Genomic DNA, 288,358 nt, shown 5'->3' with positions numbered 1-288,358 from the left:
GCAGAGCTATCTGTGAAAGCAGCCATTTCACAAACCTAATCCACTGCAATCACAGCACAGCTTTTTGTCGTTATGACAACCAACTAGCTGTTCGCCAGAACGAATGACAACCACCAAACTGTGGCGAAGAACAGTGTTGACCACTCAATAGTACAATACGAAGCTGAGCACAACATATTCAGGTTCAATGGCTGCATCACAACTCACGCCATCTGTATACTTCTGTTCACTACCTGCTTTTTTGAGCTACACAGATGGGAGTTATCCCTGCAACATATCCTTCACTACCATGTTTCTCCTGGTCTCAATCTCTGTTAATCCACTGTCCCCACATCCTCTACCCAACAGTTGCGTCTTCCTCTGTCCTGTCATCTTCTCCCTATCCACACCATCCACATCACCTTCATTGTGTACCACACCGGCTTGTGTACCCCTGTATCACATGCCTAGCCCATGTATCTGCCTCCTCCTAGCCAGCAAATGTGCTGGCTCCCTCTAAGCCACTAACTACCCATTCCAAATCCTCTTCCTGCCTCACTCTCCCTCTACCCACCACATCCAACACAACCCCTACCCCACCCTAGTCCACCTGCCAAAACACAGTCCTGGTCCTGGCACAGTGTCAGTGTGTGTGTGTGTGTGTGTGTGTGTGTGTGTGTGTGTGTGTGTGTGTAGCTCGGCAAAGGATTCATTCCAAAAGCTAGCATATTTCCTTTCTCTTTTCTGCCTGCTTGACAATGAGTCAACTCCTCTGTTATTCAGTGAGTGGTCTTCTTTACTCCTAAATGATTTGTATTTACATTTTTCCTGATATTAAAACTATAACATTCTCTCTTTCTTGGGAAAGAAGATAAATGTGGCTAGAGGGATACAGTAGAGTCTTAGGATATTTTTGGAATATGGTGTGTGCAGGATAGTTGTCCAGTTAAGTTCAGGATACACACAGAAACTGTACGGTGAGCAATAGTGCTTGTGTTGTCTCTGATGCGGAATTTTTAGCAGCAGTCATCTATTGCTCCATTGTGGTTCAGAATTGATGAATGTAAATGATTTCAAATTTAGGAGTTTTCAGTTCATTATTTGCCTCACCCTCTCACTCTACCTCCCCTTATGGCCTGTGTCCTATTACCCTGTAATATTTTATTCTGTTTAATCAGTATGCATAGACTAAAATAATAAAACCGTCATTATTTCATGGAAACCATTAATTTGCCAATTTATTGTGCAAAATAAATTCTGAACAAGCATCTAAATCCTGAAAAACATTAATAAAATGCATATAGGAAGATTTTATCATTGATGCTGACAGCAAATAATGTGTGACTAAATAAAGGTAAGTATTCACATTTAAAATTACTTTTACATTAAATTTCGTCCAACATACTATTATTTCAGTTTTAACAGCCTTCTTGTATCCTTTTTGGATAAGTGAAAAACACTCAAAACCTCAATTGGTCTTCAAAAGACCAGATCATGTTACACTTCAATAGAAAAGTAAATTATTTTGACTAAGAATGGTATGTAATTGAAAACATTTTGATTTTGTACAAGAGGTCATTTACTGTGAAATTAACAAGCCCAAGTGCTTTCATGCCTTGACCTTTTGGAGTTGCAGTCACACCCACCCCGAAAGGCAAAATTACTGTTTAACAATCTTATACACTACACTAATCAGCCAGAACATCGTGACCATCTATCTAATATCCGGTGCGTCCACCTTTGACATTGATAACAGCAGCAACGCATCACGGCATGGGAGCAGTGAGGCCTTGGTAGGTTAGTACCATACCTACACACAGAAGTCACCTAATTACGGGGAGGGGGCCATTCAGCTTTGATGGTATGTTCAGTCACATTCCAGAAGTGTTCAATCAGGTTCCGATCTGGCGAGTTGGGGGGCCAGCTCGTTAATTGGAACTCGACACTGTGTTCCTCGATCCACTCCATCTTGTGCACGGCCTTGTGACATTAACATTATCTTGTAGGAAAATGTCACTGCTGTCCAGAAACATGATCATCATGAAGGGGTGTATGTGGTTTGCAACCAGTGCACGATACTCCTCAGCCATCCTGGTGCCTTCCGTGAGCTCCACTGGACCCACGGATGCCCACGTAAATAATCCCCAGAACGTAATGGAGACACTGCCACCTTGTCTCCATCCTGCAGTACAGGTGTCAAGGAGCTTCTTCCCCTAGAAGGCAATCGATTCACACCCTCCCAATGGCACGATGAAGAAGGTATCGGGATTAATCGGGCCGTGCAATGCACTGCCACTGCACTAATGTCTAGTGCCGAAGGTCACTCGACCATTTCAGTCGTTGTTGCCAATGCGTGGTGTTAACATTGGCACACACGTGGGTTGTCAGCTGCAGAGGCCCGTCATTAGGAGTGTTCGGTGCACTGTGCGTTCAGACACACTTGTACGCTGCCCGCCATTAAAGTCTGATGTTAGTTCCACTGCAGTTCACCGCCTGTCCTGTTTTGCCAGTCTGCCCAGCCTATGACATCTGAAATCTGTAAAAAGAGGTGGTCACCCGACCCCATGATGTCTGGACTCGGTTTCGTGATGTGTTGAAGACACTCATCCCGCACTCCTCAAACACCCAACAAGTTGCGCAGTTTCTGAAATGCGTGTGCTGAGCCTCCGGGCCATTACAATCTGCACTCTGTCAAACTCAGATTGATTGTGCACTTTCCCCAATCTACACATGGACAGCAGACTCATTGATACTACTTGCACCATGTGCCTGTGTCTGACCATTTCTTGGATGGGTTTATATCAGTAAGAGGTCAGTAGTCATATTGTTCTGGCTGATCAGCATAGTTACTTTTGTTAAAAATGTGGTGCTGTGATTTTAAAAATAATTGGAAGAAGTTACAGAATCTCAAATATAGTTGCAAAATCTTCCAAATTATCATCTGCCAGTTGCAGTCTCCACCAGAAACCTCTATCTTGTGAAGTTATCGAAGAGAAATTGCAACTAATGCTACATATCAATGCAAGGGATGTTCAGAAAATTTATCTGTGTTAATTTTGTACTTTATGCTGCAATCTGGAGTGAATGAACCTGTATCACCATTATGCAAAAAGTTTCAAGAGTGGTTCATTTTATTGCCTTATGCTAGCGCTTTAGATAGCAGGAAATATTGAAAAAACTGCACTACTTTTTTCTCTTTGTATGGACATGCTCCAGTTTATGAAGGGCAACATTAGTATCTTCTATTGTTCTGCTAAATTTTTGCTTGCTGTTATATATATTGTGCTTAAAAGAAAGTGCCCCATATTCTTACAGAAAACCAGGAAAAAGTCCTAACAACAGTATTTTCAGAAACAAAATACTTTTTGAGGTATGGACCATTCTGTCCTGTGATAACCGTCTGTCTTTCAACACAATTGGAGGGGCTCAATGAAGCTACAACTCATTCAGCTCTTCTCCTTAAAGAATGACAGACTCGTGCAAACATACCTTGATAGCTTTGGATTTGTTCACATGCATAATACAGATGCTCCTGTAACATGAGCACATTGTCAATGGGCAAGGAACACACCAGTGCCTTTAAATGGCCCTATAATCAGAGAAACCCTAATCCCCCTCCCATAGAAACATTTTCAGGTGCATGTTGTCAGCAGATAAAACAGTTCTGGCATTGTACAGCTCGGAGCATGGAATCTTATTAGCTATGCATGTTAGAAAACTTGAAAAGGAAAACAAATAGTTTGAATTTGGCTATAATGTGAATTAGTGAAATGCGGTGGCAGGAAAAACAGTTATCAATATAAAATCGAATTGTGGTAGTGCAAAAATATATCTAATAATAAAACAAAATAGGAATGTGGCTAAACTGCTATGAAAAGAATCATCATAACAAGATAGGTACAAAGCCTCGTCCTATTGCTGTAGTGCAGTTATATGTGCCTAGATCACAAACATATTGGAAAAAATGTATCACAAAATAAAATAAATTAGCTAGTAAATTAAAAGACTAACAAACAGAGCTTTTGACCAAGCAGGCCTTCATCAGAATTAAACAACACACGCACACTCACGCAAAGGCAATCTGTCCTTGGCAGCCAGTTACTGTGGTCATGTGTGTGTGAGTTGCGTGCATGTGTGTGTGACTCGGCATCTCTGCTATATGGTGAGTAGCTACTATCCTTTTCATAATATTTCATTATTCCATCTTGGATTTTCCGTTGTTTGCTCCAGTAAATTAAGGGAGATGAAAATTTATTTGTGATGTGAGACTGGAATTTGATAGTAACAAAAGGAAAAACAGTGGAACACAGATTGTGGAAAGGAATCAAAAGCATAGCCACCTGGTAGAATTTTGCACCTAGAAAAATTTAACCATCACAACATTTGGTTTGCAGTTGTTGTGGCTCACAGTCTGAAGACTGGTTTAATCCAGCTCTCCATGGTAGTCTGCCCTGCACAATTCTCTTCATCTTTACATAACTACTGCAGCTTGTGTCCATTTGAACCTGTTTACAGTAGTCAAGCCTTTGCCTCACTCTACAATTTTTAACACCCCACATTTATTTGCATTACCAAATTAACTATTCCTTGATGCCTCAGTATGTGTCCTTTCAGCCTCTATCTTCGTTTAGTCAAGTTGTACCTTAAAGATCATTTCTCTTCATTTTGGCTCTGTACCTCTTCATTAATTTTCCCATCAACCCATGTTACTGAGCGAGGTGGTGCAGTGGGTAGCACACTGGACTCACATTCAGGAGGACAATGATTAAAACTCACGCCCGGCCATCCTAATTTAGGTTTTCCGTGATTTCCCTAAATCACTTCAGGCAAATGACGGGATGATTCCTTTGAAAGGGCACAGCCAACTTCCTTCCCCATCCTTCCCTAATCCGATGGGGCCTGTAACCTCGCTGCTTGGTCCCCTCCTCTAAATCAACCAGCCAACCTACCCATGCTATCTTCAGCACTCCTCTCCAAATTTTGGATTCCAGTGGCTATCTGATTTGGTGAAGGCTGCCGGTCTTGCTTACGAGATGAAGGCAGAGCTCACCATCTGCAGCATCATTGACAGAACCGACTGCGGACCTTTGGTGCAGAGCCGGGTGGAGGGTCTGAATCAGAGGCTCAGACGGTTTTGCGACTGTGTTGGCTGCAGATTTCTTGACTTGCACCATCGGGTGGTGGGGTTTCGGGTTCCGCTGAATAGGTCAGGAGTTCATTACACTCAGTTGGCGGCTACACGGGTAGCGGAGGCTGTGTGGCGTGGACTGGGCGGTTTTTTAGGTTAGAAGGCCTTGGGAAAGTATGTGGTGGGGTGCAATCTCAAAGGGTGCATGGCAAATACAGGACGTGCTTGGATCAAGGAACAGTCGGAATTGTAGTTGTAAATTGTTGTAGTTGTGCTGGGAAAGTCCCTGAGCTTCAAGCGCTAATAGAAATCACAGAAGCTGAAATTGTTATAGGTACAGAAAGCTGGCAAAGTCTGAAATAAGTTCTGCAGAAATTTTTATGAAGTCTCAGATGGTGTTCAGGAAAGATATATTAGGCAGAATTGGTGGTGGAGTGTTTGTGTCTGTCAGTAGTGGTTTATCTTGTAGTGAAGTCGAAGTAGATACTCTGTGCGAATTGGTATGGGTGAAGGTTATACTTAACAGCCGAACTAAGTTAATAATTGGCTCCTTCTACCAACACCCAGACTCCGATGATATAGTTGCTGAACAGTTCAGAGAAAATTTGAGTCCCGTAACAAATAAATACCCCACTCATATGGTTATAGTTGGTGGGGACTTCAACCTTCCCTCGATATGTTGGCAAAAATACTTGTTCAAAACCAGTGGTAGGCAGAAAACATCTTTCGAGATTGTCCTAAATGCTTTCTCCGAAAATTATTTCGAGCAGTTAGTCCACGAACCCACGCGAATTGTAAATGGTTGCGAAAACACACTTGACCTCTTAGCCACAAGCAATCCAGAGCTAATAGAGAGCATCATGACTGATACAGGGATTAGTGATCACAAGGTCATTGTAGCTAGGCTCAATACCATTTCTTCCAGATCCACCAGAAAGAAACTCAAAATAATTTTATTTAAAAAAGCGGATAAAGTGTCACTAGAAGCCTTCCTAAGAGACAATCTCCATTCCTTCCGAACTGACTATGCAAATGTAGGCGAGATGTGGCTTACATTCAAAGATATAGTAGCAACATCAATTGAGAGATTCATACCTCATAAATTGGTAAGAGATGGAACTGATCCTCCATGGTACACAAAACAGGTCTGAACGCTGTTGCAGAGGCAACGGAAAAAGCATGCGAAGTTCAGAAGAACGCGAAATCCCGAAGGTTGGCTAAAATTTACAGATGCGCGAAATTTGTCATGGACTTCAGTGCGAGATGCCTTTAATAGGTTCCACAATGAAACATTGTCTCGAAATTTGGTAGAAAATCCAAAGAAATTCTGGCCATATGTAAAGTACACAAGCGGCAAGACGCAGTCAATACCTTCGCTGTGCAGTGCTGATGGTACTGTTACCGACGACTGTGCTGCTAAAGCAGAGTTATTGAATGCAGTTTTCCGAAATTTGTTCACCAGGGAAGACGAATGGAATATTCCAGAATTTGAAACACGAACAGCTGCTAGCATGAGTTTCTTAGAAGTAGATACCTCAGGGGTTGCGAAGCAACTCAAATCGCTTGACACGGGCAAGTCTTCAGGTCCAGATTGTATACCGATTAGGTTCCTTTCAGATTATGCTGATACAATAGCTCCCTACTTAGCAATCATATACAACCGCTCGCTCACCAATAGATCTGTACCTACAGATTGGAAAATTGTGCAGGTCGCACCAGTGTTTAAGAAGGGTAGTAGGAGTAATCCATCAAACTACAGACCTATATCATTGACATCGGTTTGCAGTAGGGTTTTGGAGCATATACTGTATTCAAATATTATGAATCACCTCGAAGGAAACGATCTATTGATACATAATCAGCATGGTTTCAGAAAACATCGTTCTTGTGCAATGCAGCTAGCTCTTTATTTGCACGAAGTAATGGCCGCTATCGACAGAGGATCTCAAGTTGATTCCGTATTTCTAGATTTCTGGAAAGCTTTTGACACCGTTCCTCACAAGCGACTTCTAATTAAACTGAGGGCCTATGGGGTGTTGTCTCAGTTGTGCGACTGGATTCGTGATTTCCTGTCAGGAAGGTCGCAGTTCGTAGTAATAGACGGCAAATCATCGAGTAAAACTGAAGTGATATCAGGTGTTTCCCAGTGAAGCGTCCTGGGACCTCTGCTGTTCCTGATCTATATAAATGACCTGGGTGACAATCTGAGCAGTTCTCTTAGGTTGTTCGCAGATGAAGCTGTAATTTACCATCTAGTAAGGTCATCCGAAGACCAGTATCAGTTGCAAAGCGATTTAGAAAAGATTGCTGTATGGTGTGGCAGGTGGCAGTCGATGTTAAATAACGAAAAGTGTGAGGTGATCCACATGATTTCCAAAAGAAATCCATTGGAATTCGATTACTCGATAAATAGTACAATTCTCATGGCTGTCAATTCAACTAAGTACATGGGTGTTAAAATTACGAACAACTTCAGTTGGAAAGACCACATAGATAATATTGTGGGGAAGGCGAGCCAAAGGTTGCGTTTCATTGGCAGGACACTTAGAAGATGCAACAAGTCCACTAAAGAGACAGCTTACACTACACTTGTTCATCCTCTGTTAGAATATTGCTGTGCGGTGTGGGATCCTTACCAGGTGGGATTGACGGAGGACATCAAAAGGGTGCAAAAAAGGGCAGCTCGTTTTGTATTATCACATAATAGGGGAGAGAGTGTGGCAGATATGATACGCGAGTTGGGATGGAAGTCATTAAAGCAAAGACATTTTCGTCGTGGTGAGATTTATTTAAAAAAATTTCAGTCACCAACTATCTCTTCCGAATGCGAAAATATTTTGTTAATCCCAACCTACATAGGTAGGAATGATCATCAAAATAAAATAAGAGAAATCAGAGCTCGAACAGAAAGGTTTAGGTGTTCGTTTTTCCCGCGCGCTGTTCGGGAGTAGAATGGTAGAGAGATAGTATGATTGTGGTTCGATGAACCCTCTGCCAAGCACTTAAATGTGAATTGCAGAGTAATCATGTAGATGTAGATGTAGATCCTCTCTTTCTCTGAATCAGTGTTCATGGCACTATGTTGATCATCTATTTCAACAGCTCCCTCAGTGTCCTACAGGAGCAGTGGTGGCTTGTAGGTATACATTCTGGGTATTCACAAATTTTTAAATTCAATTAAATATGAGAGTGCAAAATTAATAGCATCTGCTGTATAACAGTGACACTTATCAACATATTTATACAACTTCAGCCACTGTCAATAATAATAATAACAGTAATAATAATGATGATAATAATAATAATAATAATAATAATAAACCCCGTGGAGGCCCGGGAAAAGAATAGGCCTCCGGTATGTTCTGCCAGTCGTAAAAGGCGACGAAAAGAACAAACCACTAATAGGGCTAACCCCCCTTTTAGTGTGATTAGTTGGTTCAGGACAGAACTAAAGAAGCCTCGGACAAGCGCCATCATGGTCGGGGATGACGCTCGAACCCTGTGCCCGCCCACAATGGTAACGACACTGCTAGCCAACTGGAAAATGATTTAAATCCAAATAGAGGTGTTTTGCAGGATATGCTTCCTGCAACCACCCTAGAAGGAAAACAAAGGCAGAGGATGAGATGGTCAGATGAAGTTAATCGACACCTCATGTTCTGTTATTACCAAGCAACAAACCTAGGAAACAACACAACTGGTTACAGATCACAAGTATACACAACATTTATTATCTGATACCCAGAAGTAAAATTTTTAACAGAACAACGACTAGCTGATCAGATCCGTGTAATAATCAAAAATAACAGAATACCCCAGTCAGAATTAGAAAACATCAAACAACAAGTACAACAAATACTGGAACAAAATAATGTGCAATCAGAAGAAGAAGAAAATACAGTAATGGACTCAAACATCCCAGAGCAAACAAAGGAAGAACAACACGCATCAATTAAACAATCAGAGGAAAACAAAATCTTAAGACAGCCACCAGAACAAGCACAAATAGAACTCGAAGTAACTCATATGTTAGATATAGAAGAAAAATTTCAGCTGACATATATAGAATACAAAGACACAAATACAGACATTAGACCATTCTTGCATAGACCGCCAAGTAACCCACAAGTCGAAACAACAATAAAAACTATCAACACAATCATACACAACAAAATAAATGAAAACACAACTACGGAAGAGTTACAACTACTGGTTTATATAGGAGCACTCACTACACTAAATATACACACTAGGCAGACATCGGAACCAGCCAACACACAGAAGAAACCCACAAAACCAGCATGGCAACACAGGCTACAGATCAGAATAGAAAAACTGAGAAAAGACATCGGACAGCTAACACAATTGACAAGAAATGAAATGTCAGAAAAAAAAACGAAAAAGGTTAGGTAAAATCTCACAACAGGAAGCGATAGAGCAATTAGATGAAAAGAAGCAGAAATTACAAGCATTGGCCAAACGACTTAGAAGATACAAAAAAAGTGAAAATAGAAGGAAACAAAACCAAACATTCAACACAAACCAAAAGAAATTTTAACAGACAATAGATAACACACACATTAAAATAGACAATCCACCTAAATACATGCTCCAGCTGTCTTGCTGACTACATAATAACTCAACATTTTCAAAACTTTGTAATGAACCCTCTTGTTATGTCCATTCATTTTTGGGTGGAAACATTTACTGCAAAGATTTTGCTTTAAAAGGTCTGAAATAAAATTTGTACCCTTAACCATAATTATGGACTGCTGGAAAAAAATTGCAACACCAAAGAGGAATTGTGTGAGATAAATGAAAGTTGGTAGGCGTGTTTACACATCTGAAAGACGATTTCTATTCATATTTCATGCCAGTTGCATAAGAGTGGTGCTAGCACACTAATGTGAGGATGCAAATCAGGTTTGCTTTAAATACATGCTGTAATAGTTGTGAATGTTAGTTACCTTTAAGACTAGATGGGTGGGTTGATGTTAGTCAAGAAGGCCTTTAAGGCAACAAAGATGCCATTATCAACACCTCACTGAGTTTGAATGAGGACATGTAATAGGGCTATGAGAAGCTGAATCTTCCTTCTGCTATATTGTAGAAAGACTTGGCTGGAATATAGTCCCTGTACATTATTGCTGGAAGCAGTGGTGAGAAGAATGTACAGTCGTGAGAAGACCAGGCTCCAGATGACCATGTGACCCAGTGGAGAGGAAAGACCATCATGTTTGGCGCATGGCTTTGTTGCATTGTACTGCACCTGCAGTGGCAACTTCAGCAGCAGTTGGCATCACAGTGACAAAACAAACTGGTACAATCCAGTTACTTAAAGGATGGTTCCGATATAGACGTCCCGTAGAGAGCATTCCATTGACCCGAAACAACCACCATTTGTAACTTCATTGGAGGACAGGGTGCACCTCTGTTGTGTTTTCTGATGAAAGCTCACTCCATCTTGGTTGCAATGATGGCCACATGTTGGTTAGAAGGAGGGCAGTTGAGGCCCTGCACCCAACTTGTCTGCGTGCTAGACACATACTGGATCTGCACCTGAAGTTATGGTCATATGATGTCAGGGGAACTCTTGTGGTTATCCCATGCAGCCTGACTGCAAATTTTTAAGTCAGTCTGGTGATTCGACGCTGTTGTGCTGCATTTCATGCACAGCATTTCAGAGGGTATTTTCCAACAGGATAATGCTCACCCACATACTGCTCTTACAACACAGGATATTCTACAGAGTATTGACATGTTGTCTTGGCCTTCTTGATCACCAAATGTCTCTCCAATGAAACACTTATGGGGCATCATTGGACAACAGCTCCAGCATCATCCACAAAAAGCATTAACCATCCGTTTATTTACTGACCAAAAGCAACAGGCATGGAACACCATTCCATAAACTGACATCTGACACCTATACAGCAGAATGCATGCATGTTTACATGCTTGCATTCAACATTCTGGTGGTTGAATCAGATATTAATGTACCACCATTTCACACTTGCAGTGGCTTATCTTGCACTTACTTTTACATGTGAACTTGCAATGTTAACCACTTAAATATGTTACCTAGACAAATGTATTCCAGACATTTTATTGCTCTACATTGTTTATTTTTGGTGTAACAATTTTTTTTCATCAGTGTAGTATCAGGGATGCCGAATGTTAGTATCCAATATTATTAACCATTCTGCTTGCAACTGGGCTCACTCGCTGGCCCAGTATCGCTCTCATTGCTAAGAACTGGGAAAAAGTGGTGTATTATTGTCAGAATATTCTTATTTCCAGCTGCTATCCTATTAAATGGTCCAAGAATATCCAGGCTGAGCATTTCAAAGCATTTTGTCATTTCTTTTGATCTCTGTAATGTCATACACCAGTGTCTGAGATCTGCTCTTTGTACACATGGCACACAGCCTTTCACATAATTTTCAACGTCGTGCTATCTGGTTCTCCACTAAACAAATTTTGGCTATGCATCTTCATCCCCAATGACCCACTAACAGGTGGTTAAGTGCCTGTCACAATACTTCGTATCCCAACAATGTGGGAACCACCACGTGTGGTCCACAGTTCGTACTTCTACACAGCAGGCCACCATGTGTCATAGACTATAGGCTGTGGAGCTCCAATTTTCTTGCTTTTCTGTGTTAATGTAAATTTGCCCAGATTCATGCACCACTTCACATTTAAACTTGCTTAGCTTCAATGCTCACTGTGTTAATCTACTGGAAGGGTCTTGCAATCCCAATATTCACTTATGGTTAGCATGATCAGTAGCTGCCTTAAATGTTTGCCCATACAAATAACAGCAAAAGTAGGTAATATCATAAATAACAGCTACCATTTCTTTTTCTGTTGTTCAGTAGCTGAATTCTGTCTTATTTCATTGTCTTGATGCATAAGCCACTCGATGTTCCCTATTATCCACAGCATGGCTCAAAACACAACCAATTGTCATATTGCTCACATCACTTGACAGGAGGAACTCTTGTTTGAAGTTAGGAAATACTAACACGGGACTTGGTACCAAAGCATGTTTTAATTTCTTGAATGTGGCTTGACACACTGCTGACCATTTGAGTTTCACTCCTTTTCTTAATAGACGATTCAAGAGCTCAGCAATTTGCAAAAAATCCCTCCCAAACATTCTGTAATAACTATAGAGGTCTAAAAATGACTTATACTGCTTTGTAGTCTGCAGCAGTACAAAATCAAGAACCATTGAGATCAGCCATGGATCAGTTTTTACTCTTTCCTGGCTAATTACATGCCCTAGATAGTTTATGTCTGTTTGAGTGAAATGGCATGTACCAACACTGAGTGTTATGCATGCTGCTTGTACTCATTGAAAAACTTTCTCCATCCTCTCACATGTTTGTCCATATCCTTTGAAGGTAAACCATCATTCTTTTGGTTTCAGTCCCCAAAGTATTCCATCCAAAGTCTCTGAAATGTAGCTGGTGTATTTTTCAGTCCAAATGGCATCATACAGTACTGGTAACGTTGCCATGGTGTGGTAAACGTGGTCTTAGGCCAGTCTTTGGGAACTACTTCGTGATCAAGAAGTATTTATATTGACCCGGGATGTCGAGTGTTTTTTAATTTTCAGGACGGAATACACTCAGCGATAGTCCTAGTGTTCAGGTAGTGATAACTGCAACAGAACCTGTATTTCTTGGTACCTCCTGATGATCTTGTGGGCATGATGACAATGCTTGCATTCCAGGGGTAACACTATGACTAATGATTCCATCATCCAGCTGCTGGTCAATGATTTCCACCATCGAAGGTTGTAAATGCTTTGGGATCCTGTATGGCTTCCTATACACTGGAGCATTGCCTTCTGTTGGGACCCTACAGTGTTATAGGTGTTGCCGGTAACAAACCCACTGAACTGAACTAACCTGAGAATATAAGCAATAAATCTTCTTCTCTCCCCTACGTTTTCCTTGCTGGTGTTAGACTTTATCATTTATTGTGGAATTGCTAACAGTATGCTTGTGGCTATGATCATTACCCAAGACACTCAAACTGGCAGTCATTAGGCACTTTGGTAGACTAACCTTGTCCATGCCAAAGTTATCCAAACTCATGGGAACCATAAATTCTCCATCTGTAATGTGTACTGTGCTCCTGTGTACCACGCACTGCAGCTTACATAATTCTTCGTTAAATGTCAATGGTTCTACCAAGTACAACAGTTCGACTGCTACGTCCATACCCACACTAACCCAAATCAGTTTTCCTGTACCTGCCAGTACATTATAGCACATATTAACTTAAAGTGTATGTGTACACAGTTTAGCTGGTAACACCAACAAGATAGGTGCACCTTGTGACATTGTTTCAGTAGCAGCTCTTTCCTCTAGAGGAAAAAAAGTTCCACCCAGTTTGATCATACATTGTGAAAGTTCAATTATTGCATGATCTTCATCTAAAGAATCAAGACCAAGAATTGCACCGTACCCCTCACCAGCATGCGGCAACACTTCCATATTCTCCTTAAACCTTTTCAGCCCAATGCTGAAAGTGAGCAGTGTTGTCCCCAATGATTCCGCCTCACTGTTATCCATTCCATGTAGCCTATACCATGGAGACTGAAGTCACTCCCTGCCCACGAGATCCAGACCAGCAACTGATACATGCATCTGTGTCTAACAATTTGTGTTTTTTTTATATATTGCACCAGTTGAGCAACAGTTGCAGTCTACTGGTTTATTGGGAATGACCTTGAATGATCAAGGCCCCTCCATTAGTGTTTAATGAATGTCTCTGTTGATTGCACTTATCCTGCTTTCTATTTTTGCTGTCATGCACCTTACGCCCAATCTCATTACATTCAAAGCACTGTAGTTGATGACATTGCTTCTTCACATGGCCCCCTCAGCCATATCTGTAGTGTTTGATGTCAGAAGAGAAGAAACCAATGTCACTCCATTCCTGAATCACAATATCTATGTCTTCCAGCTGCAAGGCAATCCTCATAGCTGAGGAGAAGTTACTCAGATTTTTCCAACCTCACCTGTTATGACATATTCACTGAAAAATGTCCAAGACCCTATTCTCTGCTTCCCTCGAGGGGATATTATTCATCTCTGCACTGTACATAAATTTCCAAGTCTGTGAGTTCACCTTATGAATTCTGTCAGATAATGCCTCTACCTACTCATTGTACTTCTGTGTTAATCCCATGAGCTTTTCCCTGAAAAATCTGGCACTATTTTGCTTATGATGACATTGGGCAATCCCTTAGATCAGCTGGTCAAATGTATGTGTTTTATGAAGGGTTTTGTGGTATTTGACAAAGGTTATAACATCAACCATTAACTGTGACTTAGCCATAGACAGACATGTCACCTCAGACCAATTCTCTAACTGAATGACTTCCCTCATATCCCCGGATGTTTTCCCAGAAAAAGGCATAATGAGACTACCTGCTGCAGGATCAGTGGATGAGACAGGTCTTGGTATCCCCTCCCTGGGACTGCATCAGCTCAGTTGCAGCACATATTACTTCTTGTTCCTTTTGTGTCCCTTCATTAATCTGGCTTTGTTCTGTTTTTCCTGGAGTATTGCAGCTATGTGACCTTTCAAAAATTCAGTAGCCTCACTTAAAGTTGCTGCACACATTTCTAGTTGCTGTATAACCTCCATTTTGAGTTATACTACAGAACAAGTAGTGTACCAACACAATATCGGTAAGCACAAACAACTATATTAATCATTCCTAAGTACCATTGCAGTGCTGTGCTTCATTACCAAACTTTCTACAAGTTTCACGCATTACTGACACAGCCTTAGTATACTGTAATTGCCGGCTGAAGTGGCCGTGCGGTTAAAGGCACTGCAGTCTGGAACCGCAAGACCGCTACGGTCGCAGGTTCGAATCCTGCCTCGGGCATGGATGTTTGTGATGTCCTTAGGTTAGTTAGGTTTAACTAGTTCTAAGTTCTAGGGGACTAATGACCTCAGCAGTTGAGTCCCATAGTGCTCAGAGCCATTTGAACCATTTTATACTGTAATTCATACCCTGATAAATTACAGTACTCGTGTTGTGTACAATTTTGTACACAGTCATAAGGAGGGGTGAGCTAGAGAGTGGTGTGGTAACTGTCATCATAGGAAGGCTGGAAAGGAGCAGAAATGATTGGCAAATTAGTTAATATGGGGCAATCATTTAACTTGTATTTTTCCTTGTATATGGAGATTCATTTCAAATAATGCAGCAACAGATTCCAGCTCATACTAAAGCAGCTAGGATGAGGCTCGCTGTATTACGCATGAATGATGGTGTTGTAGTGACGAGGCTCCAAGAGCAAGTGGGCTGTGTGGCTACCACAGGCCATCCTATATTGCACCAACAGAGGGCACTCGTGGTATGGAGGTGTGATTCAGCAGGTGTGCACCATTTGGTTTGCCAGATCCCACATGACAGCTATTAATGTCAGGCAGAAACTTGCAATTCCCTTGTCAACTGCCATGCCTGTGTGGCGGTATCAATATGGATACGTTATCTGCCAGCTAATCAGGCATAAACACTTTTCCGTACTGTCACCCAGGAACTGTGATATGTCTGCAGGTTCTTGTGGTCTAAGCAATATCACTTTCAAGTTCCTATACAGATCTATCTGACTCAGTATGGCCTCAAAATAAAAAAAAAAATTAAAAAAAATAAAACATCCCTACAAAAATGGTTACTCACTGCACTGCATAATGACAGATGTCAGTGACTGCTGATATGCAGGTGTGGCCCCTAAATGCCAGTGACAGCTGATGTCAGCATTTCTGATGCCAAATTTGTTGCAGCCACTAGGTGCGGCCTCCTACATGGCAGTGGGATAGTCAAACTGAGGGGTGGAGGTAAGGTCCTGTAGTGCGGCAAGGCACCAAAAGTTCTACAACCACTCTGTCTTCTTCCCAGTGCACCATAACTGTGCCAGCATTGCACTGAGTGCAGGGTAGTGCATCAGCACCCAAAGAGGAATCTGCTGTTGCAACCCCTGGCGTAGTCTGAGGTCAGTCCCATCAACCCGTCACAGGAGGGTGAGTGGATAGTGCATCTCTTTAAGCTTACATGACTGGAGACATCTGTCAGAGCCTCAGCACTCTCATTGAGGCAGCTGCACTTAGGTTTGCTCCCAGAAATCTGCGTGCCCCTGTTGCTGGTTGTCATGATGATGCATAGGCAGAAGACCCAACAGCGACATGGAGGACAGCCCGAGGGGCTGTTCCAGCGTATGCTGATAGTACTTGTACTGCCCAGAAGTGGTGGCACTTGTGTCCTGTTTTCAAACTGAACAGCTTGCAGCCTGCTCCTCTTCTTTGGGTAGTCACGGGCGTCACCAGCAGAAAAACAGCTCATGGAGTTAAAGTTCCGTCTGGCTGTGGACACATAGCAGTAGACTCCAAGCTGTTGGCTGGTAATACTTCATTGTATTCACCAGGTCATCCTGCAAGTAATAGAGCTGGCCTTCCATCATCATCAGTGATGGAGATGGAATGACCAGACTTGGAGAATGAGTGGAAGGAAGGTGAAGGTGCTATAGCAATCAATGACATGATGCCCCACCGAACTGGTGACAAAATGTGCTCTTGTTTCCCTAATGTGTTAGCATTCTTGGCTGGTCTAATGTTTAGTTTCAGAGCTTTAGAGCGTTCTTTTAAGCAAATTTTGCAGCCTGAAAGGCATTCTTGCGTCATCCTTAGATGTAGTTACTACACATAGCCCTAGTGACAGGAAAGTGTCCTTTTGAAAGGTGCTGCACCACAATACTACTGTCACATGAGATGTGACACACTAGGATTCAGGATATCTGTGACATGCCATTGTGCTATCAAAGTTCTCGCAACTGCTACCAGTTATGACTTGAAGTCATACCCAACGGTTCCCCGCACTGTGACACCAGGAGTAACAATGCTGTCTCTCTCCAAAACATTGGGAAGTGGGACATCTCCACAGGTCGCTACCATTTTGCCAACAGTACAGTGCAGAACTACAGTTTGTCACTGAACTCAGTGTGACACCATTTCATCAGCTATTTGTGTTGTAGTGTAATGGCAGCCTACGTGCGGAACATTAATTCCAAAGTCTGGCTGGTGCTAGTCTGTGACCAGTAGTGCAGGATGACACAGAATGTTGCAGGGAGTCCATTACTTGTTGACAGATGGCATGTGTAGACGTGAAGTGATTACAATGTGTTTGATGCACAATTTGATGATACTCCATCGTGCTGGTCAGGCATGTTTGACCAGTATCTTGACGATGACTATGCCTGCTCTCACACTTTCGTGCAGTCCAGCATTGGGCCACTACGACATCCAAATGCCCCACACATCTGGATATTGAACAATTTGACCAGCTCACCAAAAGGGGACTCCTTCAGGTACTGATAACAGTCTCACGCCAGTATGTGGCACCTCCATTGCCCATCACAGTGATCACTCATCTGACACTGTTCATGCTTCTCATATTCCCTACCAGACCTGGTAACAACACTATACTTAAACAACACTACTACACTCTGTTGGCCATTCTGCTTCTCACAGAGAAGTGTAACTCTTCATCATTTAGAGACCCACTGACATAACTGCCAAAGACGTGTACATAGAAGGGAAAGGAAAAGAAGAGGAATGAAGAAGGTAAAGAGGAGAGAGAATGGATGAGGAATGAAGAAAAAGGATTGATGTTGTTTAGGAAATGGGAAGAGTTACAGAAAGTTGTTCAGAAATTATTGGATGGGATGAGAAGGGAAGACTGATAGTTGATACTAGCACTGGACAAAATTTAAAAACCAGAGAACTTAAATGTGGAAAATAGGGTAAAAGGCGAGAGAGAGAATTCTGGGGGGGGGGGGGGGGGGGAGGCAATATTTACTGTGAAGAAATACTGAGACCACTGAAATTACTGTAACTTTAGACTAGCTGGGTGCTGTGAACCAAGCACATGTTGTAAAGTCAGTTCCCACCTGTGATGTTCTGAGAAACTGAAGTCAAGAGGGAGAATCCAGATGGCATGTGTGGTGAAACAGGCAGAGAGGTGACAGCTCATGTTGTAGATCATCCTCTTCAACAGGATATTGTATGTTGCCAGTGCACACACTGTCTATGCCCATTCATTCTTACTGATAGCATTGTGGTAGTCATACCAATGTAGAAGGCTGAACATTGTTTACTTAACTGCTGGTACACGGTGTGTGTTGCTTCACACATGATTCTCCCTTTGATAGTATATAAATTGTATTATGCCAGATATAGGTGTGGAGTCAGTTGCTGTAGGAGGGTGGGTCAGGTACGTCTTATTGCAGTGGAGACAGTCACAGTGGTAGGAGCCATACGGTATGGAAATGGGCGCAGAAGGAGCATCGGGTCTGACCAGGATATTGCAGAGATTGAGGGAAAGGGGGGAGGGCTAACAAAAAGCTATTGTAGGTAGTATTGGCAAAACATCAGACAGAATTGACCTCATTTCAGGGCATGATTTGAAGAAGTGATTAATACATCCAAGACCAGGATAGTAATACACTCCTGGAAATGGAAAAAAGAACACATTGACACCGGTGTGTCAGACCCACCATACTTGCTCCGGACACTGCGAGAGGGCTGTACAAGCAATGATCACACGCACGGCACAGCGGACACACCAGGAACTGCGGTGTTGGCCGTCGAATGGCGCTAGCTGCGCAGCATTTGTGCACTGCCGCCGTCAGTGTCAGCCAGTTTGCCGTGGCATACGGAGCTCTATCGCAGTCTTTAACACTGGTAGCATGCTGCGACAGCGTGGACGTGAACCGTATGTGCAGTTGACGGACTTTGAGCGAGGGCGTATAGTGGGCATGCGGGAGGCCGGGTGGACGTACCGCCGAATTGCTCAACACGTGGGGCGTGAGGTCTCCACAGTACATCGATGTTGTCGCCAGTGGTCGGCGGAAGGTGCACGTGCCCGTCGACCTGGGACCGGACCGCAGCGACGCACGGATGCACGCCAAGACCGTAGGATCCTACACAGTGCCGTAGGGGACCGCACCGCCACTTCCCAGCAAATTAGGGACACTGTTGCTCCTGGAGTATCGGCGAGGACCATTCGCAACCGTCTCCATGAAGCTGGGCTACGGTCCAGCACACCGTTAGGCCGTCTTCCGCTCACGCCCCAACATCGTGCAGCCCGCCTCCAGTGGTGTCGCGACAGGCGTGAATGGAGGGACGAATGGAGACGTGTCGTCTTCAGCGATGAGAGTCGCTTCTGCCTTGGTGCCAATGATGGTCGTATGCGTGTTTGGCGCCGTGCAGGTGAGCGCCACAATCAGGACTGCATACGACCGAGGCACACAGGGCCAACACCCGGCATCATGGTGTGGGGAGCGATCTCCTACACTGGCCGTACACCACTGGTGATCATCGAGGGGACACTGAATAGTGCACGGTACATCCAAACCGTCATCGAACCCATCGTTCTACTATTCCTAGACCGGCAAGGGAACTTGCTGTTCCAACAGGACAATGCACGTCCGCATGTATCCCGTGCCACCCAACGTGCTCTAGAAGGTGTAAGTCAACTACCCTGGCCAGCAAGATCTCCGGATCTGTCCCCCATTGAGCATGTTTGGGACTGGATGAAGCGTCGTCTCACGCGGTCTGCACGTCCAGCACGAACGCTGGTCCAACTGAGGCGCCAGGTGGAAATGGCATGGCAAGCCGTTCCATAGGACTACATCCAGCATCTCTACGATCGTCTCCATGGGAGAATAGCAGCCTGCATTGCTGCGAAAGGTGGATATACACTGTACTAGTGCCGACATTGTGCATGCTCTGTTGCCTGTGTCTATGTGCCTGTGGTTCTGTCAGTGTGATCATGTGATGTATCTGACCCCAGGAATGTGTCAATAAAGTTTCCCCTTCCTGGGACAATGAATTCACGGTGTTCTTATTTCAATTTCCAGGAGTGTAGTAGCAAGAGGTGTAATCCTAAGTTGTTTTTTGGAGGGATCAGCAGTGTGATGGCCTGAGGAAGTCTGCTTGTGAACTAGGCACATGGGTTAGCTGTGGTAATGTCTTGCTGTAGCCAGTATTTAAATGAATATGATTGTATCAAATGCCAAAGCTGTGATGGGGGCAACATTTGAAACAAACAAACAAACAAACAAACACAAAATTAATGAATGTCTTCATTTTTGAGGACATATTGTTGTATATTCTTAATAAGTTGGCTTGATTTAGATAATTCTGAAATCTACATGCTAGTACCACCACTAGGTAGATTAAAAGAAAATATAATTGGTGTTTTCCACTATGCACAAAATTTAAGAAGAAATCATTTTCTCATGTGCCTACTTGATATAAATGTGGATGCTGGTGAGGAATCACTTTTGGTAGTTCAGTGACACCAAGGACAGCATTGTATGCACTGTGGTTTAACATTGCTATGCCCACCCTTGACACTGAAATTTACTCAAATGACCTTAGATACAGGTTCAGTTTCTGTCTTGGTGAATTTGAGATTTTTACCTTTTGGAACAAATGCACCTCCTCCATTTCCCTTTACCTTATCCTTTTGACAGACACATAGAATTACTCAAAAAAATCTCCTTTCATCAGTTTCAGATTCTAACCAGTTTCCTGTGCATAGTGTTACGAGAGCTCCAGTGCTTTATAGGATTGATTCAAGATCAGGGACTTCATTGCAAATTCTTTGGTGACTGATCACTAGTAATATAATAATTTCATCTGTGAAGGTACTTCCTTTGGTCTTAAACTAATAGTTTGGGGCCTTGTACAGCTTTTATTATCTGGAGTACATAGAGTGTAGGAGTCCTGTAATCTTATGTTACGTGTACCCACACACAGTCAGCTACATGGCTAGCATCTTCTAATGTATTATGCACACCTGATGCATTGAGTAGGCCCCACAGTTCTCAATCCTAGGGCATTAGGCTAAGACGTCACTGTCTAGTTTGTCACAGAACCTTTTAAGTACTTGGTCCAAACCTTCCAGTCAACAAAGAACCATGAGGCCATGCTCAGTTCTGGGGGCAACACTGCAGACTGCAAGCTTTGTTGAAGTTATGTGAGAAAGGCTTGTCATCTTCACCTTCTTATACAGTTGCTGGATTGGTCTAGGAATAATCTTGAAGCTCAGACAACACACAATGTTTGTTGTGTCTATTTAATACAGCATAGACACAATGAGGTAGCTAGGTGCACGCTAAACTAACGCAGACGGGCTTGAAGTTCTGGAACATGAGACTTATTAATGAATAAGAGGAAAAGTACGTAGATGCGTTTAATACTTATCTTTATTCTCTTGTTGGAATACATCTCTTGAATATTAGTACGCTATAAGCACTGATACAAATGGCGCCTTGCTAGGTAGTAGCTATGGACTAATCTGAAGGCTATTCAATCTGTCTCTCGGCAAATGAGAGGAAGACTTGGTAGGTCTAGTCGCAAGCAATGTCGTCCGTACAACTGGGGCGAGGTCTAGTCCATGTCTTGTGACCTGCCATGTGGTGGCGCTAGGATTGCGATTACACAGTGGCGACACGCGGGTCCGATATGTACTACAGGACCGCGGCCGATTTAAGTTACCACCTAGCAAGTGTGGTGTCTAGCGGTGACACCACAATGTTACTTCCAATGTGCATCAAAATCTGCTGTTGATTGCATTCCATTCTGCTAATGGCTGCCAGAATAGTCTCTTCAGCTAGTTATAAGAAGCCCCCATAAGCTTTCACACTGACACGGGACAAGCAGGCTTCCCAAAAGTTGAAGTGTGTTGCATTGGTTCAGTTTCAGTGGGAAACAGCACCTCCAACCATTTAGTAATAAGTGTAGTTGTAGTTCACTAAGCTCATCCTGGCCATGCCTTTCCTTTATGGGGTCCCAAGATAAACCACTGAGTTGCTAATGTACACCTCTTTGTGTTGTTGAAAGTGCCAATGATAATTTTAAACCTTTTAGCTTGTCACCATCAATGTAATGAATATCTGAAACTGCTCACACCTGATGAGCAAAAACAGAAATAAATGAAATAATATGCAACTGTGGCAGTTTATCTTTACATTAATTCTAATAATTGCTGTCTCCCATGCAGGGAATACCCTCACCTGCTAAACTCATGGCCAAGTTGACAACTAGTAATAGCTTATGTGTTACCAGTTAACACATAAGCTATTGCTAGTTGTCAAGTTGAGTAATACAAGAGGCGGAGTCGTATTGTAGGTATCTTTGGTATGTGATTGTTAGTAATTCAGCCAACACACCAATTCCAGCAGCTTCCTTAAAAACAGCAGCCAGGGGGATTTCCTGCTGGTTACAAACAGCAACTAAACCATCCTATACCTGTAAACACTATTCACAGTGAGGCTTCTCCTAAACAGTAAATGGATAAATTTAAATTAATCTCACTGATCCTTCTTTAAATTTTGTGTCTGTACCAGGATTGCAATTTCCCTTAAAGAACTGAAGCTATAATACATAAGAAAGTGGTCTGTAATACCTAAGAAAGTGGTTTGTACTATAACAAGAGAAAAATCCTAGGATAACTTTTACTGATTCCCTGAAGGCAACTATGTATCTATGTTTTGTCAAGGCTATGCTCACTAAGAGATTCACACAACAAACTTGAAAATAGCAGTAATTTGTGACAGACAAAGACAATATAGATTGCTGTTGAAGGGGGAAAATAATGGAACATGATATAAGCGTTATAACATTCCCAAAACCCAACATCGTGCCACAACAGCTGACTTCATAAGAGCTGTGTTTACATCATAATTTAAACTTTCCAGCAGTGACTTAGAGCAAACAGGTTTACGAGTGGCAACAAATGGAAATATTGCACCAATCTTGTAAATTATTACACTGTAATTAAGGGGAAATGATTTTACAAACAAGATGCTGTATTTATTGCTGCCAAAATTTGTAGAAGACACAGCTTAAGCTCACAACCATTGATTTATTATCAGATATATAATGCAATACACTGGTAAACTCCTGAAAAATTCTAAAAAATATACCTTAAGTCACATACACTTACACAAACATGGCCTGAATTAGGACACAAGTGCCAAAATTTTCAGGAAGCACAAATGTGATCTGCAACTAAAAAAATAATACATATCTTGCATAACACTCCCAGGCATTCAAAAATACACAATATCTCATGAGAAACAACATGTTTGTATGTAAAATATTACTGTCTAGAATTTAAAAATGTATCCATCTGAAATAGGCAGTCTCAGACAAAAGAAAAAACCTTAAGTTGGGTTACATATGTAAATAAATATGTAAAATCACGTAACATAAGCATATTTAGTAGTTTTAATGTGTTTCAGAGACAGAATGCGTGAAAAATTTACTTCCTAACTTATTTGAAGCAGCTGAGAACAGGAAAGATAAAAACAAACTCCTCAATTTAATTGACATTCATTGTTTTTATGTCTCATTGGATTTATGCTTTCATAATCATTTTGATTTATTTATTTATTCATCTGTAGAACAATATACATTGCATGGATGTTATCAAATGTTTGTACAATATTTCTTATAAAATAAACATGTCTCTTTACAGTATATACAGCTCCTATGCTTAGTTCTACTTTTCTAATCATGTCAAGTTAGATTTGTTATGCAGTACAATGCTCTTGAACATTAGTTTATAATTATTTTAAATATTCATCTGCAGTGTAATAGCTATTATCTAGTAAATTTTTTTTAGCCTTTGACTAAAGGTGTGGGGATCGTTTACATCTATTATTTCTAGTGGTAATCTGTACAATTTAATACCATGATATGATACACTATTTTGAGTTTTTGACTTGTTTCTTCTGTTTGGATGTAAACAGTGTCTGGATTTGGTCCCATGGTCATGAATTGTGCTGTTTATTGTGTACAGATTAATGTTTTTTCTTATATGCATTATGTTTTGATAAATATATTCACACGGAACTGTCAGAATTTCTAACGTTTTGAACAACTTTTTACAGTGTGCCCTGTTACTGCCATTTGTTGCTATTCGAACAGCTCTTTTCTGTATCTTGAAAATAGTTTGTATGTTTCCAGCACTTACCCCCCAAAACATTATCCCATAACTGAAGACTGAATTCATATACCCAAAGTAGGCTACTTTGAGGGCTGTAATGTGCTGAAGATAGCGTCTTTGCTAAAATTCTCACATGCCCTGTCCATTTTAGCTGACAATCTACATTCATCCCCAATAACTTGCTGTAAGTAAGGTAAGGGGTTGGGTTGGGTTGTTTGGGAAGAACTTGCTGCCTCTTACACAATCTGCTTTCAGTGTAATGTCAGTGGGTTTTTTATTTAGTCGGAAGTTTATACAATTTGTCTTTTTGACATTTAGAGTTACTTTACTCTTTAATGGCCAGTTGTGGATATCTCTGAGAGCTTCATTGGATTTTCCTATTAACAGTGTCGAGCTTTTGTCTGTAATCACTACAGTGCTGTCATCAGTAAACCATATTTTTCCCCATGCCTGACACTCTGTGGGAAATCATTTATATACGTGGGAAGAGGATTGGGCCCAGTACACTTCCCTGGTGGACATCTATATTAATATATATTGGATCAGATAAGTGTTTTACTACCAATCTTTTGCAAATATGTGAGATTTCAACTCTTTGCACCCTGTTTTCCAGGTATGATTTAAACCATTGCTTTGCTGTACCCTTTATTCCTAATAGTTCTGTTTTGTGTAAAAAAACTTCTGTAGTCAGCTGTGTCAAAAGCCTTTGATAAATCCAACAAAATGCCTCTTGCATTCTCGCCCTTGTCTAATTCTTCTAGTACGACTTTGGTAAACTGTGCTATAGCTATCTCTGTACTTTTTGTGGACCTGAAATCAAACTGTTCATTGCACAAAAGGTTAAATTTTTCTAGGTAGTTCATTAGTCTATTTTTCATTATGGTTTCTATTATTTTGGAAATACAAGATAACAAGGAAATTGGTCTGTGGTTTTCTACATTTTTTGCATCACCATTTTCTAGTACTGGTATTACTTTTGCTTGTTTCAGGTATTCACGAAAGCAGCCAGATCTGAAAGATTCATTAATTATTATTGTTAATGGAGATTTTATGTTGTGTATACATTTCTTTAGCATACTGACTGGTATCGACTCTAACCCTGTGGATTTTTTATTCTTTAGATGGTGTATCATCTGTGCCACCTCTTGTTCTGTTGTTGGAAAGAGCACCATTGAGTGTGGTGGCTGGTCCTGTTGGTGTAGAACATATGTGTCTGGAAATTTCTCTTCTAATTTCTTAGAAATCCCATCAAAGTACTCATTCACAAAGTTTGCTAGATCCTTTGGGTTGTTAGTTTCAACATCTTTGCTTTTAATCTGTGTTTCCAGATTTTTTGTGCATCATTTGCTGTCTCCTGTTTAGTTATGTTCCAGATTGCTTTACTTTTCTTATCTGCCTTCAGCAATCTTTTGCCATTTGTAAGTTTTTTTGCAGCTAGCAATACTTTTCTATAAGTTCTCCTGTAATTTTTGCAGAAATCTAAAAAAGCTGGGTCAGACTGGCTATTTTTGATGAATGCGAGATACCTTAGGGTTTAAGAGGATTTTTTGATACCGGTCACCCATTTATTTTTGTTTGTTGCTCCAATTGAATGCAGTGTTTTGGGGAATGCTTCCTCAAATCTTAGTTTAAATATAGTCATGAAATTATTAAAACATTTGTTTACATTTGTTTCTGCATACACTTCCTCCCACCCTTTATGTTGTAACTGAGATGAGAAATGACATAGGTTTGATTCTGAGAAGACCCTCTTGCATGCATTCAATTTAGCACACTTTTCTATATAAATATTTGCTTTTAATATCTGACAGAGATGATCTGATAGGCCTAGATTTTGAACAAGTAAGTGGCAGTGCTTTCTTTCTACGTCTGTTGCTACGTGGTCTATTATTGAGGAAGATTGTTTGGTCACTCTAGTTGGACAGTTAACAAATGATGTTATGCCATAGCTGCAGAGAATGTTAAAGTAGGTACTACTAAGATCATCTGATTTCATTGTGTTGATGTTTAAATCCCCACATATGAGAATGTTCATTTTTAAGTTGCCTTTTCTGAGCTCTGATTGAGTTTTAAGAAAAAAATGTCCATATTACTGCTGGGGGATCTGTTGTTGTTGTTGTGGTCTTCAGTCCTGAGACTGGTTTGATGCAGCTCTCCATGGTACTCTATCCTGTGCAAGCTTCTTCATCTCCCAGTACCTACTGCAACCTACATCCTTCTGAATCTGCTTAGTGTATTGATCTCTTGGTCTCCCTCTACGATTTTTACCCTCCACGCTGCCCTCCAATGCTAAATTTGTGATCCCTTGATGCCTCAAAACATGTCCTACCAACCGATCCCTTCTTCTAGTCAAGTTGTGCCACAAACTTCTCTTCTCCCCAATCCTATTCAATACCTCCTCATTAGTTACGTGATCTACCAACCTTATCTTCAGCAATCTTCTGTAGCACCACATTTCGAAAGCTTCTATTCTCTTCTTGTCCAAACTGGTTATCGTCCATGTTTCACTTCCATACATGGCTACACTCCATACAAATACTTTCAGAAACGACTTCCTGACACTTAAATCTATACTCGATGTTAACAAATTTCTCTTCTTCAGAAACGATTTCCTTGCCATTGCCAGTCTACATTTTATATCCTCTCTACTTCGACCATCATCAGTTATTTTACTCCCTAAATAGCAAAACTCCTTTACTACTTTAAGTGTCTCATTTCCTAATCTAATCCCCTCAGCATCACCCGATTTAATTTGACTACATTCCATTATCCTCGTTTTGCTTTTGTTGATGTTCATCTTATATCCTCCTTTCAAGACACTGTCCATTCCGTTCAACTGCTCTTCCAAGTCCTTTGCTGTCTCTGACAGAATTACAATGTCATCAGCGAACCTCAAAGTTTTTACTTCTCCATGAATTTTAATACCTACTCCGAATTTTTCTTTTGTTTCCTTTACTGCTTGCTCAATATACAGATTGAATAACATCGGGGAGAGGCTACAACCCTGTCTCACTCCTTTCCCAACCACTGCTTCCCTTTCATGCCCCTCGACTCTTATAACTGCCATCTGGTTTCTGTACAAATTGTAAATAGCCTTTCGCTCCTTGTATTTTACCCCTGCCACCTTCAGAATTTGAAAGAGAGTATTCCAGTTAACGTTGTCAAAAGCTTTCTCTAAGTCTGCAAATGCTAGAAACGTAGGTTTGCCTTTTCTTAATCTTTCTTCTAAGATAAGTCGTAAGGTTAGTATTGCCTCAAGTGTTCCAACATTTCTATGGAATCCAAACTGATCTTCCCCGAGGTCGGCTTCTACCAGTTTTTCCATTCGTCTGTAAAGAATTCGCATTATTATTTTGCAGCTGTGACTTATTAAACTGATAGTTCGGTAATTTTCACATCTGTCAATACCTGCTTTCTTTGGGATTGGAATTATTATATTCTTCTTGAATTCTGTGGGTATTTCGCCTGTCTCATACATCTTGCTCACCAGATGGTAGAGTTTTGTCATGACTGGCTCTCCCAAGGCTATCAGTAGTTCTAATGGAATGTTGTCTACTCCCGGGGCCTTGTTTCGACTCAGGTCTTTCAGTGCTCTGGGGGATCTATATCTACAAAATACAATTAATTTTTTTGGCAAGCTGTTTTCTGTTATTTCAACTGCTGACAGTTCAAAATGTTTATCTTCACTTAATGCTATAAGATATTTTCTAATTTTAAATATTATGCCTTTTTTCACATAAATACATGAACCCCCACCTTTCATGGAAATTCTGTTATAGGAACAGGCCAGGTCATAAGATGTTAATGAAAAATATATAATTTCATTTTCCTTTCACCAATATTCAGTAATACACAAAGGTACTGTCTAGTTTTTGCAATTCTAATTCTGGTTGTTGAACTTTATTCTTTATGGACTGTATATTTTTCTGAAATACAGTTAAAAATTTGGTTCTACTTATTGTGGTGGTTTCCTCATCTTTGTGCCTGATGTTAAAAAATCTTTCAGGTGGGATGGAGGCACTATTTTTCACCTGATTGTTTCACTACACATTTCACCTGCAGCTGCTTCCTCTTCTTCTGTTGGTGGTGTTTCTGTCTTCTACTGCTGCTGCTGTTGTTTGTGAGTACAGGTGGGCATGTAGTTGTCTCCTGTTCTTCTGTTGTTGGTGTTTGTATTTCTACTACTGTTGTTTTTGTTTCTGTGGGTGCAGGTGGGCATGTCTTCTGGATTATCTGGTACATAAGGATTTTGCAGTCCTACAATTGTCTTAGCTATGGAAGGTTCTTAGCATGCTTTTTCTTCTGATGGCAGTGCAGTAGTGTTACAGCTCTCATCTATATGATTAACACTTTCTAGAAACAATTTAATTCCCTGGCTGAGTAATGTTTTGCCCTTTTAATTCAGATGCATGCCATGTGCTGTGAAATGCTTTCTTTCCAGATCATTTATGCTGAGGAAAGAAGGATTTGGATTGGACTGGCAGATCTGCCTATAAACCATGTTGGCCTTTTGGATCTCTTTGTTTACAATAGAGGATGCCTCTGTGGTAGGCCTACCACAATCACCTTCTGATCGTCTATTTTAGTTTAGTTTAGTTTCTCTTAGAACAGTGGTTGCAGTTTTGAGTTCATTCTTGTACACATCACTGGCACCACCTAGTATCACAAGACACTGATTTCTTAACACACGATTTTTCTTTTTGTAGTCCTTCAAAATTTCCTGTAAACCAGCACCAGGTTTCACAATGCTGGTGATATTTACATCTTGCTGGTAGCTAAGCATTCCTGCAATCCCTCTACCTATAGCAAAAAAAACTGGGTTAATGTTATTTTTTGTCTTTTTAGTGTCATTGTTAAATGGTTTGTTTACATTTCTTATAACACATTCGGATTCTACTAATGTACTGTGACCTAGCTGTTGCTTTGAGCACTTTGTTATTAGCAATCTATATTGGTGTACCTTATCAAATAAATAAATAAATAAATAAATGGTTTGCAAGCCTCAACAGTTTTAGGTTCGTTGACTAAATCTAAATTAATTCTGGTCTCTGTCTCTTGAAGGAAGCTTGAGTGCTTCTGGAGCAGGTTTATATTTCATATGTTTTGGTTCACTGTATGTCTGGTTATGTCTTCGATCTTGAGGTAGTGATTTGCGTAAGTAGTTTACCATGTTTTCAAGCAACAGGACGTGTTCTTTTGATGCTTTCAAGTCTTTTTGCAGTTCTTCTATCACTTGCTTAGAACCACTGTGTAGTTAGTGAAGAATGAGACAATATGCCATCACACTGTTTCAAGGAGAAACATATTGCTTTTCAGTCATGCCATATTGCCAGTATTTGAGTACTGGAAAACAATACCACCATAGTGGAACTACAAAAGCTATGTTCTCTGTGGCAGTCAGAAAATAGTTCCGTGACCCCCATGGTCAACTGCAAATAGTACCCTGGGAAATGTTTTATTGCACCAGGAACAATTGTGAACTAGTAGTGGTTTCACCAGGAGCTGCAAGGTATATCTAACATTAGTATTTGTGGTTGTCAGGCCCTCAAAGAAGTATGGCAATAGATGTTGGCTTCATTGCCTCAGAGATTGAAGGACATGTGGCATTGAGCAGGGTGTCTGAAAGAAAATTTGTCAGAAATTTTTATGCTGCAAGTAATGGAGTGGACAGAGTGATGCAATGCAGTGTATACTGGGCAGCATGGACTGTAAGTACTGAGTAGGGGAAACTATAGACAGATGACAAGTCTTGTCTTTATTATGTAAAAAAGTGATAGTTGAATGTGGTATGGCAAGTTCTGGAAGAATGTCAATAATTTGGAGTGAAGGTAACAGTTCACCAAACAGTACAAGTGTTGAATTGTCCACAGAAAAGGATGAAATCTTCTCTAGCATTCAGATGAATCCTTGTTTGAGCTCTCTCTCTCTCTCTCTCTCTCTCTCTCTCTCTCTCTCTCTCTCTCTCTCTCTCACACACACACACACACACACACACACACACACACCAGTAGAGTTGGCAGAAGGTGACATAGGAATGCAAGTCGGCATCAGACCTGGCAAGTTCATGCAGCGCACAGTGATGATGCTGGGGAGTACCACACCCATATTCAAACACCTACTCTCTTTTTCTCCCAATCCACAGAGTGGAAATACGTCTTTGCTACCAATTCCTTCAACCAAAGCCAACCTAATCCCAATACTAAATCTTCTCTCTCCCAGTTCATACCATCATCCTACCATGACCCTCTCCCTCTCCCACCATAACACCCCTGTTATCTTCCAGAAATTCCTTACCTCCAGCTTAGCCTTATCATCTTCCCCTAGTTGCCTTTCCAAGAATGCAAATATCTCACCAGAGGAAAGAACAGCCATCCAACTTCAAACAGACCCTTTTTAAACATCCTCCATGTAGGCAAAAGCTCCACCAGTATTATGATGAATCAAATCAGTAGGCATCTGACAACTTTTGGACTCCTCCATCTAGAAGCCCTGCTATAGTCACCCCATCTCTGCTCAGATTCTTAGCATAAGTCTGTAAGTCTTTCAGATTGAAGATATAAACCACTTCCTTCATTGAATCTCAACCATGCCCAGGTCATTATGACCTTCATCCCTACTTGTCACTATTGATGCCACCTCCCTGTTCACCACCAGCTCCCATACCTATGACCTTACTGCTATCAAACACTAACACTGCCAGCACCCCTCTCACTCGATACTCACTACCTTATTCCCCATATAACTTATCAACTATATCCTAACTCACAACTGCCTCTCTTTTGAGTGGTGCAATATCAAAAGTCAGTGCTGGAATCAGTCAACTCATACAAATGCCTGGGTGTAATGATGACAGTTATGAAACGAAATGATCACCTAGGCTCAGTCAAAGGTAAGGCATGTGGTATTGCTTCATTGGTGGAATACTGGGAAAATTCAGTTACTCTACAAAAGAGATCACTTACAAAAGACTTGTGCAACCCATCGTAGAATATTGCTGCAAGCTGGGAAGCAAGCAGTGTGTCATAGCAGTTAGCGTCATTGGCTGGTGTGCAGTTGGTTGCCAGTGAAACCTGACTACCCTCAATTATTTATTATTTAGTATTTATCGTTTTTAGAAGATTCTTGAAATTTCTTATGTTTGTATATTCTGGAATATTCAGTGTATGTATAAACAGCAGCACTCTCTACCCACAAGTTGAGTTCTGTTCTGGCTGTATGTTGGTGTCCATAATAAACATACTTTCAGTTCTAAGTGTTGTATATCACTGACGACCCTGCTTTTGCATTTGGACCCAAGTGTGGTTACGATGTGTGACTGTTTGCTGGAGACAATATGTATTTCAAAACATCTGCATCACAGCGGCTCCAATTAGGTGGTGTAAAAGCCATCACTTATACTTACAGGAGCTGCAATATAAGCATATGTCATTCCAAAGGTACACATATTCAGAGTAACAATGGATTCTAAAACAGCAACAAATCAGCTGAACATTAGGATATGCTGGGCAGGATCTGGAGAAATGGCTGAAAGGATTCAACCAAATCACCAAATACAATAGGTGGCATTACAGAATGTGTTTGGCAAATGTGAACTTTTTCTTTCCTGACACAGCCCAGGATTGGCAACAGTTCTATTCACACCACCCAGCTGCGGATGACTGTAATCAACCTGTGTGGTGAAGCTCTTTGCCGTGCCATGGACATAGTCACTTCCCAATACACTGTAGCTGTTCCCCATTACCATACAGGGTTATACCAGACACTTGCTTAGCCACTGAATTCAGGAAAACTAATAAAGGCAAAAATCTGTGGAGGTGACACCACCACAGATGAAAATCTTTCATGGATGACAGTCACCAAGATGTCAGGAAATCTCACTGACAAGATCATTTATGACCAACCTGTTTGGGCACTAGCTGACTCAGAAGCTTCCTTTTCTGTAATGTTGAATGCTTATTGTCATCAGCTAAACAAGACTATGTTTCTGATTAAAGTGATTGTGCTGAAAGAGCCAAATAGGAAATACATTCAGCCAACAGGAATATATGTTGCAAGAATTCTGGAATGACAGAATGCAGACCTTTGAATTTGTGATTTTAGCAGAATGTAATCATAATGTTACTCTCGTATGTGACTTCTTGCAGGCATTGCAAGCAGTCATATTGTGTGGAAGATCAGGGCTTGAAACTGATGAAGCTATTCCAACAACCACACTTATAAAGGTTGGTCTAGGAAGTTATTTGTCACTGAAGACATTGTCATCACATCTTAACTAACAAGACGAGTTCCAGTCATTGCTTGAGATACTCTGTTAAACTGTGAAACTTCTCAGGCTCACAAAAGAAATCTACATGCCATGATAATCATAAGCATTGTAGGTGGTCAAGGAGAACAGTCACAAGCAGCCACAGAACTTAATTGTCCCTAAAGATATTTGCATAAGGGTAGCTTAACCAGGATGGGCAGCTTACTGGTATTGACCAAGTACCAAGCTCCACTACCACTACAGACAATGCAAGGGAGGAATCTGATATCATACTGCCATAGACTCTGGTCTGACAGAGGAATAACATCAGCGAGTGTTGGCTATTGTGTGCCAATTTTTGGATGCTTTCAAAGTCTGGAATAGAGAAATGACAGGCCATGTGCCCCATAGTAAATCATCATCTCAATACTGCGCGTCACTAGCTGAATGACAGATCACTGCGGATGAAGTAGAGATGATGTAGGAAAGTGGTATCATTGAAACTTGGAGAGTTCTTGTTGCTCTCCTGTGGTCCTTTAGAAGAATTAGGATGGTATGTAGGGTTTCTGTGTCAATTACCAGTGACTGAAAAAATCATGGAAAAAGATGTGTACCTGCTGCCATGCATTGACGACACCCTAGATTGTTTGAAAGAAGCAGAGTATTTCTAAAACATGGACATGTAGACTGGCAATTGGCAAACTAAAGTTGATGAGGCTAACAACTCTGTAGGCCTGTAGGATCTGTCACATTGACTGCCGACATGGTCACTGAGGCTTCAGGAGAATGGCATCACGTGTTGAACAAAAGCACCTGCAAACATAAGGAAAGCTGACAACCTTTCAAGGAATTCCTTGGGAGAACACAGCAGCATGGATGAAATCTCAGTCTTTGCTGCACTAAATGACATTGCCGCTGAGCAGAGGAAACATCAAGCACTGTTGAGAACCACAGAAACCTTGACGAAGAAGTGACCAACCATAGGAGGATTCCAATTAATAAACAGAACACCGTACTCGAGGAACTATGATCTAATGGTGCAGAAATGATTGCCCATCATACCAACTCATCTATGGCCAGCTGTGTGAGCCACTGTAAGGTATACCATTGATGGAAGCACATAGCACAGTTACCTCCTGGGCATCTGGTACCAATTTCACCTGCAGCGGTGCCATTCCACCGAACTGGAATCAACCTCTTTCGAAAGTTCCTAAAGTCAACAAATGGGAATTGATGGATAACAATCTGGACTGACTGTCTTACCTGCTATGATATCACCAAAGTTGTGCCAACTTCCAAACCCTTGGAAATTGCAAAGTTCCTAGTGGAACACATCAGTTTGAAGCATGAAGCACCCTCTGTGATGATCTCTGATTGTGGAAAAGTTTTCCAATTGAGACTAGTATCAGAGGTAATTTCATCCCCAGTATGAAAACTGGATGGTCTGATGGAATGCTTTAATAAGACATTGACAGGCAGGTTCTTGATGTATTTTGATGTCAAACCAACATGGTAGAATACCATACTGCTCATCATGACATTCGCATACAACACAGTGAAGTAAAACACTACTGGCTTCACACCGTTCTTTCTGCTTCATTGTCAAGATGCTGAATCAACATTGTTTACACTGTTCCTCTCCCAACCAGATCATACTTAGGAGGGCCACATGAAACACCTCAACACGGAACTGAAGAAGCAAGATAGGTGGCTCACATGTGGATTCTGGACGCCCAGGAGAAAGATCAAGAATACTATAACGCCAAGTACTGACCGGTCCTGTGAGACTGGGGATGGGTTTTGGCACTTATGCGGTAAGTAGGATGATCAGACAAGTTACTGAGGTGCTACTTTGGGCAGTATCATATACTTCACCAGCTGTCGAACGTCACATATGAAGTCAAGGATTATGACCCTTCATCAGGAAGGACAAAAGCATAGAGACATTGTCTAGGCCCTCTGTAGAAAGCTCTACTGCAGTCCTGAGCTGCATATTGACAATGGTGGCTTATCGTTCAAGGATACTTTTGACCTACTATATCAAAAATTTTCAATATGAGTTACCTCCAGTGTTCACCGTAGAGTAGAGGGCACGACAACACAACCAGAACACAAGGATCAACCAGTGTTACTGAACAGACAACCATCGACAAGATCTAGTTCCAGAGTGCTGCAGTCAACTCCGATGAGAGCTTTGAAACAGGTATTCATGTGGTGGTAGACTCTTTTAGCAAGTTCCCATTTGCGGTGCCTATTGCTTCTACCACATCACATAGCACCATTAAAGCATTGTCCTCCATATTGTGCATAGAAGGTTTGCCAGAAGTACTTGTGTTGGACAAAGGACCACAGTTTGCTTCATGTGATTTTGAACAGTTTTGTGAATGAAATGACATTCATCATCTAACAAGTGCTCTGTTTCACCCCTAGTCCACTGGAGAAGTAGAACACTTCATAAGCACTTTTAAACAACAGATGGCCTAGCTTTGCACCACCCACACACGGGAACAGGCACTGTAATGCTTTCTCACCTCCTATCGCTCCCACCCACAAGATGGACCATCATCCGTGGATCATCTGCATGGCCAGAGCCATCAGACAGACACTTCTACACCTGTTACACCCACTGTGTCTTCCGGCGCCACCGATGGTCCACAAGTATCGGTTTACACTGAGCGATCTTGTTCTTTTCAGGGTTTATGGCAACTGTGGGCACTGGGAAAGAGGTGTGATCCAGGAACACATTGGCTATTTTAAGCACTTTATTGCAGGTCCCGATGGTTTGCAGTGCCACCACCAAACCAAATTCGTGCGTGTCATATGCCGTGTGATTCTCCTGCTCTTCTTCCCTCAGATTCAAGGCCTCATGCGGCCTTCGCAGCCGCTTGCTGGTGCCACCAGGGCATCCCAGGAGGAGCAGGTGGATGATGCGTACTCACCCCCACCATCCCCACTCACCAACCTGATGGATGATGACCCATCATCACTGCTGCCATCGCCATCATTGCCCCAGGGCAACCCCTCAGGCCTGGATGTGTGCCCTGGCATCAGTTTTCCGGAGATCGTTCCTGTTGCTTTGCAAGCCAGATGGCAGGGTACGGTCGGGAGTATGCTGTCTTCCACAATCATGGCTCCCGGATTGTCTCTACACATTCAGTGCAGTGTCCTGCCAACCCCCCCCCCCCCTCCCGTTGTCGTTCGCATCCTCCCTACACAATATCAATGCACCGTTTCTGGGGGGAGGAATGTGCTGTCACCAGCACACCGGTTTTCAAAGATGGAGCTGAAGCGGGAACGTATAGTATCTCCGCTTACAGTCGCTCATGTGCAGTGAACCGGCATTTATCGCCGCGCCCACGCACTATGCTCATGGGAGAGGCTTTGTGGCAACGAACGACTAGAGCGGTTTCGAGACAGGACACATTCATTTTTCCTACCTTCACAATAAATGTCACATAACAGTCTTCGCCGATGTTCGTCTACACGGGTGCGTTGCACCGGCGGCGCGGCTCGGTCACCGATCCCGGAGGGTGTACACTCCAGTGACGAGCCGTGGCGCGACCGCGTGGACCGAGCGAGACAAAAGGCCGCGTCACCGAATGTTCTGCTCCTGGCGCGACCGGAGGCGCCGTAACGTCCGCGAAGAAACGAAGGGCAATTGAACGGCGACTGCGTTTGCGACCGCGCGTACGCGTTTACGGCGGAGTCACGTTGACTCGACGCACGTGGTCCGCGGCGGAAGAACTGGGGAGACGTGTGTCGCGTCCCGTCGACTAGCTCGCACTGGGGGCAGCTTTGTTCCCGTGCGGTCCGGTGTGCGACGCACCGTTGCCGAAATTCCGCGTAACGGTACAGCTGCCCCTACTTGTGTCGGCAGTGCCGTTGTTCAGCCCTTCGTGCGTTGGAAGGTGCTGCCGCCACACAGATCCCCCCTTGGAGAGCGGAGCTCCGTAGCTGCGAAAACGCGGCGATCGTTCGGTGGCGCGCGTGTGTTTAAAGTTCGCGCGCTGCGTGATGGCAGTGCGGCAGCTTTGGTGGGGGTCGGTCGGCGTCGGAAGGGCGGCGGCCCGTGACGTCAGCGCGCCGGACCGGCGAGCGTGCGGTGGGCGTGTCCTCGCGCTGGCGGCTAGTGACAGCGGCAGCAGGCACTGGCTGCGACTGTCCGTAGCGATGCGCGTGAAGGCGCGCGTTGCAGGTCATTGGTGGTGACGTCTCGAAGGCGCTTGCGCGAGTGCGTTGCCGTCGGAATAGAACGCGGGTCCGGGAGCTACTACGGACAAGCCGGGCGGTGTGGAGCGCGATGTCCGGAGCTCGACGGAGAAGCGAATGCGGTAAGCTGGCGCGGATGCCGATCCGGCCTCAACGCCCGACGCGGCGGAGGCAAACGACGCGAACGCGGGTCCAGGAGCTGTGACGAACGCAGGAGACGGTGTCCGGGGCTCGACTGGAGTTACCGGCCGAAGGCACTTGCAGCTGGAGGTCGGGTCTCTACAGCGGACGGCGGCTCGTGGGCGCCGAATTCTGACGGCGTTCGGCGGCTCGGGCGCGTGATTGCCTGTTTGGGTGTCGTGGCGCGCTGGCGACGCAGCACGGCCGTTTGAATCGGACGCGGCGGCCGGCGCGCGTGACGTAGTCCGCTGGCGGCTGTGGTGGGGGCGACCGGTGCGCCTGTGGTGGGCGCGGTCCGGGCGGCCGTACCAGCTGCCTGGGCGTGGTGGTGGGAGGCGCACGTGGCGGCGCGATGACAGCAGGCTGCAGCTGTGCGTCACCGGCGGCTCCGGGTGCGGGTTCCGTCTGACCGCTGGCAGAGGGAGTGTCGTCCGTGATCAAATCTTCTGCCGGGTCGAAGAAATGCGTGGCTGATGGAGCGGGCAAGACGTAGGCAGGTTTGACGCGGTCGATTGACACTGTCGACGGCTTTCCGTTGCACTCGATGACCAGCGTTTTGTCTCCTCGGGCGATCACGCGGTGCGGTCCACTGTAGGGCGGTCGAAGAGGTGGCCGTACTGCGTCGGTACGCAACATGACGTGCGTGCAGCGCTGCAGGTCGGCGTGGACGAATATCTTCCCGGTGCCGTGCCGCGTCGGTGCGTGCGCTCGGAGGCCGGCCATGTGACTGCGCAGGCGTTCCGCCAGAGTGGGTGCCACGGCGTCGCGTGGGAGTCTTATATCTTCGACAAAATCGCCCGGGATTGTCAGGGATTGCCCGTAAACGAGGTCGGCAGGTGACGCGCCGATCTCCTCCTTCGGCGTGACTCGCAGGCCGAGCAGCACCAGTGGAAGCGCCTCTGGCCATGAGGTGTCGTGGCAGGTTAGAGCGGCTTTGAGAGTCCTGTGTAACCGTTCGACCATGCCATTCGACGCCGGATGGTAGCTGGTTGTCCTGTGTAACCGGGTGCCACACAGTCTGGCGACGTGCGTGAACAACGCGCAGTCAAACTGTCGGCCGCGATCAGTTGTCACGTGACTGGGACATCCGAAGCGTGCCACCCAGGTGTCGACGAATGCTGTGGCGACGGTCTCGGCTGTGACGTCCGCGACGGGCGTTGCTTCCGGCCAGCGAGTGAAGCGGTCCACCATCGTTAGGAGGTACCGCTTGCCTTGTGAGGGAGGAAGCGGGCCGACGAGGTCCACGTGAACGTGCGCAAAACGGCGTGTCGCGTCCGGGAAGGTGCCCACGGGTGCGTGGGTGTGCCTCCCGACTTTGGCGCGTTGACATGCGGTGCAAGTGCGCGCCCATTCACGACAGTCCTTCCGAAGCCCGGGCCAGACGAAACGCGCAGCCACGAGCGTCGCAGTGGTGTTGGTGCCGGGGTGTGACAGTCCGTGGACACGGTCGAAAGCACTGCGCCGGAATTTCTCCGGGAGGAACGGTCGGTGCGTGCCGGTTGAGGTGTCACACCAAATCTTCCGTGCGGAGCCGGGGACAGGCACCAGCTCCAGTTGCAGGCCGCTGGAAGTGTCGTGACGGAAGCGGTGCAGTTCTTCGTCACTCTCCTGTACTTGGGCCACGTCCTCAAAGTTCACAGGGGGTGAAATAACGGCACACGCTCGGGACAAACAATCGGCGACGATATTGTCTATCCCCGAAATGTGTCGAATGTCAGTCGTGAATTGCGACACGTACTCTAGCTGCTGGAGTTGGCGCGGTGAACACTTAGTGTGGTTGTTCGCGAACGCGTGTGTAATGGGTTTGTGATCGGTGAAAATGATGAACCGTCGGGCTTCGATAGACGGTCGGAAGTATTTCACCGCCGCGTACACCGCAAGCAACTCTCGGTCATAAGCGCTCCAAGCACGTTGCGAATCGGAAAGCTTTTTGGAGAAAAAACCGAGAGGCTGCCAACTCCCGCCGACGCGCTGTTGTAACGCCGCGCCGATGGCGGCCTGGCTGGCGTCCACGACAACAGCTAAGTCCGCGTCATGTACAGGGTGCGCGAGCAGCGTCGCTTCCGCGAGATTCCTTTTTGAGTCCGTGAAGCTCTGCTCCATTGCGTCTGTCCAATTCACGAGGGTCTTTCCTTTTGAGGTAGGACCTTGTAACGCCTTAGTCAGCGGCTCTTGCACGGCTGCGGCGTTGGGCAGGTGTCGTCGATAAAAGTTCAACATGCCAAGGTAACGTCGTAATTCTTTGTGCGTCTGCGGACGCGGCATGTTCTGTATTGCCTTCACTTTCTCCGGTAGCGGTGTCGATCCGGTGGGCGTAATTAAATGGCCGAGGAACTCAATTTCCGTCACGCCGAACTCGCATTTAGCGGGGTTAATGACGATGTCGGCTTCGCTCAGGCGCTGAAAGACGGTCGTTAAGTGGCGGCGGTGGAGTTCGGGCGACTTGGAATACACCAAGATGTCGTCGAGGTATGCGAAGCAAAATGGCAAGCCTCGCAAGACGCCGTCCAGGAACCGTTGCCAAGTCTGGGCAGCATTCCGAAGACCGAAAGTCATAAACAGGCTTTCGAAAAGCCCAAAGGGCGTTACGATGGCTGTTTTTTCGATGTCTTCGGGCGCCACCGGAATTTGGGTGTACGCCTTTGCGCAGTCAATCTTGCTGAATACTGCGCAGCCCGCCAAGGCGTAGCTGAAGTCTTGAAGGTGTGGGACTGGGTATCGGTCCGGCACCGTTCGCGAATTAAGGGCGCGATAGTCCCCACACGGGCGCCACGAATTGTCTTTCTTGGGCACTAAATGCAACGCCGATGACCATGGGCTGCTCGATGGTCGCACGATGCCTTGCCGCAGCATGGCCTCGAACTCTGCCTTTGCTGCTGCGAGTCTGTCCGGCGCGAGTCGACGTGGGCGACACGATGTGGGGGGTCCGGGTGTGGTTATTATGTGGTGCACCGTCGAATGTTTGATGTCTCTCGGTGCACCGGCTGGGCGGGTGAGGTCGGGGAATTGTTCCAGAATGTCAGCGTACGGTCCGGGGCACTTCACGGGTTTAACGCTGTAGTATGCAGCCTGCCGGCGCTGTCCCGCTATCTTTAAATTAGTTGTGGCGTCGATGAGCTGGCCGTTTGCGATGTCGGCTAGCAGCCCGTAGTGGCCGAGGAAGTCTGCGCCCAGGATCGGCTCATTGACGTCGGCCACGGTAAAAGTCCACGAGAACGTGCGCCGTAGGCCTAGATCTATATTGCGGCTGTGTGTGCCGTAAGTTTTAATAGCGGAATTGTTCGCCGCTGTAAGGCAGAGTGCCTCGGCCCGCCTGCGGTCTCGTAACATAGAACGGGGGAATATCGAGAGGTCCGAGCCCGTGTCGACGAGGTACCTCACGCCTGCCCCCCGTTCCGCAATAAACAGACGCTTCGATATCATACTGCAGCCGGGTGCGCCTAGGTCCGGTCGCAGCTGGCGTTTGGGTGCGAGCAAGGAGCGCGGCACCTGGTTGCTTCGTTGCCGAAGCGGGCGTGGTACCAGCAGTAGCCGCTTTGTGCGTGCTGTGACGTCTGCGGGGTACCGTTGGAGCGGCTGTTGCTGCGTTGCCGGCTGCGCGAGCTGCGCCGCCTGTCGCCCGGTCTGCTGCCGTTGCGGCGCGTGCTGCCCTCTTGCTGCGAGCGCGCCAACCGGTCGACTTGCGTCGAGAGAGCTGCCACCTGTGCGGTCAAGTTTTGCACTAGCTGGTGCAGGTCGGCATCCGATGCGGGTGCGGGAGGCGCTGGCCGCCACGGAGGTGGGGGGACGGAGTCGTAAGCTGCCGCAGCCGCGGTGCTAGGCGCCGTTGTCAGCGCGTCGTGCACCCTGTCGGCCAAGTTAGCGACGGCGTCCAGCTGCATCTCCGTCTGTGCGGCTATCACTGCCTGCACCTGAGCTGGGAGGCTGCGCACCCAGATAGTGCGCAACAGCGAATCTGGCACCATATCGGACTGCGCGAGGCTCCGCAAGTGGCGCAGGAACTGCGAGGGCCTCCGATCGCCGCATTCCTCTTGCCGCAGCAGTTGGTGCACTCGCTGTTCCTCTGACGACGAAATCCGCCGGATCAGCTCTTCCTTGAGCCGTTTGTAGCTCGACTGCGTCGGCGGGGCGGTGATTATATCCCGCACTTCGGCCGCATAGTTCTGGTCCAACTGGCTCACTACGTGCCCAAATTTCGCCAAGTCGCAGGTCACGTGGTTGCTCATAAATACCGCCTCAACCTGGCTGAACCACATTACAGGGTCGCGCGGCCAAAAGGGAGGCAGCCTGATCAATGCCCGTCCAGCGCTTGTCGGCGTTCCGGCGGTCGTAGGAGGCGTCGGCGTGGCGGGGATTTGCGCGCCAACATTGTCCTGAGCTGTCTGTGGCTGCGCGGCGTCCGCGCGTGTAGTCCGTGCCTGTAGCTCACTCTCTAGCCTCGTGTTGCGTGCGAGCAGTTCTTCGACGGTCTTTTGTAACTCCTCTAGTGTCGCCATCTTAGTTCAGAGTCGAATCCTCGTACAAGAGGAAAGTACACAGCGAAAATAACACGAGGGAAACACACGAAAAAAAAATAACACTAAGCAGTCTGCGATCAAAACAAACGCGCACAAAAAACAATACAAAAAAAAGTTAGTTAAAAAAAAATTACTACGGAGCACTGTTCGGCGCGGGCGTATACGCGCAAGCCTACTCGCGGTTCCACGTCTCTAGTACCGACGAACGTTCGTCACCACGTGTTTTTTAGCCTCAGATCACGTCGGGGTCACCAGTGAAGCGGGAACGTATAGTATCTCCGCTTACAGTCGCTCATGTGCAGTGAACCGGCATTTATCGCCGCGCCCACGCACTATGCTCATGGGAGAGGCTTTGTGGCAACGAACGACTAGAGCGGTTTCGAGACAGGACACATTCATTTTTCCTACCTTCACAATAAATGTCACATAACAGTCTTCGCCGATGTTCGTCTACACGGGTGCGTTGCACCGGCGGCGCGGCTCGGTCACCGATCCCGGAGGGTGTACACTCCAGTGACGAGCCGTGGCGCGACCGCGTGGACCGAGCGAGACAAAAGGCCGCGTCACCGAATGTTCTGCTCCTGGCGCGACCGGAGGCGCCGTAACGTCCGCGAAGAAACGAAGGGCAATTGAACGGCGACTGCGTTTGCGACCGCGCGTACGCGTTTACGGCGGAGTCACGTTGACTCGACGCACGTGGTCCGCGGCGGAAGAACTGGGGAGACGTGTGTCGCGTCCCGTCGACTAGCTCGCACTGGGGGCAGCTTTGTTCCCGTGCGGTCCGGTGTGCGACGCACCGTTGCCGAAATTCCGCGTAACGGTACAGCTGCCCCTACTTGTGTCGGCAGTGCCGTTGTTCAGCCCTTCGTGCGTTGGAAGGTGCTGCCGCCACAGAGCGAAGATCGATTAGTAGGTACTGGATCAAGTGCGCCAACCACGAGAGAGCCAGAGACGTTCTGACAAGCAACATGCTGCCAATGCCCTCTCGACAGCAAATATTTAGGCTGCCAACACTGACTTGAGGGCCTCACTGATTCACTCATTCTAGTTTGGTGTCTGGCAGTGCAATCACAGACCGGCCTCAATTCACATCACAGGATACGACAGTACGTAGCAACCAGATTAGTGGCTATAGTGAGACTAAAGTTTGTATTAGCAACATTGTCTGCATGAGGACTGTTACTGATGATCTTGTGCCACAACACATAGACTCTATTCCAGTTAAGTAATGTTCATGTAAATAAAGAACCATATTAATCCATGTGTGCATTTGTGTTGTAGAAAGAGGATGCCGGCCACCCATAACAACATCCTCTCCCTTGTGATACAAGATTCTACAGTGACGATGAGGATAACACTATGGCGACGAGCATATTATAGTACCACACATCTTGCTGGTACTGGTTTTTAACCTTGGCTGAAAAAACGCGCAGTGTCACCAACAGCTCCACTTTTGATCTTGTATCTAAATGATCTGCCATCATATGTCCAAGAAGCTGAAATAGTTCTCTTTACTGTTGATGAGAGGATTATGATTAAGCCTTATGGAGAAACTTCAATACTAAAAAGTGTACATAATGTTTTCTTGAAAATTAATAATTGGATCTCTGCAAGTGGGTTAAGACATGGCAAAACTGATATTGAGTAGATAGTAATATGGTGCAATATGTGACAAGACCCACTGTTTAGGTAAAGGACAGTGATGGCTCTTGATAATAAATTTGGGTGTCATAACCCACCTGGAAACAGCATTCTCATTTGCTATTGGATGAGCACATCGTGACCATATAAGGTAGCATGGACTTCCTGGGCTGCTATTGGCTAAAACAATCAAGACAGCAGCTCTCTTTTAGCAGCAGTCAGAGTCTGGTGGCATCCACAGCCGAAGGGAAACTAATATGGCCTGATGGGGGTGAAAAACCAATTGCTGCAGTTGAAAAAGCAAAATATAAGCACCACACAAAAAAGGGGGGACTACAGAATATGCTCTCAGAATGCAGGCCACAACATAAAAGGTAACAAAAGAAAAGTTATATAAAAGTACTGCATCAGAATATTCAATACGTTGGTAAAAAGAAACTAGAAGCAGACATAGTCCTTAATGAAATACAACCAGACATATTATGTATCAGTCAACATAGCTTGAAAAACTCAGAGAAGAAAAAAGGAAAAAGATAGTAATTGCTGCTGACTTCAACATTAATATCATAGTTGAAAGCAATGACGTACCCAAATTCACTGACTTAATAAAAAACTATGGCTTCAAAATAAACTTCATGCAAACCACTAGAGTAGATGCCTGTATTGATAATATTCTAAAAAATTGTGTATTTGAAAATGTTTATAAATTTTACATAGATTTAGGTATCTCTGACCACTCTCCATTATTAATTGAACTACCAAAAATTAACAAACAAATTTCATGTAACAAAAGCCATACGGAAAGGAACTTCAATGGAGAGAGAAAAAACAGTTACATTTAGAAATAAATTAAGAGCTGTTGAATGACCCTACAACAACTGTATTTTGAGTAATAATAACTTTAATGATTTTTTTTAAGTAGCTTTGTTGAAATATTTAATGAAACTTTTCCACTCAGAAGCAAATGCAACAAAATGACTAATAGACTTAAATGGATAACTCAGGGTATAAAAACTTCTATTGCCAGGAAGAGGAAACTCCACAATAGACTGAAATATAATAAAAACAAACATTTTACTGAGTATGTTCATCATTATAAAATTATATTTTAAAAAGTTGTGAAGGCAGCCAAACAAATAGCAAACAATAAGTTCATTGCGCAACATAAAAGTAAAACAAATGCAGTGTGGTCTGTTGTCAAATCATAGTTAGGTGTCAGAAATAGTAGTAATGAAATATCTAGGATTAAAGTAGATGATAGCTTTGCTGTAAGCCCAGTTCAAATATCAAGAATGTTTAAATGAATTCTTCATAAATGTGGCAAACTCAGATGTTGATGTATCAGAATAAAGAAAATCCTGTTGGAATCCACCAAGAAGCTGAGTACTTAACAGATTTTTAAAAAGTCACAATAAAGTATTTGGAATTATCATTCAAAAATAAAAACTCTGCTGGGTCGGGTGGAATACTCACTAAAGTGATTAAAACAGTGTGTGGCACAACAGCACCTCCCCTAACTAAAATATTCAACCAGTCTTTTGAACAGGGATGCTTCCCAGATGTTTTGAAGAATGCCGAAGTCAGACCTCTGTTCAAGAAAGGGTTGAGGGAAGACATGGGTAACTATTGACCTATTTCTTTTCTTCCAGTCCTGCCAAAAGCATTAGAGAAAGTAGCTGCAAACCAGATCAAAAACTTTATTGTAAAAAATGATGTTATGATAAGCAACCAATTTGGATTTCAGTCAGGAAAAAACACTCTGGATGCAGTGAATAACTTTACTGACAAAATAGGCAAATCAGAGGAGTAAAGTTGCAGGTATCTTCTGTAATCTCACAAAAGCATTTGACTCCGTGAATCATGACTTGCTTATCTACAAATCATACAAGTATGGGATTAAGGACGATGCTATAAATTGGCTAATATCATATTTGTATTTCTTTACTTATACAACAGAAAACGAAGGGTAACTACCACCTCAGATGCAGTGAATTATTATGCTAAATGGATTACAGTATCACAAGGTGTACCTCAAGGCTCCATTTTGGGGCCAATCCTGTTCCTATTCTATGTAAATGACTCACCCATAAATATAAATTCCCCATCAGTTCTGTTTACAGATGATACATCTGTTTTAGTTGAAGATGATGATGCAGAAAAAATTCCAAGCTCCATCGTAAGCACGCTGGATACCTTAGAAAACTGGTTCGGTTCCTGATAAATGGGTTGAAAGCGGACATTGCAAAAACCCATATGGTACATTTCAAAACCAAACATTCAAAATGTGTGGAACTTAAAATACAACATAACAATCAACTTCTGAATGGAATTGACACGGTCAAATTCCTGGGACTAAATGTGGACAAGAACTTTAGCTGGAATACTCATATTGACTTCCTATCAAATAAACTAAGCAGTTTTACAGTTGCAATGCAAATACTAGGAAATTCCACTGACTTGAGTACACAAACAATTGCTTATCATGCTTATTTTAAATATGTCATTAGATATGGGAAATCTTCCGTGGAAGTTCAAGCAGTGTATCTGCAATACTGGTACTGCAAAACAAAATTGTCTGGCACATGTGTACTGCACAGCAAACAGAGTCTTGTCACCCATTATTTCGGAAACTACAAACCCTAACTGTTCCTTCCAAATACATTTATGAAATTATAATTGTCTTACACCACAGACAAAAGTTATTTGAGGAGAATCATTTGAAACACACATGTAACACAAGAAATAAAAATAATTTTATGCTACCCACACACCAGTTGAAATTTTATACATGGACTCCACAGTATATGGGAATGCAATATATACCAAGTTAATAGGCAAAAACATATTTACTGTGAAGCCAGAAATTTTAAAAATGAGACTGCAGCAGATTCTGTGGGATGAATGCTATTTTTCAATAGAAGAATTCATAGAGGATGAAGTGATAATTTGAGCAAGGGGTAATTAAGTGTCAGATTTTATTGTATGTATATGTAACAAAATAGTATTGTTATTATGATGCTGATTGTTAACATCAGCTGTTTTTATTTAAGATGAAATTTTTCCACAATTTTGACGTGTCTCCTGTACCTAAATCAGATGTGTTGTATTGTATATTTATTGGTCCTGTGAATCATACATTGTACAGGGGCACATAATGATATAGGACAAGTCAAATAATTGCAATAAAGTTTAAGAGAAAACTGTTGTATGGTTTCCAGTATATAGCAATATAAGTCTAACATATAGGAATAACATTTCACAAATACACAAATAAATTTTACACATACACATTTCTTACTTTCGGACTTGATTATCAGATACACGTATATATGTAATAGACCACATATAATACATAGATAAATCTACATGTATAGATATCTTATTTTGGCCTTAATTGTATAAACAATTTAAATTTTTCACATATTTACATTGTAGATAAAAATTCATCAACACTATAGTAGCAATTCTGTAGCAAGTAGTCACTCTGCAGTTTTGAATGTACGCATGCCAGTTATTGCCTTAATTTTTTTAGGTAGTTTGTTATACAGTTTTTTTCCTGCTTGCAAGGGTCCTTTTTGTTTTAGTGTTGTATGTGAAAACTACATATGTAAATCTTGATTATTCCTTGTGTTGTATAAACAGATATTTTGTTTTTTTGGAGCAATCTTGCTATTTTCATCTACAATTTTCCTTATAAACATTATTGTTTCTAGGATATATGGCATGGTAATGGAAGAATATGAAGCTTTCCATTAATATGCCTATATACCCTTGAAACAATAATGTTTATAAGGAAAATTGTAGATGACAATAGCAAGAGTGCTCCAAAAAACCAAAACATCCATGATTTAGATTATACACATTATGAGACAAGTAAAGCACAATTCACATGGTCTAACTGAAACACAGATAGCTAACTTGACTATAGAGGACTATATCTTATCCAGTTACTTCTGTAGGTCTAATTAAAGGTGGTGGAGTTGCCATATGTATTAAAACAGGAAAGCCCCTAAAGACTGAAGACAGTAAAGATGTGAGATTATGTATAGCTAGAGTAAAGCACTTTGAAATTACTGGTGTAGTGACTGGTGACTTAAGTTTTTTCATGTGTACAGATCACCAAGTGGCAAGATTAGCATCTTTCTGAAATAAATGGCTAACTTACTAAGAATGAATATACAGAAAAACTTCATAATACGTGGAGATCTCAATATTGACATGGGAAAAGAATCAAAGCCAAGACAAGATTTTGAAGAATTGTTAATATAATACAATATGAAGGCAACAATATCTGCACCAACAAGGGTAACTTCTCAAAGTCAGACAGTTATTGACAACATCATTACTAATATTAGTAAGTCGTAACTATGAGCTGCATGTAGTCCAAACAGAAATATCTGATCATTATCAACAGCTGATCTGCTTCTGCAGAAACAAGGACATAATATATGAACCAAAACAAACAACATATCTGCAAACACCACAGCTCAATGGCTGCTGGAAAATGGACTTGTTATAAATCTAAAAATACTATGTATGAAGTTTTCAGAAATAAAGGGAAGGCTGTGCATATGGGTTTAGAGGCAGATGAAACAAGACTAGAAGAAGTAAAATCCACTAGATTCTATGTTAGTACTGTGGGTAAAAGCTGAAATGGAAACAACATGTTAATTCTGTCTGTAAGAATAAGAAACTCAGCTCTGTCATATTTATAATGAGGCAGCTAGCACAATGTGGAAACAGCTTCTGTGCACAGTATACCATGGACCTTCGAACCACACCTGCAGTATGGAGTGGTAATGTGAGGAAACTCAAAGTTCAAGGAATAAGAAGGGTTTTCACATTTAAAAAAAGCAGTCAGAATCATATTAAGAAGAGAGACTTCTGAAACATGCAGAAACTATTTCAAAAGAGTAGGCATCTTAATTTTTTCCTCCTTGTACATATATAAAATTATATTATGTCACAAAAGATGGTGCAGAGTGGACTATAAATGCTAGTGTACACACCCACAACACACGGAGGAAGAATGACATATGAAGCATGCACCACCAACTGACAGTGCTTGAAAAAAACTCCAGTACTCAGGTATCAAATAACTAATAAGTCTGTCTAAAAACAAAGAACCTAAAAGACTATTTGGCGCAAAAGGAATTTTACAGTGTTGATGAGTACTGCTCATATTAAATTTGTAAATATTGTTAATTATAATCAATGGTGTTAGAATAGTTAAGAACTATGTGTTAATGAAGGTTTTTGTGTTTTTGACATGTCCTTTATTGCATGTATATTCACTGTACACCACATAATCCTGCAGGATCACATTAAATTAAATTCAAAGCTTATAGCCTGGCAGAAATCTGTTCACTGCTCAGAAAACGTATTATTAACAGTCATTGCTGAGAAAGTGATTCTTTACATTAAAAAGAGTTGTGTAGCATTTGGAGCTAAATGTTGTCACGAACGTTGAGTCACTAAATAATCATATTGTGAAACTGTGTTACTCTTTGAGATTATATATTAAAAATAACCTTAAATATTGGTATTGAGTGCCTGATTATAAACTGTATTTGACCTCATTATTATTTACAAGTGTCGAGTACTAATTTACATGGGTGACATGTTGCATAATACCTCATGTGTAGAAGTGTGTTGAGTCAAGAAGTACAGCACGCAATAAAAAGGCAACCCCTGGAGCAAAATCTGCATGTTCTTTACTGAAAGGTAGTTCCATATATTCATGCAGCCATGACAGTTGCAACACCAAATCACAAACAAAGCTATGACCAGGGGCTTATCTGCTGCGGTAAGAGGGACATCTTTAGAAGACAGGAGATGAGGTCTACAGAAAAACTTTGAGCTGTACTTTGTGCAGTATATCCCAACCACAGCCCCACGTGTATGGTAAGGCTGTTTCAACCAGATGCCAGGAATGGTTCGTGCAGAGTGGAAGTGTTGCAACCTGACCACATAATTAGAAATAATACATGATGATAACTTAATAAATGACACAAAATATCCTAAATGTTAAGTGTTTCTATTGATAAAAACCTAAACTGGAAGTCACATGTTATACGTCATCTTAAATGTCTAAGCTTTTCAGCTTTTGCCTGTGGATAATACCAGATTTTGGAGATGAAAATTTTAAAAAAATATCTTTCTTATCTAGTTTTAATTCATCAATTCTTATGGCTTCACATACTGTGACATCTCGTCACTGAGGATAAAATGGTTTGTCACACAGAAGTTTGTAATAAGGACAGAGTGTGGTGCCCACTCTAAAACTTCTTGTAGACAGTGCTTTAAACTTGCATTTCCTTATTTGAGGGTTAGAAAAATCATACTGGGTACGCCTTATATGGGACACTAAAATCATATACTTAATGTTTTTTGTTTATTTATCTGTGTATCTCATTTATCAAACCTACATCAATGTTAGGCCCAACATCACTTATTTGTCATTAGACAATGTCTTTAAGTAGGTTTGAATTTCCTTTATATAAACTATAATCAAATGTCAAAGTTAATTAAATAATATATATTATTCAACAACATTGTGAAGTTTAAAGAAATAGTGATAATGATGAATCATGTATTTTTTAAACGAGCCACCAATAATTACTCTGGCTCCAAGTCAATTGCAATTACCCATAGACAATAGATGTCAAATGTCAAAATTCAACACTAGGTGTTTGTTGTATGACTGTGATCAACACTGAAGTAATATTATCTAATAGACATTTATTTATGTACAAAGATGGGAAAAGAAATATCCATGGGTAGCACACAGCTCATTCAAGGCAATAAGTGTAAGCTGTTACTTACATTTATAGTTGTAAGGATTTTATTTTATTTTTTGAGATAGTCAAGGCTGACAAGTAATTGTTTACTAAAGCGAAAGAAGTAAGTAAACATTATTTTGTGGGATATTACCATCTTGATGAAATGGTATTGAAATTCAGAGTTACACTAAACTGGTCAGTGTAACTTTTCTGGTTAATATATTGTGCCCATCTTTCCAAAGTAACAGCTAATCAGCCCACCCAGTTAGCCGTGCGGCCTAACACACTGCTTTCCAGGTGGGAAGGTGTGCAGTTTCCTGGCACAAATCTGCCCAGCATATTAGTGTTGAGGTACGGTGCGCCGGCCAGTTTGTTGATGGTTTTTAAGGGAGTTTTCCATCTGCCTCAGTGAATGCGGGCTCGTTCCCTTATTCCGCCTCAGTCACACCATGTCGGCGATTGCTGCGCAAACACTTTCTCCATGTACGTGTACACCATAATTACTCTACCACGCAAACATTGTGGTTACACTCGTCTGGTGTGAGATGTTCCTGAGGGGGAGTCTACTAGGGGCCAAACCGAACAATAACTCTGGGTTCGGTGTGTTGCGGCAGTGGGGTGAGTGGACTGCTGTAACCTGTTGGTGGGGCCACAGTCTAGTATAATAGACTGTGGTGGGGCTATGGCGGGGACTAAGCTTCTCCATCATTTCTAGGTCCCCAGTTCCATACAATATAATACACAGGCTGTATACACGGACAAGGAAAAAAAATTCCCGGGTTTCTTGGTTAAAAATACACTTCCTCCTGGGTGAAAACACATTTTTTCCCGTGTTAAGTGACAGTAAATTTTCCCTCAGAACTGCAAAACTTATCAGTCCTTTGAATGATTATGGTTTTATACATGGGCGTAGAATTTCCTGGTACTTTAGAAAACGAAACTCAGGAGAAAAAACACATTTTGGAAATGTCTTTGATGCACAGAAATATCTTTGATGTACAGCAACATGTACGCTGCGTATTTTCGTATTGCGAAAGAATACATCAGAATTCCACCAAACACCGCATGTTACTTTCCGTATAATTGAAATCGAGATTGCGATGCGCTTTTGTAAACCAGTAATACCTCATGTCACATGATCTCGCCAGCCGATGACAGCGGATATTCAGAGCATAGGACACGTGATGTAGTCAGCCAACAACTGTTAAGTAGCACGAACACACAAAACAGGGAAAGTTAATAGTTTAAATTAATATATATAGTGTTGCTACAAGAAAAGTGTTCACATATAATATTGGTCTCTAAGGTTAATTAGCTGTAAGAGAATCTAAGCTTTCGCATATAATGTTGATCTTTTTTGCGCGTGTTACACTTTAAGATGTATCACACAAATGTGCCAGTAAAATTTTTAATAATGATATAAATGTCTGATCTTCAGGGTTCCAAATTCTTCTAAATGGTTCGTCATCAAAGAGTTGATTTTTAAATGAGAGTCAGATGCTCTGTTATTTAAGAAATACATGGTACATTCTCGCACATAGTTCAACTTACGTAAAAGAATATTTACTTTGAAAGTAACGATTTTCAAATCACCAATCGCAATAGTTTCCCGCGACCTGTTAGAAATAGGTTCGTTTCAGCAGTTGCCAAATATCGCAGATAACAGGCGACACGGCGCTTGCGCAGCTACCTGACGTATGAAGCGCATATGTACGTACGTGTAAAACATTGAAAGATCATACATTATGTCACAAAAGAAACAAGACATCAGAGGATACTCCTAGAGCATCGGAATTTCGTGAACCATACTAAAATGTGCAAATTTAAACTGCATACTTAAAGTGCACATTCGTGTGTCCAGATTCACAATGAAGTAGACCTCGACCTGATATTAAGCTTTTCAGTGTGGTTTTCGGGATGTTAATTTTCTTGGAGCACCAGTAATGTATTATCACGTTTGCTTCTTTATTATGGCATAATGCCATACGTACTAGAAGATGAAAACGAGCACTTGAAATACAGCGAACAGTTGAAACTAGCCAGTACTGTGGAATTAAAAATTTCGTTTCAAATACATTGACTGCCTCTGCGGAAAAGGTTAATAAAAGTTAAATTTCTTCAGCAAACAAAAATAACTTCATTGTTCTGCAAGGCGATTAATGCTTGACTGTCAGAAAGGTGGAAATAAAATAAAATCTGAAACTAATAACATATTTTCGCCTTCCGTAATTATGTGAATGTATTTTAATTCACTTGATAGCTCCTGGCCACAGATATCCGTTTTGTTTTCATTTGACGTGAGAGTAAACGAAGGGGAAACAGCAAAATCACAAAATGTAAACACGGGTCACGTGGAGACTACCCACTATAACTCAGACTGCTCTGCGCATCAGCCCCGGATCTACAATATTTGCTCACCGCATCAATCCCTACATTTAATTAAAAAAAATCGAATTTTCATAAATATGTTCATCTTGCAGCGTACATCTTTCAGAAAAGTCTGAAACATAAAACATATGTGTTCAAGGAAATGTAAGACATGTTATTTGGTCTTTAAGTGTGCCAAAGTGCAGCGCCACACCTCTTCATACAGCATTCTTCTATCGCACGTCACTGTATTTCGCTCTGTGGAATTAAAATGTGTATATTTTGTAATGGATGCCGCCAAACTATATTCAGAACAGTGGAAATTGAAATGTCCCATGGCGCCTCTCCTGCTCCCAGTCGCCGGTTTGACAGCCTGCCCCTCTTTTAAAAAATTTCGCAATTAATAGCGGGTGGGATTATTTGTATACGGGAGAACAAGAACTCTTAAGAAAATTTGCACTCTTTATTGCCTATTAGCTAATAACTTGCTGTTTTGTGCGTCAAAATTAAATATATGATACATACAACCAATAGCCGGCCTTGGTGGCCGTGCGGTTCTAGGCGCTTCAGTCTGGAACCGCGTGACTGCTACGGTCGCAGGTTCGAATCCTGCCTCGGGCATGGGTGTGTGTGATGTCCTTAGGTTAGTTAGGTTTAAGTAGTTCTAAGTTCTAGGGGATTGATGACCTCAGATGTTAAGTCCCATAGTGCTCAGAGCCACATACAACCATTAAAGACAAGAGACAAGCAAGAAAGTACACATTTCTTCCATCCTTAGATCCTAGCATATTTTCCTCTCTAATCTTGCTACAGCTTTACATGGCGTGCTTTCCTTTCTGCAAAATAATCTATTACCTCGTCAAGCGTTTTGTTACATGAAAAATCGAAATGTCATTATCTAATACTGAAAAATCTGTTAATACAAATAACACCCAAGACTGGTGTGGTTTCTCGATCTGATTACGTCTATTTTGTCACTGTCTGCTAGATAAAACAAAATAGGCCTTCCTAATATTGCAGCAGTTTTGTAACACACACCAAATAAACGAAACTGTTTTGGTACAAACGGTCATTTTTATAACATAACAGAATATAATTTACTAAGAACCAATATCAAATGCCTATTAGGCCTACCATAAGCAAAAAGCTTTATGTTAGGAAATAGTTTCACATTTCATTCATACACACCAATTTCTCGAGCAAGAGATCGAAAAGTAGTATTAAGAAATGTTTATATAAATTAGGAATCGTCTTATTCTTCCATAATTTATGTGGTGTCCCCTTTTCTTATCCTTCCTCGTTCTAACAAACAATCATCACTAATCCCGTAGCTATTCCTGCCATTGTAAAAATTTGTTCGCCAATTAACTTCACTAACCCTGCCGGAATGACAGGTTTACCTATCCCGCAATTATTCTCCGGTTAGGCGTTATTACGTGTTCGTACAACACGTTTTCCGCGTTACTTCCAGAATAGAACTTAAGCGGCTGCTAACCGGGGACTGTATGACCTAGTGTAGCGGTCTGGCCAAAAATTTTCTGTCAAAATTTCATTTTCTTGGGTACATTGAGAGGATAGTACGTAGTCTTTCTCACCTCTTATTCCTGTTAGTCGTTTATTTCCATCCTCGTAGTATGAATATATGTATTTCTCTAGTAATTATAACAACGCTGATCATTCGCAAACCCAATCAACCACGTAGACAGCGATTGGCATTCATCCGTTCGGCATTACTCCGCTCAGCTCATATAGCCCCGCGCCCTTCTGCCTGCGGAAAGTTTATTTCTAGACGCGATGTGTATTCTCCTGACAGAGATCACGTACACTGTGCACGCATTCAAAAATCAACTTGACTCATTCAGAAATCAGCTTAAAATGTGTTCAAAAACCAACAGGGATGCGTTTCAAAATCATATGAATAATCGATGGACCAACGTGCGCTGGATGCTAGGCGCTTTGTGAAACAAGTTTTTTTTTTTCCCTCAAGAATATGTATTTGGCACCCCTTTTCCCGATAGCATCTAGCTGCTTGCTGCGACTGCTTGCACAGCCAACAGCCACATTCCTGTAGCCAGAAGCGGGAGAATCTACTACTCAAACGCGACTCAATTGCGTATGCGCATGAGCCTGCTCGTAACTGCTAAAACAAATCTGATGTAAACAGATGTGATTTTACGCTCATCGGAGGAAATTTGTTGTTATGAAGCATTGCATAGTCTTCCTAAAAAACCTTTGACACATTTTGCTATTGGCAGACGCTTGCATGAGCACTGTGTGTCGTTGCTGTATATGGCGCATTTCCTTTGCAATTTATTGTTTTATTGTTAAAGTATTATTTTGCAGTAGCAGGATTTAGTAATATCCTTAGTTAGAGTATCGGTTCTTACCAGTCAAAATTTAAAAAAATTATCAGAAAACTAAAAGAACGAAAAAATCTCGGAATTCTAAATAATTCCCGGTATTCTCCCGAATGGAAATATTCCCGGGTTTTTCCCGGATCTCCCGGGTCGTATACACCCTGAATACAATACAACAGCTAATCAGGGTAGAAATTTGGAATTATCTTCGATGTCCCTTATTGGGATTGTAATGTAACATACCAGGAAACAATATAATGGAGTTATCGATGTCAAGACTGATGCACATTCTAGTACACCAGTCACATGTAAAACAAATATTCCGTAAATTACTTTTCCGTACTTGATTTTACTTGAGTATGAGTTCTTATTTGTCTTTATGCTAAAGTGGGCTTGATTCCGGTTTTCAAATTATCTTTTATTTTACATATTTTGAGACAATTTGAGAAAATTTGTTTGACATCAATTCCTGGAATAATATTACAAAATCGTTAATTTTTGAGACAACTGCCACATAGTGTCAGTCACTAGACTAAGGTTCAGTGTAAATGTTAGCACCAACATTTATTTTGTCATTAAAAAGTAAATTAATGCCTGCTGAAACTAATAATTGTTTACGAATCACTTTTGTTAAAATTTCATACACAAAGACACATTTGTTTGCGTAAAACATATTGCCATTTTGGAAGAACATATTTCTGTACCTGGATTTATGTAAAAGCATAATTTTAATAATGAGTTTTATCATGCACATGTTATAACAATGCCATGTAATATCTGAATTGTTAAACCTTATTTATAGTCAGGTGGCAGCCGCCCAGTTTACTCTTGTTGAGCCCAGTACAGTCTGTTTTATAGAGTCTGAGTCAGTTTGCAATACATCTGTATGCAAAATTCTGTCAAGGTCAATTTACTTTAATGAGATTTTATAACATGGTGAAGTTGAAACCACAGCCTAGTGTACATAATTTCTTTAATTACTGCTCTATGTTTATGCTCCTTCATTTGTGATGAACCTACTCAGCGTAAAATGCAGAGAGGCAATATCATCAATAACCACCCCCTACACTGACAGAAAAAGTCTAAGTTGCATGCTGCTGTGAACAGTACTAACATTTTGTGTAATGCTTTGAAAACCATTTAGAGTCCAAACATAGAATTGGTAATTTTTTGTCATTATATTTATATATTTTGTAGAAAAACGTTAAAATATGATGTTAGCAGTTGGGATCACCGAGAATGTAGGAGCCAGTACTCAAATTACATTGTTTTACGTTTCTAATTTGCAATCTTGGGGCATCTTCAAAGGAAGAATTAAAAGAAAAAGTAGGGGATGGCTCAGGTTATGAACAGGGCTTTCAGAGCTCATCAACAGGGGAATCATAATGTATGAACAGTTTTTGAAAGTTGTTGTGGTCTTCAGTCCTGAGACTGGTTTCATGCAGCTCTCCATGCTACTCTATCCTGTGCAAGCTTCTTCATCTCCCGGTACCTACTGCAGCCTACATCCTTCTGAATCTGCTTAGTGTATTCATCTCTTGGTCTCCCTCTACGATTTTTACCCTCCATGCTGCCCTCCAATATAAATTGGTGATCCCTCGATGTCTCAGAACATGTCCTACCAACCGATCCCTTCTTCTAGTCAAGTTGTGCCACAAACTCCTCATCTCCCCAATTCTATTCAATACCTCCTCATTAGTTGTGTGATCTACCCATCTAATCTTCAGCATTCTTCTGTAGCACCACATTTCGAAAGCTTCTATTCTCTTCTTGCCTAAACTATTTATTGTCCACGTTTCACTTCCATACATGGCTACACTCCATACAAATACTTTCAGAAACGACTTCCTGACATTTAAATCTATACTCGATGTTAACAAATTTTTCTTCTTCAGAAACGCTTTCCTTGCCATTGCCAGTCTACATTTTATATCCTCTCTACTTCAACCAACGTCAGTTATTTTGCTTCCCAAATAGCAAAACTCCTTTACTACTTTAAGTGTCTCATTTCCTAATCTAATTCCCTCAGCATCACCCGACTTAATTCGACTACATTCCATTATCCTCGTTTTGCTTTTGTTGATGTTCATCTTTTACCCTCCTTTCAAGACACTGTCCATTCCGTTCAGCTGCTCTTCCATGTCCTTTGCTGTCTCTGACAGAATTACAATGTCATCGGCGAACCTCAAAGTTTTTATACCTACTCCGAACTTTTCTTTTGTTTCCTTTATTGCTTGCTCAATATACAGATTGAATAACATCGGGGATAGGCTACAACCCTGTCTCACTCCCTTCCCAACCACTGCTTCCCTTTCATACCCCTCGACTCTTATAACTTCCATCTGCTTTCTGTACAAATTGTAAATAGACTTTCGCTCCCTGTATTTTACCCCTGCCACCTTCAGAATTTGAAAGAGAGTATTCCAGTCAACATTGTCAAAAGCTTTCTCTAAGTCTACAAATGCTAGAAACTTAGGTTTGCCTTCCCTTAATCTTTCTTCTAAGATAAGTCGTAGGGTCAGTATTGCCTCATGTGTTCCACCATTTCTACGGAATCCAAACTGATCTTCCCCGAGGTCGGCTTCTATCAGTTTTTCCATTCGTCTGTAAAGAATTCACGTTAGTATTTTGCAGCTGTGACTTATTAAACTGATAGTTCGGTAATTTTCACATCTGTCAACACCTGCTTTCTTTGAGATTGGAATTATTATATTCTTATTGAAGTCTGAGGGTATTTTGCCTGTCTCATACATCTTGCTCACCAGATGGTAGAGTTTTGTCAGGACTGGCTCTCCCAAGGCTGTCAGTAGTTCTAATGGAATGTTGTCTACTCCTGGGGCCTTGTTTCGACTTAGGTCTTTCAGTGCTCTGTCAAACTCTTTACGCAGTATCATATCCCCCATTTCATCTTCATCTACATCCTCTTCCATTTCCATAATATTGTCCTCAAGTACGTTGCCCTTGTACAGACCCTCTATATACTCCTTCCATCTTTCTGCTTTCCCTTCTTTGCTTAGAACTGGGTTTCCATCAAAGCTCTTGATATTCATGCAAGTGGTTGAAAGTATTAGACATTAAAATAAATGAACATAAACACTCACAAGCTGAACACATGAGTGAACTGAGCAATAGACTATGTATTAAAGAATGAACTAAGGGGGAGATACTGAGTCGCAGATAGGCACAACAAAAAGACTCACTTTTAAAGCTTTCGGCCATTGGCCTTTGTCAACAATAGCACACAAGCACACTCATGTAAACGCAACTCACACACATGACTGCAGTCACAAGCAACTGTAACCACACTGCGAGCAGCAGCATCAGTGCATGATGGGATTGGTGTCTGGGTGGTGTAAGGAGGAGGCTGGGGCAGGAAGGGGGATGGATAGTATGAAGGGGGTGGCAGACAGTGAAGTGCTGCAGGTTAGACAGGGGAGAGGTGGGAGTTGTAGGGGGAAAAGAGAGAAATAATAAGACTGGGTGTGGTGGTGGAATGATGGCTGTGTAGTGCTGGCAAGGGAACAGGGAAGGGCCTGGATGGGTGAGGACAGTGCCTAACGAAGGTTGAGGCCAGGAGGGTTACAGGAATGTAGGATGTATTGCAGGGAAAGTTCCCACTTGCACAATTCAGAAAAGCTGGTGTTGGTGGGAAGGATCCATATGGCACAGGCTGTGAAGCAGTCATTGAAATGAAGGTTATCTTGTTTGGACACCAACAGGGTGGTCCACTTGTTTCTTGACCACAGGTTTTGGGTGGCCATTCATGTGGACAGACAGCTTGTTGGTTGTCATAGCTATAGAATGTAGCACAGTGGTTGCAGCTCAGCTTGTGAACCATATGACTGGTTTCACAGGTAGCCTTGCCTTTGATAGGATAGGTGATGCCAGTGGCCGGACTTCAGTAGGTGGTGGTGGGAGGATGTGTGGGACAGTTCTTGCATATAGGTCATTACAGGGATATGAGCTATGAGACAAGGGGTTGGGAGCAGGGGAGGATTAGGATATTGGGTAGGTTCAATGGATGGTGGAATACCACTGTGAGAGGGAGGGGGACAGTAGATAGGATATTCCTCAGTAAAGAGCATGGCAAGAGGTAGTCAAAACCCCGACAGAGCTGCTCCAGACCTGGGTGGTACTGAATCACTATCCTCCCCACCCTTCCCACAGTGGTATTATACTGCCACTGAGCTTCTACAGTATCCTTGTTCATCCCAACTCTTCCCCTCTCCCAACTCTTTGCCTCTTGGCTCTTATCCCAACAATAGACCTAGACGCAAAACCTGTTCCATACATCCTCCCACTACCAGTTACTCCAGTCCTGACACAGGAATCCCCTATCCCATCAAGAGCAGGACTACCTGGGAAAGTAGCAATGTGATCTACAAACTAAATTGCAACTACAGTGCTGCTTTCTACGTGGGTACGACAACCAACAAGCAGTCTGCCCACGTGAATGGCCACCAACAAACTGTGGCCAAGAGACAAAAGGACCACCCAGTTGATGAAAATGCTACCCAACACGAGCTGCACGTCAATGACTGCTTCACAACCTGTGCCGCATGGATCCTTACTACCAACACCAGCTTTTCCGAACTATTCAGGTGGTAGCTCTCCCACCCCTACCATGTTATCCCTCCCCCTCCCAACACCATGCCTCCTCATAACCCTCACCACATGCCCCAGATTGCTTCACATATTAGACACAGGAGCAGCCAGCAGTTGGCTTCTTAGGGACTTTTTTGTCCGAAAGCTGAAAGTTTAACAGTCTTTTCATTTAACCTGTCTGCGACTCAATGCCTCCTCTATATATAACCTGTAATATTGTCGTTATTCTATGCTGGACTTCCCATTGTTCGATGTATGATGTAAGGTTGAATTACTGCATAAAACCAGTTATAGGGTAGGTAAATGGCTTTCATCTATGTCTATATTCTGCAAACCACCTTATGGTGTTTGGCGGAGGAAACTTTCTCTGTTCTAGTTGTGAATGGTCCACAGGAAAGGGCAATTGTTAGTAAGCATCTGTGCCAGTTCAGATTTCCTTAATTTTACCTTCACTACTGCTTTTGTGAGATATAAATTGGAGGAAGCAATATATTGTTTGACTCTTTTAGGAACATATGCTCTCAGAATTTTAAAAGTGAAGCACACCGTGGTACACAATGCCTCTCTTGTAGCGACTGCCACTAGAATTGCACAAGCATCTCCATGATGCTTCCACACTTACTCAATAAATCTGCCATGAAACACGCTCCTCCCCTTTACATCTTCTCCATTTTGTGTATCAGTCCTATGGAATACGGATCCAAGTCTGATCAATATTCGAGAAATGGTCAAATGAGTGTTCTGTAAGCTACTTTCTTCATGAGTGAACTACTCTTCCTGAGGATTCTCCCACTGAATCTCAGTCTGACATCTGCCTTACAATTAGTTTTATGCGGTCAAAAAAAAAAAAAAAAAAAAAAAAAAAAAAAAAAAAAAAAAAAAAAAAAAAAAAAAAACTACGGAAATGCAGTTAATCCATGGAGAAAGTAGAAAGTAACTTGCAAAACACTCATGTGAGTAATTTCTCAATATTGCTAGTCAATTGTCGAACTGTTATCACATAGAATTAATAGGGAAGACAAAGAATATTCAGAGATGGGACACAAGTTACATCACGGGTTTATTTATTCACTGCAAAACCTTTGGTATCAAAACCTGCACCCACACACAGAGAGTCAGGCATCAGAAATAAAATTCCTTAGATCCACCATCCAGATCATTTTGATGGATAAGTTGAGATGGTGAGGAAGAAAGCTGGACTCAAAGACATCCCTTTTAGATCGAATCAGCACATCCAGAAGACAGAGGTCAGGGAATGTACTGAAGCTAGAGCCTATAAGAACAGCCCAAATTAAGTCTGAGAAGACAGGTAGAAGGAAAATGTCCAGTACAAAGACCCAGAATCCTTTGGTGGATATGATCAAATATGATCTCACTGCCAGAGAAAGGACAATAAGTGATGATGTTCTCCATGACAGGTAATAGATGGACAGAAGGAAGTGGAAGAAGTTCCTTGACAGTACTCTGAAAACTGGAACTGTACAATGATTATGATAATTCCTTTCACACACATCATATGAAATACCCATGATAGTAACATCTGACAACTTTGAGCTCATGCAGAAGCTTACAAACTAGTAGTTTTTCCAACATACTCATTGTGAATTATGAAGTGTAACTGTAGATGTGGACTAGGGTTGCAGTGAATATTTTTTTAAGAGGAAATACAGCACCAGTGGGAGAAGCTGGTGCAGCTCTAGTACATTAATTACAACTATGACCTAAAAATGCAGAATTAGTAAAAAGAAAAAAAGTATGCCTGCATTACTTAAACATTTCTTGAAATGCACCCAATGTGACTGAAAGGATGCCGAGAAATGAGAAGCACAATACATCTCGTATGCTCTGGTACCCAAGAGAAAGAACCCGACTTTCATTGGTTGTGAACGTTCAAGAAAATGTCATGTATATTTTGAATCATTCTCTCTGTTGGGCATGGTTACTTAATTGAATGGAGGAGCTTCAGAGAAAATTCTAATCAGATGCTTCTGTTTCATTCATGTTCCCTACAGATAGCATCAATTTTTGAACCATGTACAATATACCTATTAATAAAAAATAGTTTGAAAGTCATATGTCAAAAATTAACAGAGCATCTGTGATTATCTGCTTCCCTGGAAGTAAAAAAAATACAAAACACTGAAATCACAGTCTCCGTGAAAATATACTATTTCCTATCTTTTTAATTTTTAAAATTAATTCAAGCATTTTAATTAGCTATAGTACTAACCTCCTTCAGACTGAGCTCAATATCTTAGCCTTTACAACTCCTAAAAATTCTACAACATATTTTTAAGGCTGGATTCTGAATGCACAGTTAGTGTTTTCTTTTTAATTTGTAAGGATAAAATAGTTTTATCAAATAGTGCTAGCAGAATCCATTAATACTACCACATGCTGATCTTCAAACACCATGGTGTAGTGCTTCCACTGGCTGATGCCATGTGGGTCACAGGTTCAATTCTTGCCTCATGCAGTTATTTATGGTTTCTGGAAGGTTCTAGGATTTCTTTCTTTATCAGATACTGTAATTTGTCAGCACATTCTATGTATCTATAAACAAAAGCACTGAGACAGGCAGTTTGGCCCCATTTGAACTTTTGCGTTTTCACTAAATGTGCTCTCAGTGGTGAAGTGTTAATTCTTGTTGATGACCCTCAACTGATATTCAATTGCAGATTCTATGTGATATATTTTGTTTAGCTTGGACATCAACATTGCTTTGGATCCAAAAAGATTATGCAAAATCCATTACTTGAGTTCAAACAGAACATTTCTCCAAATGTCTGCATTGTCAGGGTACTAAAAGATGCAAAAGCATCAGTAAGTCAGATACACATAAGGCATACAGTAGTAGTTTCGGGAAATGCTGACTAGGACCTGACAAAATGTCTAAGGATATTGAACTATGTTACTAAATACATGTGGGATAATAAGAAGTGTCTGACCAACATCTAATTTTACTTGAATGGTGCAATTCATTAGTGGTTTGAAATAAACATCAAAAACTGTTGGGCCTTGACTACTTTCAGGTAGAAACTAAGAAAAACATTTGGTGGAAACCAGAAGCAGGTCCACATAGCTGAAGACCAGCCGAAGAACAGATCTCAATTTCATGGTGAGACAAAAAGCTTTATACAAAGAGTGTTTTGATGCTGTGTCACACAGTGAACCCAAACATGATGGAAGCTGACAAAGTTTCACACGGAATGATGGGTGTGGCAGAGGGCATCTGTCAAATCCTTTTTTTGAATTATGTCATCACAACAGGAGACTTCATTCTTTGGTACCAGCAGACTGGTGTAGGGCACCACAAAAGAGCATGCTAAAAGAACTCTGACATACTTCTGAATGTGGTACATATATCAGTCATGGAACATCATCAGAACATCACTTTTCTAATATTGCAAACAGAAAGAGAACATATACACGGTGTGATTGGAAAGTTTTAAGAATGGATTAGCTACTGCTTACCAGTTTGGTGGGCAGGTACACGGAGAGTGGGGAGTGAGTAATTTCCTTGTCCTTGAATGCCCTCTGACAGGAAACTGCATTTCCTTTATTCTGTTCGCTGTGGCAGCTGGTTGAGTGTGGGTCTGTTAGGCCTTGTTGCCGGGTTCTGTCTGCGTGAAAATGGACGTAAAAGTGGAGCAACGAGTTTGTGTGAAATTTTGTTTTAAAACCGGGAAATCAGCTTCTGAGACATACGAACTATTATAAAACAGCTTTCAGAGATAATTGTATGACATAGTCAAATGTTTTTGTCTGGTTCAACAGATTTAAAAATGTCCATGAATCATCTGAAGATGAACCACTTTCCGGCCATCCTTTCACCTCAAAAACGAATGAAAATGTTGCGAAAGTTCGCGACTTAGTGCACTATGATTGTAGACTTACAATTAGGGAGATGGCTGATGAACTTAATTTAAGTTTCTATGCAGTTCAGTCAATTTTAACTGAAGATCTGGACAAGTGTCGAGTGTCCGCAAAATTCATTCCAAAAGTGTTGTCAAGTGACCAGAGACAATACCAACTTGAAGTGTGCCAAGAACTGATTAATCGGACTAAAAATGACCCGGATTTGTTAAATAGGGTAATTACAGGTGACAAATTGTGGGTATATGGATATGATCCTGAAACCAAAGTGCAGTCTTCGCAGTGGAAGACTCCAGGTTCACCACAACCGAAAAAAGCACGGCAAAGTTGGTCGTAGGTGAAGACAATATTGGTGATATTTTTCGATTCTACTGGTATTGTGCATCAAGAGTTTACCCCTGGAGGACAAACAATTAACCAGGAATACTACAAATGTGTCCTTGAGCGTTTGCATGAAAAAGGTGTGGGCGAAAAGGCCTGCATTGTGAAAAGACAGGAGTTGGGTGCTAGACCATGACAATGCTCCATATCATTGTGGCTTCTCCATCGTTGAAATTTTTAGCAAATACAAAATTCCTGTGCTTCCACAACTGCCATATTCCCCTGATTTGGCCCCACTGGACTTCTACCTGTTTCCTAAACTGAAGTTTTCACTGAAAGGGAAATACGGAGAGTGTCCTTAACACACTTCAGGAAAAAAATTTCCAGGAATGTTTCCAAAAGTGGAAACACCATTGGAGTCGGAGTGTTCAGTCAGAAGGGGACTGTTTTGAAGGCGATGCATCACAGTAGCATATAAGTACCACCATTGTACAATGACAAGCCCATTCTTAAAACTTTACAATCACGCCTCGTATGAGGATTTATATGTCTGTTAATGTTGAACTCAGATGGGAGGAAGCAGCAGCACTGAATGTTTAACTCAGCCATGAGGCAGTATAGATGCTAATATAAGAAGAGGTTTGTCAATCATTGGCAACAATTTCTACAAGGCAAACCAACACTGAGAAATCAAGTCTGAAACTTTAGATATATGCTGTAACTGTCAGACAACATCTAAAGTTCTCAATTGCAGATACAACTGGCTCCCTCACCAATTTGATTGCCACGGAGAAAAATTGACATTTGGAGAACAGAGGAAAACATGTTTATAAGTTTCCATTGTGGACACATTGGACATGTTGTACACTACTTTGAAGACAGAAGAATGTTTACAGAATATTTGAAAAATATTACACCACAAGATATCAAACAGTAGTACAGTTCTATGCATGCCACAGCAACAGGTGACTCCTGACTCCCTGTGGGATGAAGCCCATAAATGTACCCACATTGAGGTTGGTCTCCAATGTTCCATTCAGAGGTTCCAGCTGCCAAAATCAGGAAAACCAATCTAGGTGACTACCTATGAAGGTGTGGCAGCCACTGGTGAAAATCCAAGTTGTTGAGATGTCAGGAAATCATATCAATATCATCATTGACGCTGAATCCGTTCAGGCAGTGTCAATTCTGGGGTGTCATTTTCAGAGATATCAGAAGTTATTGTCACCAATTCATGGAGATTATACTTGATATTCAATGGGGAAGCACTGTACACAAATGATCTGCTTAATTGTGAAGTGAACACATGATAATTTACTATGTTTTGTTATAAATTAGACAGGATGGAGCAAATTACGATGTATATGTTGTGTTACTCAACTCGCCTAGAAATAATATTCAATGAATATATGCAGGGTGGCTCATGGATCGTGACCGGGCCAAATATCTCACGAAAGAAGCATCAAATGTAAAAACTACAAAGAACAAAACTTGTCTATCATGAAGAGGGAAACCAGATGGCGCTATGGTTGGCCCGCTAGATGGCGCTGCCGTAGGACAAACGGATATCAACTGTGTTTTTTTAAATAGGAATCCCCATTTTTTATTACATACTTGTGTAGTACGTAAAGAAATATGACTGTTTTAGTTGGACCACTTTTTCGCTTTGTGACAGATGGCGCTGTAATAGTCACAAACATATGGCTCGCAATTTTAGATGAACAGCTGGTAACAGGTAGGTTTTTTAAATTAAAATACAGAACATAGGTACGTTTCAACATTTTATTTTGGTTGTTACAATGTGATATATGTACCTTTATGAACTTATCATTTCTGAGAACGCATGCTGTTACAGTGTGATTACCTGTAAATACCACATTAATGCAATAAATGCTCAAAATGATGTCAGTCAACCTCAATGTATTTTACAATACGTGTAACGACATTCCTCTCAACAGCGAGTAGTTCGCCTTCCATAATGTTCGCACATACATTGACAATGCGCTGACGCATGTTGTCAGGTGTTGTCGGTGGATCACGATAGCAAATATCCTTCAACTTTCCCCACAGAAAGATATCTGGGGTCATCAGATCCGGTGAATGAGCGGGCCATGGTATGGTTCAACGACCAATCCACCTGTCATGAATTATGCTATTCAATACCGTTTCAACCGCACACGAGCTATGTGCCGGACATCCATCATGTTGGAAGTACATCACCATTCTGTCATGCAGTGAAACATCTTGTAGTAACATCGGTAGAACATTACGTAGGGAATCAGCATACATTGCACCATTTAGATTGCCATCAATAAATTGGGGGCCAATTATCCTTCCTCCCATAATGCCGCACCATACATTAAGCTGCCAAGGTCGCTGATATTCCACTTGTTGCAGCCATTGTGGATTTTCCATTGCCCAATAGTGCATATTATGCCGGTTTACGTTACCGCTGTTGGTGAATGAAGCTTTGTTGCTAAATAGAATGCGTGCAAAAAATCTGTCAACGTCTCGTAATTTCTCTTGTGCCCAGTGGCAGAACTGTACACGACATTCAAAGTCGGCGCCATGCAATTCCTGGTGTATAGAAATATGGTACGGGTGCAATCGATGTTGATGTAGCATTCTCAACACCGACATTTTTGAGATACCCGATTCTTGTGCAATTTGTCTGCTACTGATGTGCGGATTAGCCACGACAGCAGCTAAAACACCTACTTGGGCATCATCATTTGTTGCAGGTTGTGGTTGACATTTCACATGCGGCTGAACACTTCCTGTTTCCTTAAATAACTTAACTATCTGGTGAACGGTCCGGACACTTGGATGATACCGAGCACCATACATAGCACACGCCCGTTGGGCATTTGATCACAATAGCCATACATCAACACGATATCGAACTTTTCCGCAATTGATAAACAGTCCATTTTAACATGGGTAATGTATCACGAAGCAAATACCATCTGCACTGGTGGAATGTTACGTGATACCACGTACTTATACGACTACAGATTACTTGGTTTTTGCTGATAGAAAGTGAAAAAGTTACTTTTAGTGCACAGACTCTAATACATTCTGGTGACAAGTTTTAAATATCACAGTGCTTCTAACTTGCTATTCTACCAGAAATTAATAAAAAATTATCCAAAATTCCAACAAATTTTTCCAGAAAGAGATTTTCACTCTGCAGCGGAGTGTGCGCTGATATGAAACTTCCTGGCAGATTAAAACTGTGTGCCCGACCGAGACTCGAACTCGGGACCTTTGCCTTTCGCGGGCAAGTGCTCTACCATCTGAGCTACCGAAGCACGACTCACGCCCGGTACTCACAGCTTTACTTCTGCCAGTACCTCGTCTCCTACCTTCCAAACTTTACAGAAGCTGAAATGGGGTGAAGTTGACCGATTTTGGAATTTAAACTTAAATATTTCTGAAACCAACAAAATTAATATATTTGTTTTCTTTCAAACAATTGGTATTGAGCTGCAGTAATAAAATTTTTGGTCTTATTACCTTTCCCTCTAACAGATCATGAAATTAAATAATAATAATAATAATAATAATAATAACAATAACAATAAAGCCTTGGGATGAAGTTGACTGATTATCTGTTATGTGATAACTGTGGATTGTTTATGGCTCTAGCATTGCTTTAATTGTTCTGAAACTTTATCAAGAACTGAAAAATAAATCTGCCATAGTAATTAAATTTTAATACTAATTTCAGAGTAACACACAAAAAAGTTTAAGGAAAAAAGATCACAAATTTGCTTTATGAAATTCTGAAGAGATGCACTCTCTTCCACTTCAGCACTAAAAACTGGCTAACACCTTGGGTTCTACCGTGATGACAACGAATCCTATTTATCAGAGTTCCTTTGGGAATTTTATACACTTTTGTAGCCTTGGTAATGATTATTTTTCAATTTAAAATATCTGTGAGAGAGAGTTCTAAGACATCCAGACTTATTTTCTCCAAATCACCTGATTTATGTGGCATATTCACAGTGAAGTTCTTACAATTGTAACTACATGATGAAATAAACAAAACTGCAACCTATGCGGTAAATTCATAAATTAACATACAGATACTTTCAGCAATTACTCACTCCATCACGAGACTGTTAAAAAGACAATTGTTGCTGCATCTACTATGACACATTGTTCCTGCATTCATTATGTTATGCTCTAGACACATTCATGCGTTTGTTCCTAAAAGAATCACTGAAGAAAAGACAATCAATTTCACCCCAATTCTACCACAAATTTGCAAAGATTCATTTATGTGTCTAATACGAGGGTCACTCCACAAGAAATGCACACTATTTTTTTTTAAATAAAGTTTTCATTCTGCATGTGTGAAAGTTTTACAGTGTGTAGATACATATTTCCTGCTTGTTTTCAAACTTAGTTCAACCTTCAAACTTAGTTCAACCTGTTACCGTGAGTGGCTCCGTCACAGCATGTCTTCAAGATGGCTGCTACACTTGATGTTCGTCAGAAGCAATGTGCTGTCATAGAATTCCTGTGCTGTGAAAACGAGACAGAGGGAATCATCCAAAAGAGGTTGAAAAAGATGTATGGAGATGTTGCTGTAGATCGCAGTACAGTTAGTCGGTGGGCAAGCAGGCTACGTGATGAAAGCGAGCACTGCAATATTGAGGATTGTCCTCGCAGCGGCAGGCCTCGTACTGCACACACTCCAGACAATGTGCAGAGAGTTAACGAATTGGTGACTGCTGACAGACGCATCACAGTGAACGAATTGTCATGCTACGTTGGGATAAGGGAAGGAAGTGTTTGCAGAATACTGAAGGTGTTGGCGTTAAAAAAGGTTTGTGTCAGGTGGGTTCCCAGGATGTTGACAGTGGCTCACAAAGAAACAAGAAAAATTGTATGCAGGAACTTTTGGAACAGTACGAGAATAGTGGAGATGAATTACTTGGAAGAATTGTGACAGGTGATGAAACATGGCTCCATCATTTTTCACCAGAGACAAAGAAGCAATCAATCGAATATGTGATGACACTGAAGAAACTTCAAGCTCAACTGAGTCGCGTTCGACCACATCGGCAAAAGCAGGATATTTTGCTGTTGCACAACAATGCACGGCCACATGTCAGTCAAAAAACCATGGAAGTGATCACAACACTTGGATGGACAACGCTGAAACACCTGCCCTACAGTCCTGACTTGGCTCCATGTGACTATCATCTATTTGGGAAACTGACAGACTCTTCGTGGAACAAGGTTTGAAGATGATGACTCCCTTGTGTACGCTGCCAAACAGTGGCTTCAACAGGTTGGTCCAGAATTTTACTGTGCAGGTATATAGGTGCTGGTTCCAAGATGGTGTAAGGCAGTTGAGAGGGATTGAAATTATGTGGAGAAATGAAAATATTGTTCCTAAAGGATGTATCTACACACTGTAAAACTTTCTAACATGTAGAATAAAAAATGGAATTAAAAAAAAAATAGTGTGCATTTCTTTTGGAGTGACCCTCGTAGTAGGTAAATGCAGTAGAATAAGTTTTGTTACCATTCTAGTTATTGTGAAGGGTCAATGCATGATATACATAACACCTAGAGACACGAGTTGTTTTATGCCAGCCACATGAATAAAAGTTTAAGCTCATTAAAAAAAGTTTAAAAAACCAGTACTTCCGAAAACGATTAGGATTCAGAAAAAGATATGAAGTATTGTACATTTAGCTATTTCCATGGATTAAGAACTCTCAGACACTAAATATAATAACTAAACTAGACAGTTTTCATCACAATTGCCAAGCACTTAACATAATATGTTTTTTGAACTTTTCTGTCAGTAATTCAATTGTTGATGGGTGCATCCAACAATAGTGAAAACACTGCACTTATTAAAGGATAAGAAATAAATTGAGCTATCTTCAAATGAATCCCTGTTTGTGACCAGTTCTGGCTATTTAAAAAGTCTAAAATCTTAATTATGTCTTGACAAGTACTCAATAGGTGAAACAGTTTTGGCTACTGACATCACATCACATCACATCACAACATCACATAGGGGCTGTCTAATCACGTAGAGGGCATAATGGAATTGCACATCCATTACTGAGAGCCTCAAATACATTCAGATTGGTGCAGAAAAACTGTGCACAAATTAGAAAATGAAATGGTAACAATAACACAGCACAGTGGATTAATTTTGCATTCTCAAGTACAGCACAAAATTTAATTTATTCACAAATAACAAACCTTACCAGTTCTTTCTTTCTTTAAAGCTCATCAACCCAGAAGGAAGACTACAGTGCTGAGATATTTTTATTAGTAAATGCTATTATGAAATTCCTTACAAGTCAGCATCTCAACACATGAATGCTGATGCATTGTCACGATTCCTGATGGGCAGCAGATCCACAATCTGATATACTTTTGAATGGACACAAAAGTAACACTATTCGAGACTTCCCCGCAACATCCAAGCAGATAGCACCAGTTGCTGCTAATCCTTTTATAAGACAGGTCATAAAATACTTAAAATGCATATCACTGGACCACATACTGTACTATTCCAATTCAGTAACTAAAAACTAGTTCTCGCTGTGAATTTTCCTACGAGCAAAGAACTTGTTACTAACGTGTAGCAATTCCACCACAATTGGGGAAATAGGTATTAACATTTTATGCATCACATGCCAAGCAAATGGCCCAAAGTCAGTTGCAAAATTGAGAATGTAGTGAAAACAGTAGAAGAAGATTGGATAGCTTTGAGGGATGAAATAGTGAAGGCAGCAGAGGATCAAGTAGGTAAAAAGACAAGGGCTAGTAGAAATCCTTGGGTAATAGAAGAAAAATTGAATTTAATTGATGAAAGGAGAAAATATAAAAATGTAGTAAATGAAGCAGGCAAAAAGGAATACAAATGTCTCAAAAATGAGAGTGACAGGAAGTGCACAGTGGCTAAGCAGGGATGGCTAGAGGACAAATGTAAGGATGTAGAGGCTTATCTCACTAGGGGTAAGATACATACTGCCTACAGGAAAATTAAAGAGACCTTTGGAGAGAAGAGAACCACCTGTATGAATATCCAGAGCTCAGATGGAAACCCAGTTCTAAGCAAAGAAGGGAAAGCAGAAAGGTGGAAGGAGTATATAGAGGATCTATACAAGGGCAATGTACTTGAGGGCAATATTATGGAAGAGGATGTAGATGAAGATGAAATGGGAGATAGGATACTGCATGAAGAGTTTGACAGAGCACTGAAAGACCTAAGTCGAAACGAGGCCCCGGGAGTAGACAACATTCCATTAGAACTACTGATAGCCTTGGGAGAGCCAGTCCTGACAAAACTCTACCATCTGGTGAGAAAAATGCACGAGACAAGCGAAATATCCTCAAACTTCGAGAAGAATATAATAATTCCAATACCAAAGAAAGCAGGTGTTGACAGATGTGAAAATTACCGAACTATCTGTTTAATAAGTCACGGCTGCAAAATACTAATGCGCATTCTTTACAGACAAATGGAACAACTGGTAGAAACCGACCTCGGGGAAGATCAGTTTGGATTCCGTAGAAATATTGGAACACGTGAGGCAATACTGAGCTTACGGCTTATATTACAAGGGAACCTCCCCATCGCACGCCCCTCAGATTTCCTTATAAGTTGGAACAGTGGATAGGCCTTGAAAAACTGAACACAGATCAATCAAGAAAAACAGGAAGAAGTTGTGTGGAACTATGAAAAAATAAGCAAAATATACAAACTGAGTAGTCTATATGCAAGATACGCAACATCAAGGAGAACGTGAGGGCAGGAGCGCGGTGGGCACGTGGTTAGCGTGAGCAGCTATGGAACGAGAGGTCCTTGGTTCACGTCCTCCCTCCAGCGAAAATTTTAATTTCTTTATTTTCGCAGTTATGATCTGTCCGTTCGTTCATTGATGTCTCTGTTCACTGTAATAAGTTTAGTATCTGTGTTTTGCGACCGCACCGCAAAACTGTGCGATTAGTAGACAAAAGGACGTGCCTCTCCAATGGGAACTGAAAACATTAGATCGCAAGGTCATAGGTCAACCGATTCCTCCCCAGGAAAACAGGTCTGCTATATTCTATAGGACACTGGTGACGGCATGTGCGTCACATGACAGGAATATGTTGTCGACCCACCTAACTTGTGCACTTGGCGAATGGGTAAAAAGATTCTTCTACCTTGCCCGATTTAGGTTTTCTTGTGGATGTGATAATCACTCCCAAAAAAGTGATGAAAACATAAGAGTTCGTCACATAAACTGCAACAAATGAATGCAACAGTTTCACAGTCGCACAATTTTCCATGTGCTCTGTCAAAACATATGTTTTTAACGCTTTCAAATTTTTCCGTGTGTAGACTGTCAAATCCTGCATATGTCCGAGCAAATCTGAACATGTCCTGGAATTTTGGAGAGCGAAGTTGATTGTGTGTGCGTGTGTGGCTGAACTTTGATAATTGTCTGAAAATAAAAAATTAAAATTTTCACTCGAGGGAAGACTTGAACCAAGCACCTCTCGTACCACAGTAGCTCACGCTAACCACAGGACCACGGCGCTACTGAACTAATACTCTCCTTAATGTTGCATATCTTGAACATGGACTACTCAGTTTGTATATTTTGCTTATTTTTTTCATAGTTCCATACAACTTCTTCCTGTTTTCTCGATTGATCTGTGTTCAGTTTTTCAAGGCCTATCCACTGTACCAACTTATAACTAAATCTGAGGGGGGTGCGATGGGGAGGTTCCCTTGTTAGAAGCTAGACTCAGAGAAAGCTTTTGACAATGTTGACTGGAATACCCTCTTTCAAATTCCAAAGGTGGCAGGGGTAAAATACAGGGAGCGAAAGGCTATTTACAATTTGTTCAGAAACCAGATTGCAGTGATAAGAGTCGAGGGCCATGAAAGGGAAGCAGTGGTTGGGAAGGGAGTGAGACAGGGTTGTAGCCTCTCCCCGATGTTATTCAACCTGTATAGTGAGCAAGCAGTAAAGGAAACAAAAGAAAAGTTCGGAGTAGGTATTAAAATCCATGGAGAAGAAATAAAAACTTTAAGGTTCGCTGATGACATTGTAATTCTGTTAGAGACAGCAAAGGAGTTGGAAGAGCAGTTGAATGGAATGGACAGTGTCTTGAAAGGGGGATATAAGATGAACATCAACAAAAGCAAAATGAGGATAATGGAATGTAGTCGAGTTAACACGGGTGATGCTGAGGGAATTAGATTAGGAAATGAGACACTTAAAGTAGTAAAGGAGTTTTGCTATTTGGGGAGCAAAATAACTGATGATGATCGAAGTAGAGAGGATATAAAATGTAGACTGGCAATGCAAAGAAAGTGTTTCTGAAGAAGAGAAATTTGTTAACATCGAGTATAGATTTAAGTGTCAGTAAGTCGTTTCTGAAAGTATTTGTATGGAGTGTACCCATGTATGGAAGTGAAACATGGAAGATAAGTAGTTTGGACAAGAAGAGAAATGAAGCTTTCGAAATGTGGTGCCACAGGAAAATGGTGAAGATTAGATGGGTAGATCACATAACTAATGAGGAGGTATTGAATAGAATTGGGGAGAAGAGGAGTTTGTGGCACAACTTAACTAGAAGAAGGGATCGGTTGGTAGGACATGTTCTGAGGCATCAAGGGATCACCAATTTAGTATTGGAGGGCAGCGTGGAGGGTAAAAATTGTAGAGGGAGACCAAGAGATGAATACACTAAGCAGATTCAGAAGGATGTAGGATGCAGTACGTACTGGGAGATGAAGCAGCTTGCACAGCATAGAGTAGCATGGAGAGCTGCATCAAACCAGTCTCAGGACTGAAGGCAACAACAGCAACAACAACAACAACAACAACACTGTGAAAGCATGTCCAGATTCTCCAAAGTATTGCCCGTCTTTTGCCTCATGACATTCACCCCACCAAAACTTGGGAGAATTTACGGGTAGAGTTAGTCATTTCCTTTTTGAATACCATCTGGCTTATTGTACCAGATTCTCTCTCAAACTTCCTTCTACTTTGTAAATGGTGTCAGTCACTACAGAAATAATTCATGCACTCACAAAAGTGCACTCCCACGAACGTGTCAGACAACAGCTCACAGTCATAGCTCTATCCTATCCACATAGAGGGGCCAAGAGAGTGGTTTATACCTTTTAAACTCCAAAGTTATCTACGGTTCAACATTCATTCACAGAATCCAGCTATACTTCATGCTTATAAGGTGTCACAAACTGGAGATCTCATGTGTAGAGCTATGCTAAATAAATAAACCAACTGAAGACAAGGTACTAGTGGCAGCTGGTAAGTCTAACTGCATTACCTTTGGGACAGCAGGTCTATGTACAGTATACCTTTGGTGCACTGGTCCACACATCTTCTATAGAAACTTTGGCGAGTGCCAAACACTGCAATACTTGCAACAGACAATGATTACTTGAGGTGTCACCTCAGCTGGATGTGACTACAAGTTCTGGTCCAACAGTTGTTTCACCTGGTCTGTCCCCTGTAGGTAATGGGAAGTTGGCTTCCACTGCAGTTTATATAACACCACAGCATGCTGTTGATGCCACCCCCATCTCAATATGATTTTAGAGTTGCATCCCACCCAGGGACACTGTCCCATCACCACCGTCGCTCGCCACCACAAATGCTGCTAATCTATCTTATCCAGTAACATTAAAGGGCAATGTCAAGAATCACAGACCGTACCAGTTCCAGAGGGATCAACACATGTCCAACCAGGAATCCTCAACTAATTCTCCACCCCTGTGTATGCAGGCACAAGCTTGGGTGTTTGTTACCAAATATGCAGCCCTTAAGAGGGAGGAGGGATGATGCACCCCACACAGACTTGGAGAGAGACACTTTGATCAGACCTCCATGGAAGCTGCTGCACAGCATGGCACTGCTACAAATATCGAAAGAATCCACAAATCACTACCACAGAACTGAAATTATATGCTATGAGCTGAATTGACAAAGTACAGCTACCCACACTGCATGCTCAATTGCACTTGTGCACTATTTACTTTCATGAATATTCCTGTCCTCCATACTACACTGCGATAATCCCACTTTGTTTTCCTGGTTATAACTCACGGACTGCTCTATAGACATTTCTACCAGTATTTGTGGTATGTTAGTGCTTGTTCACTCAGTGTATTCTTATGCCTTGATTAGGAACATTCCATACTCCCTGTTCTACTTAATAAATGGTTAAAGATACTGCCTTCAATAAATGGGTTGGCATTCATAATACTTTACTAACAGAGTTACAAAGATATTAAGTTGTACCATAGCTTTCTGCAAACACAGTAAAAAAGAGTTTGATTACTTACCAGAATTAATACAATGGCACAACTATGCAGTGGCCAATAAACATAATAGATAGGTTTTGTGTAACATGTAATTTTTTTTCCACAAGTAACAAAATTCCTCCTTGTTCTGTTTGTCTGTAGTAAAACAGAGGGTCTAATTTCATTTCTGTTTGGTCCTCAATGTCTCACTATACATCACTTAATCGTAATATACCCCATTTGATCTTAACTCTGCCTCCACTAACCTAAGGTTCTGCAATTTACTCCCACTGTCCACATTATTGTTAATTTACACAGAGACTGTGTAGCAAGTTAGAGGTGCAGAAGTAGGTGGGCATGCCCCCACAATCGGTAGTTAATTCTCTGTAAGTGTAGTTTTGCATAATGATGAATTATGATAAAAAGCATGTGTAACTATGTTCACTGCTAAGCAGTTCCAATGGTCTCTTTTTCATTTTCTTTGGACATTTGAGCTTCATTTTCAGAGCATCAGGACAGTATATACTTCATTTTACAAGTAAATTTTGTATAACAAAATGTCAGGAATGATTGGCTACAGCAGGAAATAAATAACATGGTCCACTCCCTCAAAGACTAAAGATGGTATGAACAGTGAGGACGTAGCCAGTCACTGTTTGTTCACTGATACTGTCTACTCTCTCCAATGGATCGTTTCATTAGTGTCATGGTGTATTCATGGGACTGTTTTGTGGCTCACCCCAGTTGGTTATACACAAAAGCAATGCTGTCCATCAAGCAATGACTTGTTAATGAAAAATGGCATACTAACACAGGTCAAAAATTTCAAAAAGACTGTCTACTTGAGAGCCATAAGCAGCTCTGCAAAGATGAATGTTCTTGTTATGCATGTCTGGTACTCCAGTGGATATTAAAAAAACTTTTCTTGTTCACCAAATCTTGTTTGGTTTTCATTTGTCTACACTGAGTTTTGTCCAGTGTGTTTTGCCTAACAAACTGTTCAAATTAAGTGATACAATGAAAATTTCTCTGTTCTTGTTGTAGCCTTCAGTCCAAGGACTGATTTGATGCAGCTCTCCATGCGAGTAGACTCTGTGTAAGCCTCTTCATCTCTGCATAGCTGCTGCATCCTACACTCATTTGAACCTGCTTGCTGCATTCGTCCCTTGGTCTCCCTCTACAGTATCTTTCTCCTACATTACCAAACTGATGACTATTGGTGCCTCAGGGCATGTCCTGTTTATCTTCTACAAATACTTTACAGAAAAATCAGATACAATTAGATTCAAGTTCTACCACTGATTTGTTAAGACTGCAATACATATGTATTTCATTTTATTATCTTTTCTACGGTAACTGGAATACAGCTGCACTTGTAATGGAATTCAGCTGATTATTTGAAACCTTTAACCACAGGATAAGGGATGGAACAAAGCAATGTTCTTTTTTCCAAATATAAATGAATTTATTCTTCCAGTTATTCCACTGTTCAGTCTTATGCCATAAACTGTGCTCTCATCTTAGTATGTGGCCAAAAAAAATTCCACATATTTACACACTCATTGCTTTTAGTACCTATGTGTTCCTTCACACTCATATATACAGAAGAAAATGAAAATTCTCTCAAGGCTGATGTCATAGATCATAACACTCATTTACATTTGAATTGAATTAAACTTACTGAAATGAATGAACAGAAGCCATGATGGAAACATCATTTACAAATTTGTGTCAGATGTGGAGGTATGCTCCAACTTCCATGAGTAGTTAGTCTAGTGAATGAACTGATTGCTCATAAAACAACAAAATTAAAGTTCAACTCACGGTATGTCAGAAATTTTCAACAGTCACAATATATAATAATTACATTTTATTTCTTACTCTCTCCAATTAATAGTGTTGTTATGTTTCAGTGATAATGGTATACTCTTTTGGTACTGGTACATACAACTCACAAGTAAATCAAATCACTAAGATGTCATTGTGCCTTTAAGTTACTGTTTGGGAATTAAATTTCACAATAAAAAATTATTTGCTTGGAAAACATGACAATACCAATAACATCTGAATATCCACATAATGTTCTGATCTTCAGTTTGCACAAAACAGTCTCTTCAATGCTGTTTCGGTTATAAAAGAAGAAACAGATGGCTTGTTGGACAACTGAAGAATTATTTAAGTCCTAGAGGAACCATTTTCTTGCAAGAATTCCAGAATCCTCACTTATCCTTAATACAAAGTAAAAATGTCACACACTGGCAGCAGAAATGTTTCAACATACAGTGTAAAAAACTTCATAGGCAATATTTCTTCCCTTCTGTTCAGTATTTTGCTCTAGCTATTCTTGCATGGTAAAGAAGTTAAATTGGTGCCAAATATAAAATTAATTTTTATATTCAGTTCCTCTCCTCATTTGATGTCACTCGAGCATCCTGAGTGTTGGCTTCAGAATGTTGAATGTTGGAGACATTTCTCTGAAGATAATCATATGCTTCATTCAATCCCAAATACATTAAAGCAATTACTGAAGCTGTAACTGCCAGTGTAGTCAGTGCACTGAATATGAATGCACAGAATAGTGCTGATCCTATTGCAAGAATTGTTCCTGTAAAACAGAAGTTATTATTTATGAAATGGAGGAACAAATATAAATGGAAAAAGTGCTGGAAAAAAATAAGATAATAAAACAATATTATATTTGTACTCTACTTTCCCTATGAATGATCACAATACAGCAAGACAAATTTTTCTGTTCACCTGTTAGGAAAGGAGCCAGAAAATTTCTCCTTCCCTCTTTCCTGATGAAGCAACCGTTGGTTGCGAAAGCTAGAATTTTGTGTGTATGATTGTGTTTGTTTGTGTGTTTATCGACCTGCCAGCACTTTCGTATGGTAAGTCACATCATCTTTGTATAAGATGAAAGTGCTGGCAGGTCGACAGAAACACAAACGAACACAAACATACACACAAAATTCAAGCTTTCGCAACAAACTGTTGCCTCGTCAGGAAAGAGGGAAGGAGAGGGAAAGACGAAAGGATGTGGGTTTTAAGGGAGAAGGTAAGGAGTCATTCCAATCCCGGGAGCGGAAAGACTTACCTTAGGGGGAAAAAAGGACGGGTATACACTCGCGCACACACACACATATCCATCCACACATATACAGACACAAGCAGACATCTCACAAGCAGAAATACGTCTGCTTGTGAGATGTCTGCTTGTGTCTGTATATGTGTGGATGGATATGTGTGTGTGTGCGCGAGTGTATACCCGTCCTTTTTTCCCCCTAAGGTAAGTCTTTCCGCTCCCGGGATTGGAATGACTCCTTACCTTCTCCCTTAAAACCCACATCCTTTCGTCTTTCCCTCTCCTTCCCTCTTTCCTGATGAGGCAACAGTTTGTTGCGAAAGCTTGAATTTTGTGTGTATGTTTGTGTTCGTTTGTGTGTCTGTCGACCTGCCAGCACTTTCATTTGGTAAGTCACATCATCTTTGTTTTTAGATATATTTTTCCTACGTGGAATGTTTCCCTCTATTATAACCATATATATATATATATATATATATATATATATATATATATATATGGTTATATCAAAAAACAAAGATGATGTGACCTACCAAACGAAAGCGCTGGCACGCCGACAGACACACAAACAAACACAAACACACACACAAAACTCAAGCTTTCGCAACAAACCACCGCCGCCCCACTTTCCTGGTGGGGCGGCGGTTTGTTGCGAAAGCTTGAGTTTTGTGTGTGTGTCTGGCGACGTGCCAGCGCTTTCGTTTGGTAGGTCACATCATCTTTGTTTTTTGATATATTTTTCCCACGTGGAATGTTTCCCTATATATATATATATATATATGCTTGTGCCTGTGTATGTGCGGATGGATGTGTGTGTGTGTGTGTGTGTGTGTGTGTGTGTGTGTGTATACCTGTCCTTTTTTCCCCCTAAGGTAAGTCTTTCCGCTCCCGGGATTGGAATGACTCCTTACCCTCTTCCTTAAAACCCACATCCTTTCGTCTTTCCCTCTCCTTCCCTCTTTCCTGATGAATCAACCGTTTGTTGCGAAAGCTTGAATTTTGTGTGTATGTTTGTGTTTGTTTGTGTGTCTATCGACCTGCCAGCACTTTCGTTCGGTAAGTCACATCATCTTTTCCTTTCACGGGCAAGTGCTCTACCATCTGAGCTACTGAATCACGACTCACGCCCGGTCCTCACAGATTTACTTCTTCCAGTATCTTGTCTCCTACCTTCCAAACTTTACAGAAGCTGTCCTGCGAACCTTTCAGAACTAGCACTCCTGAAAGAAAGGATACTGCAGAGACATGGCTTAGCCACAGCCTGGGGGATGTTTCCAGAATGAGATTTTTACTCCGCAAAGGTCCCGAGTTCAAGTCTCGGTCGGGCACACAGTTTTAATCTGCCAGGAAGTTTCATATCAGCGCACACTCCACTGCAGAGTGAAAATCTCATTCTGGAAACATCTCCCAGGCTGTGGCTAAGCCATGTCTCCGCAGTATCCTTTCTTTCAGGAGTGCTAGTTCTGCAAGGTTCGCAGGAGAGCTTCTGTAAAGTTTGGAAGGTAGGAGACGAGATACTGGCAGAAGTAAAGTTGTGAGAACTGGGCGTGAGTCGTGCTTCGATAGCTCAGATGGTAGAGCACTTGCCCGCGAAAGGCAGGTCCCGAGTTCGAGTCTCGGTCAGGCACACAGTTTTAATCTGCCAGCACGTTTCAGTACTTTGATCAATTGCACATTTGTTGTGGTGGGATTTATTCTTCCTGCTGCCACAAATTCACACACACAAAAGAAATGCTCTAAAAGGCGAAAAAAAAATTAATAGCACACAGCAACAACTGCTACTTAAGAAAATGCATATTGTGTTCAGAGAATGATGGAACAGGTCACCTGCTGCATCTCTTCCTTTAAACACAAAGTGCACATACCATGTTGCACCAACATTAATTCCCAAGATCTTACAAGAGTATCTCCATATCAAGAAGGTCTTTAGGTGATGGGCGCTGTATATTCTAATCCGGGGGGGCGGGGAGGGGGGGGGGGGACACACGCGTGCGCGCGCGCGCCCACACACACACACACACACACACACACAGCGTTTAAAAATGAGTCAACAGATTTAATTATGTGGGTCTAAACACATATTCATTCAGTTGGTGGTGAAATGTGGATTTCACTGAGAGATATGGTGCAAAAACGCATGTAAATCTCCCCTGTAGTTGGTGGCACAACAAAACGGAGATAAAGAGTGTAAGCAAAAGAATGGAATGCACTTTTTTTAACTACAAGTGAACACACACCAACATGTTGGGGAAAAAATATCTGAGGAACCTGACAAAGGAAATACAACAGCAAAATAGTAACATAATTTCAGAACCAAAACAACAGTCCTAACTCCATTATCAACCCCAAGAGGATTAACAACAATAATTCTAAATGGGGTAGAAATGGTAGAACTATCATCAGTGCTAGCAAAAACTGTAAAAAAAGGTGAAGAGTCAACAGAAACAACAGTGGATAGCAAAGATCAACAAGAAAACTATACATCATCCAAATGCAAGAAAAATGAGAAGTATCCACAGTAAGTAGTGCTCTGTGTTTCTCAATTCTCTACCAAAACATACCATGCATAAGAAATAAAGTGCAACAGTTAGAAGTGGAAATGCTGACTACTGATTGCTTACTTGTTTATCCAACGGAACATTGGTGTAGACGATCTGAAGTAACACATCTAGCTCTAGACACTAATTATCTAGTATGACATCTGTGAGATGTGATGAATCATGCATTTCTATAAAGGGATCAAGTATGAAGTTAGAAAAGACATCATTTCATTAAGTGAAGAAAAAAATTTGGCAATATCAGTAGTGGTGGCTGGTGATCATAAACTATTGTAAATATTACATTTAAATTGTCTCTTCAAATTTGAACCAGAAATTGTATTAGATGTATGCTGTTTCTCTTCAAATGCATGTAGGTATACAAATAAAACGGGCAAGTATACAAATAAAATGGACAAAAACATGTTTTGTGGTGCTCTCTCTGTAATAACTAGAAACTAGTGTCTAGTGCTGAATGGTCACCTGCACAACGATCAACTAGGGGAAGAAAAATAGCTTGTGTTTTCAACTGTGCATGCTCTGGTGTGATGTCATCCCTTCTGGCACTATGGGTGCTGCACTGATCGCAGCACCAGGTCAGTATTTTTCTTTGAAAGGAAGGTGTAAGATGGGGCTCACCAATTTGGCTCTAACTTTGTGAGTAAAAGCAGGCAGGTGCCCCATTCACCTTCCTAGAATATTTCACCTGATTAGGCCATAGGAAAAGTTAAAATGCTCTTAAGAGATTTCAGTGTACAGTAAGAGGGATTTTTGAACTGTACTTGACAATGGTGCTGTGGCTCAGTAGTCAAGTCCACTTACTGGCAATTCATCGGCTTGGGTTTGATTCCCACTGCTACCACACTTTAAATTTTTTTCTAATTTTATTCCTCACACTGTTAAATTATTGATTATAAAATACAAATATATTGAAACAGTTCAATTTATATATGTACAGTTAATAAATTCAATTCAGTTATGATTGCTACGCTTCTAAGCTGGTGTTAAAAGCAAGTATATGAGGAAATTTAGTGTGAAAGTGTACAAAGAGAGTTGGATCTGCATGTGTGACATTCAATATGCACATTTTTCTTTCCATGTTTGTTATTCTGGAACAGGAATGTGTGAAGTACATGGGGAGTTAAAGATCTAGGGCATATTAATGAATAAAAAAAGAGTGGCAATTATAAACATATACACTGGTGACTGGGTGTGGTAAGGAGGAGGTTGGGGTGGGTAGGGGGCGGACAGTGAAGTGCTGCTGGGGAGCATGCAGGGACAAGGTGGAGAGAGGGTACAGCAGAGCAGCAATGTGTAGTTGGGAGGTTAGTTGGTGGGCAGTGGAGATGTGGGATGGGGGTGGGGTTAGTGGAAAAGGAGAGAAATAAAAAGACTTGATGCGGTGGTGGAATGATGGCTGTGTAGTGCTGGAATGGGAACAGGGAAGGAGCTGGATGGGTGAGGACAATGACTAATGAAGATTGAGGCCAGAAGGGTTACGGGAATGTAGGATATACTGCACAGAAAGTTCCCACCTGGGTAATTCAGAAAAACTGGTGTTGGTGGGAAGGATCCATATGGCACAGGCTGTGAAGCAGTCATTGAAATGAAGGATGTCGCGTTTGACAGAGTGCTCAGCAACAGGGTGGTCCACTTGTTTGTTGGCCACAGTTTGTCAGTGGCCATTCATGGGACAGACAGCTTGTTGGTTGTCATGCCCACACAGAGTGCAGCACCATGGTTGCAGCTTAGTTTGTTGATCATATGACTGGTTTCACAGGTAACCCTGCCTTTGATGGGATTGGTGATGTTTCTGACTGGACTGGAGTAGGTGGCGGTGGGAGGATGTATGGGACAGGTCTTGCATCTAGGTCTGTTACAGGGATATGAGCCATGAGGTAAGGGGATGGGAGCAGGGTTTATGTAGGGATGGACAAGTATATTGTGTAGGTTCGGTGGACAGCGGAATACCACTGTGGGAGAGGTGGGAAGGATAGTGGGCAGGACATTTCTCATTTCAGGGCATGATGAGAGGTAGTCAACACCATGGCAGATAATGTAACTCAGTTGCTCCAGTCCTGGGTGGTACTGAGTTATGAGGGGAACTCTGGCTGGATGGTGGTGGGAGACTAAAGCATGGGAGATTTGTTTTTGTATAAGGTTGGGAGGATAATTACAGTCTGTGAAGGCTTCAGTGAGACCCTTGGTATATATTGAGAGGGACCGCTCGTCACTGCAGATGCGACGACCACGGGTAGCTAGGCTGTGTGGAAAACACTTCTTGGTATGCAAGAGGTGGCAGCTGTCAAAATGGAGGTATTGCTGGTGGTCAGTAAGTTTGATATGGATGGAGGTACTGATGGAGCCATCTTTGAGGTGGAGGCCAACATCTAGGAAGGTGGCTTGCTGTGTTGAGTAGGACCAAGTGAAGCAAATGGGGGAGAAGTTGTTGAGGTTCTGGAGGAATGTGGATAGGGCATCTTCACCCTCGATCCAGATCGCAAAGATTTCAACAATGAATCTCAATCAGGTGAGGGGTTTAGGATTCTGGGTGTTTAGCAAGGATTCCTCTACATGGGCCATGAATAGGTTGGCATAGGATGGTGCCACGCAGGTGCCCATAACTGTACCTGGATTTGTTTGTAGGTAATGCCTTCAACGGAGAAGTAATTGTGGATGAGGATATAGTTGGTCATAGCGACTAGGAAGGAGGTGGTTGGTTTGGAATCCATCGGGCATGGGAAAGGTATTGTTCAATAGCAGTAAGGCAATGGGCGTTAGGGATGTTAGTGACATACAGGAGGGGAGGTTCTGGGTAATAGGTTGAAGGTGTTTGTCTACGAGAGCAGAGACTCTCTCAGTGGGGGGAGGGGGGGAGGGGGGGGGGAACTGACCTCAATGGAGTGTCCTGGGAGGTTGGCTTTATGGACTTACGAAGCATGTAGAAGGTAGGAGTGTGGGGAGTGGTAGGGGTGAGCAGAGACATGGACCCGGGGAGAGGTACTGAGATGGACCTACGGATTTGAGAAGCGACTGGAGATCCTGCTGGAATTCTGGAATGGGGTCACTGTGACAAGGTTTGTAGGTGGCTGTATCTGACAGCCAGAGGAGTCTTTCTGCCAAGTAATCCTAGTAGTTCAAAACAACATTGGTGGAGTCTTTGTCTGCAGGTAGGATTATAAGGTCGGGATCAGTTTTTAGATGCTGGAATGCAGTTCTTTCTGCGGATGTAAGGTTAGTTTTCATGTTGTGGGATTTGGGGAACGATGATGAGGCAAGGTTTGAGGTTAATAAATTCTGGAAGATTAACAGGGGGTAATTTGGGAGCAGTGGGGGGGGGGGATCACAGTTGGATGGAGGAGTGAACTGAGTTAGTCAGGTTCAACATTGGTCTTTGGTTGAGTCTGATTGGTAGAGTTGGTAGCGAAAAAGTGTTTCCACTGTAGGGACCAGGAGAAGGAGAGAAGTTCATTAACAAGTCCTGCATGATTGAATTTGGGAGTGGGGCAAAAGGTGAGGTCTTTGGAAAGATCTGATATTTCTGTGGGGCTAAGCCTTCTGGAGGAAAGGTTCATGACTGTATTTTGGGTCTGTTTAGGTTCTGGATTCTGTGTGGTGGTGGGAGGGAGTTTTGGAGGGTGGGGTAAATTTAGTAGGTCTGCGAGACAACGCTTGTCAGCTATGAGGGGACGTAGGAGATGTTTGGAGGTTGTTGTAGAGGTGGTGGACAGTGGTACTCAAAAGGCATGAGTTGAAGTGAGCAGGGAGGAGAGCTTTTCAAGGTGGCGTTGCGTATGTTGCTCTACTTCCTGGAGGGCACAAGTTTCAGTGTGTGCTATGGGTTCCAGGAATTTGGGATTGCATAGCAGGAAAATTTTGTGGATGGAGAGAAAGTACTACAAGGAGGTTTGGGTTTGGTTGACATGGCTTTGCAGAACTATGTTGGTGAGGGCTAAGAACAGGCAGAACCTGAACATGTGTAGGTCATTGTGGAATGAGGGTTGGCTGCCAGAGATGGGTAATTTGATGGTACAGGCATTGGGGGGGGGGGATTCCACAAGCCAAGCAACAACGCAAGAACAGTATGTGGGACTGGTTGGTTGGTTGGTTAGGGATAAAGAACAAGTGGCACAAGATGATTACTCTTGCTGCATGATAATGGCCAGACACACATGGCTCGACAGACAACAGAGTTCCTGCAAATGTTCAGCTGAGAGGTGTTTGATCATCCACCGTACAACCTAGGCCTCAATCCCAATCATTTCCATCTGTTCTGGAACCTCAAGAAATTCCTGTCTGATCAGAGTCAGCATTAAAATACTGACAGAGGGGCAGAGATGAATGTCACATAGACAAAAAAAGAATATAAAATTTTTGAATGTGATGCTACACAAGAGTAGGGAGGTAGACTGAGCGACTAATGAAAAAGTAGAAAATGCGTTGCAACAATATTCCACCAGCAGTGATGGCGATATTCCACCAGCAGTGATGGCTGCTGCTGTGTAAGAGCACAAGAGCATGTGAACACCTTAACTTTTGACACCTTGTGGATTTATTGTTTATTTTTCTTTGAATGTTGTTAAATGTAATGTAGATGCGGTAATCTGAAATACACAGCACTAAATCTGCCGTGCTATGCTACATATTGCTCCTCTACCTAGACACTGTGAAACTAGGCATCAGAGTCTTCACTTGTGCACATTTTAAGGAGATTCTGTGCATGCGCAACTGGGGTGACGTAATTGCCTTATAGTCGAAGCACATACAGATGTGATAAATAATGTGCACAGTTCACAGTGTGCACTGCTAGCCCTTACCACTCAACTACAAGTTTATGTCAATGCCACCAGGTGGTAGCACACTGCAGCAGACATTTGCTTCGCATAAATCCCACTGGATGGCAGCACACTCCACAGGTATGCGAATTCACTCACTATATAGTACTCTTAGATAAGATGTCAGTGTCATAGTTATACTGACAGGAAAACATTTTTTAGGATTCTCAATGAGATATGGTATATTAAGTTTTGGATTTTGTCATAGAGTAATCCTTTTGAGACGCTGAGAACCATAAAGCACACCATTGATGATTGTGATACTATAGTACTTACTCATGCTTTGACATCCCACTGATCTTTCGGTGGGTCAGCTTTACCTGTACTGTAAGCCCACATTGTATGTATATCTGGACATTCGCAAATAGCTCTCACACTGGTTTCTCTGATATTTATTTAAATATGGGGGTTCGAAGATGGTGTGCTTTAGGCCCTTAGGGCTCTCAGCACCTCATTTGTTCGCTCAAGTGACCTTATTGGTGGATAGCACTACTTGAATTTAATATTTACGCAAATGGCAGTTTGTGTTTGGAGCTGGTTGTTGTCTGCTGTGCAGGAATAGGCTTTCCTGTGGAGTGTGAACATGAACTCTGTTGAACCTATATAAAGAACTGACAGGAAAGAAAATTACCGAGTGCAAAGAAACTAGGGCATTTCACACCAGATCCATTGCCTGAGAAAGAGATGAAATCAAATAAGCATGACTACAATCGAACATTTAATAAAGAGGTTGTTGTGTGGATGCAAAATAAGAAGGCCTAATTTTCAGTCCAGAAGTTAATTTGTTAACTAAGAAATGAATTAGGAATCTTGTACAGTTGTCCAAAAAAATGAAAATGGACAAAAACTCCCACTTACACAAAAATGCAAAACAGCGAGTAGCGGAAGCTTAAACATTATTTTGTTCTTGCCATAAACTGTACTTAGTTATGTAGAAAACAATAAAATTTTACAAAAACAAGTCTTACTTTTTTCAGACATGTTATTATTATTATTTCTTACTTTTCTCAGACGTTATGTCTGGTTAAAAATGGAAAGTGAAGCGGACCTTGATCAAGCGTCACTTCCTTTTAACTGTACGGTATATGTTATATTGCATTTAGGAACTTTCGGGTAATTGAACATGTATCAATAATTACAGATTTCTGTAGTTGTATATATAAGTTTGGATGTAGCTGTATTGCATTGATGTACTAGTGGATATTGTGTGCTATGACTCCTGTAGTTGATAGTATAATTGGTATAAAGTCAACTTTATCCTGATGCTACATGTCCTTGACTTCCTCAGCCAGTTGGGTGTATTTTTCAATTTTTTCTCCTGTTTTCTTTTATATATTTGTTGTATTGGGTATGGATATTTCGATTAGTTGTGTTAATTTCTTCTTTTTATTGGTGAGTATGATGTCAGGTTTGTTATGTGGTGTTGTTTTATCTGTTATAATGGTTCTGTTCCAGTATAATTTGTATTCATCATTCTCCAGTACATTTTGTGGTGCATACTTGTATGTGGGAACGTGTTGTTTTGTAAGTTTATGTTGTGAGGCAAGCTGTTGATGTATTATTTTTGCTACATTGTTATGTCTTCTGGGGTATTCTGTATTTGCTAGTATTGTACATCCGACTGTGATGTGAACTACTGTTTCTATTTGTTGTTTGCAAAGTCTGCATTTATCTGTTGTGGTATTGGGATCTTTAATAATATGCTTGCTGTAATATCTGGTGTTTACTGTTTGATGCTGTATTGCAATCATGAATCCTTCGGTCTCACTGTATATATAGCCTTTTCTTAGCCATGTGTTGGATGCGTCTTGATCGATGTGTGGCTGTGTTAGATGATACGGGTGCTTGCCATGTAGTGTTTTCTTTTTCCAATTTACTTTCTTCATATCTGTTGATGTTATCTGATCTAAAGGGTTGTAGAAGTGGTTATGAAATTGCAGTGGTGTAGCCGATGTATTTATATGAGTGACTGCTTTGTGATTTTTCTAGTTTCTGCTCGTTCTAGAAAGAATTTTCTTAAATTGTCTACCTGTCCATAATGTAGGTTTTTTATATTGATAAATCCCCTTCCTCCTTCCTTTCTGATTAATGTGAATCTTTCTGTTGCTGAATGTATGTGAGGTATTCTATATTTGTGGCATTGTGATCGTGTAAGTGTATTGACTGCTTCTAGGTCTGTGTTACTCCATTTCACTACTCCAAATGAGTAGGTCAATATTGGTATAGCATAAGTATTTATAGCTTTTGTCTTGTTTCTTGCTGTCAGTTCTGTTTTCAGTATTTTTGTTAGTCTTTGTCTATATTTTTCTTTTAGTTCTTCTTTAATATTTGTATTATCTATTCCTATTTTTTGTCTGTACCCTAGATATTTATAGGCATCTGTTTTTTCCATCGCTTCTATGCAGTCGCTGTGGTTATCCAATATGTAATCTTATTGTTTAGTGTATTTTCCCTTGACTATGCCATTTTTCTTACATTTGTCTGTTCCAAAAGCCATATTTATATCATTGCTGAATACTTCAGTTATCTTTAGTAATTGGTTGAGTTGTTGATTTGTTGCTGCCAGTAGTTTTAGATCATCCATGTATAGCAAATGTGTGATTTTGTGTGGGTATGTTCCAGTAATATTGTATCCATAATTTGTATTATTTAGCATGTTGGATAGTGGGTTCAGAGCAAGGCAGAACCAGAAAGGACTTAATGAGTCTCCTTGGTATATTCCACGCTTAATTTGTATTGGCTGTGATGTGATATTATTTGAATTTGTTTGGATATTAATTGTGGTTTTCCAATTTTTTATTACTATGTTTAGGAACTGTATCAATTTAGGACCTACTTTGCATATTTCCAATATTTGTAGTAACCATGAGTGGGGTACACTTATCAAAAGCTTTTTGGTAATCAATGTATGCATAGTGTAGCGACCTTTGTTTAGTTTTAGCTTGATATGTCACCTCTGCATCTATTATCAGTTGCTCTTTACATCCTCGTGCTCCTTTGCAACAGCCTTTTTGTTCTTCATTTATAATTTTGTTCTCTGTTGTATGTGTCATTAATTTCTGCGTAATGACTGAAGTTAATATTTTGTATATTGTTGGTAGGCATGTTATGGGGCGATATTTAGCTGGGTTTGCTGTGTGTGCTTGATCTTTAGGTTTCAGATAAGTTATTCCTTGTGTAAGTGTATCAGGGAATGTGTATGGGTCTGCAATGTAACTGTTAAATAATTTAGTTAGATGTGAATGTGTTGATGTGAACTTCTTTAGCCAGAAATTTGCTATTTTATCTTTTCCAGGGGCTTTCCAATTGTGAGTAGAATTAATTGCTTGGGTGGACTTCATGTTGCAAAATTATCACTTCAGGCATTTGTGGTATCATCTTGTATGTATCTGTTTCTGCTTGTATCCACCGTGCATGCCTGTTATGTTGTACCGCGTTTGACCATATGTTGCTCCAGAAGTGTTCCATGTCTGTTATGTTTGGTGGATTGTCTATTTTAATGTGTGTGTTATATTGTCTGGTAAAATTTCTTTTGGTTTATGTTGAATGTTTGGTTTTGTTTCCTTCTATTTTCACTTTTTTTGTATCTTCTAAGTCATTGGCCAATGCTTGTAATTTCTGCTTCTTTTCATCTAATTGCTCTATCGCTTCCTGTTGTGAGATTTTACCCAACCTTTTTCGTTATTTCTGACATTTCATTTCTTATAAATTGTGTTAGCTGTCCGATGTCTTTTCTCAGTTTTTCTATTCTGATCTGTGTTGCCATGCTGGTTTTGTGGGTTTCTTCTGTGTGTTGGTTGGTTCTGATCTCTGCCTAGTGTGTATATTTAGTGTAGTGAGTGCTCCTATATAAACCAGTAGCTGTAACTCTTCCATAGTTGTGTTTTCATTTATTTTATTGTGTATGATTGTGTTGATAGTTTTTATTGTTGTTTCGACTTGTGGGTTACTTGGTGGTCTATGCAAGAATGGTCTAATGTCTGTATATGTCAGCTGAAATTTTTCTTCTATATCTAACATGTGTGTCACTTCGTGTTCTATTTGTGCTTGTTCTGGTGGCTGTCTTAAGATTTCGTTTTCCTCTGATTGTTTAATTGATGCGTGTTGTTCTTTGTTTGCTCTGGGATGTTTGAGTCCATTACTGTATTTTCTTCTTCTTCTGATTGCACATTATTTTGTTCCAGTATTTGTTGTACTTGTTGTTTGATGTTTTCTAATTCTGACTGGGTATCCTGTTATTTTTTATTATTACACGGATCTGATCAGCTAGTCGTTGTTCTGTTAAAAATTTTAATTCTGGGTATCTGGTAATAAATGTTGTGTATACTTGTGATCTGTATCCAGTTGTGTTGGTTCCTAGGTTTGTTGCTTGGTAATAACAGAACATGAGGTGTCGATTACCTTCACCTGACCATCTCATCCTCTGTCTTTGTTTTCCTTCTAGGGTGGTTGCAGGAAGCATATCCTGCAAAACACCTCTATTTGGATTTAAATCATTTTCCAGTTGGCTAGCAGTGTCGTTACCATTGTGGGCGGGCATAGGGTTCAAGCGTCGTCCCCGACCATGACGGCACTTGTCCGAGGCTTCTTTAGTTCTGTCCTGAACCAACTAATCAAACTAAAAAGGGGGTTAGCCCTATTAGTGGTTTGTTCTTTTCGTTGCCTTTTATGACTGGCAGAACATACCGGAGACCTATTCCTTTCCTGGGCCTTATTATTATTATTTCTTTACTTTCTCAGACTTTTTAGAAGTCTGGTTAAGAATGGAGTGACGCGGACCTTTATCAAGCGTCACTTCCTTTTTGCTGTACGGTACATGTTATATTGCATTTAGGAACTTTCGGGTAATTGAACATGTATCAATAATTACGGATTTCTGTAATTGTATATATATGTTTGGATGTAGCTGTATTGCATTGATGTATTGGTGGATATTGTGTGGTATGACTCCTGTAGTTGATAGTATAATTGGTATGATGTCAACTTTATCCTGATGCCACATGTCTTTGACTTCCTCAGCCAGTTGGATGTATTTTTCAATTTTTTCTCCAGTTTTCTTTTGTATATTTGTTGTATTGGGTATGGATATTTCGATTAATTGTGTTAATTTCTTCTTTTTATTGGTGAGTATGATGTCAGGTTTGTTATGTGGCGTTGTTTTATCTGTTATAATGGTTCTGTTCCAGTATAATTTGTATTCATCATTCTCCAGTACATTTTGTGGTGCATACTTGTATGTAGGAACGTGTTGTTTTATAAGTTTATGTTGTAAGGCAAGCTGTTGATGTATTATTTTTGCGACATTGTCATGTCTTCTGGGGTATTCTGTATTTGCTAGTATTGTACATCCGCTTGTGATGTGATCTACTGTTTCTATTTGTTGTTTACAAAGTCTGCATTTATCTGTTGTGGTATTGGGATCTTTAATAATATGCTTGCTGTAATACCTGGTGTTTATTGTTTGATCCTGTATTGCAATCATGAATCCTTCTGTCTCACTGTATATATTGCCTTTTCTTAGCCATGTGTTGGATGCGTCTTGATCGATGTGTGGCTGTGTTAGATGATACGGGTGCTTGCCATGTAGTGTTTTCTTTTTCCAATTTACTTTCTTCGTATTTGTTGATGTTATGTGATCTAAAGGGTTGTAGAAGTGGTTATGAAGTTGCAGTGGTGTAGCCGATGTATTTATATGAGTGATTGCCTTGTGTATTTTGCTAGTTTCTGCTCGTTCTAGAAAGAATTTTCTTAAATTGTCTACCTGTCCATAGTGTAGGTTTTTTATGTCGATAAATCCCCTTCCTCCTTCCTTTCTGCTTAATGTGAATCTTTCTGTTGCTGAATGTATGTGATGTATTCTATATTTGTGGCATTGTGATCGTGTAAGTGTATTGAGTGCTTCTAGGTCTGTGTTACTCCATTTCACTACTCCAAATGAGTAGGTCAATATTGGTATGGCATAAGTATTTATAGCTTTTGTCTTGTTTCTTGCTGTCAATTCTGTTTTCAGTATTTTTGTTAGTCTTTGTCTATATTTTTCTTTTAGTTCTTCTTTAATATTTGTATTATCTATTCCTATTTTTTGTCTGTATCCTAGATATTTATAGACATCTGTTTTTTCCATCGCTTCTATGCAGTCGCTGTGGTTAACCAATATGTAATCTTCTTGTTTAGTGTGTTTTCCCTTGACTATGCTATTTTTCTTACATTTGTCTGTTCCAAACGCCATACTTATATCATTGCTGAATACTTCTGTTATCTTTAGTAATTGGTTGAGTTGTTGATTTGTTGCTGCCAGTAGTTTTAGATCATCCATGTATAGCAAATGTGTGATTTTGTGTGGGTATGTTCCAGTAATATTGTATCCATAATTTGTATTATTTAGCATGTTGGATAGTGGGTTCATAGCAAGGCAGAACCAGAAAGGACTTAATGAGTCTCCTTGGTATATTCCACGCTTAATCTGTATTGGCTGTGATGTGATATTATCTGAATTTGTTTGGATATTAAGTGTGGTTTTCCAGTTTTTCATTACTATGTTTAGGAACTGTATCAATTTAGGATCTACTTTGTATATTTCCAATATTTGTAGTAACCATGAGTGGGGTACACTATCAAAAGCTTTTTGGTAATCAATGTATGCGTAGTGTAGAGACCTTTGTTTAGTTTTAGCTTGATATGTCACCTCTGCATCTATTATCAGTTGCTCTTTACATCCTCGTGCTCCTTTGCAGCAGCCTTTTTGTTCTTCATTTATAATTTTGTTCTGTGTTGTATGTGTCATTAATTTCTGTGTAATGACTGAAGTTAATATTTTGTAGATTGTTGGTAGGCATGTTATGGGGCGATATTTAGCTGGGTTTGCTGTGTCTGCTTGATCTTTAGGTTTCAGATAAGTTATTCCATGTGTAAGTGTATCAGGGAATATGTATGGGTCTGCAATGTAACTGTTAAATAATTTAGTTAGATGTGAATGTGTTGAGGTGAACTTCTTTAGCCAGAAATTTGCTATTTTATCATTTCCAGGGGCTTTCCAATTGTGCGTAGAATTAATTGCTCGGGTGACTTCATGTTGCAAAATTATCACTTCAGGCATTTGTGGTATCATCTTGTATGTATCTGTTTCTGCTTGTATCCACCGTGCATGCCTATTATGTTGTACCGGGTTTGACCATATACTGCTCCAGAAGTGTTCCATGTCTCTTATGTTTGGTGGATTGTCTATTTTTATGTGTGTGTTATCTATTGTTTGGTAAAATTTCTTTTGGTTTGTGTTGAATGTTTGGTTTTGTTTCCTTCTATTTTCACTTTTTTTGTATCTTCTAAGTCGTTTCGCCAAAGCTTGTAATTTTTGCTTCTTTTCATCTAATTGCTCTATTGCTTCTTGTTGTGAGATTTTACCTAACCTTTTTCGTTTTTTGTCTGATATTTCATTTCTTATAAATTGTGTTAACTGTCCGATGTCTTTTCTCAGTTTTTCTATTCTGATCTGTAGCCTGTGTTGCCATGCTGGTTTTGTGGGTTTCTTCTGTGTGTTGGTTGGTTCTGATCTCTGCCTAGTGTGTATATTTAGTGTAGTGAGTGCTCCTACATAAACCAGTAGTTGTAACTCTTCCATAGTTGTGTATTCATTTATTTTGTTGTGTATGATTGTGTTGATAGTTTTTATTGTTGTTTCGACTTGTGGGCTATTTGGTGGTCTATGCAAGAATGGTCTAATGTCTGTATTTGTGTCTTTGTATTCTATATATGTCAACTGAAATTTTTCTTCTATATCTAACATGTGTGTCACTTCGTGTTCTATTTGTGCTTGTGCTGGTGGCTGTCTTAAAATTTCATTTTCCTCTGATTGTTTAATTGATGCGTGTTGTTCTTTGTTTGTTTGCTCTGGGATGTTTGAGTCCATTACTGTATTTTCTTCTTCTTCTACTTGCACATTATTTTGTTCCAGTATTTGTTGTACTTGTTGTTTGATGTTTTCTAATTCTGACTGGGGTATCCTGTTATTTTTTATTATTACACGAATCTGATCAGCTAGACGTTGTTCTGTTAAAAATTTTAATTCTGGGTATCTGGTAATAAATGTTGTGTATACTTGTGATCTGTATCCAGTTGTGTTGGTTCCTAGGTTTGTTGCTTGGTAATAACAGAATATGAGGTGTCGATTAACTTCATCTGACCATCTCATCCTCTGTCTTTGTTTTCCTTCTAGGGTGGTTGCAGGAAGCATATCCTGCAAAACACCTCTATTTGGATTTAAATCATTTTCCAGTTGGATAGCAGTGTCATTACCATTGTGGGCGGGCATAGGGTTCAAGCGCCGTCCCCGACCATGACGGCGCTTGTCCGAGGCTTCTTTAGTTCTGTCCTGAACCAAGTAATCACACTAAAAGGGGGGTTAGCCCTATTAGTGGTTTGTTCTTTTCGTCGCCTTTTACGACTGGCAGAACATACCGGAGGCCTATTCTTTTCCCGGGCCTTATTATTATTATTATTATTATTATTATTATTATCATCTCTGCCCCCCCCCCCCTCCAATGAACCATGGACCTTGCCGTTGGTGGGGACGCTTGCGTGCCTCAACGATACTGATAGCCATACCGTAGGTGCAACCACAACGGAGGGGTATCTGTTGAGAGGCAAGACAAATGTGTGGTTCCTGAAGAGGGGCAGCAGCCTTTTCAGTAGTTGTAGGGGCAACAGTCTGGATGATTGACTTATCTGACCTTGTAATGCTAACCAAAATGGCCTTGTTGTGCTGGTACTGCGAACGGCTGAAAGCAAGGGGAAACTAACTACAGCCGTAATTTTTCCCGAGGGCATGCAGCTTTACTGCATGATTAAATGATGATGGCGTCCTCTTGGGTAAAATATTCCGGAGGTAAAATAGTCCCCCGTTCGGATAGCCGGGTTTAATAACGAATAAAAAAAATACAAGTATGGGTAAGATACTACAAACAACATAGTGAACGCATTATTGTGGCCAAGACAGACACGAAGCCCACGCCTATTACAGTAGCACAAGTTTATATGCCAACTAGCTCTGCAGATGACGAAGAAATTGATGAAATGTATGATGAGATAAAAGAAATTATTCAGGTAGTGAAGGGAGATGAAAATTTAACAGTCATGGGTGACTGGAGTTCGACAGTAGGAAAAGGGAGAGAAGGAAACATAGTAGGTGAATATGGATTGGGCGTTAGAAATGAAAGAGGAAGCCGCTTGTTAGAATTTTGCACGGAGCATAACTTAATCATAGCTAACACTTGGTGCAAGAATCATGAAACAAGGTTGTATACATAGAAGAAGCCTGGAGATACTAGAAGTTATCAAATAGATTATATAATGGTAAGACAGAAATTTGGGAATCAGGTTTTAAATTGTAAGACATTTCCAGGGGCAGATGTGGACTCTGACCACAATCTATTGGTTATGAACTGTAGATTAAAACTGAAGAAACTGGTAAAAGGTGAGAATTTAAGGAGATGGGACCTGGATAAACTGAAATAACCAGAGGTTGTACAGAGTTTCAGGGAGGGCATAAGGGAACAATTGACAGGAATGTGGAAAAAAATACAGTAAATGAAGAATGGGTAGCTTTGAGTAATGAAATAGTGAAGGCAGCAGAGGATCAAGTAGGTAAAAAGACAAGGGCTAGTAGAAATCCTGGGGTAACAGAAGAGATATTGAATTTAATTGATGAAAGGAGAAAATATAAAAATGCAGTAAATGATGCAGGCAAAAAGGAATACAAAAGTCTCAAAAATGAGAGTGACAGAAAGTGCAAAATGGCTAAGCAGGGATGCTAGAGGACAAATGTAACGATGTAGAGGCTTATCTCACGAGGGGCAAGATAGATACTGCCTACACGAAAATTGGAGAGACCTTTGGAGAAAAGAGAACCACTTGTATGAATATCAAGAGCTCAGCTGGAAACCCAGTTCTAAGCAAAGAAGGGAAAGCAGAAAGGTGGAAGGAGTATATAGAGGGTCTATACAAGGGTGATGTACTTGACGACAATATTGTGGAAATGGAAGAGGATGTAGATGAAGATGAAATGGGAGATATGATGCTGCGTGAAGAATTTGATAGAGCACTGAAAGACCTACGTTGAAACAATGCCCCAGGAGTAGACAACATTCCATTAGAACTACTGACAGCCTTGGGAGAGCCAGTCCTGACGAAACTCTAGCATCTGGCGAGCAAGATGTATGAGACAGACAAAATACCCTCAGACTTCAAAAACAATATAATAATTCCAATCCCAAAGAAAGCCCGCATCTCGTGGTCGTGCGGTAGCGTTCTCGCTTCCCACGCCCGGGTTCCCGGGTTCGATTCCCGGCGGGGTCAGGGATTTTCTCTGCCTCGTGATGGCTGGGTGTTGTGTGCTGTCCTTAGGTTGGTTAGGTTTAAGTAGTTCTAAGTTCTAGGGGACTGATGACCATAGATGTTAAGTCCCATAGTGCTCAGAGCCATTTGAACCATTTTTTGAGCCCAAAGAAAGCAGGTGTTGACATGTGTGAAAATTACTGAACTATCAGTTTAATAAGTCACAGCTGCAAAATACTAATGCGAATTCTTTACAGACAAATGGAAAAACTGGTAGAAGCTGACCTCGGGTAAGATCAATATGGATTCCGTAGAAATATTGGAACACGTGAGGCAATACTGACCCTACGACTTATCTTAAAAGAAAGATTAAGGAAAGGCAAACCTATGTTTCTAGCATTTGTAGACTTGGAGAAAGCTTTTGACAATGTTGACTGGAATACTCTCTCACAAATTCTAAAGGTGGCAGGAGTAAAATACAGGGAGCGAAAGGCTATTTACAATTTGTACATAAACCAGGTGGCACTTATGAGAGCCGAGGGATATGAAAGGGAAGCAGTGGTTGGGAAGGGAGTGAGACATGGTTGTAGCCTCTCCCCGATGTTATTCAATCTGTAAATTGAGCAAGCAGTAAAGGAAACAAAAGAAAAGTTCGGAGTAGGTATTAAAATCCATGGAGAAGAAATAAAAACTTTGAGGTTCGCCGATGACATTATAATTCTGTCAGAGACAACAAAGGACATGGAAGAGCAGTTAAACGTAATGGATAGTGTCTTGAAAGGGGGATATAAGATGAACATCAACAAAAGCCAAACGAGGATAATGGAATGTAGTCGAGTTAACTCGGGTGATGCTGAGGGAATTAGATTAGGAAATGAGACACTTAAAGTAGTAAATGAGTTTTGCTATTTGGGGAGCAAAATAACTGATGATGGTCGAAGTAGAAAGGATATAAAATGTAGACTGGCAATGGCAAGAAAAGTGTCTCTGAAGAATAAAAATTTGTTAACATCGAGTATAGATTTAAATGTCAGGAAATCGTTTCTGAAAGTATTTGAATAGATTGTAGCCATGTATGGAAGTGAAACATGGACGATAAATAGTTTGGACAAGAAGAGAATAGAAGCTTTCGAAATGTGGTGCTACAGAAAAATGCTGAAGATTAGATGGGTAGATCACATAACTAATGAGGAGGCATTGAATAGGAGTGGGGAGAAGAGGAGTTTGTGGCACAACTTGACTAGAAGAAGCGATCGGTTGGTAGGACATGTGGTGAGGCATCAAGAGATCACCAATTTAGTATTGGAGGGCAGTGTGGAGGGTAAAAATCGTAGAGGGAGACCAGGAGATGAATACACTAAGCAGATTCAGAAGGATGTAGGTTGCAGTAGGTACTAGGAGATGATGAAGCTTGCACAGGATAAAGTAGCATGGAGAGCTGCATGAAACCAGTCTCAGGACTGATGATTACAGCAACAACAACAACGACAACAACGACAACAACAACAGCAACAACATTATTATTATCATCATTATTGATAGCGGCCGTATAAATATGTTGATAAATGTAACTGTTATAAAGGAGATGCTATTAATTGCGCACTTTTGTATCTATCTGAATGGAAACGTTTATGAACACCCAGAATATCCACCTATGAGGCGCTATTGTCCACCACTGCTTTTTTTAGATATGCCTTTTTATGTACTGCTACCAGTTTCAAGGAGAGTTCATTTAGAGAGGTACCTAAATGTAATCAAGCTATTTACACACATAAGTGTGTAATATTTAGTTGTAATATAATTTTTTACTTATGCTATACCTCCACCACCACCTCCACCACCACCAGCACCACCACCACCAGTAAGGATTCGGACTGTCTTCAGTGTTCTATGTACTTAAAGAGGTAGTAGGAATGCTACAAACTGGTGCAGGTTCTAAAGTTACTTTTTGTGAAAATAGAATGTACTGTCAAAGAACGTACTGCATATGTTGAAACTGCTGGCACAAATCGGCACAGAACAATTTACTTCAGAGCAGTAACTTAATATCTTCAGTTAAAACTTCCGGGCTGATAGGCTGTGGTCAATGTATATAACTCTCCCGACATTTCGTCTGCACTACGGGAGACATCCTCCGAGGTAAAGCAGCGAACTGCAAGCAGAACTCAATGAAGCGCTTACTGTTAAGCCAGCGAGGAGGGTGCCACTGTGCATCACGTGGCGTCATCTATGAGACTGTTTGTGGTAATACCAACATTTTCGATTGAAAGTAATTGATTGTCACACTTCTGATAAAATGCTGATATCAAAATTTAATGCAGTATACATGCACGCATAATAATGCGAGGTTTAAGATATAATGCTCACCTCCCTTAATTTTATTTCACGATTACCTACCTGGTAAACATGTTCTGCTACAGCCGATTTATCCCTGTGACCCAGGCAGCAATCCCTCTTATGTTCAACAAGATGGGTTTAACACTCCTCTTTGTGGCACCGATATAAACCCGTCCACATCTACAAGGAATTTAATAAACCCCCAGTGTAGCCATCTTTTGCCGATCTTAAATATTCTTTTATTTTCCTGGAAGGAAATGTGATCTGAGTCATTATTAATGGACAGAAGAAAACCCTTACCTTAGGGTGGCTGCTGTTCATTGTTGCTCATGATTCTCTGCCTAGAGTGAATTGCTAGAATTGCCATTCTTTATGAAAATCGACTGTAGATGTTCAATCTCATCTTTTAAATAAACAGATTCACAAATTTGTCATCTTTTAAATAAACAGGTTCAAAAATTTTGTACGCCCTGTCTACCAAGGTTTTTATTACACCGCTCTGTTATGTATGGTGGTGGTTTGAATCTTTATGCAGATAACAACCATTATGTGTGGCCTTTCTATATACCTTATGGCCCAACATTCCATCCCATCATTTAATCACAGACACATCCAGAAAATTTAGTTGCCCATTACTCTCTGTCTCCATAATAAATTATATTTTCGGATTAGTGCTGTTTAGATGTATCAGGAAGGTATCCAACTCCCTTGCTCCATGTGTCCATACTACGAAAGTGTCATCGACATAGCAATACCATCTGGCTGGTCTCTTACTGGCAGTCTGCAATGCCCATTTTTCAAAAGTCTCAATGAATAAGTTAGCCACAGCAGGACTAAGGGAACTGCCCATAGCCACCCCGTCAATCTGTTAGTAAAAGTCACTATTGTATTGAAAGTAAGTTACAGAGAGGCAGAGTCAGAATAATGCCACAATATCGTAGGAAAAATATCCGCTACGCATAAGATATCTTCGTTTACCAGAATCATGGTAAATAGCGACACAATATCAAAACTAATGAGGATATCATCTGGGCCCACACTCATTTCCTTTAACTTGTCAACGAAATGAGCTGAATTTTTAATATGACTCAGTCTTACCAACATAAGGCTGCACCAATGAGGCAAGATGTCTACCTAACTTCAGGTTTATGCACTTTCGGTTAGCCATAGAGTCTAGAAGGGTACTCTACTGTTTTAGAAAGCAGCTTCTTATCATCGGAGGAGAATGAAGACTCTTTTACTAGTTGATTGGTTATTTCTAAAATCTTCATAGTCAGATCCATCTGAAGTTTTTTGTAATTGGAGGAAACCAAAATATCATTGACCTTTTCATGATAGTCATAACTCCTCAATACGACAGTGGCACTACCATTATCTGCAGTAAGAACAATAATGTTTTTATCTGCGTTAACATGCCTCAGCACCTTCCTTTGTGCCTGTGACAAATTACTGTTTGGTGGTTTACATGTACGTAAAATCCTAGCACTTTCCATCCTAATTATATCAGGGGACTGCTGTGGAAGCTGACAGATATTTGCCTCAATATTTGCTACAATATCCTCAGTGGGTTCGTTTTGTTGCGTCACAGCAAAATTGCCTCCTTTGGCTAATACAGAAATTTCAACTTCTGACAAATCTTTATCCAGAAATGTTCTTCTTTAAGTTATCGAACAACTTCTTCCGTATGTTTACTGCTATTTCTGCACTAACTTCCATAGTTTTGAACATTAGACCACCAATCTTAATCCAATTACCACACTGCATAGCATTAATAATAACCAAGTGGAGATGAAAAAGTGCATAAACCTGAAGTTCCTTTGAGGCCAACTGTCAGCACTATAGGTGGTCCCATCCATAAGTTAGGTAGACATCTTGCCTCATTACTGCAACTTCATGTCATATTAAAAATTCAGCTCATTTCACTGGCAAGTTAAAGGAAATGAGCATGGGCCCGGATGATATCCTCGTTAGTTTTGATACTGGGTCGCTATTCACCATGATTCCGGTAAATGAAGCTACCTCATGCATAGCGGATATTTTTCCAACTGATACTGCGGCATTATTCTGACACTGCCTCACCACAACCTACTTTCAATACAATAGTGACTTTTATGAACAGACTGCCAGTAAGAGACCAGCCAAATGGTATTGCTACGTTGATAACACTTTCGTAGTATGGACACATGGAGCAAGGGAGTTGGATACCTTCCTGATACATCTAAACAGCACTAATCCGAAAATCCAATTTACTATGGACAAAACTGAATTTTCAGGATGTGTCTGTGATTAAACGACGGGATGGAACGTTGGGCCATAAGGTGAATAGAAAGGCTACACATACTGATCGTTATCTGCATAAAGATTCAAGCCACCAGCCCAGACAAAAAAGAGGTGTAATAAAAACCTTGGTAGACAGGTTGTACAAAATTTGTGAACCTGTTTATTTAAAAGATGAGAAATTGGTGAACCCGTGTATGTAAAAAACGAGACTGAACATCTACAGTCGATTTTCATGAAGAATGGCTATTCTAGCAAGGAGATAGATGTGGAAATTATTTTCAGACAGATCAGCAAAAGATGCACATCATCATTTGGCTACACCGGGGTATATAAAATTCCTTTCAGTTGTGGACAGGTTTATATTGGATCCACAAAGAGAAGTATTAAACCCGTCTTGTTGAACATAGGAGGAATTGCCGCCTGGGTCATATGGATAAGTCAGCTGTAGCAGAACATATTTACCAGGAAGGTAATCATGAAATAAAATTCAGCGAGACGAGCGTTATGTCTAAAACCTCACATTATTATGTGCGTATGTATAGATATGCTGTCGAGATTGATAAACACCATAATAATTTTAACAGAAAAGAGGAAGGTGTTAAAATGGATAAAATTTGAATATCAGTGTTGCATCGGAAGTGTGACGATCGATTAATTTCAACTGAGAATGTTTGTATCCCATAGCTGACGCTGCTTGATGGACTGTGGTGCCCTCTGCACTGCCTATATAATCAGCACTTCAAGTTCTCCTTGCAGTTCACCACTTTAACTCTGACGACATCTCCCGCAGTCAGAGACAAAATGTCAGGGGAGAGTTTTATACATCGACCACGGCCTATCAGCCCAGAAGTTTTAAGTGAAGACAATACTGGTCATAAAAGCCTACATTGTGTGAGTAACTTAAATATATTTACAATTAATAAATGTTTGGAGTACTGACTATCGAAACTATCCATAAATATCTGCAAACGAAAGAAAGGAGTACTATGAACCAGAGAAATGTGTAGAAACAGTAACAGAACCTATTCAGAATATTGGTAAACAACTGGTTTAAAGACAACTGAACAAAAATCGGATAGACAAACAAATGAAATAGATAAGAATTGAGTTTAAATACTAAATCACTGGTCCTACATAAATGTTTACACCACAGAGCATGAATTCATTAATGTAAAAGTTTGGTCTGATTAACAGAAAAATCAAAGCCCCATGAACACATGCAACAGAGTATGTACATCATCTAATCACAGCTATTCAGACACATATAATGTGGGCATAAGTCAGTTGTTAAAAATATGTTTGGTACAATAATACAAACAAATGAAAATAACAAATTTGTTATCAACACAGAGATATATACAGAGTTCAATGAACCTACAAAATATGTGGTTTCCATGCTGTTCTAAGCAAATATTGTTCCAACACTGATTTACCTTTTTTTTTTTTTTTTTTTTTTTTTTTTTTGGCAGATCTTCTGAGACTGTAGGTTTTCAAATTCTGATAGGATCTGTTCCTTCAAATGCCTAACATAATGAGTCTTGCTTGATTGAATAATCCTCATATTTTAGTATACTCCAGACTGAAAAATCCATGTGTGTGATACATGGGTATCATGGAGGTCATTCAATAGCCCTTGTCTGCCAATCCATTCACCAACATTTTCATTTAGAAAGTCTCTCACAATATCGATAATGTGGGAATGCTCCATCTTGTTGCCATATGAACTTTTCCTTAACTGGCAGCAAATGTTCAAAAAGTGAACTATCTCCCAGTTCTAGCAACACTTTTTAAAGAATATTCAGGTAATTTACAGAACTGACACACTGATGAAAATCCATGCCTATACGTTCAAATCATTAAAGTTTAACTGACTCCATAGCCACACGGTAATTCATAGAATCCCAGTAATCACTAGTTATGTCTGTTCACTCTGCCATTCACATTAACAATCACTTTGTCACTCCAAAGAATGCTTTAGTAAAACTTGGGATCAGCTCTTGGTCTCAATTTCACATTTTTCTGAATCTTTATTAGGCTTTTTCTTGCTATTCCATAATCCTTTGATGCTTTTCTGATATTTGGTCAGTGATTGTACAAAACACTGTGCAACAACATTTAGATTCTCTTCTACAGTAACAGACTTTTGCCTACTTGAACAAGGAAGCTCTGCTACCAACATATTCCTTCAGATCTCAAATTTGATATGAAGTACTTTGGTGAGATGGAGGTTGGATGTTCAGAAAATGTTCCACAAACAAATCATAAACATTGTAATTTTGGTCATGTTTTCATCATGTTTGCAAAACAAATACAGGCTGTTCTGTAATTAACTTTCTATTCATTGTTACTCACATAGCAACAAACAATGTAACCTCAAATTGCTGGTGTCTACTGACTTATGGGTACTACCATACCACTAAAATTTACAACTGATTGCCACAACAGACAACCATTTTTGCCAGGCAAAACAAAGTCTAAAGATTCCTAGTAACAACCCTGCAAGAGTGGGCATTAATACGGGATGTGTCCACTCTTCACCTTTGTGGTAGCTTGAACACTGCTGGGGACACTTTCAATGAGATGTCTGAAGGAATGGCAGCCCATGCCTTGAGAGCCGAATGTTGGGCACTTGGATCTGGAGCGACAACGTCCTAACTCCTCCTGAAGATGTTCCATTGAGTTCAGGTTGGGACTCTGGCAGGCTGTTCCATTTCAGAAATGTTATCGTCCATAAATCACAGCCTCACAGATGCTATTTTATGACAGGCTGCATTGTCCTGCTGATACAATCATCACATCTACAAACTGTTGCTCTAATGTAACCAGTACACAGTGCTGTCAAATGTGTTCATATCCTTCTATATTTAGCATTTTTTTAAGTGCAACACAACCTCAACCGTACTTCACTGTTGGCACACCACATGATACCAAGTAGTATTCTCAAGTTATTCACCAAGCCCACACTCTCCCATTGGACTGCCACAGGGTATAGCACGATTCATCACCCCAAATCACTCATTTCCAGTTATCCACTGTTCAGTGGCATTGCTAGTTACATCACCTTAAGTGTCACTTAGCAATGACTAGAGAAGTATGTGGCTTGTGAGGAGCTGCTCAACCAGTGTATCCCATTCTTCTTAAATCCCTATGCTATCTGGACAGCTGGTAGCACTTTGAAACTCACGAGTGACTCCTCTTGCTGATTTAATGTGCTTTTTTATATCCACTCCACACAATGCTTAACAGTGCCTGTCTGTCAGTATGTGAGGTTTGATTTAGTCATGGTTGTTCCTTTCCATTTCCATTTTACAGTCACATCACCAACAACTGACTTGGGCAGCTTCAGAAGAGTTGAAATGTACTCTGGATATTTTACTCAGGTGACACCCAATAACTAAAACATGTTCAAAGTCACTGACCTGTCCTGACCAACAAATTCTGCCGTTAGTGCTTCCCTAATGACACAATACACCGTGTCTCCTTTTATATAGATGCATCTGCTTCCAGTGACACCTATTAGTCAATTCCACATAACATAGGAGTGTCCAGATACTTTTGATCAGGTAGTGTAACTATGACACACACACACACACACACACACACACACACACACACACACACACACACACATTTTTATTCTTACCTTCAATAAAAATAAATCCCGTGAATGTTATAAGGAACGAGATAATTACAAACAACAAGAATATCAAAACTGGTAGTCCACATGATGCTATTACAGCAATAATGAAAAGTGCTATAAGTGGATTTTGTGCTGCACATGCCACCAGATCATCTAATGCCTCAGCAATATGGTAGTGAGTAGCAATTCTTTCTATTTTTTGTGCCATGCGCAGACCTGAAAGAGAGAATAATTTTATTATTGGAAGATAACTCAAAATTGTCATTAAATTCATGGACACACAATGACAAATGAGGCTTCCAGTTCTACACAGTGATAATTGAGCCCCATGCAACCCCCCCTCCCCCCCCCCCCCACAACACACACACACACACACACACACACACACACACACACACACACAGACAGACAAACAAAACAAACAAACGTGAACACAAATAGCTACATCATACTGCAATGCATACCTAACTGCACTGAGGGACTGTGTTTGCTGGAGTGTGTGAAAGAAACTAGTGCTTGTGGACAATTAATATAACATCCCTCCATTTGTAGGTGAGTAACTGTTTCAGCCACTGAAAGGTGGCAAATAAGCTGTATGTGTGAGGCAGCATCAGGAGCTGCTGCCTGATGAAAGATGGAGTCTCACAAACCCCACGAAGGTTAGGTATGCTGTCTCTTTCACCATTAGCCATTTGCGAGAGAGATGCCTGCTTTAGAATTTTACATGCGTTACAGTGCTGAGTGATATACATTCATGCTGCACCATATTTTCTGATGTCATCTATACACTTTTCATTAGGCTATCTTCTCAATCTCTACCTATATCTTTTAATCCAACAAAGAACATCCTTGGTTTACATGCCACTCATTTGCCTGGTTACAGTCATCATCTACCACAGTTTCATATATTCATTACAGTCACAAAACATATCCCAACTTGTCTCCCTTTCTCCCTTTGTAACCCCCCAATATGTATCTCTCTGTTGATAGATAAACCTTCACCTCTGAACAATTTTCAAATTGAAAGTCAATGTCTCACTGCCACATAGTCATCATAGCAACTATGGTTACTGAAGTTAATACATCAGTCAAGAAGGCTAGGAGAGTATTTCTGCTAGAAAGAGCAGATAAGCAATTGTTTATGTCTCACTTACACAGTGAAATGACATCATTTCAGTCCAGTATGAGGGACAGAGAGGAATTATGAGCAAAGTTTAAATGGAGTGAAAACTGTGCTCACGAGGGGTATTAGTATGTGCCTAGTAACTGGATTAGGGATGGAAAAGACCCACCATGGTTTAACAACAAAATCTGGAAAATGCTGAGTTAGCATGAGCTGTTGCACTCTCGGTTCAAAGAACATGCAAATGACAATAGAAAAAAGGTCAGTAGAGATCGACGGGTCTAAACAGGTCTATGCAAAAAGCGTATAACAACTATCACCTTCGTAACTTGGCAAAAGATATGTCCGAGAACCCAAGAAAATACTGGTCCTATGTAAAATTGCTAAGCGGGTCTAAGACTTCTGTGCAGTCACTTGTACATCAGTCTGATGTTCCAGCAGCAGAAGACAAAAAGAAAGCCGAAGTTTTAAATTTCACATTTAAGAAATCATTCTTGCAGGATAATTGGGCAAATATACTATCATTTGACCATAACTGAGACTCCCATACAGTGGACATAGTAATAGGCATCCCTGACATAGAGAAACAACTGAAAGAGTTGAAAACAAATAAGTCGACAGGTCTGAAAGGATTCCCCATTCAGTTTCACAAATGGTGTTGGCCCTTATTTAGCTTGCATTTATCAATAATATCTTGCCTAGTGCAAAGTCCCAAGCAAGTGGAAAAAAGAGCAGGCGATTCCTCTATATAAGAAGGATAAAAGAATGAACCTGCAAAATTACAGGTCAATATCTTTAACATCAGTTTGCTGCAGAATTTTTGAACATTTTCTCAGTCTGAATATAACAACTTTCCTTGAGAAAGAAAAGCTTCTGTCCACAAATCGGCACGGTTTTAGAAAGCTTCACTTGTGTGAAACTCAGCTTGCCCTTTTCTCACGCGACATACTACGAACTATGGATGAGGGGCAACAGGCATACTCCATATTTCTAGATTTCCAAAAAATATTTGATATTGTGTCCCACTGCAAACTGTTAAGAAACATATAAGCATAATGAATAGGTACCCAGATATGTAAGTACCTTGAAGACTTAAGTAGTAGATCCCAGTACACTGTCCTCGATGGCGTGTGTTCATCAGAGACATGGGTATCATCAGGAGTACCTCAGGGAAGTGTGATAGACAGCATATGTAGTGTGCTGCTTGACAGTGTCATGTCATTTAAATATGTAGGCATAATGTTGCAAAGCGATATAAAATGGAATGAGCATGTAAGGATTGTAGTAGGGCAACTTCAGCTTATTGGGAGAATTTTGGGAAAGTGTGGTTCATCAACATATAGGACACCAGTGTGACCTATTCTTAAGTACTATTCGAGTGTTTGGGAGCCGGATGAGGTTGGATTAAAGGAAGACATTGAAGCAATTCAGAGGTGGGCTGCTAGATTTGTTATCAGTAGGTTCGAACAATGCACAAGTATTATGGAGATCCTTCGGGAACTCAAATGAGAATCCCTGGTGGGAAGGCGACATTATTTTCGAGGAAAAATACTGATAAAATTTAGGGAACCAGCATTTGAAGCTGACAGCAGAACAACTGTACTGCAACCAATGTAATTTAATAGAAGGACCATGAAGATAAGAGAAATTAGGGCTCATATGGAGGCATATAGACTCATTTTTCCTTCCTCTATTTGCCAATGGAACACGAAAGAAAATGACTAATAGTACAGGATATGTAGGTATAGATGGCAAACATTCATTTCCACATACATCAGAAAATAATAGTTTTCAAAATCAGGGTTCTTTTTACTCAATCAATCATTTACCTACAACTGCCCTAGATACAAAATCAAATTTTATAGTTTAAAACCTCATTGTCAATTAGTACTATGTAGTACAGTTTAGTATCTTTGATGTGGGAGGTTAGATTACGGGCAATTGGTTGGAGGTGTTGGTCAGTGAAGGCTGAAATACTTTCAGTGCAGGCAAAATCACCTGCCACAATGGGGCATCTTGGATTGTGGGTTTGTGGATTTTGGGCAGCATATAGAAAGTGGGGGTGCAGGTTGTCATAGGGGTGAGGGGGGAAATGAATTCAGGGAAGAGGTTCTGGGAAGAGCCTAACGTTTTAAGCAGGGATTGAAGGGTTATGTTGGACTTCTGAGATGGGATCATTCTGACAGAGATAATAGGCGGAGGAATCAGATAATTGGCAGAGGCCCTCCACCAGGTAGTTATTGCAATTCACAACAACAGTGGTGGAACCTTTGTCTGCAGGAAGAATGATTACGTCAGGATTTGTTTTGAGGTTGTGTGGAGCTGTCTTTCTTCTGCTGAAAGGTTGGTGTACTGAAGAAGGAGGGCGAAACCAATTTGGAGGTAATGATTTCCTGGAAGGTAACAAAGAGGTGGTTAGATTGGAGGGGGTGGAGGTTCACAGTTGGATGGTAGAATGACCTGCGAGGGGGTGGGGGGGTTCAACATTGGGATTAGGTTGGCTTTAGTTAGAGGGGACTGGTGGCAAAGAATTGTTTACACTGTGGGGATCAGGAGAAGAGTAGGTCTTTGACAGGTCCAACAAGGTTAGGTTTGGGTGCAGGGCTAAAGGTGAGGCTGTTGGATAGCACTGAAGCTTCCGTGATACTGAGGGTTTCGGTGGAAAGGTTAACAACTGTATTACAGGAATCTTTCAGCTCTAGATTTGGTGGAGTGTTGGTACGGAGTTTTGGGGGGATGTGGCAAGTTGGGGAGGTCAGTTAGGTAGGATCTGAGTGTTATGGGGGGCTGACGACGAGGAGCACTGCAGGAAGGGCAGGTGTTGAATAGTGGAGCCCTGAGGCAACAGGAGGATGTCAGCAGATTATTATGGAGATGGTTTCTGGAATGCTCTATAACTAACTCACAACTACTTCTCCTTTGAAGGGAAGTGATGTAGATGTATGTACGCAAACAAATCCGCAGCACAGCCATGGGTACTCGCATAGCCTCCCCCCCCCCCCCCCCCCCAATGCAAACCCGCCTATAGGCCACCCAGAGGAGATCTTTCAGCCTCCCAAAATGTCAAACCCCTGGTCTGGTTCATATCCATTGATAATATCTTGATGATCGGGACTCAGGCCCAAGAAAACCAATCGTCATTCCTTCACAACCTCAACACATTCTCTCTCATCCGCTTCACCTGGTCCTTATCAAACTGGCATGTCATCTTCTTGGACATTGACCTGCTCCTCTCTGATGGCTCTATCCACATCTCTGTCCACATTAAACCCACCAACTACCAATAGTAACTCCATTTGACAGCTGTCATCCCTTCCACACCAAAAAATCCCTTCCATGCAAGCCTGGCCACCTGGGGTAGCATATCTGCCATGACAAGAACTCCCTTGCTCAGAATGCTGATGGTCTCACCAAGGCCTTCAAAGACAGGCACTAACCCCCAAAACTAGTACACAAACAGGTCTCCCATGCCATTTTTCCTCACATCCCCAATTCTCCCACCACCCCCAATAAACAGCTACAGAAGAAAGCCCCCTATGATGCCCAATACCATCCCGGACTGGAACAACTGAACCATAAATCTTCGCCAGTGCTTTGATTACCTAACATCATGCCCTGAAATGAGAGACATCCTATCTATCACTCTTCCTACAGTCCACCCCTATGCCATTCCCAGTCTCAAACCCCTGCCACACAGATCATACCCCTGTGGAAGACCCAGGTGCAAGACCTACCCAATTTACCCAGTCAGAACTTCCTATTCCAGTCCTGTCACAGGTTTATCTTACCCCCCTCATAGACTAGATCACCTGTGAAAGCACCTATGTCATATACCAGCTTTGCTGCAATCATTGCACAGCTTTTTACGAGGGTTGGAACTTTAATAGTGGCAACTATTTATTTAGAGCTTGTACAAAATAGATGTGTTTCAAAGTTTTACTGACCTTCAAAGTAGTCACCAGCATTGTGTATGACCCGTTGCCTGTGATGTGGAAGTCGTAGGATACTCTTAGCAGTGCCAGATGTGTTGACAGTTTGAGCAGCACGTACTGTTGTCAGACAAATTTGTAGCAGTTCTGAAGTGAATGCTGTGAAGTGTTTCCTTGAGTTTAGAAATCTAGTTGAACACATGAGGGCTTAAGTCAGGGAAGTGCAGTAGGTGGTATAGCACTTAGCAGCCCCATCAGTCAAACAAAGCAGTAACAGCTTGCACTGTACGTGCTTTACCATTGTCCGGCAAAATGATGGTCAGGTCCTGCAGGAAGTGTCATCACTTCTGTCTCTATGCTGTTCATTTTTGGAACACAACCTACAACCAGCTTAGGGACAGATGCGATGACACTTTCTGCGGGACCTGACCGTCATTTTTCAGGAGAATGCTAAAGTATGTACAGTGCAAGCTGTTACTGCTTTGTTTGACTGATGGGGCTGCTAAGTGCTATACCACCTACTGCAAACCCCCGACTTAAGCCCTCATGAATTCAACTCTATTTCTAAATTGAAGGAAACACTTCATGGCATTCACTTCAGAACTGTTACAAATTCATCGGGCAATAGACCACGCCGCTCGAACTGTCACTTTTAAAGTTCCAATCCTCATATATTGGTGTGACTACCTACTAGCTGTCCACCAGAATAAACGGCCAGCGTCAAACTGTGGGCAAGGGCAAAGCAGACCACCCTGTGACACAACATGCAGCTGAACATAACAGGCTTGATTTCAATGGCTGCCTCACTCCCCAGCCATCTGAATCCTTACTTACTTACTTCCTTCCACCACCACCAGCTTCTCTGAACTGCGCAGTTGGGAGTTATTCTTACAACACATTCACTGCTTCCATAGTTATCCCAGCCTCAACCTATGATAACCTACTGTCCCCACACTCTCCACCCAATGGGTTTCAATCCCTCCATCCTATCACCTCTTCCCTATTTTCGTCTCCCATCCTCTCTGTGCGCCGCCCTCTGCCAACACACCAACGCATCTTTCCCCTTCCCCACCCCTCTTCTTTTTCATTACCCATTCCCCTAACCCCCCCTTTCTCCCTTACAATCTCCTGGCACCATACCTGATAGCTATCCAGTCTTGCAAGCTCCACCATACAGCACTCTTCCCCCCCCCCACCCCCCCCACCCCCCGCACCGCACTCTGCTATCCCTTCCCCTTCCCCTTCCCCATCCCCTCCAGAAAACTGCTTCCATTGTACATGACAGTTACATTCCAGACCAACCTGCCAGAAATTGCGATCATGAGCATATGAGGTGTGTGTGATAAAAACAAAGATGATGTGACTTACCAAACGAAAGCGCTGGCACGTCGATAGACACACAAACAAACACAAACATACACACAAAATTCAAGCTTTCGCAACAAACTGTTGCCTCATCAGGAAAGAGGGAAGGAGAGGGAAAGACGAAAGGATGTGGGTTTTAAGGGAGAGGGTAAGGAGTCATTCCAATCCCGGGAGCGGAAAGACTTACCTTAGGGGGAAAAAAAGGACAGGGATACACTCGCACACACACATATCCATCCACACATTACAGACACAAGCAGACATATTTAAAGTTTGGGCAGAGATGTCAGTCGAGGCGGAAGTGAAGAGGCAAAGATGATGTTGAATGACAGGTGAGGTATGAGTGGCGGCAACTTGAAATTAGCGGAGATTGAGGCCTGGTGGGTAACTGGAAGAGAGGATATATTGAAGAGCAAGTTCCCATCTCCGGAGTTCGGATAGGTTGTTGTTGGTGGGAAGTATCCAGATAACCCGGACGGTGTAACACTGTGCCAAGATGTGCTGGCCGTGCACCAAGGCATGTTTAGCCACAGGGTGATCCTCATTACCAACAAACACTGTCTGCCTGTGTCCATTCATGCGAATGGACAGTTTGTTGCTGGTCATTCCCACATAGAATGCATCACAGTGCAGGCAGGTCAGTTGGTAGATCACGTGGGTGCTTTCACACGTGGCTCTGCCTTTGATCGTGTACACCTTCCGGGTTACAGGACTGGAGTAGGTGGTGGTGGGAGGGTGCATGGGACAGGTTTTACACCGGGGGCAGTTACAAGGGTAGGAGCCAGAGGGTAGGGAAGGTGGTTTGGGGATTTCATAGGGATGAACTAAGAGGTTACGAAGGTTAGGTGGACGGCGGAAAGACACTCTTGGTGGAGTGGGGATGATTTCATGAAGGATGGATCTCATTTCAGGGCAGGATTTGAGGAAGTCGTATCCCTGCTGGAGAGCCACATTCAGAATCTGATCCAGTCCCGGAAAGTATCCTGTCACAAGTGGGGCACTTTTATGGTTCTTCTGTGGGAGGTTCTGGGTTTGAGAGGATGAGGAAGTGGCTCTGGTTATTTGCTTCTGTACCAAGTCGGGAGGGTAGTTGCGGGACGCGAAAGCTGTTGTCAGGTTGTTGGTGTAATGCTTCAGGGATTCCGGACTGGAGCAGATTCGTTTGCCACGAAGACCTAGGCTGTAGGGAAGGGACCGTTTGATGTGGAATGGATGGCAGCTGTCGTAATGGAGGTACTGTTGCTTGTTGGTGTGTTTGATGTGGACGGACGTGTGAAGCTGGCCATTGGACAGGTGGAGGTTAACATCAAGGAAAGTGGCATGGGATTTGGAGTAGGAACAGGTGAATCTGATGGAACCAAAGGAGTTGAGGTTGGAAAGGAAATTCTGGAGTTCTTCTTCACTGTGAGTCCAGATCATGAAGATGTCATCAATAAATCTGTACCAAACTTTGGGTTGGCAGGCCTGGGTAACCAAGAAGGCTTCCTCTAAGCGACCCATGAATAGGTTGGCGTATGAGGGGGCCATCCTGGTACCCATGGCTGTTCCCTTTAATTGTTGGTATGTCTGGCCTTCAACCAACACCAACCTATCCGAACTCCGGAGATGGGAACTTGCTCTTCAATATATCCTCTCTTCCCGTTACCCACCAGGCCTCAATCTCCGCTAATTTCAAGTTGCCGCCACTCATACCTCACCTGTCATTCAACATCATCTTTGCCTCTTCACTTCCGCCTCGACTGACATCTCTGCCCAAACTTTAAATATGTCTGCTTGTGTCTGTAATGTGTGGATGGATATGTGTGTGTGTGCGCGAGTGTATACCTGTCCTTTTTTCCCCCTAAGGTAAGTCTTTCCGCTCCCGGGATTGGAATGACTCCTTACCCTCTCCCTTAAAACCCACATCCTTTCGTCTTTCCCTCTCCTTCCCTCTTTCCTGATGAGGCAACAGTTTGTTGCGAAAGCTTGAATTTTGTGTGTGTGTTTGTGTGTCTATCGACCTGCCAGCGCTTTCGTTCGGTAAGTCACATCATCTTTGTTCTTAGATATTTTTCCCACGTGGAATGTTTCCCTCTATTATATAGGGAAACATTCCACATGGGAAAAATATATGTAAAAAGAAAGATGATGTGACTTACCAAACGAAAGCGCTGGCAGGACGATAGACACACAAACAAACACAAACATACACACAAAATTCTAGCTTTCGCAACCAACGGTTGCTTCGCCAGGAAAGACGATATATATATATATATATATATATATATATATATATATATATATATATATATATATATATATAACAGAGGGAAACATTCCACGTGGAAAAAATATATCTAAAAAGAAAGATGATGAGACTTACCAAACAAAAGCGCTGGCACGTCGATAGACACACAAACAAACACAAATATACACACAAAATTCAAGCTTTCGCAACAAACTGTTGCCTCATCAGGAAAGAGGGAAGGAGAGGGAAAGACGAAAGGATGTGGGTTTTAAGGGAGAGGGTAAGGAGTCATTCCAATCCCGGGAGCGGAAAGACTTACCTTAGGGGGAAAAAAGGACAGGTATACACTCGCACACACACACATATCCATCCACACATACAGACACAAGCAGACATATTTAAAGACAAAGAGTTTGGGCAGAGATGTCAGTCGAGGTGGAAGAGTAGAGGCAAACAAGTTAATTTCAAGTTGCCGCCACTCATACCTCACCTGTCTCTCAACAACTTCTTTGCCTCTACTCTTCCACCTCGACTGACATCTCTGGAAATGGAAAAAAGAACACATTGACACCGGTGTGTCAGACCCACCATACTTGCTCCGAACACTGCGAGAGTGCTGTACAAGCAATGATCACACGCACGGCACAGCGGACACACCAGGACCCGCAGTGTTGGCCGTCGAATGGCGCTAGCTGCGCAGCATTTGTGCACCGCCGCCGTCAGTGTCAGCCAGTTTGCCGTGGCATACGGAGCTCCATCGCAGTCTTTAACACTGGTAGCATGCCGCGACAGCGTGGACGTGAACCGTATGTGCAGTTGACGGACTTTGAGCGAGGGCGTATAGTGGGCATGCGGGAGGCCGGGTGGACGTACCGCCGAATTGCTCAACACGAGGAGCGTGAGGTCTCCACAGTACATCGATGTTGTCGCCAGTGGTCGGCGGAAGGTGCACGTGCCCGTCGACCTGGGACCGGACCGCAGCGACGCACGGATGCACGCCAAGACCGTTGGATCCTACGCAGTGCCGTAGGGGACCGCACCGCCACTTCCCAGCAAATTAGGGACACTGTTGCTCCCGGGGTATCGGCGAGGACCATTCGCAAACTTCTCCATGAAGCTGGGCTACGGTCCCGCACACCGTTAGGCCGTCTTCCGCTCACGCCCCAACATCGTGCAGCCCGCCTCCAGTGGTGTCGCGACAGGCGTGAATGGAGGGACGAATGGAGACGTGTCGTCTTCAGCGATGAGAGTCGCTTCTGCCTTGGTGCCAATGATGGTCGTATGCGTGTTTGGCGCCGTGCAGGTGAGCGCCACAATCAGGACTGCATACGACCGAGGCACACAGGGCCAACACCCGGCATCATGGTGTGGGGAGCGATCTCCTACACTGGCCGTACACCACTGGTGATCGTCGAGGGGACACTGAATAGTGCACGGTACATCCAAACCGTCATCGAACCCATCGTTCTACCATTCCTAGACCGGCAAGGGAACTTGCTGTTCCAACAGGACAATGCACGTCCGCATGTATCCCGTGCCACCCAACGTGCTCTAGAAGGTGTAAGTCAACTACCCTGGCCAGCAAGATCTCCGGATCTGTCCCCCATTGAGCATGTTTGGGACTGGATGAAGCGTCGTCTCACGCGGTCTGCACGTCCAGCACGAACGCTGGTCCAACTGAGGCGCCAGGTGGAAATGGCATGGCAAGCCGTTCCACAGGACTACATCCAGCATCTCTACGATCGTCTCCATGGGAGAATAGCAGCCTGCATTGCTGCGAAAGGTGGATATACACTGTACTAGTGCCGACATTGTGCATGCTCTGTTGCCTGTGACTATGTGCCTGTGGTTCTGTCAGTGTGATCATGTGATGTATCTGACCCCAGGAATGTGTCAATAAAGTTTCCCCTTCCTGGGACAATGAATTCACGGTGTTCTTATTTCAATTTCCAGGAGTATATATGTGTGTGTGTGTGTGTGTGTGTGTGTGTGTGTGTGTGTGTGTGTTTCACTTTCAGATAAAAGCATTGGCCGAAAGCTAGTGTGTAAGTGCCTTACGTAAGTAGCACTATCTTTTCCTTGTGTCATTGTAGTCCTCCTCTTTCCCAATGTAAGGATAATACTTTTCATGATGTGAAATCTCCTTGCCCGATTTCTTTTCCAATTCTGAATTTCTCACTATCGTAATGAAGAATAATGGAGGCTGCAGTCTATACATTCTTCATTATACCAACATCTGTACACGAGAGAGCCATGTTGAGATTAGAGAAACTCAGACTGAGCCATTTTTCTTATCAACAAATATCATCCAGAGTTATAAGAAGAGATGTGTGTTGAAAGAAGATCACATAACCAACTGGGGACTGAAACACTGGAGCCTTAAACTAGGGACAATGAATCACAGAACTTTAGGATCAAGAATAGATTGTATGGTATGGAACTGGGGACCTACAAACGACGGAGAGACTTCGTCCTCGCCGTAGCCCTCAGTGGTTCACAATCCCATAACAGCCTACAGTAGCCATTCACAACCTCTGCCACCCCACACTGAACACAGGTTTATTGTTTGGTTCAACCCCAGTGGACCCCCCTGGGAACGTCTCACACCAGATGAGTGTAACCCCAACATTTGCGTGGTAGAGTAATTATGGTGTACGCATACATGGAGAAACTATTTGCACAGCAACTGCTGACATACTGTAACTGAGGCGGAATAAGGGGAATCAGCCCACATTTGCTGAGGCAGATGGAAAACCGCCTTAAAAACCATCCACAAGCCGGCCAGCACACTGGACTTCAACACTAATCTGCCAGGTGGATTTGTGACGGGGACTGGCATGCCTTCCTGCCCAGTGCGTTAGACCACATGGATAACCAGACGTGCTGAGAATAGATCAGTGGAGTTAGAAGAAGAGTTAAACCCAATTAAATGGGACATGAAAGAGTTAACGTAAGTGCAACAAAATCAATCTCTCTCTCTCTCTCTCTCTCTCTCTCTCTCTCTCTCTCTCACACACACACACACACACACACACACACACACAGTGCTGGCTAGACACACAATGCCAGTGCCACATTATAGCAGGTGGACTAGGTTGGGGTGGGAGTTGTGTCGGATAGAGTGGATAGAGGGGGAAAAAGGCAGGCAAGAGGCATGGAGAAGAGTTGGGGATGAGTGGCTAGCGACTCAGAGGGATGCAGCCGGTTTGCCGGCTACAAATACAGGAGGGAGGAGTGGCAGGTGCATAACCTAAGCATGTGACACATGGTTGTGAGAGCCAGTGGGGAGCAGTGTACACTGAAGGTGACACCGGGTTGTAAACTGCAAAGGAATGACAGGAAAGAGGGAGGGGAAACTGTCGGATGGAGGGTGTGTGGAGACAGTGGGTTACCGGAGGCCAAGGCCAGGAAGATTATGAGAGTGGAGGATGTGTTGCAAGGACAGCTCCCATCTGCATAGTTCAGAGAAGCTGGTGGCAGAGGAAATGATTCAGATGGCCTCAGTTGTGAAGCAAATGTTGAAAGTGATTGTGTTATGCTCAAGAATCGAGAATTTTTATTCACCATTGATCATTTTACAATGAAATAGGCTCTATCATTGTTGTATAATACAGGATGTAATAACTGATATGGGTATATAGTAATAAAGTAAACTAATGTCATTTAACTGTACTATACATATTACGCACCACAATAATAATATACGCTACAGGAAGATTTCTAAGAGCTAGTGTCCACAAGTTATATAGAGTGTACAGTTCATAATTATAGCATAATCATACAAAGTATGAAAATACCACATAATGATACAGTAGGCTATAGGAAAATTTGTTACATGCTAATATCCTCTTGAGGTATCTCAAAGAATTCTGTAATACAGTAGAATGGGTGATCTGATAGCCGGCTGTACTATTTAATTTAAAGATTTTTTTTTTTTTTTAAATCCATTGACCAAACGCAGACTGGTAATTTGTTGAAAATTTTGAGTGGATTCACTTTGTGAGAATTTCCAGTTCTTGCTAACCTGTGCCTTGGTATATCTAAATTAGCCTTAGCTCTGATGTGTTCATGAGTTTTTCCCCTAACAGCAAATTCTGAAATATTATTTAAACATAGAGCACAGGCACAAAAGTATAAAGTTATAATTGTGAGTATTCTTAGTCTAGAAAAAAGAGGATGACATTGCTCCATGTGTCCTGTTTTATACATCATACACAGAACATTTTTGTATTTTTATAATATTCTTGATGTGAGGGGAGTGTCCCCATACAATCAGACCATACGACATATGTGACTGGAATAGTCCAAAATATGTCACCCTAAGGTAATCCAAGCTCACTAAATCCTTTAGCTTCAAAATCAGGTATGATACCCTAGATATTTTTTCACATACGTGATTGATATGATCCTTCCAGTGGAGTCTGGAGTCAATGTAAATGCACGAAAGTTTCACTGACTTATTTTCTATACCATTAGACATACCCATTATGCGTTGTTGGGTTTTATTGTGATTACACAGGAGTTTAGTAGCTGCAAACCAGTCCAAGGCTGTATCAAGAGTTTCTTTTGTTATCCTATTCAGTTGTGAGATTTTCCAATGTGTGGTAAGTAGTGTTGTATCATCTACATAACATGACAGAATGCTCTATGTTATTAGGTAAACTGTTGATTGCTGCAATGAAGAAGAAGTGTCCATGAGTAGGTCCTTGTGGAACACCTTTGCTGATTTCTATTAAGGAAGAATTTATGTTTCTGACTGAGACAAACTGTTTTCTGTTGCTTAAATAAGAATGCAACACAGTTAATGCGTTCCCACACTCCCCATAACACTCCAGCTTCCTTATTAGTTTGTCAACAGGAATGCAATCATGCTTAGGTCACATAGTAGTAATGATACCATATTTTGCCTCTTTGATGTGCTCAGCTGCATGTTCTGCCACTGGGTGGTCAAATTTGTTCCTAGCAACAGTTTTTGGTGGCCATTAATCCTGGTGGACAGCTGGTTGGTAGTCCCACTGAGCTGTGCAGTGTCTGCAGCAGAGATGGTATATGACACAGTTGCTTTCGCAGGTAGTTCGGTTTCTGAGTGGGTTGGATAACACTGTAACAGGACTGGAGTAAGAAGTGCTGGGTGGGTGGATTGTGAAGGTCTTGCACCTACATCTTCCCCAGGCATGTGATCCCTGTGGAATGCAGTTAGGAGTGGGAGTGGCGTAGTGGTGGACTAGGATGATGCGTGAGTTGGGTGGTTGATAAAACACCACTTTAGGAGGGGTGGGAAGGGCCTTGGGTAGGGTGTCCCTCATTTTAGGGCATGATGAGAGAGAAAGCCCTGACGGGGGAATGGTTTGGTTATACCCTATGTGTTGGTGCAGTATACTGGGCAAGGGAGTTCTCGTCACTGTAGATATGTTGTCCACAGGTGGCCAGGCTGTATGGGATTATGGGGTGAATTTTTTGTTGTTGAAGGGAAGGCAGCTGTTGAAATGGAGGTATTGTTGTTGGTTATTGTGTTTAATGGGAGAGAAGTAAGGATGAAACCATCAAAGACATGGAGTTCAATGTCCAGAAAGTTGGCACGTTCAATGGAGGAAGACCAGCCAAAGCAGATGGGAGAGAAGGTTGTGAAGGAACCTGGACAGGGGTGTCTTGGTCTTGAGTCCAGATCATGAAGATATCATCAATGAATCTGAGCCAGACTAGGGACTGGGAGTTTTGGGAGTCCAGAATGGTGGTCCATAAATGAGTTGCCATACATGTGAGAACAGCTGGGCTGCGCATTTGTTTGTTTAACTTCCCTTCAAAGGAAAAGTAGCTGGGTGTCAGGATATTCTTGGTAAGGCATATTAGGAATGAGGTAGTGGGTTTGGAATCAGAAGGACATTGGGAAAGGTAGTTTCGATAGTGACAAGGCCATACACATGTGGAATGCCATTGTGTACGGAGATGGCATCAAGAGTGACATATAGGGATCCAGGAGGGGTGGGGATGATGGCCAGTTGGTGAAGGAAGTGTTTAGTATTTTTGATGTGGGAAGGCTAGGTTTTGGGCAATTGGTTGGAGATGTTTATCAAAAAGAGTGAAAATTCTATCAGTAGGAGCACAATAGAAAGCTACAATGGGGCATCCAGGATTGTCGGGTTTATAGATTTTAGGGAGCATGTAGAAGGTGGATGTGTGAGGTGTCACTGGAGTGAGGAGGGAGATGGACTTGGGACAGAGGTTCAGGGAAGGGCCTGTGGATTTCAGTAGCGATTGTAGGAGATGGACTTCTGGGATGGGGTCACTAGGGCAAATATCTTCAGTCTAGTTCAGGTTCACTGACGATAACCTCATGATATGGACTCAGTTCGAAGACACCCTATCCTCATTCCTTCACAACCTCAACGTTAACACCTTCTCTCTCATCCGGTTTATCTGATTCTCTTCCACCGAAAGTGCCAGCACCTTCAATCTTGACCTCCACCTCTGATGGCTCCATCCACATCTCTGTCCACATTAAAACCACTAACCATCAATAGTAACTACATTTTGACAGCTGCCAGTACTTCCACATCAAGAACTCCCTCCCACACAGCCTGACCGCCTGTGGCTGGTGTAACTACAGTGGCGAGAACTCCTTGCCCAGTACACTGAAGGTCACATGAGGACCTTCACAGACAGGGACTAACCCTCAAATCTAGTACACATACAGATTTTTTGTGTCATAGCCCAACACACCTCCAATCTTCCCACCACCCCTAAGTATCAGCTGTAATGGGGCACCTCCCTCATCACCCAATATCACTCCGGTCTGGAACAACTGGACCATATCCTCCACCAGGGCTTTGATTATTTCTCATCATGTCCTGAAGTGAGAGACATCCTATCCAAGATTCTTCTCACCCTCCTTACAGTGGTGTTCCATCACCCACCAACCCCACACAATGTCCTAGTTCATCACTATCCCTCTAGAAGACCAAGGTGCAAGACTTACCCATTCCACCTGCCCAGCATCACCTAGTCCAGTCCTATCACAGCTTATCCAACCCCACCAGAGTCTGGACCACTTGTGACAACAGCCGTCTCACATACCAACTCTTCTGGAAACACTGCACAGATTTTTATGTCAGTATGACTACCGAAAAGCTGTCCATCAGGATGAATGGCTACTGTCAAACTGTTGCCAACAACAAAGCTGAACACCCTGTAGCTCAATATGCAGCTGTAAACATTCTCAATTTCAATGCCTGCTTCACAACCCGAGCCATCTGGACCCTTCCCTCCACCACTGGCTTCTCTAAACTACACAGATAAGAGTTATTCTTGGAACACATCCTTTGCTCCCATAATTGTCCTGGCCCTCAATGTCCAGTAACCAACTATCATAATACCCCCACTTAGCCATTTCCCCTCCCTCTGTCCTATCATGCCCTTCCAATTCATGTACCCACATCACCTTCAGTGTGTCCCATCAGTTCCAACAACAGTGCATCATTATGCTTAGCCCATGTACCTGCCAACTCTCCCTCCCGCATTCCTAACCAGCAGACTGGCTGCCTTCCTTTGAGCTGCTAGCCACCCAGTGGCACTCCATCTCCAGTCGGGGACATGTAGGGACATGTGTGTGTGTGTGTGTGTGTGTGTGTGTGTGTGTGTGTGTGTGTGTGTGTGTGGAGGGGGGGGGGTTGGTTGTTGGTGGTGGTGGTGGTGGTGGTGGTGGGGATGGGGGGTGGGGGGGATAGCGGCACATGTGACCAGGAGAATGTATGTATTTTCTTTGTGTATTTCTACTGTAGTTCAAGAAAGTATTACTCTAATAGCTAGTAAGGTTTTCTTTTGTGTGTGTGTGTGTGTGTGTGTGTGTGTGTGTTTTCCTGTCAACCACTGTTTCTGCTATTCGGTAAGTACTCTATTTTACTCCTAAAGTATCTGTATTTAAAACAGTATTACAGATAATGAAGGAACCCCAGAAGAGCAAGAATTTTTTTAAAAATCAACAAAAACTATTTCAAAGGAATAGTCCAAGTGTATATACCAACAGGGTCACATTCTGATGGTGAGTCAATACCTCCATAAAGATTTACAGTAACTGATACATGACAGAAAACCCACCACCAACACAATAATGGGACATTTCAGTGCATAAGCGTCGACACATCTAAAGCACGATTTTTCTGTAGAAAAGACTGGTGATAATTGCAGAGGTGACAGAGGCTATGCAACTGTAGATTTTACTAAGAAGGAGGGCATGGAGAATACTATTATGTGGTTGTCCTGAGCATTTTATTAATATGCTATGTTTAATTAAGTGTAAGAGTTTTATTACAAATACAGTAAATCATGTCCAAATGTGGACCATCCTAATTTAATCATTTTGAGGAAACACATGATGGACAAGAAATCTACAATTAATGTACGTCACAACTCTCTTTTCCAGTAAATCTCATTCTGGTGACTACTTCAATAAAATGTTGATGACTGCTGAATGTATGAGGATTTACCGACTATAATTTTAAAAATGTGTGTATTGCAATTTAAAATATCATATCAGCAACTGCAAGACAAATCATTTTACTCACAAAAACAACTGCAATCCAAAATTTCTATGACATCATATCAAGATAAAATATATTCTTAAATAAGTTGTTTTCATTAGAAAAATATATACAAAATATCATTTACTGCCTAGGCTGTACCTTAATTATTTTTTATTCTCGCATTTACTTTTACTTTCATGACTACAACATTTACTGTGTATAAGTGAACTTGTAAATTAATGACAATGTATTTGGAGAGTATGACTTCTAAGTAACTGATGCTAAAAGAGGTTTATTGTTACTGGGAATTTTATTGCTTTGCATTCTGCAAAAATCTCCTTTAATATTTACTTACATGCAGTTGAGCTCTGTTTCTTAGCCCACCGGATTATTTCTGGCCATGAAATGGCAATATCTCGACCCATCCTTGTTTGATTTGACTGTAACAATAAAAGACAGTGGCTAATCTGTTTTATAAATTAATATTTTAAGGAAAAAATTGTAAACATAGAAGAAATCAGTAAAGATCATCTAGATCAAGAGAAAGAGAAGTTCACAATTAATGAAACACCAGGTGAGGCTTCACAAAGCTCAAGCAAAGAGAGCTGTTGTTGCATATTTCTGAACTTCTCTAAGTGTTGATCTTTCTTACATCTCATGAACAAAATAATTAAGGAACACACATTCCACAGAACACAGGTTACCACACAGAATGTATATGTCAAGCATAAATTGCACATTATCTTTATCACTGGTGTGCAAGTACGTCTTTCATAGTTAGTGTTTTAAGTCCAGTTTTTCCAAGGAATCAACCATGCAAGGGAAGTGTACATTATACCCAACAACTGGATTTGCACGTTTAAGAAATAAACCAAGTGTAGATTTGTCCCTTCATCATGCATATACATCTACATCTATACTCTACAAACTACCATGAAGCCAAGACGTGCATGGCAGATGGTATATCCCATTATAACACTTAGGATTTCTTCCCGTTCCAGTCACGTATGAAGTGTGAGAACAATGATTGTTTGAATGTCTCTATGCTTTCTGTAATTATTCTAATCTTGTCCTCAAGAACCCCATGTGAGTCATCATTTAAAGCTGGTCCTTGAAACTTTGTTAAGAGGCTTCCATGCGATAGTTTATGTCTGTCTTCATGTCTGACAGTTCAGTGTCTTCAGCATCTCTGTGATACTCCCCCATGGGCTGAACAAAGCTATGATCATTCATGCTGCCCTTCTCTGTATATTGGTATCAAGCAAACAAAATTCCTTAAAAGGTATGAGATGATAGACCAAATTGGTCCTTTATGTGTTATCTGGGATGGAAAAAAAAGTAGAAAAAGGGAAGGATAAGGCCAGGCATAAAAGAAAAAGTTCCTCTGTGTGTGTGTGTGGGGGGGGGGTATGTTGTTTGTGTGTGTGTGTGTGTGTGTGTGTGTGTGTGTGTGTGGGTGTGTGTGTGTGTGTGTGTGTGTGTGTGTGTGGAGAGGGGAGATATGCTAGCTGAAAACAGCTGGCTACTCCTCACAGCTACGTGGCTAGAGGCTGGCCTGCAATCCCCTTCCCATCATTGTAAAAGCCTAGTACGATAGTCAGTCCAATAAAATGAAATGACAGAAGGAAGCAAAGTAACACTCATGGATTAAAATGACAAGGAATGTAGAAACATAAATGAATTGCAAGTTAAAGGGTCAGGCCAACAACCAGAGACCCTCCGTGACAAACCGCAATGGGACGTGACTAGCTACTCCCGCCCAAAGGCAGCCTAGATTACAGTGGGTGACCTTCAGACAAGCTTATACAAGCCACACTGTCAGATGAAATATAAAATAAGGCTTGGTGCTTGGTGGTCACTGGTTAAAACTGAGTGTACTAAGTTGGTTAACATGGTAAAAGTTGGGTATTCTATGAAAATGTGCACCACAACTGCAATTTGTCTAAGAATGTATTCATGGCTCATTCCAGTGTGACTAATGCAAACTTGGCAAAGAATTATAGACTCTCAGGAGGACATTAACACAAAGACAACCATGCAGTTTTTGAAACTCTTGTTACAAGTAGTTTGTTGGTAGCAGCCAAGGCATACCGCTCACTCCATGACACTCTGAGAGTTGTTCAAATAATGATGGCCATAAGTAATTTAATTCCACGGAATCTTATTTAGGAGCTCTTTGGTTAAATGATCTGCAAGTTTTGCATATTATTTGAATGTGGGTAGGGTCGAGAGCAGCTCAGAAAGGTCTTGCATGGACAATATCAATGTGTCCAGAATACCTGTCAATTATAGCTTGTAAACTGCTCAAAGAAACATTGCAAATTATAAATGGTCTATGTGAGCAAGTGTAGATGTATTGAGGAGATCATGTAATGGCTACTAATTCTGCAGTAAATATACTACTTTCTTGTGGTAGGGAGTGTTGTTCACCACTGATAGTGTGTGTGAATGACTGGCCTGGTGGCCATCTTTGCATGATACATGTGTGTAGACAATTTCTGAACTCTGAAATCTGTTCACCACCAAATAAAACAGTGATCATAGAGTAGATGGGTCTTTTTACATCTAATCCCATTAACTGCTATTAGGAAACGGGTTACAGTCAGAACTGTTCCTACTGGGACTGTCTTCCTGCATGTGTGGAAAGACAGAAGATTTTGATAGAAGTCTCTTAAGTACTAATTAGTTGTCAGTTCAGCATACTCACAAATCACTTTCATAAAACACTCCTAACACAAATGGTATGATAGATGTCCACCTCATGTGAGTCTTAACAGTTTCAAAATTGGGATAACTATGTTTTCACTCTTAACAGAGTAGGTTGCTTTGTAATGCATGAGAATAAGATGGCAACCATGTTTTCTGCAAGGATATACCAACCACTGAATATCAATTTACAAGGGGGAAGGAGGAGGGGGGTGATTAGAGTGAAAGCAGTGCAAATCTGTGTAACAATTCAATATGATCTGCTTTGCTAACTTCCTGATAATTGACTTAATTTCAGGCAGGGTACAGTTGGCAACATAAATTGTTCTCATCAGAGTGTACGTACTGTTCAGTAAATAAAAATGTTTATTTCACACTTTCTTAAATGCTGTTAGTGCAATGAAAGATTTACCCATAAACTCATTCAAGTATTTACTGAGTCCTGAACACCCTGCTGAAGTTCAGAGTTGAAGTTACTAAATCTACTGCAGAACATTTTTCTAGGTCAATGACTTCATGCCGAAATTTTTTTAAGTTCATATATCAGCCGCACAACAAAATTTCTGACATTTTTCTGTAGTGACTGATCTGCCACATAGGCCTTATCTCGATGAGCTTGTACAACAAACTGACCATGGGCAATATTGCTGCTGCACTTAAATAACCATCCATCTCTTACCGCAAAACTCACCAAATGCATTTATGCACATATCACAACTAAAACTATACAGGGTTAGCAAAGACAATTCATTGTGTTTGAAACACTTTGTATTTACTAGTATGCTACATACAAAGATGGGTGATAGTTTAAAAGACATACATTCACCAAGTTTCTGGCACATTCTACAAATGTTCTATGTGTGGATCCATGGTTACCCATCACACATCCAAATAGTAAACCAATGCTGCCCAATAAGTTCACACCATGTTTCTGCCAACATCTGTCACAGTGGCAGTGATGCATTCCTCCAGTTCCTGCAGCAACGCTGGCATTTGGGGTGTTACATAAACAGTGTCCTCAATATAGAGCAGTGTACCCAAACCGGCAATGTGGTAGTTCTCTGTCGAGAAAGGCTTGGACTATTGCATTCAAGTAAAGTGGAGCCCTGTCCTGTTGAAAGACTAAAGTCAAGTGGTCAGTAGCAGTCAGTTCTGACAACAACCACAACTGCAACATATCCAGGGATACAGAAGCTGTCACCATCTGCTCAATAAAGAAAAAGGGGCCATACACCTTTGTCTTGGATATGGCACAGAGATATTCTGTTTTTGTGAAACCCTTTCCAACTCCACACAGATATGTGGCAGGTCAGTACCCCCATACTTTCACACAGTGATGATTCACATTTCACAAAACATGGAAAGTAGCCTCGTCACTGAAAATCAATGTCCCTGCAAAGTCGTCACCACCACCACCACCACCACCACCACCACCACCATAAAAATCACCTAGCAAAGCTTGTTGCATTCGGGGACAAAATTCCAATTGGTGGGCACCACCATTTCAAGTCAGGTGTTTTAACAGTTGTAAATGGTAGATTCTGAAATGCAAATATGACTAAAAAACATTCCACACTGTTTTCTGCAGAATGCTCAATTCACAGCTTGCACAAATTATTGATTTTTATGCGCTAGGCACAAATCTCTGTCTCACGCACTCCTCGATTTCATCTGAGACACTCAAGTCACCCCATAATTTTCTCTTTACACAGACGAATAATATCACAAAACCGGCGGAATAAATGCAAAATGTTCTTGTGATCATGTGCATCTTTTCCATATTTGTGTACAAATTCATGCTGAACAGTTGCAACCAATGTAGACTTGATAACTAGCTGATATGGCAGTTGTCTCCAAGGCAATTGAAGACCAGGTGTACTAAGGCTGTCTACTACCTAAAACATCCCAGCCCCAGGCAGTGGGTAAAAGACAGGATGAGATGTTCCAGAACTACAAATTATTCATGTGGTTCTGGATAGATTGTGAGTATTAGATATTCAGGTGAGTAATGCCAATTTGTATAGGTGTCATCATCAATTCTATCCAGTATGATTGATTATGCTGGTCACAATGACTCTGGGCTGCTGAACGTGAGCTACTGGTAATTATTCAGTGGCAGTCCACTATAGGGTGACACATAAACTGATTTTCATCTCATCTGAAATCACTTGGATTCCACCTGGTTTCTCATTCAAACACAGAAATAGCTTTTTTGTAATCACTAACAAGCCATTTTTCACATGACAATTTTGTATTATCGAGCTCAAACTGAGGGACAATCTTGGACGTTTGGTTGTTTATTCCTATTGTTTCCTTAAGATTCACATAGCAAGCACGACAACTGCCGACATTCAAAGTTAAATACATCAATTGTCTCCAAAAGCCAAACAATATATATATTTCTAAGTTTGTACTGTGTTATAATTTCATATATAATGGCAGACTGTAAAATTGGAGGTAATGTAGGAGTTACTGAATATTAAAGCACAATATTTTCAGTTTTAGTCTCTGCTTCCAATGAATTTACTCACTGCAAGTATAATAGTTTTCTGCAATAATATCCACAATTCTGCTTACATTCACACGGAGCACAGGATGGTTATAATTAAACTTTCACTACTAGAGCCAGTATAGGTAGAAAATTATTTACCCTATGGGTACCCAGCTTTATAGTAATGATGTTTAGACTATGTTCTGCACAATTTGCGTTGTTAGTAGTATTAGTGTCATGACTTGCCATTAGATGCCGTTACTGGTACAGCTATGTAGGGCTGAAACACAAGCATCAATGTGAATTACAGTTGCAGACAGTCAACAAGGGTCTGGACAAGGTGACCCAAGAAGAATATAATCAACATCAACAGTGTGGCTGCTCTTCACGAGTATTGACACATTAACGGAATAAGGATAAGACCTATTTCCTCACCGAGGTTAAAGAATATGTTTTGGAGGATCGAATTAATTGGCGTTTGGGAATTGCTCCTAGAAGAGGCCACTAGACAATTGCACCATAAATTGTTGAAGTTACTGTTCCCGAGGCTGAGAGTGATGGATGCAATGTGCGGTCTTCCAGCAGTGTACAAGCTGCATCATGACAGCTGAATATTCCATAGTCCACCATTCGAAAAGTGCTGTGAACACTTATGAAATGGTGTCTCCAGGCTCTTGTGGATGCAGATGGTAGTCACACTGAACAACGCTTGTAAATTGAAATGTAAACATGGTATGCAATTAACAAATGTTACGCTCTGATGTGGAAATTGAAATGTGTTTCTTTCAATGATTTATTTGTTATTTCTTTTCCATATGTTCTTACAAATGTTTCCACAAAATTTCATTTTCCTATGATCACTTGTTTTTCATGGGCGACCCTCTCAAGTAGCAAAAGTTTAATTATAATCATCCTGTACTGTGCTTCAAACTAGTTTAAGCACTGTATGACACATGTAACATACCACTGACTTTGTAATGGTTCTCCTCTTTAGTATTCTTATTTTTTTTTCTTTATTTACTTTTGGCACAAGTTGTTTGGAAATGTGATGTTAATAAACCATGCACTGTTGTTACATTCTCTAGGTGCACTGTCAGAATGGTATGCAGATGTACATTTTGTTCCTGTTCAGTCCCAACACATTCACCATGTTTGTCTTTGAAACTGGTTGCTTATCCCAAAAATCAAGTGTGTTTCATTGCAAGTCTCTGACACACTAGATGTACATGCAGATATCTGTTACAGAGTCAAGTATGATCCTGTATTTTGTTCCCTGTCATACTTTCACAGCTTGCTGATATGTACTGTAACCATCTCAACAGCTGTTGTATTGTCTTAGAACATTGCAGCAATATCACCAGCTGCTGCTTACAACAGAAGGGTCTTTTGCAGTGCACTTCATATAGCTCTAATTGCAGGACTTTTTACTTATGTAACCAGCATGAAAACATTATTTTATTAGAATAAATATCTAGAAATTTCCTCTTATTTGACTTTGTTAAAATGTCTTTCATGCAAGAGCTTTGTCATTCACACATTCATTATCTGACTACCATTACTGATGTAATTAGTTGCTCACAGTTTAAGTGGATTTTTGAGAATTTTCAGAAGCTACCATTGTCCTTTGCGTAATCTACGAATAATTTGTAGTAAATCAGCATTTCTGATTTAGTTACTGTAGCAGATATTCTAACACATTGCATTACATCTAGTTTTCCCTTAAAGAGGAGTAACCCTCCATGTTACCTGCATTTACCATAAATGAACACTGTTTTTAAGTTTGTTAACAACTATAACTAACTCCAAAATGCTTAAGGAAACTAGTAATTGTTACCATGTTATTGTGTTGCCTTAATATAAACTTGCTTTGTGTACTTGCATCACTTCTTACAGGGAATTAACAACTTTTTAGCTCAACAGATTAAAAGATAATCAGCAGGCTTAATTTAAAGTTACTTGTTCACTGCCTTGTAACAATATTATGAAAAGGAAAGTTGTTACTCACCATCTAGCGGAGATGCTGAGTCACAGATAGGCACAACAAAAAGATTCTCACAATTAAAGCTTTCACCCATTAAGGTTGGTTGGTTGGTTTGTTTAAAGGGGGGGGGAGGAGCGAGGGACCAAACTGCTAGATCATCAGTACCTCTTAAAATAATTCCACAAGGGTGGGAGTAAAATAATCAAGACAAAAGACACTGCTGGAAGGAAGGAGAAATTCACGAGAATGACAGAAGGGCAACAAACACTAAAATGGACCAAATCAGACAAGAAGACCACAGAGAGACGCAACACATTAAAACCTCCACCCTAAAAGCAGTAGGGTGGAGGACACAGAGGGACAAAGGACATGCGCTAAAACTTAGATCAAATGATAAAACACACCCTCACGAATAAAACGTAAAGCTAAAGCTGCTGTTGAGGCATTGTCACCCAGCACCAAAGGTAGGATGCTGGGAAAGTTATAAGCCCGCCGCAGAGCGGCTAAAAGTGGGAAGTCCAGCAAGAGGTGGAGGACCATCATTTGTGAACCACAGTGACACAGAGGTGGGTCATCGCAATGGAGGAGAACAACGCGTTAGCCACGTATGGCCAATGCGGAGCCGGCAGACGACAACTGACTGCCTACGAGAGGACTGCATGGAAGACTTCCACACATTTGTAGTCTCCTTAATGACATGTAGTTTGTTGTGTGTACTGTTATGCCATTCCATCTCCCAGAGCCGAAAAACCCTGTGGCATATGACAGAAAGCAGGTCAGTCTCGGAAATGCCCATCTCTAAAAACGGTTTCCGCATAGCCTGTAGGCAAGTTCATTGCCTGGGATTCTGACTGGTCCAGGCCCCCCCTCCCACCCACCCACACACACACACACACACACACACACACACACACACACACACACACACACACACACACACACACACACACAAAACTAAACAATGGTATTGTTCCAGGGCATAGATGAGACTAATGCGGGAGATGAACGCCATGGTTGGGAAAAGGTTGGTTGGTTGTTTGGGGAAGGAGACCAGACAGCGTGGTCATGGGTCTCATTGGATTAGGGAAGGATGGGGAAGGAAGTTGGCCGTGCCCTTTCAGAGGAACCATCCCGGCATTTGCCTGGAGTGATTTAGGGAAATCACGGAGAACCTAAATCAGGAAGGCCGGACGCGGGATTGAACCATCGTCCTCCCGAATGCGAGTCCAGTGTCTAACCACTGCAGGTTGGGAAAAGGAGACGGTAATTCGGTGCGCAGGAGAACTATGAACATGTGCAAGGTAACTTGTGAGTAGTTGTGCACGACTAATTTTCAATCCAGTCCAAATTTCACTGGCGACATCATATCCTTGCCTCATTATACGAATGGGGTCTCCGGGGCCCACGCCTAACTTTTATCCAAAACTTCCTGTCTCTCCATACTTTCTGTGTCCAAGTCAGTGCCTCCCATAGTCCCCCCCCCCCCCCTTTCCAGGAGTATGGCCTTCCACAGGGCTCCATATTGAGTGCCTCTCTATTTTTAGTGGCTATCAATGGAGGGACTCCGGCCTCCACCACGACACTGGTCACCGGACTCATTCTATAAGCTCCCGTCGCTAGGCGAACGCCACAGTGGTGCATTGGGTTGAGTAAATGCAAAGCTGAGGGTGCCGCCAAACTGTAAATCGGACTCCCACAGTCAAGGCAGGATTGACCAAGGGCTCTGTAGAGCTGCAACGGCGTAGAGCGATCTGCACCCCAGTTGGTGTTGCTCAGGCAACAGAGGGCATCGAGGTGCTGCCAACACTTCCGCTTAAGCTGACATAGGTAAGGTAGCCAAGTCAATCGGGTGTCAAAAACATGTCCTAAGAATCGATATGTCTCCACTACAGTGAGTGAATCGTTATTAAGGTATAGTTCTGGTTGTGGATGAACGGTGAGACTCTGACAGAAATGCACAAGACACGACTTCGCAGCTGAAAACTGGAAGCGATGGGCTAGAGCCCATGACTTGCCTTGTGAATGGCTCTCTGTAGGCGCTGCTCAGGAACACCAGTACTGGAGGAGCAGTACAAAATGCAGAAGTCATCCGCATACAGAGAAGGTGAGACCGATGGCCCTACAGCTGCTGCTAGACCATTTAGACCATCAAGTGAAATTTGGACTGGATGGAGGACGTTTTGGTATGGAGGATGCAGCATTTTATCTTGGATGGAGGATCATCATCAGATAACGAAGTAACTTCAGGTACTACCCACGGAAGTGTGCTGTTACCCTTGCCGTTCATGTTGTGAATCAAATACCTTGCAGACAACATTAATAGTAACTTCAAATTTTTGGCAGGTGATGCAGTTACCTATTATGAAGTACTATCTGAAAGAAGCTGCATAAATATTCAGTCAGATCTTGATAGAATTTCAAAGTGGTGCGAAGATTGGTATCTTTTTTAAATGTTCAGAAATGTAAAATTGTGCACTTCAAAAATATCCTATGACTATAATATCAATGAGTCACTGTTGGAATCAGCCAACTCTTACATTTAGTAGGGACATGAAATTAAATGATCACATAGGTTCAGTCACATATAAGCAGATGACAGACTTTGGTTTATTGGTAGAATTCTGGAAGTGCTATCAGTCTACAAATGAAGTTGCTTACAAATCACTCATGTGACCCATCCTAGAATATTGCTAAAGTGTGTGGGACCCATATCAAATAGGACTACCAGGGAATACTGAAGTATACAGAGAAGGGTAGCAGGTATCACCACAGGTTTGTTTAATCCAAGCGGGAGTATCACAGATGCTGAATGTAATGAACTGAAAAACTTTCGGAGATAGACGTAAACTGTCCCAAGAAAGTCTGTTGACAAAGTTTCAAGAATTGGCTTTAAATGATGACTCTAAGAATACGCTAAATCCCCTGTGTATTGCTCACATAGGGATCGTGAGGATGAGATTAGAATAATTACTGCACACACACAGAGGCATTTGAACTATCATTCTTCCCACACTCCATATGTGAATGGAACAGGAAGAAACCCTGATAACTGGTTCAATGGGATGTACCCTCTGCCATGCACCTCAAGGTGGTTTGCATAGTATAGATGTAGATGTTGATGAAGACGACTGACTATTGGGCACACTTTGTGGTGTGATGGAGACTAATTTAATTTTCAAGAATAAATGCCATCACACATTATTTAATTTATACATTGATTGCCGGCTGCTGTTGCCTACATGTCTCAGAAGATTGTTTCATTCTATTGCTGACCTCAAACAATGTGTGGAACAGCTGTGCTACCTGTGAATTTAATTTATTATGAAGTCAACTTTATATTCTCTTAGAAGGACTGACTGGAGTCAATATCCAGTAGCTTATGGGGCTAGGGGACAGAAGAGGTTACTAAAGTTTCCACATCCATACAGTATCATGTCTTCAGAAATTAAAAATTTGGTATCTTTAGTATCTGTATGGCACAGATTGTTGCGAGTTATTGTATATCATGAGTTCAACATAGTGGTATCATCTTTTTTGCTTAAAAATATTCAAGAATTACCTACTATTTAACTGAATGAATATTAGATGGTTTGGGCTGATCAATCACTGATTTAGAAAAGTTGACTGATATGGCTAACTACAACTGGAAATTTATCACTGACAAGCACTTAAAAAACATGAGTGACTGTGGAAAGTAACTGCTGGTATTGTTAATGACCAAAAAATATAGAGAATGCATTATCTGAAATACATTTCACAGTATATTCGTTCGTGTGTCCACAGCTTCGTGGATTAATAACTGCTAAAGAAGCATGGCACAATTTACAATCTGTATCCAAAGAAAAGACCTTATTAATCTAAAAATATCAGGCTCCTGTAAAATTGGCATCTGAGAAAAATATGGTGGTGCAATCGTTAAATTATTTCAATTGTTCAACAAATTTAAAGCATTACTAAGAAAATGGATGACAATTTGGTAACAGCGAAGACGCTACCGGACTTCAGCAGGTGTACAACCCATAATTTTAACGACTAAAAAGTCATTTATGCACATTCACAAAAAGTCAAATTGTAATTCAGTAAATTCCAGTTAATGAAATGCTATAAATGTCACAAAATTGGTCATAAGGTGAACAAATGTAGAATTAAACAGAAACCACATAAATCTTCAAATTCTGCAAATGCTATGGAAACTGAAAATGCAGGGATGTTTCTAACTGCAACCTCCTATCGCAGTGATGGCAAATACGTAGATTCCGATGTACACAACAAATGACATATAAAGGAGATTCACTCAATAATTCCAAATCAACCCCAACACAAAACTTACAGTACTAGATAATAGCAATCTTGAGATGAAGCAAGGGCAATGTACATTTTGAAGCAACTGATGATGAGAATAATAAATTGATAATGATAAAGTTGCACATGTTTCAGGGCTTGGATGCAACTGACTGTTGGTTACTCTAACAACAAGACATGGATTATGCACACTGATGATTCATGGCATGGCGTATATAACAAGGATGATCCAATCATCTCTGGAAGGGGAAGAAATGGCTGAATTTAATGGATATCTACTGATTCTTATAGAAAAAATGATCTGGAAAGCTTATTTGAATCCTATAATTTGATCTCAGTAGTTAACTTTTCAACATGGTGGATAAAGACAGTAGGACCATAATGATAATGTTTTCTTTTATGACACTCAAAGCAAGAAAGTTCCCCATCGCACTCCCCTCTGATTTAGTAGTAAAATGGCTCAGTGGATAGCCAGTCAAAAACTGACCACAGATCAAGCATGGAAACAAGAAGAAGGTGTAAGGTAATGTGAAAAAAATAAGCAAAATGGAAGCTGTGAATGGTCATAGCTTAAGAAGTGCAACATTTTATGAATTGTCCATCCAGTCATTGACGTGTCTGTTCTTCTTCAGTCTTGGCAACTGCCATACTATATACTGGTTATAGAACATGAGTCATGTGATAAGAATATATTATCATCACAAGCAAACGTGGTTAACAGTGAGAGCAGGCGAGGTGTTGCACAGACTTCTCACAGAAATGAAAACACCAAATAAACACGCATGAACTGTGTTAAAACAAAGGAATTCAAGAGTTAAAATTTCCAAAATGTAACAACAGTCATGATATGTGGTACTTGTGTAGAACAAATAGGAGGTACATTCGTCTGGAGATCCCTTTGTCACACCTCGCTGTTGCAAACTGACATTACACCACGACACAGACACAAATCTGAATATGCTGAACAGACACATCCATGACCAGATGGACAGTTCATAATTTTTGTAAAAAGTGTGTAGCATGACCAATCTTTGAACACAGACATCCTCCTTTGCAGTTACTCTCCATACCCACAGAACCATGACACCATGGCTATTCAAATTCTGTCGATATTGTACATTGAGCTAGGACCTTTCCTGTTTCTATTTTGTTTCTTTTTTCATTGATCAATACATCTCCTCATTGTTTTCTTCCTTGATCTGTGTTCAGTTTTTGACAGACTAACCACTGGTCCATCTTAACATTAATCTGAGGGGGGGTTGCAATGGGGAGTTTCCGTTGTCAGTAACAAATGCTCTCCCTGATCCTGATGCTCAGTTAGGATAAATAAGAGTAGCTTACAGTGTTGATTCTCCTCAGTGGAAATCTGAAAGAATAATCAATGAACCAAGAACAAATGTTTTTAAGAACAGTTTACGAGAAATAACATGGCATAAAACTTATAATAAACCAAATGCTAACATAAAATTTAATCTATTTCTACAATAAATTCGTATCATTATTTGAAAATAGCTTTTCCCATAAGCTAGTGGGGAAGGACATTAAATAGCCACGTGACAAACCATGGGCCACTAGAGGGATTAAAGTACCTTGTGAAAAGAAAAAGGGAATGTATCTGTGAGCACTACAGATCAGTCCAAGAAGTGGAAACTGTTACAGAGAAGCTGGACCAACTCAAGATCAAATCCTTGTCTAGGGCTCAAAACAATGAACTCTTCTGAGGACAAAACGATAAAGTAGGTTAAAAGCAGCTTTCTAAACATAAATGGAGGGAACTACACTCAGAGTGAAAGGGTTCATTAGACCCTTCCTATCTCTAAGGCAGCGAATAAGTGAACAAGGAAAGAGTCTAATACTCCACTTCTCAAGATAAATGGATCCAGAATCAGCTGGGGCAGAAAACAGTACTTCAATCTCAGTTTTCAGGATGGCAGTTATCCAACAGGGACATCCACTTACTGACGTCACCTTGCAGCAGATGAAGCTCCTTCAGATGGCTCGCTTTGAGATGATTAGGAAGGGGGGGGGGGGGGGGGGGGGGAGGAACAAGTCCAGGACCAAAATTCAGGAGAGTCTGTCCAGACAGAGGTGCTCTTATCTTTGTCTGTGAGGGGATGGGAACAACAGAGAGGCTTAAGGAGATAGTGCCCATGGGAGGAGGTGAAGTTGCTGGACAAGAAAGTGGCCGAGCTCTTTAAGACTGCAACGATATCAATTTGTGTACCAAAACTTCTTAAGGATACTCCTCCAAAGAATGTTCGAAAAAATGCGTGTGCTGAATCAGAAGGTCTCAACAGCAGACTGGAGATATATCAACCAAAAGGTTGTACCAGACAGTCAAACCCTTGTGGCGGAAGTTGGCAAAAAATTTTAGGTGGTAACACGAGAACAGGACCTGAAATTGTCCTTAGGGTTCTTGCAGGTTGCCGTGTGGATGACATCACAAGTGACCATAGCAGCAAGTGTTGCAGATAAACCTGCAATATAGTAAACAGACAACTGCCACTCTGAGTGATCTTATGGGAAGACAAGAGGTGGATGTGGCTCTGATCCAGGAATACTATCTACATAAAGGTCTTTGAGGAACTAGAGGTAGGTTGATTTATGCTAAAAATATAAAGAACTTCAGAACATGCATTTATGTTAAGAATGGAATTTCGTTCATGTCAATGGCAGACTTCTATTCCAGGGACTTCTTATATGTGCAGACTAAATTGACACCAGTGTGGTGGCTGGTGGGAGTGAGCATAAAGGCATTTCCCATTTATGGTCGTTACCCCTCAGCCATCGCACTGAGTGTCAGATTAGTTTGCACATATAGTAGTGACAATCAGGATGAAGCAATATGAGGACGGAAGCAAGAGGGAAATTGTATTGGCCTCAGCTTACTTTCTTTACGAGGACAGTACTACTCCTTCCCAGCAGAACAAACAATACTCGTTGGTTGTGTTGTGATGCCAATGCGCCTGACCTATTGTGGAGAAGCAGTGACACCAACAGCAGAACTTCTAGTGGAAAACAGTCTGGAAATCTTGAAATGGATAGGGAACCTATCTTCAGGAACAGAAGAAGAGAGGAACTAACTGACATAACTTTTGAATCAAATCTAATGGGTTATTATGTCAAACAATGGCACATGGCAATGGAGCCGTCCTTATCTGATACATGTATATTACGTTGGAGGTTGAAATAGGTGTTAAACAGATTATGACCTTTAGGAATTCTATGAAAACGGTTGGGATTCACATAGGAAAGGCCTAAACACATGCTTAGCTGGAATCAGAGCTCTGATAAGAACCCAGTAGATTTTGAGGAAATGGCAGACACAGTGACATCTGCCATTATGACCTCATATTTAGAAAACTGCCAAATAGGAATGTGCCTTGGTAGAGGTGTAAAGGAAGCATGTAAGAAGACTGTTCAACTTTGCAACGAAGAAAGAACATAGGAAAAATATCAGGAGGCTCTTATCAAATATAACCTTGCGATCAAGCAAGCAAAGCTATCTTCCTGGGAGTTATTCTGTGAGGTAGTGGAAGGTACAGCTACTTGATCTTGACTTCATAAAACACTCACTAGAATACTAACTAATCCAGGGATACTTTAAGGAAGGGGGATGGTGAGTATAAAAGGACAGCAAGCATGAGGATGTGCTCCTTAAGACTCACATTCTTCATTGCACTCTGGCAGGTAACACTGACTGGGAGTCAGTCCCTGAGAAACACTGGTTAATAGATAGTCAAAGAGAAAACTGGCAATCCGGCAGGGAAAAAAATGCTGATTTCAAATCAATCCAGTCCCTCTGCATGTAAACTAACACGCATATCAAGCAGGTAAATCATATGAAACATTACTTCCCCAACTTATTAGGAAGGTGGTAAAAGCTCTACATTAGCAGAAAATAGCTCTCTGCATCCTCCTGGATACTGCACAGTTAGAGCTGCAGAAGAGCATGGCATGGAGACCACCATATACAAGAGGTTTAGACCATGTTAGGCAGATGAAAGGTAGAAGCCACCACGAAGAATGAGAAAATGGTGATCAACACCCTACTGCGGAACTTAGTGGTGAATGAACTCAGTGAAGAGTTAAATACTAGAGGCTACTGTTGCAAAGGATATCCAGACAATTTAATCATAGTAATACTTGGCAAATTTGCTAGTCCTGTCAGAACAATGGTACAATGTACACTAGACAGTGGATCTAAAGGGTAATCCCAAGAAAACTGTTGTAGTACCATTTACAAGGTAGCAAATCCAACACACATACTGGAATTCCACACTCCTCGATGAAACTCTACCATTTGGGTGAGTAATGAAGTATCATAGGATAACCCTGGATGCAGAACAATCACAGATCCCTCATGTAAAGAATATATATTCCAAAGCAAAAACTACTCTTATGAGCACTCAAAGGAACTGTGGTAAAAACTAGGGTCAAGACCCTAGGAGTATGTACTGGGTATATACCAGATACAGTGATTAATGGGGCTACAGTATGGTGGAATAAAGTAGAACAGAAGGTAGCTGCTAAGAAGCATGGCAAGGTGCAGAGCCATAACAGGCAGAATTAGCAGCACACACATTACAGGGATGGAGACCATGCTGGACACACTCCCATTACACTTATGGGTTATAACGGAAGCAGCAGTAGAGGCTTACGGGTTAAAAATTGGAAATTAACTTGATGCCTGTAGGATACCCAGAATCTCACAGCAATATAGTTAGCATGGAAAAATACATGAATGGTCAAGAAAAAGCTTCCAACTGCTTCAATAAATCTTTCAAAGTGACGATTTGAAGCGAGCAGTAGAAGAATGAAGCACAACACTGCTCAGGAGGCATAGTGTGGTTTATTGACAGCCTGAAAACAGATGAAGGTGCTGGGGTCACAGTATGCAACTGATTGAGGAGGATTAAGGGACTAAACAGTGAGGTCATCAGTCCTGCAATTCCAAAGCTACAAATGGAAGAGAGAGGGTCTGCTAAAAGTGGACGGATGCCGTCAGAGGAGTAGCACTGGTCGAGAGCCTACAGGCTGCTCATTGAGTAGGTACATATTAAAACACTGAGGAAGGATGCCTGAGAAACAAAATGGAGGGTCCTGTTGGTGGCTAGTAGCTCTACTGTGAACACACTACATGATCTCGGCAATAAATGGTTTTCTGAGCCAACAGGAGATGTGAAAGCGTACTGCACCTTATCTATTGTCTTAGAACAATCAGCGTAGAAGATGGTGGCACCCTGAAACTCTGCAAGAGTGGGATGTACACGACACTGGAAAACCATAGGGGCGACAGAGACCTTATGACCCTGGAATAGGTTGGTCCTAATACATGGTCCAGGCACCATGCAGTTGGGGAGGGGGAGTGAAATACGTGGGGCACATTCCAGTGAGTGGAGATGGAGATCCTGACAGAGGTAACTCAGACACATTACATCTGGCCCTCCCACGTGTGGGCAGTTATCAAGAAGGAGACATCCCTCATTTGCAAAGATGACAGGGTGCAAGGGATGGTCAGGGAATCATCAGTTGGCAACTGTGTAAGAAACCAAGAATTGGTTCCACTGTATTTGTAGAGGGGGAATCCCCACTTCTGTGAGGAGACTGTTGAGGGGACTAGTGTGAAAGGCACCAATAGCCAGACACACCCCACAATGGTGAACAGGGTCAAGTATTTTCAGAGTGGAAGAAGCCACTGAGCTATAAACCTGACTACCACAATATAGTCTGGACACGAGCAGAACACGATAAATACGGAGAGGATTAACATGATCTGCACCCCAAGATGTGTGGGCTAGGAGGCAGAAAGCATTAAGCTTCCGTATGCATATCGTCTTCAGGTGGCGAACATGGGGCAGCCAAGTTAGCTTTTTATAAAAAATAAGGCCCAAGAAATGGGACTGTACTACAACAACGAGGAGCTGGGCACCTAAATAAACTTTGGACTGGGCTGTACTTTGGGTCAACAACAAAAATGTATAACCTACACTTTGGAGGGAGAAAACTGGAAGCCATGGGAGACGGCCCATGCAGAGGCCCGTTGGATGGTGCCTTGGAGCCACTGCTCAGCAAATGCTAATGAGTGAGAGCTGCACCAGATGCAAAAATCATCAACATACAACAGTGGGGTAACCACAGGCCCAACAGAGGTTACAAGCCCATTGATGGTTATGAGGAAGAGAGTGACACTTAGCACAGAAGTCTTTGGGATAGCATTTTCCTGAATACAATGGGTGAAGTGCCAACTCAAACCCGGAAGAGCCGGTGGTATAAAAACTCCTGGATAAAAATCAGACGGGGGTCGAAAAGCCCCGGTCTTACGCAACATGGCGTCAAGCTGTGTCATATGTCTTATGTAGGTCAAAGAACACCATGACAAGGTGCTGGTGGTTAGTAAACAAATTTCAGATTGCTGTTTCCAATCTGAGTAAATGGTCAGTTGGAGACCAACCTTCCCAAAAGCCACACTGATAAGGGGACAACAGCCCCCAATATTTCAGTATCAAACATAATCAGAAGCTAACCATCCTCTCAAGCAGTTTACAAAGTATGTGCATCACGCTAATGGCTGTAAAGATATGTTGGATTCTTCCTGGGCTTAAGGATGGGGATAACTATACTGTCTTGCCATTGTGATGGGAAAGCATCCATGAGCCAAATGCGGTCGAAGACCCTGAGTAGATGTTACCTTTGGGTAATGTCCAAGTGTTGAGTCATCTGGTTGTGGATGTAATATGGGCCTGGGGCCATGTCATGTGAAGAGGTAAGAGCCTGCAAGAATTCTCATTCAGTGAAGGGTTCATTTCAGGAGTCAGTGTGGTGGGGGTTGAAACAGAAGCGGGTCTGTTGTTCTCAGCGTTTCTGCCAGAGAAAGATAGTGGGATAGGAAGAGGACAGCGATGCCATCACAAAGTGTGTTGCTAAGTGTTTTGCAAGAATCAATGGATCAGAGCACAGAGCTCCTTGGAGGATAACAACCTGGACGGCTGACTGTCGCTTGTGACCCAGAAGTCTATGGAGCTTGGAACAACCCTGCGTGGAAGAGGCATATGTCCCCAGGAAGGAAACATAGCACTCCTAGCATTCCTTCTTGCACTGCTTAATGAGGTAACGAGCCTTAGCATGGGGACGCTTAAAAGTGAGCAGGTTGGTCTGTAAAGGGTATTGTTTAAATCACTGGAGTGCCTGGCAGTGGTCTTGAATAGTGACTGCTTCATCTTTGGTCCACCACAATACTGGTCAACAATGAGAGAGACCTGTAGATGGGGGGGCATCAGAGCCAGCAGCATGAAGAATAGTGGCAGAGATGCCACACATGACCGCATCACTGCAATTCGAGAGAGAGGTTTTTGTTATGGTTTTAGGGCACAAAACTGCTACGGTCATTAGCGCCCGGTCTGTGACTTAGGAAAAGGTAAAAAAAACGAAACTGGAAACCAGCAGCAATGGGAACGAAACTCAAAAAAATTGGAGAAACTAAAAACGGGAGGAAAGCTTAAAAAACCATTATAGAAGGGGGTTGGTTGTCCCCAAAAAGAGCTTCAAATGACTGACGTCATCTCACTGGCACTAATAAACTCGAGAACGCGATCGGCTGAGCGCGTGTAATCTGCTAAAATGGAAGATATATCAGGCGACAGCGGTAGACGGGCATGTAACGGAGTAAAATAGGGGCACTCAATTAAAAGGTGTCTTACCGTCCACAGCTGAGAGCAGTGGGGACAGAGTGGGGGAGGATCGCCACTTAAAAGATGTCGAAGGCTAAAAAGACAGTGCCCTATCTGGAGTCTAGTTAAAATTACCTCCTCCCGACAACGCGTTCAGGAGGAAGAGGTCCAAGCACAGGGAAGAGCTTTCACGTCCCGCAATTTATTATTGGGAAGTGTCTACCAATGTGCGTGCCATAAAAGAACAACACAACGACATAAAACACTCCGTAGATCGGCGAAGGGAATCGTGTGAATAGCTGGCTGAAGAAGAGAGCTGCAGCCTTGGCCGCTATATTGGCCGCCTCATTTCCACAGATACCAACATGTCCTAGGATCCAGAGGAACGCCACCGAGACGCCCCCCATGTGGAGCAAGCGTAGGCAGTCCTGAATCCAGTGGACCAGAGGGTGGACAGGGTAGACAGCTTGGAGACTGAGGAGAGAGCTGAGAGAATCTGAACAGATAACATACTGTATCCGCTGATGGCGACGGATGTATTGGACAGCCTGGAGAACAGCGTATAGCTCCGCAGTATAAACCAAACATTGGTCAGGAAGCCGAAATCGATTTGGGGTGTCACCAACAATATAGGCACTCCCTACACCAAACGATGTTTTTGAGCCATCAGTGTAAATAAATGTGGCTTCCCTCATTTGTGCACATAGAGCAGAAAATGCCCGACGATAAACAAGTGAAGGGGTACCATCCTTGGGAAACTGACAAAGGTCACGGAGCAGGCAGGTCCGGGGACAGAGCCAAGGCGGTGCTGTACCCCACGTTGTCAAGAAAGTTTTAGGAAAGTGGAAGGAAAGAGAATGGAGCAGTTGACGGAAGCGGACTCCCGGTGGTAGTAGGGAGGAAGGGCGGCCTGCATATCCTAAATCCAAGGAAGTGTTGAAAAAAATGTCCAGGGCCGGATTAGCAGGCACAGAAGACAAATGGCTAGCATAACGACTTAGAAGGACAGCTCGCTGATTGGACAGCAGAGGTTCAGCAGTCTCAGCAAAAAGGCTCTCCACAGGGCTGGTGTAAAAAGCTCCAGACACTAAACGTAATCAACGGTGGTGGATAGAGTCAAGACGCCGAAGAATAGACGGCCGAGCAGAGGAGTAAACTATGCTTCCATAGTCCAATTTCGAGCACACTAAGGCGCGATAGAGGCGGAGAAGGACCACTCGGTCCGCTCCCCAGGAGGTACCATTCAGGACGCGGAGGGTGTTGAGGGATCGCAGACAGTGAGCCGAAAGATAGGAAACATGGGAGGACCAGCACAGTTTTCTGTCAAACATAAGACCCAAGAATTTAGCAACGTCCGAAAATGGAAGGTTGAAGGTCCTAGATGTAAGGAAGGTGGAAGAAACTCCATACGACGCCAAAAATTAACACAAATGGTCTTACTGGGAGAAAAGCGGAAGCCTGTTTCGATGCTCCATGAGTGGAGGCGATCGAGACAGCCTTGAAGACGTCGTTCAAGAAGGCTGGTCCACTGAGAGCTGTAGTAGATCGCAAAATCTTCCACAAAGAGGGAGCCCGAGACATCAGGAAGGAGACAATCCATAATTGGATTTATGGCAATGGCAAACAGTACAACACTTAGCACGGAGCCCTAGGGTACCCCGTTTTCTTGGGAGAAACTACGGGAGAGAGTAGTGTTCACCCGCACTTTAAATGTGCACTCTGCCATAAATTCACGAAGAAAAAGGGGCAACCGACCGCGAAAGCCCCAAGAGAACAGTGTGCGGAGGATGCCTGTCCTCCAACAGGTATCGTATGCTCTCTCCAGATCAAAAAATATTGCTACTGTTTGGCGTTTCCGGAGAAAATTGTTAATGATATAAGTGGAGAGAGCAACAAGATGGTCAACTGCAGAACGATGCTTTCGGAAACCGCATTGGACAGGTGTTAAAAGACTGCGGGACTCCAGCCACCAAGCTAAACTTCAGCATATGTTCCAAAACCTTACATACACTACTCGTGAGAGAAATAGGGCGATAGCTAGAGGGGAGATGTTTGTCCTTTCCAGGTTTCGGAACAGGAACGACGATAGCTTCCCGCCATCAACTGGGAAAAGTACTGTCGGTCCAAATTCGATTATAAAGGCGAAGGAGGTAACGCAGACTATGGTATGAAAAATGCAGCAACATTTGGATGTGGATACCATCCGGTCCTGGGGCGGAGGAGTGAGAAGAAGAGAGTGCATGTTGGAGTTCCCGCATGGAGAAAACAGTATTGTAGCTTTCGCAATTTTGAGAGGAGAAAGCAAGAGGTCGCACTTCCGCTGCACGTTTCTTCGGGAGAAACGCTGGCAGGTAATTTGAAGAGCTCGAAATCTCAGCAAAGTGTTGACCCAATGAGTTAGAAATTGCAACGGGGTCCACTAATGTATCATGTGCGACAGTGAGCCCAGAGACCGGGGAGAAACTAGGCGCGCCTGATAACCATCGAATCCGACCCCAAACTTCCGAGGAGGGAGTGAAGGTGTTAAATGAGCTAGTAAAGAAGTTCCAGCTTGCCTTCTTGCTATCGCGGATGACGCGACGGCACTGCGCACGGAACTGCTTATAGTGGATACAGTTGGCCAAAGTAGGATGGTGGCGGAAAACGCGAAGAGCACGTCGCCGCTCATGTATTGTGTCACGGCATGCCTCGTTCCACCAAGGAACTGGGGGGCACTGGGGCAATTCGGAGGTGCGAGGTATTGAACGTTCCACAGCTGTAAGAATAACGTCTGTAATATGAGTGACCTAATCATCGACACTAGGAAAGTGACGGTCATCGAATGTCGGTAGAGACGAAAAAAGTGTCCAGTCGGTTTGGGCAAACTTCCAGCGTCTCGGGCGCATATATGACAGTTGTGGCTGCAATCGACGAACACATGGAAAGTGGTCACTCGAGTGTGTATCAGCAAGGGCAAACCATTCAAAGTGCCGAGCTAGCGGAACAGTACTGACCAAAAGGCCCAAATGAGAGAAATTTGTCGTGGAGGCAGACAAAAATGTAGGGTCCCCAGTGTTGAGGCAAACAAGATCCGCTTGGTGGAAGACGTCTAGCAATAGTGAGCCACGCGGACAAGGATGCGGAGATCCCCAAAGCGGGTGGTGGGCATTGAAGTCCCCACCCAGCAAATAGGGGGGTGGAAGCTGACCAAGAAGACGAAGGAGATCAGCTCGTGCCATTGGTGAGGATGATGGAATGTATACAGTACAAAGAGAGAAGGTGTATCCAGAAAGGGAAAGACGGACAACTATGCTTGGAAGGAAGTGTTTAAGGGATTGGGTGATAATGGAGAGTATCATGGAGAAGAATCATGAGTCCTCAATGTGCTGGAGTGCCTTCAACAGAGGGGAGATCAAATCAGACTGACTGAAAATGGGGGAAAACAAAGCAGTCGTGGGGATGCAACTTTGTTTCCTGAAGACATAAGATGAGCGGCGAGTAGGATCGTAAGAGGATTGTCAATTCATCCCGATTGGCTCGAATTCTGTGGATATACCAATGGATAATGGACATAGGGTGGACAGAAAATGGAAGAATGTGACCAAGGTTGCCGTCAACTCAACGACTGCTCAGAGCTTGCGACCGACAGTGTGGAACAGCACTTAGCCGAAGGCAGAAGATCCTGATCCATAGGTTGTTCAGGAGCAGCTCCTGCCACCAGCGATCAGCCGGTTGATCGGCCGCCAGCAGTGCGCCTCAGCGACACAGAAGACGGCCGAGGGTGGTTACCGCCAGGTGGTGCTGTAGATGAGGCACGCCGTGGCGGAGAAGGAGAGGAACTGGGTTTCTTATTATCCTTCTTGGAAACATGATGTTTAGATGAAGGAGGAACCGATGGTCTGTGAAGTTGAGGTATGTAAAAAATCTTCATGAGTAGGCTCTTTTTTGGAAGTCCGGGTGTCTGACTTTTGGGCTCGAGATTTAGCAGAACCCGATGAAGGGTGATCCATACAGTGAGCAGGCAAAAGTGGGGAGGTTGAACGGGCGATCTTTGCGCTGGCCGATCTGGCGACCGTGTCACTAAGGGTGAGATCACAAGTCTGCGTGGCCGCCTCCTTTGTTGGCCGAGGAGAGGCAAGGACAGTGCTGTATTTTCCTGTCTGAGGCATGGTGGGCTGTCGACTGGCGAATAATTTTCGAGCAGCAAAGGTCGACACCTTTTCCTTCACTCTGATTTCCTGAATGAGCTTTTCGTCTTTTAAAATGGGGCAATCTCGAGAGGAAGCAGCGTGGTCACCCATACAGTTGATGCAATGAGGGGATGGAGGTGGACAAGCACCCTCATGGGCATCCTTGCCAAACATAACACATTTGGCCGGGTTGGAACAGGACTGGCTGGTATGATTGAACCGCTGACACCGATAGCAACGCGTAGGGTTTGGGACGTAGAGGCGAACGGAAATTATCTCATAGCCCGCTTTTATGTTCGATGGGAGTTGAACTCTGTCAAATGTCAAGAAGACAGTACGGGTTGGAACGATGTTCGTGTCAACCCTTTTCATGACTCTATGAATAGCCGTTACGCCCTGGTCAGACAGGTAGTGTTGAATTTCCTCGTCGGACAATCCGTTGAGGGAGAGTGTATAAACGACTCCACGTGAGGAATTTAAAGTGCGGTGCGCTTCCACCCGGACAGTGAAGGTGTGGAGCAGTGAAGTACGCAGCAATTTTTGTGCCTGGAGGGCACTGACTGTTTCTAACAACAAGGTGCCATTCCGTAATCTGGAACAAGACTTTACAGGACCTACAATTGCGTTGACACATTTCTGAATAAAGAAAGGGTTGACCGTGGAGAAGTCGTGACCTTCGTCAGACCGAAAAATAACAAGGAACTGTGGCAACGACGGAAGAACTGTCTGTGGCTGAGACTCAGTGAACTTACACTTGTGAGCACACATAGTGGAAGATGAGGAAACCATTGCGGAAGTATCCCCCATGATTACCAGTGTCTCCGATGGCACGCTCCTCCCTTGTGGGGGCCCTCTCTGAGGGCACTCCCGCCTTAGGTGATTGTTCACACCTCAGGTCACACCTCCCGAGAAACGGACAGAGGGACCAATCGGCACTTTCGGAAGGTATCAGCTCGGGTAATCACCCCTCCCTGGGCCTGGCCGTTACCAGGGGGTACGTACATGTCCTACCTGTCTACCCAGGGCGGGGAATTACACGTTACCTCGTCACCGGCTACGCATGGAAACGCGTAGGTCGGCCTTCAGACACGCACAGGGAGGAAAAAAGAGAAAGGGAAAAACAAAGAAAGGGAAGAAGAGAGGTCTCAAATGCCGCAGCGGAGAAAAGGGTAAAGAGAAGAGGTAAGGAAAGGAGAAGGACAAATGAAGAATGAAGACTTGCAAGCAGAGAAAACGAAGAATGTGTTACATTCTCAAGCGTCTGTCTCCGGACGTAGGCATAAAACATACTCCCAGAGGGGGAGAAAGGGAAGAAAGAAGTGGTGGTGGGGGGAGCGGGGGGGGGGGGGGGGGCGGCGAAGATGGGGCATGGGGAAGGATGCGGAAAAGGAAGGTATGCAGCCCGGAAAGGAAGGAGGGCCACATTAGCTCGGGGTCCTGTGCTCGCTACGCACATATCCACAAAAGAGCTGTGGACCCCCTGGGTGGTGAGAGATAGGTGTCCAAGCGCACAGAAGATGTATATAAAGGCCAATTGGCCTTGCGGAATGCCCAATGTGGGGACCTGTCTGCCTGGCAGTGGCAGTGGAATGATAGAATCACTGGAAAGTGGTCACTGTCACAAAGATCATCATGGAGTGACCAATGTAGGGAAGCTGCAAGAGCAGGGGAGCAGATCATGAGATCGGGGGAACTGTCATTGAGGAGACAAATGAAAATCTGTAATAAGTTGGTAAATTAGGACCTGTTGAAGTGGCACTCCCCCACAGGGGATGATGTGCACTGAAGTCCCCGAAGAGGAGAAATGGGGGTGGGAGTTGCTGTAGTAAGGTAGCCCCATGTGTGCTATGCATGGAGTCATGAAAGAACCATGAGCCGAGGAGGAGGAGGAGGAGGAGGAGGAGGAGGAGGAGGAGGAGGAGTGCGTGGGGGGGGGGGTTGTATGTGAGGTACAATGTAGACTACAGAGAGCAGTCTCTCCAGGGAAGCTGGGAAGCTGACCATAGTACTCCAGGGAGAAATTTCACTATCAAAGAGTGCGTGAAGGAGAATTTGTATAGCTGCTAAAAGGATCGCAGCATCTACATGTACTCAGACAAGCAGCTCTTGAAAACTCTTATCAGCCTTTGCAATGACATCAAAGATCATTGCAAGATGGCATGAAGCCCTTGGGAGACTAGGGGAAAGCAACAGGGAAACCTGCTGTGGATCTCTACTCACTCAGGACTTCGTGGCAATAAACAAGCTAATAGATTGGCCAGGACAGGCACAACAACTCCATTTATTGGACCGAAACCTGTCCTAACCATCAATAAGATGATAGTAAACACAAAACTAAGTAGCTGGATCAGGAGGCAGCACATAGAATGTTGGACTATGGTCCAAAAACAAAATTGTGGCACGCTAATTCTGAAACCATGTTTCAAGAAAAATTTGTTAATCCTCAATTTGAAGAGGAAACAGATTAAACTCATGGCAGGACTCATGACTCACCATGGGAACTTTATAAAACATGTACACACAATGAGTAGAGGAAAAAGTCACTAAATGTAGACTATGAGGTGAGGAGAATAAAACCACACCACATCTAGTTTTTCAATGTGAAGCTCTTGTGAGCAAAAGACACAGAATAGTCGGGTCGATAGAGCCTGAAGAAATAGTGACTAATAAGGAACTAGTAAAGGGAATCCTACTACTACTCAAAATTACCGGGTGACTTTACTGGAATTACAGGGAGCAAAACTTCACAACAGGCTCCATTTTGGTGTGGACAACAATGGGCTAAGACAATTGCTATTTTTGCCTCCCTGTATAAATCAAATTAAACAACAAGAGCAAGCAGAGATCCTGCAATAGTTGCACACTACAAAAATTACTCAAAATTATTATGGACATTATTGAAAAAACATCAAGAAACATGCACATTATGTCAGAAATTAGTAATTCTAAACACAGACTTCAGGCTCTATGGAAAGTAGTGAAACGAGACACAGGATAACCACCTCCAGAACAGGATAATATCACTATTGAATTAAATGGGCGGGCTGTAAATTATGAGCTACAGGTGGCAAATATATTTAATAATCATTTCTTAAATTAGTAGAAAATATAGGGACAAACAATCAAACAGTTCAAGAGAGAAATCACAGGACTATGTTGAAAAAACAACTCTCATAAAATTTAATCATATGAATGTAACCCCAATTTCTCCTGAATCTGCTGGTGCTGAAATTCAGTTCACCTTGAATTGGCAATATGTGACACTGAACGATCACATCGATACTAATATAGTTGTAAGTAATTACTTGAAAACAGGACTTTTACTTGGACCAGTTTACCACCAGAGAAAAATAAAGTAATAAGTACCAAATGATGGGTAGTAAAGGAAGAAAGATTAAAGAGTTAAACTTCCTGCTGACTATTCAGTCATTATAGATGGAGTACAAGCTTAGAGGGTCAATGGAAGGATCCAATTCCACACATCTGCTTTGACCCGTGACGTAACAGTGGTGGTGTGTGTGTGACATCACCATGATGCACAGATTTCGAGTTGATTGTGTTTGTAGATGCCATGTCATTTTGTTTGACGGTGCTCTCTGGTGATGTGTGTGTAGGTGCTAAGTTTAATGTGTCATATTGGGTTCATTTGAGTTTTTGTTGTAATCGTGCTAACATGGCTTTGAATTTAGGTAGTTGGTATAGTTATGTGGATTGTGGAAAAGTTTTCACTGAGTTATTAAGGTTTTTCTTTTTTTGTTTCTGTGTTTGGCATTTTTTTAGGTCTTACTAGTTCAGTGTTTGTTGTGCAGAAACAAGTCTTAATTTGTTTTATGGCTTTTTTGTTGAGTATAGCTGTGACAGTGAAGTCCATAAGTGTATCATTATGTTCCGAGGTGGGTGATGATGTCATGTCTGTCATACATTTTCTGCAGATGTTTGGTCTTACTGCTGAGTATGTTAGGTGTCACATTTGTGGTAATAACATGAGGTTGATGAGAGTTCTGGCAGCTTGGACCATGGTGCTTATATGTGTCATTGTCAGTGCGATAATATCTGGAGTTGATTAGACATGATACCTGGTTCGAGAAATCTAGGCTGGCCGTGAGAGATGTTGTCCTGCTCACTTATTATTTTTGTTATAGGTCTTCTATAAGTTTCTGTGCGCATGGGACTGGTGTCATTGAGAAAACTGTTTTGGATTGGTTTTCATTTTGTTGAGAGGGTTGTTCAGAGTATGTCAAGTATAGGGGAAAGCTGGGTAGGCCAGCAGTGATTATTGAAATTGATGAATCACGGTTTGGTAAGAGGAAGTATGGAGGTGCAGTTCTCGTGCTGGTTTGTGGGTACGGGGAGCTGTTATTTCGGGTGGGGTGGGGGGAGGGGGTGTTTATGTATGATGATTGTGTTTTTAGGGTTTTACAGGTTCGTAGTAAGAAGGAACTGGTGAGTTTGGTTGAGGAATATACTGAGGAGGAAAGCACTATAGTTTCTGATGCATTTTCATCTTGTAGGGATTTGGGAAGAGGAGTTATAATCATTTAGTAGTTAATCATAGTATTTAGTTTAATGATTATGAAACTGGGGCTTGTACTAACATTATAGAGGGGTTTTGGGCTGCAATTAAATCTATTATAGTGAGAGAAAGAGGCACTCTTCCAACCTGCAATATCCTTTAGATACGTATAGCTGGCAGAAGAGCGTCCCTGAGAATTATTGTATTTTTCATGTTTGTTGAGGGCTGAGGGAAGGACGTATAGGCTGAAGGGTGGTGAGTTAAAGGGGTTGGGTGTGTGTGGGTGTTGGGGGGTTCTTGGTTTTAGTTGTGGGATTAATGGGGCAGGTTATGGGTTGGGGGGGGGGGGTTAGATTATGTTGGAGAGGACCAGTTTGGTTGCAGTTTTTGTTGTTCTGTACTGTGTGACTGATTTTCGTTAACATTTGTGTTTTTCTCTGTTGTTTTTTCAGGAGTGATTTGGGTGGATTGGGTTGGTTTATGGGTGGCAGGTTGTGGGTGTTTAGAATGTTGTAATTTAATTTTTGGGGGGGTATTATTTGTTTTAGGATCATTTGGTGTTTTTTATTGTTGTATATTTAGCTTGTCCCCACCTTAAACCCCCAATTTTCCGTGGCTGTCCCATTAGTTGTGTTATTTTTATTTTTTCACATTTACTGGCATGTACATGTAGCGATGTCATTGTCATTCTCTGTAAGCTGACAGTAGTCGTTTCCACCATAATCGTGACGTCATGGATCGAAGCAGACGTGTAGAATCAAACATTACTGTAATGCCAGCTCGGATTATGCAAGGATGGGGAAGGAAATTAGCCATGTCCTTTTCAAAGGAACCATCCCAGCATTTGCCTGGACAATTTAGCGAAATTACAGAACATTTAAATTTGGATGGCCAGATGGAGATTCAAACCATCATCCTCCAGAATGTTAGTGCAATGTGCCAACTGATGGGTATTCAAAATCAAAGAGACAGCACATAGTGAAACTGAATATTATGTGCTAAGTCTTGCTTTGTTGCACAAGGTTGTTCCCAGACACTAGAAGTGAACTCTGACCAAAAATTATCAACCATCATCTGTAATTATTCACTTTGTACCATGTTACCTTTACCAGCTGATTATGATTGTGACAGTGAACATATGGACATTTGTTTTGTGTTCCGACATGGTGATCTCGATGAAGTAGGAAGTAGTTCACCTTCATCACTTTGAACACATGCTGGGGGGAAAAGAGAGTGAGTGAGAGAGAGAGAGAGAGAGAGAGAGAGAGAGAGAGAGAGAGAGACAAAAGTTTGCAAACTAAAGAAGGCGATTTATGGTCTGAGGCAAGATTCATGCATTTGGTATCAATGCATTTATTGCAGAATTGAGACACTAAATTTACTCATCCTCCCCTTTTATACTGATGGATTGATCATCATCTTTAATAGATATAATAAATGGAAGAAAGTAGTAATGAATCAGTTTAAGATGAGAGATCTTTGCTGACTTGGTGTCTTGGCACAAGAGTAAAGAGAAATAGAAAATAAGGCGTGACTAGTACCAATGAAAGTAAATATGCGGCCAACAAGAAATTTTGGATGGAAGATTGCTATCTGGTTGCACATCCACTCAAACCTTGTTTCAAGCTATAAAAAATAAAATTAAAATTAAAAAAAAAAAAAAAGTTGATATGTGAGGAGGCATTCCTGTTCACCAAGCCTTTGGTTCAGTCTTATATTTGGCTCAAGGCACAAAACCTTTGCATATCCTGTGTGTGTGTGTGTGTGTGTGTGTGTGTGTGTGTGTGTGTGTGTGTGTGTGTGTGTAGATTCAATTCCAATACAAGAAAAACCCACTGGTATATAATCATACAAATAATGAGACACATGAAAGGCATAGTCAATATAGAACTCATCATCATCATCATCATCATCATCATCATCATCATCATCATCATCATCATCATTTAAGACTGATTATGCCTTTCAGCGTTCAGTCTGGAGCATAGTCCCCCTTATAAAATTCCTCCATGATCCCCTATTCAGTGCTAACATTCGTGCCTCTTCTTCTGATGTTAAGCCTATTACTTCAAAATCATTTTTAACCGAATCCAGGTACCTTCTCCTTGGTCTACCCCAACCCCTCCTACCCTCTACTGCTGAACCCATGAGTCTCTTGGGTAACCTTGCTTCTCCCATGCGTGTAACATGACCCCACCATCTAAGCCTGTTCGCCCTGACTGCTACATCTATAGAGTTCATTCCCAGTTTTTCTTTGATTTCCTCATTGTGCACACCCTCCTGCCATTGTTCCCATCTACTAGTACCTGCAATCATCCTAGCTACTTTCATATCCGTAACCTCAACCTTATTGATAAGGTAACCTGAATCCACCCAGCTTTCGCTCCCATAAAACAAAGTTGGTCGAAAGATTGAACGATGCACAGATAACTTAGTCTTGGTACTGACTTCCTTCTTGCAGAAGAGAGTAGATCGTAGCTGAATGCTCACAGCATTAGCTTTGCTACACCTCGCTTCCAGTTCCTTCACTATGTTGCCATCCTGTGAGAATATGCATCCTAAGTACTTGAAACCGTCCACCTGTTCTAACTATTTGGCACTCAATCCGTTTATATCTCTTTCCCACTGGCATTACTTTTGTTTTGGAGATGCTAATCTTCATACCATAGTCCTTACATTTCTGATCTAGCTCTGAAATATTACTTTGCAAACTTTCAATAGAATCTGCCATCACAACTAAGTCATCCGCATATGCGAGAATGCTTATTTTGTGTTCACCTATCTTAATCTCACCCAGCCAGTCTATTGTTTTCAACATATGATCCATAAATAATATGAACAACAGTGGAGACAGGTTGCAGCCTTGTCTTACCCCTGAAACTACTCTGAACCATGAACTCAATTTACCGTCAACTCTAACTGCTGCCCGACTATCTATGTAAAGACCTTTAATTGCTTGCAAAAGTTTGCCTCTTATTCCATAATCACGTAGAACAGACAATAACTTCCTCCTAGGAACCCGGTCACATGCCTTTTCTAGATCTATAAAACATAAGATACAATTCCCTGTTCCATTTGTAACACTTCTCCATTATTTGCCGTAAGCTAAAGATCTGGTCCTGACAACCTCTAAGAGGCCTAAACCCACACTGATTTTCATCCAATTTGTCCTCAACTAATATTCGCACTTTCCTTTCAACAATACCTGAGAAGATTTTACCCACAACGCTGATCAAAGAGATACCTCTGTAGTTGTTACAATCTTTTCTGTTTCCATGTTTAAAGATTGGTGTGATTACTGCTTTCGTCCAGTCTGATGGAACCTGTCCTGACTCCCACACCATTTCAATTATCCTGTGTTGCCATTTAAGACCTGACATTCCACTGTATTTGATGATTTCCGACTTAATTTCATCCACCCCAGCTGCTTTATTGCACTGCAATCTATTGACCATTTTCTCCACTTCCTCAAATGTGATCCTATTTCCATCATCATTCCTATCCCATTGTACATTGAAATCTGAAACATTACTGATCGTATTTTCACCTACATTGAGCAACTCTTCAAAATATTCCCTCCATCTGCCCAAGGACTCCACAGGATTCACCAGCAGTTTTCCTGACCTGTCCAAAATACTTGTCATTTCCTTCTTACCTCCCTTTCGAAGACTGCTAATTACACTCCAGAATGGTTTTCCAGCAGCTTGACCCAAAGTCTCCAACCTGTTTCCAAAGTTTTCCCAAGATTTCTTCTTGGATGCTGTAATTATCTGTTTGGCTTTGTTTCTTTCTTCAACATAACTTTCTCTGTCTACCTGAGTTCTAGTATGTAGCCATTTTTGATATGCCTTCTTTTTCCTTTTACAGGCTGCCTTGACTGTATCATTCCACCAAACTGTTTGCTTCATCCTACTTTTACACACTACTGTTCCAAGACATTCTTTAGCCACTTCTAGTACTGTGTCCCTGTACCTTGTCCATTCCTTTTCCAGTGACTGCAATTGACTACATTCAACTAACTGGTACCTTTCTGAGATCACTGTTATGTACTTGTGTCTGATTTCCTTATCCTGAAGTTTCTCCACTCTTATCCTCCTACACATGGACCTGACCTCCTGCACTTTCGGCCTCACAATACCAATTTCACTGCAGATTAAGTAGTGATCAGTGTCATCGAAGAATCCCCTGAATACACGTGTGTCCCTCACAGCCTTCCTGAATTCCTGATCTGTTATTATATAGTCAATGACAGATCTGGTTCCCCTGCCTTCCCAAGTATACTGGTGAATGTCCTTGTGTTTAAAAAAGGAGTATGTGATTACTAAGCCCATACTGGCACAGAAATCCAAGAGTTGTTTCCCGTTCCTGTTGGCCTCCATATCCTCTCCAAATTTACCCATAACCTTTTCATACCCTTCTGTTCGATTTCCAATCCTGGCATTAAAATCACCCATGAGCAGAACACTGTCCTTGTCCTTTACTCTAACAACTACATCACTGAGTGCGTCATAAAAACTATCCATCTTATCTTGATCTGTCCCTTCACAATGCGAATATATTGACACAATCCTAATTTTCTTGCTAGACACTGTCAAATCTATCCACATCAGTAGTTTGTTTACATACCTTATTGCAACTACGCTGGGTTCCATTTCTTTCCTGATGAAGAGCCCTACACCCCATTGTGCTATTCCTGCTTTGACTCCTGACAGGTAGACCTTGTATTCTCCCACTTCCTCTTCATTCTCACCCCTTACCCGAATGTCACTAACAGCTAAAACGTCCAACCCCATCTTACTTGCAGCATCTGCCAGCTCTACCTACTTTCCAAAGTAGCCCCCATTCATATTAATAGCTCCCCATCTCATTACCATTCGTTTGCCGAGTCGTATCTTAGGTGTCCCTGGTTTGTCAATTAGAGGTGGGACTCCGTCACCTCCAAAGGTCCGAGGCATTTTGCTCTGATTGTTGCCAGCTTCATATTTATAGTACATGGGAAGCAGATTGCTAGCCTTACTTGCCCCGGGTCCCATTGAGTTTTACCCCTAATGGTTGAGGGACTAACCGGTGGATTTGGTAGCCTTTGCCGTCTGAGCACAAAGGTGACCACGACCCGAAATACGTCCGAGATGCCCAGCCTTATTCCAAAGTAACTGGTATCCCGACTGTCAGGACCACTTACTTGGGCACTCATACGTTGCCCATGGTTCATGAACTAGGACATGACACCAGGAACCCACAGCATGAACCATCTTTCTGAAAAACAGGAACAACCAGAGGCACCTGCAATAGCTCTTGATCAACAGCAATCAATAATTCACTGTATTTTTAAGTTAATAAGGGTAGCAAATTCCTGAAATTCAAAACAGTAGCTTCACCAACTATAGCAGATGGATACATGACCCAGCCAACAATAGCTCGTCAAGTGATATACTTTCAGGGATTGCTCCAAGAACTGTGTTTGAATAACACAGTGAACAGCCAATGTGTGTGTTCTATGATAAAAGAGGTGCTGTTGCAATCAGCTGAAATGGAGCGCATCACATTTGAACAAAAACACTGATCTGTGAACCACAATTCCATTCATGAACTAATTGCTGTTAGAAAGTGCAGTATCAAATCAATCAGTACGAACAAGCAATCTGATTTTTTTTTTTTTTTTTTTACTATGGTACTGCCAAAGTTTAACTATCAGTCATGCAGCCAAGAAGTGGGACTTTCAGAATTCTCAAATCAGCAATCTGGGAACTTGTGGGGGTGCTAAGAAAAACCATACTTTCTGTGTACACACCTCATGGTCGTTTTTTAAAATTTTTCCTCTGTCTTTAGGTTCTCTTGTAATTATTATGGAATAAATAGTTTAATAATCTGTGTTCCAGGAAAATGGTGCATGAACTTCATTTATTACCAGCTTCCTGTTTCATTCTCATTTAATTCAATCTAAGTTTGTATATTTTATACATATGTAAAAATTATATTTTTGAAGTATATAACATGTCCTAGACTGTTGTGTTGAGTGCTCAAAGGACAAACAAATAAACAAACTAGGACTAGTCAGAGTAAATATTCAGTGCAATGACTGCAGACATTTGACAGTAATACTTAGCATTTTTGTTTAAGTTCTTCAGATTGTAAAATGACTCTAAATAAATGAACGAATTAATTTATTTCTTCATTCCCTCACTCATACTGTTTCATAAATTTCATCATGTAGGAGAGCTTTTAGGGATCTACAATAAGCCAAGGATCTACAATAAGCCAAGACACCATCAAAAGGCTGAAACAGTCAATGCAGACTTATTTTATATAGTACACTGAAACGAAATTAAGAGTAGTGGTAGTCTGATAATTATGGCAATTACTTCTATATTAATTTATATATTGTGTGTATATTTGAAGAAAAAAAAGCCACTGTTCATTTTCTTTAATGAATGAGCTGCTATTTTTACTTAAAACAAAGCCCTTGTGTAGCTTTATTCAGAGCATTATAAGCTATCTATGTTCTGTCAACGATAAACAACAAAGTTAGTTGGAATTTATACTCCTGCATCCAAACACACAGAAGAATAATAAAAGATACCCAGCACAGCCTCAATCACTTTCTTGTCTTCTGGATTGTATATTATTTGCTACAGCACCAGAAAGCTGCACACTCATAACTTAAAAAATGTTACAATTAATCAAATTCTTTGATACTGTGAGCAATACACTAAACTAAGCAATCGGGGTAGTTCACTAGACAATCATGCCACTGTAGAAAAAAGGAATATGGAACAAAATGACTCTCATACCTGAAAAAAATGCTCTAATCTTATCAATGAAAAAGGGAAGTAAATGAATGTAGTATGGAGATAAAAGAATGTACTTGAAATGAATGGAAAACTCACAAACAAAATTATCAGAAACTGCAAAGCAGCAAAACCACAGCGGCTATGAGGAAATGTGAAGAAACTGGAAACAAACAGTATTAGAATTAATGTGTCACATGTGAAGGTTAACTCTTCCTGGTGAGTGATAATACCATATCTGAAGGTCAAACAAGAACCCCTGAGCCCATACAAAAGAGCAGGAGGTTTTCTTAATACTGACAGAGTAATGAAAATTTAAATTAAGAAAAGGGCATTACAGAAGCACCTGATTAAACCTGTCTGCTTCGATCCATGCTGTCACCAATACCATACAAAATGGTGATGATATTGTCACTACACATACATGCCAACAAACTAACAAAAATAAAAATGACAGAAGAATGTCTCACTCCAATAATACAATGAAACTAATGGGACAACTGTAAGAAGTATGGGGTTCAGGTCAGGGACAAGCTAAACTCGACTTACTACATAGTGCTACAGCCACAAAACAAATGGTGCACTTCATGCAACCTGTACAGCTCAGACCAGGCCCATGATAGCAAAAAATGGAGTTTGACATTTCCCTCGACCTGCGCAGCTCAAACAAAGCTCTCAATAGCAAGGAAATAACACCTACAACCCTGAAAAATGGAATCAGACATATGCTTTGACCTACATAGCTCAAATGCAGCTCTCGATATCTAACAGCAAACCACAAATAAAAAATCACAACCACAAGCTTCACATATCTACATAACACTCTAAACACAGAAACCAAAACCCCAAAACTCAAAAACACCACACCATATTGACATCACACACATCACTGGTCAAAGCATACAGGTGGAACTGGATGCTTCCAATGGCACTTAATGTAGCAACTAAAGTCTATGAAACTAGAGATACACCATAATCAAATATCTAAAATGGCAATATAAATACAAAATCAGAAGTAATCAGATTAACATATAATGCAATCTTGTCAATGGTCATGTTGTCATGTATTTTACTTAGAAAATGTATTATAACTGTGAACTGACTGACTTGTAGTGAGAGATCACAATCATGATTCATAAACATGAGCATAACTAAAACTACACCAAAGTCTGTTGAAGGTAGCATTGATTAAGAAACTTGTTAACTCTCAGATAATATGTGGCCTCCAATGCTCCGAATTGTTGACTAGAAGAACAGGAAGAAAAACTGAAGAGATTGTCTACATGATGATCTATTTGCTGTTGGAAAAGATACACTTTGTTTTATCAATCACACTTCTTCAAAAAAAGTAGCATGAGCTTCAATAGACATAGTATTGGAATGCTGAAGCCCAATGCCAGTTAGCTAAAGAAAAAAAGAAAAGGGTTTTAGTCAGTTTTCGATGATGATAATAATAATTATTATTATTATTAAAAAATTAAAAAGAGAACGCAATCGTCCATGGTTCTCGTTTTATTTTTTTTCTAAGGAAGAGATTCAAAACAATTTCTACGGGAATGTTTTAGAAACCACTAATCATGCTTTCTTTCATGCACAAAATGTAGAAAAATTACTCTATGTTTTTCGCCGAGTCTGCGAGAGAAACTGAAAAAGTGAGAGTTGCATATAATGCACTCTAGAAAAGTATAATATAATTATTTGTTTTGTTTCCTTGAGGCGGTATGTAAATAGTACTGGATGTGACAGGTCTTTCCGTTGCTAAAACAACAAATATTACAAAAGTACAATAAAAGGAAACCACTGTTCAATGCGCTTAATTTACGGACATTTAACAAGAAGTATCGTTGTTGCATTCTTATTTCTTACATGCAACTTTCAACACATTTTACTGCAAGCTATTAAATTCCTCTTCTAGGCTCATCATACAATGAAGTCAGCAGCAGAAAAACAATATCTTCAGAACTTCCACTCACTCTTTCCGCCGCGTCTATATAAAATTAAACTATGCAAGAACAACCCAAGATACCGGCACCCTGTGACGATTTCATTCATTCGCTCGTTATCCTTTATGCAAAATGAAAAATTTCAGGTGCGTTTCGGTCGACTAAATCTCATTTTACTACTGTTACGGTCTTCATTGTTTCAAACACCTTGTTGCGCGGGTGCGCTGCAGATAAGAATAAAATGTGCAGTTACTCCTTACCTGTTCCATGGTTCTTCCTTTTCTGTGACGAAATGGCTCGCATTTGAAGTAATGAAAGCGAAAATTTAAACCCGTCTAGCAGAATTTCCCACAACTAACTTCGTAGTTGATACTCATTTGACAGCGCCACAGAGAGATTCGAAGTGGCAACAGCTGACAACATTGAGCGGTGTTCTATGATATCGATTGTGAAATTCAGAGATACTTAAGCTGCCAATACGCAACTTGCGATAATGTGTTATGGGGGGGGGGGGGGGACGACAATATTTATAAACGTTATTAGAGGCGAAAATATGTTGTTAAACATGTCCCAAAAACTTGATAGTTCTTTCAGAGTTATAATGCACGTTGCGTCGTAAGAAAAACAATGGCGAAACGCTTATTTCTTTTTATCCTTGATGTTGTTAACTGCACTTCAATCATCGTATTTTTCATCTAGTTCCAAGAACGTTACATTATAGGTGCACAGAATATTTACATTTCTCCACTATCTGTTTGCTCGTTTTCAGTTATTGTAATGTTTTGTACAGAACATACAATTTTTTAAACTGATGGTACAAAGCATATACATTTCTCCACAACATGTTAGGCAACTTTCCAATTATTGTAATGTTTTTTACACAAGGTAATTTTTGTTTGAAACTACCGCCGGTTGCATACTCTCAAATAATAGTAATAACAATAGTATGAGAATTGAGAACATATGAAAAAAAACCGTAAGGGAATAAGTTAACTGATGTTACATCCTTTATTAATGCATAACAGTCCCTTCGTCACCTCTGCCAACAATTTATAGTCATATTTAATTACTAAAATCTATTCACTTACCTACGCACATAAAATATTTTCTGTGTCATTTACTCCATATTTCATATTTGAAGTACGTCTTATAGTTTCTCATCTTTATGCTCTCTACAATGCCTCATGCCTCATGACATTTCTTATGCTCACCAGAGATTTAGTTTATGCTTATTCAGTAAAAATTATTTTTTCCCTTCTTTGTTTTCCTTTATTTTCTGGTTCTTATTTAGCAACCTATTCAATTTTTTTATTTTGCTTTTACACTGGTGCCTCGAGCTGAGCTCAGAGCGCTACGCCGTAAGACGTGTCCACGATTCTGTGGCAATGATTGGATCGGCAGAAATCGTTTCTGAAAGGAAAATATGACAAAAAAAATCATCCTCTGGCCTTGTCTTACTCGTACGTTATATATAGTGGGTCCTTCAGTTATTCCAGCCTCGTTCGTAAGAATTTGTAGTCGGCAGTTTTTTTTTTTTTTTTTTTTTTTTTTTTTTTTTTTTTTTTTTTACACGACACACACACACACACACACACACACACACACACACACACACACAAAAAAAAAAAAAAGCTGCCTCAACCGCGGCCATTAGCCATAGGTGGCGGAGTTTAGATGTCTCTCATCTGTTAATCTGTGTCATTCACTTCTACGTCTACGTCATTTACTTCTACGTCTTCATAATATTGTAATCCGGCAATGTTTGATACCAGCTTCTTCTGTGTTTGTTGTAAGATGAATATTAAAATGTCAATGTTGGAGGACGTAAAATAAATAAATAAAATATACAAAGTCTTAAGAGTGTTCAGGAGATGACGTAAGCATGCCATGCGAAGGCTTTGGCCCGCAAATGTAAATTGAAAGGCACATGCAAGCTGTTCAGCAAATAAACTGAGTACCTTATCTTTTGCTTTTACATTTCATCGGATGGAATTCCTATAGACATACGAAGAGAAGTGTATCACAGTTACTATGAGTCACTTATGTGACACTAGCAACAACTCCAGTATGCACAGGCAACACTAAGTATGTACGGTTGGACAACTTTTCTGGCAAAGCAGTAACTTTGTTTATGGGCCATTGCAAAGAGTTATGATTAAAATACGGGGAACAACGTCAGATAACTCAATATATTCACTTTCATACAGTACAAAGCACCTTCTATCATGCACAATCAGTCTGAAGCACCCTTCTCCACACATCATGGTATATAGTATCCTCTACCATGCAGTGTCATACGAAACATCTTTGCCACCATCTGTGACACAGGATGGTATGAAGGACTCTGCGCCAAAAAAAATCAATACAAAGCAACCTCTTCCACATACCTAACATTGGTGTGAATCACCCTCTGCAATGTAACTTGGCACAAAGCACCCTCTGTCACACAACAATTAAATATTGGTACGAAGCATTATGTGCTACGCAAAATCGGTAAGATGCACTCTCTGCCACACAACATTGGTACGCGGCTCCCTCTGCCATGCAACATTGAATGAAGCATTCTCCAGCATGCAACATTGGTAGAGTACACACTCTGTCATTTAAAAGAGGTACGCAGCACCCTCTTCCTTGCAACATCAGTATGAAGCACCCTCTGCCATGCATCATTGGCACTGCATGCTGGCACAGATATTGGCCTTTTGCTTGTATGGATGATTCCACTGGAGTTCTACCAATCACCACTATGTGGCAAATAGTATCATTTTCATAGCAACTGGAGCCAATTTGCAAGAAATATTTACAATTTACATGCAGAAACTTTCCTCATGAATCATTCTATCTATTACTGAAAACTGTATCACAATACCTACATTAGCTCCTGAGATTAGGCTGAAAATACAGACAGAAATCGTGCTGGGAGACACTAAACATGTATAGAATATAAGAAGAAGTTGGTGCAATATCATGGGGAAACTCAATTAATGTTACAAGGTTATTAACACTGTAGGGAAAAATCACCTGAAATACATTTTGTTTATTGTTACCAATGTTAATGTATATGATCCCACTTCAGTCACCAATGGTAATGTATATGGTCAAGGAAGGGGGGAGAAGGTTGTTACATCTGCATTGTGATGACAGTATGCAGAGGGTCGAGCAGTCAGGATTTGGGAGTGGGCAGCCAGTGCTGCCATTAAATGACAAAACAGGAAATTAGGTACAATAAAGAGGATATATTTCAATGTACAGTGTACTAGTGTCACACTTAGGGTCGGAAGTTAACAGTTACTCTGCCTTCCAAAAAGACGTTTGTTCTGCTCAAGGTCTGGATTACAAGACAGAGAGGCAACTGTGTTCTGCACCGCAGAACACTCCAGCATCTACACATGTGACCTGTATCCCATGCACGCTATTGGCTAAAACCAATGGCGTGAATTCGCTAGCAGTTTCAGCAGAGGTCTGAGGGTGTCTCTTGTCAGCAGCTTTAACTGGACAGAAATGCCTTGGTTTTGAAAGACAGGCAACTTGTGTTATGTAGGTACAGTGTAAGATACTCTGGAAGAAAACTTGTAAAGATTTCACTGGGCCTTTGAAATAAATTTTTTAATCAATTCCCCTAAAATATTCCTTGACTGGCTGCCACCCTGTACATTCCTTCCCCCTTCCAGAGAAGTGGTGACAAACATTGTTTACAAAATGGTGTCAGTCACTCCCTGGAAAGACGGGTTGCCCTAGTAGGGTCCTTAATATTATGGGAGCGATCTGTTACAATATTTCATATACCATAGTGTAAGCAGGAGGAGACTAACATATAATCATGTTCATCAAATTTCATGAGTTAAGAAAATAGTAAAATATTAACTATTCAAATTACAATACAATATCTCCTAGAATGGTTGAAATCATCACTGTCCATACAATCAGATCTTAAAACATACAATGTTAAAATCATACCAGAAAGCTTCACAAAAGAGAAATAAACTATTTTGGTTTCCATTAGGTTCAGGGAAAAAAATCTATTATTATCTGCTGTTGAAGTACAAACTCATTGTCATAGGGAGTAGATGTTGGCCGAACTGAATCAGCACTGATCTTTTAATGATTTACAGGCGTTGTTTGTATTATTTGGCAAATATTAATCTCATTGCTAGATAGTGGAACTAATACCAAAAATAAAATGCATCAACAACATGAGAGAATACTCAGTTCTAGGATAATCAAAGTATTTGGGTAAACAACATAATAAATCAACTTAATGCAATTGTTAGCATCTGACTTGGGTAAAAACTGGGTGAAGTACATTTAAAAAGAGTGATAACAAACGTAAAATTGTGATATATCCACCACATATTAGTTACGGGGCAATAGTTGTGCAAAGTTTCACAGGCTACAAAATATTAACACATTTTAGTAGAATGCAGTTAGCAAGCTGAAGAGATGATGTTCCATAAATCACATGAAAATCTTTAACCACATTAACTCATCTTACAATACAAGGTACAAAAGTTTTCTTGTAAAATACTGGACTTATGGATGAATTCAGGGGATAACAAAGGCTACACATCAAAACCCATGACTATCTATTACCAAAATGCTACCTTCTCACAGTAAAGTACCTTAAATCACTTCATAAAGCAATCATCCTTCAAAACATGGCATACTGGAATAAATATGAACACACAGAAAGCGAAGAAGACAATGAAATATTACACCTAGGTCAAAATTACTCACTAGTTTCAACTGTAAAAATAGTGACAGAGTAGCCAGAGCATCTGATGTGCTGTCACTACCTTAACTTGAATACATCATTTAACATTATCCTCATCCTATTCATAAAACTTCACATAAAAAAGGGAAAGAATCCATTGAGTTTATAATCAGTTCACAAACTACGAAAAGATTCAGAGCTAGAATGTGGTTCTGTGGGACAGAGGCGTACGCATTGTATGTAAACAAACTTCTGACTGACGGGAGAAGAGCACAAGGCTTGTCCGGCAGGGAAGGAGAGATATGTATGTGACGTCGACAAACTTAAATGGAGCTTCTCTCTAGTTGGGTGATGGAGAGGGGGTATTATCTGCGGCGTAAAGCTCGTCTTGCGGGAGGGAAAAGAGCAGAGAGGCATGTGCAAGGGATGAGGAATGGCGATAGGAGGGAGGGAATATGTCTACGTAGCACTGGCTGCTGACAAGGGTGCAGATGAAGGCGAGGCTCATCGTGCAGTGTCAGTGAAGTATAGGTGAAAGAGATAGGTAGGCAATCAATTTATGAAAGCGAAAACTGAAAGAATAACCTGATCAGCTGGGCACGGCAGTAACCGCACTGTGTAAGGCACATGGCCGTGGAGGAGGGAGGTACAAAGTAATGGTTGAGGTTGGAATGAACAAACAAGCGACTCAGAGCAAGGGTAGTAATCCAGCGCAATGCATGGGCGAGGGAGGAACTGTGCTCCGTCTGCATAGGGGCAATTTTGTCTCGTGGGAGTTAATTACTACAAAATTCCCAAAAAAGGGTGAGCTAAAAAAGAAAAAGGGGGAGGGGGGTACGAACTACTACAACATCATACAATAAAAACTTTTATTCATTAGTGTGGAAGTCTCTTGCTAACTATATTTACAAGAAGATAACACATAACTGCGCTTGGGAGATGACGTCATGTCATGGGTGCTAATCATCAACAATTTAGTGCTTATTTCAGCAGGTGCTTCAATCTTATTACGTCATGGATTAGAGGGAAGGTATATGGTATGGTACTATTCTTCGGAGGAGGCTTGGAAATGCAGAGCCCCACCAAACTCAATGGCGGTGCACAGGAAGAAACCCCATAATGGCGTGCTTTGTTATTGCGATGTGTTTCCGCTTTGCATTCCATCAGCTGGAGGTCTCTTGCTTCCAAATTCCCCTCAGAGTTATAATCTGATCAGCGGCATGAGAATGAAAAACTCACAATCATTTTTTAATCTTAGGCAGCTTGAAAGAAAACAGGGAAATAAATGCTTCTAAAACGACAGTAGACTTAGCTCATCTGCAAAGCAGTGGAGCATTAGTTCCACAAGTAAGATGAAAATCCAAAGTATCAAAATCTATTGAACAATAAAAGACAAATAGAATAGACACCGCAAGGAGTAGCTCCACATTCTAGGTTTGACAACAAAATAAAACGTTCAATGACGTACGCTTGTAAAAAGTAGCCCCTTGTATACTAACAAGCAGAATAAGAAGTACTTTGAAAAAATATGTAAATAGTGTTAAGCAAACCATTTTATTTGCAATCTGACAATTTTGTTAATCAATGACATATTCAGAAAAATGTATTATTGTGTTGTGTGTCAAGAATTGTAACCTGTTTTTGAACAAATGAAATGAATCATTCGGTGCTGAATAAAGTATTATTATTATTATTATTTCTTTACTTTCTCAGACGTTAAGTCTGGTTGAGAATGGAAAGTGACACGGACCTTGATCAAGCGTCACTTCCTATTAACTGTACGGTATGTGTTATATTGCATTTAGGAACTTTCGGGTAATTGAACATGTATCAATAATTACAGATTTCTGTAGTTGTATATATGTGTTTGGATGTAGCTGTATTGCATTGATGTACTGGTGGATATTGTGTGGTATGACTCCTGTAGTTGATACTATAATTGGTATGATGTCAACTTTATCCTGATGCCACATGTCTTTGACTTCCTGAGCCAGTTGGATGTATTTTTCAATTTTTTCTCCTGTTTTCTTTTGTATATTTGTTGTATTGGGTATGGATATTTCGATTAGTTGTGTTAATTTCTTCTTTTTATTGGTGAGTATGATGTCAGGTTTGTTATGTGGCGTTGTTTTATCTGTTATAATGGTTCTGTTCCAGTATAATTTGTATTCATCATTCTCCAGTACATTTTGTGGTGCATACTTGTATGTAGGAACTTGTTGTTTTAAAAGTTTATGTTGTAAGGCAAGCTGTTGATGTATTATTTTTGCGACATTGTCATGTCTTCTGGGGTATTCTGTATTTGCTAGTATTGTACATCCGCTTGTGATGTGATCTACTGTTTCTATTTGTTGTTTACAAAGTCTGCATTTATTATTATTATTATTATTATTATTATTATTATTATTATCATCATCATCATCATCATCATCTGCATCCACATCTACATTTATACCATGCAAGCCACCCAACGGTGTGTGGCAGAGGGCACTTTTCGTGCCACTGTCATTACCTCCCTTTCCTGTTCCAGTCGCGTATGGTTTTCGGGAAGAACGACTGCCGGAAAGCCTCCGTGCGCGCTTGAATCTCTATAATTTTACATTCGTGATCTCCTAGGGAGATATAAGTTGGGGGAAGCAATATATTCGATACCTCATCCAGAAACGCACCCTCTCGAAACCTGGACAGCAAGCTACACCACGATGCAGAGTGCCTCTCTTGCAGAGTCTGCCACTTGGGTTTGCTAAAAATCTCCTTAACACTATCATGCTTACCAAATAACCCTGTGATGAAACACGCCACTATTCTTCGGATCTTCTCTATCTCCTCTGTCAACCCAACCTGGTACGGATCCCACACTGACGAGCAATACTCAAGTATAGGTCGAACGAGTGTTTTGTAAGCCACCTCCTTTGTTGATGGACTACATTTTCCAAGGACTCTCCCAATGAATTTCAACCTGGCACCCGCCTTACCAACAATTAATTTTATATGATAATTCCACTTCAAATCGTTCTGTACACATACTCCAGATACTTTACAGAAGTAACTGCTACCAGTGTTTGTTCTGCTATCATATAATCATACAATAAAGGATCCTTCTTTCTATGTACTTGCAATACATTGCATTTGTCTATGTTAAGGGTCAGTTGCCACTCGCTGCACCAAGTGCCTATCCGCTGCAGATCTTCCTGCATTTCGCTGCAATTTTCTAATGTTGCAACTTCTCTGTATACTACAGCATCATCATCATCATCATCATCATCATCATTATCATCATCGTCAACCCCATCAGATGGGTGCCTGAAATTTTCTAAGATTTGTGTAATCAAATACATCCCTGGATTTATCTGAGCAGATGTTATTCTCATCCTTTCCTGTGACCACGTTCCAGTGCATTTACATTGTATACACAGGTGACTAATACTCCAGGATTGCTTCCCATAGCAAATATTAAATGGAATTCTTGCCAACTTCACAAAAGTCGGGCTTAGCCCCTGATGACAATGATGTAGGCAGTCATCAGAAGCTTGAGATTTTATCCACGTTTGATGCAGCAAGGTAACTGAGACCTTTTTAGCCAAGAATCCATCATGGAAGACACTGTCGGATAATCTGTATCTGCTTAGTGATATCTATTTTAGCATCAAATTTTTAGTCAATAACAGTAAATACCTATTGATGAATATAAGAGAAAAATGAAGACTTTAAGTTCAGTAGCTCATATGTTGGTCCTGTTACTTGTGATACAAGAAATAGTAGAGCAACATAGGAAAGTGACACCAAGGAAGTATTTGATGTGTCCGACAGCATGAAACACATTGAATAACTGGGCTCCTAACTGGACAAGAACAGGTACTCTTTATTAGGAGCAGTACAACACAGAAAACACACAAGATTTCTGAAGATAGCATAATTAGGCTACAATGACATTTGTCAATTCTTGGTTCAGTTACAAGTACAAATAATACTTTGCAAGTAACTGTCCAGTTCTCAAGCGAGGTTCAGGGAGAGACAAGACTTAGCAAGCAGCAGTAATTCATTAGTGAGTTATGAGAAGAAATAACATTTAGCAAGTAAGTTCACTGAATACACATGGACTTGGCTGATAGCCAGGTCAACGTTAGAACTACTATCAGATGCTACTGTGGGGTAGCTCATGCTTTGTTGGATAAGCCACATGGGTGTAGTAGGCATAAAGCTCAGAGGGAGAGCACTTGCTCTGATTTACGAGCCACATGGGCACACCTAGAGTAAAGCCCAGAGTGTATACAGAGCATTTGCTTGTGTTCCAATGGATGGGCTGCTGAGTGGAGTCAGTGTTAGGCCCAGAGCATAAGTGAATGCTGATCTACCAGACACTGCCAAGTAGGCAGGCAGATGGATACCTGCATAAAGCACATGATTTGATGGTACACCACAGTTGCTGAAGTGCACTCTGCTGGTAGCAAGGCTGTTTCCTCTTGTGGGGGCTACTGGCTGGTTCTGACAGATGAATGGAGTATGGGAATCCACTGGCTGCAGATGTATGTATAGTAGCCTAAATGGCTGTGGACGTGGCAGTAATGGAGCTTTTGCAGCATTGGTGCGAAATTATTTTTCAGATGCTCAATTATATACTTCCTCAAAGTGAACTTTATGAAGAGACAATCAGCAGGCCACTAAAATATTCATCTTCATTGTTCTCATCACAAATGAAAGGAGGATACAGTGTATCACTATTGTTTGGTATCCTCCATACTGTTCCACATATACTTTGTGCTAAAACAGTCTGTACGATTCTGTATGTGTCCAGGTTTTTCTAATTTTACAATAGTAGTCTTGTGCAGTATATAATGCGTTACTAAATATTTGTAACGCCCAACAGCAGTGATTCATATGAATGAAATATGGCAAAATGGTGCTGTGACAAACAATACACTGGCAGTGTGATATGGGCATTGCACAAAATATGGTACCATGTATTTCTACCATGAGGTACTATGGTGGTATATTTGTTGCCGAGATGGCTGCATCAATACAACTACAGTATATCAATGAGACTTGGTATATAACACCGATGGCTTTTGTGGTAATTGACATTAACAGCGTATGTTGTACATGACACCGTTCCCAAGTGCTGCAGGTAATGCATGCTGCAACATGGTGAATTCTTCATACAGAAAAAGAAGGCAACATGTCGATCACGTACGGTCATGAAAATGGCATTGGACATAAATCGCCATGCTTGTATCAAGAACATTTTTAAACAGATAGCCAAAATCACACGTGAAATTTGCTGCAGTTTATGATCAAGTGGATAGGGTGAAGTTAGATGTAGAGATAATTCAAATGGCACTGAGCACTATGGGACTTAACTGCTGAGGTCATCAGTCCCCTAGAACTTAGAACTACTTAAACCTAACTAACCTAAGGACATCACACACATCCATGCCCAAGGCAGGATTCGAACCTGCGACCGTAGCAGTCGTGCGATTCCGGACTGAAGCGCCTAGAACCGCTCGGCCACTGCGGCCGGCTAGTGATAATTAGTGAAGTTTGACTAGTGATAATTAGTGAAGTTCAACTAGTGATAATTAGTGAAGTTCGATGACAGGAGGGACAGGACTTCTTGTCAGGTGAGTACAGGGTAATACAAAATCAAATAGGGGTAATGCTGGTAGCTACTATGAACAGCATAATGGATGCATTATCATAGCCAAGATAGACATGAAGTCAATGCCCAACACAGTTGTTCAAGTTTACATGCCAACTAGCTCCCCTGATAATGAAGACATTAAAAGAATGAATGATGGTATAAAGGAAATTACTCAGATAGTTAAGGGAGATGAAAATTTAATTGTGATGGGTGATTGGAACTTGGTAGTAGGAAAAGTAAGAAAAGGAAAAATAGTAGAACACAGACTGTAGAAAAGGAGTGAAAGAGGAAGCTGCGTGGTAGAATTCTGTACAGAGCATAATTTAATCATAAAGGAAGGGATCAGCTGGTAGGACACATTCTGAGGTGTCAAGGAACACATTGGGGGTTAAAAATTGTAGAGGGAGACAAAGGCTTGAATGCAGTAAGCTGTAGTTATGCAGAGATGAAGACACTTGCAACTGCTGGACTAGCAAGGAGAACTGCATCAAACCATGCTTCGGACTGAAGAGCATATCAAAAACATAAGTACGCACATGCACATAAATCATGTGGTTGGTGGTTTGTTATACACGACTATGACCTGTACCCATACCAACTCACAGGGTAAAGAGATTAAGCAATGCTGACTTCCTGCCACAGCTAAAAATTCTGTTATGGGTTCCTTTACACGGCCACTAACACAGTGATGTTTCTGATATAAGTCTTGTTTAGTGACGAAGACACATATGGATAAAATGGCATCATGAACATCACAAATATAAGACTAACATTGGGCAGGCAGTAACACTGTGGTATGGCTGTTGCTGATAGGTACACTGACTTGGATTCAACGTGCAGTATGCCATTATCCACAATTGCCTGACCAGCCGATCCCATGACTTGATGGGCTAGCTTACTTCCCTTCTTGAATGTTATGTCTGTGATACTGAAAATGTAATGCTTAGTATTTGACCATACCATGTGGTTCATGCATGATAAGAACTGAGCACACTTCAGATGGATTTTTGTTTTAGGACACCACCTCCCCAAGATGGTGGTCCATGTGTTAAGATCCAGTTCATTGGCCTGCCCAGTCATCTGATCTTAATCCAATGGATTACGCTACTCCAGTTATGATATCAGTAACTATTATGCCTCTGCAGGAGCCAAAATGAACTAGTGACTTCAGTTGTTCATGTATAGGCCTTACCATGCCACATTCATTGGTGCTCAGACACTTGAAGCATCTTCTGTGGTACGGTACTGTACATTATGAACACTAAATTGTACAGCCAAATTAAGTAACAGTTATTTGCAACATATGTGTTCTATAGATATTTTGTCCTGTTTTGGTTCCATGAATCACTCCTTTGATGTGAGAGTCAACATGCCTAGGCCACAATGAATGTGTGTCATAGAAGATAGTATATAAATACTGTCTAGATATTCGACTGACACATCATGTGGGGAATGGGGATAGCTGCTGTTTTCAGAAACTTAGACAAAGGGAAGATTGGACTGCAAATTTCATTTAGTGTTTGTATACAGATCAGCCAGACCATTATGATCACTGACTTACAAAACACTCCAGGCGATGGCAGCATCACGTGGCGAGGAATGACTGCTAGTCAGACATACACACAGTGCATATAGTATCAATGAGCATGCTGTCTGTGTGTAGAAAGGGGAAGCAGAGTGAACCATTTTAGTTTGACTGAGGGCAGATTGTGATGGCCCGAAGGCTCGGCACAATTTGTTGAGTGTTTGAATAATACTGTTGTGAGTGTCTTCAACATGCGACGAAACCAGGGTGAAACCATGTCCACATGTCATGGGATTGGTCAGCCACCGCTCCTTACAGATATCGGACGTCATAGGCTGGGCAGTCTGGTAAAACAGGACAGAACTAACATCAGACTGTAATGCTGAGCAGTGTAGAAGTTTGTCTGAACACTCCTAATGATGGCCTCCTTAGCTGACAACCCTTGCATGTGCCGGAATTAACACAACAACATTGACAACTATGACTGAAATGGGCACGTGACCATCAGCATAGTGACAGAGCATTGCATGATCTGATGAATCCCGATACCTTCTTCATCATGCCAATGGGAGTGCGTGAATCTGTCACCTTCCAGGGGACTAGCTCCTTGAAACCTGTACTGTGGATGGAGAGAAGCTAGCAGAGGCTCCATTATGCTCTGAGGAACATTCATGTGGGCATCCATGGGTCCAGTGGAACTTGTGCAAGGCATGATGGCCAAAGAGTATCGTACATTGGTTGCAGACCACATACACCCCTTCATGACGATCATGTTTTCTGATGGCAGTGGCATTTTTCTCTGAGATAATGTGCCATGTCACAAAGTCAGGATTATGATGGGGTGGTTCGAAGAACACAGAGGCGAGTTCCAATCAATGTGCTGGCCACCAACTCATCACATCTGAACTGGATCAAACGCATCTGGGATGTGGTTGAACATGGTGTCAGAGCCCATCGACCCCCCTATAATTTAACAGAATTAGTGACTTGTCTGTACAGACACGGTGCCAACTCCCTCCAGTGACATACCAAGGCCTCATTGCTTTCATGCCATGATGCGTTGTCACTGTTATCCATGGCAAAGGTGGACATATTAGCTATTAGGCAGGTGGTCATAATGTTCTGGCTGATTGTATGGTGCTGTTGTTACTGTATCTCAAAAGTGGGTGAAAAATAGTTATACTGCTATTAGATGCATATTCATGTCTCATGTTGCAGGCTTCATGTTTAGGGGAAAACTGTTCAGAACACAGCATTGCAAATGCCTCAAGGTAAGTGGTGGAACTGTGAACAAAGGCTTTATATTTGGGAAGAGTGGGGTTCAAATTCTTGTCTGACCAGCCACATGATGGCATTCTAATATTTCCCTGATTTGTAAACAATAATCTTTCTTCTTTTTTTTTTATTGTAAATGGGGTTTGAAAGTAGAAGAGACATACCTTTGCCTTTGTTGACCTTACCATTGTCAGTTGTGATTGCAGTTAACAAAGGTGGTGAATCATACTGTTACATCACACTGTGCCTGTTTAAAATGTACAATGAGAGATATTTGTAGGCCACTGCTGAAACTAGATGCAGATTTATTAAGCAAAAAGGGACAGGGCACCTGCGGCCTCCAAGGACCCAGGTTGTTGCAAAAGGCAAAATGAAACTATGGGATGTACCTGGTTGTGTAGTGATTACTAAAACTGCTCTAGCCTTAGTTTCCCACTGTCAGTTTACGGCAGATAGAATGAACTTTATCAGCAGTCTCTGGTGTAATCTTTTGACCTTTACACCTTAACAAAGAAAGTGTTTATAAGACTAGACACTTAATTGAAAACTGATTCCTCCAGTTAGTGTTTCTGTCACCATCTGTTGTGTATTCTTGCTGCTGTCTCACACAAAGCAATTTTTTAAGAGATTACTTCATTTGCTTTTATTCTTTGTATAATGTAAAACAAAAATGTTTGAACATAGCTTGAGGGATTTAAAAGTATTTGAAAACTGCATAATCTCATAGTGATGCATGAAACAGAAATAACAATGTAGTGTACTGTATCTTGCATATTTTTCTTGGTCAAGACTGAGTGACTTTTCCTTGCACCTTTTATCTCTCTATAACAGTGCTATATGTTCCCGTGGAGCACAGTATTACAAAAATTAGAGTTGTCATCTATTCCTTTTTGCATCGCAGTGGGCTTGCTTTGCTTGTCAGTGTTTAGTAACTATTGTTCTAATGTTCTCTTTGTATATACACATGGCAGGAGAATGGGTAGCATTGAGAGACAAAATATTGAAGGCAGCAGAGGACCAAGAAGGTAAAAAGGCGAGGGCTAACAGAAATCCTTAGGTAACACAAGAGATATTGAATTTAATCAATGTGAGGATAAAATATAGAAATGCAATAAATGAGGCAGGAGAAACGAATACAAATGTCTAAAAAATTAGATCGACAGGAAGTGCAAAATGGCTAAGCAGGAAAGCCTAGAGGACAAATGTAAGGATGTAGAAGCAAATATCGCGAGGGGTAAGGTAGATGCTGCCTACAGGAAAACTGAAGAGACCTTTCGAGAAAAGGGAACCACTTGTATGAATATCAACAGTTCAGATGGAAAACCAGTCCTAAGCAAAGAAGGGAAAGCAGAAAGGTGGAAGGAATATATAGAGGGTATATACAAGGGAGATGTCCATGAGGGCAATATTATGGAAATGGAAGAGGATGTAGATGAACATGAGAAGGGAGATATGATACTGCGTGAAGAATTTGATGAAGCACTGAAAGACTTAAGTCAAAACAAGGTCCCGGGAGTAGACAACATTCCGTTAGAGCTAATGATAGCCTTGGGAGAGCCAGCCATGAAAAAACTTTTCCATCTGGTGAGCAAGATGTATGAAACAGGTGAAATAACCACAGACTTCAAGAAGAATACAGTAATTCCAATTCCAAAGAGAGCAGATGCTGACAGATGTGAAAATCACTGTGCAAGATAAATTCTTTACAGAAAAATGGAAAAACTGGTAGAAGCCGACCTAGGGGAAGATCAGTTTGGATTCTGAAGAAATGTAGGAACACACAAGGTAATACTGCCCCTATGACTTCTCAAAGAAGATGGGTTACGGAAAGACAGGTCTACATCTACATATATAGCATTTGTGGACGTAGAGAAAGATTTTGACAATGTTGACTGAAAGACTCTTTTTCAAATTCTAAAGGTGGTATGGATAAAACAAAGGGAGCAAAAGGCTATTTACAATTTGTACAGAAACCAGATGGTAGTTATAAGAGTCAAGGGGCATGAAAGGGAAGCAGTGGTTGAGAAGAGAATGAGACAGGGTTGTAGCCTACCCCTGATATTATCCAATCTGTATATTGAGCAAGCACAAAAGGAAACAAAAGAAAAATTTGGAGTAGGAATTAAAATCCATGGAGATGAAATAAAAACTCTGAGGTTTGCCAATGACACTGTAATTCTGTCAGAGTCAGCAATGGACCTGGAAGAGCAGTTGAATGGAATGGCCAGCAAAGGACCTGGAAGAGCAGTTGAATGGAATGGCCAGTGTCTTGAAAGGAGGATACAGGATATACACCAACAAAAACAAAATGAGGATTACGGAATGTAGTTAAATTAAATCAGGTGACACTGAGGGAATTAGATTACGAAATGAGTTTTGCTACTTGAGAAGCTAAATAACTGATGATGATCAAAGTAGGGAGGATGTAAAATGTAGACTTGCAATGGCAAGTAAAGTGTCTCTGAAGAAGAGAAAGTTGTTTACATCAAGTACAGATTTAAGTATCAGGAAGTCCTTTCTGAAAGTATTTGTATGGAATGTAGCTATGTATGGATATGAAACATGGGCGATAAACAGTTTAAACAAGAAGGGAAATAGAAACTTCTGAGATGTGGTGCTACAGAAGAATTCTGAAGATTAGATGGGTAGATCACATAACTAATGGCAAGGTAGTGATTAGAATTGGGGAGAAGAGAAATTTGTGGGACAACCTAACAAGAAGAAGGGATCATTTGTGGGAAACGCTCTGAGGCATCAAGGGATCACCAATTTAGTATCGGAGGGAAGTATTGGGGGAGGAGGGGGGGGGGGGGGGTGAGATCATAGAGGGAGACCAAGAGATGAATACAGTAAGCAGATTCAGATGGATGTAGGTTGCAGTAGCTACTTGGATATGAATAGGCTTGCACAGGACTAAAGACAATAACAACAACATCATTAGAGACCAAGTACAAGCTAGGATTGGACAAGGATGGGGCACAAAAGTGATCCAATCCTGCCCAATGAAGCTTCTCTAGTATTGGTATCAACAGAGTCAGGGGAACTATGGATAATCTTTATAACTAAGCTGGCTTCCTCAGAGAATTTTATTTATAATATTGTCTTGGGTTATCTACTGAGGGCAGTGTCGTCTTGAAGCAATGTTTCAAAAAGTTTTCTACTTATTTTCCTCGAGGAAAACTTAGATCTAGGTGGGCAGTTGGGATCTTGAGCACTGACCCTCTCAAATGAGAGGTGGTGGTTCTTCATAGATTTATTTCTTCTCTTAGTATCTCTTCTTGCTGTAACTTACGCACACTCAAATTTTCTGTTACTGTAGCACCACATCTGAAACATTTCGCCAAAGTTTCACTTATGTAAGTGCTTTGCACCAAATGCATAATCTTGGGAACTTTGTTTCTCAATCCTGTATCAGTATCTCATAGTAGCAAAACTCTTTAGTTGAAGAATTTTTTTTTGTCTATGTCAATTTGCTTCAATGGACACCAATGTTTTAGCCATCCTGTATAATCTCCTAAGTGGCAGATAAGTGTTTCTTTTATTTGGACTTAATCTAAATTCTGTGCCCCGTTGGTTGCCCATTCCAATCGACTGTGTTCCTAATTATTAAGTACTTTCAAATGATTCTTAGCATAAGTGTCTGTTCTCTTTCCACTTTCTTCCGATGCTGGAACTTTTATTAACGCCTTCCATTATCTTTTTGACATGTAAGTTAAACATCATGAGTAATAAAGCTACAAATTTGCTTCGTATATGCCCATCCTTATTTATGTTTCCTCTAATTCAATTTAGATGAGTAGATGATCTAGCAGGCCATGTGATAACTCTGTACTGTAAAAATAAGCTTATGATCCAACTCCAGTGACCTCAAAATCAGAGACATTAAAATTCAACCATTCTTTCTTTGTGACAAACATAAATTTTAAGACAAACTTTTAGTTTTTACATCTTTCTTGCATGTACTTGTTTTTTTATGTCTTCTCTGCACCCCACCATTATTCTTGTCAATATTTTCAGTATCCTTACTCTACATTACATTATTTGAAGCCTAAGGTAGAACCTCAAATGACATGAAGGTCTGCTGGTGTTAGTTTTCCTTCCAATACTAAATTCAAGTTTAGAATCACTTCTGCAGGACTTTTAGCTTCCCCAAAGTTAAACTTATCTTTGTCTCATGATTATATTCTTTGATGTATTATTGTAGCATGAAAATTATAAGTCTGCAATGTTAAGAAGAATGCGCAAAGATCCTCACATTTGTTCACTTATGTTGTGGACTGGCAAGACAGCCAATCCACAATGGACGGGAGACCGAAAGGCACGCGTTTAAGCTCACGCAGACTGGCGTGAGGTCTGGAACAGGTAAAGTAATTATACTATCAAGAAAAGTACGTAGCTGCTGGAATACTTAACTTTAATCCATAATTGGTGAACATCGCTCTGACGGTACATGCATCACAAGATAAACAGGAATTGACAATGGCGCCTTGCTAGGTCGTAGCAAATGACGTAGCTGAAGGCTATGCTAACTATCGTCTCGGCTAATGAGAGCGTAATTTGTCAGTGAACCATTGCTAGCAAAGTCGGCTGTACAACTGGGGCGAGTGCTAGGAAGTCTCTCTAGACCTGCCGTGTGGCGGCGCTCGGTCTGCAATCACTGACAGTGGCGACATGCGGGTCCGACGTATACTACCGGACCGCGGCCGATTTAAAGGTTACCACCTAGCAAGTGTGGTGTCTGGCGGTGACACCACAACGTATACCTTTTTGTGATTTCATAATATTTTTCTGGGAATTTGTTATGTCTTGTGTTTCCTAGTTTTGAACACAGCTCAACTAACTTCTAGTTCTTGTAAGTCTCAGTAATTTTAGTGTTCTCTGAATGTCTCTTATCAACTCCTGCTGACTAATTTTACTTCATATTATTCTGAATTCTTACCAGGTATGGAAAGAGTCTTTTACTCATTGCAAAACAGGTGTTAAAATGATTATATGTACCTGTTGTGTTGGCAGAAGAGCCAACACCTTGTTACTATTCGAGGCCGAAATGCACGCGTTTAGCTCACGCAGGCTGGCGTGAGGAGGGAAGGACTATACTGACATGAGGCCTGGAACATGACAAGGAATTAGAATTCAGAAAGCGGACGTAGCTAGTTTCATACTTAACTTTAATCCATTAATGATGTACGTCACTCTTGACGGTACATGATTCACAATATTATCTGTTCAGAATAGTAACTGAATATGGCGCCTTGCTAGGTCGTAGCAAATGACGTAGCTGAAGGCTATGCTAAACTGTCGTCTCTGCAAATGAGAGCGTATGCAGGCAGTGAACCATCGCTAGCAAAGTCGGCTGTACAACTGGGGCGAGTGCTAGGGAGTCTCTCTAGACTAGACCTGCCGTGTGGTGGTGCTCGATCTGCCATCACTGATAGTGGCGACACGCGGGTCCGACGTATACTAACTGACCACAGCCAATTTAAAGGCTACCACCTAGCAAGTGTGGTGTCTGGCAGTGACACCACAGTACCAAAGCTAAAACTCTTTTCTGAAGCAGAATTCAAATACTTATACCTATCTTTCACATCCAGTTACATTATCTGAACACAGTGATCACACTTCTGCATTATCCACAGTGGTAATCAGCAAAGTAAAGCCACTATTAATGATGTGAAGAATAACTTTGTAAACTATTTCCCTCACTTCATCTTTTGTGGTGGTGCAGACATTGTCCATATTGTAAGCAATGTAATGAAAAATTAAAATTATATTTTAAAAATAAAAGTGATAATAAAGAACAAATAATATCAGTGATATCAACAACAATGATGACTGCCAATATCTGAATAAACTGAAGAAAAGGGAAAACAAAATTATTTGTTTAAGCCAGAAGACAACTACCTGTCATTTCAAAGTATCCGCAGTCACACTGTCATTACATTACCATTCCGATAAATGAGTATGCCCTTGACCACTTGTGTGATTAACTTTTAGTTTCCAAACTTAGAGCTTCACCTTGCATTGTACGACTTTACAAGAGTAAAATATATACTATACACAATTGCTTGACACTTTATACAGTGAACAGTTTTTTTGAAATACAGGTGTTGAAAATTATTAAAATAAAAATGGAATGTCCCATGGTCCGCTGCAGCTGCATTTTTTTCCGGTCACTTATAAACCCACACAACTGGTTTTGCAACTATATGAGTTGCATCTTCTGGTGCAAATATCTGTACTGAGACATCCTAAAATACTGAATGACTAGATAAACAAAGAAGAAAATATTATGTATCAAGCTAGGAAACTAGTGTGGCTCACATATGCCCCACAAAAACAGGCTTATATATACACAATAAATGCAACTTGTAAGTTCATACCAAAAGAAAGTACTTACAAATGCTATGTCACAGGTTACAGAATGCTGCAGTGTAACAATTAGAGTGAGTACATAATTATTTCAGCACCTTTCAAGTGATTAAAAAAACTATCATGATTAAAAAGACCATTGTCCATAATGAAAGTCATGCTGACACAAAATAATGGAATTAGGAATCAGAAATGATCCTTAATTAAAGATCAGTGGAACAGCAACTCAAATGAAAAACAGATGGGGACCATCTCAATGAGGCTGATCTTAGTTAAGTCGCAAACTGTACACATTGCAATTAAAATACGTTCTTGTCGGTGTGTGTCAAACAACAAAATTCCACTCATAGATGTTGTTCAGATAAGTACTGGTCCCTGTAGTGACTGAAGAATTAAATAACATTAGTGATGAAAACTAGTAATTTTAATACATCGAAACCTACTGAAAATTATTTTAATTGTTATTTTGGTTGGGGGCGGGGGGGGGGGGGGGGGGGGGCATCAGTGACCAAAAGGAAGAAGCGTATGCCGCCAATCAAACTAACCAAAAGCCAACAGTCTCACGTGTATTGGTGACCAAGACAGTGGCTGACAACATAAACTATGAGAGTCCCACGTGTTGTCTATGTGTGTGCTAGAGCTGCCGCCTGGGTACTGAGACGATGACAGAAACTGAACTAACACAGGCAACACGGAAAATAAGAAAGCACAACGCTAAACTATTAGATTCGTCTCTCTGCATTGCATAAAACTGAATCTGAATAACCCTAAAGAACCGAGACTAATAGCTTGTGTGGGACCTAAGTCCTCAATAGAGCATTAGGGTCACACTTTCTTATTTTACATGTTGTTCAATTTCCGTCACTGTCCCAGTACCTGGATGGCAGCCACAGCACATGCTTAGACAACACACGACTAGTAGCTTATATCAGCTGGTGTGTTGGTGGCAAACACACATGAGCATGTCGCCTTTTGGTAACTTTGATCACCGGCATATGCTTCTTCCTTTCCATCAGTGATGGCCCCCAAATAACAGTTAAAATAATTTTCAGTAGTTTTGAGAGATTTAAAATTACTAGTTTTCGTCGCAAACATTATTTCACTCTTCAGTTACTACTGGGCCCAGTACTTATGTGGGGGGCTTTTTGCTGCTTGACATAGGCCGACGAGAGCGTATTTTAGTCTGAATGTGTATATTTTGCAACTTAGGTCAGTCTAGGTTTTTGGCAACTGATCCACGTCACATGGGGATGGCCCCATCTATTTTTCATTTGAGTTACTGTTTTTTTAATTAAGGTTCACTTCTGATTCCTAATTCTATTCTTTTGTTTTACACGACTTTCATCATGGACAATGGTTTTTTTTAATCATGTGACAAAGGTTTTTTATCAACTGAGGAGTGCTGAAATCATTACCTCGTTATGCCAATTCTTACACTGCGGCATTTTGTAACCTATGACACAGCATTTGTAAGTACTTTTCTTTTGGTATGAACTTACAAGTTGCATTTATTGAGCATATTTAAGCTTGTTCTTGTGGTATGTGATCCACACCACTTTCCTAGCTTGATACATAATATTTTCCATGTTTGGTTAGTCATTCAGTATTTTAGTATGTGTCCGACAACTACATTAATTTTTAAAAATTACTTTGTACAGGTTTTTGGACCAGAAGAAGATGCAACTCATAAAAAGCTGTGAAACCAACTGTGTGGATTTATAAGTGACCTGAAAAAATACAACTACAATGGACCATTGGAGATATCATTCAGCTTTATTTTAATAATTTTCAACATCTGTTTTTCAAAAAAACTGTTCACTGCATGAAGTCTTAAGAAATCATATATTTAGCTGTTGTTGCCCCTGTTTTAACATTACCTGTAAAAAATGTATTTCTCACAATGTAGCTTCTATGTATTGCTCATTTAAAGTTCTCGTAAATATATTTACTTTTTATGTATGATAATTTCAAGAGTTCAAACACTTTCAAAGCTGTGCTTTCCTTGTAACTTCTGTGTGGTATCCTTTTCCCCCTCATGATTGTTGTATATGTTATGGTGGCTGCAGGGGGCTGGGAGGGAGGGAGTGAGTGAGTGTGCTTCGTGAGTGTCTGTATTAACAGTAAAGGGGGGGTGGGGGGAGAAGCTAGAAAGATAGTACAATTTTCTTATCTTTTAATTGTGTGTGTCTATGGGGTCATTCTATGTGAAAGGACGCTTCATAATAAAAAATAAAGTTTAAAAGATCTTAAAGTGTTGCATATCTTTCTGTATGCCAATAGGTCAAGGAAGCAGAAACTAATCCCAGTTTTCATTACATCCTGGCCTGAAAGGTGTAAAACAGTCACAAACTTACTCTTGGTGTCAGGGAAAAAAATTGTAAAATTTAATGCGAAATGTTGGCAGCCCTACAGACTAGTGTCTTTGAAGTTCAATGTCCGTGTGTTGTGCATATACTCTCTGGGTAATTGTGAAGCTGTAACAGTGGTTTTACATTTATAATACAGGTAAATAAGCTCTGAATCTTTTTAAAAAAACAGATTTTCTGTCACACCTGCAGCACAGATACAGACACTTACTTGTTTATCAGTTTACTTTCATGTAAAGTTGAAAGTTTGTAAAAGTGAGGTTAGTTACATGGGCTACAACTTTGAATTATAATATTTTTTTGTAGGAACACTCTATCATGTCAAGAAACGCGTTTCGGGTGTGACATGTCAAAGTGTTAGAGCTGTTACCATGATACCAGAACTTTGTAACAAGGAAATTTTACTGTAACAACAGACACAGTTATTGTTATTGTTGACATTATTGTTGTGATTGTTGTTATTACCAATCAGCTGAAAGTATTATTCTTGTAATTTATTATAGGACAAGCATGTCATTCACTGAAAGGTGCCGCAAGTTTAGGGAAAAACTGAAGCAATCTCCAATTCAGTATCAGGCAATGTTAGAAAAGGAACGTAAAAGCGATAAGTTACAGAGAGAAAAAAATAAAGCTGCCTTGCAGGATGATCAAAAGAAACTTAAACATATGCAACATAGGGAAAGACAAAGGAGGCATCGAGAAAAGAATAAAATTTCTGCTCAAACTCCCACTTCATCTTGCATTTTGTCACCCTCTAAATCATATAGTTCCAAAAGATCACTTGGGAAGGTGGTAAACAAGGTGAATAAAAGCTTACAATGCAGCCCAAGGAAACAAAAGGATGTAGTGGCAAAGCTGTTTAATGATGAGCTGCCTGAAGTTGCAAATAAACTTAAAAAAGATATGTACAAGAAATGGAGTAAATTTCTCAGTGCAGTTACAGAAAATAAAATTAAGAACTTCTACCTTCGTGACGACATAAGCTGAAAAGAACCAGGATGAAAAGATGTGGTTAGCATCAAGAACCCTGAAACTGGAGAACCAGAACAGAAACAGAAGTGCTATATGATGACAACATCTGAAGCATATGAGATATGAACAATTTATTCTTGAATATCCAGAGTGTCAGATAAAAAAATCAAAATTCTTCTCTCTTCGACCCCCTTTTGTATACCCTGTATCATTTATGCCACATAATGTGCGTATTTGTCGATACCACACAAACATACAGTATTTGGTTTAAAGCGTTGCAAGAGAAACTAATACATTTCCAAGTAGAGCACAAGATTTAGTTAGCATTCTTGTTTGTGACACAGAAAATAATAAGTGTATGTCCAGTGCCTCCGAAAAGTGTAACACTTTAAATGCAAAGGGCCTTGTTGATGAAGAAGTACTGAACAATGAGCTTGAATGGACTCAATGGAAAGATGTTGAAGGTCACCCTCAGTGTATAGAAACAGTTAGGATAGTTTTGAATGTCATTAAAGAAATACAAAAACAGCTTCTGGGATTCAAACTGCACTGTTATGTTAAGAAGAAGCAATCAAAGTACTTTGAGGATGCAAAAGTAAATTTCAGTAATCACGATTTGGTTTTGCAGGTTGACTATGCTGAAAATTATACTTCTGTTTGTCAGGATGAGATCCAGAGTGCTCACTGGCACCAACAGCAGACAACTATATTTACTGCTGTGGCCTGGATTAAAGATGGCACCGTACACAGCTATGCCATTGTTAGCGATGACTTGTCCTACAAGAAATATTCAGTTTGGACAATACTTAAGCTGCTTTTTCAGGACCTAAAGAGACAATTTCCTTATCTTCAAAGAGTCAAGATTTTTTCCGATGGATGCACAGCGCAATTCAAGAATCGCTTCACATTATTAAATGTTACATATTTACAAGCTGACTTCGGCATTACTGGTGACTGGAGTTTTTTTTGCCAGTTCTCACGGTAAAAGTGCAGTTGATGGCATTGGTGGTACCGTGAAAAGAACAGTGTGTAGAACTGTAAAATCACGGAGTGTTACTATTAACACTCCTTATGATTTTTTACAAGTCCGTCAAGCAGAAACTGAAAGGAATTACAGCCCTCTACTTATCATCTGAAGAAATTAATTCAGCAATGGCTTTGTTGGATAATCGTTGGAAAGGCGTACAGCCTATTCCAGGATTGCACAAACTCCACTGCATTATAGCAGTTAAAGAGGGAGTTATAAGGGTTTCTGCTACATATGCCCAAGAGATTACAACAGTGATATCTTCATAACCATGAAAATGCACACAATTCGATGTGTTGTGTTGATAGTGAAGAATCCTTGAAACTTACTATAGGAGACTTTGTACTGTCAGAGTTGACTGTCACTGGAAAGTCCTGTTTGAAAAAGAAATACTTTGCAGAAGTTCTTCAAGTTGATGAACAAGCTGAGCAGGTCTTGCTGAAGTATATGCAACCCAGTGGGAAATGCTGGATTTGGCCCACAGAAGAAGGCATATCTTGGGAAAATATTTCAGTATCTCCCAGAAAGTAAATCCACCCAAGCTGCTGAGTAACATGAGAATTTGTTTTTTAGTAGTATTGAAATAGGCCTAGTTCTCTCTCGTTTAAGTTTTTATCATTTTAACATAATAATTAAAGTATTTTCTTAGTGTTTTGTTTTAAATTTCACTCAATAATATTGATGTATCTGTGTGTCACACCCACAACATGAAGGAAAAAAATATGTTGTCTACTGGAAGTGTCTGTGACTAAAATTTGTCGTATCTTGTATGTCATTACTCCTTCCTTCACTGTGTAAAAAATTATCAACCATCCTGATTCAGAGAAGATGAAATAACTAAAGAACACAGCTATGTGCAAATGAAGGGTAAAGTTCTGTCACACCCGCAGGTTGAGTTTAAAATTAAGAGCTAAAATTTATACAGGAACTTAACAACATGCTATTCTATTCACTAAATTAAAGTTAGCCTTACTCTATGACACCTGAAGTACAAATAAATATAACTTTACGCATGAAAAATGTGACAAAATGTCACACACGCACCAGTGGAATGACCCTATGGCACCTATCACATGTTGGCCCGTGGGCAATTACCTTTTAGTGCTTTCATTCTTGTGGTTATTTTATTACTACAATAAAACTTACCTTTTTTTACAAGCTCTACTGCTTTTCTACCCTTAAAAGTTCCCTGTTTATATTATTGTTACAGTTAGAAGCCCATTTTATCATATGTTCTGCTTTGATGTGTGTTTGAATCTCTGTTTAAACCAGTCTCAATTGCTTGCAATTCTCAGCACGTGTTTTCTGCTCGACAGGAGACGTGTAATTTTTCCTATCTACTCATACTGCCCTTCAGGAGCTAGTAATACGTTTCCACTAAAATGCATTTTAATTTCTGTCCCATTTGCCTTTAGGATAATTTAATTTTGTTACTGTCAAAGTAATGGAATGGTCCAAGAACAGAATACTTAGTTACAACTAAGGAGGAATAGGGGTTAACACCAATGAGGTAATAAGAAACTGATCACACCTTTCAGTTTGCTACAGCAAATTTCTAGGAACCATGGAAAATCTGTGCATGGTTTGACAGGCACGAGTTTGAAGCATTTTTTCCGAATGCAAATGTGCAAACTCATTCACAGATGTCCGAGATAAGGAATGCTTTCCCAGGTTGTATGTCAGTAAATAATAAACACTTTTGCCGATAACATACAGAACTGAAGAAAAATAACTGACAACACAGAAACATGAAACTGAAGGTAGTGAAAGGATGAGCTATTTCTGTGTATTCAGACTGCCTGTTTTTAGTTTCTAAACATCAAATATTATTCACCCCATTCTCTGCAATGTGTGAAAAGTAAGAAATGAAAAAAGGATTCTGATGCAATATATACGGTAGTATCAACAAGACTACAACAGTTCACTTTTATAACTTCGATTATGCAACGAAATATTATCTATCTGCTCTTTACTGGTACTCTGAGAAATTCTAAATTATTAACAGAGTTTGCATGAGAATACATCGCACCTCTGTACTGTACATACACCGCTAATTTGCTAACGAGGGTTGGGTGGTATGAAGACTGCTTGTATTTCCGTTTAATAGGTTGCTTTGTCGATTAGGTGGACCTTCTCTCGAAAAGGGAAAGTGGTAATAAGGCAACGTCTGTCTGTCTGGTAAATCACGTCTCACATTTTGCTTCATAAATTTAATAATCATAAATCGAATAAAAGCCACATTTCACATAAAATCTGTGCTTTGCGCCAATGAGTTTGCACACTCCAACTATCACACCATGGCATATCCTGCGAAAATATTTGTCAATGAGCTTTGCAACGTTTCTGGATTGGTGTCTGTACAACCTAAACAACCATTTGTGATACACATTGGATCTTCGAGAAATAACTAAACATGATGACTGCAACACATCCGAAAATACTTTGCGTCGGGATGATTTGTGTCGACGAACTGTTGTACTGCAAAAGTTATCCAATCGAAGATTCCGACCAGAGGTATGTAACATGAAAATTACGTATATGTAAAGTTTGATATACAGTACTTTTTATTCTTTGGAATTCTCTGTTCGCAGACTATTGTTACAAAACTTCTCGTTGCTTAAGAGCAAATTATCTTAAGTTTAATTGCAAGAACCAGTATGATTTACAGCTAGATCACAAGCCCCCTCCCCTCACCGCCTCGTGCACGTAATTTCATTTTTTCCATATACTGGTGAAAACTCACAGAATTTTTTTTTTGCGTTCTTTCAAATATATCCAATAGAAGTTTAAAACCGGTGTAAAAATAGGAGTTCTGAAACAGGCCATCGACTTCATTTTATTCCGAGACAAATACTAATGTTTTCAAAGACACATAAGAACTACATCCTAACGGAGAGCCTCGTCCTCAACACAATATAGCCACAAGGTTTCTAAATTCTTATCTTACAATTTGGGAGCTTGTAGCGTTTTGCATGGGAAATCTACCATTTTTTCGACAAAAATATAAAAATATTGTATAACAATGTACTCCATTAGGCCGCGTCAGCTGCTTGAATGAGCGAAAACTTTTAATTATTACATTTGTAACCAACTAACTACTGTAGTCACTAGTCACTACTATCTGTAGCAAAATTCTAAGACAACGATATACGATTTGAAAGCAAATGCCCCGTATCAGTGGAAGACACTGTTGATTCAACAAACAACAATTGCTGCAAATCGAACTCACGAGCTTCACTTACCCTAAGAGCCACAGGTAAGAACTACCGTGGCTGTTCTTGACTTCTGGAAAGCTTTTGATTTAATACTGATCTATCATACAATAAAGAAAATACGCTTGTTTATAAAAACTATGTTTGCGACCGAAATGAGGTTTTTATTACAGATGGAATGCAACACGTTTCCGTGATCAAAGCAGTAATTTTGCATGTGTCCACCTTAGGAGTTTGGCCAGAAGTGGTTCTGCGTGGACATTGAAAACCTGGAGCTGGGAGCTTGTCAGTGTCGTCTGTACTCTACCATAACAAACTCTGGCTTGATTCAGGCACCATTATTCCTTGTGATAGTGAAACATTATGATTCAGAGACCAGCGATCTTGGGCTTAAAAGCCAAAGTCACGAGACTACTGTTGTTCTAAATTCTCTATCTCTCTTCCTCCTCCTTAAGGTCAGCTGTGTGCCAGTGGCTTTTGGGGAAAATAGTCGATACCAACCAACCTCTGGGATATCTTCCAGGCTCCAATTGCATCAAGCTGACTTAGACAAGCAGGTCTCTGTTCGAGTTGACATTTAGTTTCTCCAAGTGTTGGGAGCTAAATGGCTTGGATAAAATCCTTTTGGAAAACTTGCCACATCTTTTTGAAACTAAAAGAGACTATAAAATCCGATTTTTCGACAATCTTTACAGCACTCCTCTTCATTGTAACTGAACTCACAATTCTCGAAAACTTGGATATTTTTTCTCCAATGCTTGTAGCCCCGAGCTGGGAGGGTGGGCTGACAGGTAGTACCAAAACCCAACCAATAAAGAGAGTTTAGATTGGCAGTCTTCCTGAAAAACAATTTCTGAACAATTGTAGCAGTAATACAATAGTAATAAAAACATAGCTATATGTTTATTGTTATGAAGAGATAATGGGGGCATGTTTGAATGAATATTTGACATCCAAAAGGACTTACATGGAATATCTGGCGCTCCTTAATCAGTTAAAAGATTGAACATTATTGTATTGTTAATAGAGGCAATTATGTTCAGACAAGTGCAAAAGTACAACAGAGTAGAAATTTTGGAAACATCTAACTGCGTTGAAATGCACTAGAGCCTTAATTACAATGAAGGCATTATGTCAAGTCATGACTATATGAATATAGACTACACCGAAACTTCTGAATAATGGGAAAACGATTCAGAGATGTTATGTTGTTTTTTAGGAACACTATTGAGAAAATTCGTAGAATCGGCATTTGAAGCTGACTGCAGAAGATTCTACTGCTGGTAACATACATTTGCATAGGGACCAGGAAGATAAAATACGAAAAATTGGGGTTCACATGGCGGTGTGTAGACAGTTGTTTTACCCTCTCCCTATCTGCAATTGGAACAGGCAAGGAAATAACTAGTAGTGATATAGAATACCGTCTGCCACGCACTATACAGTGACTTGCGAAGTATGTGTGTGTATGTAGATGTAAACAAGGTGAAGAACATAATGAAGCGAGTAAATGACGAATCGGAAAATAAAGCTGCCTAGACAGTCTCTTTTAATTCACCCACAATGAGTGCATGAAGGGTTGGGTGTTCACGCTAAGAAATTTCATCTTCATTTGTTTAATTCAATGCACTTATTTAAAAAGTCAAATATTTGGGAACACAGTCTTAGCATGCAAGGGGAAATCAGCTTGTGAAAAATAGGACAGGATGTTCGCGATAGAGCTTAATTATGCATATCACTATGGTCTTGGGTCAACCTATTAAGGAATTCCAGTATGAGTGCGATATGTAGATGGACCTCATATAGTTTTCACTTAATACTTGTTCTTAAAACATTTTAATTGTTACTTTTATCTTCAATTATCTGACAATTCAGGTGATACAGCGTTTCTGTGACACACTGTGAGGCTAACAAACATATGATCAATGGTGCTACAGTACTTTGTATATGTTGAATATCCCTTATTACGCCGATTTGGTATAGGTCTAACACATGGAGCAATATTCTAGGATGGGACACTCAAATGATTTGTAAGCAGTCTGCATTGTAAACTGATTTCATTTTTCCCTTAGCCTGTCAATGATTTGTTTTACCTGTGATTGAACCTATGTGAGTATTCCATTTCATGTCCCCATAAATTGCTACACCAAGATATGTATTTCAGTTACTTATTCAGTTTGTGACTCTTTTATGTTGTAGTCACAGAATGCTATGTTTTTACATTTTGTGAAGTGAGCAATGTTTTAATTTAAAGCAGATCACTTTGAAATTTTGTAACAATCTAGCCTGATATTTGTGCACCTTTTTTTAGATAGTGCTTCATTATGATAACTGTATCATATGCAAAAATATCTCAAGTTACTGTTAATATTATCTGTGAAGTTATTAATATACAAAATTAACAGCGAGTGTCCCAACACACTTCCCAGGGATATGTGTGAAGTTACTTCTACATTTCTCTCTACATTCCTCTTCTACATTTCTCTCTATCAAAAATAACATGCCTCATCCTTTCTATCAATAAATCCTCAACCCAGTCACAAATATCGTTTGATACTTCGTACTTTCACTAATAAACATTGATATTATACTGATTAAAATTTTTTCTGAAGTCCTTTAAAAACTGAATCCAGAAGTATGCCTTGATCTAAAGCTTTCATAGTGTCATGTTAGAAGAATTTTATTTGGGTTTCACATGACCAGTGTTAAGTTGTGGTACACAGCTCGTTTATTAAGCACAATACACTAGTTACACAGAATACAATACTCGGACCCAAGTGCAGGTGGAATCGATTATGAGCTGTAGCAGAGAATACGGTTGGCAGAATAAACCTCCAAAAGTTTACGTTCACCACTATGGTCATTGTAGAAGTAACAGCTATACAGCGTCTTATCACTGAGGCAGGACAACACATAAGAGGGCCTCCACTAAGTGTGTTGGCATCTTTGTTCTAAGCCAGAAGAAGCTGATTGGCACCACATAATTCCACAAGGTGCCTGGTTGTATGTTTCTGGCTTGCAATGTCGCTCATGATGTAATGCAGTAATTTGTGTGCTGCTGGTAGTGGAACCTTGCAAACGCAATTTCACATATTGATCTCTGAATAACTGGCTACAGCATCCCTCATCCGCCCCCCCCCCCTCCATGAGATAACATATAGGGTTCATAGGCCCAACTTATGCCAGCTCTTGTGTGGAAGAAGAGGGGCCACCTCAGATATCCAGGGATCCACTTTCTCATTTCAACATCACTGCTCAGTGAGGCTGGGTGCTGCAGTACTGCTGCTAAACCTGGCACCTAGCTGGGTGGTGGGGCTGCTGAGCATATTGTTGTGTCAATGCCATTGTCAACATGAGAGTGGATTGGGTCCGTGGCTTCAGCAAAGGCTGCTGCTTCTTGACATGGAAAGAGTGCGAGGAGCCAGTCCATGGCAGCTGCAGGAAACTGGCACATATATGCCTCTTGCTGCTGCTGTTGCTGCAGCTGTTGTAGCTGAAGAAGAGGCAATGTTGGAGTCTGAGCCATCTGAGCCCAGGATTGAAGGTGCTATGACGTGGAAGCCCTGGTGGGGACAGCCTAGACTGCAGCTGGTTCCGATGGTGTTCCACATCAAAGGTCGTGTGCCAGAGTCTTTGCAGGTATCCAGCCTTTCTGCTTGCCAAACAAATGTTTGCACCCACACCATACTGTCTGTTCAGAACTGCTATTATGCAGATGTTAGCTTGTTCTACTGTGGGTGGAGGAAGTGCAAGGAGGTCTGAGATTGTCTACCATGTGGGATCTCTGCAGGAGTCCTCCCAGCAGCTGGCATAGCCATGTAAGATTCAAGAATTAATGTATTTTCTGTGAGTGAATTGACTGAACCTCTACCTTAAGGTTTTCTTTGAAGCTGCAAACCATTTGATCCACCTCTCCATTGGATTGAAGATGGAAAAGAGCAGTACAGAGATAACAGATTCTGTATTGGTCAAAAAAATTCATAAATGTGAATGAAGCAAACTGGGGGCTGGCATGTTGCTTCCTTCACATATATCACACAAAACATTCACCAGGTATTCCAATTGAACAGGTTTATTTGCAACACAAGAAATAACTTCGCAAATTTGAACATAGTAACTAACTGCCGAAGAACAAGAAAATAAAAATTTCTTGACTGACTGATAGGTCAAATGAACTGAATTCCAAAAAGTAAGTCACAGGTTGAGTCTTTTTAAATTCTGTATGAATGAATTTTGTAATACTGACATTAAGTCCAACAGTTTCCAAATGTAGGATACATAGCAAAATAGAATGCCAAAGTCCTCTCTACTCGGCAACATCCCATTTGGCAAAGTCCCATTTCACGGTGACAGTGATGCGTAGAGGAGCTGATCTTGGTATTGCATCATCCAGATGGGGCCTTCCTGATGCGGCTAGCTGCACTGGAACTGCTAGCTGCCATCTCAGCATGGGTCTAAATAGTCATCTTTTGGGGGGGGGGGGGTAACGCTTTTGTTTGATTGGCCGAAACTTCGTTTCTGTGGAAGTAGGAAATAGTTCAGCCCACAAGCACTGATCAGCCTGTGCACATGCCTTGGAGCTGTTGCGCTGTGGCCACTGGTGTTGCCCTCTGTTGATCTGCCAGTAAGCTGCCCAGTTTGAGTTCATGTTTTGCACGGACTGAAGTATCATTGCTGTAATGTCTGTTGTGTGGGTTTTTGTTGATGCCACTTGCACTTGTCGCCATGGAAGGGTCCATTGCTTGTGACCACTACCCTGGGAAAATCCTCAATGGTGAAAACTTGTGTGAATGCTTTGACTGTGATTTCTGCTGTTGTTGTACACTTTCGCCTCAGAAAAAGCGACTATCACTGTGATTCACATATTAGCCAAAAAGGCCCTGCATAGTCGACATGCACACAGTCCAAAGGATCAGATGGTTGAGGCCACAGGGAAAAACCTTACGAGGAACAGCCTGTTGAGGTTGCACATTCCAGGCATGTGTGTGCCAGGTCCTCGATTTCTTTGCCCACAGCTGGCCAATAGACGTGATGGTGAGCCAAGATCTTCAGGTGAGTGATGTTCCAGCGTCCTGCATGAAGTAAAGAAAGCACTTTGCCACATAGTGAATTTGCATTGACTACCTGGTAAGACACATGTGATGAACCAACAAGTGGCATGCCACCAAGAGCAGTTAAGACCTTGCATCAAGGTTCTCAGTATTGGGCTGGACTGTGTTGATTGGCGATCAGGCCAGCCCAGTCTCACCCATTTTGGGAACTGCCAAAGGGCAGGGTCCTCCTCTGACTGCTGCAAAATCTTCTGCAATGTGGTATGTCTCGGCATCTGTATTGAAACAAACGACCTCCTATTGATTGAACTCCATGTCTGGATCAGCTGGGAGCCTGGTAATGTTTCTCCATTGGCATGATAACTGCTAGGCATGTATACAATATTATTGCATGCTGACAGGAACAGGTCACACCACTGTAAGTGATACGCTTTTGTATGTGGTAGCGATGGTCAGGGACTGAACAAAGCCAGCAGTGGTTTGTGTTTTGTCACCAGATGAAACTGAACTCCCTACAGATATAATGGAACTTACAAACACCATAGAAAATAACTACAGCCTCCTATTTTATCTAGGCATAGTTTTGAAGAGCTGAATTCATAATCTTTGAGACAAATACTACGGGGCTTCTTGCTGACAATGACATGAATGTGCTCCAGTATCATACCACAAGGCATCCTTAGCTAGCATTAATGATTTCTCAAAGCAGTTTGGGACTAAACAAGGTTCTGAGCGCAGTACCTGTTTAAGGGTGCAGAGTGTCATGTCACTTTGGACAAAGTACACTTAGAGGCTGCGGAATTTCTACTGTGTTAGTAATTAACCTGGCATAGTATTTGCTCTTCCCCTTGAATGGTCGTAGTTCTAGATTGCGTAGAGGGGGCACACATTCAGTGGCTCATATGTTCTGATGAGTGGGCACAATACCTTCATTACTGGTGACAAACCCTAGATATTCGACTGAGTGTTCAAAGAACTGACGCTTCCTAATATTGCATTTTGGGCATGCTTTCTGCAATGTTGCAAATAGCATATGAAGAGTCTGTAAATGTTCACATTTATTCACTTCCTTAACAGTGTCTTGCAGATAATTACAACAAGCCAGAAATTTGTGGATCACCTGTTCTAAATAGCATTGAAAAATAGTGGGAGCACTTTAAATGAAAAAAGTTAGTCTCTAATATTGATAGAAGCCAAATGACATGTTCCAAAAAAGAAGCTGTTTGGACTTTAGGTGCAGGGGTAGTTGCAGATAAGCATCAGACAAATCAGTCTTTGTGGACGATTCGATCCCTTTTAATCTAGACTAGTGGTCATCAAACCTTTTTGCTAAAGAGCCAATACTGACATTGTGGGATGACTCATAGGACCACACATATATACTACTCTTATTAACAATTGATAACCTACATAAATTAGAAGTGTTATGAGTCCCTGTTAGACTAGCTATAGTAAGGGAGCGAAAAGTTGGCTGCCAACCCCCAAGTACTAACCATTTGGAACACTTCGTGTCGACTGTGCTTTTTTAGATTGCAGTCGTCCTCAGTGACCCCAAAGTTGTGATACTGTAACTGCCTGAAGATGTGTTATTATGTTTTCTGTGTGAGCAGATGATTAATTAATTAATAACAGTGACTCTACTTATATTTAAATGCATCACGCATTATGAGACATGATCACAGATATTTACTAAACGTTCTGAATATTATTTTTCTTCTACTCATTATGTTGTGCCGGCCCGTGTGGCCGAGCGGTTCTAGGCGCTTCAGTCTGGAACCGCGCGACCGCTACGGTCGGAGGTTCGAATCCTGCCTCGGGCATGGGTGTGTGTGATGTCCTTAGGTTAATTAGGTTTAAGTAGTTCTAAGTTCTAGGGGACTGATGACCACAGATGTTAAGTCCCATAGTGCTCAGAGCCATTTGAACCATTATGTTGTATTACAAACCCCTTAATTTAATTTCAGATTTCTTGTTACAAATATATACTGCATTTGAAGATGACCATCTCTGTAATATGTATTCTCGAATCTATTTCATTTTCATATCAAAATTTATATCATAGTAGCTGACTGGTACGAGTTGTGCTTGCCTGGGAGTTGTCAGTACTGGAAGACAAACGATAATACATTTCCCCTCTCACGTCTTTTAATACCTGAGGTAAGTGACCAACTTCACTTACAAGTTAACTCACCGCCGAATTTACCAATGTCAATTAAAACTATGCACATCTTGGAATATTATTGTCTCTGTAAGTGGTTTTCATCGTCATGGATGGTCACAAATGAACTGGGTTCTAAACAGGTGATAAATGACACGATTATTGTGTACATAAAATGTAAGAACTGAAATATATTTACTGTCAAAATGAACACTTATCTTCTGTTATGCCTTTGCTATGACTGTGGGTTAGAGCGTAAGTACATTTATATACATTGATAGAACCAGAGTAATACCTATGCTGAAATACACTTGTTGGTAGAACAACCCGAAGCACTGTTCAGTAGAAACTCTTTCTCGTTGCCCTGTTCGAGGACAAAGCCCACAAAGATATGCAAGGACTTGAGGATTAACTTGAATAGTCTAAACGGTTGTCTCTAACTCTGTTGCTTGCTGTGAACTAAGCGTTGACTGGAACGTAGTCTGGCGTAAACTGACCTTGTGTCCGTGCGTCAGTGTATTCCAAGACAGGCCGCCGACGGTTGCGCGGAGAATTTCTGTGTCTTGCTGCTTCCGTCTCACTGGTGTGGCCAGCGATGCTTCGATAGCAAGGAGAATCTTTGTGGTGTCGATAGCAGGCGTCAGCACTACGCATGCCGACTACACCATAGTTTCGTTTGTTACTGAGCAGGAAAACTACAGTCTTAAGAAGCTCTTAACGTTACTTGGCGCTTTTTGATTTGGCTTTTAGTTGCTAGATGAGTATTATAGTAAAATAGGGCTGAGAGCCGCGGGCCGCAGAATACTTGATTCGCGCTGCAAGTGGCACGCGAGCCAACGGCCTCGTATCACTAGCAGTCGAGATGACAGGCATCTTATCCGCATGGCTGTGAGGGATCGTGCAGCCACGTCTCGATCCCTGAGTCAACAGATGGGGACGTTTGCAAGGCAACAACCATCTGCACGAACAGTTCCACGACGTTTGCAGCAGCATGGACTGTCAGCTCGGAGACCATGGCTGCGGTTACCCTTGACGCTGCATCACAGACAGGACCGCCTGTGATGGTGTACTCAACGACGAACCTGAGTGCACATATGGCAAAGCGTCATTTTTTCGGATGAATCCAGGTTCTGTTTACAGCATCACGATGGTCGCATCCGTGTTTGGCGACATCGCGGTGAACGCACATTGGAAGCGTGTATTCGTCATCGCCATACTGGCGTATCACATGGCATGATGGTATGAGGTGCCATTGGTTACACGTCTCGGTCACCTCTTGTTCGCATTGACGGCACTTTGAATAGTGGACGTTACATTTCAGATGTGTTACAACCTGTGGCTCTACCCTTCATTCGATCCCTGCGAAACCCTACATTTCAGCAGGATAATGCACGACCGCATGTTGCAGGTCCTGTACGGGCCTTTCTGGATACAGAAAATGTTCGACTGCTGCCCTGGGCAGCACATTCTCCAGATCTCCCACCAATTGAAAACGTCTGGTCAATGGTGGCCGAGCAACTGGCTCGTCACAATACGCCAGTCACTACTGTTGATGAACTCTGGTATCGTGTTGAAGCTGCATGGGCAGCTGTACCTGTACATGCCATCCAAGCTCTGTTTGACTCAATGCCCAGGCGCATCAAGGCCGTTACTACGGCCAGAGATGGTTGTTCTGGGTACTGATTTGTCAGGATCTATGCACCCAAATTGCGTGAAAATGTAATCACACGTCAATTCTATATTTGTCCAATGAATACCCATTTATCATCTGCATTTCTTCTTGGTGTAGCAGTTTTAATGGCCAGTAGTGTAAAATTATATACAATAAAAAATAGTAAATACGAGATCAGCGCTCGAATTTTGGAGTAATAAAAGAAGTGACAGACAATACTATTTTTTAAAGCATTTCTGTTGAACTGATTCATATTGTCAAATCTGTGCTAATTAATTACGTTACTCTGGCACTATATGGGTAACTGTCTCGTGCAGAAATATTTGGATACACACAATAATTGAGTATCTCCATAAATGGGAGGAAATTAATGAAACTGTCATGTGCAAATTTTATCTGCTTGTGAACATAGCACCAATGTGTATACACTGTTTGGCAGTTTACTCAAACACATTTGTAAACACAAGTAGAGGGACAAGGTTTGTGCCAGTCCACACTGCATTGTTGCCAAATTTATACAAGATGGCGGTGATGACGTCATCCAAGAGGGCGGCATGTAGACTTGGCAACAGTGCATGACGTCATCCAAGATGGCAGATTTTGGCGGGAGAATAGTCAAATGGTTCAAATGGCTCTGAGCACTATGGGACTCAACTGCTGTGGTCATAAGTCCCCTAGAACTTAGAACTACTTAAACCTAACTAACCTAAGGACAGCACACAACACCCAGCCATCACGAGGCAGAGAAAATCCCTGACCCCGCCGGGAATCGAACCCGGGAACCCGGGCGTGGGAAGCGAGAACGCTACCGCACGACCACGAGATGCGGGCGGAGAATAGTCCAATTGTGCTACGTCCACTAACCTAACCTCAAGAAAAAATGGCGGGAAGTTTGAATTTTGGCGGGAAAATACTCCAATTGTGCTACGTCCACTAACCTAAGCCTCCAGAAGAAAAAATGGCGGGAAGTTTGAATTCCAACAGGATAATGCATGCAAAGACCGTACTTGTCTCTTTATTACTATAGATTATCATTCATTAACATACATTATTATTTATTATCATTTATTATTATTTATTATTATTATTGACCTGCATCTACTAGAAAATTCCCTCCAAATTCAAATTCCAACACGGTAATGGCTGCAAAACCTTACTTTTGTTTATTATTATACATTATTATTTATTAACATTCATTATCATTCATTGTCATTTATTATCACTCATTATCATGTATTATTATTATTATTATTTATTATTATAGACCGATATCCATTAGAAAATTGCCCCAAATTCAAATTCCAACACGATAATGACTGCGAAACCTTACTTTTGTTTATTATTATTCATTATTATTTATTAACATTCATTATCATTCATTGTCATTCATTATCATTCAATGTCATTTATTATAATTCATTATCATTTACCGACCAACAGTGCCCGTACAGCCTCCACGGCCAGCGCGCCACATAGCCGGCGGCGAGCGGTGCCTCAGGGTCCCCCCACAAACGGTCAGCCGCACTTGCCTCAGAGTCTGACTACGTAAACATCTTTCCACGACCGCGAGCACTTAACGCCGCACACAGTGGAACCTGTCAACCGCGTGCCGGACAAAGGATACGTTTGGCGCCAGAGTTTGAACGACAGTGGTATCCCCCATGACCATATAACAACGCGTTCGCTCGTCGCGAGAACGCTCGCTAATTCACTCTCACCACCCCGCTATATTAAATAATTGAATTTACAATTTCATATACGTATGCAAACGTGTTCAACTCCCTAATTTCAAGTACTTTTCGAGGACCAGACCGCCACATCCTCCTCCTAGGAACCAGCGCAAAGTTTGACATCTGCCAATAAACAAAGCTCACTTGCGCTTCCGTCACCAACCTAAGGAAATTGTTTGAAACTAAGCCACCAGCACCCAACCTCTTCCTACACGTTTCTGGTAAACGGACTCACCCTGCACTAGGTCCACGGATGGAGGAATGAATTTACTTTATTTAGGAATGGAGTATATCTATCACACCGACATGCCCCACATCATACAGACATGCAAAACACTCCAACATAACTCATTTATAATGTTCTAGACACACGCTTGCTAATTGTAAACAGTTAAAAACAACTCATAGCACAGCCTACAGACATGCGAAACGCTCGTAAATAATGCAAAACATTTACCTCCAAATAGCCAAACAACTGCTAATTTTCGGAAATAATTTCAGTGCATAGGCTGATGGAAGGAGGAGCGAGTGTACTTTATTTATTTGCGAGATATATTTTTGAAACTTTTACTTCTCATAGGTTTCGATATGAAACGCTCACTTAAGGCAGTTTCTGAACTCCAGTAGTGCACTACGCTTGGCAACACAACCACACCCATCAAGATATTCATTCCAATCCAGACCTGTAACGCCTCTACAGATAAATTTGTCCAGTTATTTCTCTACTCACTCACATTCTGGCCAGATTGCCGTTATTGCCCAAAAACAGCTCAGACTGCGCTGTGCAGCTCGGGGAAGTAAGGAAGCGCTGCACTCTATTTATTTGGAGCCCTTTTATTTAGTCGTGAAGTGTATTTGTCTCAAAACACCCGCACTGATCCCACTGTGGTCAACTGACACAGGCCACAAACACGTAAACAACTCCTAATTTCACCACACAATAGGAAACAGCTCTTAAATAATGCAGTACACAATATCAGCAGACGAGCTCTGTACTCTTAAACTCTCCAAATAAAGCACCGCACAGTGCACAGACATGCTCCCAAAATAGTGCAACAGACGCTCCCAAACACCACCAGCTGCCAAACCGACCAAAAGTCTCTGCTCGGCCTCCCCCAAACATGACCTCAACACAATCGCATTCGCACCTATCACCGGAGAAATTGATATCGCCTATGCGCCTTAGATTACGCTCCAAGTTCAGCTTCCGAGCGTTCGTGACAGCCGACACATGTGAAAGCTGCATTGTTCTTCTCATGTATACCGCCGGCGTCTCAGGTCTGGACCTGCCTTCACGTCTATTCTCAGAATAGCTCATAGCTTGTTGACACACTCGATTAACGCGGCCGGGAAAACATTAACTACTCGCATGCAACCGAGATGGTGACGGAAAACCAATCACTCTAATCTGCACTGCAGGCGCGTGTAATCATTGAGAGCACTCTATTTATATTTTTTCGAACAACTTATTTAACCATACAGTGTATCTATCACGCTATCACAAAACACCAATCCCAGATGTGCCCTGGGCCACGTTGCACAACCCACAGACACCTATCCAATCATAATTTCAGTACACACTATAGCAAACTGCTACTAAATAATACATCACACAGATGTGTAGATACGCTCAGTACTCGTAAACTATCCTAACAACGCGTAGCAGAGCCTGCAGATCCGCTCGCAAAATAACTCAGCACACGTGCGCAGGTACCCCCACTCCGCACCATGCCCACAGGATCGTGAAGTCACCCATCCGTCTGATTTCAGACCTCGCCCAGGCCCTGCTCGGCTTCCGCAAGCGTGAGCTGGCGCGGTCAACGCACGCGTCAGCGGTCAAAGCACACACATACGTCCGTCCAGGACCGCGATCCCGAGCCGCGACCACCGAACGCGGGTGAAAGTCAACTTTATATCAACGTATCATAATTCCAAAGCGCAGCCTCCATACGCTAGACACATCATAGCAGCACCTGTCTTTACCTCCTATGACACTGTAGCACACTGCACATTGCTCCTCACACGACATTACACGGCCCTTTAACTAAACATAACTACACATCCCTGCTCTTGCCTCGTCATGTGACCAGCCATCTAAAAACCTTCTCAATATTATTCTTACTTTACAACATTTTTTCTTAAATAAGACCTAATTTACACCTCCCACCGCACCTAACCTCACAACCGTCCCACCATCAACATACGCAAACGTCCTCAACCCTATCTTGACACTCATGTATCACCCCACAAACCATGCCCATCAATCAATTTACCATTCTCATCCCCTCTTTTCGAATTACAAACGTAGCCTGTATCTAAACACCAATCAACTCTTCTTTCTAGCACTTTCAGCAGTAAAATTAATTTTACACACACCCAGAAATACCAAACGCAATTAAAGAGTCAAACTTTTATACAGAGCATCAAGCACATACGACTATATTCAAAGCCTGGTCAATATTTACCACCTCCACCTTCAATTAAATATTATTACCATTGCCGCAACATTCTGCCAGCGATCGATTTGTACCTATTTTTCCGCTCTTAACTGTTGTCACTAGCGGTCGAATATCACTATCCATAGATTGCATAAATTTCCACTAATAAAAAATCTCGCCCTGCCGTTTAGAGACTCCTATATCCGAACACATAGCATCATTCAACTATCACTTGCTCTTATCTAATAACTCATCCATCAGGTCTGGGGGCAAGGTCATCCCTTTCTTTCTTTCTTTCCTTCTTTCAGCAGCAGACAGCTATTTTTTTTTTTTTTTTTTTTTTTTTACAGTGGTAGCTAAAGTGCGCCATCAACTTAACATCACCATTCGCGAAACATATCTTCAAATACGTAAACACACTTACTCAAATACACAGCAGTCCCGCTGAGGACATGCCCCTCAATATTACAGTTCTTAATCCAATAACCACCGAAACAAGTACTAAATGCTCAAACTAATCCCATAGCGCCTTACAAAGCGAGTGTCCGAGCAGCGCCGGCGGCATGTCAAAGCCATACAGCTGTCCATCTAAACAGCCGTCCACTCAGCCCCCATGACCAGAATGCTGAAGTGGGCTCTCCCTATACCTGCTCTCCAGCTATTGTCTAACGACATACAGTGCAAAAATGGATTCCTGAATAGCGCAGATCTCTATCTCCCCCTTGCATCTCCAACAGGACATGTAAACAGTATCTCCCCCAGCCAGCGAACCTGACGTCATTCACCCTTCGCTCACAATTTCCACTCGCATATATAAAACCATATTCACTCCTGCCAAAACTCACTTAAGAATAAAAAAGCATTCTCCCTTTCTAAGCATAGGTGAGTATGCATTTATATTCACCCATCTTATCTGTGCAATTTAAGTCAGAGAAAGACATATCTATTACCTTCTGCAACCTGTCTATAAACAGAACGATCTCAGTTACTACAGCAGGACCTTGTTTTGACCATTCGCCGGAAATGCGCGCAATGTTGTCCGCCTCAAACTAGGTACAAGTACAACAGATCCTCAACACCCTATCATCTTTATCTTCTACCATCAAACAGTGAAAAAGTCACGAACGCACCAATGAGATCCACCTCCAGCGCGGACAAACGGAATTCACAATACTCCCCCCGAATAACTCAGAGTGCAACCATCCAAGAATTCCTAACAGTTCACCAAATTCAACACCTCAAACTACAAATACCCATATGAACAAGATCATATTAAATATACACACACGCTGCAGAGACCCCTTTAAAATTTGATCACCCATACTCTAAGCGAATGAGAAGCTGCGTCTGGCCCTTGTTCAAACAGTGTTTTCTAACACGCTTTTGCACACTGCCGAGCATTTCGTCTTTGTGCCGCGACTTCGAAGTCATTATCTGATTCTAAACAGACATTAACACGGACTGATGCACGGTCTCTCACAGGAAACCATACCTTGCACCTTATAAATCATATTCTTACAGGACGGACGTATGTGTGTGCTTTGACCGCTGACGAGTGCGTTGACCGCGCCAGCTCACGCTTGCAAAAGCCGAGCAGGGCCTGGGCGAGGTCTGAAATCAGACGGATGGGTGACTTCACGATCCTGTGGGCATGGTGCGGAGTGGGGGTACCTGCGCACGTGTGCTGAGTTATTTTGCGAGCGGATCTGCAGGCTCTGCTACGCGTTGTTAGGATAGTTTACGAGTACTGAGCGTATCTACACATCTGTGTGATGTATTATTTAGTAGCAGTTTGCTATAGTGTGTACTGAAATTATGATTGGATAGGTGTCTGTGGGTTGTGCAACGTGGCCCAGGGCACATCTGGGATTGGTGTTTTGTGATAGCGTGATAGATACACTGTATGGTTAAATAAGTTGTTCGAAAAAATATAAATAGAGTGCTCTCAATGATTACACGCGCCTGCAGTGCAGATTAGAGTGATTGGTTTTCCGTCACCATCTCGGTTGCATGCGAGTAGTTAATGTTTTCCCGGCCGCGTTAATCGAGTGTGTCAACAAGCTATGAGCTATTCTGAGAATAGACGTGAAGGCAGGTCCAGACCTGAGACGCCGGCGGTATACATGAGAAGAACAATGCAGCTTTCACATGTGTCGGCTGTCACGAACGCTCGGAAGCTGAACTTGGAGCGTAATCTAAGGCGCATAGGCGATATCAATTTCTCCGGTGATAGGTGCGAATGCGATTGTGTTGAGGTCATGTTTGGGGGAGGCCGAGCAGAGACTTTTGGTCGGTTTGGCAGCTGGTGGTGTTTGGGAGCGTCTGTTGCACTATTTTGGGAGCATGTCTGTGCACTGTGCGGTGCTTTATTTGGAGAGTTTAAGAGTACAGAGCTCGTCTGCTGATATTGTGTACTGCATTATTTAAGAGCTGTTTCCTATTGTGTGGTGAAATTAGGAGTTGTTTTCGTGTTTGTGGCCTGTGTCAGTTGACCACAGTGGGATCAGTGCGGGTGTTTTGAGACAAATACACTCCACGACTAAATAAAAGGGCTCCAAATAAATAGAGTGCAGCGCTTCCTTACTTCCCCGAGCTGCACAGCGCAGTCTGAGCTGTTTTTGGGCAATAACGGCAATCTGGCCAGAATGTGAGTGAGTAGAGAAATAACTGGACAAATTTATCTGTAGAGGCGTTACAGGTCTGGATTGGAATGAATATCTTGATGGGTGTGGTTGTGTTGCCAAGCGTAGTGCACTACTGGAGTTCAGAAACTGCCTTAAGTGAGCGTTTCATATCGAAACCTATGAGAAGTAAAAGTTTCAAAAATATATCTCGCAAATAAATAAAGTACACTCGCTCCTCCTTCCATCAGCCTATGCACTGAAATTATTTCCGAAAATTAGCAATTGTTTGGCTATTTGGAGGTAAATGTTTTGCATTATTTACGAGCGTTTCGCATGTCTGTAGGCTGTTCAAAAAATGGCTCTGAGCACTATGGGACTCAACTGTAGTGGTCATCAGTCCCTAGAACTTAGAACTACTTAAACCTAACTAACCTAAGGACAACACACACACCCATGCCCGAGGCAGGATTCGAACCTGCGACCGTAGCAGCAGAGCGGCTCCGGACTGGAGCGCCTAGAACCGCACGGCCACCGCGGCCGGCTCTGTAGGCTGTGCTATGAGTTATTTTTAACTGTTTACAATTAGCAAGCGTGTGTCTAGAGCATTATGAATGAGTTATGTAGGAGTGATTTGCATGTCTGTATGATGTGGGGCATGTCGGTGTGATAGATATACTCCATTCCTAAATAAAGTAAATTCGTTCCTCCATCCGTGGACCTAGTGCAGGGTGAGTCCATTTACCAGAAACGTGTAGGAAGAGGTTGGGTGCTGGTGGCTTAGTTTGAAACAATTTTCTTAGGTTGGTGGCGGAAGCGCAAGTGAGCTTTGTTTATTGGCAGATGTCAAACTTGGCGATGGTTCCTAGGAGGAGGATGTGGCGGTCTGGTCCTCGAAAAGTAGTTGAAATTAGGAAGTTGAACACGTTTGCATACGCATATGAAATTGTAAATTCGATTATTTAATATAGCGGGGTGGTGAGAGTGAATTAGAGAGCGTTTTCGCGACGAGCAAAAGCGCTGTTATACGGTCATGGTGGATTCCACTGTCGGTCAAACTCTGGCGCCAAACGTATCCTTTGTCCGGCACGCGGTCGACAGGTTCCATTGTGTCCATGTTAAGTGCTCGTGGTCGCGGAAAGATGTTTACTTAGTCAGACTCTGAGACAGGAGCGGTTGACCGTGTGTCGAGGGACCCTGAGGCGCCGCTTGCCGCCGCCTACCTGGCGCGCTGGCCGTGGGGGCTGTGCGGGCACCGTTGGTCCCTTGACATCAGCCGGCCAGGGGGCTGTCGATGGAGCGGGCTCAGCCGGCCGCGCGTACGTCAGCTGCGCTCTGGAGTTTCACTGTGTGATCATGGAGAAGTCAGTTTGGACACACCTGCATGACCGTAATGTCTGAAATAAAGAGTCATTTTCCAGGTATTTACAGAAGGCTATGTCCGTCGCGTGTATGGAGGGTGTGTGACGTAAGCGGGGCGGCGGCGCAGCGATTATACAGTTATTACGCGCGCGCGAGAGCGAGTCAATTAGCAGGCGTTCTAGTGCGGTCCAAACGTGCTGTTATATAGTCATGGCGGATTCAACTGTCGAGCAAACTTTGCCGCCAAAACTGTAGCACTGCGTTCTCGCTCGCACAGGTACACGCGGTGGATGGTGAGCGGTCGGCATCGACAGGTTTGAACGTAGTGCCGAAAGTGTTGCAGGGAAACGGCCGACCGTTATGTGATTCAGCTCCGAGGCAGACAATTTTGGCGGGAAACGTGCGGAGGCGACAAATACACGTGGTGAGCGGACAAGGGGCCGCTGTGGCGTCAAACTCGACAAGTTCCAGCGTGTCCAACGGAAACAGGTTTACGACGTGGGAGCGATCGCTGGGCTCGCCCCCAGCGCTAGTGGCCAGCCGCATCACGTGACAGGCATAGGCAAGGTCTCCGTGTGCTGGCCAGGGGGTGGTGAGGATTTGAACTAATTCAGTTGGAGCGCGGACGTCGTGGTGACTGCACTGCGATAGCAAAGATGTGTGTGCTGACTGTGTTGGAGAACAGGTGATGACCGTACTGCTTGAAATAAAGTCTTCAGTCCCTTCCCCCTGCAAAATCAAAGGACGTGAATCACGTTACTATAAGTGCAGTTTATGATTTGACGCGATTATCATAGGCTACCAGTGAAAAAAGATAAGTGACGGAGAAAGCTCGTACATGTGATCAATTATGGTGTTGGGATTTGAACTTGTGATAGATTTTTGTTACGGATGTAAGGAGAATGGCTTTCTCACCGAGAAAATCGTACATCCTGAATAAATAATAAATGATAATAATACCTAGAAGTACAGTTTTCGAGAGAATATCGTGTTGAAATTTGAATATGGCGCAACTTTCTAGTGGAGGTAGGCCTATAATAATAAATGATTATGAATGATAATAAATGACAATGAATGATAATGAATGACAATGAATGATAATGAATGTTAATAAATAATAATGAATAATAATAATTAAAAGTAAGGTTTTGAAGCCATTATCGTGTTGGAATTTGAATTTGGGGCAATTTTCTAATGGGTGTAGGTCTATAATAATAAATAATAATAATAATAATAATAATAAATGATAATGAATGATAATAAATGATAAACCTCCAGGGCTAACAACCGTGGTTGTAAATTTGTGGCTCGAAGAGTCACCCCTTACATAATACTATCAATCATGGAAGAGTGTAATGTGAAACAAATTACCCCAGGTGGACAATCCACCGCACCAAGGTGCGCAAGCAGACTATCGGATTCTGGGGAGTCTGCAGCATTGCACAGAGATGAATCGGGACATGATAAGACATCAAGCAAATTGAAATGTAAAAAAACAAGTTACATAGCTACTTTCAATGTAAACTCTCTTTTAAAAACAGGAAAATTAAAACATCTTACAGATACCCTCAAACATCATAGAATACTCATAACATCACTACAAGAAACTCGATACATAGATGAAAACAATTTTGATTCCGGAGGTTTCAGAATATACAAAGGAAAGGTAGGCAAAAGAATAATGAAAAACACACCCCACCTCGGAACGGGCTTTATAATAGATAAAATTATTTTAGACTCCATTATCAGCTTTCAATCACAATCGGAAAGACTCTCCACACTCACTTTTAAATCTGCTAATAGAGTATACAGAATTGTGAATGCACATGCCCCCATAAATGAAGACAATAGGAAAAATAAGGAAAAGGTGGAACGTTTTTGGGAACAACTAGATGACGCGGTGCAAAAGATCCCAGACAAACACAACATCATACTTACGGGGGACTTCAATGCTCAAGTAGGAAAAGAGAAGAAATACAAAAATATTGTTGGAAACTACCCAGCGCACAATAGAACTAACCAAAATGGAGTCAGATTAGTAGAACTCTGCCAAGCGCATGGCTTGATCCTGAAATCCACAGCCTTTAAGAGACTACCCAGAAAACAGAAGACATGGACCTCACCAAACCCACACTTGGGTGAATTTCAACTTGATCATGTGGCGATAAAATGGAAACACCATACAGAAATACAAAATGTCAAAGTACTCAGAGGAGCAAACTTGGATTCTGATCACTATCTTTCTAAAATAAAACTCAAAATTATCCCCAAAAGGAAAGATAGAAACAGTAAACCCAAAAGCAGAAGATACGATCCAGAAAAGATAATGAATTCGAAGGAGTTTCCCCTCGCGACTCAAGATATAAGGAACCAAAATTGGGATCAAATGAAGGAAAGCCTACTAACCAAAGCTGAACAGATAGCACCTATAACCAAAATCAAAAAACACGCATGGTGGACAGAGGAATGTGACAAACTTATTGAGCAAAGAAAGAAAGCATGGCAACAGATGCAATCTCAGAAAAATGAATATAATAGGCAAAATTTCCTGAGTGTAAGAAAACTAGTGAGTAAAAACCTCAAAAGAATTAAAAAAGCACAAGAAGATCAACTCCTTTTGCAGATCAACGAAGACTTCAACAAAAACAAGACTAGGAGCTTTTACAGAACTTTTAAACAAAAAATAACCAAGTACAGCCCACCGACACTCCAATTACAAGATAAAAATGGTAATATTGCACACAACAACAGGGATAATTGCAAAATTTTGAGGGAATATTTCAGAAACCTTCTCAACTGTAAAGAACCAATTGAAAAAATGGATTTCAGCAACTCAACTTCAACAAGTCCTAACTCAGAACCACCCACCGTCGAGGAACTACAATCGATCATTTTGAATCTCAAAAACTATAAGGCTTCGGGAGAGAACCAAATTACAGCTGAACTGTGGAAAAATGTCAATAGAAATGCCATAGAATCTCTCCAAAACATATTTGAAGAAATATGGAAAACAGAAAGAATTCCGGATGAATGGAAGATGGCCCTCATTCACCCAATTCATAAGAGGGGATCCAGAACAGACCCCAACAATTACAGAGGGATTTCGCTCCTTGATGTAACATACAAAATACTGTCTAAAGTCCTTTTGAACAGAGCAGAACCCCAGCTAGATTGTCAACTTGGAGAATACCAGGCAGGCTTCAGAAAGGGAAGATCCTGCCCAGAACAAATTCTAAACCTCAAAAATCTTATGGCCTACCAAAAATCGAGAGCAAAAGCGTATGTCATCACATTCATTGACTTTCAAAAGGCGTACGACTCCATAGACAGGGAATCTCTAATCTCCATATTAAAAGAATTGAACCTAGACAATAAAACTACAAACCTAATTAGAGAAACCATCACCAACACATACTCCAAAATTAAATTTATGGGAGAACTCTCAGACCTATTTGAGATAAAAACTGGAGTACGACAAGGTGATGGACTCTCTCCATTGTTATTTAACTGTGCCCTAGAAAAAATAGTAAGAGAATGGAACAAGAAAATCAATAGTGGAATCCGACTAGGAACAAAAAACAAAGGCATCAAGGTTAATTGCCTAGCATTTGCAGATGATATGGCCCTACTAGCTGAAACATGGGAAGAAGCCAAAGAACAGATCCTCGAATTACAGAAACAAGCAGAGAAAATAGGCCTTAATATTTCTTTGGAAAAAACCAAAATAATCACAAATATAAAAAAGCCAATGAAATATCTTAAAGTAAGAGACCAAAAGATCGAAATTGTTAAAGAATTCAAATATCTTGGTGAATGGATTAGCTGGAACGCCCTTGAGAAAAAAGCAATAGAATTAAGAAGAAACAAAGTTGAACTAGCCTTTCAGCTTACTAAAAATACTTATAATAAAAAGTCCCTCTCATGGAATTCAAAAATAAAACATTACAACACTGTCATTAAACCAGAAGCACTATATGCAGCTGAGACATTATCTATCACTAACCATGGCCCAATTGAAAGGCTAGAGATCAAAGAAAGAAAAATATTGAGAAAAATTTTAGGCCCCAAATTTCATAACGACAAACTAATTCATACCAAAAATGAAACACTCTACAAAACCACAGAAAAACTTTCGGATACAATGAGGAAAAGAAGAATTGAGTTTTATGGGCACATTCTCAGAATGAACCCAATAGACTTACAAAAAGAATGTTTGACTACTTCAGGAATAAAAAATCCAAACCAAATTGGTTTATCCAAACAGAGAAAGACTTAAGAGAACTACACATCACAGAAAAAATGCTCACAGACAGGACCGCAAAAATGATAAGCAAAGACAGAAAAGAGAAATTCCATCTCCAAAATAGGAAGAAAAGAACGATTGTCATCTCTGATGAGGAAAGAAAAGCAAGATCAGAAAGAATGAAGCAGTACTGGGCGAAAAGAAAGGCACAGAACACACAGAAGTGATTGATTCAACGTACCCCAAAGTTGGGTGAAACGAAGAAGAAGAAATGATAATGAATGATAATAAATGACGATGAATGATAATGAATGTTAATAAATAATAATGAATAATAATAAACAAAAGTAAGGTTTTGCAGCCATTATCGTGTTGGAATTTGAATTTGGAGGGAATTTTCTAGTGGAGGCAGGTCAATAATAATAATAAGTAATAATAAATGATAATCAATAATAATAAATGATAATAAATAATAATAAATAATTGTTGTTGTGGTCTTCAGTCCTGAGACTGGTTTGATGCAGCTCTCCATGCTACTCTATCCTGTGCAAGCTGCTTCATCTCCCAGTAACTACTGCAACCTACATCCTTCTGAATCTGCTTAGTGTATTCATCTCTTGGTCTCCCTCTACGATTTTTACCCTCCACTCTGCCCTCCAATACTAAATTGGTGATCCCTTGATGCCTCAGAACATGTCCTACCAACCGATCCCTTCTTCTAGTCAAGTTGTGCCACAGACTCCTCCCCAATCCTATTCAGTACCTCCTCATTAGTTATGTGATCTACCCATCTAATCTTCAGCATTCTTCTGTAGCACCACATTTCAAAAGCTTCTATTCTCTTCTTGTCCAAACTATTTATCGTCCATGTTTCACTTCCATACATGGCTACACTCCATACAAATACTTTCAGAAACGACTTCCCGACATTTAAATCTATACTCGATGTTAACAAATTTCCCTTCTTCAGAAACACTTTCCTTCCCATTGCCAGTCTACATTTTATATCCTGTCTACTTCGACCATCATCAGTTATTTTGCTCCCCAAATAGCAAAACTCCTTTACTACTTTAAGTGTCTCATTTCCTAGCCTAATTCCCTCAGCATCACCCGACTTAAATCGACTACATTCCGTTATCCTCGTTTTACTTTGTTGATGTTCATCTTATATCCTCCTTTCAAGACACTATCCATTCCGTTCAACTGCTCTTCCAAGTCCTTTGCTGTCTCTGACAGAATTACAATGTCATCGGCAAACCTCAAAGTTTTTATTTCTTCTCCATGGATTTTAATACTTACTCCGAAGTTTTCTTTTGTTACCTTTACTGCTTGCTCAATATACAGATTGAATAACAACTGGGAGAGGCTACAACCCTGTCTCACTCCCATTCCCAATCACTGCTTCCCTTTCATGTCCCACGACTCTTGTAACTGCCATCTGGTTTCTGTACAAGTTGTAAATAGCCTTTCGCTACCTGTATTTTACCCCTGCCACCTTCAGAATTTGAAAGAGATTATTCCAGTCAACATTGTCAAAAGCTTTCTCTAAGTCTACAAATGCTAGAAACGTAGGTTTGCCTTTCCTTAATCTAGCTTCTAAGATAAGTCGTAGGGTCAATATTGCCTCACGTGTTCCTATATTTCTACGGAATCCAAACTGATCTTCTCTGAGGTCGACTTCTACTAGTTATTCCATTCGACTGTAAAGAACTCGTGTTAGTATTTTGCAGCCGTGACTTAATTAAACTGATAGTTCGGTAATTTTCACATCTGTCAACACCTGCTTTCTTTGTGATTAGAATTATTATATTCTTCTTGAAGTCTGAGGGTATTTCGCCTGTCTCATATATCTTGCTCACCAGATGGTAGAGTTTTGTCAGGACTGGCTCTCCCAAGGCTGTCAGTAGTTCTAATGGAATGTTGTCTACTCCCATGGCCTTGTTTCTACTCAGGTCTCTCAGTGCTCTGTCAAACTCATCACGCAGTATCATACCTCCCATTTCATCTTCATCTACATCCTCTTCCATTTCCATAATATTGTCCTCAAGTACATCGCCCTTGTGTAGACCCTCTATATACTCCTTCCACCTTTCTGCCTTCCCTTCTTTGCTTACAAGTGGGTTTCCATCTGAGCTCTTGATATTCATACAAGAGGTTCTCTTTTCTCCAGAGGTCTCTTTAATTTTCCTGTAGGCAGTATCTATCTTACCCCTGGTGAGACGAGCCTCTACATCCTTACATTTGTCCTCTAGCCATCCCTGCTTAGCCATTTTGCACTTCCTGTTGATCTCATTTTTGAGACGTTTGTATTCCTTTTTGCCTGCTTCATTTACTGCATTTTTATATTTTCTCCTCTGATCAATTAAGTTCAATATTTCTTCTGTTACACAAGGATTTCTACTAGCCCTCGTCTTTTTACCTACTTTGTCCTCTGCTGCCTTCACTACTTCATCCCTCAAAGCTACCCATTCTTCTTCTACTGTACTTCTTTCCCCCATTCCTGACAATTGTTCCCTTATGCTCTCCCTGAAACTCTGTACAACCTCTGGTTCTTTCAGTTTATCCAGGTCCCATCTCCTTAAATTCCCACCTTTTTGCAGTTTCTTCAGTTTTAATCTACAGTTCATAACCAATTGATTGTGGTCAGAGTCCACATCTGCCCCTGGAAACGTCTTACAATTTAAAACCTGGTTCCTAAATCTCTGTCTTACCATTATATAATCTATCTGAAACTTGTCAGTATCTCCAGGCTTCTTCCATGTATACAACCTTCTATCATGATTCTTAAACCAAGTGTTAGCTATGATTAAGTTGTGCTCTGTGCAAAATTCTACCAGACGGCTTCCTCTTTCATTTCTTAGCCCCAATCCATATTCACCTACTACGTTTCATTTTCTTCCTTTTCCTACTACCGAATTCCAGTCACCCATGACTATTAAATTTTCGTCTCCCTTCACTATCTGAATAATTTCTTTTATTTCATCATACATTTCTTCAATTTCTTCGTCATCTGCAGAGCTAGTTGGCATATAAACTTGTACTACTGTGGTAGGTGTGGGCTTCGTGTCTATCTTGGCCACAATAATGTGTTCACTATGCTGTTTGTAGTAGCTTACCCGCACTCCTATTTTTTTATTCATTATTAAACCTACTCCTGCATTCCCCCGTTTTGATTTTGTATTTATAACCCTGTATTCACATGACCAAAAGTCTTGTTCCTCCTGCCACCGAACTTCACTAATTCCCACTATATCCAACTTTAACCTATCCATTTCCCTTTTTAAATTTTCTAACCTACCTGCCCGATTAAGGGATCTGACATTCCACGCTCCGACCCGTAGAACACCAGTTTTCTTTCTCCTGATAACGACGTCCTCCTGAGTAGTCCCTGCCCGGAGATCCGAATGGGGGACTATTTTACCTCCGGAATATTTTACCCAAGAGGACGCCATCATCATTTAACCATACAGTAAAGCTGCATGCCCTCGGGAAAAATTACCACCGTAGTTTCCACTTGCTTTCAGCCGTTCGCAGTACCAGCACAGCAAGGCCGTTTTGGTTAGTGTTACAAGGCCAGATCAGTCAATCATCCAGACTGTTGCCCCTGCAACTACTGAAAAGGCTGCTGCCCCTCTTCAGGAACCACACGTTTGTCTGGCCTCTCAACAGATACCCCTCCGTTGTGGTTGCACCTACGGTATGGCTATCTGTATTGCTGAGGCACGCAAGCCTCCCCACCAACGGCAAGGTCCATGGTTCATAATGAATGTTAATGAATGATAATCTATAGTAATAAAAAGACAAGTACGGTCTTTGCATGCATTATCCTGTTGGAATTCAAACTTCGCGCCATTTTTTCTTCTGGAGGCTTAGGTTAGTGGGCATAGCACAGTTGGACTATTTTCCCGCCAAATTTCAAACTTCCTGCTATTTTTTCTTGAGGTTGGGTTAGTGGACGAGCACAATTGGACAATTCTCCCGCCAAAATCCGCCATCTTGAATGACGTCATGCGCTGTTGCAAAGTCTACATGCCGCCATCTTCAATAAATTTGGCAACAATGCAGCATGGCCTGGCACGAACCTTATCCCTCTACTAACACATGGCCATAAAATTGATGAAATTATCTCTCCAGTGCAAGACTGTATAATATCGTGTCTCAGTATTTTTCAGCATATAAAGTGCCTCGTATCATATGACAATTACAATTATAATTTTCTTGTAGATATCGATGAAAAGTAACTAGTCCTCCATTCAAATACTTCTCTTTACATACGAAGCACCGACGATATTGCACCATAGCTATTACTAAAACTCAAAGGTCCAGAAATGTATATAAAACAAGGTGGATAGTGACATATTCAAGTTTTGTTATTACTTTATTATAAGCAGCGTCGTCCCAAAATCACGTGACTGCCTGTATGCCTCCGTACGTGCCCTAATTTCTCTTATCTTCGTGGTCCTTTTCTGAAATGTACGTCGGCGGTAGTAGAATCATTCTTCGGTCAGCTTCAGATGCAGCTTTCTAAATGTTATCAGTACTGTTTCTTGAAAATAACGCCTCCATACTCCCAGTGATTGCTATTTGACGTCCTGAAGCATCTCCGTAATACTTGCTTATTGTATGAACCTACCGTTAACAAATCTAGCATCTCACCTCTGACTTGCTTCGATGTCTTCCTTTAATCCGATATACTGCGGATCCCAAATACACAAGGAGTACCAGTGTTCTGTATGTAGTCTCCTTCACAGATGAACCACACTTTCCTAAAATTCTACCAATAAACCGAAGTCGGCCATTGGTGTTCCCTACTACAATCCTTACATGCTCGTTCCATTTCAAACGCTTTGTTACGCTACACCTAGATATTTAATAGACATGACCGTAAAGCAGGGCACTACTAATGCTGTATTCGAACATTACGGGTTTCTTTTTCCTACTAATCTGCATTAACTTGCATTTTTGTATATTTAGAGCTAGCTGCCATTCACCACACCAACTAGAAATTTTGTGTAAGTAATTTGTATCCTCCTACAGTCACTCAACGACTTCTTCACGTACATCACGGCATCATCATCAAACAGCCACAGATTCCTGCTCACCAGATCATTTATGTATATAGAAAATAACAGCGGTATTTCACACTTAACTGGGGCACTTCTGACAGTACCCTTCGATGAACAGTCGATGATGAAGACTACGTGCTGGGTACTGTTACCTAAGAAGTTTTCGAGCCACTCATATATCTGGGAACCTATACCGTATCTTCGTACCTTCGGTAACACTCCGCAGTGGGACTCAGTGTCAAATAATTTTGGAAATCCAGGAATATTAAATCTGTGGTAAAGGCTGCCAGTCTTGCTCGCGATATGAAAGCAGAGCTCACTACTTGCAGCATAGTCGACACGACCAATTACGGACCTCTGGTACAGAGCCGAGTGGTGGGCTGAATCAGAGGCTCAGGCGGTTCTGCGACCGTGTAGGCTGCTGATTCCTCGACTTGCGCCGCAGGGTGGTGGGGTTTCGGGTTCCACTAAATACACTCCTGGAAATGGAAAAAAGAACACATTGACACCGGTGTGTCAGACCCACCATACTTGCTCCGGACACTGCGAGAGGGCTGTACAAGCAATGATCACACGCACGGCACAGCGGACACACCAGGAACCGCGGTGTTGGCCGTCGAATGGCGCTAGCTGCGCAGCATTTGTGCACCGCCGCCGTCAGTGTCAGCCAGTTTGCCGTGGCATACGGAGCTCCATCGCAGTCTTTAACACTGGTAGCATGCCGCGACAGCGTGGACGTGAACCGTATGTGCAGTTGACGGACTTTGAGCGAGGGCGTATAGTGGGCATGCGGGAGGCCGGGTGGACGTACCGCCGAATTGCTCAACACGTGGGGCGTGAGGTCTCCACAGTACATCGATGTTGTCGCCAGTGGTCGGCGGAAGCTGCACGTGCCCGTCGACCTGGGACCGGACCGCAGCGACGCACGGATGCACGCCAAGACCGTAGGATCCTACGCAGTGCCGTAGGGGACCGCACCGCCACTTCCCAGCAAATTAGTGACACTGTTGCTCCTGGGGTATCGGCGAGGACCATTCGCAACCGTCTCCATGAAGCTGGGCTACGGTCCCGCACACCGTTAGGCCGTCTTCCGCTCACGCCCCAACATCGTGCAGCCCGCCTCCAGTGGTGTTGCGACAGGCGTGAATGGAGGGACGAATGGAGACGTGTCGTCTTCAGCGATGAGAGTCGCTTCTGCCTTGGTGCCAATGATGGTCGTATGCGTGTTTGGCGCCGTGCAGGTGAGCGCCACAATCAGGACTGCATACGACTGAGGCAAACAGGGCCAACACCCGGCATCATGGTGTGGGGAGCGATCTCCTACACTGGCCGTACACCACTGGTGATCGTCGAGGGGACACTGAATAGTGCACGGTACATCCAAACCGTCATCGAACCCATCGTTTTACCATTCCTAGACCGGAAAGGGAACTTGCTGTTCCAACAGGACAATGCACGTCCGCATGTATCCCGTGCCACCCAACGTGCTCTAGAAGGTGTAAGTCAACTACCCTGGCCAGTAAGATCTCCGGATCTGTCCCCCATTGAGCATGTTTGGGACTGGATGAAGCGTCGTCTCACGCAGTCTGCACGTCCAGCACGAACGCTGGTCCAACTGAGGCGCCAGGTGGAAATGGCATGGCAAGCCGTTCCACAGGACTACATCCAGCATCTCTACGATCGTCTCCATGGGAGAATAGCAGCCTGCATTGCTGCGAAAGGTGGATATACACTGTACTAGTGCCGACATTGTGCATGCTCTGTTGCCTGTGTCTATGTGCCTGTGGTTCTGTCAGTGTGATCATGTAATGTATCTGACCCCAGGAATGTGTCAATAAAGTTTCCCCTTCCTGGGACAATGAATTCACGGTGTTCTTATTTCAATTTCCAGGAGTGTACGTCAGGAGTCCATTACACTCAGGAGGCGGGTACACGGGTAGTGGGGACTGTGTGGCGTGGCTGGGCGGTTTTTTAGGTTAGAGTGTGTGGGGGAAACAGAAAAAGGGCTTCAGAGAGTGCAGGTCGAACACAGGAAGAATTTAGATCTAGGAACCATCGGAAAAAGAGCTGTAAATTTTCGTAGCTGCGTTGGGAGAGTACCAGAACTCCAAGAGCTAATTGAAAGCACTGATGCTCAAATCGTTATAGGAACTGAAAGCTTGCTAAATTTCAGCAGAAATTTTTGCGAAGAATCTAACGGTGTTGAGAAAGGATAGGCTAAATACAGTTGGCGGTGGCGTGTTTGTTGCTGTTGGAAGTAGTTTATCCTGTACGAAATTGAAGTAGATAGTTCCTGTGTGGTAGTACATGTTGAGGTCAGGGCCGGCCGAAGTGGCCGTGCGGTTAAAGGCGCTGCAGTCTGGAACCGCAGGACCGCTACGGTCGCAGGTTCGAATCCTGCCTCGGGCATGGATGTTTGTGATGTCCTTAGGTTAGTTAGGTTTAACTAGTTCTAAGTTCTAGGGGACTAATGACCTCAGCAGTTGAGTCCCATAGTGCTCAGAGCCAACCATGTTGAGGTCATTCTTGGCAACCGGAATAAAATAATAATTGGATTTTTTACCGATCTCCCAAGTCAGATGTTACAGTTGCTGAAAGGTTCGAAGAAATCTTGAGTCTAATTTCAAAATACGTACCCGACTCATACAATTATGGTTCACGGTGACTTTAATTTACCCTCGATATCTTGGCGAACATACATGTTTAAATCCGAAGGTATCCATAAAACATCATCCGAAATTGTGCTAAACGCATTCTCTGAAAATTATTTCGAACAATTGGTTCATGAGCCCACTCGAATAGTAAATGCTTGCGAAAACACACTTGACGTCTTAGCAACAAATAATCCTGAACTGATAACGGACGTCGAAACGGATACAGGGATTAGTGAACACAGGGTTGTCGTAACGAGACTGAATACCAGACCAGCCAAATCCTCCAAAAATAAACAAAAATATATCTGGCCAAAAAAGCAGGTAAAAAAATTCGCTTGACACCTTCCTGAGAGACAGTCTCCACTCCCTCCAAATTAACAATTGTAGTGCCTCGAGAATTGCAGTGTTAAGTTCTACAGACACTCGGCTTTCCACCGTCTCGAACACCCGATATTTTAAGTACGAGGGTGAGAGAGTGGAGATGTGTCTACCTCGCCGCCGGTTTCTGTGTGTGCAGGATGGACGTGTATCGGGAGAATACTGCAATAGTGACGGTCGATCGGCGCGGACAATTGTTTGCCGCTCGCGCCATAGAAGCTGTAAACAGTAAAGGGAGCAAGCACGCTTTATTCCTTGATGGTGTAACGACTGTATTTGTTGTGAACAAATGAATTATGTATTAAATTAAAGACACTTTCATTTGGTTTTGTGGTGTTGGACTTGCTAGAAGCAAGAACTGGTTTTACAGTGGTTATTAAACCAAACATATTGTAATTGTATCTGTTAGTATCCGATGGTCCAAGACGGGGTCTAGTGAAGCAGGGGATACAACCCGTCGGCTTTGACCAATGACGTCATACCTTAGTCATAGATAGTAATGTCTTCACTTCGAGGCATAGATAATAAAACAGTTCTGTGTTCCAATGAGCGCTATCATTAAAATAATTGAATGTGAATCTAAAAGCGATCGCTTGGTATTCCTTAAATTATTCATTGTGTGAATTAATTAAATTAATTGGTTGTTTCTTATTCAAACGGTACTTCGTAATGATATTGAGGTAATTTGGAGTATTAGTTTTTTATTATAGAACAATTTTTAGTGTCTTATTTTCGTTTATAGGAATGGATTTGTCTATCGCAATGAATCTTGACGATTTAAGAGAAGCCATGGGCGAAGACATGTTGACCGCAATTTGCTTCTTGCAAATGTGTGGTCTTATTGCTGAATACGTCCGATGTCGTGAGTGCGGCGAACGTATGCGCCTCACCAGTGTATCAAGTCGCCGTACTCACGACTTATTTGTATGGAGGTGCAGTAGAGACCGGTTGTGGCGATCTATTAGGAGGGGAACGTGGTTCGAAAAATCTAAGCTCACCCTGAGAGACATAATGAAAATCAGTTACTGTTTGTGTTTAAGATATCCTGTGTGGCTCTGTGTGCATGAATGTCGTGTGAGTAAGCGTACGGTAGTGGACTGGTACTCGTTTTGTAGGGAAGTTTGTGGGGAATATATGAAATATAGGGGGCCCGTTGGGGGTGGGGGTGGGGGAGGCGGATGTTATGGTCGAAATTGACGAATCGCATTTTGGGAAAAGGAAGTATAACAGGGGGGAACCTCCGGTGGGATTATGGGTGTGCGGGGGCAGTAGTTTCAGGTCAGCATTGTGACGATGTTGTGTTCAGAGTAGTACCAAATAGAAGTAAGGAAGTTTTGGTAAGGTTAATTGAAGATCAGGTTGCAGAGGGTTCTGTTGTAATTTCAGACGGGTTTTCTTCATATAGGGATTTAGGGGATAGGGGTTATCAACATCTAGCACTAAACCAGAACACTGAATTTAGATCTCTATCGACAGGCGCCTGCACTAACAGTATAGAGGGGTACTGGTCAGCCGTAAAATCTCTTGTAGGGAAAGGAAAACGTCAGATTTCGGCTCTTCAAAGCCACCTAGATGAGTATTCGTGGAGACGAAGTATTTCACGGACTTAGCGTCCATGGCAACAAGAAAACTGTACCCCATAGTGACGTACGGGCTACAAATTGTATATCTGTGGTCTTATTGTCTCCGTGTAATTCAGTTGAGGTACAGGTTGCAAATGTAACGTACGTCTATTTCCACCATTTTGTTACCAGTGTACATATACAGAGGTCATCGGAAGTCTGGTATACAAATATTACAGACGTAGGTCCTTCTGTCATCAGTAGTACTGATATGTACGTAAGAAAAGACTGTTAGTAATAGCGGAGAGGAAATAAAAAAACACATCTACAATTTGTATCCCGTGTTTCATTTAGGGTTTACGGAAGCGGAGGATACATCGTTCAAGTGAAGAACACGACAGTAATGCTACTGAAAACGAAGAAATCGACTTACTACACACTCGTATTCCGTACTGTACTTAGGCAACAAACTTCGATTGAGCTTTTAATTTGTGTCGGGTGTTTCATATACGGTTTGGTGAAACAGGCGATACATAGTTCAAGTGAACAACAGGACAGCAATGCTACTTAAAACTAAGAAATCGACGTACGCTAAACCGGTATCCCGTACTGCACTTTAGCAATATAGTTCCAAAGAGTTTCGAGATACAACTGACATACATGTAACGTTATGTATTCTTTGATAGTAATATATTTGATTAATTTCTTTCCATTGTATTTTGCGGAGAAATACTAAGATACCAACACCCGACATCGTTAACGTAAAAATACTACTGACCCTTATATATGTGAAGTACAGTTTTTCTCTCTCGCATTCCTTTGTTTCTGAATATTCTTCTCAACTCTTTCATCTTTGTAATGCATGCTCTCTGGCCAATTCTGACGTCATTGCTCAAAGCCGACGGTTGTATCACCGTTGTATCCCCTGCTAAACTAGACCCCCAAGACGCGGTTGACTTGCTAAAGCTGAACGGTTATGTGAAACTTGTGAAGTTGTTTTATTGTGGAGATGAAAATATAACAGAGTTGAACAAAAAGTATGCTGAGAGTACAGAATCATTTCAAGAGTAGAAAAGAAGTCTATTTTGAAATTCCTTTAATCAGCTATATTCTTCGGAGAAGAAGAGCTTGTGAAGATCGACGCAGCCCTCTGACCCGGGAAGAAGATCGGCTGCACACAATACGTAAGTTAACTGCGAGAGACGTGTGAGTCTTACACCCCAGTACCACACTGTCTCGTGTCGTCAGAAACTGTTAGACAATGTAGACTAGATGTGGCTTGAATTCAAAGACGTAGTATCGACAGCAGTTGAGAGATTTATACCAAATAAATTAACAAACGACGGAACTGATCTCCCTTGGTACATAAAACAGCTCAGAACACGGTTGCAGAAACAACGGAAAAGCATGCCAAATTTAAATGAACGCCAAATCACCAATATTGGCGATTTTTTTACAGAAGCTCGACATTCAGCGCGGACTTCAAAGCGAGATTCTTATAACAGTTTCCAAAAAGAAGCCTTGTCTCGGAAACTGGCAGAAAATCCAAAGAGATTGTGGTCGTATGTAAAGTATGCTAGCTGTAAGACACAATCAATGCCTTCTCTGTGTGACAGCAATGGAAATACTATCGATGACAGCGCTGCTAAAGCTTGCTTACTAAACATAACTTTCTGAAATTCCTTTACCCAAGAATCAAGAACAGCTATCAACATGAGAAACGTAGAAGCAAATACCCTCGGAGTAGTGAAACAACTAAAATCCCTTAATAAAAGCAAGTCTTCTGGTCCAGACAGTATACCAATTAGGCTCCTTTCACAATAGCGCCATCTTTAACAATAACTCCGTACTTAACAATCATATACCACCGCTCGCTCGACAAACATTCGTACCCAGAGACAGGAAAGTTGCACAGGTCACACTAATATTCAAGAAAGGCAATAGGAGTAATTCACTAAATTGTAGGCCCATATCATTAACATCGATATGCAACCGGATTTTGGAACAACTAGCTCTTTACTCACATTAAATGTTGAGAGCTATCGACAAGGAATTTCAGATTGATTCCGTATTTCTAGATTTACAGAAGACTTTCGACACTGTACCTCACAAACGGCTTATAATCAAATTCCATGCTTATGGAATATCGCCTGAGTTATGCGACTGGATCCGTGATTTCCTGTCAATGAGATCACAGTTCTTAGAAATTGACGGAAAGTCAACGAGTAAAACAGATGTGATATATGGCGTTCCCCAAGGTAGCTTTGTAGACCCTCTGTTGCTCCTATCTACATAAACGATTTAGGAGACAAACTGAGTAGCCATCTTGGGTTGTTTGCACATGATTATGTCGATTATCGTCTAGTAAAGTCATCAAGGACCAAAACAAATTGCAAATCGGTTTAGAAAAGATATCTCTACGCTGAGAAAATTGGCAATTGACCCTAAATAATGAGGAGTGTGGGTTCATCTACATGAGTGCTAAAAGCAATCCGTTCAACTTCTGTTACACGATAAATTAACCACATCTAAAGGCCGTGAATTCAAGTACATATCTACGAATGACAATTACGAACCACTTAAATTGGAAATGTTGTGGGGAAGGCGAACCAGAGACTGCATTTTATTGGCAGAACATTTAGAAGATGCAGCAGATCTACTAAAGAGACTGCCTACACTACGCTTGTCGTCCTCTTTTGGAGTACTGCTGCGCGGTGTGGAATCTTTACCAGATCGGATTAACGGAGTACATCGAGAAAGTTCAAAGAAGAGCAGCACGTTTTGTACTATCGAGAAATAGAGGAGAGAGTGTCATGGACATGATACAGGATTTGTGGTGCACATCATTAAAACAACGGCGTTTCTCGTTGCAGCGGGATCTTCTCACGAAATTTCAACCACCTACTTTCTCCTCCGAGTGCGAAAATATTTTGTTGACGCCGACATACATAGGGAGAAACGATCATCATAATAAAATAAGGGAAATCAGAGTTCGCATGGAAAGAAGTAGGTGTTCGTTTTTTCCGCGTTCGAAAGTGGAATCACAGAGAATTATTGTGAAGGTGGTTCGATGAACCCTCTGACAGGCACTTAAGTGTGATTTGCAGAGCTTTCATGTAGATGTAGGTGTCTGTTGCCTCCCATCCATGGTTCGCAGGATATCATGTGAGAAAGGGCAAGCTCAGTTTCAGACGAACGATGCTTTCTAAAACTGCGCTCTTCGTGGACAGGAACTTTTACGTCTCAAGGAAATATATTATATTCGAACTGAGAATATGTTCATGGATTCTGCAGCAAATTGATATTAAGAATATTGGTCTGTAATTTTGCGTGTCCGTTCTTAAACTCCTCTTGTATACAGGAGTCATCTGCAATTTTTTCCAGTCTCTTGGGACTTTGTAACGGGCGTGAGATTCGCTACATATGCAAGCTGAGTAAGCGGTCAATGTCGTAGATTACTCTTCGTAAAACCGAACTGGGATTCGGGGGAGCTGGCGACTTATTTGTTTTCAACTCTTTCAATTGCTTCTCTAAGCCGGGGATGGTTATTACTGTGCCCTCCACTGAGACTCTGTGCGGTTGTCAAACAACAGTATGTTTGTACGATTCTCCTGTGTGAACAACTTCTTAAACGCGAAATTTAAAGCTTCGGCATTTCTTTTGCTATCTTCTATTACCAAATCAGACTGGTCAGTGAGTGACTACATAGAAGCCTTAGACCCGCTTAGCGATTTTACGTAGGACAAAATTTTCTCGGGTTCTCGGCAAGATCATTTGCTATGGTATGACGGTGGTAGTTGAATGCTTCACGCATCGAGCTTTACACAGACACACCAATTTATATTAACTTTAGCCTGTCGTCGTCATAGGCGCGCTCTCTTTTGAACCGAGAGTGCTCAGCTTCCTCAGCATTTTCTGAATTTTCTTCTTAAACTATGATGGGTTTACTCCGTCTTTAAGCCATTTTCTCAACACATACTTTAGAGCAGGATTTACGATCCGTTTAAATCCTGCCCAAAATTCCTCTTTGTCCATCATACTGGAACTAATGAAGCCAATTCGTTGTCTAAGTGGGATGCTGACAATTGCTCATCTATCTTTCTATCAGAAATACTCTGCTACGCTTCGTGATTGATTTATTAACTTTAGTGACGCCGTCCAGGCCTGGTTACAGAGTCCGCACAGGATACCATGGGCGATGCGCACTGACCAGTTTTCGTCCAAAGCGCTGCGTGAATTCATTCATTTGTTCGGAAGGGGAGGTCGACAGTGCTTGCCCTTTTTCGTCCCGCCGGCGGTGACATTATCGTGGCGCACACCCTGCAATCTTTCTCAAAAGGTTTATGGAAACTATTCGGTAAAATAAAGAATCATTTTTGCCTTGCTTATAGCTTTATATAGGCTTCGTGATGATGTGCCCATGTTTTCGGCAATAGTCATAGTTGTTGTGATGCTTGCACTTAGTAAGACACTGCGCGAAATCGAGGAGTTTACTACGAAAAATACAAGTCGCTATGATTTTGCGTTCAGTGCATATTACATAATATGTTGCTGCATATGAAATTTAGCTAACATACTGAATTTTTCTTAAGAATTGGGTGAGGGTCACTATTTTTCACCAATATTAACAAAACTGATCTGATGTAGCACACTCATTTGGGATCGTGCACGCCAGCGATAAAGCCAGAGATAAATATTCATAACATTCCTCAAAATTTATAAACAGTTTGAGATATCGAAATGAGATTTTGGCAAATGATAGCACACTAAGAGGAGAGTGTTTTGCCATGTGGATGTTATGGAAAACTCAAATATCTGCCGTGTTATTCCACTAACTACAAAGTTTTTGCGTTTTTGAGGGTATTTTGCGATGTCGTTATTATGCAAAACTTCATTATTTGCCTTGTTATTCCTCTAACAACAGACTTTTTTGATGAAAGAACATAATTTTTAATGACCGCCGATCGCTGGTGAAACGAGAAACACTATGGGTTTTGAAACAACGTAAGTGAAGACATTACACATTTATTTTTGTATCGAGCAAGAACATTTTCGTTAGATGCTGACCTTACTTTTCATCATTTCCTCACTTAATGAACTTAATAAACAGCTATTTCAGAATTCTCTCACAACTGCATCTGCACAACACATTACTGAGGTGACATTGTGTAAACTCTGCTGTGTTTTGGCAGAAGAAATAAATTTTAACATGTCAACAAGAGAAATACTGGTTTTACTCAGAATTCACCATTCCTGACGTTTTGTCTGAAAGTTAAAGATAGTTAACAAGCCAGATGAAAATAAATCGCTGCTTTTGTTGCATTTTCAATGGAATTCTTTTTAGATTCTAAACAAAGCGAAGGTGGCAGATCTGTTTGAAAAGGTCACCATTCAAGTGTGGCGGTGGAGGGGCTCTACTTAATGTTTACAAAAATCTAGCATTCGAACAGACTTCCCCTCCAGTGCTCGGTATTTCCCCTAGAGCGCCTGCCTATAACCCCACCACTACTGCTATCTCCACGCATGCCCTGGCGATAACGCATCTACCGCCCACGCTATTCTGCTCAGATTTTAGCTGCAGGGTCTAAAATGTTTCTGTTGCCTGTGTACTGTCGAACTAGCTGCTCAAGACAGTTTTATGAAAACGTATTCAGAAGTACTTCACAGGACCGTCTATACCCCGTCCAGTCGATACTCGGCAGGTTCAAGTCATTCAAAGACAGTCTATGGTCAGCAGTGTGGAAATGCCCAGATCATGCAATACTAGTGGGATAGACATGTTATACAGGACTAGATCACTTCACTATCACACTCAGATTCGATATCAATAGAGACAATATTTTTGTCAATTGCAATAAACATTCGCAGCCCTATTGCATCTAATCTGTCTTTTTGATATATGTTCCATGAATTGCTTAATACCTCAGAGCTTTCTACATCACGCTTCAAGAGTTCTCCAACCCCAGAATAATTTAAGTGCGAGAAGTTTACTGGATGGCAGTAAATTCAGGAACTTTGTTACGAATACTTCGACAATTTACTTATACAATTTTGACAGTCTAAGTGTCTTTACTCTACACGTGGTTTGATTTCGCTATCTGCATGTTGTCTGGCGAGTGTTCATCAGAGTACCTCAAACTACTGCCTAGCCTAAGAAAATGTGATGTGCACTCCACATCTACTCTGCTACCCAAGAAGCTGCTTCCTTTGGGTTGTGCACCCTTGACCTATCAAGGAGCGTCCTACAATTCTCCACTTGATAACGCAGATCCAGAAATCTAGTCAAGACCGTCACAGAGTCGACGAATCTTTTGGTTGAGTTCCTCCACTTGGCTCCAAACCAAAGGACACTGATCAACTCTGGGTTCCGCCAACACTATATTCCTAAGAGGCTCCATAACGCTCGTAACATTGGAGCTCCCGATAACTACCAAATCCCTGCCCCCATGTGCCTGTCGAACCCTGCTGAAGGAGCAGCCACCTGTTCACTTACAGAGCGAACAGGTGAGGCCAGACACCCAGCCACCACGTTGGCCCTCCGGCTTGAGCGATGGGAAAACGTCACCACCTGCCATTCATCCTGCAGTGACGGCGGATCAACCACGGAAGGTGCCTTGGCAGCAGAGCCCGTGGGCGAAACAAGAGGCACCTGTGGTGTCCCATGTGACAGGCCAGATTCTTCACTCCCGCTACACCCCGAGGCAGCAGCCTGAAGACAGCTGACTAGCCAAAAGCACATTCAGCTGTTTGTGAACTGCAACCACCTCACACATGGCACATGGCACATGGCACATGGGGGCAGGGGTTTGGTAGTTATCGGGAGCTCCCATGCTAAGAGCGTTATGGAGCCTCTTAGGAAAATAGTGTTGGCGGGAGTGATAAAGTCTGCTGGCCTCATGTGCAGGGTGCACTCACACATTCTACCCATCCTAGAAGGGCTGGCTGAAGAAGTTAACTATATAAGCACGGACAGAAACCTAGATTTGTAACGTTGCTACACTCCTGATGTGTCAGTAATGGAAGCTGACACCTTAATGAGCTGTGTAACTACTGTTCAGAAGAAATGGCAAGTGTGCTACAGACTGCCTGACTCTACCATTTCTGTTACAAAAACGCGAGATTACGCGTCTTAAATAGAAAAAACACGCACAAAATTTAAGAAATTTGCTACTAAAAAAACGCAGAAAAAGCCAAATCATTAACTTGCCGCTCCCCACGTGGTACCAGACGGCAGTTGGAGCCTGACTGACATTTACTAGGCTGAAACGAATTGTCCTTAGCGCTTGAAAACAAACAAATGAATAATTAGTGTCCTACAAACTACCGTACAGTCACACAACGCGAGATTAAACCTCTTAAATAGGGAAACACACACGAAATATGAGAAATATGCTACAAAGAAAACACAGAAAAAGCTAAACGCGTAACTTTCCGGACTCCAGGTGTGTACCAGGCGGCAGTTCGAGCCTGACGCCCAGAAAGGAACTCCAAGTGACTATATACAGGGACGTTAAACGCAATGATTATTAGTAGTTCAATTGAGGCGCAAGAAATAGTTTGGGGGACGTCTTCTGTTTCTTTCTCGGACAGCAACGAAAAATTTTATGGATTCACCAACAAACTGTCTCAATCATATGACAAATATGCTCCCCTAAAGACCAGAAAAGTAAGAAGGTAACCTGCACCTTAACTACTGGACACCTACAACGCTCATGAATCTCGGAGACGCTGCATATCAGGCATGCAAACTGCGCCCCACGCCTGATAATCAAGTTGCTTACTAGCAGAAATCGAACAGTGTCAGCCAAGCTGTGAGAAATGTAAAACTCAGGCGAGCTCATACATTAACTGACAACAGAAATAGACCAGCTGTCCTTTGGAAAAATTAGTGGTCTTGGTATAGGCAAAGTAAAAGCTACAAATGATCCAGTTGTCCCAGCTGAAGAACCGAACTGGTACTTCACATCTTCAATCACAACTGAACCACAAACGAGACTCATTGATTGCTTCATGGGAGTAAACGACTGTAGCCACGAAAATTTTTATCTAAAGCATCTTACTTGCAATACCGCCAAAAAAAGCCGTCACGCGTATCAGATCAGCATCTACTAGACAAAATGGCATCACTGTCCAAATGATGAAGAGTGTTATTGATTCATTACCGCCCATTATAACATATATCTTCAACCACTTCTTAACCACAAATGTTTTCCCTGATGCGTGGATACAGGCCACTACTTAAGTGACTACCCAAAAAGAACCTTGCCACTGCATCCTATGATCACCGACAATATGTAGTCCACGACCAGCTAACAAACTACCTAACCACAAAGAACCTACTAGTCAAAGAGCTTTCAGGTTTCCGTAAATATCGCAGCACAACTTCTGCCATAAAGGTAACACGTGACCTGAAGCTTGCCATGGATACGCAAGAAGCGATTATAATGTGCTTCTTAGGCTTCAGCAAAGTCTTTGATACCGTCGTCTTCGACATTTTACTTGCCAAACTTAGCAGCCTAAATTTCTTGCCAAGGGCAGTGCAATGGTTTCGCTCATATCTCACATCTCGCCAGGATTGCCTCATGTACGCCACCTTAAAATTATAATGGAGGCAGGTAATATCAAGTGCCCAGAGATCGATATTAGGTCCTATACTCTTTTCATTGAATGGCAATAATGTGTTGTTAGTTTTGTGCTACTACAAATACCACATGTGCGCTGACGATTTCAGTTGCATCTAAGAGGAAAACTAATAAAAGCGAAGACAGCTATCGAGAATCTCAATATCGACCAGTATTCTTTATCAAAGTGGACGCAGAATATAGGATTGAAGCTCAACCCATCCAAAACCCAAGTGGTACTCGTTGGTCATTCTAAGCTTGTTAGCCCGATATATCGGGAACCCCTAAATGGAACAAATATCAGTTCTCTCTTTCAGCAAAGAGTCTAGGAGTGATAACATATTAAAATGTAAATTGGACTGGGAACGTAACGGCAATGTGCAAGAAGGTATCAGCATCTCTCCATGCCCTGAAAAAGTATAAAAAAGCTCTTCACACTTCACCTGGGAACTTATATAAACACTTATACCACTAATTATTGGTTACAGCGATGTCATCCTGCAAGGACTTTCTCAGGCAGCTCACGGCGCCTGGCGATTGGTTATTAAAGCCTGTGTTCATTATATCTGTGATGTTTGACTCTATGAACATATTTCACCATCAGATGCACAGTTATCTTGGCTGCATGCAGACAAGCGCAGAGATTTCCATACCCTCTGTCTTCTCCACTGTCTTATCAGCGTACACTGTCTCCCATATCTCTCCTCGACCTTAACGCTCTTGTCTGAACTACGTGACAGAAAGACCTGTTACCAACAAAGCAAAATTCTTTCTGTCAAACCCCAACGAACAGCCATTTTCTCGATGTTCTCAGTAGCAGGAATCCGACAATCTATATTAGAGAACCGAATAACATCTCCATCTTCAGAAGACAGTTAATGACATATCTACAAAAGCAACAGTAATTATTAATATTGTCCCTGTACGCACTCATTACCCTTTTGCATCCTTCCTTCCACCGAGATCTTCCCCCATTTTCCAGTATTCTTGACTGGTGCAGTCTCCTTAAATTTCCTTTCCCCAGACCTCACTACACCAGAAAGCATCTATTTTTTACGTTTATAAATTCTTTTTATATCTGTGACTGTCGTTATTGTTGCCATTTCTTTTATTATTACTAGTATTACTGTTATCACTATTAGTGGCAGCAGGAGCAGCTCCAGCAGAAGTACAAGTACTGCTAGTATTAACTTTATTAGTTCATTGTCAGTATTATTTATTCGTATTGTCACTGAAGACACTCAAATCATGTTATTACTGTTTCTTATTAAAATAGTTATTTCTTTGGCAATAACGACGTAAGGAAGATACTTTATGTGTGAAACTCTGGTCTGATGTAAGAGAGGGTCTGATGGCCTTAATCAGATCAGGTTAAATAAATAAATAAACAATAACTAAATAAAATATTGAGTTCTATCACTTAGAAAGGCGTTAATCCAGTGACAAATCTGGTTCGGTACTCGGGAAGTTTGTATTCTGTCCACCAAACGCCAGTGCGGAAGTGTATCAAATGCCTTCCGGAAATCAAGGAACGCGATATCAACTTGGATATCTGTTTACAGCGCCCTGGGTTTCATAGAGAAACAGAGCGAGTTGTATTTCGGAAGATCGCTATTTACGGAATCCATGTTGGTTTTTTTAGAGAAGATTTTTGATCTTCAAAAAAGTCATAATGCGTGTGCGCAGAACATGTTCTACAACAGACTGACGTCAGTGATAATAGACCTGCAATCATGTGCATTATTTCGACGCCCCTTCTTTGAAATGGGAATGACGTATGCTGTTTTCCGGTTGCTTGGTACGCTTTGTTGTTGCAGCGACCTGCGATATACACTATCTGATCAAAAGTATCCGGACACCCTACGTAATGCGGAATTGATCCGCCAGTATAAAAGGCGGCGGCGAGTAATGTGTTGTTAGTAGAGAATCGGTAACAGCAGCATAGATCGATCAGGCGAGCTCAGTGGCTTCGAACAGGGACTAGTCACTGGACGTCGCCTGAGAAACATGTGAAATCCTGGATACCCCAATGAGTACCAGTTTTTCCCAGTCTTTAACCTGTGTGCTCCAGCTGCTGCCTCCATCTTTACCCACAGGTGTAATAGGGGCATGTTCAGCATGGTTCCGATCCCAGCAGTGGGCGTGATGCTAATTCCGCCTGTAATGTCTAAGCAGGCCAATCTCTGCACCTTAGCAAGCTCTTTAGCAGCTACCTGCTGTTGTACCTTTTCCCACCACACTGTAGCCCCATAAGTGATCATAGATCATACTACTGTGATGTATATCCTGTACATACTCTTAAGCCCCAGTTTTTACCACAAACTCTCCTGGTACTCATTAGAGTGTCTTTTGTCTTGGAACAGGTGCTCCTTATATGAGGGGTCCACGATAGTTTCTCATCCAGGGTTACACATAGATATTTCCCTATCCCCTTCACTGGTAGAGTTTCATCGAGAAGCCTGAATTTCCAATATGTGTGTTGGGTCTGACTCCTCGTAAATAGTACTAGAACAGTCTTCTTAGGACTGGCAGACCTTGTTTCCTGCACCAATTATGCACAATGTTAAATGCTCCTTGTGCCATAGCTCTGACTGTACTTGGAAATTTTGCCAAGTATTACTATGACAAGATCGTCTGTGTATCCCTAGCAAAAGTACTGTCTAGAGTTTAATTCATACAATGAGTTCATTCGCCATAAGGTTCCACAGTAGAGGGACCAGAATCCCTCCTTGTGGAGAGTCCGTGGTGGTGCTGATTACCATTTTTTCTTTCATCGTCGTGGCTTCTACCTTTCTACCACTAAGCATGGCTCTAATCCATCTGCAAATGGTGGTCCTTGAGCCATGCACCTCATAAGGTGGCTGCTTGAATAGAGTTGCGCAGCCACAGCCCGCATACAACGAAAGGCTTGTGACAGCAGTCGGTGATCAACAGCGACGGAGCCAACGAACCCACCAGGTGACACATCGAAGGGAGCAGGTAACGCCGCAGTGCTGGCTGCCATGGAAAAATTCTTTAGAAAATTGCGCTGGGGAATTTTCAGATGGATACAAACAGGCCAGAGATGCAGTTAAAAGAGACTCGCTTTTACTAATCATGTGAAAGGTCCGTGGTCCTCTCATGATGTGCGCATGTAACTTCTAGGCGTCAGGAACGGGAACAAAATGTCCAATTGATTGAAATAAACTCAGAAGGAGTTGAAGTGGAGAGAGTGCGGCGCAGTTTAAAGTTATGCCCTTTCTGATTGGCGGGGGTAGTTTGCACGAGATTAAAGGAACACTCCCATTGGTCTCAAAAGGCCATGATGCGAAGCACGACAGTACACAGGTGGGGGGGGGGGGGGGGGACAGTTCTTGCTACGAAAGGCAGAATACCGAAAACTTCAGGGACTCTCCTCTGAACCAGCGTCAAGTGTAGAAAAGGGCACATCATGCTCTGTACGACGCCAAAAGATGAATTTTGTGGGAACACTGTGTTCATTTTGGCTGACATTCAGCTAGAAATTAGCTGTAGAGTCGTTGAGCTCTGATGGCAGATAAACGAGACAGGCACCTAGTTAATTGTTTTTGTGAGAACCGAGAGGGCGTTGAAGTATACACGCTGCTCCATCTATGCATGTGTATATCGCCATATTTTCCAGACTAGGGATGAGTGCATATTTTCTCGCCTAAAAAGAAACATAGGACAGTTTCAGCTGATAAAATCAGTAAAGATTTTGATTGGCTTTTTATAGGATTTTCAGAGGGCGAGTACAGCCATGCAGCCGACAACACGCTGCAGCTAAAGGTAAATGCCGCTGGCAGAAGCGTAAAATTATTGTATCATCAGCTTGCATCCACTGTGAACATGAGCAACCCTGAGTAATCTTTTGCATATCTTCGTAGACTTGATTGTCGTCCTAAAACTACCGAACATAGAACCGGAATTTGATGATTTGATGTAATATTGTCCAACTCAGATAGTGCTTCACTGTCTAGATGCAGGAAAAATCTTGTAGAGAACCTTCTATTTAAATTTGATATTGTTGTGTTCAGTGTTATTTCTGCTAATCAGGACATAATACGTTATCTTGACAATTGTCCTGAAATTGTCATGTCACAATCTATGTAAACCAATGTGCTTCTTTGACAACAATACACAAATTAAACAAAAATTTTGTACAGCTAAGCACTGATATGCTCTGTCGTAGAATAAGGGTCCTCTCCTAACCCCAGTAATTTATTCTAGTGATGCTAATGCACTGACAGGGTGTTTTTGTTGATGTCTGACGAATGTGAAAATGAATGGAGTGTCAGAACCTCTACTGCCCTGACCATGGATCCGATGGTCATGTTGCTAAAAGCCCCTTCGATGTCCGAAAAGATGCAGAGAGCTATTTCCTGAAAGTGTAGTACTTTCTCCATCTTCCTAACAAGTTGGTGAAGTGCAGTTTCACACGATTTACCTGGTTGGTATACATGTTAGTTTATGTGTAGAGGGGCTCTGGTTAACGTCCTTTCCCTAATATGCACATTGACCAGTTTTTCTAATGTTTTAAGAAGACAGGAGGACAGACTGATTGGTTTCATATCCATGGTCTTGTTATGATCAATTCTCCCAGGCTTTGGAATGAAGACAAACTTCACTGCCTTCCAGACGTTAGTTACCATTCAGTTTTCAATGTCTATTACCTTACGTTCTAATTCATAGCGACAACGTAATAGCCTGTATTTTTGCTACATTCTTCAAATAGTATTACCACGACAAGATAGGTTGTTAAGTTTATGATGTTGCTTTTGAACTAAACGATCTCTAGTTTGTGTAAGTAGGATATTAGTAACTTTCCATCACTTTGACCAAGCGCAAATGCTCGTATCTTTTTTGACGAAATTTTTGACTCTGATGATCATTGTTGGTGTAATAGCTCCATGGGCATCCATGTCTGTTTGATGAGTCACTCGAAAGGATTGGCTCTGTTTGTTGCAAGGAAGTCTACAGTAGTTGTTTGGTGAGATGGTTGTCTGACTTGATGTTCCAAGTAGCTCTTTCATTCAGCATTGCTTCATAGGACTTGTCCATACTCCTACTGTTCCCCCATTCAGCTCCAGGCCAACCAACCCACACTACTACCACGTGGTCGGCTTATATCTGTGATAGCAAATGTAGGCTATCTATGAGCGACTCTGGTCAAAATGTTTAGATTTGATGGTCAATATAAACATCATTGCTCTTGTTCATGAGTCCAGAGTGGGAGTCATTTTGGGCCTAACTAGATTTAATGTTTTTACTTGTTGTTATAAACATTCTAGCCCCAAAGGAGTCTGATCTATTTTTCTGATGTGTGTTTTACGTGTTGTTATTTATGTTCGAGTTCGAATTTCAACCAACTCTCAGTTACTCATATTATGTGAGAGTCTTTGCTTTTTTTTTTTGAGTGAATGGAGTTCTGGAACGTTGCTTTGAACTTTTCATTAATTAACAGCTTTCCAATACTTGTCCAACTAGGCCTATAACCATTTAAATGCCTGTTTAACATGTGTGAGACTGGTCCTGCTATATCTTCCTACCACAGTTGCACAAGAACGCTCTGTGAGTGTTTTAGGAACCTACCGCCTGCAAGGTAGGAGGATACCATCTCACGCATGCAGAGTTCAGAATAGTGGAGCAGTATGGGCAGTGACATAATCAGACAATGATCTCAATGTCGGTCCCACTACACTCCCTGCATAGGAAACGTTATCACTAACAGAAATTAGTGTATGGGTTCAGGCATAACTATATATTAACAAAAATGAAAATCTTAGATTTTCGATATTAAGGTTTATTTTTACTCTAAGTATGACTTCATGACAAAGCAATTTTAGCAAGATTACATACAGGATGGTAAAATATTGATATTGGGTGTTCACAACTGTGAAGCGAAATTCCTAACTATTATAAGGTTCCTTAATGGTAAAATGGCTGATGACCATGTCTGGGGGTCGATAAAAATACAAACAAATTAAATACAATTGGGCCAGAGATATCAATTACGCTAAAATGCACTATGAAAACACCCAAAATTGAATGGGGATCGGTAAAGAGCAATCAAAAAGAAGTACACAGTTAAAACAATTCCAAAACTTAAGGGTATAAAGCACTCTACAGTAGCTGAACAAACCTTTTCATTAGATCGGACATCTCGCGTTTTTGCTTCAATTAAGCCAGACAATCGTGAGTATGTTTAACTACAGGTCATGGTGGTATGTACGAAAAAATAGGAGAGACGGAGACGACCACAATTCTGAGCGTCAATTGCATATCACTTGCTGGCGTAGCACAAGTGCACGTATTCACCTTCCATCAGCGGTGGCAGTGGCTACTGTCAATGCGAGCTGTGAACCTGAGAATCTATTCTAAGTCTCTCTCGACTGTTAAACGCCAGTCGGTTACATTACCTCCGTTTTTGGTGAAGCCAAGACTCCTAGTTATTTCCTAGCTAAGTTAATTGGCATGGTACATGCTATTTGGCTGGAATAGTGTGTACGTCGTTGCCCTCAAATCGCTCGCAAGTATTAAGTGTCAGTGTTCGGCGCGATTCTCCATACTAGGAGACTTTCAATTTTAACCCCTTACGGGTTAAGACACCGAGCGAGGTGGCGCAGTGGTTAGCACACTGGACTCGCATTCGGGAGGACGACGGTTCAATCCCGTCTCCGGCCATCCTGATTTAGGTTTTCCGTGATTTCCCTAAATCGTTTCAGGCAAATGCCGGGATGGTTCCTTTGAAAGGGCACGGCCGATTTCCTTCCCAATCCTTCCCTAACCCGAGCTTGCGCTCCGTCTCTAATGACCTCGTTGTCGACGAGACGTTAAACACTAACCACCACCACCACGGGTTAAGACGAGCCTGTGAACAAGTGTTCACATAATGACTCTCGCAGTCGTCTCAGTGCGGCGCGCGAGTAGACTTGTGCAAACACTCGACGATTTTCTGCAAGAGAAGAAGCGAATTACTCTGTCTGCAATTTGTCCATATCAAAGCTGGTAGCCACACGCTTTCTTTCTGGCCAATCAGAGCGTTCGTACTTGTTATAACTCCACCAACTAGAGTTGTTGTAGCCTATCACAGGCACCGTTTCTTTCGTAGGGCAGAGTTTAACTTGTGCTACATAACACTGAGATAAAGAGCTTTTTCTTTTGTGCAAGTTTTAACACAGGTGGCTAAGGTGAGTCACCATTGTTTTGAGATTGGTTTCTCCGGACGTTTTATCTAGCATCTCCCGCCGTGTTCCTGTAGAAAGGCTTTATGAAGGGACATTGTTAAAAGCAGAGACAAGGGCTGCTTTTGCCGGCAGCCTACGCAGTGGCTCTTGCACCTCATTGTGTCCACTAGGTGTCCCGCTGTGAAAGTTTCAGCTGAACATGGGACAGGCATTCCGTCGTAAAAATTCTCCTTCCCTCAGAACTGAATTTCATACCTCAGATCTGAGACATAAGTGGCGTGTAATTACTAGTGTGAGTGTTAGTGGTTTATATTCAAGAAATGTCGAATTGTTTATTCACTTTTGCCTATCAATAAAATTCGAACATTTTCATTTAACTATTTCGTGTGGAATATCGAGTTAATCGGAATTGTTTCAGTAATTCAATGAAGGTGAGTTATTTGTTTGACACCTTACATATCACTACCCCTCCCCACGACAATTTTTGTACTGAAGTTAGACAATGGTTAAGGTGTTGTCTAAGTCGGTCAAAAATTATACTTTTTCTCAAGCATTGATTATTGGTCAGCCACTTGGTCTGGTTCTTATTCTGTCTAATTCTATTGGTTTGTATACTTTAATTTTTAACATGGTTAACTTTGTTAATGATTTAATTCTCTGCCTTAAGTGAAGTCTATAAGTTTTTTTTATTAATATTGATATGAATTTCTTTTCTTATTTATTTAAATGTATTTTGTGTATTTTAGATTTTATATAAAAGATGAAGAGCCTCTTACATCGATCTTTTAATACTATTTTCTTAACCACTCACTATTTAAATCACGTCAAAAATGTAAATGACTTTATACACTCCTGGAAATGGAAAAAAGAACACATTGACACCGGTGTGTCAGACCCACCATACTTGCTCCGGACACTGCGAGAGGGCTGTACAAGCAATGATCACACGCACGGCACAGCGGACACACCAGGAACCGCGGTGTTGGCCGTCGAATGGCGCTAGCTGCGCAGCATTTGTGCACCGCCGCCGTCAGTGTCAGCCAGTTTGCCGTGGCATACGGAGCTCCATCGCAGTCTTTAACACTGGTAGCATGCCGCGACAGCGTGGACGTGAACCGTATGTGCAGTTGACGGACTTTGAGCGAGGGCGTATAGTGGGCATGCGGGAGGCCGGGTGGACGTACCGCCGAATTGCTCAACACGTGGGGCGTGAGGTCTCCACAGTACATCGATGTTGTCGCCAGTGGTCGGCGGAAGGTGCACGTGCCCGTCGACCTGGCACCGGACCGCAGCGACGCACGGATGCACGCCAAGACCGTAGGATCCTACGCAGTGCCGTAGGGGACCGCACCGCCACTTCCCAGCAAATTAGGGACACTGTTGCTCCTGGGGTATCGGCGAGGACCATTCGCAACCGTCTCCATGAAGCTGGGCTACGGTCCCGCACACCGTCAGGCCGTCTTCCGCTCACGCCCCAACATCGTGCAGCCCGCCTCCAGTGGTGTCGCGACAGGCGTGAATGGAGGGACGAATGGAGACGTGTCGTCTTCAGCGATGAGAGTCACTTCTGCCTTGGTGCCAATGATGGTCGTATGCGTGTTTGGCGCCGTGCAAGTGAGCGCCACAATCAGGACTGCGTACGACCGAGGCACACAGGGCCAACACCCAGCATCATGGTGTGGGGAGCGATCTCCTACACTGGCCGAACACCACTGGTGATCGTCGAGGGGACACTGAATAGTGCACGGTACATCCAAACCGTCATCGAACCCATCGTTCTACCACTCCTAGACCGGCAAGGGAACTTGCTGTTCCAACAGGACAATGCACGTCCGCATGTATCCCGTGCCACCCAACGTGCTCTAGAAGGTGTAAGTCAACTACCCTGGCCAGCAAGATCTCCGGATCTGTCCCCCATTGAGCATGTTTGGGACTGGATGAAGCGTCGTCTCACGCGGTCTGCACGTCCAGCACGAACGCTGGTCCAACTGAGGCGCCAGGTGGAAATGGCATGGCAAGCCGTTCCACAGGACTACATCCAGCATCTCTACGATCGTCTCCATGGGAGAATAGCAGCCTGCATTGCTGCGAAAGGTGGATATACACTGTACTAGTGCCGAAATTGTGCATGCTCTGTTGCCTGTGTCTATGTGCCTGTGGTTCTGTCAGTGTGATCATGTGATGTATCTGACCCCAGGAATGTGTCAATAAAGTTTCCCCTTCCTGGGACAATGAAGTCACGGTGTTCTTATTTCAATTTCCAGGAGTGTACATAGTACAAAAATTATGATTCTAAGAACTAATGTAAACATCAAAATAATGCCTTAACAAATCCTAATCAGTTCAAAATCTGAAAAGTTTATGTTAATGATTTATGCAAAATTCGAAAATATTATAGTCACAAACAATGTTCATACATACATATCATTCTAAAGAAATATATTATTTTAACAGACAGTGTGGTTTTTAAGAAATGTTGCGTTGATAATTATGCATGAGTAAAATTTTAAAATATTACGCTCATAGACAGTAAATTAACTTTACAAAAATGTTATCTTTAAGACACAATATACATGAACAGCTTTTCTTTTTAACATATTATTCTAATGAATATTATAAGTACATAAAACATTTCATTACAAAAAGGCCTCTCTTGCATTACTCATGAAACAAAGATTATGGAAAGACTCTTATACAATTCGTATTCAGAAACTTACACATATTGTATAGAAAGATGTAATTGCATCAGTACATCGAAGTCCTATATTAATTGTTATGCTTTTTGCAGCTTTTTCACTGTCTGACACTGGTCTTTGCCTAATTTCGACCACTGTTTTCTCACGACGTCTACAAATGTTCTTGTGTGAGGTCGCCGACGAATGCCTTTGTATGAAGCCGAAGGACTTGCGCAAGATGTTAGTCGGCAAACCTTTGGGTGGGCACAATTGTATGAAGCCGAAGGACTTGCGCAAGATGTTAGTCGGCAAACCTTTGGGTGGGCAGCGTTGTTCTTTGTCGAATTTTGCAACAGTATCTTGCCGTGGTCCTCATAATAATGTGGACCTTTTAGTGCAGACTCTCATTGCTGAAGATGCTTATAGTTTTGTAGCACTTCGCAGACAACTAGTTTATAACAGGATGGGTATCTGGAAAGGTGTGTCTTGAAATATTTTTACCCATCTTCTCTCTGCAGCATCAGTCTTTGGACTCTTCATTTTCTGTTCTTCCAAGCATCTTCCTTTCTTCAACTTGAATGTGGGAAATTATTGACTACTAGTTGCTTTGAAGTTTTACATTTGTTAGTGTTACAATCGTTAATATGGATGTTTAGTTCAACACCGATTGACTGATTTTCCTTCAGGTCTGTGGTTCCATATAATATCGCAGTCTGGTGGCAACAGTGCGATTCTACACGTACTTTTTTGCCAAATTGTGCCTCAGACAAGCCGCGGTTTTGGTGAGGCCTTTTATTTTTACTCCATGTGCTGGTTGCTGTTTCGTTTGTTTCGTGGCCTGTCGTTCCCTGCAGTCCTTCTGACTTGATTATCAGTCGAAAGTGAATACAAGGGTTACCTTGGTTACAAATCGCCTTCCTTCTTGTGCCCTTGCTGGCACCCCTGCATCGTAGAAAGTCGTTGATCTCGTCCATTCATGTCCCATATACATTTTCAGTTTTTGTCCACTGTATCGTTGTTGGCAGTTGACGGTTGTTTCTTGCAGGAGGTCTGAGAACAAAAATCTTTTTTTATAATCTACATTATGCCTAATACCTAATTTACGCCTCTTAAGAAATCCCTTACATGGTTAAGCGTCCTTTCTCTGTGTTGCAGGACTAGTTTCTCTATCAGGTTACAATTTGTTGCTAACATCTTAAGCTAATGAGACTTCTCATGTTCATTGTGTATGGTGTTGTGGTGTGGCATGTTAGTATGTCATGCTATTAGATCATCTCCTTTGCACACTCTACTTGTATTATTTGCTACATAAAAGAATTTAAGGTACTTCTTCTTTTTCCTCCTCTGTCTCTTCTTTTCTTCAGACTCCTGATCACGTCCTGTCTGAAACATACTTGTTGGCTTCTTTGGTATTATTTAATGATGCCTATAAGCCATTATTCATCATACCTTTTAATATGGCTCACATGTTGAAGTCCTGAACTTTTACCTATCTCATTCTGTGCTTGGTTCATTCTGTTTATACCATCTTGTTTGAATGGTGGAACATCGTTCCTTAGGTTCGGAAGGCTCTTGCTCTTCCAGCTATGTTTGACACTATACAGCCCTGGCTGTACATTTTTACTTAACTATGTCATGTGACATATCGAATTAACCGGAATTGTTTCAGGAATTCAGTGTAAGGTGTGTTATTTATTTGACACCTTACACCTGTATGCAAGAATTGTGCTTTTATTCTCGAACTGTAATAATGACGTATGCAGTACTCTTGTAGAAGTGATCCATAGGTGAAGAAGATTATTTCTACTACTGTACTACTACCTGCTACTACTATTTTAATATTCTCCTCTACATGTTCAAAATGCCTCATTAAAATAGCAATTAAACATTAGGACTGAACAGCGATTCGACGTTAATAAGACGTTGACAAAAGTTTAGTGGTTATTAAGCTCAGGAAATTATTTGTAGTTTCTTCATATGATAGGCGTAGGAGCTTAGAACGTAGCCTTTTACACTTTTATTCCTTCAACAGAGAAACCGGTCATCGCCATGTATGAGCTTCTTTTCACATCGTCATCTATCCGTCCATTCCCTCTTTCTGCTAAGAGTTTATAAGGGGAGTGTAGAAACACACTGTATTTTGCAATGCAGCCTTTCGGGACCGCTATTTTCTTGCAATATGGCTCTAAGTTTGTGGGTACTAGACAGCATCGCACGTATACAGAATTGTCAGTGCAGTGTCTGTGTAAAGCTGCGCCGCAGCACTAAGAAACTTGCAGTTGCATGGGAAGCAATGTATACATTATCACTCTTCACTGAAACGTATTGATGTTATTTGCCCAACAGGATTCTGGATCGACAACAGAGGACTGGTGGAAATGCTGCAAATAGCTGTGCAGTCCTGGCTGAGCTGAAGGTGAAATGTGACTTGCTCGGAACACTCAGCAGCAATTCGAGATACACCAGGTCAGTTCACTTTAGTTTTTTATAGTATATTGGTAGGCTGGTAATGACAAACATGATATCTTACTCATATTTTACACGCTTTTGTAAATTTATTATAAGCATTTAACTGTGACCAAACCTGCGTGCAGCCGGTTTCGTTGGTGGATGTTAGTACTTTGGCTGTCGACATGCTGTAGCTAGTTCTAATCCTAATGAATTGCAGAGTTGTTCGTTGTCGTTATTTTCTAAGCAAGGGAAAGACAAGTGATGATACAAAGTTACTATTTAATGGACTTTGCGCTAATGTCCTCCATAATTCGCAAGTGTCTATGCAGTGTGTCATGGAATGAAGGCATTTGGCATTGTTGCTGACTACCCCTCTGTTAGATAATGCACTCCGTCTTCAGGGAACGAGTGACCTACCGGGACCATCCGACCGCCGTGTCATCCTCAGTGGAGGATGCGGATAGGAGGGGCGTGTGTTCAGCACACCACTCTCCCGGTCGTTATGATTGTATTCTTGACCGAAGCCGCTACTATTCGTTCGAGTAGCTCCTCAATTGGCATCACGAGGCTGAGTGTACCCCGAGAAATGGCAACAGCGCATGGCAACCTGGATGGTCACCCATCCAAGTGCCGACCACGCCCGACAGCGCTTAACTTCGGTGATCTTATGGGAACTGGTGTAGCTACTGCGGCAAGGCCATTGCATCTGTTAGATAATGGCAATACGTAATAAAGCTAACTTGTAGTTATTTGAAAGGAGTAGCGAATATTCTGGCACATTTCGTTCATTGTTATACTCACTCATAACAAAACGAACACAGCACTGCACAGTCCAAGCATTCCTTACAAATTCCACATGGCACAGATACACACTTTAATCACTGCATTGGCTAAAGAAGACTGAATCTAATTCAGTGTTTTGAGAATACACGTTGTACATTTTAAAAGCGCAATATCTGGCGCTATCAGGCACGTTGTTGATTTCCTGGGTTCAGATCGATGATTGGTTTGTTTGGTGTGTCTTCATTAATAACTCTTTCCCAGAGACAAGCTGAGATCCTTGACTTCGGAAGGCACCGACGCATACACTGATCAGCCAGAAATTATGACCACCGACCTACTATCGATATAAACACGTCCAGGCGATAGCAGCATCACCTGGCGAGGAATGACTGCTAGTCAGACACACTCCCTGTGCATGTGGTATCAGTAACCATGTTGTCCGTTTTTAGAATGGCGAAGGAGTAGAGTCTCTCTGTGTTTGATAGAGGGCAGATTGTGATGGTCCGGAGACTCGGCACGAGCACTTTGGAAACTGCACAACTTGTCAGGTGTTAGAGGAGTGCTGTGTGAGTGTCTTCCATACGTGGCAAAACCACCCCTTTTTACAGATTTCGGACGTCGTAGGCTGGGCATAATAGTTAAACAGGATAGGCGGCAAACTGTGGCGGAACTAACATCAGACTTTAATGCTGGGCAGAGTACAAGTGTGTCTGAGCACACAGTGCATTGAACATTCCTAGCGATGGGCCTCCGCAGCTGACGACCGATGCATGTGTCAATGATAATCGATCGATGCATGTGTCAATGTTAATACAGCGACATCGGCAACTACGACTGAAATGGACACGTGACCATCGGCACTGGACGTTAGCGCAGTGGCAGAGCATTTCATGCTCTGATGAATCCCAATACCTTCTTCATCGTGCTGATGGGAGGGCGCGAATCCGTAGTCTTCCAGAGGAATAGCTGCTTGACACCTGTACTGCAGAATGGAGACAAGCTGGCAGCGGCTCGATTATGCTCTGTGGAACATTCACATGGGCACCCATGGGACCAGTGGAACCCGTGCAAGGCACCATGGCGCCCAAGGAGTATCGTACACTGGTTGCAGACCAGATAAAACCCTTCATGACGATCATGTTTCCCGATGGCAGTGGCATTTTTCAACGAGATATTGCGCTATGTCACAAGGAGCAGTTCGAGGAACACAGTGGGGAGTTCCAATTGATGTGATGACCCGCCAGTTATCCAGGTGTGAAACCGCATGAACACATTTGAGATATGTTTGAACATGGCATCAGAGCTCATCACCCCCCCCCCCCCCCCACCACCATCACCACCACCTCCCCGGAATTTATGGGAGTTACTGAAACAATGGAGTGGGCCGGTGCTGAGTGAGCTACCTTTCTTATGACATCATGATCGTTAGTCAGTTATCACTGCCTAGGTCTACTGCTTACTGCATGAACAGGATATGTGTGGAGTGGAAATAGCATACTGCCAACGCAAAATCTGAACTGTGACGTGAATGAAGTATCATGCTGCTTGTTTACATTTTGCACTAACACCAGAAATTTAATATTCACTTATCTGGCCTATTACTACGTATTTATTTACTACTAACAGCAATGGTGAATAATTTTTGTTGATACGGATGCTAATCGAAATATATGAAAGAAGAAAAAAAATCTTCCCGTAGCTAAGTACCACAGGGTGTAATTATAATTTGAATGCTACTAAAAGACACTTTGAAAAAGACTGAGACACAGCGTAATAAACAGTTAGCGTTTAGAGTTAATTTACGTGACTTTTGGCAATATATTTATGAGTGCTAGATAAATTCGGTAGAGTAGGAGTGTACTACGAGTCAATCTGTTCAATGTGTAGGCCTACACATTTCGAAAGATTCATACCTGGAGCAAACATTTATGAAGTCATTACCTCTGGCTTATACAGATTCCCATACATTGTTGTTATTTAAAGTAGTTACAACAGGATGCTGTAGTGCTTGTACTTATGATGTTGAAAGTGAATATATGTGATTAATATATTACTTCCCCTGAGGTTGAATAATGTTTAATGGCAGCAGAAAGGAAAAACTGAAGAATTTCATCTTTAAAATATTTCAGTCCATGATAAACTGCTAATTTCCTGTATATCGTAGCTCCGTATCAGTGTTTCTTGGAACACTTTCAACTTGGCATATTAGGAAGATATTTGGCAATACCGCCACAGCATAATTTAAAATACTAATTGTTAAAATGCCTATGACACACGTGTATGACATCCACAGCACTTTTAAACGGGATATATCTGTACTAGCATTGTTATGACATTCAGACCCTGCAGAGCACAGAGGGAGAAACATTTTGCTATACCAAAGTTATGTGACCTTGGAGACAGTGTACGTTGGAAACAAAAATTCTGTACTGTGCATCTGAATGCTCACTCAGTAGAGAACACAGTTTGCTGCAAATTTCTTACATGCACGGCGCATTGTTTTTAAACAGTGCAAAAGTCCTTGGGCAGTAAAAGGGTGGTCGGCTCTCATGAACGGTCATGTATCAAGCAGATAGGCGCCAGTTTTGTGAATTATTGAATAAAGTGATGAATTAATATGAAGAATAATGCCTAAGGATCCAGAGATGTGAGTATAGAAACTGCAGTTTAAAGAATGTAATGCATTTCTAACGACACGTGTGTGAGTCGAAGAAGTGTATCTGCTAAGCACAGACTGTAAAATGTTAAAGACCATTAATGTCACGAGAGCGGGACTAAAAACTAAATAATGAGTTAGTAAACTAGAAAATAGTAATGTGACTTCTCCCAGAATGTAAGGAGAAGTGTGTTAAATCTTAAACAATGTGAATGCATGTCAACAGTTAGGGATAATTTGAACTGTGAAAGCGATAAATGCGAGAAAAGTTTGAATAATATATTACACTTTCAGGTCAAGCAAATTGTATTATTATTATTCGTTTCCATTTGTTACCAAGTCATCATCAAATTAGCTGTTTAAAACATAAATAAAAAGGAGTCAGTAAAATAATAGGAAAGTAAATTATGGATCACATTTACTTCTGTACACAAGTATACATACTTTAATGTATTACACAGTAGCTCTTCAGCTGAACAGTCCCCTTCTCGGGGACTGTTCAGCTGATGCATACCTGCGCTCTGATGGTTGAAACTGCAGGCTACAGTGAATGCACTTGCACAGTATCAGAACATAGTGACACTATGCTTGTCACCCCAGCTGGCACAATGTTCTGCAGAAAGAGCAGTAAGAAAACTGCATGTTTAGACGAAGTTATCATTAGAGTGGAGTTGTATGACGTAACTGACTTAGAGACTTTTTCTTTGCAAACTATGAGAATTGTGAATTGTGTTTCAAGTGGACCTGTATCGGTGCTTGTAATGGGCGTTATGTATAGGGCTCCCTACAAACTTAATTAGGTATATTGGCAGTCACCTATCCCCAAAAACGGGAATCTCGGCGATTTTTGCCTTTCACCAATATTGATGCTGGCAAGATACTGGTCCCAGGAATTGCAAGACTTCTGAGAATGTTCCAGTTTTATGTTTGAAATCGGATAACAAATGGCAAAAGAAATATTTTTTTTTCGTGTGATATAATTACAAATTATCATTTTACGATTTTTTTCCCTTCACTTCTACTGTGAAACCTTGCTTCTTCCAAATTTCATGGTCATAGCTCAAGGGGAAGTACCCTATATGTTTTAATTGTTAAGACTTCTGTGGCCACTTGTTGACAAACTGCCTGTTGGCTTCTGTCTCGGGTTCTTCGGCCGACGTTCGTCTGATGATTGTTCTGACGTTTCACCAGCACGAGTGGCTGGCATTGTCAAAGTTTCACCCCTCCATTCAGCTTCTCTGAACAAGTGGGTGTGATACTTTTTCTCTACAGCCAGAACTTCCGTATCGTCGAATTTCACTACGTGGTCGGTCTCACACAGCTCTGCCACAGCCGATTTCTCCACCTGCTCCAATCTGCAATTTCGTTTGTGTTCTGTGATCCTGGTGTTGATCGATCGTCCACTCATTCCAACATAAACTTTTCCCGTATGTGCATGGTATGCGGTATATTCCTGACATTGCAAGTCGGTCCCTTTTCTCCTTTGGCGATCTGAGACAGTCTTTGATCTTCTTTGTCGATTTGCTCGGGTATGCTGGTCACAAGGGATCGTGAAAACCTGGCACACAGCGTGTATCGGAAACGAACACACATGGTCGATACCTGCACAAAATATCAAATTACCACCCGAGCCAGAAAAGTGGCATGATTAATACTCCCGTTACGCGGACAAGACGAATATGTGAGCCACAGCTCCTCAGACACGAAATACAACACTAGGAAAGTCTTCTGAGGAGCAATGGGTACACCACAAGTGATATTAGACATATAGCAGAGCCAAACACTTGGCGAAGTGACAAACCAGAAAAGGAAATGTGAGGTACGGGCTTTATGCCATACATTCCCACCGAACTCGGCTCCAGTCCACCATTAGCAATGGAGGGTGAAACTTTGACAATGCCGGCCAGTCGTGCAGGCGAAACGTCAGAAAAACCACCAGACATACGTCGGCCGAAGAACCCGAGACAGAAGCCAACTAGCAGTTTGTTTAATGATAGAGTTTGCGAGTATCACAATATATACTTTTTTGATTGCATTGAATTAGACGCTTCAATTTTATATATCGCCAATGGACCGTGGACCTTAGCACGTGACATAAATTTCAACTTGATACTTCCATCTGTTCCTGAGAAAAACGGTTCTTAACAGTCGGACAGACAGACAGACAGACGGAAATCAGAGTGATCCTATGGTGATTCCGTTTTTACCGATCGAGAAGCGGAACCCTAAAGAGGCGCTGTATACTGCCTATTGTCCGATAAGTTTGTATGTATATATTTTTTTGAGTAAACTGATGCTGTGTTCCTATTCTTTCAGTTCTCAGCAGTATAGAAAATTTGCTATCCCAACGTAATCAGCAGTATAGAAAATTTGCTATCCCAACGTAATCAGGAACATGCACTGTGAATGTTGCTTCGGTCATTAAGAAACTTCATTATCGTTGCCAGTTCCTTAATTCTTTTACTGCTGTATATTTCGTGTCAAATGCCCAACTACACAGCAGACAGCATTCACAGAACGCGCAGTTTTCTCACTGACGCGTAAACAGGGACAATTACGCGGGACAAGTGCGTCTCAGTACAGGAATAATGCCCTGTGTGCTCTGTAACAGAATCCATTACCACGAGAAACTGATCGAGACAAGAAAGTAGCTCTTGTAAAAGAGTTTAATCTAGCGAGCTGTTGTCGCGTGAGACCGATCTCCGACAGATGTCCATGCATTGTCGGTAGCGGCATTTCACCGCTTTCATACCACAATGCGTCGCTGTCAAGGTGGAAGATGGTCCCACACGATACTAAAGTGTCTTAATTTTAATTCCTAATAAATTTTTGTATCATCTGTTTACGCTGTCTTTAAAACAATGTCGCTCACGCTAATTGCGTTCCATTTCTATTAGACAGTGTCGAATCCATGCTAGAGTCTGTACATCATGATCGTGGTTGCAACAGCTGAAGACGAAACTGCTAAAACGCATCTAATTATGAAAGGAACGTAATGTGCTGATAAAATATTTCTGTTTGTTTGTTAGTTATATAATTGCTTTTAATTGAATCAGTACACTATGCATTTTTGTTAAGCATTCTCATGTCACTTTGTTAAAAATTTCTGTACTTTAAGTAAGAACAAGCTTTCCTTTTTTTTTTAACTGAATTTTATGCAGTTTTGTTAAAGAGGACCTTGGATCTTATGGCCTCAGTTGCGACCTGTGTGAATTAATTGAAGGCCAAGAGTTACCAATATCGACTTGTATCATCAATGCAGAAAATGGTACACGAACCATCCTGCACTACCGCAAGGACTGGCCGGAGGCATCTTATGAAGCATTCCTGAAAATCGACCTCTCACAGTACTCTTGGATTCATTTCGAGGTACGATTCCTTATACAAAGTGTCCTCATGAAACCCTCCTGATTTCCAAGTGCAATTAAAAAAACTACGAGATATAGATACTTGCGACTTGCAGCATCATGTAAATTAACACAGAAGGTTTTGTACAAAACATTAATACTCTTCTACATAGGCTCCTCTCGTAACCGGTGAAATGTCTTGAACACGTGTGCGCAGAAGTATGTTTGGGGTGATGGAGGTTTTGCATCCACAATTCTTCTGCGGAGATCGCCAAGGTCACATACAGGCGAGGCATACACAGTCACTTTCACATAATCCTACAGGAGGAAATGCTGTACACCTCAAGTATCTATGCCTCAAAGTTGTTTTTTAATTGTGTGTGGAAATAAGGGAGGCTTCATGTGAACACCTCGAATTTCTTTGTACATATGTTGATGCATACTTAAAACCCTTTGATCGTTATTTGACAGGTTTCATTACCAACTGGAACAGCTGTTGATCTGAATCTGTCTATTTTCAGGGGCGAAATATAGATGAAGTAAAGAAAATGATAAAAAGAATTGTTGAATGGAACAACGAACATGCCGAAGGCTATGGAATAACAATATCTATTGAAGTGGAGAAGAAACGAGACAATTTACTGGAGTTAATTCCACTTGGAGATCTTGTAATCATAAGCAAAGATTTTGCTAGGTTACAGGGATTTAACACGATGTCTCAAGCGGTTGATGGTCTCTTTGGACTCCTGAAACATGGGTAAGCCTTGTCCACTGATCCTCATAAACTGAATTGATTGTATTTTTTCTGTATCACATGATCGTCTTTCAGTGACTTCGAAACACGTCAACATTATTCTTGAATAAAAGTAAAGCGTAATATGTTCTGAAATTCACAAAAACACAAATTACGAACTGAGGTATTCAGTAGGAGAAGCTAAGTTCAAATCTCCACCCGAGCAGCCTAATTAGATTTCTTGCGGTTTCCCTAAATTGCTTGGGTGAGTGTACGGATAATTGTTTGACGGGGCCATGACCAAGAGCCCTCTTCTGCCTCTACCTCTGTCTGCATCAGAGCTAGCTCTCCAACTTTAAAAACCGTGACGTCAAAGGTACGAATACGTTAGTTACAACCTCACGAAACTACGATCTACAGTTTTGGAATGAACAAGAATATTATATTCAGTACACAAAAATCAGTGATAACCGAGGAGTTGTCTAGAAGTAGGAACTCAGTAGAAGAGTGAGGACAGAAGGGAAACAAACGATAACTACCATTGGTGCCTAATTGAAGGTATAGCAGAGTATCAAGAAATGGAGGGATATAATAGAGTAGAAACAACTAGGATAAACACAGTTGGCTAGTGGAAACTGGAAGTACAGTAAGGTAAGTATGGTAAAAATGACTTAGTGTGCATAAAGTGCCGTTACTCACCTTCATTAGTTGATAGTTCGCTGCTGGCAACACACTGTGCTACCACCTCACCTAATGTCTCTATAGTAAATATCACACTTGCTGAATGGTTCTTCAAATGGAAAATACACAATTGCGAATATTTATGAAATAGGTAATGCCCCCTTTGAAGCAGCTTCATAAGCCTTCTCAAAACTTCAAATAATTTGAAATATCTCGTATAATACATATTAAAATAATCGGCTGATGCGAGTAATGGTGTAAAGGGAGTACCATCCTAGTTATGAAATCAAATTAATTAATTGATCAATTAATTACCCACCTCCCCCCATCCCAGATGACGTCATAGATTTTCCCAGCTGGCACATGGGTCCCTGCAGCCACCCCTCCCCGTCCTGTCCTATTGGTGGGAATTTCAATACTTGGTAGGAAATTCAACAAACGGTGGGAATTTCAAAATGAGACGAATTTCTTTGTCCCAAGGCATTGCTGACGTCCCACCCCACCCACCCACCTGAGAATATGCGGCAAATTCAAAATGGCAGTGCCCTTTCCGGGACTCGAACACCAGTCCTTCTGGGCAGAAAGCCAAAGTGCATCCCCCTACACAGGAAAATAGTCAGTCTCTATCCAGATGCAGGAGAGGAAAGTTCAGTTAGTGTACTTTATTTGTTTTGGGTGGGAAAATAGACGTAAAGATCAGTCCTAATTGCATCATCATAAAGATTGGTCCTAATTACACAACTATATGCATAGTGTTACATGTGGAACTCCTAAAATCGCAATGCAGCTCAAAAATTGACGAAGCCTTACAATTAACAATATCACTCGAAATTAGCAACAGGCATACTCAAAATAAACTATGCATAGGATGATCCCTTTACTTACAAGTCGAAATACATCTCTCTGCTCGACTTGTGGACTGGCAGGAAAAAGGCTGAAGTGGAAGGTACTATCTATATTTTTGGCAGGAAATGTGCTCAACTGACACGATGTTGGTGTTGGACAGAGAGGAGTTTAATAAGTGTATTAGCTGGAAGCATACAGCTGAGGACTGTATCTGTAGCCTCCTATATGAGGAATGGAAGGATATGATAATGTACAAGCATAGGGGAATACTTTTCAGTAAATAATGGTAATGCAGCAGGTGATGATGAATTTCACAACTAATAGAGTCTATTTCCAGTGCTGCAGTGCCTCTTTATTTCTCGGCAACTTCACCCTATTCCACTGCCCCTGAGAGATGGCTCTGAGCACTATGGGACTCAACTGCTGAGGTCATTAGTCCCCTAGAACTTAGAACTAGTTAAACCTAACTAACCTAAGGACATCACAAACATCCATGCCCGAGGCAGGATTCGAACCTGCGACCGTAGCGGTCCTGCGGTTCCAGACTGCAGCGCCTTTAACCGCACGGCCACTTCGGCCGGCCCCTGAGAGATCACCTTGGTATATCTGCTGTGTAACTTTTACACTGATATATAAAAGAACAGATAGGGCAGCAAACCATCACTGAAGTTTTTGGAAGGCCAGTATGTGTGTGGTGTGCATACTATAAGACGTTCAGTACACACACCATCAGATTATTTGACCTGTCGCTCTAGCGAAGTAGGCGAGTGTCAGCAATATGTCTCATGGTCTTCTCGTGGCGTGTTTATCTTCTGCCGTTAGGTCAGACGATAGAAATGCCATTTGCACGCTTAGAGTAGCAGATTGGTGGTGACCAACTTTAAACAGAACTTGATTAATTTTCACACACATTTATTAAAATAATAACAAGCAAAAAAGTTACTTAACTTGGTTCTGGATGCTATTTATAATTGACAATCTGAAGTTCCTGTGCTACTGGTACGTTAATCTTATTCTCACATATATCTCTGATACTTGACAAAAGTGTCTATACATTTATCTTCATGGCTATGTACAGGAATATGGTAATCTTATTAGGCGCAGACTGAAACTTGACTATACACTGGTACAGACAAATGTAGAACTCGTACAGACTGGTACAGACTAATGCAGACTGGTACAGACTGATGCAGACTAACTAATTGGAGGTCCGTACACTCGTTATAATACCTAGCGCGTTCATGTATCACTGTGCGAGTGTGATCCGCGATGAGAAAAGGTTCTACGTTAGCAGCAATCTCATTGGCTGCGTTACATATTAATACGTGGATTGGCGGAAGCAGAATTTGGTCCGTCTCTATGGCAGCGCCATCTCGTAGTGCGGAGACGGACGAGCGCTGTGCCTGCGCTGTTGTACTTAGCGGGGCACGCTCTAGTGGGAAAGTTGTGTACATGCTGACTACGCGGAACTATGTACACAACAATGTGCTACCACAACTGATGGAAAATACTTCAGTGAACTAACTACACATCGAAATTGTCATGTAAAAGCCAGCACTCATAAACAACAGATCATAATGCAACACATGTACTGGGAATTGAGAAAAATCATTGCAATAACACAACTTCCACAAAACTCGACTCCAAAATATCACTCCAGGACAGAGGATTGGCAGCTGCAATCGTGTTCTCCTCGATGTGTGGTCACAAACCAACCAGCTTACAGCCAGTCTTACTTCCCATCCTACCACCCCACATCCCTCCACCTCCTCACCATAGGTAGAGACACAGCCCTGTTCTATCATGTCGCTGATGGCCCACAAAGAGATCCATCTGGTGGCAGACTATACTGTTTCCCATGTGCGGAAAGCAGTCACAGATGGACAAAAGAACAGGGCGCTTCCTGCAAGCTGTTGAACTTATTTCTCGGAAAGACTGAACCTCCTGGAACAACAACGAAGTTCCGGAGAACTCTACAGACCGCTTTTTCTAATGTCCGCTGCCATACACCCCCACCATCCACCACCTGCTGCCAACTGCCATAGCTGAGACCACAGTCTTCAGCCATCCGTAACCAGAGGGATCGTCTCTGGTGGAGCAATGGCTGAGGGCGGTCAGCAGGCCACATCGTTTATTGGTTGTCTGAAAGTGCAGCTGCAGCAGCACTTTCCCTGCACGACTATTTGCTTCCGCAGGCGAGAAACATTTCAGTGTAACAGTTGTATTTATGAAACTTCCTGGCAGATTAAAACTGTGTGCCGGGCCGAGACTCGAACTCGGGACCTTTTGCCTTTCGCGGGGAAGTTGGTAGAGCACTTGCCCGCGAAAGGCAAAGGTCCCGAGTTCGAGTCTCGGCCCGGCACACAGTTTTAATATGCCAGGAAGTTTCATATCAGCGCACACTCCGCTGCAGAGTGAAAAACTCATTCTGGAAACATCCCCCAGGCTGTGGCTAAGCCATGTCTCTGCAATATCCTTTCTTTCAGGAGTGCTAGTTCTGCAAGGTTCGCAGGAGAGCTTCTGTAAAGTTTGGAAGGTAGGAGACGAGGTACTGACAGAAGTAAAGCTGTTAGGACGGGGCGGGAGTCGTGCTTGGGTAGCTCAGTTGGTAGAGCATTTGCCCGCGAAAGGCAAAGGTCCCGAGTTCGATTCTCGGCCCGGCACACAGTATTAACCTGCCAGGAAGTTTCATATCAGTGCACGCTCCGCTACAGAGTGAAAATCTCATTCCGGAAACATCCCCCAGGCTGTGGCTAAGCCATGTCTCCGCAATATCCTTTCTTTCAGGAGTGCTAGTTCTGCAGGTTCGCAGGAGAGCTTCTGTGAAGTTTGGAAGGTAGGAGACGAGGTACTGGCAGAAGTAAAGCTGTGAGGACGGGGCGTGAGTCGTGCTTGGGTAGCTCAGTTGGTAGAGCACTTGCCCGCGAAAGGCAAAGGTCCCGAGTTCGAGTCTCGGCCCGGCACACAGTTTTAATCTGCCAGGAAGTTTCATATCAGTGCATATTCCGCTGCAGAGTGAAAATCTCATTCAGTTGTATTTATTGTTGCCGCGTAGAGGCAAGCGCCGGCACGCCAGTCGGGAACAGCAGAGAAGGGAAGGGTGTGGGAAGAGGTCAGCCCATCGCACGCTGACTTACCTCCTTTCCAACACCAGCACGACAGCTGCGGCCTCTATATGAATGGGAGATAAACTCTGCGCCCGATTGGTAGTGGTCCACTTCGATAGCAGCAACAAAGATAGCGACTTTGACAGCAGTTCAGGACAGACTTTTGTCAGAGATCAGCAGTCACTGCAAAGACTGATTATTTCGTATGTCGCCCTGTGCTTTCGACACATGTGTGTAATTGCCAAAGTTAAGAAGAATATAATAATTCCAATCCCAAAGAAAGCAGGCGTTGACAGATGTGAAAATTACCGAACCACCAATTTAATAAGTCAAGGCTGCAAAATACTAACGCGAATTCTTTACAGACGAATGGAAAAACTAGTAGAAGCCGTCCTCGGGGAAGATCGGTTTGGATTCCGTAGAAATATGGGAACACATGAGGCAATACTGACCCTACGACGTGTTTTAGAAGCTAGATTAAGACAAGGCAAACCTACGTTTCTAGCATTTGTAGACTTAGAGAAAGCTTTTGGCAGTGTTCACTGGAATACTCTCTTTCAAATTCTGAAGGTGGCAGGGGTAAAATACAGGGAGCGAAAGGCTATTTACAATTTATACAGAAACCAGATGGCAGTTGTAAGAGTCGAGGGACGTGAAAGGGAAGCGGTGGTTGGAAAGGGAGTGAGACATGGTTGTAGCCTCTCCCCTATGTTATTCAATCTGTATATTGAACAAGTAGTGAAGGAAACAAAAGAAAAATTCGGAGTAGGTATTAAAATCCATGGAGAAGAAATAAAACTTTGAGGTTCGCCGATGACATTGTAATTCTGTCAGAGACAGCAAAGGACTTGGAAGAGCAGTTGAACGGAATGGAGGCCGGCCGCGGTGGTCTCGCGGTTCTAGGCGCGCAGTCCGGAACCGTGCGACTGCTACGGTCGCAGGTTCGAATCCTGCCTCGGGCATGGATGTGTGTGATGTCCTTAGGTTAGTTAGGTTTAAGTAGTTCTAAGTTCTAGGGGACTGATAACCACAGCAGTTGAGTCCCATAGTGCTCAGAGCCATTTGAACTATTTTTGAACGGAATGGACAGCGTCTTGAAAGGAGGATATAAGATGAACATCAACAAAAGCAAAACGAGGATAATGGAATGTAGTCGAATTAAGTTGGGTGATGCTGAGGGAATTAGATTAGGAAACGAGACACTTAAAGTAGTAAAGGAGTTTTGCTATTTGGGGAGCAAAATAACTGATGATGGTCGAAGTAGAGAGGATATAAAATGTAGACTGGCAATGGCAAGGAAAGCGTTTCTGAGGGAGAGAAATTTGTTAACATCGAGTATAGATTTAAGTTTTAGGAAGTCGTTTCTGAAAGTATTTCTATGAAGTGTAGCCATGTATGGAAGTGAAACATGGACGATAAATAGTTTGGACAAGAAGAGAATAGAAGCTTTCGAAATGTGGTGTTACAGAAGAATGATGAAGATTAGATGGGTAGATCACATAACTAATGAGGAAGTACTGAATAGGATTGGGGAGAAGAGGAGTTTGTGGCACAACTTGACCAGAAGAAGGGATCGGTTGGTAGGACATGTTCTGAGGCATCAAGGGATCACCAATTTAGTATTGGAGGGCAGCGTGGAGGGTAAAAATCGTAGAGGGAGACCAAGAGATGAACACACTAAGCAGATTCAAAAGGATGTAGGCTGCAGTACGTACTGGGAGATGAAGAAGCTTGCACAGGATAGAGTAGCATGGAGAGCTGCATGAAAGCAGTCTTAGGACTGAAGACCACAACAACAACAAGTATTGTACTTGATTGATTGTAACAAAACTCATTAATACGAGTTGTTTGATTGTTTGTCTAGCGAACCGAGTAGGTAGGATTCCTAGACACAACGCACCTCATATAAGGGAGCGTCTATTAAAAAAACACAATCGTGATGACGATTCCACGAAAATAAGTGCAGTCCATTTTCTTTTAGTTTTATGATGAAAATCGGTATAGTTTAGAGCATTCCTCATATTCAAATTATATATTGTCAAGCATAAGGGTGTTACATTCTTTTCACACGATTGAATCATCAATACAGAATGACATCAATATAGTCATTCTTTTATGTTCATCTGCAGTCTCTCTTCCGCCTCCTGTTGTTTAGTGACAATCAAAGGCGTGAAAAAAAATCTGCAGCTCTACCGCAGATTACAGATGACCAAACCGCAGAGGTCGGAGCTATGTAGCAGTGCATCTGACATGAATTAACTTACCTTACTTCTCCTATATATAAACCGTATGTAAAATCGAAAAAAATTCCGCTATTTTGCTGCAAAAACTACCGATCATAGTGTTCTCGTTTTTTCGAAAGTTTCATTGGAGCAAAGAAAAAGTGAGAATTTAAACTCCGAAGAAAAAAAAGTATACAGTCTAACGAAACATCTATGTTAACTGATTTTTTTCGAGTTGTTGGACAAAATTACATGGTTTCAGAGTATTCCTGACGTTCAAATCAGTGTCTGTAAATAAACTATTATGCACTTGGGTATTACAAACATTTTAGACGCGTGAAATAACATTGCAGAATACAGTCTTTCACGCTATCTGTTCACATATCAGAAAAAACTAAGTCATTTTACGTTTGGCAACAACAAGCTGTGATTCAAGGGGATGGTGTTTTGTATACTGTGTCAGGTCCCGTTTCACCATAGCAGTGGTATATTTACGAAACATAAAAAACAAATCGTGAGAGCATGCCTCGTAATAGAACCTCCTAATGTCACCTAGTCGACACCATTTAAGATTCCACGGATCATCGAAAACAAATATCACCTGCATGCTGACATCTGACATATTTGCTCCATAACTCGCCTCCACCGATCTGCGTGTAAAGTTTCTGTCATTTATTGTATTCGAGAGCACTCCGAACGCATAGTTATGTCAACATATGACCATATACATAAAGAAAATTATCCAAAAAATATGAAATGTGGCATAAAATCTAGCAAAAACTGGGATAATTGGTACAGATTGATGGAAAATACGCAAAATGAAGGCAAATACGACGAAATGAGTAAAATTGCGAAAACCTAGAAAAATTATGTAAATTGAGCGATGCATGGGGGCTTAATAAAAATATTAATGCAAATAATTTTAATTTTTTTTTTTTTTTTTTTTTTTGCTTTAGTAGCTGTCTGTCCGATTACGAAGTTTCGTAACGGTTGGCCCTGACTATTATTATTACGCAATATGACTGCTTAGAACAATAACAAAGAATGAAATGGAAATTTTCATTAACACAGTTAATTAATTAAGCCCCCAGCAACTATAAAACCAACGCAACAACAAGCACAAGAGTAACTGTTCTGTGTGTGGGAGTGTGACTCAACGTACGCATCTGGCACGGTTCTTCTTCAACAACACAACAATTTTTAAATAACATTATACTGAATTAATTAAAGAAAATACAAATACCATAATTACTCAAGAGAACCACAATTACACTCTAATCCAAGAACACAAGCCAGATGCTTTGTTGACTGAACCTGTAATGACACATTATTTAAAACATGGAAATAATGAAAAATAAATCAAGTTTCGTTACCTTCATATATTGACCAAAATCACTCTCATAATTACAATATATCTCCACACCGCCTCGCTATTACCACATCTGAACAAGAACCTTTCAGTATCACATCTCAGCAAGCACTCCCTACTAGCACATCTGAACACCAACTGACTACTACGAGTCCTGGACAAGCACTGCCTTCTAGCACATCTCAATAATGACTCCCGTGGAGGCGGCGGAACAATGCTCTCTAGCGATCTCTGTCGCTGTGGCTCAGTGTAGCCACCTTTCAGCGAGAATAAATAAAACTGGAAAAAAAGTTCTGTCAAATGCGGGAAACTGAGGTGGGTTGGGGGACCTGCATACTTAAGACCGAGAAAAGCTTAAAAAATTATGCTGTGTCTGCATTCACTTTTAATCATCCTCCTCCCCCTGTATTACTAAGTGGGTTTTCGTAACACATAATTCAACGAAGGCGATATAAGTATTACCCAGAAGCGCTATAATTAAAGCAGGCGAAACATATGTGTCCCAAACCAGAACAGTGTTCTTACACATGCAGTCCAATATAGGTATTGCCTTATTACGGTTGGGTCTTACAGGCAATGTTATTCTACAAGTGTTAAGGAGAAGAATCAATGTGTTTAACAGGCTTAAGTCATTTCCTTGCGTGTTCTGTAGGAGAGTGGACTGATACCACAGATATCTGCCTCAATAATGTGAGGAGAGTGTACTCTAACGACACGGTTGCTGTATTGTCCTACACATGAGCAAAACTACCTAACATCAGACCATGACTTCTGTGTGCAAGAGGGAAGCTGCCAGGTCCGTGATGATGCTTCTGTAAATATCAATGACGGTGTTGTGTGATGTCCTTAGGTTAGTTAGGTTTAAGTAGTTCTAAGTTTTAGGGGACTGATGACCATAGATGTTAAGTCCCATAGTGCTCAGAGCCATTTGAACCATTTTTTGTAAATATCAATAAGACTGTTACATCTCCTAAGGCTACTGGTCGTGGTGTTTACTCCCTTGTAAGAAGTCGCTGTTTTTTCGTGTGTATTTTCATGCAGCAAGGCGTGGATGGTAACTCAATATTCCGCCAATGAAATTATTCATGTCGTTTTTACTCGATCTATTTCCTAATGAGGCATGACCGAATCTGACAAAACCGCTAATACTACTAATAAGCACGTCTGACACGGGAAATGTGATTGAGAGTATGTACGTTTCCGACTTAAAACGACGTATAAAATCCGTCAATTTCTTAAGAGACAGAAATGTAGTCTCCTGATTCCTTTGAGTTGGTTTATAAGCAGGTCACGCGGCGGATATACATCGACGATGCCTTCATAGTGAGGAACAGCTCCGTCACTTCCTGGGACATTAGAATAGTATAGAAGGAAGTAGAGATAGCATCTTAAAGTTTGTCGCCGTAGTGATTAAGGTAGAAAACTCGCAGGGTGTTTGTATGTCAGACGTTGGACTTATATGTCCTGCATTAGAGTATTAAGAGCATTGCATTTCGCACGGCTAATACTTTGGACACCATATGGCTTTAACAATATAGCATTTTTAGGTGCAGAACCGTGTGGCCTTAGGAGTGTATGTATCTACGATCATTTGCATATATCTAGTATCATTTGTATGTATCTACAATCATTTCTCTCTTGCCAGTACCATCTTCGTACTGACTCCAGAGACTTTAATAATACTCCAGAACTGATAGCACAGTTGATTTACGTAAAATGTTGCAAACTCCATCCATCTGGAGTTCCATCATGAATAAACTACATGTTTCTTCTTAACCATCTGTTGTATCACCACAATACTGTCATGTCTACTATACACCCATAAGGTGTGCTAATCTGCTCGAAATGCATGCTTCTGGAGAGATCTTGTGCACTTGGATGGATGCCGTGAGTAAGCCTTCGCTTAGCAGCAATTATGGACTCAGCTCACTCTGTTCCTTCATGAGACATGGAATGTAGCGGGTGTAGTGCCCTCTTACTCCTGATCAGATGCAAATTAAATCGGCGGCAGTGTTGCAGGGAGGGTTGGTCAAGGACGATGTAGGGACATCTTCCATTCTCAGACTTTATCCTATGAATGCAAGATTTCTCTGTGACCCCTATCCACGTAGGGAAAGATGGCCAATCGTAATCGTAAATTCCGCACTATGATCAATGTGCTAGATGTATGTGGTTAACCTAACTGCATCATATTGGATGCTGGCTGGTATACTTTGCTCTATACGACCAAGTGCACAGTCATCTATCTGCATTGACAGTCTAGTATATGGTACTCGCAAAGTAGTGGATGGTGGTTTAGCGATGATACAGAAATTGAGAAGCATTCTGCTGTGTCTTTGGTTGACGTTGAAATTATGGGAAAACTGGTAAAATTGATAAAACTGATCGTGCTATCAACTGCTGTGCTTATTACAGTACATCATCCCTGTAGATTTTTTTTTGTGTCATTGAATGTCACAGAATAACAGGAGGCGGTAGAGAGAGAGAGAGAGAGAGAGAGCGTTATGAATTGTATCCTGCAGTCTAACGTAAAAGAAGGCTGTAGAGATGTCATTCTGTGTTGATAATTCAGTCGTCTGAAAAGAATGTAACGCCCTTGTGCTTGGCAGTTTATAATTTGAATGTGAGGAATGCTCTCAAGCTATACCGCTTCTGCTCATAAAACTAATAGAAAATGAACTGTGCCTATTTTCGTGAACCGCGCGGGATTAGTCGAGCGGTCTGAGGCGCAGCACTCATGGACTGTGCGGCTGATCCCAGCGGAGGTTCGAGTCCTCCCTCGGGCATGGATGTGTGTGTTTGTCCTTCGGATAATTTAGGTTAAGTAGTGTGTAAGCTTAGGGACTGATGACCTTAGCAGTTATGTCCCGTAAGATTTCACACACATCTGACATTTTTTTATTTTCGTGAAAACAAGACTGTTTTTTATTGTCATCATGTATGCGTTTTTTAAATATGTAGATGCTTCCTTATTTGAGGTGCGTTGATGTTAAATACAACTGTTATACTGAAATGTTTCTCGCCTGGGGAAGCAATCAGTCGCGGCAGTGGAAGTGCTGCTGCGGCTGTACTTTCAGACAACCAACACAGGATCATCATTGTTCAGGGAGCTTTTATCTCGCTTTGTTCTGTGGCCTGCTGACCGCCCTCAGCCATTGATCCACCAGACACGATCCCTCTGGCTACGGATGTAGACAGATGAGACTGTGGTCTCAGCTATGGCAGTCGGTGGTAGGTGGTGGATGGTGGAGGCGGGTGGCAGTGGATGTTGGAAGAAGCATTCTGGAGAGTTCTACGGCCTTTCGTTGTTGTTCCAGGAGGTCCAGTCTTTCCGACAAGTAAGTTTAACAGCTTGCAGGAAGCGTCCTGTTCTTGAGTCTTTTGTCTATCTGTGACTGATTTCCGAACACGGGAGACAGTATATCGCTGCCACCAGATGGATCTCTTTTTCGACCATCAGCGACAGGATGAGGAGATGGAGGGCTGAGGTGTGGTAGGATGGGAAGTAAGATTGGGTCTAAGATGGTTAGTTCGTGACCGCACATCGAGGAGAACACGCTTGCAACTGCCACCCCTCTCTCCTGGTCTGATCTATTGTAATCGGTTTTGTGGAAGTCGTGTTATTACAATGATGTTTCTCAATTCCCAATACATATATTGCATTATGATCTGTTATTTATGAGTGCTGGATTTTACATGACAATTTCGATGTGTAATTAGAATACTGAAGTATTTTTCATCAGTTGTGGTAGCATGTATTGGCCCTCCTAACACTTCAGTGATGGTTTGCTGCCCTATCCCTTCTTTCTATGTATCAGTGTAAAAGTTACACAGCAGCTATACAAGGGTGATCTCTCAGGGGCAGTGGAATGGCGCGAAGCTGTCGAGAAATAAAGAGGCACTGTTTATTTGAGTTTTGAGCACCAGTGCTGCAGGACGATTGTCGAGCAATGCAGCAGCAGGCGTCTGTAGCGAACTCCGATGTCAAACAGCGAGACACACACACGGTTAGAGAAAAGGGGTGGTGATTGGGGTGCGAAGTTGTCTCCTGCACTGTGAATTGACCAGCCATTTCAGAAACACAAACAGCTCCAGCACTGGAAATAGTCCCTATGAGTTGTGAAATTCATCGTCAGCCCATCCCGCTGCATCACCATTATTTACTGAAAAGTAATCCCCTATGCTTCTCCATTATCACATCCTTCTATTCCTCATAAAGGAGGCTATAGACACAGTCCTCAGCTGTATGCTTATAGGTAATACTCTTATTAAACTCCTCTCACTTCAGCACCAACATCATGTCAATTGATTACACTTCCCGGCCATTACAGCTTTTATCCCTCCACTCCACAAGTGGGGCAAAGAGATTTATTTCTACTTCTAGGTAAAGGAATCATCCTATGTAGAGGTTATTTTGAGTATGTCTGCTACTAGTTTCGAATGGTATTGCGAATTTTTTTCCTAGCAGAGTAGCACCAATTATAAGACATCGTCAATTGTCGAGGTGCATTGCGATTTTAGGTGTTCCTTGTGGGCATATGCATATAACTGTGTAATTAAAATCGATATTTATGATTAATTACGTAATTAGGACTGATAATTACTTCAGTTTTCCAGTCAAAATAAACAAAGTACACTATCCTAAACTTCCTTTCCTCGTCTGGACAGTGACTGACCATTAATTACCCTGTGTAGAGGGGTACACTTGGGCTTTCCACCCAGAAGGACTGGGGTCTGACGCCCGGAAAGGGCACCGTCAGTTTGTATTTCCTGACAATTTCCGAGCTGGGGATGGGATCGGACGTCAGCAAAGCCTTAGAACAAATAAATTCGCGCCATTTTGAAATTACCACTATTTGTTAAATTTCCCGCCAAAATTCGAAGTACGCCCCAAAATTCAAAATTACCGCCAATAAAGAATGTAGAGGACGGAGTGGGGACCCACTTGCCAGCTGGGGACAACCTACGACGTCATCTGGTGCGCTAGGAGGGGGGTAATTAATTTATCAATTAATACATTTTATTATAATTTGATATTAAAATTGGGGTGGTATTCTCTTTCCTCAGTTACTGACGTGGGACCACCACTAGGACAAGCATGCATTGTGACCAGTCTTAGTAAAAAAAAAAAAAAAAAAAAAAACCACTGCTGCCGTGCTTGGTCGCTATTATACGGGATGTTTCAGGCTCAGGCACAAACGAACACACGTTAATAGTCAACTGTTTCTGTCTGAATGGATTGGCGTTCCTAATACAGTGGCACAGCTTCCTATTTACTTATTGCTCACTTACTGCAGTTAAGTTCCACAAATCCGTCGCCCAGTCTACATCGACGAACAGTTTAATGCTTCAAGCACAGCTTTATAAAACTGAATGTAATGGACGTCTTCTTAAAGAGCTCTCTATTACCTGTTAATCTGCTGTATGATTATCCTACACATGAGTCCCAAGTTCACTAACTTGGGTAAGCTCTCTGACAAATAACTGTATAATATTTTCGTTCGAAAAAGTCACGAAAAACTGCCACCAACTCTATACCAAACAACACGTATTTATTTAGAATGTGTAGTTCTTGGTACAGACGTTACTCTTCTATTTTATTAATTTTTTATAACCATTCGGTACATTCAAACTACTTCCTCTCACTATCAGTCGGCATCCGTACGAGCCATTGACCTTCCGATTACCTCTACAAAATGCAGTCCGTTTACAAATGTTCACACCGTATCCAATTATTAGATTTGATCACCAAAATATTAGACAGTTCTTTACTTCTCCATGAGCTAATGTCTCTACTCAGAACCTATCATCTAAATCGGCTGGTAATGATCACATTCACTTTATGATTCCGTCAGTCACATTGGTCGTCACCAAAATACATTATTGAACACCAACGTTAAACAGTCTTAGAGCAGCATGGAGACACGCCTTTCCTTAAAAAAAAAAGGATGCCGACTCCTCGGTAACTGGTCTTGTTGTCAATATCCCTCATTCAGAATATGGGACAGTGTTCTTTCCTGACTGTCCAATTATGGCCAGTGAGCATTGTCGCAGCGCTCCTATAAACAGGTACTCATCCTGCATGGCGAACCATGAACCTTTTTCGAATTTTTCCAAATTATATGATCACAGAAAGCCAGAAAAATTTCAAATAACAATATCTTTACATGTCTGAAGGACTGAAATAAAGGTATTACTTCCTTGGTTGCTGCACGAAATGACTTTCATACAGTGGTTATAATCCATTGTACCATTGCACTACATTATGTACAATGCTATACATACTTAAATACCTACAATTTTAAAATTTATTCTTTATGTACACTCTTTTTACTCCTCTACACGTTCTGAAAAAAATAATTGTATTTTAGTGCCTGTTAATCGTCAATAAATCGAAATGAAAGATAATCCGAAGTATTTGCCCTAGCAAAAGTGTCACTTTTGTTGCTAAAAGCCGTGTTATGACTATTTGAAATGCAGTTAAGCTAGATTTTTTAACTACGAGATGTGTACTGTGTCACAATAGTGTCATCAGGCAGAGATCCTTTAGGTAAGATTGACGATTTCGAATTTCAAGTAAATTTATATATTTTAGTAACTTTCAAAGTTATCAGCTTGAGTCTTGAAATGTGAACTACTATTACTATTTGAAAGTATTGCATAAAGTTGTATGGCAATCAGTGTACTGAAAGAGGCAGAAAATTAAATTGACTGGTTCTTGTATGGTTTAGCTATTCCATACACTGTTGCACTGTGACACACCATACAACACACACATTGCATAGGAACACAATTCTTGGAATATCTTTCCACACAGCATATACATGGCGATCAATATTGCCTCTTTATCGAAGCCGATTTGATAACATTTTTCCTCACAAACAACATAAGAAGGGCAGTCTAATGAAAACGAAACAGATGGGAAAAAATAAGAAAACTATTTATTATTTCGAAAGTAATCGCCATAACACATTTATCCCACTATGAGGCAAGACAGTTCAAATGGTTCAAATGGCTCTGAGCACTATGGGACTTAACATCTGTGGTCATCAGTCCCTTAGAACTTAGAACTACTTAAACCTAACTAACCTAAGGACATCACACACATCCATGCCCAAGGCAGGATTCGAACCTGCGACCGTAGCAGTCGCGCGGTTCCGGACCGGGCGCCTAGAACCGCGAGACCACCGCGGCCGGCGGCAAGACAGTCAGTGCCTTTATGGAAACATGTTTGCGGTTGCCAATGGCAGCATGATTGTATCCAGGTGTCCACCTCTTCGTCCAAAACATATCGATGGCCACAAATGCCTTTGTTCAAGGCTCCTGAAATATGGGAAACGCATGGACAGAGCTTGGTACTGTATGGAGGATGTGTAAGTGTACGTTTACACTGCCTGTGATGCGATGCGACGCGACGCGAGGCATAATGGCCAAAGCGATGCAGTGCGATGGAGCGTTCACATTGCACACGATACAGCGCGCGCGCGCTCACGCGATCTGGCCGGCAATTGAGCAGCCTCGGCATGATGTCGTTTTTCCTCGACCCAGTAAATTCTTTTTTATTAGAAAACAGTGCTCTGAGAATTCAACGCAGTCGTGAATGGGTGCATGAAATCAACAAGGAGAGGAGGGCTTTAGGAGAATTTCATCATTTGTACGGTGACTTGAGAAAAGATGAGGATAAATTTTGGAATTATTTCAGAATGAGTACAGAGACATTTGATTATATAGTGTCGTCTGTTTCAAATAGATTACAGAAGCAAAACACAAGTTTCAGAATGGCTATTACCCCTGAAGAGAATGTTATGATCACCATCAAGTAAGTAAACAATATTAAGTTTACAGCAATCATTTTATTATTAAAAATTTACGAATTGTGATAGATTCAAACTTTCTTTTAATAAATTTTGACGTAGTTGACAATGAGAAGTAAAATACATCACAGTTCACTCACTTAAGTATCAAAGTTTTCTGAATCTTCATGGCTTGAAATAACAATGTTGTTTTGGTTGGCAGGAGAGCCAACACCGTGTTACTAGAAGGAGGCCGAAAGGCGCGTTTTATCTCACGCAGGCTGGCGTGAGGTCTGGAACAGGACAAGGAAATTAGAATTTAGAAAAACGGACGTAGCTGGTGGAATACTTAACTTTAATCCAAAAAATGGCTCTGAGCACTATGGGACTTAACATCTATGGTCATCAGTCCCCTACAACTTAGAACTATTCAAACCTAACTAACCTAAGGACATCACACAACACCCAGTCATCACGAGGCAGAGAAAATCCCTGACCCCGCCGGGAATCGAACCCGGGAACCGAACCCGGGAACCCGTGCGTGGGAAGCGAGAACGCTACCGTACGACCACGAGCTGCGGCCAACTTTAATCCGTTAATGAAGAACGTCGGTCTGGCCGGTACATGATTCACAATATCAATGGTAATTGATAATGGTGCCTTGCTAGGTCGTAGCAAATGACGTAGCTGAAGGCTATGCTAAACTATCGTCTCGGCAAATGGGAGCGTATTTTGTTAGTGAACCATCGCTAGCAAAGTCGGTTCTACAACTGGGGCGAGTGCTAGGAAGTCTCTCTAGACCTGCCGTGTGGCGGCGCTCGGTCTGCAATCACTGATAGTGGCGGCACGCGGGTTCGACGTATACTAACGGACCGCGGCCGATTTAAAGGCTACCACCTAGCAAGTGCGGTGTCTGGCGGTGACACCACAAATGTCATCAGGTTGAATTTCAGAAATGACTATTTCATTTTACGGATTTCCAGCAATTACGATTTCAACTGAATTTTCAGGTGCATAGGGTGACATCAACGAATGTGCAATGAAAGTGGTTGATTATTCCAATTCTTCCAAAAGAACCTGCTGAATTTTTATCTTTGCTCTCAACTGAGCTGTTGGTGATAGTTCTCGAATTGCTGGCAGCAAACTCACTACAAAATGATAGTTGTCATCTTGCGTTTCTGATTTCGACATTTGTTGCTCAGTTAGCCTCAACTTTTGCTTCTCTATATTTAGCAACTCAGAGTTGTCGATTTCTTGGATCTCTTGTTTTGGTTTGTGTGTAGGGTGGGTGAGGGAGGAGGCATCGAAACGCTACCCTCTGAACTTACAGACAGACTTGAAGAGCTGGCTTGGTTGGTTTCATCAGGTGAAACACACTCTCTCTCTCTCTCTCTCTGTAAGAGCTGGTGAAAATGGTACGTCGTCGTGTGCGTCGTCGTGTTGCGATGCTGTTCTTTTACTGTGATAAACATCAGTCTTCGTCTTCCGTGGCGTCATTATGTCAGTCAGGAAGGTCATTAGCTCGGACCACGGCCAATTGGATAGGAAAGGCGGCATGCCATCTTCGTCTCCTGAACGTTCAGCACGAGTTTTTTTTTAGTTCGGAGCGCAAAGTGTCACGTAGGTTCTTCCATTTATTCTTCAGTACCTCGCCTGAAAATATAGACGTGAAAATATGCGTAAATAATTAAGTACACTGTATACTTAAACAATTTTTGTCCTTAGCACATTAACTGCAAATCCTACGGAGATCCTACACATCCTTCAATTACGCTAATTTCATTCTTTTTCATATATTTGTCGGTTGGGATGTCTTTCCATACACTGACACAGTCGTTTCGGATGGGTCTAACTACAGTCGCACAATGTGTGCATGAAACGTGCGCCGCAATATGTGAAATTCTGAGCCCTGTACACCTGCCTTCTACTATACCACTGCTTCAAACCGCTGCAAAACACATGTATGCCAACTGGAATTTTCCGAATTGTGTGGGGGCCATTGATGGTAAGCATGTTCGGGTTAAATGTCCCCCTCATTCTGGGACAATGTATTACAATTACAAATAAATATTTTTCGCTTGCTTTACTAGCTGTAGCCGATGCTAACTGCAGATTAATAGCAGTTGACATTGGAGGCTATGGCAAGCAATCCGATGGTGGCAAATTTAGAGCAAGTAACTTGTACAATAATATTTTGAACGAAACTGAAAACTGGCCTCCACCGAAAGAACTATCAGGTACTTCAGTAAAAGCCCCATTAGTGTTGGTTGGAGATGAAGCCTTTCCACTACTGGAAAACTTAATGCGCCCTTTCCCTGGACTGTCACTGACTGAGGAAGAGAGGTTATTTAACAGGAGGCTATCGAGGGCTAGAACGGTAGTGGAACGCACTTTCGGAATTCTGGCCAGCAAATGAAATGGCGTCTTCTCCGAAAGGAAACTGAAACTTCTGTAGAACATGCAGACATTATTATTCAGTGCATCTGCGTCTTGCACAATATAATAATCGATAAAGATGAGCCTGTCATTTCCCTTCAATTGTCTATTGACCAGGATGGGTCTAACTACAGTCGCACAATGTGTGCATGGAACGTGCATGCTTTACCAGCATGCTTCCAAAATGACAGAGCAAACAGAAGTGCTTCAAGAAGAGCGAGGAGTGTCAGAGAGGCCTTCAAAAACTATTTCAACAGTCATTAATGCAAATAATTTCATGTCGAAATTATCAAATACTGTAACTGTTGTGAACGTCATTTCATTATCAAAATACTGTAATAGTATCTATACACAATTAAAATTAGAAAATAAACGAAGTTGTTTGTGTTACTTGTTTCTTGGAATCTTGTAGCTATTTATTTTACTTTTTTGTACTTACTGTCTGTTCCACAATCTTCAGCTATTTCATTCCATGCTTGACGAACAAAATCCCTATTGTGGTAATATTTATTTTTCTGGTCCCACAACACGGGGCGTTCATGTACATTGTTGATTAGTCTTTCGACGTCCATCACAAGCAAGCAATTACCCCAGACGCAAGCACAAACAAGCAATCGCGCCAAACACTCGCGCGAAACGCAAACTCGGTTGCGACTACAGCGGAGTCATCGCATCTCACCGCATCACATCGCTCGGCCCAGCCTGCAGTCTAAACGGGCACCGCTCTGTTGCCACAAGCCTGCCCATTGTCACGCGATTTCAGCGCGTCATCGCTCCGCTCGGCTCGGCATCGCATCGCATCGCATCGCATCGCGGGCAGTGTAAATTTAGCCTAAGGGCTTCCCAGCGAAACTTCCGCAGCGTGGGTGGGCCTACATCTAACCAAGGCTGTTCCGACTACATTGTAGAAGTTTCTCTGGGAAGAACCTGCACATCCTCCATACAGTACCAAGCCCTGCTCATACGTTTTCCATATTTCAGGAGCCTTGAAGAAAGGCATTTGTGGCCATGGATTTGTTTTGTACGGAGAGGTGGACACCTGGATACAACCATGGTGCCCTAGGCAACTGCGAACATTTTTCCATAAAGGCACTGACCGTCTTGTCTTACAGCGAGATAAATGTATTAAGCGTTATGACGATTACTTTTGAGATAATAAACAGTTTATATACTTTTTTCCGTCCGTCCTGTTTGCATCTGACTGGCCCCTACTTAATTTGTCGCTACCGGCCCCCTCCCTCAGACATCAGTTTTCTTTCCTTTGACTCATGATAAGACCGTGAAAAATAAATCATAATCTAGTGATCATGGAAGCAGCTCTTTTTTCCTTTTAAAATACGAACTACACAGCCATTTCTTTGCAACATAAATAAATTTCTAAACCTTATTATACGAGTGCTAAATATTGAGAGAAGAAAATAAGTCATTTTCATTTAAGGTAATTCTTGATATCTTAAAAGCTTTTATTGAAAATTTTTTGTTATTGTGATTACCGGGTGTACCATAATTAATAGGGACAACAGACATATGTGGAAGTATAGAATAACAGAATTCCACTAATCATGGACCCAGAAATATTCAGTTTCCGAGATACTTCCGGATATGTAGTTACGAACCACCACTGATTCAGTATGATATACTGTCCTACTCAGTGGAAATGTAAAATTTTTCAATTAAGTCACCATCTAAATAGGTTCTAATTTCACCGATGCACAACGCTGGGGAACGACATATAATGCGCCAATTTAGTCCAAGATGGATAGCACAAACAACTGGTACCTTGGCCTCCAAGATACCTGACTTCAATCCTTTGGATTTTCCTGCTTGGAATCATCTCAAAAGTGAAGCGCAGAGCATTCCCATTGATATGGTTGAAGAACTGGGGCAGCAAATTGTATAGTCTTGGCAAGATTTACGAGATGCTCCAGGGGTGTTTGAGAGAATTCGTACCCGGGTTCCCGGGTTCGATTCCCGGCGGGGTCAGGGATTTTCTCTGCCTCGTGATGACTGGGTGTTGTGTGATGTCCTTAGGTTAGTTAGGTTTAAGTAGTTCTAAGCTCTAGGGGACTGATGACCATAGATGTTAAGTTCCATAGTGCTCAGAGCCATTTGAACCAATTTGAGAGAATTCGTAGCTCACTGCAGACAGAGTGCAGAACTGGCTGAAAATGTGAGGACGATGGGTGGAATACCTCCTTAGCAACTACAAGTGTACTGTAATTTGTAGTATGTAATGTGGGAAAGTAATTGTTTTTCTTGTAAAGGTAGGCCTTAGGTGAAATCTGAGCCAAAGCGGATGGGGACTTAACAGAAAAGTTTACATTTCAAATGTGTTTCTACTAATTAGGACAATATTTCATGATGAAATCAGTGGTGGCTTATGACCATACATTTGCAATCATTCCCAAATGGCTCGTTTGCTGCCCCATGTGTATTGGAAAATTTTTGAATATTTTAATATATTTTCATTAGTGTCAGTTTTAGCGACGAAATATTTTACACGCTGTGAACGAATTTTACATCTTCTCAGTTTGGTGCACCAGTCAACTGTGTGACTGTTGGGCCTTTAACTTCTCTATACATAAAACGCAATGTCCCCAATGACTGACTCACTAAGGACAGAAACTTCAAATTTGCAGAGGATGTTGATCTTATACTGTAGGAGTCGTTTAAGAAGGGATTTTTCCATTTCTACCCCTAAGAGATGAAATAAGGCATAGAAGGTTTTTTGAAAATATGACGCTATTAATGCAGTATTGAAGCTAGAGCTACGGAAATTGGCATTTGGTTACTCGATCAGAAATAAAGAAATACGTGTTTCAGCATTTTTGGAAATTTGGTCCCTATGGAGGTGAAATAGTACGTGATTTTTTTTAAAAAAAGCAAATCATTATTAAAGAGCTACTACAGCATTTTTGAAAATACACCTAGGAAAATAAAAATGTGGCTTTTCGGTAAGAAATAAAAAATACTTATAGTAAATGAAAAGCGCTTTTCATTTATTATAATGTTGTTCTACCAACAACCAACAGAAGATACAGTTACTATAAAGAAAACTTGCTTTAGTGGTTTTAGAAATTTAACCCCCAAGTGGGTGATATAAGGGACGCAAATTTTTATGAAGATATTTCATCATGAAAGAATTTTTTAAGCCAAATCGAAGAAAGTTTGTATTTGACTTCTTGGTTAGGAAAAGAATACGTATTTCAGTGTTTTTCGAAATTCAGCTCCTAAAGGGGTGAAATACGGGATGAAATTTTTTGTGAAAATGGTTGTATGGCTTTAATTAGCGTCCAAATTTTAGGAGATGATACAATTTGAGAACAACATAAAAATTCGGTTACAAGAAAATAATAGAATCTGTGCAGACCATATAATCTGCATGGCCGAAGCAGTGGGACGCTAAACCAGTGAATGAATAAATATCGGTACACCACACTATTTGCTGCAAGATGGTATTATATTATATTTGGGCAGCACATCCGTTTCAATGTCGATGACGACTTCCATTTATTTAATTGGTGTATGATACCTGAGCCCTGTGTAATTGGGTCTATAGGCAAGTGTTGGCGAGTGACTTCCTGCTGGAGGTGTATGGAGGTGTAGACGATGTAGGTAGTCAGCTTGTTGCTAAAACCCTTTATTAACACTCGTAAATGAACGTGGAGCACTGCGTTTGCAGGAAGCAGACAGCAGGTAGCTGACAACGACCCTCAGATCACAGCATGCTGGCATAGACTCCCCGAAATACGCATTGCTCGGGGAAAACAGCAAACGGCTTGCTAACTCTGCATTGTAATGGATGGCTACTGCTAAGTGACAACGGCAGGGCAGTCACACAAGGGATAGGCAAGATCGCCCAGTAGGACTCCCCAGTGCATGAAACAAATGGTTCAAATGGCTCTGAGCACTATGGGACTTAACATCTGTGGTCATCAGTCCTCTAGAACTTAGAACTACTTAAACCTAACTAACCTAAGGACATCACACACATCCATGCCCGAGGAAGGATTCGAACCTGCGACCGCAGCAGTCGCGCGGTTCCGGACTGAAGCGCCTAGAACCGCTCGGCCACCGCGGCCGGCATGAAACATGGACTCACAAATTGGAGAGTGACAGTGCTGAGTTCGCTAGTTCTTACTGTGTGTCTTGGACCATGGGGCAGCGGTGGGAGGAAAGTTGCCAGGAGCCCAGTAGTCCTTGGTTCGCATCCTGAAAATTACGAGGGTGGCTACATTGGATGTATGGCACTGACCGGCACAGTTTGAGCATCGTAATATGGCCCAGCTGTATCAATGATGATCAGTTGGAGATTTTAATACCACTGTCTCTAGCTGAATGTGTTGAAGATGTGTTTCTGTGTCATGTGGAAATGTTTCAAACGGGGACCAGTGACAAGAGCCAGTGACCAATGTCTGTGTCTTGCCATATGGAAGTGGGTCATGTCGCAGAAGCTTCCTGAAGGTTGGTCAGTATCCCAGGCTATGAACTTGCAAAAGTTCAGTGAGGAAACGTCTCCCTCTGAAGACCTGCTGAACAGGCAGATTGATATCAGCAGTTAGTGGCAGTGGTTGCATGCTTGTTACGACTCTGGATTCTGGCTGTGTTCTAGGTCATTACACTTCCTCCCTCCTTAAATTAGTCTGGCCCACTGGTTCCAGTGATGATTGCGGGTAACTGGAAAATAAGTCCTGAGATGTAGCAGTGTGTACCGTTTATCAACAACCCTTGCCCCTTCAATTCTCTTCACCGTGTGCCATCGAAATAACCATGTTCATAGCAGGTGCAATCACAACTATCGGTTTTGGTGCTAAGAATAGCCAGTGTGAGCTTATCATTCGGAAGAATTCAGTATTACAAGTGTCCGCGCCGATACCTGAGTGGTCAGCGTGACGGATTGCCGTCCTACGGGCCCGGGTTCGATTACCAGCTAGGTTCGGGATTCTCCTCACGCAGGGACTGGGTGCTGTGTTGTCTTCATCATCATTTCATCCCCATCCGGCGCGCAGATCACCTGCACCAAGGCGGCCAGATCAGCCCTGTAAGGGGCCTCCCGACCAATGACGCCAATCGCTAATTTCCATTTCCAGTACCACAAGTAATGACTTCTCTGACGCATTTGGTCATGGGATTCTCGTAGCAATACAAAGGATACACACATGACTCAGGGGGGAGACGGTGGTTGCCCAGTTTGGCAGTGCAGTAACTTCCTCAAATCATCGATCATCTTAAATGACGAAACTGACCTAGCAAACGTCCATTATAGGGAACCTTCAACCTTAAAATCAAATATCAAGACTATCATATTTACACACACGCACACACGCACACACACACACACACACACACACACACACACACATACTTGACAAAACAATAAAAGTACTGCACCATGTAACGTCGATGTTTTCCTTATAAACTAAATTAGACATGCTAAGGTTCCGGTAACACTGCAAATAAAAATTTCATCAAGCAGTCCTATAATGTACTACCTAAACAAAATTATTCCTTTACATTCCCCTGCGAGCTTCTTTCATAAAAACGTGACAAACACAGGCCTAACCATAATATATACTTACAAACATAACTAATATAACTAATAAGAAAACATAAAAAATTAGCTTGCAAGGCCACCTCTTGACCTCAAGGCAAATGGATGCTGTGGAGCCACGCAGGATTAGCCGAGCGGGCTAAGGCGCTGCAGTCATGGACTGTGTGGCTGGTCCCGGTGGAGGTTCAAGTCCTCCCTCGGGCATGGGTGTGTGTGTGTCTGTCCTTAGGATGATTTAGGTTAAGTAGTGTGTAAGCTTAGGGACTGATGACCTTAGCAGTTAAGTCCGATAAGATTTCACACATTTGATGCTGTGGAATAACTGTAAATACATCCTGTTTCACTTGCGTAATTTTTACTTTTCTCCATAATGTTTTCTCCAACCACTTCCCTTCCCACTTCATAAAGAGCTTATAGCAAATGAAGCAATGTTTCCAGTTCACCCTGAGGTGGACGAATTCTTCCTGCATGCACCACTGTTCTTTGGGTAGTAAGTTGTTTGACATTAAACAGAGGTGATGTCTCGACCACTTGATAAAATCCTTGTTAACGCACAAGAACTCCTTAGTTTTTCTTTTCAGCATGTAAGTGTTAGATAACATAACCCACTATCCAACATGATACTTCGACAATTTTACCTGTCTATTGTGGGTGCCTTCCAGTCGTTATAGAGCCTTTGCATTCACCCTTTTAACCTGGTACCAGATACTTTTTAACCTTGTAGTAAAACTGCGAATGTAGGATATACCTTCTCCTTGGGTAGATTTCCATAATTCGAAAGGGGAGGTAATTTTTTGCCAAAAATAAACTCATATGGTGATAAGTCCTTATTTTCATGGATTTCATGTTATACACTACTACTACATTTAGTAGCTGAATGTCCCAGTCATTATGATTACTATTTACATAATAACTTGGCATTTTCCCTATCATTCTGTGTACCCTTTTAGTCCTGCCATTTGTTTGCGGGTGTAGTGCACTGAGTTTAATATGTTTAAATTGATTAATCAACACAATTGCTTCAATAAGTTGGACCTAAAGTTAGTGCCTTAGTCAGTTGGTACTGTCTCTGGCGTCCTGAATTTAAATATCCATTGGTTAACCATAGAGTGTGTTTCTGTAAATTGATTTGGTATGGCTATCATGACCACAAAAGTGAGAAATGATCAATTATTATTAACAAATATCGATTCGTTGCTAGTGTTTGCGCAAAGGGACAAGAATGTCCATACCGATTATTTGTAATGGTCTATCTGCTTCAGGCAACTCTGTCATGGGATTCACTGAAGACCCAGCTTGGCCTTTTGAGTGCAAGGAATGCAGTTCATTATGTAGCAGTCTACATCTTGCTTCCTCTTCTGCCAGCAATAATTGTCTGCAGCGCACCACTGAGTGGCCCATTGTACACCCATTGTACACTATATATCCTGCCAAAATGGAATCGTAAGCCTGCCTCAATACTTCTGCGAACTTCCTGTCCCAAACATGCAGCAGCGACATCTGCTTTGATTGGTTCAAATGGTTCAAATGGCTCTGAGCACTATGGGACTCAACTGCTGAGGTCATTAGTCCCCTAGAACTTAGAACTAGTTAAACCTAACTAACCTAAGGACATCACAAACATCCATGCCCGAGGCAGGATTCGAACCTGCGACCGTAACGGTCTTGCGGTTCCAGACTGCAGCACCTTTAACCGCACGGCCACTTCGGCCGGCCTGCTTTGATTGTAGAGCACTCTGCCACTCAGACCTGAATTGCGCTCACCTCATGAACTGTCACAATCTGGGCCAGCAAACTGGGCTATGCACGATACTTATGTGTTTATCCCAATACCTTCAACAAGACATACCCTCTGACTAGGTCCATCAGCGTTACCATGAAATTTCACTGCATGATGTACAACCTTGAAATCAAATTCGCTCAGCCATAAAGCCCAGTGGGTCAAATGACTAGTTGGATCTTTTTGTCCCAGAAGCCATTCAGTGCTGTGTGATTCATTATGACTATAAAATGTCATCCATATAGATAACAACGAAAATAGGTGATGCCAAAAATTAGTAAAAGCATTTCCTTTTTGGTACTCGAATAGTTCTTCTCCATCTTGCTGAGCTGTCTAGAAGCATAAGCTATTGTGTGATCTTTTCCATCTCCCTCTTGATTCAAAACACAACCTAGAGCATGGTTGCTCAAATCATATGATAATATAAACCGTTTTTGGTACTCATGAAAGTGAGGAGGGAACCAGTGGTCAATAAATCTTTTAATCATTCAGATTCTCTTCACAGTCCAGAGTGCAGTGAAATTTTACTCCCTTCCTCAATAAATGTGTATGGATCTTGCAATCTCTACAAATGTTGGAATAAATTTTCTATAAAAATTAACAATCCTCAGAAATTACTTTAGTTTCTTTGTGTATATGTGGTGGGAAATCCTTCACAGATTATGTAAGTCATAGGTCAGATCACACGCCATCCTAGCTGATAATGTCGCCTAAATAGTGGGCCTTCTGTAATACGATACAACAGCTTTTGTAATTAAGGGTCAGTCATGGTGCAGGTGACCAATCAAAGACCTCTCACAGATGCACCACTTGCTTAAAGATGTCCTTGGAGAATAAAATGATATTTTATAAGTAGACCATGTATCATTTTGGTTTTAGACCCTGTAGCACCCTGACTAATAACCATTAGAAAGTTGCCAGTGCGTTTTTCAAACCAAATGGCATCTGACGATACTGGTAGTTATCAAATAGAATCGAAAACGCTGTTTCAGATCGATCCTGTTATGCTACTTCCAATTGGTGGTCCCCACTTCATACTTCCTGTGGTGTCACCGCCAGACACCACACTTGCTAGGTGCTAGCCTTTAAATCGGCCGCGGTCCGTTAGTATACGTCGGACCCGCGTGTCGCCACTGTCAGTGATTGAAGACCGAGCGCCACCACACGGCAGGTCTAGAGAGACTTCCTAGCACTTGCCCCAGTTGTACAGCCGACTTTGCTAGCGATGCTACACTGACAAATACGCTCTCATTTGCCGAGACGATAGTTAGCATAGCCTTCAGCTACGTCATTTGCTACGACCTAGCAAGGCGCCATTATCAGTTTATATTGAAATGGAAATTATGTACATTCAAGAGAGATGTTCACCAATTATGGATTAAAGTTAAGTATTCCAAGATCTTCGTACTTTATTGCAATTCTCAAGACATTGTCCTGTTCCAGACCTCACGCCAGTCTGCGTGTAATTAAACGCGTGCATTTCGGCCTCCTCTAGCAATACAGTGTTGGCTCTTCTGCCAACACAGCACTTCCATGCTGGCAAAACAACGGCATTCCCCCAGATTGTTCTAGAACCCTATAATGTTGAGCAGTGGGTACACATCTGTAACCGTCTGTTTGTGTAAAAATCTATAGGTTCAACAGACTCCATAAGCTTTCTTACCATCGGAGGATGCTTTTAGAATAATGACTACAGGTGCAGTTCAAGGTCTGGTGCTTTCCTGTGTCCAGGACCTGTTGATAAAAAACCTCCACCATCACTTGTTTTAGATAGTTGGGATTTGATATGGTTTTTTGTGTACAGATAGCTCATTACCAGTTGGAATTCTGTACTGCACTATTTTCTTAGCTGGCAATGCTCCCGGCAGGTTAAATAATTCCACATATTCCTCTAGTAATCTCTCAATGTCTACTGTATCATGTCCTTTCAGATAAATACCTTTCCCATTAATATGATTAAACTGACAGACTCTCCTGCTTTCGAGTATTCCAGTCTGAAATCCCTATTCAACATATCTTACTCTAACACTTCTAAGATAGCACTTCGTGATGTCTCAGCTCTTCTGAACCAAAATTTTCTACACTGATGAGCAGCATGCGGCTTCGATAAATTTTCTTCACAAGAGATAAACTATATCATATGAAACAATGCACTTTCCTCATTTCCCGGCGAGGGCTCTACTACACATGAAGTATTAATTTGCAAATCAACTCATACATTCATCCGGGGTTGTTTTCCTGTTTCCTGTATCGTATCCCATCTGTAAGACACTATGTACACAGCTTAGACGGCTTATGGGTATTCCTTGCGACAGTTTGATTCTTTCTCTAGTAAAACCAAGATGGAATAATATCCCATACAGATTTGCTACGTGCTGTTAAAGATCGATTTTTCTGTGATGTTTAATCAGGAATTCTAGCCTTAGAATTAAGTTGTAGCTTATGCCCATGCTAGAGATAACTTTCACACAAACTCTAACGTCGCTCCTTCCCACTTAGAAATCGAACAATGCTGAACTCAGCAGGTGAACATTGTTTTACATAGTCGTTTAGGCAAATTTATACCACTGGTTTCGCGAAGGGTGTACTGTGGCCACAGTTACTGCGAGTGTTGTTTAGTGGTCACACCGCCCTCAGTCCTGTTTAATGTAGGGATGCGAGTGTCACGCAGAGTCCACCTTGCAAGTGCTGATGAATACTTTTGATTGGAGTGTCCCACTTGCTTGGATCTTTCACACTGTGGGTTCCTACAGAACTACTGAATGTGGCACAGAGATCTACATCTATAGCATTATTATCTCTGCATTAAAAACTACTCGCTTCTCTCCCACCCTAGTCACTAACTCAATGTCAACCAAAGCCACCACAGTTGCTACTGCCTCGTCCACAGTTTTCAGGAATTCCATCCACACCTTTCGCGACATTTCAGCTGGTAGACACAACAAAAACGCATCAAGTGTCAGTTATTCTGCTTCCTGCAAACTGGCCTAATTGGCACATCATCCATCAGTTCATACATATGAATATTGATTTTCTTGATACGGTCACAGAACCTTCTACCACTACTTCTTGTTTGTTAACTACACCATTGAATTGGTCTCCATAATACCAACATGTGTTCTTTCTCTTGTAACAATCCAGTAACCCTTCCTATACGCTCACACGACTGCTGGTGGTGGCTACTTCCTAGTTATGATTCTGGGATGTTGCTGTGTTCATGGCAGATACACCTGCAAGATGATATGTCACACCAACACTGGTTGTAAAGATAAGAAGAAATATATGTTGTGGCTGAGGTGGCTTTACTAAAACAGTACTCTAACAAATAAATTGTTAGTTTTTGTTCACGTGTATGGTGTTTGAGTTATGATGTCGTTTAGACTGCCTGTAAGTTATTCATGCCCTATTGTTTGGTCATGGAAAGATATAAGGAGAAATGAATTCAGCTGTTGTGTACTACAGGTTATGTGCATGCACTGAAAGAAGACGCTCAGGGTGGTGACTGATGGGAGTAGCAGAATCAGAAAATGTAAGAAAATCGCGTATGACTAGAGTGATATTTATTTATTTTGGGTCAGTACCAACCTTTGTGCAGCATACAGTGCAGTGTACACAGGCATTGTTTCCATCGTTCAGTGTTGTCTTCATGGTGGTGAGCTGTGTTTTAACTCCACATATCACTTCTGCTTTTGTATGCAAAAGTAGATGACTTACAAAACCTAGTATTGCCAACATAGCGTGGTTAAATTGGCAGGATGGGGAAGCCGTCAGTCCGAGTTGACTACCTGCGATTTGTATCATTTCAGCAAGCCCGCATCAATGACCGCACCCAGTGTATCAAAGGAGTGTGCAAATAGTAAGTCAATAACGCCAGTACATTGGAGGCGTTACCATGTTAAGACTGTACGCTGCTGTTTTACAGGGCGACCCTGGTGGTGCCTTGGGGAGAAGATGGCGCGGCTGCAAAAGGTCCTGAGGGCTTCTTCTTGGTTCCCGCCTGCCCTCCAGAGCGCGTATTGGACACGCTGGGCGCTGGAGACACCTTCTGCGCCGCGCTGCTGTCAGCGCTATCTGGCGGCCGCCCGCTGCAACGCAGCCTGCGATACGCCTGCGAGGTTGCTGGTGCCAAGGTCGGCATGCATGGATACCGCGGACTTCGGGACGTTCTCAGGGAACGAAGAATAACTGTGGACCATTAACCATCAACCATATTATTATCAACTATTAAGACTGACTGGGGCAGAAATTATGCTACATTTACATCTGTATCCCACAAGCAATAGTTCTGCGTGTGGCGGTGTGTGTGTGTGTGTGTAGGGTGCCACTATAATCACCTGCCCTCCCACCTTCTCTTATTCTATTCGTAGGTGACATTATTCCTCCATATAAGCCTAATTTTCTGCAATTTTATTTTCCTGGTCGTTGTGTGGGATACAATTGGATGTGTTTATGAATCCATATTCGTTTTGGAACCTTCATTTTTATAACTTTAATATTAAAAGACACTGTGATGCATGACGCGTTTTTTTGTAATATTTCCCACAGCAGATTCTTGTTCAAAATGGTTCAAATGGCTCTGAGCACTATGCGACTTAACTTCTGAGGTCATCAGTCGCCTAGAACTTAGAACTAATTAAACCGAACTAACCTAAGGACATCACACACATCCATGCCCGAGGATTCGAACCTGCGATCGTAGCGGTCGCTCGGCTCCAGACTGTAGCGCCTAGAACCGCACGGCCACTCTGGCCGGCCAGATTCTTGTGCATTTGTTTTTTACACTTGGTTTCACTTTCAAGTCCATGACAATTTGCACAAGTCATCTCTGAATCTTTTCAGTTTTCTTTTCATAATACTACTTTGTAATGGCTCTATATTAATTCAAAACACTCAAGAATCTGTTAGACAAAAATTTTGTAACTGACTTCCATTGTGCTTGACTCATGCTTAGGATTCTTCTAGTTATTAGCTATGTGCCATTAATTTCCCCTGCAAAGTAGATATAAATGTTTCACTTAAATCGTACTGGAGGAGTATCCTCCTGTGTAGACTGATTTCGCTGATGGGGTAGTTTAAGAACATGGAATCTTTTCGCAAATTTACCTGCATTAAGCGTTCATGACATTTATTTATTTTGAGGATAGCTACCATTTTACATACCAGGTGTTGTTATCACGATGTCTTCTTACAATTTACTCATGAGTGTATACAAATGTATTGTCTGAAGTTATCTACCACGTCTTTCATAAGATGCCTCCCCGGTGAGAAAGACGTACTGCGTATTGTATCATAGAGAGTCCATAATACAATCGATCGCATACCTCTTCTGATATAGGCAAGTATTTTATTTATTAGGCGACAGAGTGGAACTGTAATGAACGCTTTTTGGGAATCAGTAAACAGGGAATTAGCAAGCTCCACTGCCTGCTGGATCTCGAGTACAAACAGAGTGAACTTACTTTCACACTTTTGAAGACATCACTCCCATACTGTGAAAGGACATTGAATATCAAACATTACAAGAAGTCTTTTGTTTATAAAAAATGTTGTGCAATTTTTTCTAGATTTCTTTAAAAATAAAATTTATTTTTAAAAGGACACTAATAAAAATTGCACCACGCATTCGATACCAGATGGTAGATACAACCTGTATGTTGGATCACCACCAGTGTGATCTAATATGAGATTCGACACTCGGGCGGTGGGAGAGGACAAGATGATTTTATGTCTCTAGACCAATAAGTAGTGAGTATGTCTCTATTGATTTATTTACTTCGGGATTGGTATTTGATGCGTAATGCATCACTTGGGCGTTTTGTTCGTTTTATCTGAAGTAAAACTTTATGGTACATCATCTCAGTTCTATGATGGACAGTACATTACTAAAACAAAATGAACAATCTTAATTTCAGTAATAACATCAAATTGAATGATGAGTGATGACACACAATCACACAATTTGTGCAAAGAATATATTTAGAAAATAAATTATAGTTTGAATAGTAAGAGATCTTCTAGTGGCTTGTACAGCCTGTTACTGCTTAATCTAAACAGTATAAGCTGTATGGAGAACTAGGAAATTCAACTAAAATATACTAAGAGAAAAGGATAAATAGAAAGTAGTGGGGGATATTTGCTCGGTCCACACTGTAGCCAGTGGGAGTTGTGTCCTAAGAGTATACAATGTTCAGAAAAAAACAGAACACCTTGAATGCCTAGAAATAGGACGTTAATATTCACAGGAGATATACATTAGTATGTTCTGCAGAATGATTAGCATTTCAGTCACCTTGTTTCTCCACATGTCTCATTGCCTAGTAGGCACAGGGTTCATCATGAGCCTTGATAACTTGTTCCATGCATGATGGCATCGACTCTTATAAGGTGCGCACGGCGTCCTGTGGTATAGCCATCCATGCTGCTTTCACCTGGTTCCAAAGTTCATCTATAGCGGTTGGCGTTGAGTCACAGCACTGCACCCGTTGTTTCACAATATCCCACACATTTTTGATTAGCGACTAGATTGGTGATGTGGTGGGCCAGAGCAAGAGGCTGACATCATGTGACACCAAGAAGGCACATGTTCATACAACAACATGTGGTCGTGCATTGTCTTGCTGAAAAATGGCTTCTGGGGTGTTAAGGATACAGGGTACTTATAAATGGTGAAAATAGTTTTTCCTTATTACATTGATATATGCATTATAGGATTTCAAATGAAAAATGACCTATACATATCAAATTTTAAAGTTATGGTCATGTGTTCTGCCAGCCCCCTTTATTTCTGTTACAGAAACCAGTATTATTTCGAAAAGAACTATGAAGTTTCTGTTTCCAGCGATTATACGTATGATAAATTGTATATGTTGGTAACAGCGCAGGTTTCTAGTGTCTGTAAATGATTATCTTTGCTAGTATTTACTTTTGTTTAGCTGAAGCAGTTTGTTCACGTGTTACTGAATGTTTGTTGCCCTAGTGCTACATATATTCGTGGAAGTACGTATCCTTTAGTGTGTAATACATACGAACTATGCCACACATCAAGAAATTCAGTAAAAGGAAATTACGTGGTAACCAGTTCGCAAACAAAGCAGCCCACACTGTTGAAAGTAACCCATGTATCAGTTCTTCAGGGAAGAAACTCCCACATGGCACGCCTCCTGGTGATTCAAATTTTTGTGTTAACAATGACGCTGTTTGTAGTGGACTTGTTGTTGTTGACGTGGGCATATTATCTTCTTTGACAAAGGAAGTGGCGTAATGTAAACAATGTGATGGTGTAGGCTGTCTGGAAATAACTGAACAACAAAGTAGCAGGAAGGGTTTAGCGTCGAAATTAGTTGTTCTGTGTAGAACCTGCAATAAATCTACCTCGAAAATGACTTCGAACATTGTGCATAATTAATACAATGTGAATTTTAAGTTAGTGTATGCAATGGGTGCAATAGGAAAAAGAAGAAAGGCTGCTCAAAGGTTTTGTGGTTTGATGGACCTTTCTGCTCCTCCTCCTCCTCCTAGTAGGTTCAGCAAGTACATAAAAATGCTTTTAGGTGCCTTGACGGTTGTGTCTAAAGCATCTATGAAACGTGCAGTAGCAGAAACTGTAAATATTAGTGGAACCGGGGACACTGCTGTTGCATTTGATGGAACATGGCAACACTGAGGACATCTTTCCGTGAATGGTGTTGTAAGTGCTACTTCTCTGGAGAATGGAAAAGTTGTTGATGTTGAGTGCTTATCTAAGTACTGCCACACCTGCCATGGTAACACTGAAGTACATATTGAACATCAGTGTTCTAAGAAGTATGATGGTTACGGTGGAGGTATGGAGTGTGATGGAACTCAAAAAATATTTCAGAGGTTGGTGCCCGTTTTTAACGTTAGATATACCTAGGCGATGGGGACTCTAAAGCTTTCAATAAAATTAATGAGTTCAATGTTTATGGTGATACCTTGGCAACAAAACTGGGGTGTTGTAGACATGTGCAAAACAGGATGCGTGCTGGATTGAGAAAGCTATGGAGGTAAACAAAAGGAATGTTGCTATCTGATGGAAAATCTCTGTCTGGCCGAGGCAGATTGACAGAAACTGAAATAAACCTTCTTCCGAGTTATTATGGACTGGCCATTAGACGAAATGCACGTCTGAATAATGTTAAAGCAATGAAGTCCACAGATGACCACCCTGTTCATGGAATTTGCCCTAAAGGAGCAGATTCTTGGTGTGGTTACCAAAAAGCTGAAGGAAGTGGTCAAATATATAGCATCATAAGCATTCTCTTCCTGAGCCTGTTATGAACGAAATAAAACCAATATTTAGAGACCTGAGTGACCCCGATTTGCTTAGTAAATGTCTTCACGGGGGCACTCAGAATACAAATGAAAGCTTCAACCATTGCGTGTGGGAAAGATTACCCAAGAATGTTTTTGTGGGACTAAATACATTAAAAGTTGGTGTACTAGATGGAGTGATACGTTTCAATGATGGAGTGACTGGAAGGTTGTAAGTCCTGAGATATTTAGGCATAAAATGTGGCTCTAATATGGAAGATGAATTGGTTGCATGTGACAGACAACGGGTGCATGAAGCTGAAAGATATGCTCTTCAACTTACCAAAGAAGCAAGAGGTGCTAAAAGGAATGCCAAGAGGAAGCTTGAAGATCAGGAATGTTCTGAGACACAGTTTAATTGGACGCATATCTTCATTCGCAATTTTCTGCAAGTTGTATTTTTCAGAATGCAGGTACAAATATTTCCTAAAGTTTATAGAGCATTGCTCTAATTTTTTTCTGTAACTTGCAATAGACCATACTGATGTAGTAGACTTAAGCATTGTTGCAGAATCAACAAAATTATAGAAAATAGAAAATTTTTATTAGGAAAAAGTTATAAAAATTAAAAGGTAAGATGTGATATTTTTTTACCCTCGTAATATACATAATAGGTGGAGTTAAATAGGTCTAGTACCTCAGCCATCATATCAGGCATATCTGGTAAAAAGTTCGTCTCCTTCAAATGTATAACATTGGGTTAAATGGTACCCGAATTTGAGGAAACATTTTGGAAAAAAACTGCATCAATTTCTTTGTAATTTTTTAGTAACCCTAAGCACGTTCAAAAACGTTCAAAATACTTCTAATTTGCTTAGAAAGTGTGCTGAATTACCTTATATCAACAAAAATCTGTAAGAGATATACATTATAAACTGCACCTGAAAGAAATAGGGTTGATTTTTGCATAATATTGAGCTGGAAAAGTACCCTGTATCATTAAGCAGGAAGGGTATGGCTATGGGTCGCTGGACGTCATTCACCTGGGTCACAGTGGTCACAGTATCCTGGACATGCACCAACTGCGATCTCTGGTTGTATGCAATAAAACCACATACAGTAAGGCCATAAGAAGATTCTGTATGTCTTATGCGAATGCAGTCACTGTGATGCCGCTCCTCCTGTCGGCGGCGAACCAAAATGCGGCCATCATTTTCAAACAAACAGAAGCTGGATTCGTCCGAAAACACTACTATCTGATGCCATTCCTGTCCCCATGTCGACTCGCGGTTTCAAAGTCAACATCGATATCGCGGCGCAACACCAACTACGGGTAAAATGCGCCGTCGGGCCTGCAACACGAATTACGTCGAGATTCGACATTTTACAAGAAGTCATTTCCAGTAGCTGCAATGCAATATTTATCTGATTATATCTAGATATTTCTGCACAACAATTTTGCCTATTTTGTCTTACAATCCCATTTTCAAGTGCACGTCTAGGTGGAGCAGACGTTCATATGGCAGCCAAGACGCAGCTGTGAGCTTTCTTTTGTGGAATATTATTATTATAATCACAACAGTATGAGCCCCCGACACTGATACTGAAAGATGAAGATAGAGGAATAGCACACAGTAACAAATAAATGCTGATATGATAACAAAAGTATTTGATAAACTATTGAATTGTGAAGATCCCAAAGAACTCTTACAGATCTACGTAAATACCTCAATTAAAAGCGAAACTAGCAAATTACACCCCCAAACAGTCGAAGAAGCATAAAGAGTCCTCAAAGGACAAAAAAAATTGTAAGGCATGTGAAGAAGATGAAGTTTTTGTTGAAATGTGTAAACATTCAAGTAGACAGTCAAGAGCTCCTTACACACAGCTCTAACAAAAATTTGGATAACACAACAATTCCCTGAGCATTGGACGATGGCGATCACACACCCACTTCACAAGAAGAGGGACAAGAGCAGTCCAGACTACTACAGACAAATCTCTCTCCTAGACTGCACATACACGATTTTATCCGAGATCCTATATGGAAGAATCAAGGAACAACTAGAAAAGGGGTTAGGGGAATACCAGAGAGGTTTCAGACCGTGGAGAAGCTGTGCAGAGCAGATCATCAATTTAAAACTGATTATGGCATACTGCATCAAACGGAACAAACCCCTTACAATAAAATTTGTAGATTGTAAGACGGCCTATGACTGCTTCCATAGACCTTCAGTACTAAAAATTTTAAGGAATCTGTGATTCCATCCAAAACTAATTAAATAATAGGACTTACTCTAAACGACACAAATTGGAAGGTTAAGTTTAGAGGAGAAGTTTCTGAACTATTCCTTATAAAAACAGGCTTAAGTCAAGGTGACTGTTTATGACCATTACTGTTCAACTATGCCCTGGAATACATAATGAGGGAGTGGTGCAAGGATAACCCAAAGAACATAAGAATTGAAAGTGCTGAAAAAAAAATATATTTGAACTGCTTGGGATTTGCTGATGATCTTGCTCTCCTAGCCAACAATGTTCAAGAAACCAGGCAACAAGTTAGATCACTACAAGAAATCGCACAGAAAACTGGCCTCAGAATATCATTTGAAAGGAAAAAAAAAAACAGATTATGCTAACTGACCCACCACTTGCAAGCAAAATCACAGTAGGAGAACAAAAAATCAAAATTGTTGATAAATTTAAATATTTAGGTGAAATCGTAACTTACTAGAATTGAAAAGGGAATGAAGGAAATTACACTACCAAAAACACATACAAAGAAAAACGCCTATCCGTAGATACGAAATTAAAACACTGTAAGACAGTTACACAACCAGATATAACTTACAGAGCTGAAACCATCTTCAAAACAATTAATACAGCAGAAATTGACAAAATACTGAAGATAGAAAGAAGAATAATCAGGACATGCCTAAATAAACAATATCAAGTAAATGGGCATTGGAGTCAAGGAAATGGACATCGGAGAATAGCTCCAAATGAAACAGTGCACAATAAAATAGAACCAGTAATGAGCACGATCAGGAAAAAGCATATCTCATTCTTTGGTCAACTGACGTTTGAGAGTACCAGAAAACAGAATTAGTAAGGAAATAATAGATAAATTTTGGAAAAGTAACAGTAACATTAAATGGATCACAGAAATTAAGGAAGATATAAGAGAACTCCAAATTACAGTAGACGACTTAAAAAACAAAACGAAGAAAATCGAATACGCAAGATACACAAACCAGGCTACGAACGAAGATCAACAAAACGGTTACAGGAACAGTGATCTCAGACGAAGAAAGACAAAAAATATCTGAAAGAATGAAGACCTATAGGGCAGACAAAAGAGCATATAATAATTAATTATAACAATCCTCGCGTAACCACTGCACTATTTGAAATGTCTTATGGAATTATTATTGAACTGTGTTCTGTTACTGAATAACAACAACCTGTATAAATCTTTGTATGACTGAATAGAGTGGTCCAATGAAGGTCATAAAATAAAAACTAAATAATAATAATATGTAATATTACAATCATATAACTGTAACAACAGGAAATTTTTTGTGACAATAATTGTTTGACAGCTATTTGACAGTTGGGACTCTTAGATGCTGTACGTTTTTTCTAAGGATCCCAACTGACAAATAGCTGTCAAACAATCATTATCACGAAAAATTTCGTATTATTGCAGCTAAGTGATTATAATAACAGTATTTCACAACAGGGAGCTCACAGTTGGTCCCTGGATGCCATATGAACGTCAACTCCCCTAGACGTGCACTTGAAAATGGCATTGTAAGCCGAAACAGGTAAGCTTGTTGTGCAGAAATATCTAGGTACAAGCAAATAAATATTACTTTGCAGCTACTGGAAATGACTTCTTGTAAAATGACTAAGGAAATTATGCAACACGATAAGGTTACAATTGTACGTATTTTTGATTGCAGGTATCCTACAGTTACTAGTGTTATAACTATAACACTAACCTAGTGGTCGTGGAGGCCTGCGCGTTTAAACTGCACTAGATGCGGGAGCAACAATTCTCCTTTTGCTCCTTTTTTGTTCATAAGGTAGCGTGGAAGGTGCAAGCGTTGACTAGGATGTGAGGACATAATGATACACGTTTCAGCTCCATCAGTATGTCACTGGGCATTTCACTTTCACTGCCTGACGTTTCTTCTTCATTCGATCTCTTTTACTGGATCCTAATCCCTATTTTCCTCTTACGTCATGCTAAAGAAGTCCTCTGCAGCATCTCTCCTTTTACTAACAATCTCTTGGAGATTTTGTACGATTTTGGGAAAGTATAGTTCAGGTGCAAATGGAATGCTAAATGTGTTAAATAATCCACAGTGGTTGAAAACATGTACCAGAGCACCTATAACTATGAGGTTATTGTTTAATGGCAATACAAGGATGCTTAGGTAACAGACTGATTCTAGCAACTTTAAATTGTAGTACTTGTACCCTGAGAATTCCTCCATTTTCAATAATGCATTAGACAGAGTGTGCTTATAATACAGACTTTCTTTGGGGGGGGGGGGGGGGTTTCGCTGTCTCGGAACCTCATTTTATACGCGGATTGCGCAACTAAGCGATTCGCACTACTGAGGGCGAAGTATCGATCAACAGTCAAAATTAGACGTGTGTGCGTCATGAGAATTAAATTCTCTATAATGTGAACCTCGAAAATCAAATTTCCTGGAGTTCATTTCAAAATGGCGGCCAGCTGAAAACGTAGGTACTGAAAATCGATATATTTTGTTGCCTTTAAATGTAGATAAACAACAAAAATTGTGAAAAATGTATTGTTTTTGAGGTTCACGCCAGAATTACATGCGTCTATTATATTAAATCCAAAACGGCATCCAAGTTCACGGAGTAGTTTTTTTTTAATCATGCGAAAACTGTTGTCTCGAGAAATGCACATTTAAAGTTTTGAGTTGCATTTTTGTGCATATAACATTAAAATGTTTCAGATTACCATTAATCTGCTATTCCTGGATCACACAGTAAACTTTTCTCTTCTTCGAAGATCTCTTATTAAGCGCGAGACTCTGTAGCCGCAATTCTAGCCTCGACGCTGCTCTGGAACGAGTGCCGGTCCGAACGCTTGAGGCGTTTCTCGCACCTTTTCGTGGCGAACGAGCAAGCCGTGGTGACGATAACGACTCCCATGACTTCCATTTTATCCAGGACGCCCTTAAATCTGTCGTCAAAAGTGACACACGTCCGACTGTTGGCAGTTTCGACGATTTTTACAAACAGAAACATGCATTTTGGAGTGTAAGTTAAAATTAATGCATCCAGTGCTTCATTGGGGTTCTGCATATAGGCTTCAAAGTACCTCGTCTGTCATATGTTTGTACACGTCAGCAATAGCTTCAGTCAAGTCCGCCGGCCGCGGTGGCCGTGCGGTTCTGGCGCTGCAGTCCGGAACCGCGGGACTGCTACGGTCGCAGGTTCGAATCCTGCCTCGGGCATGGGTGTGTGTGATGTCCTTAGGTTAGTTAGGTTTAAGTAGTTCTAAGTTCTAGGGGACTTATGACCTAAGATGTTGAGTCCAATAGAGCTCAGAGCCATTTGAACCATTTGCACCATTCAGTCAAGTCCGTCCTAGTGGTTGCTTTTAATCAAATGCATACAGTGTGGTGTTCATCTCAGCTTGCTTCCATTTACGTCAACTTTCAGAGCAATAATCGTGCTGGGAATTGTCATTCATTGAGCTCCTGTGACAGAGAGTCGCCGTTACCACTTTCTTCAAGTCACTTTTGTCGAACACACATACACTCTTATATATATATAAGTGTCTGCCGCATTTGTTACAATGGCAGGTTATCAAGATTTAAGTGAGTTTGAACGTGGTGTTATAGTCGGCGCACGAGTGATGGGCACATCTCCGAGGTAGCGAAGAACTGGTCATTTTCCCGTACGACCATTTCACGAGTGTGCCACGAATATCAGGGATCCGGTAAAACATCAAATCTCCGACATCCCTGCGGCCGGAAAAAGATCCTGCAAGAACGGGACCAACGACGACTGAAGAGAATCATTCAACGTGACAGAAGTGCATCCCTTACGCAAATTCCTGCAGATTCCAGTGCTGGGTCATCAACAAGAGTCAGCGTGCAAACCATTCAACGAAACATCATTGATATGGGCTTTCGGAGCCGAAGGCTCACTTGTGTGCCCTTGATGACTGCACGACACAAAGCTTTACGCCTCGCCTGAGCCCGTTAACACCGACACTGGATTGTTGATGACTGGAAACATGTTGCCAGCTCGGACGAGTCTCGTTTCAAATTGTATCGAGCGGATGGACATATACGGGTACGGAGACAACCTCAAGAATCCATGCACCCTGCATCTCAGCCGGGGCGCTATTCAAGCTGGTGGAGGGTCTATAACGTTGTGGGGTATGCGTAGTTTGAGTGATATGCAACCCTTGATACGTCTAGATACGACTCTGACAAGTGACACATACATAAGTATTCTGTCTCATCATCTGCATCCATTCATGTCCACTGCATTCCGACGGACCTGGGCAATTCCAGCAGGACGATGCGACACCCTACACGTCCAAAACTGTTACAGAGTGACTCCAGGAACACTCTTATGAGTTTAAATACTTCCGCTGGCCACCAAATCCACCAGACATTAAAATTAATCAGCATATCTGGGAAGCGTAGCAACGTGCTGTTCGGAAGAGATCTCCAACCTCTCGGCCTCTTACGGATTTGTGGACATCGCTTTAGGATTCACGGTGTCAGTTCCCTCCAGAACTACATCAGACATTAATCGAGTCCATACCACGTCGTGTTTGCTGCACTTCTGCGTGCTCGCGGGAGCCCTACACGATATTAGGCAGGTGTACCAGTTTCTTTGGCTTTTCAGTGTATATATACTCTTGAGACATCTGGTAAGAAATGTACAACAGCTACATCGATATTTTCTTCGACCTAGAATGTTAAACCGCGACGGTCGCAGTTTCGAATCCTGCCTCGGGCATGGATGTGTGCGATGTCCTTAGGTTAGTTAGGTTTAAGTAGTTCTAAGCTCTAGGGGACTGATGACCTCAGATGTTAAGTCCCATAGTGCTCAGAGCCATCTCAATTCAGAATGTTAAAGTAGCTTTATAGAGAAAGAGATACCGACTGGAGTCGCAAACGGCCCAAGTGCCGAGATCGGCTAGATTGAGCATTTTTGCGCTTCCATTGAAACGTGATTTTTCAGGTATAAAGAATAAAATGTCGACAAAATCCTTGTGATCACATATTCTTAAGACTATAAGGGGTCAAATATGCAAAAAATACGTTTTTTTGAAACCTCGAGACCGGAAAATCCCCTTCAGCGATCAACGCAATTTTAACGTCACTGACTGAAAGGGCCCCACACATAAAGGAGCACCCGGTTTTCATTAATGTAGGCAAGCTTCTGCGTGAATTATTAACGTAAACTAAAGAAAGAGCATTAGCTCTGAACAGGTGCAAAGCTCGAACACTTTGGTTTCACATACGATTTCGCATAACCGGACGCCTGGCAAAGGTGCTCGCCTGCGGCCAAAAAAAGCCATGTAGCGGAAACAGGTGATACAGAGGGGCACGCTATCCACACTGAATGTTGTGAGAAGTCCTCAAGACCCTCTTAGGCAGGTACTGGGCTTTAAGTTATCTAGGTGTAATGTGTTGTAGTGTTTGACTGGTCTGTATTTAGCCCACACATGAAATCGAAATGGATTACAAATTACACTTTTCTTAAGTTAAAAATTACGCGAAGGAATCTGGAAATCTCGCTATTAAGGTGTACCTGTTCACAAGCACATTCAGAATCATGAACGACATAAAAAATGGTTCAAATGGCCCTGAGCACTATGGGACTTAACATCTGTGGTCATCAGTCCCCTAGAACTTAGAACTACTTAAACCTAACTAACCTAAGGACATCACACACATCCATGCCCGAGGCAGGATTCGAACCTGCGACCGTAGCAGTCCCGCGGTTCCGGACTGAGCGCCTAGAACCGCTAGACCACCGCGGCCGGCATGAACGACATGAATGGTTATCTTATATGATTTAATGCTGTCTAACGTTACGCCATGTGTTTAACATTGAGGTTGCTTTGCATAATTACCAGTACTCTTCCTAATAATAGACAACAATCCATGTGTTTCTGGTGAGTACTATATCGTTGGCTTTCTAGAAGGCTGCAGAAGGGGCCATTTCCGCACCACTGGTCAGGGAGTCTAGTATTAGACTGCGTGCTTGGGAGATGATACAGAGGCAGGTCTGTAGCTTACGACTAGCCGAAGCTGAAGGTCGAGGTGCGGCCCATAGGCGGAAAAACTTAACATCGCTGAGGAAATATTGGTTCGTTTGAAATTATGGGAAGTATTATGAATCGAGGATGTGTTTACGCACACGCGGGTGAAGGTTTGTGAATTTTTGACCGAAGCACACAGTCAGCTTTCGGCTGCGGTGGGGCGAGGACGTCCGCTGCGCCCCGCCGTGCGCGACGGTGAGCGCTTGCTTGTGTTTACCTTCTCGCGGCGCGAGTTGTATTTGTTCCAAGTTCAGTGCGACTATGGCACACACATGGCGCCACGATACGATCAAAATTACTTTCCAACCAGATCACGCGCGTCCTCGAGCCTATGAAATAGAACAGTTCATACGCGACGATCTACGTTTAGATCCGGCGACTGTCGTCGGAATACATTTTTCTATAACGGCGAGCGTGGTTTATGTTAAAATGACCAGTGCAGAGGTCTGCGCGACAGTGGTTTCTAAATACTCGAACTCTCTCCGATTCAAACATTCTGACGAGCATATTTATTTATTTATTTATTTATTTATTTATTGATTTATTTAACCTGGCAAGATTAGGGCCATCAGGCCCTCTCTTACATCTAACCAGGCATTCTACTTATTTTACATTCATATGTTTTAGTAGGCATGTTAAACTACATCTAGTACAAAAAGTGAAATAAACAATTTGAAGGGTACACCTGGAAAAATACATACATATAGAGTTTATATTCTTAGATCACAAGTACTGTTATAATTAGACATTATTGAACAGACAGATATGAGGTAGGAGTGCTGGCAGCAGGGAGTATGAGGGAGACTCATGGTGAAGGGAGGAGAAGAATAAAGAGACATGATGAAACATAATTAAGAAAATATAAAGGAAAAGAATATTGCGTGGCTAATAGATATAGATGAAAAGGAAGGCATCTCAGGAGCAAGATAGGAGACGCTAGCTTTGCTATTTGACAGATGAAGGGATTGCCCTTGTACATTAATTTTGTGGAGAACTTTATGAGGATGATAGTAGGAAATGCTTCAACTTCTTCTTAAAAGCAGCAGGAGATTGAATTTTGCGCAAGGTAAGGGGCAGTTTGTTCCAGAGGCGGACAGCGGCAACTGAGAAGGAGTTTGCAAAAGTTTTTGTTTTGTGAGTGGGCACAGTTAGGATACCAAATAAGAGTGACCTCGTGTTTCGATTATGATGACATGACAGGTTTTTAATCTCTGAAGCAAGGTACTGGGGTGCTTGCGCGACGAGGAGTCGGTGGAGTAGACATAGAGTGTGGTAGTCACGCAATTTGTCCGGCCGCAGCCACCCTAGCTCGGAGTATGAAGCACTAACATGATCGTATCGGCGAATGTTGCAGGTGTAACGCACACAGGCATTCATGGTTAGCTCTAGCCGTCTTTTGTTTTCACTACTCATGCCTTGTTGAATCACATCACAATAGTGGAGGTTCGGTAGAACGAGTGCTTGCACGAGCTGGCGTTTCAAGTCCTGTGGAAATATGTTCCGAAACTTTTTGAGAGCATAGAGACAAGCAGACGTCTTTCGGCACACTGCGACTGTATTCTCCGCCCAGTTGAGATGCTCATCCAAAGTTACACCCAAGTTCTTCACTGTTTTCTGATATGGTATTGGAGTACCGTCGAGCAGAATAGGAGGTAGCCGTTCGCGGAAATCTGAACTTATTAATTTCTGATGGGCTATTAAGATTACTTGCGTCTTTTTTGCATTTAATTTAAGCCCCAGGTTTTTCGCCCATGTCACTACTGAAGACAGGTCATCATTCATCTGAGCGATTGCAGTGTTTACATCTTCAGGTCTGACGCTTAGGTAGAGCTGGAGGTCGTCGGCATAGAAATGATATTTACAGGAGGACAGAACCGACGAAATATCGTTGACATATAAAGAAAACAAAAGTGGTCCTAAGACTGATCCTTGTGGCACTCCCGAGGAAACATGTTTCCAGGAAGATTTTTCATTTACGCAGACAACACATTGCTGTCTGTCTTTTAAGTAGCTTTCAAACCATCTCATTGCACTATCAAAGAAATTAAGCTGTTGCATTTTTCTGAGCAATATGTCAAAGTTAACAGTGTCAAAAGCTTTGCTGAAGTCCAGTAGCGTCAATATTGTTGCCTTTCGATTGTCGATG

The 288,358-nt window shown here is 41.6% G+C and overlaps 2 protein-coding genes and 2 non-coding genes across 7 annotated transcripts; 3 read left to right on the top strand and 1 right to left on the bottom strand.

The window, feature by feature from the left end:
- Positions 1-76,015: 76,015 nt before the first annotated feature.
- LOC126252312 (uncharacterized) lies at positions 76,016-183,297 on the bottom strand. 3 transcript variants are annotated; one of them, XM_049953196.1, is made up of 4 exons: positions 183,251-183,297; positions 121,131-121,215; positions 103,616-103,828; positions 76,016-77,174 (listed from the first exon to the last, which is right to left on the bottom strand). In XM_049953196.1, the coding sequence occupies exons 1-4, from the start codon at positions 183,263-183,265 to the stop codon at positions 76,966-76,968; spliced, it is 522 nt and encodes a 173-aa protein (XP_049809153.1). In that variant the 5' UTR covers positions 183,266-183,297; the 3' UTR covers positions 76,016-76,965. The 3 variants fall into 3 exon arrangements, with proteins under 3 accessions (XP_049809153.1, XP_049809154.1, XP_049809152.1); XM_049953197.1 differs by lacking the exon at positions 183,251-183,297 and adding an exon at positions 157,599-157,780; XM_049953195.1 differs by lacking the exon at positions 183,251-183,297 and adding an exon at positions 124,302-124,462.
- Positions 183,298-183,364: 67 nt separating this feature from the next.
- LOC126252310 (ketohexokinase-like) lies at positions 183,365-275,148 on the top strand. 2 transcript variants are annotated; one of them, XM_049953194.1, is made up of 5 exons: positions 183,365-183,735; positions 236,195-236,314; positions 242,936-243,107; positions 243,607-243,842; positions 273,526-275,148. In XM_049953194.1, the coding sequence occupies exons 1-5, from the start codon at positions 183,635-183,637 to the stop codon at positions 273,800-273,802; spliced, it is 906 nt and encodes a 301-aa protein (XP_049809151.1). In that variant the 5' UTR covers positions 183,365-183,634; the 3' UTR covers positions 273,803-275,148. The 2 variants fall into 2 exon arrangements, with proteins under 2 accessions (XP_049809151.1, XP_049809150.1); XM_049953193.1 differs by having other exon boundaries at positions 183,370-183,735; positions 242,900-243,107.
- Trnas-cga (transfer RNA serine (anticodon CGA)) lies at positions 247,935-248,009 on the top strand. Its single transcript has one exon. It is a non-coding gene; the product is annotated as a tRNA-Ser (tRNA).
- Positions 248,235-248,309, top strand: Trnas-cga (transfer RNA serine (anticodon CGA)). Its single transcript has one exon. It is a non-coding gene; the product is annotated as a tRNA-Ser (tRNA).
- Positions 275,149-288,358: the final 13,210 nt, after the last annotated feature.

This window comes from Schistocerca nitens, chromosome 4, assembly GCF_023898315.1.
Source record: "Schistocerca nitens isolate TAMUIC-IGC-003100 chromosome 4, iqSchNite1.1, whole genome shotgun sequence".
Taxonomy (NCBI): domain Eukaryota; kingdom Metazoa; phylum Arthropoda; class Insecta; order Orthoptera; family Acrididae; genus Schistocerca; species Schistocerca nitens.
This window is presented reverse-complemented; position numbering and strand designations above follow the sequence as displayed.

Excerpts from the sequence above, each read along its gene's own strand:
- LOC126252310 (XM_049953193.1), top strand. The coding sequence starts at position 183,635 with ATGATGACTGCAACACATCCGAAAATACTTTGCGTCGGGATGATTTGT. Across the intron at positions 183,736-236,194 it reads ATCGAAGATTCCGACCAGAG|GATTCTGGATCGACAACAGA; the intron begins GTATGTAACATG and ends TTTGCCCAACAG. Across the intron at positions 243,843-273,525 it reads TTTGGACTCCTGAAACATGG|GGCGACCCTGGTGGTGCCTT; the intron begins GTAAGCCTTGTC and ends GCTGTTTTACAG.
- LOC126252312 (XM_049953195.1), bottom strand. The coding sequence starts at position 124,445 with ATGCATCACTGCCACTGTGACAGATGTTGGCAGAAACATGGTGTGAAC. Across the intron at positions 121,216-124,301 it reads GTGCCAGAAACTTGGTGAAT|TCAAATCAAACAAGGATGGG; the intron begins GTATGTCTTTTA and ends TTATTGTTACAG. Across the intron at positions 103,829-121,130 it reads GAAACAGAGCTCAACTGCAT|GTCTGCGCATGGCACAAAAA; the intron begins GTAAGTAAATAT and ends TCTCTCTTTCAG.